At 43.6% G+C, this 237,289-nt stretch overlaps 14 protein-coding genes and 1 non-coding gene across 31 annotated transcripts; 8 read left to right on the top strand and 7 right to left on the bottom strand.

The window, feature by feature from the left end:
- The first annotated feature begins 23,304 nt into the window (after positions 1–23,304).
- Positions 23,305–27,011, top strand: LOC118210662 (zinc finger protein 467-like). Of its 4 annotated transcripts, XM_035387018.1 has the most exons (3): positions 23,305–23,408; positions 23,654–23,745; positions 25,294–27,011. In XM_035387018.1, the coding sequence occupies exons 1-3, from the start codon at positions 23,383–23,385 to the stop codon at positions 25,920–25,922; spliced, it is 747 nt and encodes a 248-aa protein (XP_035242909.1). In that variant the 5' UTR covers positions 23,305–23,382; the 3' UTR covers positions 25,923–27,011. The 4 variants fall into 4 exon arrangements, with proteins under 4 accessions (XP_035242909.1, XP_035242913.1, XP_035242912.1 ...); XM_035387022.1 differs by lacking the exon at positions 23,305–23,408 and having other exon boundaries at positions 23,609–23,745; XM_035387021.1 differs by lacking the exon at positions 23,305–23,408 and having other exon boundaries at positions 23,609–23,750.
- Positions 27,012–28,293: 1,282 nt separating this feature from the next.
- On the top strand, positions 28,294–41,715 carry LOC118210576 (protein-serine O-palmitoleoyltransferase porcupine-like). Of its 4 annotated transcripts, XM_035386863.1 has the most exons (15): positions 28,294–28,459; positions 30,380–30,532; positions 30,999–31,191; positions 33,050–33,093; positions 33,405–33,586; positions 33,672–33,802; positions 34,232–34,252; positions 35,882–35,896; positions 36,629–36,754; positions 36,997–37,097; positions 38,092–38,168; positions 38,297–38,360; positions 38,871–38,956; positions 39,443–39,547; positions 39,968–41,715. In XM_035386863.1, exons 2-15 carry the CDS (start codon positions 30,397–30,399, stop codon positions 40,067–40,069), a joined length of 1,383 nt encoding a protein of 460 aa, XP_035242754.1. In that variant the 5' UTR covers positions 28,294–28,459; positions 30,380–30,396; the 3' UTR covers positions 40,070–41,715. The 4 variants fall into 4 exon arrangements, with proteins under 4 accessions (XP_035242754.1, XP_035242756.1, XP_035242755.1 ...); XM_035386865.1 differs by lacking the exon at positions 34,232–34,252; XM_035386864.1 differs by lacking the exon at positions 35,882–35,896.
- Positions 41,716–46,205: 4,490 nt separating this feature from the next.
- Positions 46,206–57,260, top strand: wdr13 (WD repeat domain 13). Of its 2 annotated transcripts, none has more exons than XM_035389225.1 (10): positions 46,206–46,352; positions 48,795–48,945; positions 49,401–49,632; positions 50,919–51,028; positions 52,351–52,481; positions 52,810–53,117; positions 53,660–53,840; positions 54,314–54,455; positions 54,982–55,100; positions 55,436–57,260. In XM_035389225.1, exons 2-10 carry the CDS (start codon positions 48,905–48,907, stop codon positions 55,618–55,620), a joined length of 1,449 nt encoding a protein of 482 aa, XP_035245116.1. In that variant the 5' UTR covers positions 46,206–46,352; positions 48,795–48,904; the 3' UTR covers positions 55,621–57,260. The 2 variants fall into 2 exon arrangements, with proteins under 2 accessions (XP_035245116.1, XP_035245115.1); XM_035389224.1 differs by having other exon boundaries at positions 46,332–46,435.
- A 7,144-nt stretch (positions 57,261–64,404) lies between these two features.
- LOC118210874 (probable G-protein coupled receptor 173) lies at positions 64,405–73,138 on the bottom strand. The gene is made up of 2 exons (XM_035387347.1): positions 72,050–73,138; positions 64,405–65,832 (listed from the first exon to the last, which is right to left on the bottom strand). The coding sequence occupies exon 2, from the start codon at positions 65,617–65,619 to the stop codon at positions 64,456–64,458; it is 1,164 nt and encodes a 387-aa protein (XP_035243238.1). The 5' UTR covers positions 65,620–65,832; positions 72,050–73,138; the 3' UTR covers positions 64,405–64,455.
- Positions 73,139–82,450: 9,312 nt separating this feature from the next.
- si:ch211-167b20.8 (protein phosphatase 1 regulatory subunit 3A) lies at positions 82,451–102,534 on the bottom strand. 2 transcript variants are annotated; one of them, XM_035389178.1, is made up of 5 exons: positions 101,373–102,534; positions 95,837–95,883; positions 95,407–95,495; positions 87,007–87,033; positions 84,683–84,761 (listed from the first exon to the last, which is right to left on the bottom strand). In XM_035389178.1, the coding sequence occupies exons 1-4, from the start codon at positions 102,194–102,196 to the stop codon at positions 87,007–87,009; spliced, it is 987 nt and encodes a 328-aa protein (XP_035245069.1). In that variant the 5' UTR covers positions 102,197–102,534; the 3' UTR covers positions 84,683–84,761. The 2 variants fall into 2 exon arrangements, with proteins under 2 accessions (XP_035245068.1, XP_035245069.1); XM_035389177.1 differs by lacking the exon at positions 87,007–87,033 and having other exon boundaries at positions 82,451–84,761; positions 101,373–102,530.
- Positions 102,535–104,471: 1,937 nt separating this feature from the next.
- Positions 104,472–109,088, top strand: ndnl2 (necdin-like 2). 2 transcript variants are annotated; one of them, XM_035387166.1, is made up of 10 exons: positions 104,472–104,668; positions 105,476–105,523; positions 105,901–105,964; positions 106,073–106,152; positions 106,405–106,499; positions 106,872–106,951; positions 107,204–107,246; positions 107,886–107,948; positions 108,500–108,614; positions 108,769–109,088. In XM_035387166.1, the coding sequence occupies exons 1-10, from the start codon at positions 104,612–104,614 to the stop codon at positions 108,853–108,855; spliced, it is 732 nt and encodes a 243-aa protein (XP_035243057.1). In that variant the 5' UTR covers positions 104,472–104,611; the 3' UTR covers positions 108,856–109,088. The 2 variants fall into 2 exon arrangements, with proteins under 2 accessions (XP_035243057.1, XP_035243056.1); XM_035387165.1 differs by having other exon boundaries at positions 105,413–105,523.
- LOC118212022 lies at positions 108,207–108,297 on the top strand. The gene has a single exon (XR_004762158.1). It is a non-coding gene; the product is annotated as a small nucleolar RNA SNORA11 (small nucleolar RNA).
- Positions 109,089–111,907: 2,819 nt separating the features above from the next.
- On the bottom strand, positions 111,908–125,087 carry LOC118210739 (6-phosphofructo-2-kinase/fructose-2,6-bisphosphatase-like). Its single transcript, XM_035387148.1, has 14 exons — positions 124,924–125,087; positions 123,322–123,447; positions 122,268–122,364; positions 121,689–121,755; positions 120,944–121,018; positions 120,127–120,183; positions 118,558–118,679; positions 118,221–118,428; positions 117,431–117,577; positions 116,931–117,035; positions 115,695–115,824; positions 115,067–115,129; positions 114,684–114,748; positions 111,908–113,386 (listed from the first exon to the last, which is right to left on the bottom strand). The coding sequence occupies exons 1-14, from the start codon at positions 124,973–124,975 to the stop codon at positions 113,327–113,329; spliced, it is 1,374 nt and encodes a 457-aa protein (XP_035243039.1). The 5' UTR covers positions 124,976–125,087; the 3' UTR covers positions 111,908–113,326.
- Positions 125,088–127,340: 2,253 nt separating this feature from the next.
- On the bottom strand, positions 127,341–148,456 carry LOC118211372. The gene is made up of 16 exons (XM_035388537.1): positions 145,686–148,456; positions 143,865–144,011; positions 142,442–142,580; positions 140,954–141,357; positions 139,708–139,790; positions 139,503–139,546; positions 138,657–138,800; positions 137,711–137,758; positions 137,363–137,407; positions 136,753–136,845; positions 136,200–136,364; positions 133,034–133,258; positions 132,669–132,752; positions 131,459–131,882; positions 128,025–128,179; positions 127,341–127,487 (listed from the first exon to the last, which is right to left on the bottom strand). Exons 1-16 carry the CDS (start codon positions 146,429–146,431, stop codon positions 127,341–127,343), a joined length of 3,093 nt encoding a protein of 1,030 aa, XP_035244428.1. The 5' UTR covers positions 146,432–148,456.
- A 966-nt stretch (positions 148,457–149,422) lies between these two features.
- On the bottom strand, positions 149,423–160,563 carry atp6ap1a (ATPase H+ transporting accessory protein 1a). 2 transcript variants are annotated; one of them, XM_035388199.1, is made up of 11 exons: positions 160,270–160,563; positions 158,051–158,177; positions 157,455–157,529; positions 156,598–156,797; positions 156,459–156,499; positions 155,814–155,899; positions 155,115–155,335; positions 155,011–155,049; positions 153,597–153,647; positions 152,416–152,653; positions 149,423–151,560 (listed from the first exon to the last, which is right to left on the bottom strand). In XM_035388199.1, the coding sequence occupies exons 1-11, from the start codon at positions 160,389–160,391 to the stop codon at positions 151,351–151,353; spliced, it is 1,410 nt and encodes a 469-aa protein (XP_035244090.1). In that variant the 5' UTR covers positions 160,392–160,563; the 3' UTR covers positions 149,423–151,350. The 2 variants fall into 2 exon arrangements, with proteins under 2 accessions (XP_035244090.1, XP_035244089.1); XM_035388198.1 differs by lacking the exon at positions 155,011–155,049 and having other exon boundaries at positions 155,076–155,335; positions 160,270–160,559.
- A 701-nt stretch (positions 160,564–161,264) lies between these two features.
- Positions 161,265–169,403, bottom strand: taz (tafazzin). 3 transcript variants are annotated; one of them, XM_035388202.1, is made up of 11 exons: positions 169,321–169,403; positions 168,025–168,161; positions 167,544–167,672; positions 167,084–167,129; positions 166,409–166,494; positions 166,066–166,146; positions 165,795–165,836; positions 165,141–165,203; positions 164,586–164,638; positions 164,410–164,487; positions 161,265–164,115 (listed from the first exon to the last, which is right to left on the bottom strand). In XM_035388202.1, exons 2-11 carry the CDS (start codon positions 168,131–168,133, stop codon positions 164,068–164,070), a joined length of 735 nt encoding a protein of 244 aa, XP_035244093.1. In that variant the 5' UTR covers positions 168,134–168,161; positions 169,321–169,403; the 3' UTR covers positions 161,265–164,067. The 3 variants fall into 3 exon arrangements, with proteins under 3 accessions (XP_035244093.1, XP_035244091.1, XP_035244092.1); XM_035388200.1 differs by having other exon boundaries at positions 161,265–164,077; XM_035388201.1 differs by having other exon boundaries at positions 161,265–164,077; positions 168,025–168,163; positions 169,324–169,403.
- Positions 169,404–174,381: 4,978 nt separating this feature from the next.
- si:dkey-150i13.2 (mitochondrial carnitine/acylcarnitine carrier protein) lies at positions 174,382–180,875 on the top strand. Its single transcript, XM_035387278.1, has 9 exons — positions 174,382–174,536; positions 176,924–177,019; positions 177,430–177,557; positions 177,813–177,903; positions 178,209–178,326; positions 179,116–179,188; positions 179,285–179,394; positions 179,983–180,104; positions 180,591–180,875. Exons 1-9 carry the CDS (start codon positions 174,426–174,428, stop codon positions 180,651–180,653), a joined length of 912 nt encoding a protein of 303 aa, XP_035243169.1. The 5' UTR covers positions 174,382–174,425; the 3' UTR covers positions 180,654–180,875.
- Positions 180,876–183,562: 2,687 nt separating this feature from the next.
- Positions 183,563–192,390, bottom strand: LOC118211748 (deoxyribonuclease gamma-like). Of its 5 annotated transcripts, none has more exons than XM_035389167.1 (9): positions 192,291–192,390; positions 188,754–188,928; positions 188,239–188,327; positions 186,456–186,545; positions 185,949–186,061; positions 185,497–185,609; positions 185,192–185,349; positions 184,963–185,059; positions 183,563–184,444 (listed from the first exon to the last, which is right to left on the bottom strand). In XM_035389167.1, exons 2-9 carry the CDS (start codon positions 188,919–188,921, stop codon positions 184,319–184,321), a joined length of 954 nt encoding a protein of 317 aa, XP_035245058.1. In that variant the 5' UTR covers positions 188,922–188,928; positions 192,291–192,390; the 3' UTR covers positions 183,563–184,318. The 5 variants fall into 5 exon arrangements, with proteins under 5 accessions (XP_035245058.1, XP_035245061.1, XP_035245060.1 ...); XM_035389170.1 differs by having other exon boundaries at positions 188,754–188,854; positions 192,291–192,350; XM_035389169.1 differs by lacking the exon at positions 192,291–192,390 and adding an exon at positions 190,832–191,152 and having other exon boundaries at positions 188,754–188,854.
- A 5,955-nt stretch (positions 192,391–198,345) lies between these two features.
- Positions 198,346–215,581, top strand: LOC118211504 (protein-glutamine gamma-glutamyltransferase 2-like). The gene is made up of 14 exons (XM_035388755.1): positions 198,346–198,831; positions 200,661–200,831; positions 201,824–202,066; positions 202,732–202,850; positions 203,139–203,267; positions 204,536–204,713; positions 207,231–207,366; positions 209,283–209,392; positions 209,650–209,892; positions 211,341–211,625; positions 211,965–212,128; positions 212,666–212,799; positions 214,135–214,270; positions 215,502–215,581. The coding sequence occupies exons 1-14, from the start codon at positions 198,822–198,824 to the stop codon at positions 215,517–215,519; spliced, it is 2,076 nt and encodes a 691-aa protein (XP_035244646.1). The 5' UTR covers positions 198,346–198,821; the 3' UTR covers positions 215,520–215,581.
- Positions 215,582–218,946: 3,365 nt separating this feature from the next.
- On the top strand, positions 218,947–232,463 carry LOC118211505 (protein-glutamine gamma-glutamyltransferase 2-like). Its single transcript, XM_035388756.1, has 13 exons — positions 218,947–219,027; positions 220,816–220,986; positions 221,449–221,691; positions 222,127–222,245; positions 223,033–223,161; positions 224,156–224,333; positions 224,636–224,771; positions 225,947–226,056; positions 226,567–226,809; positions 228,734–229,018; positions 229,402–229,565; positions 230,469–230,602; positions 231,389–232,463. Exons 1-13 carry the CDS (start codon positions 219,018–219,020, stop codon positions 231,546–231,548), a joined length of 2,082 nt encoding a protein of 693 aa, XP_035244647.1. The 5' UTR covers positions 218,947–219,017; the 3' UTR covers positions 231,549–232,463.
- The last annotated feature ends 4,826 nt before the right edge of the window (positions 232,464–237,289 follow it).

Genomic DNA, 237,289 nt, shown 5'->3' with positions numbered 1-237,289 from the left:
CAGCTTGAAGAAAGGTTGGGACATGAGTTTTATTGATTTTGAATTAAGCAAAAAAAATGTCTAGTAGCATGTATACCCATGACCATACAAAATGTCTAATACATGCATGTTTTTCTTAGGGAGAACATTTTTCTTTTTTAAATGACCTCATACATATGATTTTGCATTTAAATTATAGTATTCATGATATTTACCTTGTTTTCCATCCATTTTAAATGGGTTTTCAGGTGTTTTCAATGGTACCAATGGCTTCAAATTAGAGTTTAGGGCTCAAATTAGGGTTCAGCTAGGGTTAGGGATAGGAAAACGGTAATTCTGCTGGTTGAGGCAAGTTTACGGTTGTGTTCAGCAGCTTGAAGAAAGGTTGGGACATGAGTTTTATTGATTTTGAATTAAGCAAAAAAAATGTCTAGTAGCATGTATACCCATGACCATACAAAATGTCTAATACATGCATGTTTTTCTTAGGGAGAACATTTTTCTTTTTTAAATGACCTCATACATATTATTTTGCATTTAATTCGTATTTGCCCCTTCTTAAATTCCTCTATGAAAGCATATTTTCACACTGAATGGTTTCAAATCTTTAGAAAAATGTATTGTTAGTCAAATGGAATCTGAGCAAGCACAAAAAAATATTATTTCATTTATTTATGAAATAAGTTATAAAACACCCATACCACCCATGCAAAAAAATTAATTTTTTCCTTAGACTTAATAACTGATTGCACCACCATTAGCTGCAATAACTGCAACACAACTCTGCCTATAATTTGATATCAGTCTTACATCACTGTGGAGGAATTTTAACCCTCTCTTCTTTGCAGACCTCCTTTAATTCAGACAAACAGATTGGTTGTCAAGCATGAACTACTGCCACAGCATGTCAATACTATACTGGGTTCAAGTCAGAACATTGACCAAGCCACTCCAAAACTTTAATTTTGTTTCTTTTCAGCCATTCAGATGTTCAGAGACTGAATATTCTCCTTAAGAATTTTATGGTACAGGGCAGAATTCATGAGTCCTTCAATAATGGCAAGTCATCCAGGTCCAGAGGCAGCAAAGAATTTCCACACCATTACGCTACCATTGCCAGGTTTGACTGTTGGTGTGATGTTCTTCCTATGAAATGCTGCATTTGCCAGACATAATGGGACCTATGTCATCCAAAAAAGTTCCACTATTGACTCATCTGTCCATAGAACATTATCCCAAAAGGCTTTTGGATCATCCAACTGTTTTTTCTTTTTTTTTTTTGCAGATGTGGGCATTGATGTTTCTCTTAGTGCCTTCTGTCCTTCCTCTCTCCCATGAATCCCATTTTTTCCCCGTCTCTATGGTTATTGTGCAGTCATGAACACTGAGGCTAGAGAGGCCTGCAGTTTTTTGAATGTTCTTCAGGGATCTTTGTGACATCCTGGATGAGTTGTCCCTGCACCCCTGGAGAAATTCTGGCAGAACGGCCACTCCTGGGAAGATTCACCACGCTTCCAAGTGTTCTCCATTTGGAGATAATGGCTGTTACAATGTTTTAGCGGAGACCCAGGGCCTCAGAAATGACTTTGTAACCCTTTTCAAACTGATATATTTCAAGAGCTGGAATTTGCTTTGATTGTGGCATAGTGTGTTTGTTAAAATTTTGTGGTGACTACTTCACTCTGATGGTAAGGCTCTATATTTATGAGTTTTACCTTCAACAAGGCTGGCTGCAATTAAACCTGTCTGTGTTCAATCAGCTGAATCTAATTATCAATTACATGTGGTTAATTGGTTGATTAAGAAACTACGGGGCAATTACTTTTTCACGTGGGTGATTCCCTTTTTCTGATATTACATTCTTTCTAAATATCAGGAAATCAGTGAGACAAATATGCAATAATACAGGAAATCAGGAAAGGGGCAAATACTTTTCATGGCACTATGGCAACATCATGACACAATTTTGACAATGTATTAGTTCTATTGTGATGCTTTTTGGATGCTTTTTAAAGATAGGTTTATGGTAAACTTATGGTACCATATACCACGGGGTTATGGTACGAAATAATCCACATATTCCGCCTGGGCATTAGGATGCAGCAGCCTACTTTTTACAGAGTGCTTCTCACAGACCCTCGGATTCATTCAGGGAGGCAGCAGTAAAGTGCCACAGAATTACTGCTTGAGTGCATCTCCACGAGAACGCGTCAGTTTGAAACGAGGCTGCATCTGATCAGCACAGGGGACACACACGCTGCGCTCAATGCAGGGGGGTGAGCTACCTTATAGCATCCATCAGTTAAAGTGAGCAGAACCTCAAGGTTTACCATTTGCACGCTAGCTCACAACATCCGTCCGTTAAACTGAGTAGAACCTCAGCGTCTTCCAGTAGCATGCTAGCTTACAACATCCATCTGTTGAACTAAGCAGAACCTCAGAATTCTCCGGTAGCACGCTAGCTAACAACATCCACAATAAAGCAATGAACCACAGGGAAAATTAATTATAGCCTACATGTTTTTGTTCTATGAAATCCAGAGCAGTAGATGCCCTTCCTGTCTTATGAACCTTTTATGACTTGTACTTTTTATAGCGATCCTTCAAAAATGTAAAACTGAATCTACGAGGTAGCAACACTGTTATTGCCATGCTCTACAAGGCTCATCGAAATCATTGCTGGGAATGGTGGTGGAATGGAGGGGAGAGAGAGAGAGAGAGAGAGAGAGAGAGAGAGAGAGAGAGATTGGATTGTTAGTGCGTGTCAGGGGCTGTTGTTTAGGTTATGCGAGGGGCTGGCAGCCCTTAATTGCCTGTCATGCCTATAAAAGCCTGTGAATTAGAAAGAGAGAGGGGAAAACACCAATTCCCATTTCAGCCTCAATCCTGTTTCACAGCAGCCCCCCATCGGGGGCGGCGGGAACAGGGCAGGGAGAAGGACAAATGGAGGGATGGAGGTCGGACATGGGGGGGGGGGAGGTTTAGGAGAATTCTGACTGAAGAGTGAACTCGCCATCCAGCCCGCAGAGCGCAGGAAACATGTCCGCATGGTGTGCGTCTCTCTGGCTTTTGCGCAATAGCAGAGCAGGGATTGGGCCCCGCCAGTAGAGCCCCCCCTCCCCCCCCCCCCCGCTCGAGCCGCGCAAAACCAGACCGGCCGGTGTTCCGCCACGCCGCGCCGCTCCGATGCCGACATTCCTGTTCCAGGTTTGCGAAGCCCGCGGATGGAAGTCTCACCAAATACCGCCGTGCTGGCAGAGCTTGGGGAGCTTGTTGCGCGACGAGCGTTGGCGGACGCAGCTCCCGTTAATCAAAGAGCGTGGCGAAGCCTCGTTGAAATGATTTGCTTGCGCGAGAGGAGCGAAATCAGCATACATTAAATTGGCGGTAAGGACGGAACAAACTGAAAAATGGCTCAGCAGACACAGTGCGGCCAAAATGATAAATAACCAATGTGTTGTTCAGAGAATCGACATATTGCAACCCAAACACACTCCAGAAGACACTGAATAACTTATTTTCCGCTGCACAAGTTCCTTGAGGCTGTTAGGTTTTCGACCCCAAGCAAACTTGCAGACTTAACAAAACTCCCCCCTGACTTGATTCCAGGATTTAATGAGAACTGTTCTTCCAAACCCGTCAATTACAAATTATGTGCTCAAGAAAACAGCACTGCAATGACACTGGGGGAATTCTGGGAGGGGTGAGAATGGTTTTCTTTTTTTACTGCATAGAGAGCAAAATAATACCTGTTTGTTCCAGTCAACTCCATCAGTGCAGAAACATGTGTCCCTTCAATAATTATTTTTTTCAGATTCAACACAAAAACACAGAAACAGCTTGATTCCATAATCCTTCTAATATAGGAATTTATAATAATAAAATAACTGCAATTGGTTATTTTAATAAGACAAAAATGCCCAGTCGTGATTATTTTATCTTGCTTCTTTGTTATTGTTTTAGGTCATGAAACGGTTTTGTTTTGGCTCGTAAATACACGTTGGACTCAATCAATATCCACAGTAATAGCATCGCTGCCATCATCTTATTTGACCTCCTAAACAAATTACGGACAAAGCACCCGGAGAGAATCTCATTTGCTTTTTTTTTCACCAAGGTTCTTCTCTCCTTCTCAACGGCTCCCTAATTTGATCACGGACGTCTCCAGCGTAAATCAATGGATGGCGGTCACATGATCTGAGATCTCGTCTCAGGCAAGGCGAGCGAGCCGTGGGCCCCATCCGCAGTCTCAGAGCAGGACTGCTGATCTAGGATCAGTTTGGGCTTTCTTTTTTGGCTGGACCGCAACAGCGGGGCCAGCCCTACAAACGCGAATGTCTGTGACTGACTGAGTGAGCGACTGAGTGAGTGATGAAGTTACACCATTGGTCGGCCGGATCACGTGTGTCAGGTCCGGCCATATACTAGGTTTTAACCTGGTCTCGTTTTTGCACATGCTGGTTCAGGTTAGGGCATAGAAGAGGGGAATCACACACTGTGGTCATAGATCAGTATTCCCATTCTGAGATGTTATGAATATGGACTCTGATAAATATGCAGAAATATGGAATTATAATAATTTTGTTTGACATGTTAATGAATATAATAATTGTGACTCATTCCTTCTAAAAGTGTAGATCGACATGGAAGAATGTGGAATTATAATCATTTAGTTTGACTTGTCAATAAATATAATAATTGTGACCCACTCCTTTTAAAAGTGTAGACTGACCTGCAGAAATACAGAATTATAATAATTTTGTTTGACGTGTCAAGAGCAAGAACAGGAACAGTGATACAGTGCCTTTAAAAAGTACAGTGTTAGTCTGACTGCTGTGAACGCCAGTGGAAGGTGTGTTACAGTAAATGAATCCCTCCAACAACCCACAGTTCTGGAACCACTGATTCAGCTTAAGCTCAAGGATAGTAATGCGATCATAAAGTGTGCTGCTGTTGGACTGTGGCTTATTGATGCGATCGTTTTTATTGTACCTGTTAGTATCCAACCCAGATGAACAGAACACTCATATTTTACATGATAATCCCTTATGTCAACTGGCAAAGTTATCATCTCCAGGGACTTCTGGAGAGGATGATCCTTTTTGAAGGATATGCTCGAGCTTCTTCTCTGCTCTGATTTAAAAGGGACTTGTTTGGTTTGAGTGGACTCCATTTTGATTTTGCTTTGATTTTAAGGGTATAGTTACATTATATTACATTACATTTATTTGGCAGATGCATTTATCGTACAATAATGTACAATATGTGCTTACTAAAGGTCATTGTAACACCATCAGAACACAGGTCCAAAAAGATACAGTTCTCATTAAAGTATCAGTTATCCATAGCCTTGAACATCAGGTCTAGTTCGCACAGTAAGCATAAGCTTAGTCAGTAAAGTTACGCCAAGTCAAACTAGCAGTGAGGTATGATTACAAGAGATACGATAAAGAGTTACAACATTAAGGTGATAACACAAGTGCAACACAAAAGTGCTAGATGAAGATACATGTGTAAAATGAAAGAGCTAGAAGATCAAGATAGAGTGATATAAGAGAGTGATCCGGAATTGAGCGTACCCCCATGGAGGTGTAGTGTTGAGAGTTAGAATCCATTATTCGTTGATTTTAAGGGACTCGGGTTTGAATCCTCGTTGGAGCAGCAGTGGTTGCTGCTTGCAGCCTCCCTTAACGATTGCTTTTCGTGTTTGTAGTATTTAAAAAAAATTAGCATCAGCCGTTCAGCTCCCAGAATAGCTGTTTGTGCATATGGAATTTTTACAAAGTCAGCTCAACTATGAAGGCTTGCCTCCAGAAGGTTAATTGTGCCCAAGAGGGGAAAAAAACATTTTCGCTAAAAAGGAGGTTACATTTAAAGGCCTAGTTAAGTCCTTTTCAATAACCTCACTGTGGAGATGGTGTTTACGTTGAATTAGCCTCTTTTTTTCACTCGATTAGCTCTGAGGTGATTGGGCCTGACAGAACGTTCTGGGCGGCAGCGGTCCAGCAGCAAGCGGGCTGGCGTTGCCCATTTGTGCAGACACCCCGGTCCCCTCAGGCACCAACAGCACTCACCACAGCTGGTCCTCACAGTTACACTGCGCAGTCACCGCATACGGTGAGCATACTGTGAGTTTATGAGCCTGAAAAGTATAGCTGTCCATGATATGTGTCCTGTGAAAATCCAATATAGCTGTCTTTCCCCTTTTTAGTTTGTAGGCTCTTTAAACAGGCTGGTTTGACAGTCGTGCGGAGATATTGTCTTAATTAGGGTGACTTGTAAATATGTTTGCAGTTTGCAAATATGCTGTTGTTTCCTTGTCCCTGCATCATGGAAAAACCAACGTTGTTGTTCATTATGAAAATAGTAACATGTTTTCACTGTTCCTTTGTGTTGCCTAAGATGATAATAATGTCTTATTTAAGCTCAGCACATATTGTACCATCTCCTGCCTGTCTACAGGCAGAGTGCAGATTCAGTAATCGTTACATTAGCCCGTTGGCCTGGGAGCATACCCTGGTCGTTCACTTAAGAGATCAGTGAGTTTGTGTTGATGTCCTGGAAAAAGCAGATAATCTCAGTGGAGCATGAATCAATCTGTCAAGTCTGTCAATCCATGTGCATTATTGAGCTCTTGCTTTGCAAAGACCGGGAAGCATTGCTGTGAGTGGTTCTCCCTTTTGGTTGTCAAAGAAAATTTGTACACATTCAAAATAATTTTCGCTCCTATTTTTTTGCCATTTTGTAAAGATTACCTCCTTATTTTGGCAAATTCATTTTTCCAGTGTGTTCCAATTATATTAATGTCATTTGAATATCTTTTTATATTATGCTGCAATTTTCTAGTGGGGTATTTGTTAATAAAAACACCATGCACAGATATGTTATGTGCGGTCTATATACAGTGTAGTCCATAAGTATTTGGACAGTGGCACCGTTTTTGTTGTTTTGGATCTGTCCCCCAGCACATTGGGTTTGAGATGAAACTACATGGGGTTAAAAAACAGAATTTAAGTTTTAATTTCAGGGAATTTACATCCATTATGGATCTTCTGTGTAGCTACTACAGCCCTTTTTATACAGTCCCCCCCCCCCCCCCATTTTAGGGAAGAAAAATAATTGGACGGTTGCCTACTCAGCTGTTTTGTGGCCAGCTGTGTGTTCCTCACGCACAGCAAATCTAACAAAGGTCTGGAGTTGATTCTGTGTGGCATTTGCGTTTGTTGCTGTTGTCTCTCAACACAAGGACCAAAGAAGTGTCAATTCTAGCTGTGAGTTCTAGAGCAAAGTCTTATGGACAGATGAGACATGTATTAACTGTACCACAGTGATGGAAAGCGGAAAGTATTAAGAAAGAAAGGAACTGCTCTGATCCAAAGTGTACAGCCTCATCCCCAATGGTGAAGATATTGTTATGACTTTGGCAAGTCATAACTTGTCTTTATTGACGATGTGACTGCAGACGGCAGTAGCAGGCTGAATTCTGAAGTGTACAGAAGCATCTTCTCTGCTCAGATCCAGCCCAATGCCTCATAACTCATCGGAAGGCACTTCACCTTGCAGCAGGATAATGATCCCAAACACACTGCTAATGCAACCAGGGAGTTTTTTCAGGGCCAAGAAGTGGAATGTTCTTAGCTGGCCAAGTCAATCGCCCGATCTGAATCCAATTGAACACGTGTTTTCACTTGCTGAAGACAAGACAGGAACTGAAGATGGCTGCAGTACAGGCCTGGCAGAGCATCACCAGGTAAGATACCCTGGCTATGGTGATGTCTGTGGGCCACAGGTGTTCATCGCATGCAAAGGATTTGCAAGGACTAAATATGAGGACTTTGTTTAAGATCATGTTCATTTGTCAATTTGCTAAAATGGGGCAGATATGTATAAAAAAATGGCTGTACTTCCTATATGATGTAAATGGCCGGTCCCCACTGCCCCCTAGTGGTATGGAGGCTGGCGTCTACAGAATGGGGATGAAAGGAAGATCCACAATTTATTAAAAAATGGGCGACATATTCTGTGAGCCGTGCTCCTTTACCCTATATAAAGTCTCATCAGGGGACTGGTTGCACATCCAAAAAGCTTTTTTTGCTTGGGGCGAAGGAATCTTTGCCCCATTATGATCATCTCTGTCCCGGGCCATCGGACTGGCTCAGCTGAAAGGCCTTATCTCCGGTGTGTGTCACGGACGGTGGAAGTCTCTGGCTGTAATCATGTTAAAAGCATGTTATAGCATGCTAAATGTCCCTGGGGTGGTCTGGGTTTTGTATGAGGGGCCTTGTGTTTTGGTGGGGTTCTATTGATTTGTTCTGACTGCCTGGCCATTTGGGGGAAACGGGGTGTTGGGTGCTTGCGCTTTTGCGTCTGATACCCGCTGCCCGTCTGGCTGGCTATGGGCACCCCCTCCACCCGTTCAGCAGCACACAGACCGGCCTCCTGGAACATCGTTAAGGACAGAAGGACCGTAGCGCAACTGAACGGGGTCCAGCCTTTTTAATGCAAGGCCCACATATGTTACAAAATATTGCCTAAAATTTCCATATCGGTGTTCCAATGAAAGGGTTCCACCCAGAAGCCAAACAAAGCTGCAGCTCTCATTTTATCACTCGGCGAGAAAGGAGCAGTCAGACGACTGGGGCAGAGCGCGGTTCGATTCCTACCGGCTTCGGTGTGGAATTTGAGAGTTTTATTTCTTTAGAAGTATTGTTCTGGCTGAGTTATCTGTTTGCTAGCAGCTGTGTTCTGGTGTCTGACTCTGGCTCTCTCTCTCTCTCTAAGTCCCGCCATCGGGTTTGACTCCAGCTTTGCAGAGCCAATATTATCCTCGCCCAGCCCTACTGCGCAGACCTTGGGCTGACAAGCGTTAAGAGAAAAATACCTGCCTAATTATTTTCTCATTTAAGCCTGTTGTTTGGGGCCTGAGGGTGTTGTAATTTGGAGAGAGACAGTGTGGGATTATTGGAGGTGTTATTGCATGATACAAAAAAAATCAGCTGTAGTATACTCATGAATCCCAACACTGTTTCATAAAATGACACACACTGCATAGACTCTAGTGCTAACAAGTACGCACACAGACACACACACACACGCTCGCATACACACACACACACTTGCACACACACACACTCACTCGCACACAGACACACACAGACACACACACACACACACACACACACGCACATAGACGCACACACACACTCATATACAAACACACACGCACTCGCACAGACACACACATACACACTTGCACAGACGCACACACTCGTATACAAACACACACACACTCGCACACAGACACACACACATACGCACTTGCACACACACACTCACACAGACACACACACACACGCACTCGCACACAGACACACACACACGCACTCGCACACAGACACACGCACAGCAGGGGGTGTGAGGTGTCTGTAGTTAGGAGTGGCAGTGCAGCCTCGGGCCATATCAGATCAATATATCATTACCCCCTCTCTCTGCTTCTCTCCCTCTCTGACTGTCTGCCCCTCTCTCCTCCCCTCCCTCTCCTGCCTCTCTCTCTTCCTCGCTCCCTCCCTCTCTCTCTCTCTCTCTCCATCACTTTCATGCACTACCTGTCTGGATCTGCAGAATTAACACATTTCTCTCCTTCTCTCTCCCCTCCCCCTCTCTCTCTCACTCTCTCTACGTCTCTCTCTTTCACGCTCTCTTCATCACTTGTATTAGAGGCATCGCCAGAGAAACACACTGAACCCATCCTCAATCCCCTCTTCCATTCCCCTCTTCCCTCTCTGTCTTAGTCCTTTTTTCCTTTCATTCATCCCTCTATCCGCTCTCATCCGCTCCTGCCTTCCGTCCAGCTTATGTACCTTTGCCATTCTGTCAAGCACTTGAGCCTTCAGGGGGAGAGGGAGAGGGGGGAGAGGGGGAGGGATCTAGAGCTGGTTCCTGAGGTGGAGGGGGGCAGGAGCGAGATGGAGAGAGCGAGTCGGGTGACGCAGAGAAAGAGGGAGAGGGGCGAGGCGGGGGGATGGGAGGAGGAGGTGAAATGAATGTGTAATTGTGGTGGAGCAGCTCCCAGCTCTCTGGTCCTGTCCCACACTACAGTACGCCCAGGACTCTATTATCACATACACATGCACACACATACACATACACTCTCACACTCACACACACACACTACAGTACTCCCAGGACCCGATTATCACCCTGCACATCAACACTGTAAACACATACACACACACACACACACTACAGTACTCCCAGGACCCGATTATCACATACATGCACACGCGCACACTCTCTCACATACGCAGACACACGCTACAGTACACCCAGGACCCGATTATCACCCTGTACATCAACACTGTAAACACACACACACACACATGCACTCTCTTACACACACACACTCTCTCACACACACATACACACTACATCCAGGACCCTATTATCACCCTGCACATCAACACTGTAAACACATACACACACTCACACACACTCACGCATGCACACATGCACACACAAACACTCACACATACACTCACTCACACACATGCACACACATACACACGCATACACACACTCGCACACACACACGTACGCTCACACACTTACCCACACACACATATGCACACACACAGACGCTTGCACACTCACACGTACAGGAGCACACACAAAAGTGTGCGCAAACACACAGTTATTCATGGTAGGAAGCATAGTGTTTAGCCGCACAGTATAAAATGTTTTTTTCACTCATTGCGTAATTCACAAAGTATGTGTCAGACTGAACGCTGATATATGGTTACTTGTGTCTTAATGAACACTGTGTAAAGGTACTGTCACCTATTTTTCCCAAAAGCTATAATTCATTTTAATTTACAGTCACGAGTATGCGATAATAAGCAGACATGATAAATCGCAGAGCCTGCGTCTGGGTGCAGCAAGTTAGAAGCATGACACCGCACATGCATTTTATACAGCACTGCACAAAGGAAGGCATGAGTCGTCTCATCTCCCTGCCTCTCTCCATCCTTCTCTTCCCTCTCCCCCTCTCCCCCTCTCTTCCACTCTCTCATCTCCTTGGAGATTGGGGGGGAGGGTGAGGACTTGGGTAATTAAAAGAGAGATGGAGAAATGGTGAGAAATGGTGAGAGCTGAAGAAGGGAAGGGAACAGACGGAAGAATTCTTCATTCTTTTGTGCGAAGGCAAGAAAAAGACTTTTTAAAGGGAGAAATCATGAAATCAGATTTCAATTTAAGTTTAAATAAAAATGTAAACCATTGATTCTAAGCAAGGAAGGTGCAAGAGAACATCAGATACCAGGCAAATTGAATTTACCTGCTTGGTTTAAATAATAATAATAATAATAATAATAATAATAATAATAATAACAATCCGTCCATCCATCCATTTTCTATACCCGCTTATCCTGGGCAGGGTCGCAGGGGGGCTGGAGCCTATCCCAGCATGCAGTGGGCGAGAGGCAGGAATACACCCTGAACAGGCCGCCAATCTATCGAAGGGCAATAATAACAATAATAATTATAATGAAATGCTAAATTTAGCTAATTTATACTGTTTCCGTTTGAACCCAAATATGACCACAGGTCACATTGATAAAGAACCTTTTAAACAGTCATTGTGAAGAAGAAGAGGAGCCTTGGGAGGAAAAGGAGTGTGAGGAGGAAGAGGGTTGTGGGGAGGAAGAAGAGTGTGGGGAGGAAGAGGAGCATCATGAGGGGTGAGATGACGTGCTCTGTGCTCGCGGAAGAAATCTCTGGATTTTTTTAAAGAAAGAAGGGAATCGTTCATCTTCAACTGTGACAAATGGAGAGATAGGGGAAAAGGGAGATGGAGGAGAAGAGGGAAACAGATGGAAATGTGTCACCTTGACAACAGAACCAGGAGGGTTGGGTTAATACAGCGCCAACTGTTTCTTTGAAAAACTTGACTTTCAGCCATTGCCAGTATTCAACCTTGAATAGGTCTTGATTAGGATGATTTTCACTATTCATAATCAGATTTGCCAGAGAATCAACCAATTCATTGGCATTTTTTTGAAAATGCATTCCCACAAAAAAGCTAAAAAGCTACTATAATTTAATATGGACATTTTCAGAAAACGGACTTGTCAGAAACTTGTGGTTTTGACACTTTCAGTACAATGAAGGCTGACTAAATAAAGCTTTTTTTATGACAGGAAAAACAGGCCTTCATCATAAACCTCTGTGCTTGTTGCTCTTTGTTATTTATTTGCTTTTATTCCTTTTTAGCATGGAACGTTACTTTAACTTTGCATTAATGTTGCCTGAATGTAACTGCTTTTTGTGCTTTCTCAAGTTTTCTGTCGGTCTCATCTCTATAAAACGTTACACTTTAACATAATTTTTCTGATAATTGAAAGTATTTCTGATATTTATACCTGTAAGTCCTCATCAATGTTAAGCCATTGGATTGCCAGCCTGCAGGTATTTCATGGATGAAAAATTGAAAATTGGGATTGATAAAGCATTTGTGGTGTCTGTATTGGGGGGTCTGGGTGTAGGCAGCTCTTATTTTGGAAATATTATGCCAAAAATAAAAAGATAAAACTGCCAACTGGCTTCTTACAGCCAAGTAGCCCATTTAAAAGAATGCTTTGCTTTTGAGCTAAACAAATTAGTGCAGTTAAAGGGGCAGGTGGAAACACAAACACTCTCTCTCCCTCTCTCTCTCTCACACACACACACACACACACACACACACACAGTCTCTCTCACACACACACACACACACACAGTCTTTCTCTCACAAACACACACACACACACACGCTGTCCCTCTCTCTTTCTTTTGCACACACAGGAGGAAACAGTCAGCTCTAAATCTGAAAATTCAGCCAATTTGGCTTGGAGATGGGGACGTGGCAGCCCGATGCAGACAGACTGGTGGACAGGGCCATTTGCACAGAGCCTTGGGACATGGCAAATGAGCCACGATTGTGTGCTGCAGTTGCACTGCAATCGACACGGCACTCCACCATACTCATGTACTGCACAGCATTTGGCCTGATGAAGGTCTGTACAGGAGAAAAATATCCAATACAGCACACACACACATACACACGCGCGCGTACACACACACACACACACACTCACTCACATACACACACATACACGCACACACACACGCCTGCATGCACACACCAACACGCGCGCACAAACACACACACACAAACGCACACACGCATGCACACACACACACACAAACGCACACACCCACACACACAAGTGCACAAACACACACACTCATACACACGCACACACACACCCACCCACACATACCCCCCCCCCCCCCCACACACACACACACACACTGCTAGCTCGCTGATCCCTGCAACTTCAGCCGTATTCCTCAGAGCGTTTCTTACAGCAGAAAACAGAAAGTAATCCCCTTCTCTGGACACAAAGTCTCTTTTATGGGAATTACATCACAATTAAAATTCCCTGCTGGGCGCTGTGTTGTGTGGGGATTTAGCCTGTGAACAATGTAGAATTAGGCCGTGTTTGTGCTCACAATGCGCCGAAACAATGCTGCATGCGGCACGCGCCATGCGGGACTGCGCCGCTGCACCCGCGCAGTATCGGATTATGCGACATGTAGGTGGCAAATGAGAACGCTGTGATGTGTCAGTCCTAAATCTGCTGTGGTTTTTGTTTAGGGTGGTGATGTAAGCAAGTTCCATTTCAATAGTCCTCTTTAGCACCAAGGCTTGGATTCTTCTTTTTTAAGGGTTGCAATACATTTTTTTTTTCTCCACAAACACATTTTGGCATGTATAGTACATTTTGCAATATCTGATCCTTCCAAACTTGTGTTTGAAAAAGAAACTAGTGCATTTATTTATTTATTTATTTATTTATTTATTTATTTATTTATTGTTAAAGGGCTGGATACGGTCAGCATTGTTCTTAACTTTGAGTAGCTCAGATGCTGGATTTGTGTAAATGTGCTCAGATGCTGGATTTGTGTAAATGTGCTCAGATGCTGGATTTGTGTAAATGTGCTCAGATCCTGGATGTGTAGTGTAAATGTGCTCAGATCCTGGATGTGTAGTGTAAATGTGCTCAGATCCTGGATGTGTAGTGTAAATGTGCTCAGATGCTGGATTTGTGTAAATGTGCTCAGATGCTGGATTTGTGTAAATGTGCTCAGATCCTGGATGTGTAGTGTAAATGTGCTCAGATCCTGGATGTGTAGTGTAAATGTGCTCAGATCCTGGATGTGTAGTGTAAATGTGCTCAGATCCTGGATGTGTAGTGTAAATGTGCTCAGATCCTGTGTGTATGGTACAGTTGCAAACGGTGGTCTCGTCAGTTGTGGTACTGTACGATTTCGGACCCCTCCCTCCAAAGGACCTCCCGGCTTGCAGTGGCCCAAATTGTCGGTCAGAGTTTCTGTTCCTGGGTCAAAGACGTGGGCAGAATTCCAGTATAGTGGAACTCCTTGGACACGCCCTTGTCTGGGTCACTGTGTGTGAGTGGCCAGGTTACGGTCACTATTTTAAAGCTTAAGGTTAAGCGTGTGGTCATAAATGCCTCCATCACGGTCCTCTTGTATTCAGCACCGGTCTGTTCTGGTGTAAACCACACCAAGTAAAACATCATTCCACCGCCATGGTCATTGTGAACCTTGCGTGAGTTTAAAACAAGGGCACACACTCGACAGCGTGTGCCGGCGGCAGCCAGGTGGAGAGTGGGGATAAGTGACAAAAACAGACAGATTTAAAGTCCCTCTAAATCATGCAGATTTCACTTGGCAGCCGCCCAACGGGTAAACTTTCTCAAGTGTCTGAGTGGCACTTGCATCATCATTCATGCGTTACTTTCATACTCCTGACATTAATTGGACTCAAAATCTTTGCTCATTAGCACCCTTTAAAATGATCTCAGCCTAGGCAATGTAGCGGAATATTAATATTTAAAATTTGACACAAATACAAACTGAGAGTTTCACCAGTGGTGATTCTGAGGAAAACAGACAAGGGAATGGCTTTACATAAGCTAAGACAATGTTTGAAAAATAGGTGTTTTAAATATTGAAATGCAAAAATAATTATGTAGATACATATTGGCCTGGTTGTGTGGGCCATTCTTCATGAGTGGTAGTGTAAAATACGCAGGGAAGGAATTAATTTCAAGTGAGGAACTGTGACGTGTGTCCTCCTGAGCACTAGGGCTCAACACGGTGTGAACACTTCAGTCACCCAGAGTCAGGAAATAATTTTTTCCAGTTAGAATTCCAGTCAGTGTGCCCCCTCACAGTAGCCAGCATGCGTGGGGTGGAGGGGGTGGAGTGTACCCTCACAGTAGCCAGCATGCGTGGGGTGGAGGGGGTGGAGTGTACCCTCACAGTAGCCAGCATGCGTGGGGTGGAGGGGGTGGAGTGTACCCTCACAGTAGCCAGCATGCGTGGGGTGGAGGGGGTGGAGTGTACCCTCACAGTAGCCAGCATGCGTGGGGTGGAGGGGGTGGAGTGTACCCTCACAGTAGACAGCATGCGCGGGGTGAAGTGCACCCGCTGTGTGCGGAGACTGCAGGGCTCTGTCACTGAGCTGCCTGAATGCACACATTAAAATAATACTGCAGTTTTCCTCACCGCGGGGTGTTGTAAACAGAACCGGCTCCACATGTTTACCGTCCCAGGGACACCACTGTGACAGGGCAGAAAACGCTGCACACTCGACACCTGTAATCTCTTTTTCAGGGGCGAGAAAAAGCAAGCTCATACGTGCATGTGCCATTTCTTTTCCCCACAGTAGTAACCCTGTGTGTGGCTGAAGGTTTGTCTTCAGGGTTCTGTACCTAACCTGGTGTTTCTGTTACTAGCCTGAGGTTGCTGCACCTAACCTGAGGTTTCTGTTACTAGCCTGAGGTTGCTGTTCCTAACCTGAGGTTTCTGTGTCTAACCTGAAGTTGTTGTATCCAACCTGAGGTTTCCGTTACTAGCCTGAGGTTGCTATATCTAGTCTGGGGTTTCTGTTACTAGTCTGAGGTTTGCTGTATATAACCTGCAGTTGCTATTACTAGCCTGAGGTTGCTATATCTAGTCTGGGGTTTCTGTTACTAGTCTGATGTTTGCTGTATATAACCTGCAGTTGCTATTACTAGCCTGAGGTTGCTATATCTAGTCTGGGGTTTCTGTTACTAGTCTGATGTTTGCTGTATATAACCTGCAGTTGCTATTACTAGCCTGAGGTTGCTATATCTAGTCTGGGGTTTCTGTTACTAGTCTGAGGTTTGCTGTATATAACCTGCAGTTGCTATTACTAGCCTGGGGTTTTTGTATCTAACCTGAGGTTTCTGTTACTAGCCTGGGTTTGCTGTATAAAACTTGCAGTTGCTATTACTAGCCTGAGGTTGCTATACCTGTCCTGAGGTTTGTGTTACTAGCCTGAGGTTTTTGTATCTAACCTGAGGTTTCTGTTACTAGCCTGGGTTTGCTGTATAAAACTTGCAGTTGCTATTACTAGCCTGAGGTTGCCATATCAAGGCTGAGGTGCGGCAGGTGCAATTTCACCTGTACAGTGTGTAAATAAAGAGGTGTGTAGCGGGTACGGTTTGACCTACACAGTATAAATAAACAGGTGTAATTTCCCCTGTGCTGTAATAAACAGGTGTGTGAGGCGGGTGCACACTGACAGCATCATAAAGAAGTGAACGGATCCAGTTTGTCACACAGAACTCCGCTGAAGGGCAAAGCAGACAGGCCTGACAGATGGATGCATAAAGCTTTTACCCTGCTGTAAATAATGGTTCTCGTGCCGCACTGAGCCAATGGCTTATTGGCTTCCCAGCGTCGGGGAACATTTGCATATGTTTATTTGACAGGTACAATTCATTTTTTTTTTTTAAATTCCCCCCTGCCCCCTTTTCCCCCAGTTATATTCATCAAAACTCGTTGCTGAAACCGGAGCTGTTGATTCAGGAAAGCACCCACAAGCATGTGTTCTCCCCTGAAGTACGTGCCAGTCACCACTTCCTAACACTGCAGACTCCAGGCTGGACTTGCATGAATGAATTGAGTGCTGAAGCCATTTATGACAATGGCACATAATAAACAATATTAATTGAGATTTGTTTATGCTATTTGTTATTTGCAGAAATACAAATGACAAACAAAAGCTTTGGAATTTTTAACTGTGAAGTGTGCATTACCTGTGTGTGGTACCAATGTGCATTAATAGATACCAGGCTGTGGGTCCCAGCCACAAATTGGAACAGTGCTTTAACTGATACCAGACCATGGGGCCCATCCACAAACTGGAACAGTGCCTTAACAGATATGTGCCAGACCTTGGGCTCCATCCACAAACAGGAACATTGCCTTAACAGATACCAGACCATGTGGGGCACATCCACACACTGGAACAGTGCCTGGACAGAAACCAGACTGTGGGGCCCATCCATACACTGGAACAGTGCCATAACAGATGCTGGACTGTAGGACCCATCCACACTCTGGAATAGTGCTGTAACATAAACCAGACTATGGGACCCAATAGTTAGCTAATGCTAGAGATTTCTGGTGACAAATGATGATGAAGACAGAGTATCAGCAATGGCCTGAAAAAGTTTAATTTTGTCTATTTGTGTGTTGTTTATAAGCCTGGTATTTCAATAACACACATGTCACATGTAGAGGTGGACAACTCATAAATCAATGTGATATTCCTCTGGACTGTGCGTTGTATTAAAAAGAATTGTACAGCCATTTGTAATTTTCTAAGATCGGAAATTAGTTAATCATTGTCAAGAAAGGATCATAATAATCTTAGGTCCTATTTTCTGCTTCACAAACCTACTCTTTAATTGTCTGAACGCTGTGTTATCAACAATAAGTCATTTTAATTAACTTTCTTGGAGACACGCTAAAATACTTCACAAGAAAATTACTTATCAAGGCTTAATTAACGAAATCAGAGAACCCCAAAGCTTTTGCACAGTAGAAGCTTTGCTTGAGTATTACAGGAAAAAGGATGAGAATATAATGTGAAGAGAATATATATAATTTTTGTGAAGCATCATTTCTGCTTAGTACAGCATCTGCTTAACTTGACTTCGTGTACAATAATGAAAAGCTAGAATCCCCGTATTTTGAATAATATTAAAGAACTGCAGTGCACGAAGAGCAAACCGGGTTTCTGGATGCTAGATGAGGGTATTTGTAAAGCGCAAGTAGTCTGTAGACTGTGCTGTGCCTCATTTCTTTGGGGTTTGACTTTGGGTAGGAATTTGTTCCCCTCTGTTACACCCCATCGAAAAATAGTCGCCACAATGGGCACTGAACTAATCAAAGGTGACCCGCTAAATCTCAGAGAAGAATGCTTTCACCAAGCAATGAGGATTATACAAATTTTAATGGATGCCACTTAATCTTTGTAACACCCCTGTGACTTTCAAAAAATTTGCCACACACTGGTAGATCAAGTGTATAATTTGTCATTTTATTCAGACAATGGATGCCTATAGCATTTGTAAGTTACTCTAGACACTGTTAGTGACTGGTGTATTCCAATAATCCAATCACAGTGCAACTCTGGAAGCTGATTGGTGTATTCTGATCAGTGACTTATAATGAAAACATTAATATGCTTAAAATGCTTCTACAAAAACTCACCAGTTTGAAATGTAGTATGCTGCATCAGTGGACCTTCCTCTGTACAGATATTACTTTTCTTGTGGTTAGTCAAAGGATGGCCAAATGACAAACCAATTACCTCGCATGTGGGAGTAGCTTATCAGAAAAATGTTTGTAAATCCCCAGTGGTTTGACCAAAAGAGATGATATTTGGTCGATGTATTGAAACTCTCAATAAACCTCCATGGTACTGACCCAATCAAAACACATGGTGGCACTATAGAACTTTTTGGCTGGACTGCAACAGCGGAGCCAGCCCTACAAACGTGAATGTCTGACAGAGTGACTGAGTGATGAAGTTACACCATTGGTCGGCCGAGTTATGAAGTTACACCATTGGTCGACCGGCCCAGCCATATACTAGGTTTTGACCTGGTCTTGTTTCATTTAAAAAGATATGTTTGCTGTTTAAATATAACAGCTGTTAGGTCCCTGAATTGGCTTGTTGTTTTTCTACAAATGTGTTCAATTTTTTGTATTTAATTAATTTAACTGCTAGGTAACCCTGTCCCCAGGAGTCTATGCCAGGCTCATCTCCTGCTCATAACTGAAAATTAGAAAAAGAATTGGACACCGTTGGTGAATAAGGCTCTTCTTTGGGTCTATTTTAATTAGGGAATTGGCATGGGCAATATATATATGATCTCTATCACTAATGATTTTAATAAGTCTGGAATCAACATTCCTGCCAAAATTATGTTGTTGTCTTATCAGCTGAAAATAATTTGAAAACTGCAGTTCTTTGTGTTGTGCTTGCTCTAATCCACACAGTGCTTACACGTCCACCTGTGCAGCTGCAGAAACGATTTCGGGCAGCACTGACACAACAAACGTATCGATTCACCTCTCCAGTTGAGTATGAAAAATAATCAATGGATACATCCTATTGCGGGCTGATTGTGAATCAGGCTGGGGAGATCTTCCTGCGACTGGAAACATAAACGGAGTCTCACCAGAGCTTTCCACTTCTGGCCCTCTCGTGTCCATTATTCCAATTATGGCGGTGGAGAGATAACCGCCTACAGCTGTTACCCCAGCGTTCACCCTATTAAATATCACTGCAACCTGCTCTAGTAGAATATCTACAACCATGTCACACAGACTCACGCACACACATGCATACATGAGTATGCGTTCATATAGTCCATGTGTTTGCGTGCTTGGAACACGTCCTTTTCTAGGGCAACAGGGGAACAGAGAATACAATCCTGGAGTAAAATTCCATAGAATCCTGATAGGGAATGGCAAACAACACATTTGCATTTATTGCACAAGCACACACATTCCCTCACACATGCACAATGCACATCTGTGATGATACACACAATGTGTGGAAATTTAACACATTATTCCAACTGCAATCACTGAAATATTGAAAGAAACAGTGAAGTACTGGAATAAAAAAGAATAATGCCTTTCTCAAGACAGATTCTGACGTGTGTGAACACATTACTGTAGTCTGCTATAACAGAGCTACCATGGTAACACAAATGCTCTGCATTGGATTATGGGATATATTTGTATAGGAACCAGTGGGTTATGTACATGTATATCTGATTATAGTTATCTGTCAGTTCTACCTGTTGGTCTAGTGTTTGTTTAATGTGTTTGGCAGAAGGGAGAGAGATGAAGAAAGCAGATTGACACTGTTTTCTAAATGTTCTCTCATCTTTCCTCTCCATTATATCTACAATTACTGCTTCTTTCCCCTTGGTACATTTCCATTATCGTCCATTATCGCGTCCTCACTTTCAGCTTCCTCTGTCCGTGTTAATGGTATTCCCTTATCACTCCATCTTTCAGTCCCTCTTTCCTTTTGTCTCCATTTATTTCTCTTTTCTCCGTCCCTTCTTCATCCATCTCAATACTCTGAACAATCAACAATAGAAAAGAAAACGCAGGGGAAAAGATAATGAAATGACAAACACGCACACACGCACACATGCACACACACAAACACACACACACACATCCTTTATCACACACTTTAAAAATGCGTGTTCATGGCCAGGGACTTGTGATGAATGATCAGAGTGGTACAAAAGCAGTGACATATTTAGGAGCCCAATATGTTTTTGGATACTCAATGCTCATTCATAACAAACTGTAACAGATGCAAGGGGAAATGCACAAGTGTTTCAGTTCATCAACTTCAGCAGTGGGTAAAAACTGATTAACCTAAAGGCATGCATTTCAACAGGTAATTAGGAACTGTTCCCTTTTTTTCAAGACCTGTGATCAGAAGTCAGTTTGCGAAATGGTGAATGATACAGAAGCAATTGTGTATTTACAAACATTTTCAAATCAATATTTTTATGCCAAAAAGTGCATACACATTCTGTAAGACGTGCATCAGATGGCAATGTGAGAATCGTATCTCTTATCACATGTCTAGAAAGTCCACATTTTCCAGTAAGCTGTGATAATCATTGCTGACCAATATATTTCTCTGCATGCTTCATAATAATGACAGAGATCAAATGAAAGCATATGGATGGAAGTTCAGCAATGGTTCTGAGCTTGTCTGATTGTTTGTTTCCAGCCAGACAAGGACATATGTGAGCTATGAGCTCTTACACACCATCAGCATTCAACCGGCAGTCTGTTTGTGCTCCGAATGCTAACACAGGCCTGAATGAGATCCGTACAATGAATCAGAAGCATCAAAATGCTGGAGATGACCAAGATGGATTTCCAAATAAAATATGCAGCAAACTAATTCAGAGCAGAAAACAGAGTACGGTCACCGGAAAATGAAAAAGTTGCCAATTACCTTAAGCTTTTCTATTACACTATGGATTGTTTTAAACTGTCGTGTGATTTTAAAACGTGATAGATATTTGTAAATGTGCATTTATTGTTCTGAACCCAAAACATATTTGTGTGCTTGTTGTGGAGGATTATAACCTGATCTAATAGCATCTCACTGGCCCACCTATTGGAAAAACATGCATTTTCAATCACAGGGATAAAAACTTGTGTTTCAGTTGTCATTCCTAAAGGCACTCAAACAGCACATGACTAATATTATACCATTGCGTTGTGACATTGATAAAATACAATTTATTGTCATAACACATGGCAAGTGAATGAAGGAATGAAGGTGAATATGGATGAAGCACGCATGCACGCACACACACACACGCACACACACCCACACACACACACACACACACACACACACACACACACACACACACACACACTAGTTCCCACCCCTGTTGCCTGAAGAGGTGGGCGGGAGGGGGTGTGTGCAGTGGTGCGCTAGAGAATTCTCCAGTGCAAATGCCCAGGTGAGAGAACTTACCATGGTCTTCAGCAAAGAATACAGACAACGATTCCCATTTTTCCCACCAGAAAAGAACAACAGGGACACCTAGTGGATATTCCAAGCACTACATCATCCCTGGAAAGAAGGGTACTGGAGTGGGATAGCAAGAAACAGTTTACAGAAAATGGCTGAAATCCCATTTTTGTCTGTTTTTTTCTTTAGTCTTGGTATACAGTAGATGTACTTTTATTAGAGTGGCCTCAATAATATATACCACCATACCATTTCTGCTCCTGCTGATTGGCTGAAGCTAAGCAAGTGTGAGCTTGGTTAGTACTTGGAGACCACCAGGGAATACAGAGTTGCTGCTGGAAGTGGTGTTGATGGGCCAGCAGGGGGCAATCTTCCCTCTGGTCAAATAAACCCCAATGCCCCAGTGTAGGGACAGGGATACTGTGCTGTAGGAAATGCTGTCGAATGAGAGGTTAAACCTAGGTCCTGAGTCACTGTGGTCATTAAAGATCCCATGACACTTATCGCAAAGAGTAGGGGGTTCCCCTGTGTCCTGGTTAAAATCCCAGATCTGGCCCTCACATAAACTTGCCACCTAATCATTCCGATTTAAATGGCTAAAAAATGTTCTCTCCCTCCAGTGGAGCTGCGCAGTGGCCAACAATAGAGGATTGTGGTTGTACTGGGCAGCTCCCAGGTGTGAATGTGTATGAGTGTGAAGCAGGGCGTTGCTGTAAAAGAGCATCCGTGTTCAGCGAACCTACCCTGGGTAAATAAAGGTTAAATAAATTAAAAATAAAAATAAAAATGGGACAAAGACATATTTTATTCTTGATTTGGCTCTGTACTACACAATTATAGATGTGTGCTCAAACAATTGACATATGTTTAAGTGCATATTCTCAGCTTTTATTGAAGGGTATTTTTAAACATGTTGGTTTCATCACATAGAAATTACAGCACTTTTCATATCTCTTGTAAACATCACTGTCAATCATGGCCTGTACTTAATAGCAATTTATCAACTCAGATCATTGAGGTGGTGCAAATGAGATGATTGTGTGAGAAGGGGCTTAACAGAGAGGTTATAGTGACCTCTAGCTGGCGGAGGACTGAAGGACCATGCGAGAAAACAAGGGGAGTCAAACTGGTGGCCCTTATCATAGCATAAACTGCACATCATTAAGTTACATGGATTTCCTGTGTGGATGAATACACCTGTTCTTTATGTAATATATTGTTGAAATAATTGTATCTATATATTTACATATCAAAATAGGTCAACATATTTTCAGCTCCAGAATGGCATGCATTGATATTCAAAGACAACTTTTTGCTCCCCTGGTTAGAAACTGGTGCCCATAGAACTAAAGAACACCTAGTACGGTAATAAATAAAACGCAAGGAATCATACACCATTACGAAGAGACTACGTTACGCATGAGTTCATGTCAGATTATGGAGCCCCTCAAAAGTTGGTGAAATTTCAATTATTTATTTTGTGTTGTTTACGATTCCCTCGACAACCTAAATTACTATCCGTAAAGGGCACTATTAGCTACTGGCCCAAACAAACTGCCTGGACACAATTATTTATTTATTTATTTATTTTGGAAACAAAATATTTTTAAGTAGCTATAGAACAGGCATAAATAATGTGCTCGGTTCATTAAACGCAGTCGGTGTGAGTTGCTCTTTCCTTTGTTGTGTTTGCGGTAGGAACCAAAGTCCCTCTAGAAGTAGCGTGTGGTTTGCACTGAACGGGGCCGTGGGGTGCACTCGCCCAACGAGGAAAAGCACACTTCTTGTGAGTAAGGTTTGTTTTATTATTACTTTTATTCATCTTCTCGCCATCTTCACAATTTTCGTTAAGATCTCCTTATAATTTAAAACGACACATACACTGGTTATTTTTACCATTTCGAATGTAGCCATCTGTGTTTCTTGGAGCAAGTTGCAGAACCGTAAACTAACTTGGCTAAGTCGGCTAGTAGTTTGCAGCAAGCGAGCCGCTGAAACATCATACCAGTGCTTGCTATTCGTTTTATTTACACCTTCTATTTTCATCAAAGAGATTTCAATACGTCTTCATAAATTATTGTTTCTCTGGAATCCTGAACGTTGTATTTTCTTACTTTATTATTTTTTATTTATTTCTATAAAATGCTGTATCTTAGGACCCGGACAGCTATCATTAGCTAGCTCAGCGCTAGTTTTATAAACCTGTTTGATCACACGCCTTCAGTTACTAAATCCTTCACCAGCTGTTCCCCGTCAGAGTTTGCTTGTTTGTATGTATAAAAAATAGGTTATTTTCGTGTATGTCGTGTTTGTAACTAGCCTGTTGCATTTTTCACTAGCCTGTGCTAGTGAGCAGGTTAAGTTCGCTAGCGTAGCTGGCTGGCTGGCTGGCTGGCTGGCTACCTCCATAGACTGTAGACACGTGTCCGAATGTTATTATTTTGGTAGTGCATGTATGACGAATCAAGGCATGTAGTAGTCTGCGTAATATAATTAGTGATACGATTTAGCATAATTAGTGGCTATTCACTGATTTCATGTCATTGTGACACAAAAACAACATGTCGCTGTTGTACTTGTTATTTCAAAGGCAACGCTGAGACCATTTCAGGGGATTTACACACACACCTTCTCAATCACCCGAGATGCACAAAACTCGTCATTCACATGAGCAATTAACATTTTATCATGCTCTGTGGCATGTGTAAAAATGCTGAGCAGGCTCAGTTGACCTCGATTTTGGATCTAGATGGCAAGAGGAAACAAAGTGACTTTGAAAGAGGGTTCATTATTGGGGCACAGATGGCAGGTTCTTAAGTCACAAAGAAAAAACAGACAAGCAACTCTTCCTCAGGTGACCGAGAATACCAATCCAGGATGTGATTGTGCTATGTCAGCAACAGTCTGTTGACAACTATTGTATTCTTTATATTATATTTATATTTTGGCGGTCCCCGTTAACTGTCGCTCTGCTTGCCTGTTCCCTGGACACATTGCAGGCACAAAAGGCCGTGGTCCTTCATGTCCATAATTAATAGTTTACTCAGCCTCTTCAGTCACTGCATTACATTACATTACAGGCATGTAGCAGACACTCTTATACTGAGCGACTTTCAACTTTTTTTTTTCATTTACATTGCGTTGCTGGATATATACTGAAGCAAGTGTAGAGAGACAGGAAGAGCAGGGAAGAGAGAGGGAGAGACGTGCAACAAAGGTCGCGCGGTCGGGAGGCTGGGCTTTAGTCAGACACTGTCTGTGGAGATGGTTGCAGTACGGGTGGGTGCGTGCGTGTTGTGAGGAGGCACAGTCTGGTTTAACACAAGGCCTTCTGTCAGCTTCAGGAACACAGCGGGCACCGATGGCTGAGGTGGGCGAGAAAGCGGACGCGAAGAGAGCCGCCGCCGCCGCGGCGACGACCAAAGTGCGCGAGGCCGCGCTGGCCCTGACCGCGTCGGAGCCGGAGAAGGCCTTCCTGAAGGAGAGGCCCTTCCCCTGCACCCTGTGCGACAAGAGGTTCCTGAGCAAGAGCCACTTCAGGGAGCACCAGCGCGTCCACACCGGGGAGCGGCCCTTCCCTTGCGGGCAGTGCGACCGCTCCTTCACCACCCAGCACAACCTGAAGCGCCACCTGACCATCCACGAGAAGGAGGAGAGCTACCGCTGCCGCCGCTGCGGCGTGCTCTTCTGCCACGTGCACAAGAACGCCTCCAGGGCCCCGCCCAAACCCAAGCACCGCCGGCACCCCAAAGCCGCGGGGCCTCCCCCCGGCCCGCTGTCCTCCTCGAAGGCCGCCTTCGCGGCGACCCACCCCGCCTCCAAGAAGAAGGCCGGTCAGGGCCCCTCGCCCTCGGATCGGGCGGCGCGCGTGCAACGCAAGGGGGTGGAGCCTGGGGTGGTGACCTTGCGCAGGAATGCGGGGGGGCTGCAGAATAAAATTGCCTATGACATAGAAGTGGTGCTTTAATTCTGTGAGGGAAAAACCGGGGGTGGGGGGTGTCCCTTCTGACCTAGAAAAACGTACGGTATTTATGAACGTAAATACCGTAATAAATATCATAGAACCTGGGTGTGGAGAAACAGCACAGATTCTATAGACCCAAGAGGCTCTTTATTCTTTACGCAGAAAGTTCCGGCTCCCTACCGGTGAAGCCGAACAGTTCCAGCCCAGTGCACCCCACAAAGCTAAATAAAGTGGGTGTGAGTACATGTGGCACTCTGGCAATGGATGTTCTTGGCTATACTCAGGAATACAGGAGCTGAGCATCTGGTTAGTCTATAGAATCTGTGATGGCAGTAAAATCAATCTGAAGTGATCATTTTGAATGGTAAGGGACTTTTTTTTTTTTGGGGGGGGGGGGGGTGCTTGTAGTCCCGAAGCATGGTATAGTCTAAAACTGGAGAATCTGATTATGTCTGGGATTAGATATTCATTTTATCCTCTCATACTTAAAGCTTTATATTCCAGCTCAAGTGCTTACACCTGTTTTTGTTAATTTTTTTAATTTAGATTTCTTTTTTATAGCCGTGGATAATTGAAGCATTGTGTAAAACAGTCTATGTATGGCTCTAGTTCTGTGGGCATCCTACAATCATGTTTACTGGGCCAGTAATACTCTACCTCATATTTACACTGTTACGAATGTCTGATAAGCCTTTGTTGTAGGTTTGAATATTAAATGTATCTTTAGTGTGCCTTTCCAGAGTCTGTCCTTGTATGAGTACTCTCTTCAGTTAGTTCTCTTCACCATTTTCAGGAAAACTATACTGAAATCACTGAAATGAATGTATTCATTACCCAATTATGTTGTAGCTTTTTACCATGTTTCTCCCCTTCAGTCATTGATATAACCAGTCCTTTTTTTTAAGTTGTGCTTTTTGTACACTGTAATCTTTAGATTAGTTGCATGAATACACGCATTGAGGGTTTACATAGCCATGGACTGTACTTTGTATTATTTTATGTCTTTACTTTGTAAATTAGATGGGGCACTATTATGAGCTGTTTGGTCATTTCTTGCGGGTGCAATAAATCCTACTGGAAATGACTCATAAATTTGTGTGATGGCCTTAATTACCAAAGCAGGTCGAATAAGGGTTGCAGCGGGATATGCATGTATGCTTCCTGAATGGAAGTCCAGCATGCAAACACACATTTCCCCCTGCTAACAGAACACCCACGAAAACATGCATGTTCCCACACCCTGATTACTTGCTCTTAACTTTGAGTTTTAATTTGATTTTTAAAATTATTTTTTATGTTCACCAGGTCAGTCACCTAGGAACTCTGCCATTCTGCGGTAAATCTAAGCACACTACATAGTGTGTAGGCCCAAACTCTTCCCATATTGCACCTCTAATCTAACCATTTGAAGGTGTGACAGTATGCTGATGTTAAGTGGTAAGTGACTTAGGTCATAATTGATTTTTTAAATTACATTTTCAATTACTTTTTATTTTGGAATAATGAGATGAATAAAATTCAGCCGAGATCCAAGAAAAAAGTAGCATCAATGTAGCAGCTACTTTGGCCATGTAGCTTGTTTATACAGTTTAGATCTAGTTGAGCAGTTTGTAGAGGAACTGTTTTACTTGGTTTGCTACATTTTCCAAGTAGCTTGCCCAACACTGGCGATTTACCGACTGCATGCGGCCTGATATGCGGCCTATTAAAAATGAGATATACTAGTAAACAGGATGCTATTTAAAAATGTACAAATCAAAACGTCAACTTATTTGGCACCCACGTTCTCCACTCTTCAGAGCTTCGGTCCCTTGCCAAATCTGGAAATTAAATTTTTTTTAAAGTAAAAACAACAAACTGATAAATAAAAACAAATCCAAAAACGATGAATACTGAGGTCATATCTAAATGCAACATGTCCTTGTTCACTTTGAAAGCAGACCACGGTGATTGCAAGTTGTTGCAATGTAACTGTATTAGTTTTCCCCCAAAAGTAAACAAACCCGAAAGATCACATTTTAAAGACCCTTGAACAAAGTCAGAAAGCGCCCTGCAAAGAAACTGGTGAAACCACAGTTCTGTGACTGAAACGCGTTTACAGCCCTACTGCAGATGTTAGTCTAGTTACGTCTCTGAATGTTGGCATGAGAGAAAATGACCCCCCGAGGACACATTTGCGCCTCAGATCAAATTGCGGTCAATATTTCACCCCACTGACACGGGTTTGTTCTATGGTTTGTTCTTTACTGGGCTTGTTTTAGTTGATTGGATAACCGCTGCAGTATCCCGTGCGTCGATTGGGTAGTTCCTAACAAATGGAGTCACAGGATTGGCTGCAGCGTTTCAAGACTTGTAGATTATTGGACGGTATGCTTCCCATTCATCTGTGTTGTGTAGGAATGGCAGAAGCGGCTGTGATGTGGTTGGTAACAATGGGAATCAGAAATTAGCAACATCTGGGCAGTTTGTGCACATTAAACCCGAGTGTGCGGAACGGAGCCGAAGCCGCTTCAGCGCAGCCGACTGAAGAACTGACCCAGGTAAGGGACTAAATTACACATGCAGACAGACTCAATGTGTTTGGTCTACACAAACCCTGCTACTGAATCATGGCTCGCATGTTAGCTAATGTTTACTAGCGGGCTACATGTCTCTGGTGAGCAGCAGTTGGAATTGTCAATATGATTTCTACCATTGCATTCCACCGCTGAGCTGTGTGCCCAACACAACCCGTAGGTGTGCAGCGAGCGAACCTAAACTTACTGCACTGCGCCCAGCACCGGCTAGCAAGCTCTGTGTTGTCTTTAGCCTGAGTTTACTGTGCCCGTAGTTTTTTTATGATTTTCTCGGTGGCTCATAAGCACATGTGAATTAAAGTAAGTTCAGCGTAATGAGTAGAGCATTATCGAGGGTAAATGCATCCCATTTGATAGATCGGCTAACATGCTTTCTCGCTAACTAGTTAAGGGGAAATGGTAACATGATGTAGCTTCGTGGTCGTTAGTGCTAGTTTGTTCTTTGACAGCGTCATCCAATTTGGTATCTAATAAGAGGGTTACAATTATTATGTACATATAGACATATTTCAAACCATAGCTGTTTTCCCATTCCATGCCTTCGGGCTAAATGCTATGAATTCAATCCTGGAGTGTTTTTAAATAATTATCGTATTTTGCCATTTCAGCTATACTAGTATGAATGCCAAACAAGATGATTAGTCTGCCCACATAACTAAGCAACGGGTAATGCTGTGTGCAAAAAAAATCATTTCTGCTGAAATTTAGCCTCTGCAGTAGAGGCTATACAGATGTTCACAGGCTCACAGCAGCTTTAGCAGCAGTGCATGCTGGGATTTGTAGTTTGTTTGTGGAGGGGGACAGAGAAAATATTCCACACTTTTTGCGGATGGATCATTACAGGTTATATGCCAGTGACAGTTCCGTGAAAAAGCATTTGCCCCCTTCCTGATTACTTCTATTATTACATATTTGTCACTCTGAATGGTTTCAGATCTTCAGGCAAAATGCAATATGTGACAAAGGGAAACTGAATAAACAAAAAACACAATTTTAAAAATAATTTTTTAATTTAATGAAAAAAGTTATCAATAACCCATATCACCCATGTGAAAAAGTAATTTCCCCCTTAGTTACTCAATCAACCAATTAACCAGTTGGTAGTTCAGTGGGTAGCACTGTCACCTCACAGCAAGATGGTCCTGGGCTTTTCTGTGTGGTGTTTGTGTGTTCTCCTCGTGTACGTGTGGGTTTCCTCCGGGTACTCGGGTTTCTCCCTACAGTCCAAAAGACATGTAGGTTAGGTTAATTGGAGACTGTAAATTGCCCAGTAGGTATGAGTGTGTGAGTGAATGGTGTGTCTGCCCTGCGCTAGATTGGCGGCCTGTCCAAGGTGTATAGTATTCCCGCCTCTCACCCAATGCACGCTGGGATAGGCAACAGCCCACCCAACCCCCACCATCCTCCCGGATAAGGGGGTATAGATGATGGATGGATGGATGATTGAACACAGCCATCCATCATCTATCCATCCGGCTTGATTGCAGCCAGCCCTGTTAAATCTAAACCTCACTCATTGAACCATACCATCAGAGTGAAGTTCTGCAAAGTTCCTACAATCACACTATGCCACACTATGATTAAAGGAAAATCCAGAAGAGACAAGAAATATATCAGTCTGGAAAGGTTTACAAAGCCATTTCTAAGTCACTTCAATGTGCCAAATATGCAATAAGAGAGGAAATCAGGAAAGGAGAAATACTTTTCTTTTTTTTAGATTCAGAATAAGAATCTAATGTATTTTTAGCAGTGGTCTTTTTGTTTATTTGTTATGCTTGTCTACACGAGCGGCATTGCTGTAGAAGAGCATGTGTGCTCAGTCAACCTTCCCTGTATAAATAAAGGTTAATAAAAGTAAGCTCTGCCTCTGCTGTCTGTCTGTAGGACCCAGGGGCGACGCTATGGGCTCGCTGAGCAGACAGGAGTTCTTCCAGGAGCTGGCCGAGGGCTGCCTGCTCCCCACCGCGCAGCAGGGCGTGGAGCAGGTGTGGCAGCTGCTGGTGATCTGCCTGGCCTGTCGGCTGCTCTGGAGACTCGGTGAGCTGGGGCGGGGCGGGGCTAATGGAATCATGGAAATGCAGCTGACTTTCCCATCAAATTACTTAATATGGAGGTCAGCCGCTGCCTGATTACATTATATTTCTCCAGTAAAAGCATTGGCAAATCTTAATAAACATAATCAAAGCAATTTGTGATTAAACGTAATTGAGTGACTGCACCTTGGTGGGCTGGTCCCTGTTTCTTCAGTATCATTTCCAAATGTCTTTTTTTTTGTTTGTTTTTTTTTTTAATAAATCACATTTGCAGTTTATACATTCTAATAACATATGTATAACAAGCCCGGGTGCCAGCTGTTAGCTGTTGTGTATCAGTTAATTGCAGAAATGAACTGATACACATCCAGTGTCAATGTGTACAGGGAAGTCGCAGGACTGTGTTACGAATTGACCTGCCTGGTTAATTTAAGCTCAATGTTCTCCGACCCCCCCCCCCCCCTTCCCAGGTCTCCCGTCCTACGTGAAGCACCTGAGCACGGTGTGTGGAGGCTTCTACTCGCTCTACCTGTTCTTCGAGCTGCACATGGTGTGGGTCGTGCTGCTCAGTCTCCTCTGTTACCTCATCCTGTTCCTGTGCCGACACTCCCAGAACCGCGGGACCTTCCTGTCAGTGACCATCCTCATCTACCTGCTGATGGGGTAGGCCCTGGGGAAGCAGTCAGGGGCGGGGCCCTGGGGAAAGAGCAGGGGGTGGGGCTCTGGGGAAAGAGTCGGGGCGGGGCTCTGGGGAAAGAGTCGGGGGCGGGGCTCTGGGGAAAGAGTCGGGGGCGGGGCTCTGGGGAAAGAGGAGGGGGTGGGGCTCTGGGGAAAGAGGAGGGGGCGGGGCTCTGGGGAAAGAGTCGGGGGCGGGGCTCTGGGGAAAGAGTCGGGGGCGGGGCTCTGGGGAAAGAGTCAGGGGCGGGGCTCTGAGGAAAGAGTTGGGGGCGGGGCTCTGGGGAAAGAGTCAGGGGCGGGGCTCTGAGGAAAGAGGTGGGGCGGGGCTCTGGGGAAAGAGTCAGGGGCGGGGCTCTGGGGAAAGAGTCGGGGGCGGGGCTCTGGGGAAAGAGTCAGGGGCGGGGCTCTGAGGAAAGAGTTGGGGGCGGGGCTCTGGGGAAAGAGTCAGGGGCGGGGCTCTGAGGAAAGAGGTGGGGCGGGGCTCTGGGGAAAGAGTCAGGGGCGGGGCTCTGGGGAAAGAGTCGAGGGCGGGGCTCTGGGGAAAGAGTCGGGGGCGGGGCTCTGGGGAAAGAGTCAGGGGCGGGGCTCTGGGGAAAGAGTCAGGGGCGGGGCTCTGAGGAAAGAGTTGGGGGCGGGGCTCTGGGGAAAGAGGAGGGGGCGGGGCTCTGGGGAAAGAGTTGGGGGCGGGGCTCTGGGGAAAGAGTTGGGGCGGGGCTCTGAGGAAAGAGTTGGGGCGGGGCTCTGAGGAAAGAGGAGGGGGTGGGGCTCTGGGGAAAGAGGAGGGGGTGGGGCTCTGGGGAAAGAGTCGGGGGCGGGGCTCTGGGGAAAGAGTTGGGGGCGGGGCTCTGGGGAAAGAGTTGGGGCGGGGCTCTGAGGAAAGAGTTGGGGCGGGGCTCTGAGGAAAGAGGTGGGGCGGGGCTCTGGGGAAAGAGTCAGGTTCGGGGCTCTGGGGAAAGAGCAGGGGGTGGGGCTCTGGGGAAAGGGGCGGGGCTCTGGGGAAAGAGCAGGGGGTGGGGCTCTGGGGAAAGAGCAGGGGGTGGGGCTCTGGGGAAAGAGTCGAGGGCGGGGCTCTGGGGAAAGAGTCGGGGGCGGGGCTCTGGGGAAAGAGTCAGGGGCGGGGCTCTGGGGAAAGAGTCAGGGGCGGGGCTCTGAAGAAAGAGTTGGGGGCGGGACTCTGGGGAAAGAGTCAGGGGCGGGGCTCTGAGGAAAGAGTTGGGGGTGGGTTTCTAGGTTAGGAGTTGGGCTATGGGCGGGGCTGTGGGACTGGAGGGAGGGACGTTCTGTTTTCAGGAAGTGAAACTTTTAAATTTGGCCTTACATCATAATTGTGCAGTTGTGTTCTTTTACAACTAATCTAATATTTTATTCTTTTTCTGTGTCTCAGTGTTTATGTTCTTTTCACTTTTCTCTGTAGTTTCAGTTTTGCTTATTGGCATTTGGTGAAGGATTTAAAATAATAATCAATGTCCTCTGACTCACATAGAGCTTTAAGCACTGTCCTCTGAGTCAGATGTAGAGCTTCAAGCGCTGTCCTTTAACTTACATATAGAGCTTTAAGCACTGACCTCTGAGTCACATACAGAGCTGGAGGGCCTTTCACACTTCAGTGCGTTCACTCATTATTCATTCAAGCTGGTTCATTTACTTGTTTCTTGCTCCATGTTTGAAGTTTAATTGGTTTTCCAATGTTATATTTATGAGGATGGTGGTTTCGTTTGACGTGTGTGTCTGTGCTGGCTGTAAATTCAGTTACCATGGTTATTAGTCTGCAGTAGTGCTGTCGTAGTTAAATGTGTTTGTGCCTGGGGGGTCTCTTATTATTTTTCTCTGCTTTTAATTTCAGAGAGCTGCATATGATGGACACGGCGACGTGGCATAAAATGAGAGGTGAGACGATTTGGCCCTTTCCTCAGTCTGTCTGTGGGGTCTGCAGCCATATGGGTCAACAGCCCGGTCATGTGACATGTGGCCCAGTCGTGTGACCTGCGGCCTGTTTATGTGACATGCAGCCTGGTCCGGTCATGTGACATGTGGCCCAGTTGTGTGGTCCGGTCGTGTGACCTGTGGTCCGGTCGTGTGACATGCGGCCCGGTCATGTGACATGCGGCCCGGTCATGTGACATTCGGCCCGGTCGTGTGAAATGCGGCCTGGTCATGTGACCTGTGGCCCCCCGTGCCGTCTCTCTCTCCGGCTGCAGGCTCGCAGATGGTGGTGGCCATGAAGGCCATATCCCTGGCCTTCGACCTGGACAGGGGCGTGGTCCCGGCCGTGCCGTCCCCCGTGGAGTTCATGGGCTACATCTACTTTGTGGGCACGGTCATCTTCGGCCCCTGGATCAGCTTCACCAGCTACAGAGAGGCCATCGAGAGCCGCAAGCTGGTGAGCCTCAGGTCCCCAAGCTCGTGTGTGGTTTGGCTGTGGGCTCCAGCCCTAGCAGTAAGGGCTCTTGCTGTTTCCTGCGCAGAGTTTCTCCTGGTTCCTGAAGGTGGGCCTGAGCTGGGTGAAGTGCCAGGTGTGCCTGCTCATCTCCAACTGCATCGCTCCTTACCTCTTCCCCTACATCATCCCCATTTACGGGGACCGGCTGCTACGCAAGTGAGTCTTTCAGATGCCCGACGCCCTCTGCTCACGACACGCCCTGTCCACGACACGCTTTGTACACGACAAGCTCTGCGCGCAACATGCTTATTACACGTTTCCCACGATAAATCATCACCCTACCAGTCACTGCTGTGTTCTGTTTGTACCCATAAGGAGCACATTTGCTTTGATTGACAGGTGTGTACAACAGTAAAACATTCCGTGGTTTGGAAGCTAGAGAGTAATTTATCATTTTATCATCAGTTTACAGTCCCAGTTCCTGACTGAAATGAGTTTTAATGCAAGTTTTTAATTTAAGCCTATGGAAGTAGGTGGCTTTGCTGGATGGACTTGCATGGAAATGGCGCTGTTATTCTTTTTACTCCTCTGACTCTGTCTGTCTGTTTCTTTTCTGCTTTTCTTTGCCTGGCTGTTTTTGTCCAGCAAAAAGAAACGAAAAAACAGGTAACGTCGTGGCGGTCTAACCTCCGTCTGTGCTTGTTCTCCCCGCTCATTCCACAGATCGCCATGGCGACCGTAACAATCCCTGAGTCAGCTAGAGTAAACGCAGAGTCTAACCCTGTACCTCCCCTCAGCCAAGGGCAGCAGTTTCTCACATTTTCTTCATGTTTCCCATCTCATGTTCCTGAATATTTTACTGTTTATTGATTTAAAAATTATATTTTGTACTCTGCTGAATGCTGAGGACTGCGCAACCCAGAGAAGGAGAAAAAAGATTTTGAAAAACTACATTATCACTCCATTGTGAAGAATGTAGTTTGCTACCTACTTACTGGTCTTGCTGGGTGTGTATGGTGAGTTCGGCTAGCTTCTCTTAATCACTTTGAGCTGTAGCATGGGTTTGGCTAAAAGCTTTATTGAAGAGTTATTTTCAGAAGGTTAAATTCACAGAGAAACTGGGTTTGTTTACTCTGCCAAACCTCAAGTATTGGTGGCATTTCATCACCCACATTATCATCATCTGTGCAGCTGTCTTTGCCCCTGTCTCTACTCCTATGTACTGCTGTCTGTACTGTGGTCTGTGCCCCTGTCTGTGCTGCGGTCTGTTCCCCTGCCTGTGCTGCATTCTGTGCCCCTGTCTGTGCCCTGTCTGTGCTGTAGTCTGGTCCCTGTCTGTGTTGCGGTCTGTGCCCTGTCTGTGCCCTATCTGTGCTCCTGTCGGTGCTGTGGTCTGTGGTCTTGTCTGAGGTGCTGTCTGTGCTGCTGCCTATTACCTCAGGACGCCTAGCACCTCCCCCTCTTCGCACCTGCACTTCCAGAACACGTCTCCTGTCTGTTCTGGCCTCACGATGGTGGAATGACCTCCCTGTGGAGGTCAGAACAGCTGAGACACTGACCCATTTCAAACGACGACTGAAGACTCACCTCTTCAGGCTGCACCTCTCCCCATCCCTCCCTACCCCCCTGTAAATGACTGTAAGCTTAGGGTTGTAACTAGGCAGCTGTTTCGTAGGTGACTTAGGTGCATTAACTATCTTAACTACTGCTTGTATTTTTTCCATAGACTGCGTTGTTGCTGTTCTCGTTGTTAGTGTTAATCAGTTTAACCTTCAGGGTCCAAGTTGAACTTAGCGGCACTTGGACTGGTACTTCTCTCTAAGGGTTTCGTCATACTTGTTCCTGGTTATGGTTATACACTTTGTTGTACGTCGCTCTGGATAAGAGCGTCTGCCAAATGCCTGTAATGTAATGCTGCGGTCCAAAATTGTATTGTATATAATATATATAATTAATTATATTTATTATAAAGAACTTTTTGACATTTCTACACAGATTTATTTGATAATGCTCTGATCTTTTTCGGGAGCTCTTGAGTAAACCAGGGTTGAAAAATGTGTGCAGTGTTGGACATGTACAGCCCAACACTGAGTGCCAGCGTATTTTAAATAAATAAATAAAAGTGATTGCCTAAATCAGAAAGGGCCGCTGGCCTCCTCTGCTGGATTTAATCGCTTAAGGATGACGTAGCAGACAGGAGCCGAAGTTCAGTGCAAACTGGACAGGCGGGCAGTCGTTCGGCGGGCTTGGCGGGTTCTGACCTCTGTGATCTCTCTCCCCTTTACTGCTGCGCAGAGGCGCTGTGGCCAGGTACGTCCTCCATTTCCCTCCACTCCCCAGGGGGGTTACGCCCGTCTCAGTGGGGTCTGCTGCTCCCTCCGTCCTTTCAGCCAGCGGCCCTCTTGTCCGTTTGTGCATCAGTTTTGATAAAGTTCGATATTTATTTCTCCCTGAGGGTCTGAAAGGAAAACAACAGCATTTGCTGCAGTGAGCTCATATGTTGAACTGGCTTGCCGTTGGCTGAGGCTTGTGTCCCAGGATACCTGATTTAAATCCGCAGGCCATTAAGATTACAGACAGACAATCCGACTGAGCATTAGCTCTGTTCTCAGTTTGGGAGAGTGCACACAAACGCCTGTGATGTCAGCCGCCGCTTCTTAACGCACGGAGGTACGCGAGTCGAGCTCGCACAGACGCGAGATGGAGGAAGACCCTTTACTCTCAGAACAACTGCTGAACTTGCGTGCGCCCGATGAACCAGCAGGGGTCACCGCTGCTCAATGAGACCAGCTGACTGGAACCCTCCCATTTCCTGAGCAATGCTAACCATGCATCACCCTGTAGGGCTGCCAGCTACAGTGCGTTCCAGAGTATATACCAGCCTGTGGAACCTGTCTATGCACAGAACAGCGAATGAGTCCCACAGCACCCCCCCCCCCCCCCCCCCCAGCATATCGCACTTTGACTGGAACCTGCCGGAACCTCGTTAATGTCTCATAAGGGGAAATTCTTAACGGGCTTCATTCTTCTCTTTATGTGCAGGTGGCTCTATGCCTATGAAAACGCCCTGTCCTTCCACTTCAGTAACTACTTCGTTAGCTACCTGAGCGAAACCACCACCACGCTGGCCGGAGCAGGCTTCACCGACGAGAAGGACAACGTCAAGTGGTCAGTGCAAACAAACTCCTGTTGCCTCGGCAACACACGTCAGTTCAAACGACACATTCTTAGTCTCGTTCCCAAACACTGTTCAGAGTCCACCGTGGCTCAATGAGGGTCGACGTGGTTGGTTATCTACGGTGTGATAGCGTCCACTGCTTCCGTCTACTGTACCCTTCTCTCCTGTCTCTTTGTGCAACGGCGGCCATTTTGTGTGTGGGTGAGCAGCGGAAGTATCTCTCTGTCTCCAGGGACATGACTGTCGCCCGGCCGCTCAGCGTGGAGCTTCCCAGGTCCATGGTGGAGGTCGTGACCTCTTGGAACCTGCCCATGTCCCGCTGGCTCAACACCTGTGAGTACCAGCTGACCTCGGCCTCACCTGAGCCACGCCCTGAGCCTGTTGGCAGTGTAGCGCCATAAACCAGGTTTATGGAAAGACACATGGATAGATGAATGATAGATAGATAGATAGATAGATGGATGAATGATAGATAGATGGATGGATACAGTGCTCCCAGTTATTGCTGCTAAAGGTGGTGCAACCAATTATTTTAAGGGTTAATTACTTTTTCATGAGGGTGATGTGGGTGCTTGGTAACTTTTGAAATAATTTTTTAAATGTGTTTTGTGTTTACTCTGTTTCCCTTTTGTCTATTATTACATTAAGGAAAAACTACGATATATACAGAATAAAAAAGCTATCCTTCTTCCAGAATGACATTCATTGCCAGGCAACGCTGCTTACCTCTGCAGACTTTACTGTCACTAATTCAGTGTTTGATTTAGTTTAGTTCAATATGGGACAGATTCATTTTTATGCTCATTCAGTTTTTAATTTTGGAAGAAACATGTTAGATTTGAAGAACTGTGTCAGGATCTATTTTAGCTCTACCCTATATACCGTCGAGTGTAGACTATGCTTGAGGATCAAGCTGTGAGGTTTTTTGCGGCTTTGAAAGGAGCCTCCTTTTGCCAGACCATGGTTATTATGGACAGAACAGAGATGAAAACAAAAGGAGGAGGATATGGAACAAATGGAACCCAGAGGATTAGGGAGCTAGGTGACTGATGATGAAGATAAGGATGATGATGATGGGCTAATTTACATTGTGTCTCTCTCTATCGCAAGCACTGGGCAGTGAAGGGGGGCCACTTTACCATCACCAGTGGGTCCCCCCCCCCATGGGGGAGAATTAGTGGGTTGAGACTGAGTAACCTGGGTGAGAATTAGTGGGTTGATGGAGTCTGACTAGTCAGATGGGGATGGGGATATGCCTGCATGTCATTGCGAACAGGCCTACTTGCACACCCCAAAGTGAATGAAGCCCTACTTTTGTGTCGCGCAGATGTTTTTAAAAGTGCGCTCAAACTCGGCACCTTTCCCGCTATCCTGGTGACGTACACGGCCAGTGCCCTGCTGCACGTGAGTATGCCCTTTCTGCCGGGTTTCCATACCAACCGGGGTTCTGATTGTGGGGGTTGTGATGTCATAATGACATTGCAGTTGACAGGCTCTGATTGGCTGAGCTCACGGTCTTCTCCCTCCTGCAGGGTCTCAGTTTCCACCTGGGAGCTGTGCTTCTGTCCCTCGGCTTCATCACGTACGTGGAGCACGGTACGAGCCCCCACCTCCACAACTCCACACCGCCAAACCACCACAACTCCACACCTGCACACCTTCAGACCTCCACAACTCCACACCTGCACACCTTCAGACCTCCACAACTCCACACCTGCACACCTTCAGACCTCCACAACTCCACACCTGCTCACCTTCAGACCTCCACAACTCCACAACTCCAAATCTCCAGACCTCCACAACTCCACACCTCCACTGCTCCAAATCTCCACACCTCCATAACTCCACACCTGCACAACTCCTCAACACCACAACTCAAACACAGGGTCCTGTCTGCAAACCCTACAGTATTCACATATCAGACTATTAAACACAGGGTCCTGGTCTGGAGACCCTATAATATGTATTGACATATCGGGCTTTTAGATCTTTACATGTTTTTTAAGTGTTTGCATGTGTTTAATCGGTTCTATAGTTTAAAAGTTGAGATGTGATGGCAGTTTTTAGAACACTAAAGCGTAAATAGTTTGAAATCTTTTACTTTAGTTCTCAGGAAGCGGCTATCTGCGATCTTCAGTGCCTGTATCCTGTCCAAGCGGTGTCCAGCTGACTGCAATCACCAGAACAAGAAGGTGCCGGAACATTCTCTGAGCCGTTTGCCTGCTTTGGTCCTCTCTGGAATCTGACAGCATTTCTGCGTTCTACTTCATTATTTATATCTGTTAACAGAACAGACATCTTTGCTGCAATATGAGCCAGGCATCTGAGCCGCAATATAAGCAATGTAAACATCGACTGACTGACCATGTTGGTCACCAATCTACACCCTGAGCGGTCCAGAGGAGGATGGGTTTCCCCCTTGAGCCTGGTTCTTTCCGAGGTTTCCTCCCATCTGCCACTTTTGCTTTAAGTTTTGCTGCTGTGGGGGTCTAGGCCAGGGTTGTCTGTGAAGCATATTGTGACAATTGCTGTGAAATACGCTATATAAATAAAATTTGATTGATTGATTGATTGATTCATTCATTCATTAATTGATCTTTCTTGTGGACTGGTTGCCCGTTCCACAAGCAGAACGTTTATTCGGAAAAGTGAATCCCCTGCCTGTGTCTCTCTTTAAGACGCTTTGGGTGTACGGGATCAACCTGCTCTTCGGCAGCCTGGCGATCTTCCACCTGGCCTACCTGGGCTCTCTGTTCGACAATGACTCCATGGAGGCGGACGAGGTGAGTGACGCTCGCTGGCTTCCTCTGAAGCTCAGCCTGTGGCCCAACGCTCTTTACATTGCATTGCATTTATTTGGCTTATGCTTTTATCCAAAGTGACATACAATACGTGATTAAAGATGAACTGTCTTAAGTCTTAAAGATTAGCTGATTTGTGTAGTGCAGTGGGAAAGAGTGGGCAGTTCAGTGCAGGGTAAAGGGTAAAGGAGAGTGCAGTGGGTTTCAAGCTAGGAGGTTGTGGTTTCACATCCCCAGTGGAAGCTAAATGAATGTTGTTATAAATATATTCACAGAATAGGAGTGCTTTAAGAAAGATTTTAACATTTTTTAAAAGAAAACATTGGTGTGTCTTAAGCACCACATTACAGCACATTCAGTCGTTTGGCCAGCAGCCATAATTAAGGCACCTGTGCGTTTCAGGGCTACGTGGCAAACCACACCATTCAGAAGTGGACCGAGCTGAGCTGGGCCAGCCACTGGGTCACCTTCGGCTGCTGGGTGTTCTACCGCCTCATTCGCTGAGCCCAAAGGGATACAGGGAGAGCTACGCAATCGGATTGGTTTGACAAAGAGCTTGCAGGCGGGGCCATTTTTGGGACAAGACTCCTCCACTCCTGCCTCCAAGACTTTCCCGAACGCAGTGGACTGAAGTGCATTACCTGCCATCACAGTTTTACGCTTTCTTTTCTTCCAGTACTCAGGACAGCCCCAGCGTCTGGGTATACAATATCCTCCCACCAACATTTCATAGATTCAGTGGCCATCTTAGTTTCCTAAATTTGCTTTACTTATAGCGGGTCATTGTCTTTGAGTTCACTCATTCACTCCCACTCACCCATTCATCCCCCACTCACTCATTCACTCACTCACCCCCCCCTTGCTTTAGGACCTCTCGGTTAGAACCGTTTTTGGGGTACGATGCAGTATGAGAACCATAGGAGGACTTCTGAGGACCCTGACCGACTGCCCCTCTCCAACATGGACGTTCTGTCTAACAGACACGCAAGCCTCTGCCAAGCACATGTTGTGTTCACTTGGCCAGAACAAACGAGGAGTGGACTTTACCAGAAGGGCATCTTTAATGGGACATACTGACACCAAAGGAAACAAATGTAAAATATGCCCCATCACACTTATTTTGTTCTGTGTTTGATGATGTAGATACTCACATTGGCCCCAGGTGGCGGTACCCTTATTTTTTAGAACATAGCACTCATTAACCCTTTAAGGTGTACGATCACAAATATGTTATTAGAATGTTCTTATCTGAACATTATAACGCTGATGTAACAATCACTGGTATTTGAAAGGAATGGAGTTCTGGAACGCTGACTTAAAATTTTGAAAAAAACATTTCAAAAAAACCTACTTTTCAAAGGGTTAAACCTGTAATGCACATGAGCTCTACAACTAGGCTACATGTCAATCAGGTATTAAAATCATGGTTTTCAAATGCTGGCTATTTATTCCTGGGCCATGTAATCACGAAACAGTATTTAATATAGAGTGGTAAGGGCATTATGGATTCCAACTGTCCTAAATTTAAATCTGAAGTTAAACACCTGAACAGATTCATAGATTTGCAACATTCTTGTGCCATTAAAAAGCTTTGAATTGATCAGTAGAGAGCACAGCATTTATTGGACATGCTGTTGTTCATGTACGACTCCAGCTTATACTGTAGGTCAGGTGTTCTAACGTGTATTTTTAGGTACTGTTTATACATGACTTTTCAGTGCTCAGAGAAATAAGGACCAAGTTCAGTTCTGCATCTCTGAGCGGTGAGGATATTTGGTACCCTTCTGTATGTGTTTATAAAGTCCAGTGAACACGTGGTTGAGGAACACTGACTGCTGATAACCGGGATGGTCAGTCAGTCAGTGCTGGGCTACATTTCATACCGTCCTGAACGCTCTCTTTGGAAGCTGCAGCGGAACTTCCAGTGGTCAGAGTGCTCATGCCTAGATGACCATAGTGGTGATTATAACCTCCCTCCATTGCTGTGAAACTTTGCTTATGTGTTTAAATCACCCTCTCCCCCCCCCCCCCCCCCCCCACCTGAAAAACCCAAACCACTCCCTACCTGACCATGATTAAGCCTGTCAATGGACCTGGGCTGTTTTTATTAAAATTTTATATGAAACGTTAATCCTTTTTTGAGATTTTTTGAAAATAAAATCCTTTATTCTTGTTATGTGACAGTAAAAATGGCAGCTGTGTGAGTGCATTTCTCTGAGTCTGCGTATTGCTCTGGCTAAACTGGCCTGTCTGGTTATGAGTCCACAGAACACAGCTTTTGGGAGGCGCAAAATCAGAAATGGACCCCATGACTGGCTCAGCAGATATTTTTTTGTAATAAATCTCAATTTACAACATAGCTTCACCTATACATTCAGATTTAGAATGAAATCCTCAGAGCATCTTTATGTACTATAACTGCTGTAGCAGCATTTAATAGACTGCATTATATGTTAAATATTCCCCCCTCGTATGATTTTTATGTGGCACCGCCCCCCCCCCCCCCAGTCCCTCTCACAGCCTAGCAGTGGGGCAGGCCCCTGAGTCTGGGGGCCTCTTGGCTAAAGCATGGCATTATGGGTCTGGAAGTGATCAGGGTTGTGTGCGGATCACCAGGCCAAAGCAACAACCAAGGACTGCCGTAGGAAAGAGATTTATTTACAGTAGTGGTTGGGACCATCATATAGTCAATCAAAAAGGGGCGGAGTCAAATATCAGGTGATAAGGTGGACGGGGGGTGGGGTGGGGTGGGGATCAGTGGCTCAGAGCATTGGCATGGCTTTAACAGCTAGTGTCCATTAACCAGCTGGGTGGAGACCTTAGGCAGACAGCGAGTGGAGGGGGGTCTGGAGCAGGAAAGGCGGACATGTCGCCGACTCATGGAGGAGCTGGTTCACTGTCTGCTGTCAGGTGACTTCAGTTGGGCGAAACCCAATGCGACCTGGGTGCTGCTGGGAGTTGAAGTCTGGAAGCTGCATTCTTCAACATGAATATGAACTTCATTTCCCAAGAACACCCAGGAAAAGTGTTACTTCGCAGACTTGTCTGCTGAACTCACCCCAGATGAGTTGTGTTGGGGATGAGTTTTTGGGGGGAGTGGGTAGGGAGACAGGGTGCAGGCTGGGGTTGTCTTCATCCCTGCCTGCCTGGAGGACCCCCGTGTTTGCAGCGATGGGACCCCAGGAGGGTCTCCAGGGCCGTTCTCACAAACGCCCGACAGTTACTGCTTCTCTCCCTTCGGCTGTCCTACGAGAGAAAGACAAACGGACAGATAAGACGGACAGATAACCAGGTAGGACTGGGCTCTCCAGAAATTTTACAATGCAAAATATGTTAACACATTGTTTTGTTTGTTAAAAAAGCACATCTGCACATTCACAAATGTAAACTAACAACCACAGCTGAGAAAAAAAAGTCTGCACTACAAATGTTTTTATTTTTTGCAAATTGTGGTAAACGTTAGTGTTATAAAAAACTTATATATAAATGGGGGGGAAATTCACACATTTAAAAAAAATAATAACTACCTGATTTGCTGTTGGGAATAGCCAATGTGGTTGATTAATCTAAATGCATGAGGTTTCTGGAGCTGGGCTTGCAAGTGTAAGACTTAAGATTTATACACTGCTGATGCCACGGTCTGACGTGTGTGTCAGGGTGTGTGGAACAGAGGGTAGTACAACAAGAGGTCATTTATGGTCCTGGAACTGTTTGAGAAGAAAACTTTTTCAATGTAGTATATTGGCCAAATATTTAACCGACCATGAATATTTAAGTTAATTTGGAAGCCATTCAAGCCAATGAAAAATAATCTTAATAATCTATGAAAAAATCTTATAGGCTGTATACTGACAATAGGCCTTTTACTCATTGAATAACTGCCAGATCTTGTCATTTTGATTTTAACAGTATTTCACAAGTGTTGAATGTATGCAAAGATTGTAGATTGTTAAAAGATTGTTAAGGCTAAGTCTCAGCTCGGATACTGATGCCTTCAGAGCCTTTGTTTGAAGTGTTGTACTTTAAAACAGCTGAGTGTTATGAGGAAAATTGTGAGCACTGTTACATCCACTCAAAATAATGCAGAACCAAGCGATACTATGCTTCATTAGCTGGTAGTTGATTCCAAATAATGAAGCATGCTGTGGAGTAAAGGGGTTTTGTTTGTACACGACAGTGCAGCTTAGTAAATCACATTAATTTTGGTGGTGGTTGTTGGCACACCTTGTGCTCACAAGTGCCTATTCAAAACCAGCCCCCGCCAAAAAATACATTATAACTTTACAGGTAGCCATGTCCATAAAGAAGCAGCTGGCAGCCTTTCAGTATTATACAGAGACTCCATTTTGAAAGCCTGTCCTCTCTGGCCTGGATGGCTAACCTGGCAGCTCTTTGACTTACCCGCTTGCTTTTGAGCCTCGTCTCCTTTTTGATCAGTTTTCTTGGGCTGGTCCTTCGGGCTCTGAGGCTGCTGTACAGATGAACATAAGTTTGGAAATGTGTTTATTCTGAATGCTGCTGTGGTTGCTCTTATCCACAGACTGCTATGGATGTTATTTACATTGATTATTACATGTTCAATATTGCATATGACAGTGAACACTTCAAACACTGAAGCGTACTTCAATTTCATTTTTAATGAATGGAATATGGTTTACAGTTTTTTGGTTGTTCATCACCATACATAAGTTGGATGCTAAAAAAAACTTACCTTAGTGGCGGACTTCTTGTCCGATTTATTACCTAATCAAAAAAGAAGAAAAAAGGGTGTGAGCTTTGTCATCTCAAAATGTGCACACAGCCTATTTTCAATGAAAGAATTGGTTTTTTTTTCTGCAAATCTTGTTGTGGGGTTTAGAGAAGTGTACACGTGGTGGGACGGGTACCTAGACATACATGGTCACATGAGTATACTGAAGTATACTGAAGTGCAAACTGGGGGTGGACTTGCAGACTTTCCTTCTTTACAATATTAAGGCAGTTAAGTACAGACATTGAGGACAAGTTCAAGGAATTCTTATCTTTTAACATTTGACTTTTACAATTTGCAAACTGAAAATAACCAAGATTTTGATTGTTCTTAAATTGTGATTTATTTCAACATTTAATATAGCCTTTTTATTACTTGGCATGGGGATCAATCAGTGAACAAAATCTATGACATTGAAATTCTGATTTTTTCAAATGCTCTCATCAAAAAATATTATCCAACTAATATTAATAGAATATTAATAGAAGTTTAAGTTTACTATCTTTTAACATGTAGTCTGCCATGGACATAGGCCTAGCATGCTGTGTTTGAATTAAGGATTTAACTCTCCTAGGCCAGCTTGCACAATGAGCCAAAGATTAAGTTAAGAAATTAGACCTAGAAATGTAATAAAGCATGGATTCAGGGTGCTGAAAACGCCTGATGTCTCGCAGTCCTCTTTAATGCACAGTACCTTTAGCTCCTGGCATTTTGGCTGTGCTCTGAAGTCCTTGGGTCTTTTGTGGAAGTGCGGTGTAAAATCCCCTCAGCGATCCGCATTTATGGCCCCGGGGCGATGAATCTGCCCGTCATCGGGGCCCCTTTGGGAAGGGGCGAGGGGAACAACCAAAGCGCCCCGTCAGCTGGGTGAGGGCGCGGCGTCCCATCAGGCACTGCTGAGCTCAGGCGAAACGGGCAGGCTCGGGCGTAGGGTGATTAAATCCCTCCATTGTCCTCCGCTCTCAGCCTGACCCCTGCATTGTCCCTAATAATAAGAGAGCATACAGTGCTGTATTTCACCTGCGTCCACTGCTATAAGTACTGTATTTTTAATGACTAAAAATATGGCCTAAAATGTAAGAGCCTTGTGTAACCTTGTGTATATGTGAGCGTGTAGGCTAGGTCCCACCATAAAAACCAGTAATTGACTGTACAGTAAATGACTGGCCAGATGTGGAGGCTACTGTACTAGGCTTCACTGTATAAAATTAAGATATGGCACTATTCATATTTTACTTTAAAATAAGTTGCAGAATACTGTCCCTGTCCCTAAAGCTGTATTTTATGAATCAAACTTTGTCTTTTTGTAAGGAAAGTTGACTGCCATTGAAAAAAGTGACTGAATGGATAAGACAACACGATTATTTCTTGTGACAGAAATTAAACAAAACTTAATTTAAATTAAATTAAATTAATTTAAATTAAGCGAGGTGAAGCCTGCTCTTCACGGCCCCCAAGTGGCTGGGTAAGGAAGGTCACTCTTGGGCAGTGTGGACCGAAGCCGTTCAAGACTAAAAAACAAACCGTAGCAGGATTACTGAGTTAGCTGGATAACTGCTGGAGTCAAACCTGAAACGGCTCTTTTTACTTCTGTCCAATTCCAGATTATGGAGGATTCTGGGTTTACTCAGTGCAGTTATCCAGCTAAATCTGTAATCCAGAGTGCATGGGTGGAGCGGTTGGGTGGAACAAAAAATAGATGTGAGTAAAGATAATAAATGAGCTGTCCACCTTGGGAGAACTGTGAGATGTGGTAATGAAGTCGAGGAGCCAGTGTCTCTGCCAACAGGGGAAGATCAAACTGAAGAGAGGTCAATGTGCAGTCAATGTGCTCATTACTGTATGTTAGCCAATCCATGTGCATGACACATCAGTACTTGTGGGCGGCATGTAAGATGCGGCTGTATGCAGCAGCACCAAAAACCGCAGCAAGACTCCCAGCCGCGCTGTCAAGGCGCAGCGGCGCTGTCACATGACCTATCGGCTGACGGAAGGCGGCGGCTTGTGGTGGTACTGGTTTGGGAGAGGTTGCGGAAGGTAAGAAGGTTGAACCCCGTCATTTAACATGCACGTGATGGCGAATGTTCAGTGCAGAGCAAAGGAGAGTAAACAAGAAGATGGTAAGGGAAGGGCGCTGTGGAGAGACAATCTTGCGCTTTCTGAATTTAAGAGTCTTTCATTTCCTTTGCTGCTGGTGAATGCGCTAGCCGGCTAGCGTTAACGTATCTAGGTAACGCTAGCTGTATGCAGTGTAGGGGTCTTGAAGGGTAACATTAGCATAGCCAGTCTATTGACAGCTTTGCCACTGACGCATCTCTTTAGCTAAAAATTGTGTTTGTTCAATGGTGCTGAAGTTATACACTCGCAGTTAACATCTTAACTATCGTGGTGAACAAATGCAGTCGGTTCCGGTTATTGTGGTCGGCTAAACTAACGTTAGCCGTTTAGCTACATCGTTTGTTTGGTCGGCGACGTTAGTTAGAAAATTGAGTGAAAATTCTGGCGAATGATTCTTGTACACATTAGCCTGAAATTCGTGTTGACACCCGTCCAGATAGGCGCTGTCGGATAAATAACATCGCAAGGGTTGTGCCTGATGCATAGTAGGCTACTTATTAAAACGCCTCATCTGCGCTGCAGTACTGTTTGTGGTTTGTGTTTCTCTGACGAAAAAAAACATCTTCCCGACTGCATACAGTCGACTTTTCATTGCAGTGCAGACGATATGACAGTCTAACGAGCGTTCATAATTCATCAAGACGCTGTGAGCATAGCTATGGTTTAGCGAGCTGTGCTGCTGTTCAACAGGAAGCGACGCAACAGTGACCACAAAGCAAAATTTGTAGGTCAGTTAGAAAATCAATGGACTTTTCTAACAGATCTTTTGAAAAGTTGTACAATATTTGGCATAATGTGAGTAACATTACGTGCAGTCAGAATTACATAAACCCTGTTTTGGCTACTTTATTGTATAGGCCTCAGGGTAGTTGGTTGCCTAAGTGGCAGTGCAAAGGACAATATTGCTATTGTACAACTTTATGAATGATGATTGTGCATTCCATTTTGGGGGAAAATAAATAGTGAGTAAAAACTTATAAATGTTTTTTTAATGAAATGGACAGAAATTAATATTTGTTCCTCAGTGATTGATTAACCATGCTCTTACCCCACATTCACACAGCGAGCGATTCAGTTTATGGGTTGCTCAGGTGTGCCAGGCTGAGGCAGAGGGAAGAGCTTCCCGTTGTGTCCTGTCACCCCCATTTCACACAGCGAGCAAATTGGTTAACCAGTTGCCAGAAGTTAATTCATTCTCTATGAAGCTGAGTGACGGCAAGGAACCAAACAACCAACCAAGCAACAAAAGTTACCCAAAAAAAACGTCCACGGTTTATCTTTTCATGGGCATCATCCGTCAACAGCGAATAAGAGTATCAGGCTTACTATTTCTCCAACCTTTATGATACCATTTTGTGAATAAGCATTGCAAAGGAGAAGCAGCTATAAACTTAAAAGGATAGGCAACAGATTGTAAAGCAAATATGTGACTTGTTCTACCAAAATCAGGCGCATTCACACCAAGTGTGAATGGGACTGAGTGTTGTTTGCACTGCCTGGAGAACAAATTAGCCTCAGTAAGCCATAATGTCCGCCATATTGTATTCCTGCAATTTTGCATTATTTCAAAAACTTTTAATATGCTTCTTATCCTGCAGACATTGACTCATTTTCAGGAAACGTGGTGTATAGCCTCTGTAGACCAAGCTCCATGAAAATTCTATACAGAATTTTAATATATTAAAATATGGATGAATAAGGAGCCTATAAATATCAATATGGGTGTGGCTTATTGCCAAAATGCTGTTAACTCTCAAACGATTCAACAGAAATTGATGAACTTTGGTGGCTATGTTGGCATTCACATCGAGGCAACAACTCTAAACTATTGGCCCAATTGGATCACATGGTGGTGCTATAGAGCACAATAGTTTTTTTAAAAATCATAAATTTATAAGTCACGGTTGGCTTTCAGAGATGTAAAACTGGCTGTAGTGATTCATTTCCTCATCCGGAACATCTGTACCTTTTTTTGTTGCTGACCTCTTTGATTTGCAGGCATTTACAAAATGTTAAATTTCCATTTTCCATTGTCCCCGGTTTTGGCCTAACTGTGTTGGTGACACCTGTGAAACTTGCCAGCGGTACCTCCCTAAGCCCACTGAGTTATTTCTGCACTGATATGCCATGTGGCGTAATATTACACAAGTGGCGTAGTATTGGCTGTGTGTGCTTGAGCCCCATATATTGTTGTTTGGAGCTACATTTCATTTATTTATTGTAATTTATAAAACTATAACTGTAAAAAAATATGATTTTTATTGCACAAGGTCTTAAAGCTTGAGCTCCTGAATATTTAGGGTCTTAATGTTGGATGCTTAATTCGAGCTCTGCCTGACAGACTTGTTACCTCTCCTGCAGTCATCAGGCATCGGCCCCGCCCTCTCCTGCTGTCATCTGACATTGGCTCTACCCTCTCCTCCAGTCACCCGACAGTAGTCCCGCCCTCCTCCCCCCTCAGTGTGTGGGGAATGGCTGCAGTGTGGCAGCAGGTATTGGCAGTGGACGCAAGGTAAGCCCCATAGTCTCTTAACGGGCTCCCCCATCTGCATCGGCTAAATCAAGCATCGGAAAGGGGGTGGGGGGGTGGGATATGGCCCATAGAGTAGCCAACCGTAAAACCCATGTGCCAGCATGTGGCCAAGGGTTCAGTCCCCCACCATATTGCTCTTTGTGTTGTGATTCCGTCTCTACCTCTAACCCTCTCAGCTTTCCCCCTGAAGAAATAGAAATGTACCTAAGCAGGGGAGAAGGTCTGCTCTCCTTTAAAAAAGAGGGCAAGATAACCGGCTTTACAATTTCACAGATGTATAATATACATTTAACCCCCTTATTCTTCTTGCTGTTAATTCTGATTTGAGCAGCTCAGTTTCTTTTGTGCTGTCTGGTTGCCGTAGAGATTGCAGTGCTTTGGCAGAGCCCCAGACAGTGATGGGCGATCCGTGTTTCTGTGCTCCCTCCCCGCAGGTACAACGCTTACCGCACGCCCACCTTCCCCCAGTTCCGAACGCAGTACATCCGCCGACGCAGCCAGCTGCTCAGAGAGAATGCCAAGTGTGGCTTCGAGCCGGGTCTGCGCAGACAGTACCTGAGGCTGCGCAGCCAGCTGCTGGCCCTGCGCTACGGGCCGCTGTCGGAGCAGAGCAGCTTCCGGGCCAGCAGCGTGCGCAGCTCCCGCACCACGCTGGACCGCATGGAGGTCAGAGAGAGAGACGCCGAGAGCGCTCGCCCTCCTACCGCACGCCCACACACGCTCCGCCTTCCTACCGCACACCCACACACTCTCTGCTCTCCTACCGCCACACACGCTCCACCCACCTACCGCACACCCACACTCGCTCCGCCCTCCTACCGCACACCCACACTCGCTCCGCCCTCCTACCGCACACCCACACTCGCTCCGCCTTCCTACCGCACACCCACACACTCTCTGCTCTCCTACCGCCACACACGCTCCACCCTCCTACTACCACACACTCTCTGCTCTCCTACCGCCACACACGCTCCACCCTCCTACTACCACACACTCTCTGCTCTCCTACCGCCACACACGCTCCACCCTCCTACTACCACACACTCTCTGCTCTCCTACCGCCACACACGCTCCACCTTCCTACTACCACACACTCTCTGCTCTCCTACCGCCACACACGCTCCACCTTCCTACTACCACACACTCTCTGCTCTCCTACCGTCACACACGCTACACACGCTCTGTCCTCCTACCGCCACACTCTCTGCTCTCCTACCGCCACACGCTCTGTCCTCCTACCGCCACACACTCTGCCCTCCTACCACCACACACGCTCCGCCCTCCTACCTCCACACACTTCCCGCCAGTAGAGATCTCCATCTCCAGGGCTACGGACCTGTAATCTAATTGTAACAAAGCGAAGAGCTGCTGGACGGCTCATTCTATTAAGGCGCCATGCTGTGGTGCATGGATGAAATCACAGCCTCAGATTAAATCCGGACTCTGGCTAGCAGCTCCATGGGGCAATGTGCAATTGGTGATTGCGTCACTCAGGAATGGGAGGGATCAGTTGGTCAGGGGTTTTATCGCTTTCTCCAAACCTCCGCTGGTTGATCTGGTGCCCAAAAGCCGCATATGAAAGGTCTTCCTCTGACTCCACTCTGTGTGAGCTTGGCTGTAGTCTGCGGTGTGAAAAGAAGCGACATCACGTGTTTCAGGGGAGAATGGTGGTTGTCTATGTTCTCCCGAATCGGCAATGGGGTTCACACACAAATGTGGCTGCGGTTACCGATTGATCATTCCAGAGTAGGGTCGGATTTGGATATTTGCAGGCCCACGTTAGGCGCCAAATTAAAAAAATAAAAAAAATAATAAAAGTAAGAAATTTTAACTGAAAATAAACAAGAATAAGCTCTTAGCTGGAGCTCCTCTAAAACTAAGGGCATGGAGATGTGTGTCCATGCACTTAAGTGATGCGTTCTGGAATAGTGTGTTTGTCTTTCCCCTGGTAGGATTTCGAGGACGACCCCAGGGCTCAGGGTGCGAGAGGTCACCGCCGATCGGTCAGCCGGGGGTCCTACCAGCTGCAGGCCCAGATGAACAGGGCCGTTTATGACGAGAGGTACCCCCCACACCCCGCCTGGCTCAAATGCCCCTTCCCCACGCTCTAACTGAGAACCCTGGGAGTTCTCACTAAAGCTAAGCTAAGCTAACTAGCATGTACAGTGCAGTTTCACAGTGCTGCTAGTGTGCAGGGCCGTGACTCGTGGCATGAGATCCATCACTTTACTAATGTTCTTTGAAAACACAGAATTATGTTCCAGCAAAAATAATCAGTGCATTTTATTATGGAGTGGAAGCGCAATAAGACTACTGAGGCATCAAGGTCAGTTAAAGTCCTATGAAGAAACACTGGGCTGCCAGCTTGCTACCAATTTTAAACTCTGTTTTGCTTTTACAGTAATGCGCCCATACCCATATCCTGTCGATTATAATCTCTGTGCGTTGCCTTATTCACAAAAGTACAGGCAGGTAATACTGCCTTATGTAAATGCTGCAACTGACAATTGTGTAAAGATAACGGATATATATACAGTAGCCTTTTCTGTGCACTTCAGTGAACCTGGTTTTTCTGTTAGAGACTCTGTTTGTTCACCCCTGCAATTGCTTGAGTAAATATGATTCTGCTGAACCGACCTCTGACACAGCGCAGAGACTGAGCTGTCTTTCAAATATAGTGGCGGGGGATTGAGTATTTGAGTTTTTTGAGGGATTGAGCTGTGAGTATCTGCAAGGGGAGTAAATATCTGCACGGGGGTGAGTATCTGTAAGGGGGGTTGAGTATCTGTAAGGGGGTGTTTGTATCTGTAAGAGGGGTTGAGTATCTGTTAAGGGGCTGAGTATCTGTAAGGGGGTGTTTGTATCTGTAAGGGGGGTGAGTATCTGTATTGGGGGATGAGTATCTGTAAGGGGGGGTGAGTATCTGTATTGGGGGGGTGAGTATCTGTAAGAGGGGGTGAGTATCTGTATTGGGGGGTGAGTATCTGTAAGAGGGGGTGAGTATCTTTAAGGGGGAGTGAGTATCTGTAAGGGGGGTGAGTATCTGTAAGGGGGGTGAGTATCTGTAAGGGGGGGTGAGTATCTGTAAGGGGGGGTGAGTATCTGTATTGGGGGGGTGAGTATCTGTAAGGGGAGTGAGTATCTGTAAGGAGGAGTGAGTATCTGTATTGGGGGGGTGAGTATCTGTAAGGGGGGGTGAGTATCTGTAAGGGGGGGTGAGTATCTGTATTGGGGGGTGAGTATCTGTAAGGGGGGGTGAGTATCTGTAAGGGGGGGTGAGTATCTGTAAGGGGGGTTGAGTATCTGTAAGGGGGGGGTGAGTATCTGTAAGGGGGGGTGAGTATCTGTATTGGGGGGGTGAGTATCTGTATTTTCTGTGTGCAGGCCCCCCGGCGGTCTGGTGCCTACGTCCGTGGCCGAGGCCAGTCGGGCCATGGCGGGGGACACCACCCTGAGCGAGAACTACGCCTTCGCTGGCATGCACCACATCTTTGATCAGCACGTCGACTCGGCGGGTGAGGGGCGTCGCCACCTGCGCAGTCTGCCGTGCGTTCGCATATGTACAATAAAAAGGAAAACATTTTATGTGGCACAATATAGACAGAACATTAGAATGTGAGTGGGTGTAGTCAGTGTGTGAGTAGATGTGTTCAGTGTGGGAGAGGGCGTGTTCAGTATGGGAGAGGGCGTGTTCAGTGTGGGAGAGGGCGTGTTCCGTGTGGGAGTGGGCGTGTTCAGTGTGGGGGAGGGCGTGTTCAGTGTGAGAGTGGGCGTGTCCAGTTTGGGAGTGGGCGTGTGTTCAGTGGTTCTACACCTTTTTGATTTGCTGACTCTCCTTGCCAGTCCCGCGGCTGCAGTTCGCCAACGATGACAAGAACCTGCTGGCCTGCTGCTCCCTGGACGGCACCCTGTCCATCATGGCCCTGTCCCCGGCCCCGCCCTCCGTGAAGGTCACCCTGCGGGGCCACCTAGGGCCCGTCACCGACTTCGCTTGGTCGCTCAGCAACGACGTCATCGTCTCCACGTCGCTGGACGGCACGCTGCGCATCTGGAACACGGAGGACGGGCGCTGCATCCGGGCGGTGGGCGACCCGGACGCCAGCGAGCTGCTCTGCTGCACCTTCCAGCCCATGAACAACAACCTGACCGTGGTGAGCTGTGGGTCGAGGGGCCCTGGGGGGCCGCGCCGCCCCCAGACACTGTGTGCTTCCCACCTGGAATAATAGGGCTAATGGGAGATCATGGCTCCAAGCATAGAGCCGTGGGGGACACCACTTATAAGATTATATGAGCCAGTCCATTGTCCAGTGCACATGGACTGAGCCTTTAAATCAGAGGGAGGACTATTCCTGCCTCAATCCTGTACCTTTTTAAATGATAAAATTCTGAAAAGAATATGTAATGCAATTTAAAATGTTAAAAAATCTCCAAATAGATGTAGCTGTTTGTTATTGTGTTCTAGTGATCGCCATCGGGGAATGAGTGTTTTCATAATCACATAATGTAATAGTAAAATAAAATTAAAATATGAAAGTGACGAGATATTCATGATGCTGCTTGCAGATAGGTTATCAGTAATGCCACCCTCTACATGTTTTTACTGCCTGTAATCCTGAATATAGGAGAGATGAATATGCTTATTAATCTGACAGTGGAGCTCACAAACAGCCCTGTAACCTGTGTGTCTCCTCAGGTGGGGAGCAGTAAGCACCTCCTGCAGGTAGTGAACATCTCCACTGGGAAGAAGGTGAAGGGGGGGTGCAGCAAGCTGACGGGACGGGTGCTCTCCTTGTCCTTCGACGCGCCGGGCAAGATTCTGTGGGCCGGGGACGACCGCGGGAGCATCTTCTCCTTCCTGTTCGACATGGCCACGGGTAAGTACAGCCCAGCCTTGATTAGCTGTAATGATATTTCAGTCAACGATGATGTCACAATGTCGAAGTACAATTGCAGGAAAACTGCGTTGTGTTTTCCATGTTGCTTTTTTCTAGCCTATAGCTGCTACTAGCTGTGGCACAGAATGGGTTTGTGACAGTATAACTTGACTGAAAAATCCCACTATAACCATGGTTTCATTGTATCAATGCATAACATAAGTACGCTGTACATTAATAAAATTTAAAATTGGCAGCAGGTATATATGCTCACATTTCAAATCGTGCACCCCAGTTATGAACAGATGTGTGAATGTTATGTATTCAAGCTCACGACTTCTCAATACATGTAATGAAACTGCGAAAATGTCACATTTTTTTAAACTAGGGAAAACCTTTCTTTATTAATCTTTCTGATCGCTGTGCTTTATGATTTATGCGCTGTGACCGACGGCTGCCCCTTCCCCCTGCAGGGAAGCTGACCAAGGCCAAGCGGCTGATGGTGAGTGAAGGCAGCTCCGTCTCCGGCATCTCTGCCCGGTCCTGGATCAGCCGAGAGGCACGGGACCCGTCGCTGCTGGTCAACGCCTGCGTGAACAAGCTGCTGCTCTACAGGTCAGTCTCCCCCACAGGCCGGCTGAGGCTGCGTGAGCTTTAGCATGCTGGTGGCCGTGTGCGGTGGAGTGTGAGGGTCATATGCAATGGTGTGTGGGTCATATGTACTGGTGTGTGTGGGTCATATGCAGTGGTGTGTGAGGAGTGTGTGTGTCATATGCAATGGTGTGTGTGGGTCATATGCAGTGGTGTGTGAGGAGTGTGAGTGTCATATGCATTTGTGTGTGTGGGTCATATGCAGTGGTGCGTGAGGAGTGTGAGTGTCATATGTACTGGTGTGTGTGGGTCATATGCAGTGGCGTGTGAGGAGTGTAAGTGTCATATGCTGTGGTGTGTGTGAGTCATATGCAGTGGTGTGTGTCGGTCATATGCAGTGGCTTGCGGGTTATATGATGTGTGTGGGCCAAATGCAATGATGTGAGTGGGTAATGTGCAGTGGTGTGTGGGTCATTGGCACTGGTTTGTTGGTCATATGTAGGAGTGCGTGGGTCATATTCATATGCTTTTTGTGGTGTGCATTTGGCAGGGTGGTGGACAATGAGGGCACCCTGCAGCTGAAAAGGAGCTTCCCCATCCAGCACGGCTCCCAGCTCCTGCACAGCATCTTCTGCCCCCTCATGTCCTTCCGCCAGGGGGCCTGTGTGGGTAAGACTGCAGCCACGGCCAATCCACTGCTGTGCATTTACATGTTACCAACTGTTATCTGTTACACATACTGTGCTAATTAACTGAAGGCTATTTACTGAAACAGTTTTTGTTGAACACAAACTGTCATTTTCCCCAACGTGGAATCAAACCCGCAACCTCTGGTGAACTAGCAGGACATTTGCTGTTAGTGCAGTATTGTATTGTGTTCGGATCACTTATCACTGGTTCATTCTTGAACGTGCCACGCCTGCACCTACCCAGCTGAGACATGTCTGAGCGGGAAGTGAAGTGGGGAGGGGCTAACGGCAGGCTTGTCCCCGCCCCCTTTGCAGTGACGGGCAGCGAGGACGGCTGCGTGTACTTCTTCGACGTGGAGCGGAACACCAAGGCCATCGTCAACAAGCTGCAGGGCCACGGCGGCCCCGTGCTGGACGTCAGCTTCAACTGCGACGAGAGCCTGCTGGCCTCCTCCGACACCACGGGCATGGTGATCGTCTGGAGGCGGGAGCAGAAGTGACGCGCCCTGCCCCCCCCCCCCCCCACGCACACTAACGAGGCCCCCCCCGCACCCACACGAGGGCCCCCTGCTCTCCAGCTTAGCCACCTCTCACATGTTCCTGTAGTACAGCCGCCAACAGGACTGGGGAGGGGGTCTACCCAGAGTCCTTCAGTTCCGCAGACGCTCACAGTCCGGCATGCACACACCCCCCCCCCCCCTTTAAAAAAAAGCTCAAAAAAGAAAAGCCTGAGAACAGTTCCCCCCCCCCGCCCTCTGCTGGTCCTCCCTGGCGCATGCCGGCTGCTGTGTGGAGCACTCCAGTACTCCTCCACCCACCTCCACCCACTAGCCATCCCGCCGCAGCGCGGTGCGACCTCGTTTCCAGGGGACGGCCGCCCCCTTCCAGTTCCGTCCCACCATATTACTGTATGCGTATGATGCATATTCTGCATTCATGTGACTGCGTATTTATAATGCATTATTTGCATCTATGTATTACTGTTTCTCAACTCTTGTCCTGGAGACCCATAGCGTGTACTGGATTTTGTCAAAGCCAAACTCTTGATCAGTTAAGGTTGTTGAAAGAGTTCCACCATAATTGTGTGGGTAAACGTATTTTAACACAATGCAGGTTTGGCTTGTTGCCGCTTGCTGTCGGTAAAAGTTCACTTAGCGCAGATGATTACAGGTTTCAACACTCTCGGCAAATGGGACCCAACTGATATAATCCGTCAGTCTGTCGCTGAATCAATTAAAAGTGGAGACTCTTTCCATTGGAATTATTTGCCGTGTAGTACATACAGCGCAAATGACAGCGTAAGTTGGTCTGACGAACTGAAATTCCTGGGAAGTGAATGTAGGATGTAGAATGTATCTCTTAGGGCATGCATAGCTATTTCTTGCATAATGTGGCTTTAAGAGAGTGAGCTGTCTTTGATAGACGTAAAAAGTCTAATTAAGAACAGTTAGCAGCTCATTACAAGGCATAACTTGTTACTATGGTTGGAACAAACACCAGAATACACAGCGAGTCGCCAAGACCAGTGTTGAGAAACGCTGATACATTGCACACACACTCTGGGCAACACCTTGGATTGTGCTGCAGTTGCAAATGCTGTACGAATTACTGATAACTGCATTATGCAGATTTTAAAAACACATTCTTGGTGGTATGTAAATGTTAGCAAATGTGTTATTAAGTGAGAGTCCAGGGTGGCCAGATTTGACAAAACTCCCCAAAATGGTACAGTTTGAACACAGCTGAGAAGGGTGAGTGGTCTGCTGTATGTAATTTGACAGCAGTCCGCACTGCGACTTTGATGGAATTTTCCCAAATCTGGACACACGCGCCGCTTTCTCAAAATAATATTCACTAAAAATCATGTTGGATTAAACTCAGCATGGATTTTTTAAGGACATATAAAGCAGGCATTAATTCCTTTGTTAGGCTTCATAACTACATAACTTCTTGGGCCTTTCCTGAAGCTGCACTACCTGAATATGTTGCCATTCCATGGTGTTCTGTGTTTATGTCTGTGGTAGAGTTGAACTTATTTGAAAGATATAACTTATTTTTAAGCTGACCTGCCCTCTGTGAAAAGCAGTGGTCTAGCTTTGTTTACCATGAATAAAAAAACATGCACAGTACACACATACAAGTCTGTCTTCTGTCATTTCTGCCTTTCATACACAAGTGGAAGTGAACGAGTGTCTTTGAAAAAGATGGGCAGTTATGTTGTTGTCAAATGTTAGGATGTTTGTTGTCAGATAGAGTCTGATCTGGATATTAGATTTTTTTTCTTTTGGCAAAAGCTTTTTGAACAAGTTAATAGAATTGTCACGATACTAAAACAGGAAGGAAAAACACAGAATTGGTATAGATACGTTTAAAGCACCTGGATGTGCAGTTATTTGTAGTGCAGAATGAATAACTGGTGTTAGGGCATGGGGGAGATTTATAGGGGTTTAGCAGGGGGCGTGTCTAGTGGCCTCCCCATCTGATGTGCCGCCCCGTGATTGAAGGTCCGTGGCAAATCGACCTTTAAGGCAGCAAAATGATATGACTGCGTTGGCGGTTACCCCCCCCCCCCACCCCCTCTGGTTCACGATCACTCACTCAACACCCCCAACCCCCCCCCCCCCCCCCCCCCCCCCAACTGTGTCTGTGAGTTCCTGTATTTCATAAAATGTAAACGTACAAAAATATATTTTGTCCGGGTGCTTCTCTCCCACGCTGGTGCTGGGTGGGAGTGGGGGGGGGTGGGGGGTGTCGGTGTTGCCGTGGCGATACGTCGGCGCTGTTCCGTGACCCCAGGCCAGCGCGAGGAAAGCAGCCCTGACGCCGCCGTCACATCAGCAGACTGATGAGGCGGGAGCGTGACATTCGCTAGCTGGACCCGAGGCCCACTGAATGTCAGAGGGACTGACCCCGCCCCCCCCCCGCACCCCCCCCGGCTGTCGTTTGACTCCATGCGTTTATTCTGGGATGTCTCTGGGAGCGTGAGGGGGAATTCCCGAGCCCGTCACCCTGCTGCAGATGCAGTATGAGTGTAGGGCAATGCAATCCTTGTGTTATCTGACTTTCCAAGCCGTTTACCCGGCACCATGATTCCGTTAAGGGAACCACTCTGTTACCAATTCTGCACATCTGAAGGACAAACACTCTGGGCGCACACACACATGCGCACACACACACACACACACACATGCACACGTGTTTGGTATGGCAGTTGTTTCTGACATTGGCAGGAAGCTTATCAGATGAGGTTTCCTGAGCCATTTAAAAGACAAATATAGAGAGAAGCACAGCCCAGTTCTTTAATAAGGGCTTTCTCAGAAAATACATTGTGTTATTCTCATTGACGTGAACTTTCTCCTGTTTTACATACATGGCTTTAGTTATTCCAAGAAGGTCCTTGGTTCGAATCCTGGCCGGGGCCTCTCTGCGTGGGGTTTGCATGTTCTCCCCGTGTCCGTATGAGTTTTCTCCGGGTGCTCTGGTTCCCTCCCACGGTCCAAAGACATGCAGGTAAGCTAACTGGAGACTCTAAATCGCCCATAGGTGTGAGCGTGTGAGTGAATGGTGTGTGTGCCCTGCGATGGACTGGCGACCTGTCCAGGGTGTATTCCGGCCTCTTGCCCGGTGCATGCTGGGATAGGCTCCAGCACTCCCGCAACCCAGACCAGGATAAGCAGGATAAGTAATGGATGAATGGGTGGATGTTAACCGATGGAAATATTTCCATCACTTATTTTATTCCGTAATTAAGCTTTTAGTTCCATGCAAGTAGTGCTGCAGATACCTGCAAATTTAATTTTCTGGTTGCAGTCCAGCAGCCTGCAGTGTGCCTGCAGTGCTGGCCCAGGATTGCTTTTGAGTTCCACATCCTGGCTGTTCTCAACATAAGCGGGCAGATCCTATGGCTTATCTTCCACAAGATGGCGCTGTTTTCTTAATAATGGTTCAGTCTGTCATTTTCAGACTGTGCTTTAAAATCCACCACTTCCTTGCAACAGTGTCTACTGTTCTCAGTTCACATCTACTCATTTCCCCAGATTTGTGGTTGGATAAAAGTTGTTTAAGTTTCACTTCCTGTACTCACGTCACCTGACATCTCCGTGTATCTGAAAGATCTTCATCCTTCTGGAGGGGAAGAAGAAACATGTCCTTAAGAGTGAAGCCTTGAAGGCTTGACAGCACAGATACTGGATCTCCTCCTACATGCATCTCCTGATTCAGACATTTGCATGATTGTGAGACACGCGGGTTTCCATGGTGATGGGCGATGCTGTGTAATTACCTAAAGTGTGGGATGCCAATAGTGGTGTTAAAGTTTTTTTTTAAAACCGTGGGAAAGGGGAGCACGTCAACACTTCCTAAAAAAAAAAAAGCTGTTATTTAGTGTTCATTACAGTGGAGTCTGAAGAAAATAATGGAAACACTGCTCTGTCAGTAAGCCTGGACATGTTCATTGAAATATCATTCACTATATCATGCATGGCTTTACTTGGATTTAGGCAGTGCCTGCCTGTAGAGTTTTCTTGCCATATTGCATGTTCGAGTAGTCTTTTGTGTGTACTCAGACTTCTTTCCCCTCATACTTTAAAGTGAAAAAAACACAACAGTTAATATGCATTTTACATGTTCTGGTTGTGTCACCCCCACTAGCCTGTTATCCCTGTTTCAAAAGAGCCCCCCCCCACCCCCTTCCACCCCCCTTTTACCACAGAGGTGAAGTTCAAGACAATAAAACATTTTCTATTCAAACAAAAGTTCAAAGGAAAAAGTGTGCCCCCAGACATTGAATGCTTTAGTTTTTACAGATTCGTTTTTAGTTCATATTACTGAAATTTTGATAGACTGAAGTTACAGAGGAGATGTTCTTTAAAGAAAGCCTCCCTTTTAGCGTATGTCCTGTAGAAATACCTCAGCAGGCAGTTAAACAGTTAAAGCTGCAAACGTGTCACCTGTCACTCATTTGAACTGCTGGGCCCTCAACATGTACTTATGACATCATCAACCGTCCTGAGAAATTCCCTCTGACACACTCCTGTGGCCTTTGCCTTTAGTTCACTTTGGCGCAAATACAAATATAAACCCGACATCCACACAGTCAAGTGAATCAAAAGTAGACTTTTATTGTCAAGTGGGGGAAAAACCACTTCAAATATACAGTACAGAAAAAAGACCCCAATCTTTATTCAACCACCCCCACCCAAACCACATTCCAGGTTCCTCTTCTTTTTCAGATTAAACCACTCGACTCGTTCTTTTTTTAGAGCCACAAATTGGACACTATGAAACTCGTTATTCCATTTTTCAGCACAACCTTCAGTTGTCTGGTTGAATGAGCTGAAACAGACGTAGACACTTTAAGAACAAAACAGATGAGAAATTTGTTGCAAAGGAAACTGAATAAGCTCCAATTGCTAATGTATGAGATTTGTTTAAAAAAAAAGGATAGAATTCAAGAACTATAGAATGTAAATAGTTCTGATACTGTTGTGGTATCTGGTGAATGATTGGGTTTCTCTCTGAATGTCAGCTGATGTGATAGAACCCAAAGTGTAAATGCTGTCTGCCACCTGCAAAATGAACCTGCAGCTACATGCTGATAGTGTTCACTGTGTCAGATCAGCAAAGTCTGCCACTGAAACAGACTAAAACAGAAAATAAAATGAAAAATTGAGAAATGAGCGCTCAAAAGAGTGACAATTTTCCATCTCCCAAACTGCCACCCCGCCCCCCCCCCCCTTCTGTTTCATATTGTTTGTGGCTTGTGGTTTTGCATCGTATTTTCAAATGTCCTTTGGTTTATCCCAAACGTATTTCTCAAGCCAATCAATTGTCTAACACACAAGCCCACGCACACACACCCACACACGTACACACACATTCACATGCGTGGAAAAAAGTATTTATCAGAACCTTTTTTTTTTTCTTCTTTTCTTTTTTTTTTTTTACAGTTTTTGAAATGACTTCATAGTCTGTATAATACACATTAAATGGTATCAGAATCACAGTTAATTTACAAAAGATATTTTGCCTGATTACTTTTTTAAGTTTACAAAAATGTTCAACCAGGCATTTTTTTTTTTTGTATTAAAAGCACACCCATACCCCTCCTCACCTCCCCCATCCCACCCAATAACAACTCCCCTCCCCCTTTCCAACCTTTCACTTTGGCCCCCCTCCCCAATGGGAAAGAAAAAACCTAAAAATGTCAACAATTTTTAAAAATCCACCAGATTTTGGGAATTTCCCTCCATTAAATCCACACGGACCTCAGTTCTGTGTTCCTCCTAGTCTCTTCCTCTCCACAGACAGAGCTGCAAGCTCCTGTGTCAACACTTGGAAAATTAATTTTGTTGGTGGATACATTCAGACTTATGGTGGATTCTTCTTTTAACCAACAGCCCAAAACTCAAAAGATTAAAAAAAAAACATACACTTCTGAGTCATTCATATATTATCCATCCTGTTGAAATCATGTTGCAGGTAACACACAGACATAAGGTACAGCTGGAAAAATGTCAGGAGCTGCTGTGTGTAAATACCATCTCCCTTTCGGCAATATAAGGGCATAAGGCCACAGCACAGAACTCAACTGGTGTTTTTGTGTTTGTTATTGTTTGCTTTGTTTTTTTTTTACATAAATGAGCAGAAAAATTAGCAAAGGAGGGAAATCGGACTGTGGAGAATGCCAGACTTCTGCTCCGGAACATTCACCACTGAGCCTAACAATCTTCACGCCACGACTTGCAGGTGGGAACCTCTCAGATTGTTGTAACTAACCAGATTGACAGCTCCATTGGTCTGCACAAAGCTGTCTCGTTCAAAGTTCTGTCAGTTGTTGTTTGTGGTGGTAGTGTGGTGAAAATGCATTACTATTGCACCCTGGAGAAGGTACTTAGCCTGAATTGTTTCAGTGGATTGCATATGAAATAATATAAGCTGTGTAAGACAATTGGTAAGTAAAATTTTATTATTTTCTGGCTTGTTATTAATATTCATGAAGGAGTGTAGTTGAAGACAGAAAGTCTCAAAGCGTATTACAGGAGCTGACTATCTGGTTTGCATGTAGAATATCTGTGGTCACAGTTCATTAGTTGGAGTATAATCGAAATGTTACTGCAAAAAACAATTGGTCATCAATCATGTTGTGTGCAAAATACAATGAGGCAAAATCCTGGCTTTTGTCTCCTTTACTTACATTTTACTAATTGATCGTGCTTATTCCTTCCTGGGAATAATATTTTACTCTTTTTTCAACAGTGTTTTAGTGGACAGCTCACTAGACTGCGCTCAGATGGTTTTGAGTTAATATTCAAGTATCGAAATACCTCATTTTAAAATCTTACCTAAGGACACACAGAAACCCTTTACAGACATTATCTCTTCCTTACCTTCAAGAAAGCACCCCCCCACACCCCTTTGCTCAAATTTAGTCCTTTCTATAAAATAAAAAAACACTTTGCAATTTATTCCAGACTTACAAGTCCCTCTATAAACTGCATATTTTAGTAATCAGTGAGGAAGTATTTCTGCTTTAGATCCAGGGTTGTGTGACCTCCTCATGTTCCAATCCTTAAAGCTTTTGAGCTGCTCCTGTCTTTTGAAGGCATTTTATAAGATTGCAGCTCCACCATCTCTGACTCCTCTCCCCTTCATTCCGTCCCCAACATTGATTATAACGTCAGAAATATCTTTAGCTGGCAAAGGGGGTTTGAACTTTCTCACCTTTCGAGAAGGAATCAATGATGTGAGTCTTTCTCAGTTTTGAATTTTGAGCATGAGTAATATGTGTTAATGTGTTTAGGGGTACAGCTTCAGATCTGTATGTGTTTAGGGGTACAGCCTCAGATCTGTATGTGTTTAGGGGTACAGCCTCAGAGCTGTTTGTGTTTAGGGGTACAGCCTCAGATCTGTATGTGTTTAGGGGTACAGCCTCAGATCTGTTTGTGTTTAGGGGTACAGCCTCAGAGCTGTTTGTGTTTAGGGGTACAGCCTCAGATCTGTATGTGTTTAGGCATACAGCCTGAGATCTGTATGTGTTTAGGGGTACAGCCTCAGATCTGTTTGTGTTTAGGGGTACAGCCTCAGATCTGTTTGTGTTTAGGGGTACAGCCTCAGATCTGTATGTGTTTAGGGGTACAGCCTCAGAGCTATATGTGTTTAGGGGTACAGCCTCAGAGCTATATGTGTTTAGGGGTACAGCCTCAGATCTGTATGTGTTTAGGGGTACAGCCTCAGATCTGTTTGTGTTTAGGGGTACAGTCTCAGAGCTGTATGTGTTTAGGGGTACAGCCTCAGATCTGTATGTATTTAAGGGTACAGCCTCAGATCTGTTTGTGTTTAGGGGTACAGCCTCATAGCTGTATGTGTTTAGGGGTACAGCCTCAGATCTGTTTGTGTTTAGGGGTACAGCCTCAGAGTTGTATGTGTTTAGGGGTACAGTCTCAGAGCTGTATGTGTTTAGGGGTACAGCCTCAGAGCTGTATGTGTTTAGGGGTACAGTCTCAGAGCTGTACATGTTCAGGGGTACAGTGTCAGGTTGCATTGACTCTACTTTCCTGGCATTAATCAAACACGCTTATCCAGAGTGATTTAGAGTGCAAACACAAGTGCAAATTCAGCCACTTAAAGGTTTACTCTAAACCATTCTTTCCCTAAAACAGAAGGCCTTCTTATTATGATTTCATAAGGGCTTTGGTTTTATTCTGTTTGAGTAATTCAGCATTTTGTTTCGTATTTCCATTCTCTATTTTGGTCCCCGTTTGCTTTCCTTATGATAAATACTTCAAATTAATTCTTTGCCATATAAATATAGGTGAAACATCTGGTTCTCAGACAGAAAATCTTTTAAGGGATTTGGTATTATTTAAGTTGTACCGCCACCCTAGGCAGGTAATTCCGAAGCAGGTAGCAGTGGTGTGATAACAGCCTTGATGCAGCTGATCTTTTGGGCCTTGGCTGAAAGACAGATCCTCCACATGTGTTCTACTCAGCCAAACTGAACCTAATGAAAGTGAATAAGGGACATTAAATGCAGAGAACTGGCTTTTTCTTTCCTTTTACATAGTATGAGTAAGTCATCATAACAGCCAATACAGGCTGGCTTCTTTAATTCTGCCCTTCCCATAAACCCTTTCCACTTTGAATGGAATCAAATTCTATAATGCTTCCAACATGGCAATCCCTCAGCCCCTCAATACCCACAGGCCCACCCCCACCCACCTGTTTGCCCCCCCCCCCCAAAAAAAAAGAAAAAGAAAAATAAAAAAATGAAAAAATGTGAACCCACAGCCCTACCTACCTACCTACCTACCTACCTAAGCCCCTCCCCTCCCTGGTCACATGACACGGTAAGGCTCTCTGGGTAGCCGCGGTTTAGTCCTGCAGCGGGTGGGCAGGTGCGTCATCAGCCCCTTCTTCAGGTCCTTGTTGAGGACGAAGCAGATGATGGGGTTGACCCCGGCCTGGGCGAAGCTCATCCACACGGTGGTGGAGAGGTAGCGGTGCGGGATGGTGCAGGCCTTGACGAACACCCGCCAGTAGCAGCCCACGATGTAGGGTGACCAGAGCACCAGGAAGAAGAGCGTGATGACGTAGAACATCCGGCCCAGGCTCTTCTCCGCCCGGAACTCCTCCATCCCCAGCAGCCGCCGGTTCTGGTTGTGCAGGTTCTGCCGGATCCCCAGCAGGGTGGGGGGCATGGGCCCCCGACCGAAGCCCGCGATCCAGTTGGCCGCCGCCTGGCCCGTGGCGCCGGGCCCGTGGAAGGTCCAGTTCTGGCTGATGGCCGGGACCATCTGCACGGGCTTCATCTTGCGGTGCTTGTACTCGAAGAGCAGCAGCTTCATGTAGACCACGTGGGTGGCCAGGATGAGCACGGCCAGCATCAGCATGAAGCCCAGCGTGTCGTTGGCCTTGAAGTAGCGGTGCTCGAAGATGCACTGGTCCTCCTCCCGGATGAACTTGTAGGTGCCCACGTCGAAGACGGGCGGGAAGGCCATGGCGACGGACAGCGTCCACACCATGCAGACCACGGCCACGCAGGTCCAGAAGGTCATGCGCTTGGAGTAGAAGCGGTGGTGGGCGATGGCCATGTAGCGTGTGACGCTGATGCAGAAGAGCATGAAGGCGGCGTGGAAGCAGAAGAGCACGGCCATGAAGGCCACCACCTTGCAGCTGAGCACGCTGTAGGTCCAGGCCGAGCCGCTGCGGATGGACACCAGGACGAAGGGGAAGCAGACGGCCGAGCGGATGGTGTCGGCCAGGCACAGGTCCAGCAGGAAGTAGTACGGGGCCTTGTGCAGGGCGCGGTCCCGCAGCACCAGCAGGGAGACCAGCAGGTTCCCCGCCAGGCTCACGCAGATGATCAGGCCCAGCAGGACCAGCTTGGCGTAGGTGGGCGCGGCCGAGGACGCCGCCCCGCCCGCCGCCCCGCCCGAGGCCCCGCCCGCCAGCGGGCTGCCGAGGTCGTCGCCCGCGCCGCTCTCACTCCCGTTGGCCATCCCGCGGTCTCCGTAGCGCCGTCCTCCCGCCTCCGAGCCGCCTCTGCCACCTCCCCTTCGCCTCCTCCTCCTCCTCCTCCTCCTCCTCCTCCCGCTGCTCTCTCCTCCGTCCTCGTGGCTGCCTGTCCTCTTCCGCTCACAACGAAGGAGTGCAGGCCCTTCTGCATCGCCCCATGTTCCCCTGATCAACCCCCGCTTTCTCTGAGTCAGGGCCTGCAAACACAAACAGACTCAGGTTACAGGGGCAGACTCCAAATAACACAAGCAGGCCTGGCCCAAGGCTTTGCAAAACCAACCGATGGTACAGAATAATAATTAAACCACTCACATTACTTAGACATATTACCGATCAATTAAGATCCTCATAAAAACACAATTAAGCAGTGGAAAGATGAAATCTGATGGATGAATTTTTGAGTGCAAACAGTCCCCTTGAACAAGTTGACAAATCCTAAATTATGTGAATTTTTAATATGCATGTAATAAATGGCGGAGATGAGTAAAGACAGAGTTACATTTTGCACATTTTATTTGTTCTGTAACGAAACCAATTACATCCAATTAAAAACTTTCAATTGACGTAGATTACTGGGGAGGGACAATATAATTGGCTGAGAAGACTCTATCGACCTCTTACTGAATTTCAGGTGAGAAAACTGCCAATGGTAAGCTGGTGTTCCATACTAGCAATGTGTGTTATAATCCTGAGCAAGTATAAAGGATGGTTAACTGGTCAACTACAGCTTTAGTCTGGGGTTTCATCTGTGATGCAGGTGCTAGTATAACTGACAGAATTAGAAGACGCAATTATTATAAAATATCTTAAACCTCATTTAGAGAATAACAATCAGCTTTGTTCACCAAACAGTCAAGAGAGCAGCAGAGCTAGGTCTGACAGAGAAGGCTAAAGAAGATCACCACTTTCATGACTTTAGCCTCCACTGAAGAAGCCAGACAGGGTGGAAAGTTGTATTAAAACTTCTTGGATATGATTACAAGATTTATCACAGAAGCAATTTAATGCTACGGCTTGAGAACTGAACGTACTGTGAGTACATAGGTGAACAGGGAAAGAAATGGGAAAGATTCACCCTCTACAGTAGCTTGTTGCCCTGTATTAATAGATGCTGTTAGCAATTAGCATTTCCTACACTCTTATGACACTGCTGTAGTCTCATAGGTACACATGCAGACCATGCTTGTAAACCAGTTGTATAGGCTGTTCAGGTGCACTATTTTCTGAAAGAGGAGTCAGAATCTCAGAGTGCATGTGTGCTCTCTGGATAATAAATCTGTCATCTTGAATACTGAGGTATTATAGGCTCTAGTGAAGAAGATACAGCTCAATGCCAGGGAGCGTATGCTGTTAAAACGCTGTGCTTCAGCTCTGTGGTCTGACCCTGAGAGCACAGTGCACCGAGCTCACCTCATGTCCTGGTGCCACTGACTCCACAGGTGTCCTCATAATAGCTGAACCCCACCTAATTGCTCACAAGCCCAGAGAGTCACAGACCACAGGGTCTGCTGGCTTTTGCTGTGCTTTAGCACTTAATAGATTCACCAAGTCATTGATTTTCTAAAGAGCACATTTACTCAGTTAGATTTGTCCACCTGGTTTCTTAGGTCTCAACTGCTAGCTAAATTTAAGGTCGGAACAAAAACCAGCAGACCCTGCAGCTCTCCAGCACCAGGGCCGGGGACCCCAGCAGACCCTGTGGCTCTCCAGGACCGGAGCCGAGGACCCCAGCAGACCCTACGGCTCTCCAGAACCAGGGCCGGGGACCCCAGCAGACCCTGCGGCTCCCCAGGACCGGAGCCGAGGACCCCAGCAGACCCTACAGTTCTCCAGAACCAGGGCCAGGGACCCCAGCAGACCCTGTGGCTCTCCAGGACCGGGGCTGGGGACCCCAGCAGACCCTGCGGCTCTCCAGGACCAAGGTAGGGAACTCCCTAATATTTCCGGCTCATTCCACCTTCAGAAATGCTCACAACATCCAGAAATGCTCACAACATCACCTCCTCTGAAACAGTGAATGGGAGCGTGCCTCCTCCGAGCGTCGGGTGCTCCACGCTGAGGAGAACCTCCGCTTTTGCCTCCCTTCTCCCTGTAAAACCCATCAGCTGTTTCCTCCACACGCTGCAGAGCTGGATCATGCCAGCTCCCATCACACTAATTACTGTGCCTGTTGCTAAGCTACAACACCTTACAACCAGTCGGGAGTGGGTGCATGATAGCATTTAGTCCCCCCCCACTCCCCCAAGAAAAAGACATGAGTAGATTTTGTATTTTATGATATGCAATTATAGATTCTGGCAGGGATTCAACCCACATTTGTTATTGTTTTTAGTTTCTGACCTTCACCAAAACAATTTTGCTGTGTGTGCTAATTTTTTCCCAAATACACAATTTCAGGTGCTCAGTAACAATCTAATGAGGGCTTCTGAAGTCAATGCTGGCATTTACTTGTAAGCATGTACTTGTAAGCATGATTTTAAAAGTTCTTTGTAAGGAAAAGCGACATTAGTCCAGTATAAATTAATTTATCCTTTGCTTTAGCCAGTGATCCATTTTTGTTAAACAAAACTAATATTAATTTTTTTGTACTTTACAGTAATTAACAAATTCTAGAAAAGAAGTTCAGATAATCAGAAGGCAAATCACTGAACACAGTTAAACATTCAGTGATGTGTGCCAGTCTTTTAGTTCACCAGAGCAAAACTCCACTTGTGATGAGGTGCAGATGGGTCACTAAAGTTATCATCACACTTAAGCTACCAAAGACATTTACATCACAAGAATTCCTGATTAAAATGGCAGGAAAAGAGGGTCACTCATTTTGAATAAAACAGTGCTTAAGTTGCACATGCCAACATTCCCTTTTTCTAAAAGTGCGTTTGTCCAGTTGCTGCACACGTGCACAAAATTACTTGACACTGATGGCTGACACGTAAGCCCCATTTTCATGAATATAAATTTCTCATTCATTCATTCACTTTGCTGGGACGTTCACTACCAGTGGTTATAACTTGGTAGCATATTCCAGTTTCCTGGAGACTGCTCAGTGCTCCCATTAGGTGAACTGACACCATGTCCATAGAAGGAAATATGAAGATACAGAAACTTTATGGAGAATTACAGCATTTAAATATTACAAAAAAGCACTGGACCCCTGCAGGTGCAGGGGAGCAGCAATGGCTGGGGGCTGCCATGAGTAGCCCTCCCCTCTTTTTAGGTGAGCGCCCCCAGTGGACCAGCGCATGGGAGAATCATGTAGGAGCTTCCTGCATTTTCTGAAATGCGCCCCATCCAAACCAGACATGGGTCAAATACGTATTTGTTTTGGATTCAAATACTTTTCTGTGCTCTGTTGATCTTGCCTGGTGTAATTGAGCCTGTCAATATGACCAGAAGGCGGGGTTTGCACTTTTTGAGAGTATTTCATTGGTTCAAATACACCAGACAAGATCAGTAAAGCTTAGAAAACTATTTGAATCTAAAATCTCTCCCAGGTCTGACCAAAACATTTGATTGGGTGAACCACTCGAGTGAGCTTGCTACAGCACACTGTGCAGTTTGAAAGATGAATCTCACAGTAACCAACCAGGTTACAAAATACAATGAATTGCGGACGCAAACAACCACAGCCATACAACTTGGAAACAGCAAGGGACCGGGATAAGGCAAGGAGGGTTTACTTTCACACTCACAAAGTCGAGATAAAATGTACTGGACACTTCCTGTCTACACACAGTCAGCACAGGCTCTTACAAGCAGACTGAGATTTTCACTCACATTTTACTCCACTCACTGCTGCTACTGTGACACCAGCCTTTCAAATCATAACCACCCTTTAATCTGCTTCTACAAGTCTGCCAAATGCAGACTCGCAGTTATACATATAATATTGTAATATAAAATGAATAAAAGAGCGCTATGATAGTAGAATATCAAATTAATAAAAGTGCCATATAATAAATGAATGAACATGCTGTATAATATTAGAATATCAAAGGAATGACAGTGATATTATAATGTCAGAATATCAAATGAAGGAACGTGCACATGCCCCAGCTGTGACAGACAGCTCCACAGGTGACCACAGGTACACAGCATGATATTTGGTGGGTTTGTCCTCCGACCGGAGTGTGCTTGTCTGAGACACCCTGTGCGCCTGTCTGAGAGACAGTGTGGGCTTGTCCCACACTAAACCAAACAAATATTACACGATCCACACTGATCCAAACAAATATTACACTACCCAAACTGATCCAAAACCATATTACACTACCCACACTGATCCAAAACCATATTACACTACCCACATTGATCCAAACACATATTAAACAACCCATATGGATCCAAACACATATTATACTACCCACACTGATCCAAACACATATTACACTACCCACACTGACCCAAACACATATTACACTACCCACATTGATCCAACCACATATTACACTACCCACGCTGACCCAAACACATATTACACTCCCCACACTGATCCAGCCACATACTACACTTCCCACACTGATCCAAACACATATTACACTACCCACACTGATCCAAAACCATATTACACTATCCACACTGATCCAGCTGCATATTACACTATCCACAATGATCCAGCTACATATTACACTACCCAAACTGATCCAAAACCATATTACACTACCCACACTGATCCAAAACCATATTACACTACCCACACTGATCCAAACACATATTACACTACCCACACTGATCCAAACACATATTACACTATCCACGCTGATGCAAACACATATGACACTACCCACACTGACCCAAACACATATTACACTACCCACATTGAACCAAACACATATTAGACTACCCACACTGACCCAAACACATATTACACTACCCACACTGATGCTAACACATATTACACAACCCACATGGATCCAAACACATAACTCTGCCAACACTGATAAAAGCACATATTATACTGATCTCAGCACATATTACACTACCAACATGCATCCAAACACATTTTACATAAACCACACAGATCCAAACCCATAGTACACTATCCACAATGATACATCCACATATTACACTACCCACACTGTTCTAAACACATATTACACAATCCATATGGATCCAAACACATTTTACACTACCCACACTGATCCAAGTACATATTGCACTACCCACACTGATGCTAGCATAGGCCAGGTACTGTTTCAGTCATAAAGCCGTTGCTCGTCTTGGCTTCCATCTATTATCAACACAGGATTTTTTGAAGGAACTGTAGTTCCTTGATTTGGTTTTAAATGCGACGCAAACCCGGTGCTGGGAGCGCAGACCCGACAGTTTGATGATAACATGCTTAAAAAATGCTGTGAAAATGAGCATTCCACGCGGGGTGAACTCGGGGTCACCGTAGGGTATTTCAGGGATAAAATGTAAGCAGATTAAAAAGAACCCAGCCAAGATGGAGAGCTTTCGTCCTCACAAAAGAACTAGATTTTGGCAGACAATAATAAATTCAGGAATATAATAGGCTGCTGAGATTGTAATAGTCGTGCGAACGGACAAAAGCTTTGTGAAAGGGTACATTTGATTTGTATTGTTCGGTGTCCGCGTCCATAACAGGTGCAACCTGCAGGGTTGCCGGCACTGGCCTTCTCCGATAGGAAGCTGCGTTAGCGCCCGCAGGCCGGAACCGAACTTCCCGATGAGCTGCGGGTTCAGCGGGGGAGAGGGAGACAAGGCCTTTGTTCAAAAATGGGAAGGAAGAGCAATATTCTTGTCTCCATGGTGTTTGCGGGATGGGGCCAACGCGGAATCCGTTAAAAAAACTGTCTATATCATATGCATGCTTTTCACATTTCCAGAACAATTACGGCCGCGTAATTGCTAGAAAACAAACGCAACCGCGGCGCTTTCAGTGAGAATACTTTAATTTATTTCTTAGGAAAGAAATATGGTAGTTCAGTTACATCGTCACAAAAATGTAGTGCACATGTACAGATGGATACGCCATCTGTGCCTCTGCATTCGCCTACTGTATGAACACCTTCGCTTACACAGCAGTAAGGGGCAGATGCTCACGCTGATAACATGGTATGGCTGGGTCTCCAAGAGACTCATGTGTAACCCACCTCCCATCTGAGGATTATTGCGAGTAATGTTTATTAGCACAGTATAAAACATACCAGCAAATGGATATATTTTAAAATAAACTATATATCCCCCGCCATTTGAATACTTGACTTCAGAAATGGAGGTGTGTGTGTTTTTAAAACTAACATCTCACTCATAGCACGCTACACACAGATGCTTTGTCTTAATACATTTATCCTACGGTAACGCATTTGGCTGAAGGCCGGGGTTTGCGCTGAAATGATGCTCATAAAAACAGTGAGAGAATGTCATAGGAAATTTAACGCAATGCCTTACCTGGTTATCTTGTGCTCTGGTCGACACAAAAGGCTTCAAATTCAGATCCAGGCCTTTTTAGTGGTTAGTTGCAGTTAATGTAGGAGTAGAAAAGCCTTATTCTTGGCAACGGGAAGAGCCACAGAGAAGTATATGGTGATTTAAATATCTTAAACACGCCATATCGTCCTTTCTAAGGCAAACTCAAACACAAAAAACACATATGGGATAAACTGAATCAGCTACAATGAACAAGTCTCTAGTCTCATTCAAGCTGTTCAGAAAAATCCGTTAAAATGGACCAAACCCCGCGGGAAAGGTATTTTATTGCAATGACACTTATGTCCGTTGCGGGTATTTTCATTTAAGTGCCTCGAAATAAAATCGTTTTAATGAACAAAAAATTGCGTTTCCTCTTCTTTCGTGTGCATGTCATGTCTTCGGAATTCCCATAAATCTCAGCTTTCTATCCAACGGTGGAAACAACAGTAGCCAAAAATTAAACCAGTAAAGCATAATAGAAAATCACATATTTAAAAAAGGCTGATTATATGTGGATACATATCAGTGTTCTTCCTTTGGAGCGGGTGCCCACACCTGGGCCACATTTTTATAGAAGTAATCTATCCCAGAATAATAATCAAAAGAAAGGCGCAGCAACAAACGCAAGGATATAGCCTACGGTCCGTATCTGCCCCAAGCCTTTGTCGCATGCGTTCGTTTTTTATTACCATATTTAACACACAATACAACGTTAATCCACTCCATGTTCTTTCACGATCGGGAGAATCTTCGTGTTCCTGTCCATCTTCGAGCGCATCCAGTTGTGTTCGCAGGCGCATGTGAATATACGTGCACGCGGCGCCTGAGAAGGCACCCCATGTATTTACAAAGCCCACGCCTGTTTCTCCCTGGCTGCGCCGAAAGAGACACCGTTAACGAATCCTATCGTGGTCTTCTTTTTCCTGTCTGCCGCCACAATGTATTTATTAGGTATACATCGAAAAATGAAGAAAAGTGATCAAGATGTTTGTACTGCTGATTTTTGAAAGGGCGGCTCTTGAAATTCGGCTTTCCTCGGCTAACTTCGTGGGCAGATTCTGAGGGAGAATGTCTCATGCCCATTGGACACCCACGCTGCCCCAGCCACCCGGATACTCATTGCACCATTAGAAAATAATACAGCGGTGGTCATTCTGTGACTCCATTAAGAAATTCCCGATTGAGAACTCGCTGACGGATCGTGTAACTTTAAATTTCCGACCATGCAAAAATGCAAATGCTTTATAATCAGATACAAAAATTATATACTCTGTGTGTTTGTGGGTGAGTGTTGACACAGTGACCTGCAAATTTATCAAACATGTAATTTTGTCAGCACGACTTACAATTGCTTCCATGTTTTTTTGTAAGCAGTAATTGAGTACACCATAACGATATAATAAATAAATATACTGTAAAATAGCAAGAGATCCAGCTGAATATGAATGTAGTAATGAGCCAGAAATAGGGAGTGCTCCCTGGTGCAAATACTTTACAAACTGAACTGGAAATTATGGAGGCACTACAGTATATATAAACCAGACGTTAGAAATATAATAATAATAATAATAATAATACATATTTTCTGCTGCTTTTTTTGTTGAACTGCAAAGCTGATTAGGCTAGTCGTTGCTGGAGGTCTCCCATCCAGCTATTAAGACAGCCCACACCTGCTGAGCTTGAACCATTGAGCAGGAGCAGGGTGCATGGCGGTGTGGCTGCTGGCCCGGTATGCTGTAGAAGCTACTGTGTGCCATAGAAGCCTCCCCCTATACACTATATTAGCCTCTCCCTGTATGCTACAGTAGCCTCCCCCTGTACACTATAATAGCCTCTCCCAGTATGCTATAGTAGCCTCTCCCTTGATGCTATAGTTGCCTCCCATAAACCATAGCTCCTCATATGGAGGCATGTGGAGGTGGTTCAGCACCATGGACAGCATCATTACTTTGCCCTCTTTTTAGTACAAGGTGGCTGTTGAATTGAAAAATCTTTGTTGCAAAAATTACCTCAAGTTGATCTGTGAGTGTTTCTTTAGCACCACCTGGTGGTGAAGACAGTATTTGTATATTCTATATTCTCACATTCGTATCCACCTCCTTGTTTTCAAGGCACTCAGAAGTTAGTCACTGACCCTGCTTGTGTTGAATGTTCACTCCTGATGCTGTACTGCTTTGGAAAATGCTCTGAATATGAGCATCTGCCAAATCTAAAATTGTAAATTTATATAGCTCTGAGTAGGAGTGCTGATCTAGGATCAGTCTTGCCTTTCAGCTTGCAGTGAATACGATCAGGGTATGGAGAGGGGTCCACTGATCCTAGATCATCATTAGGTCAGTTGTGTGTGTGTGTGTGTGTGCATATGTGTATGAGTAGTAGTAATGATAATAATAATAATAATAATAATAATAATAATAATAATAATAATAATAATAATAATAATGCAGTTACAAGAGCATAATCAAGAGATTTATCAAGCAAGTTAGTAACCATCATTTGATAATTTAGCTGGGAAGGCTTTTAACACTAGAAGTACATTGATAAACTTGAACATGTGCAGTGGTGTGAAAATCCTTATTCCTCCTTCCCAAAAGTGGTGTGGCATGTGTAAATTCAAGTAGACTGAAGACCAAGTGGCAAGGTAGCTTCCATACCATGGATTATGCAGAATCCATAGTCCTGTACAATGGGATGTCACAAAAACAGTTTTTGGAATCATATCTTTTTTAAATGCTTTCCCCACTTTTTCTCCCAGATTCGGAATTTGGAATGCGCTCGCTAGCACAGCCTCTACTATCCAATCAGGAGAGTGCAGACAAGCATGTGTTCTCTTCTGATGCATGTGGTGTCAGCTGCCACTTCTTTTGAGGAAGACACTTCATGTGCAGCTCAGCAGGCCAACGTGCAGGTGTCTGATCCACCAGCAGGGGTCGCTGTTGCTCAGTGAGACACTGTCATCCCAGCCAACTGAACACCGCCCCACCCCCCGCCCCAATCCTTCAGTGACCCCAGAGCCAACTGTGGCTGTCATTGGGCACAGCCTGCACTCAGTACCAGACCAATGGGCCACAGCACACATTGTAACAGAGCCTTAACAGGTACCAGACCATGGGGCCCATCCTCACACTGGAACAGAGTCTTAACAGTTACCAGACCGTGGGGCCCATGCTCACACTGGAACAGAGCCTTAACAGAGGCCTGAGCCCTGACAGGATGAATCTCCCAGCAGCCACCTCTCTGATTTTTTTTAAAACATTGTGGAAGAATATATTTGGATATATTAGGAGGATAAAGCCACCTGAGATTTAACACCTTGTTTCCTAGAGGGTCCTGTGAAGGTCAGCTGAGCTGTAGACACAGGGCTACATATAAACTATGAAACTGTAGGATAATGAACGGCATAGAATTAGAAAGGCATATTGGGAACTTGAGGACATTATGGAGTCCCCTCACACATTGTAATAAGCACAGTTTGACATTAATCATACATTTAAAATAAATAAGTTGTCTTCATTACCAAGGCAAGTATTATGACCTCAGTGATAAATATTTACTCATTTCAGTCTTCGTCATCTCAGCAGAAAATACCAGATGGTTCCACCAGCTCAGGAATGCCAGGAGCATTCGGCTACCTGCGGCAGTAAATTGTAATCTACCTTCCAGGCACCAGGGGTGTTGCAGCATCCCATCCAAATTAGCGGTGAACCGTTTTGTTTTGGCCTGACACGGCATCGCTCTGATGTGCTTTCACGCCGAAGACAGCAGCTGTCTGAACCACTGGATTAACATGGGACACAGATGGCCTAACAGAAATGGGAATAAAATAAAACAGACTGTGTGATAGATAGAGGTGCTTTCCACAACTGTGGAAGTATAAAAGTTCTGAATGCACTTGACTGGGTTATAATAACACCCTTATTTAACACATGTTCATTTAACAAGGTGCACTGACTATTTTACTGCCAGTGTTAGGGAAAGATGGGGTTGCCTCCCTTAGGAACACTGCTGATTTACTGATGAATTAGAATGCATTTGCATATTTACCAAAGTATTTGGATTATAATTATATATTGTTCATGCTTAAGCCAACACACCTTTGGGAGAAATTAACTGTAACTGTGTGTCTATTAAGGGTGTGCATAGATGTCATTATCTGTATCTGTATCTGTATCTGTTTTTTTTCCTTCCAGTCCAGGTTTTTTATTCTTCCAGTCCAATTTGTTTTCTTCCAGTCCAGGTTTTTTTTCTTCCAGTCCTGTTTTTTTTTCTTCCAGTCCTGTTTTCTTTTCTTCCAGTTCAGTTTTTTTTCCTGTTCAGTTTTTTTTTCTTCCAGTGCAAGTTTTTTTTCTTCATCCAGTCCAGTTTTTTTTATTCCAGTCCAGGTTTTTTTTTTTTCTTCCACTCCAGTTTTTTTCTTTTACTCCAATTGTTTTTTTTATTCCAGTCCAGGCTTTTTTTGCAGTTCAGTTTTTTATTCCAGTCCAGGTTTTTTTTCAGTATAGTTTTTTTTTATTCCAGTCCAGGTTTTTTTTTCTTCCAGTCCAGTTTTTTTATTCCAGTCCAGGTTTTTTTTTTTTTTTGCATCTCAAAAAGACGCACATACTGGAATAGGCACATGGCAGTCCACCTAAAGCGGCAAAAGTGCCATATGTTAGCCAACTTCCAAAATGTCATGCCTTCTGCCCTTATGATGCATCGCGTGCAGCGCTCCACCTGCCACTAGTAAAGCCATATTCTCCATACAGAATAGCCGACAATATTTTCAGCCAATTTAGGTTTAAATGGGACTGCGCCTATTTGGTTCTAAACAAACAGCAATTTTATTTTTCTGACGACGAGACAATGACTTGCCATTTGTCTGGCAGCTGGCGGGTGGAACTGTGGGCTTCTGAACACTGATCTTGCTTGCTCCCTCTTCTGTAGCCCGACACCGTGACTTCGCCGCTATGCGCGACCTTTTCGGCGACGTTAGGAGCTCGGGTTATTAGAAGCTCCGGGATATTTTCATTCAAGACCTAAAGTGAAAGAAGTGCGTGGCTCGCCCTTGGATAAGTCTTGATAGAGACCGGTCAAAAACAGGCTCTCTAAATCGATAATTCGAGGCCCACGCGCAGAAAGGATTCTGTAGCCTGTTGTCACGTCCACATTCTAACCTCACGCGAGAGAAATTGTACAAACTGCCGGAGCAATGACAGAGTGCGTCAGGATTCTATACACAGACCTTGAAAATAAAGGCTTTCATTCAACAGTCTATTGTCCACGTTTCTTTTTATTATGTGCAATGGGCCACCTGGGCCTGCGTGGGCTTCTTCACATTGAACGGCCTCATTAAAAAACAAATAAATTAACAAAGACATTGGTGTATTTGTCTTTTTATTTTTTGTTTTTGTAGTACAGGTCGTTATTTTTTGTTTTTGTTTTTATGAGTGGTCAAGTTATGACCAATTTTACACTTTATGCTGTGTATTATCCAATATGGAAATGCATTTTTTTGACAGAGAATATTGAGTGGCTCAGACATTTGGTGGCCTGTTAAATGACTATGTGTCAATATGACAAGGATAAACATATTATGTATTTATACTGTATGTTGTTGGAAGTGTAGTGGTAGATATTAATTTGCATTACTCCGTCCATTTTTAGTTTCTGTTTACATCAGAAATTCAGGTGGTATTGACTATTGATATGAAAAAAGATTCCCTTTATGGCAGAAGTTACTTGATATTCTTGGGAATAATCTTTTTAATACAGTTTTGGCTTAGAAGGGTCATTCTGTGTTGTAGAAATGGGCAGTCCTCTGGTATAATCAGATGTCTTAAACAACCAGAGGCCTGCCCATTTCTACATTCTCACATTAGGAGAAAGAAAATTTATTTAAGGACATTTATCATGAACAATACCTATGCAACAAATATGTAACGATGTAAAAAAATGCCAACCAGTGAAAATACTAATATTTTAAATATCTCATTTTCCATTGAGATTGATTGAAATCATCTTTATTCATCAACCATGGTGAAATAATTTTAAAAATAATGTGAGGACATTTATTCTGAAAAATGTTTCAATGAAAAATCAAAAATACATAATACTATATTCTTATATCCAAAAAGTGACAAAAATGCCAAAACTTAAATTGTCAAGTTTTTCTTTGGATAAATGGGAAATTTTGTTAAGTTATACAACATGCTGTCCTAGCTACACCCTAGTGTCAGTTATCCCTAAAGTACAATTAGTTTCACATGGAATATAGTGAATTGCACACTGATTGTGTCTCATTTTGAATTAAACACAACTTTGTAACTTTGTTAATTTCATTTGAATGTAATGGAGACAAGACATGACATGATCTTGGGGTGATTTTCAAGCAATGCCAAATACATTTACTTTAAATCTTGTTTCCAAAAGTGGTTCCAAACCAAAGAAGATAAAATAATGTATTTCTGTGTGAATGTGTGCAGTTAGTTGGATACTTGATTTGTCAGAAAGCAACACACTCACGAACACCATGTTATTTACTCTGTAAAGCACCAGCACAGTTTCTTTGACCTTGACTACTATGGGCACGGACTTCTAGAAGGCACATCGTCATATGATCTTACACACACTCCTGAGCTCCTGAGCTCACTCACTGAAATACAGACTCGCAGAATGCGAGGCCTTGATCTCTGACATCTTATCTTACAAATGTTCATTTTCTTTTCTGTAGTTCCTGCATTTCTTTCATGTAGAGGCCCTTGGCACTCACTGTGGGGCCAAATCCCCCATTCACTGCCGAGAGTTGAATTCAGCGAAGTTTGAGTTGTACAGCGCCTTTTTTACAGAGATGCTGTTACAAAACACCTTACAGAAAAACAGGAAATAAACAGAAACTGTACATTTATGTTCTGCAGATTTCTGTCCTGCGGTTGCTGTTCTGATCCTTTACTGAAATGTACCTGGTGCTGTTTTTAGGGGGGTTTTCCCTGTGGTTTTATTGGCTTGACTTTGCTGGTGCTCATGTAATGGATACCCTTTCAAGGACAGTATCAGAGCATGAGCTCTTTTTATGGTAGCTGGAGTGACTCCCTGGCTCCTCCCACTTCCGCCTAAATGATCTAAAGGAGTTTCTCTACATTTCTCTTTAATAATAACAACAAAAATTCCCAATGGGTGTTTATTTTGCTGCCACCCACTAGGTTACATTATATTGTGTTTGTTCTGATTTCGCACATCTGCAAGATTGCATCCCAACACGCTGCGTGGTGCAGTGGTAGGATCATGAAGGCACGTGTATATCAGGTTTGTTTTTTTAGACCAATATTGCCAAAACTCTATATGAATTATCGTATGTCCAGGTCAGGGCTTTGTCGTGAGGCGTTCAGTGTTCTACTTAAAGGGGTTCACTTTGGTGTAGCACAAGTCATTTTTGTGGAGCTTGCCACATATTATGCATGTATTTGCATGGTGTGAATACTAGCAGCATCAGATGTCCCTGTTGACCGTTCGCGGCAGTTCACGACCGTACATCACCGTTCCTCCTGGTTTCCCAGTTCACTCCCATTCGTTTTGCAGGACCTCACCAAAATGAACCGTTTTAAAATGCAAACTAACTAGGGAGGATAATTGGTCGATAAAAGTGAGTACTAATGTCAAGCGATCGCAGGTTTTTTGGATATCTAATGTATTTTCGACATGAGAACATCTGGAAAAAGCGATATAATCCAGTTTGTGAGATCCAGAAGAATCCTGCCATTTCAGAGAACACCCGTTTGTGACAGAAACTACTCCTAATCTCAGAAAATTTGCTACGCATTTTACACATGGACCCTGACACATACAGTACAATGCCCATGTGACCCCTGAAGAGCTCTCCTGGGATTTGACATAAGATGTACAACAGAAGTAGGTGTTTGGGATCTCAGGGATAAATTAGTTACCTGCACAGTAATTATGCTGTAGGGCTTTCTCTATAAGTGGTGAATCCAAATTCCTTTGTTTTATTGAATCCAGGTTTTGGGTTATTTTCCTCAAAAATTAAGCAATTTATGAACGGAATAATTGGCTGCTAATTGCTAATCTTGTCTTGTGGCATACAATTTTTTTCCCCCTCAGTCAATCTTGACATCTTTATTCATTATTAAACAACAACAACAACAACATTAATAATAATAATAGTCTTAACGAATGCTTAAAGTAATAATGGAAGGATTATAACTTTGAGTGGTATACTCAAGGCAGAACTAGCTGCAGACACAACTCTGCCAAAATGGAGGGAAAGACATGGATGCACATAAGATTATTAGACACACAAAGCTGTCCTGGAACATATAGCACTGCCCACACAGAAAAAAAAAGTAATTCCATGGTGCAAAGGCTCATGGGAGAACAGAGTAATTCGGTAACAGTGTTTACTGCAGTGAAATTTCTAAAGCACTGAAGTCTGCATTTTCCCAAGGCACTATGGTGTAAATATTTACACTGCTTCACTGTGACAAAGTGCGGTAATACAAGGTGTCACGCAGAGCAATAAAAGTGCACTGTGCATGGAAACTCATTAATGGTTAATCAGAAGAATGATGAATGATTTGAAAACGAAAGTGTAAAATGAGAAACGCAAAGACAGGTTTAGGATTTGATGGGAGTTTATGTGCTCAAAAACATTTCTCTTTTGTCTCACACACGAACACTGCAAATGCACACAGACTTTCTCCCAAGCATTGTCATAAAACCCCTTTAGCACAGATGGAAATGTCATCATTTTCACAGTAGTCGTACAGTAAAAACATCCATGCATTCTCAGCATACAGGGCAAAATGTCTTCTCAGCACAGGATGAACCAAATATTTTGGATAATAAAACTTATAAAACATGCAGTTCTGCCTGGGCAGACCCAAACCCCTTCCTCCTTTTACACAACTGGGTTACAGAAGGACTGTATCTGAAACAGCCTCCTAACTACGGGTCCTCAAAATATGTACTGTCTACATATACTGCCTACTGTTTAGTGTGTATTGTTTAGTACACGATGGGCAGTATGCAAAAAATATCCTCCATACTGTTTTCCAATGGTACTGCGGAAGTTTCGTAAGACATCCTTGCAGTAAAAAGGCTACATTTAGAGAAAATTTCACTTACTTAACCTTCTCATCCAGTGTACTCAACATATATACTCAATAGCAGGAAAGTAAGCTCTTTCTGACATAGTCCAAGTCTAACAGAACTGAGGACATGCTTACCATTCCACCGCATCCAGAAGACTTCGCCAATGTTTAAGAGTGGAGACCGGATGTTATTTCAAAAAAAAAAAAAAGAAGGCATTTCCTGTCTCTAATACAGAGAACACTTGCCATGTCTTCATTCTCCTGAGTTCCAATAGTCCCACCGTCTCAGCCTTGACGTTCCAGTCCAACAACTTGCATTGACTCAGACTACTCCTTTACCCAGTTCCTGGCTCCATCATACTACACAGACCAGTAAAGCCAAGGAGGTTTATACAGGTGGAGAATATGCCATCTGGAGGATCTGGTGCCCGCCTCAACACTGATATTTGCATCATGATTCGACCAGAGCAGGAATGAACCTGCAACCTACCCCAAAGAGAGAATGACTGGAGAGCAGGGCAAGAGGGCAACAGTCCCAGTGAATCTTCACTGTAACAACGGGAGAACAATATGAAATTACTGGCCTATATTCAGGTAACATGTGTCTTTAACTTTTACCTGCAATTAAAAGAGAGTGTCAGAATCAAAATTAAGGGTGAATCGAGGACATACTATCGTGTCAAGGACAGGCCCCCAGAAAACAATGTCAGCAGCCTTCTATAGACCTCCTTAGCTTAGCTCCTTAGCTTGTCCTTCTCACTTACCCACAACTCAAGTCAAATGTTTGTGTTAAACGCACTCCGTTCACATACCACATATCCCAATCACATACATCAATATTCACAAGAGAAACTTCCCACTAAAGGCAAATTGTAGTGATTACCGTTATGAATGCTTTGCATGTCCAACCAAGCACTTTTCCTGGGTATAATTTAATTTCAGTTTCCACCGTTAGTTGAAAAAATACTATTGTGTAATTTTAAACACAGTGATGTAAGAACATAATTGGAAAACAATATTAGAAACAATATTTTCCCATGGGCTCAACTAAGAACATTTCCTTTCTGCACATCTGTCCATCAACTAATGTTTGTATACTCATATCAATTACTGGATTTACAACAGGATGCACTTTTGTGCCTTTTCTGTTATACCTTTGGATTTTCCAATACATTTAGAAGATACTTGCTAGCCATGGTGCATTTGCAGTTAGGTCATTGAAATGTGTATGACAGAATATATTGACAGTGCAACAAAGGTTCAGAAAACAATTTCAGGGGTAGCTAAGTACTTTCTGTATTCTATATATATCACTTGATGTGACAAGTTCCTTGGCCTCAGGAGGAAGAATTTTGAATCATTATGCTTATCATTAGCATTCCAAATGTGACCAGGACTTTATACTTCAGATGTACACAAGCCTGGATGCAATCAATATTTGTACTTAACTCACTATGACACAAAAATATATTTTAGGATTTAACTCCTATGCAAAGTGACAATGCAAAATAATATAAGTGCACAGAAATAGTGATATAAACAATTAAATACAAATGTTTATATTTCTTTTTCCAAAGTTTGGTGAGTTCAGAAATCAAGAAAATGAACTCACCGAACTCTGTCAATGGAGTTTGTTTAGTTCATTTCGTTGAGCTCACCGTGTGTGTAAGTTAGGGTTAAGGGCAACTGTTGATTGAATCCAGGCCAAAGTTGCATTAATGTGAAAAGAAATAAACTTATGAAAGTTAAAGCACACACGAGGAATGACATAGCCTCACACCCATTCATCTTTTGAAAATGTTATACAAAAATGTATAAAATCATGCCTGTAGTAAGAGATTTTGTAAACCAAACATCAAGTACATGTGTGAATACTTCTGCAGATGTGAAACCAAAAATGAGTTCTGGAGTTGCTCACGGCTCAGAAACGACGGATTCCGACTCTGGGGAAGACGTTTCAGAAACGACCATTTCCGACTCAAAGGAAAACTTTCCAGATGATGAAGCATCCTTCACCCTGTTTCACTAAAGCTGCTGTGTTTCCGAGCTTTGAATGCAACAGCTCTCCTTACTTTAGGTAAGGATCCTTCTTTACAGTCCTGGCTGTGAAGCACTTATTTATTCTCTTTTATCAGCGGGGGTGAAGGGCATCTGGCTTTATTTCAGCAAAATTCGCAGGCACTTTGGTGGAGGGGACTGAGGACGAGCAGTGGCAGGCTGACTGCCGGACATGCTCAGAGACAGATGAGATAAAGCAGCACCAAGGGTAAGATATGGGGGTGATGGTAGGCTAGCACCAGGCAAAAGGCGAAGGTCAGGAAGACTGAAGATGCAACGTAGGCTTGGCGTAGACGAGATGCAAGTTCTGCAGCCTGATGGTGAACCACCGCCTCCTGTTCGTCTTCTAAGCTCTGAGGGGCACTGTTGCTCGTGCCAACGTCGCTCTGTGGCACAGCCAGTTCTGCAGCTTCCTGGTGAACCACCTCCTCCTCTACAAGGCTTTCTAAGCCCTGAGAGGCACTGTCGCTTGGACCAACAGTACAGAAGGAATATTCTTCAGCAAATTCCTCCCAGACTCCTTGGTCTGGAACATGGGAGTATGTGTGGCTCACTGACGGCATAACGACATCAGGATCTGCAGTGTGCGGTGGTGTGGTGATTTCCCCCATGGTGTCTAGCACTGTGTGACTAATTTCCCCCACAGAAGCTACCGGAGACTCCAAGAGAGATTCCGTGGGATCAGTGTCATAACCTGAGGAAACTAATAACTCATCAAACTCGGTGGCTAGTTCATCTGGTAAGAAGTGGAGGGCCCGGGCAGGGTAAGGAACATTGACAGGTTCTTCTGGGCTTTCAGATGGTTGGTCCTTCTCAGATCGGACCAGTTTGGGATAGACAGGTGGAGAGCGGGTGCAAATGGAGTCAAAGCCTGCCGGTTCCTCTCCAGATAAGGTTACGGCTGGTCTTGGGACAGAAAGCTCTCCCTCAGGGTCTGTCTCACTCACCTCCTCAGGTGGACCTGTTTCCTGGCTTTCACTGACCAAGCCCTGAGAACTGCCGAAGGCCTCTGTGTATCTGAGATAACCCTCAACATCCTGTCTGATCTGGTCATTAGCCTCCATTTCAAGCTTATAGTCGGTGTCCGGGTCTTTATAGGGAATACGGATACTGAGGGGTGGCTCTTGGATTTTATAAGGAGGTTCTGAGTCGCTCTCTCCTTTCAGTGCATCCTGGTCTTTCTCATGACCGTTCTCGTCATGGGGAGGGAGGATTTGCTCAGAAGTGGTGGTTCGGCAAAAAATATGTGACTCTGAGGAGACTTTGACTGTAATCTTGGTCTTGGTGTCATAGCTGCAGATCCTCGTGTCCTCCTTATGCTCTTCGACGACCCAATCGCATTCTGTAAAATCAGCTTTCTGTGGGGATTCAGACTGAGGCTGAGTTGCTAGGGGCTGACTAGTTATCGGTTTGAAGACTGCTACCTGTTCCACAGCCGAGACGGACAGGGGTGTCTCACAGGGGGGTTCGGAAGCACAAAGCGGAACACTGTCTACTATTCGATGATCTGTGTCAGTCTTGGAGGGGGAGCTGGGTCTGGCATCTTTATTCTGTTCAAAAAACATGCCAAAAAAGGACAATAGTGATTATGGCACTGAGGACTAATGGCAAGACACAAGAGAAGAAGCCCAATAAAGCATGACTGTCTCTACTGACATTTCTATGTCAAGCTCTGAAGTGGTTAAACAAATTCATAAATTCATTCATAGCTGACAAATAGGTATTAAATGAGTCCAGGTGCCTCACATTTTGTCCTACAGTGTTCTACATCTTTGACAACATAATTCATACAGAAGCTCAATGAGGCAGGCTAATGCAGTACAGCAAAAGGAAATCTAAAGGAGGATCTTTCCCCAGTATTAAGCAATATTTTTTTTAAAGACATTTGCTTTTTTGCTACATTTGCATAATTTTAAAATGCCACGAATGCCATCAGTGCTGCCCAGAGTGTATATGTGTACAGGTAAAATATTTACAGAGACGCATGGGTGTTAACAGTGGTGAGTCAGTTTAGTGCTGGTACATTTATATGATAAACACGAGCAATGTTGCATTAAACTGGAACTTGTTCCCTCAGATCTCACGTTTAGGAAAACAAACCGCATAAAATTGAAAATCAATCCTCACCCTCGAAGCCAGCAGTGGGGTCTTCAGGAAACCCACAGGAATGGGACATGTGTGTGTGTGTGTGTGCGTGTGTGTGTGGGGGCGTGTGTGTGTGGGGGCGTGTGTTTACAATGAAGAGTCATGTTTATATCCCCACCACCCCTCCACCACCAACCCCCAACCCCCAGGGTGGCATTGCCCTAGTTCCCATGGGCACAATCCCAGGAGGGTAGACTGGCAGGACCCGCATATGCCCTATTCCTTTAAAGCCCTGGATCTCCACAAAAGAGCCCCAGTTCCTCCCGACCGGAACAGCTGGACTGGAAAACAGGTTGAGTCTCTACAACGCTGGGTTTCTCACAAAAGGGCTCTTGTCCGTATCTGACTGTTTATTCAGAGTACGGCATTTTCAGCTCTCACTAAAAGCAATGTGGCAAACTGTAAAGAAATAAAGTCAGAGGGCCGAATGTTCATTGACCAAAAACTTTGACTCCTGCAACTGAAATAATACGAAATCAACTAGAAAGTGGTTTAAAGGTTTTTAAAGGTAATAGTTAAATGGTAAATATTGAAACATTTTTTCAACTATTCTTATATTACCACACCAAAATGACAGTGTCACTCTGCTACTGTATGTTATAAATAGGTTACAAAAAAAAACACGTTTTCAAGACAACAAAATTACAAAAACATAATATTTCCATAACTTTTCACATTTTCATTCACCATAATCACATCGCTTAACGCGGCTCTAGGTGAGCATATCGACTTCACAAACTTAATAGCCAATTTCGTACTCTGAGAAAAAGTCAGAATCATACTGCAAATTTGTGATGAATAAGCCAATCATTATCAAATGTTTCTGGAATCGTTTGTGTAAGCCCATACACAAAAAAGTTCAGTAACATCATTTTAATCCTTAAAAGGATCTGTTGTGCTTGGTGGGTTTATGACTGCAGTTTTTAACCATGCATCATTCAAGCACAATTCTCTTCAGCAAAACAGCAGAATCAACCGGTCAAACAAAAACATCACAAACAGGAGCACAGTCAGGTCACACGGTACTCTTATAAATAATTGGCAGAAATGATGACTATACATTTAGTAAAAGGGTCAAGTTAGAAAATACTATATAATATAGGAATAACATAACAGGTCAAATGTATATAGAACCATGCTGTTTTAGTTTTCCCCTTCATTTTTACATTCAAGATACATCATGTGGTTGACACTGTGTTATTCAATTTTTTTGCATAACACGACCAGCAAGAACTAGGGGGGGTTAGCACCTGTGTATTGGCCAGTTTTTTTTTTTTTTTTTTAAAGCATGAAATATTTTAGGAATAAAAGAAGCAGGAATGGGAGCAGGAGAGGACAGTCATGGTTTTAACCCATTCCTGGCCTCTGTGTCTACAGGTAGTAGGATGCTTAAACACACTTATTAAACACTGAGAAAGGGTTAATATTACAGGGCTTTTCCTTCCCTTATCAGATGCCAAAACTCTTGCTTGAAATTTCTGTTAAAACAAAATTAATACACATCACAGTAAACCCCCCACCACCACCCCGGAGTGAAACACATAGGCAGAGAAGTTCTGGCAATCCAATCGAGCAGGGCGAGCTGGAATGGGACATCAGATTGGGGGTTAATGAAATGTGAAGGCGGGCAACAGGCAGAGGGCACATTACCTAAATTGCCGCTGATGCTTCAATGAGCTGTGATTGACAGGTTGGGACAGGAAAGCACAAGATTGTTCCAAATTACCAATTCACCTGCACAATGTAAAAGCTACACACCACACGTTCTCTCCTGTTATCCATTTCACATGTTCTTTTCAAGAAATATATTTAATTCACGCAACATCTGAAAAAATCCATCTACACTTCACCCCCCATATGTTTTATGGAAATTTCTTTCTTTACTTAAAGATTTAAGTCTAATTCTCATTTGAGACAGTTGTACAGGACAGGTTTAATAGACACAAATATCCACCTCTGCTCCAGGGACAAGCTTGTGAATTATTTCACAGTCAATATCACTGCTTTTGATCGTTCTTTTTTCAAGTGTTTGTGATGAATAAATGTCTGACCATACAATGAGGTTTTGAACTGTTCAATCCCAAATTTGCCTGCCTTTTTTGCATTTGCAAATTGTGCATATAAATAAAATTTCAGTTTCAGTGGACAGGAATGTTTCTGCCACAAAAATTTCCAATTTTGCTTTCTCTTTAAATTATGTCCAGAAAACTAGACTATAGGTGCATTTCAGAGGACTGGTGCATTGCTGTAATATCTAGCCTCCTGAATTAATAGTTTTTGGAAGAGAAATTTTTACAATCATGGGAAATAATTAGACTGGACACGTGCAAGTCCTTTCTGAATCAGAAGGGTTAACCAGATTGCAGAAGTCTTAGTGAATACACAAGAAGGCCAGTGCAGCTTACATTTATGGGGGGAAAGGAACCTTCTCATTAAGATCAGGACTGAACAAAAAATTCTATGTAACCTGATTATATGAGCTCATTTCACCCCTATTGCTTACCACCAAATTATTCTACAAGGCAGTTCATAAGTAAGATATGAAATGTATTTCACATTAAATATTTATGTGAACCCCAGTTATAATGAACACAGTAGATTATGTTACATGATTGGTTTACAGGGAGATGCAGTAACATAGAATTCTAGCAACAGGAGTAATAACCACAGAGATGGTAGCAGTGGTCATGTTTCAGTCCCTCTATAAAATAATCAAACCACTAAAAACAGTTTTAACTATACTTATATACTATACTATATGCAGTATAGTATATATACTATAGATAAATGAAATAGTATAACTATATTATACGCAGAGCGGAGGACGTCAATGATGCTGGTGGCAACATATGAACATTACGAATCCTTTAAATAACATTGGAGTGCAGTAAAATCATTTGAATCAGTTAAGAAATCAGGTAAGAAGGGCGATTAAGGACAGCCCATTACTTAAAGAACTATTAATTTGTAGAAAAAAAGCTAGTCAAAGAATTTCACTTAATTTATTAAAATCATTCTTTGCTGGCTTTCTTCGGTCATAAAAAATGGAAATGTAACCTAAAGGCTATTAAAGTTTGAGGCGTATACTAACAAAGGAAATTAACAAATAATGGGAAAGCAAAGGAAGAGACAGTTACCAGGACATGACAACAGCCACATGGTCAATTTTTATAGCACACACAGAGGCAATTTTTCAGGCTGCAGGCCTGGAAAAAGCTGCTCCACTGTTGCCTGGGCTCCCAGCTGCAATCTCTGGTTTTCAGGATGTAAAAGAAATTAGGGTGAACACACCCAGCGTGGACACGCACCCAGTTTCCTGTATGAGAATATTATAATAGCAGTTGCTTGAATGTTATCTCCAACCCACAGGGAACACTGCAGGAATGGCCTTCGGATGTTAATCAGGTTTCTTATTCGTTTTTAAAAGAATTTAAATTGTGGATGTTTATTTCTGTTCAGTTTTTTGTCTGTAATCTTGGCATTGTTTAACAAATCTACCATTTCAATACTGTCATTCTCAATATTCTTAAATTTGACATATATCATGATGTTTATCATGACTAAATGGGGCCATCGGAAGATGCCAGTCAGACTCTAAGGACACTCCTGGAACATTTTTCTGTTACTTCAACTTTTTCAGAAATGTTGTCACGGTAACATCATCTACAGCCAAATGGCTGTGAATCCTAAACATTTCATGTGAGCAGGGCTAAAAGTGTTTTTTCCCCCCAATACTGGGACTAAAACTGTATGTAAGTTAATGCACCTCTTATTCTGTTCTTTTCCGGACTGACTTCAGTTTTACGAGTATCCACTATTTCCTTGGTTTCCCAGGGGCTCTGGCAAACAGCCCGGGAAGTTGTTCCTGGAACGAAACCATGGTTCTTTATGGCCCAAGCTGATCCCCCCTAGTGACATGGGACAGCTGTGGGCTAATGCCTATTCTGGTACCCAGGGGAATTTCCCCCAAAATCTCCAAACCTTGGGAGAACAAAACATTTATTCTGTCGTCTTCAGGATGCGCTCAATGACAGGATGTGAGATTCCCTGGCCTGGAGTTCTCTGACCTCAAACATGAGTCAGAGCTCACAAAACTGGAAAAGCCAGTGGACAAGTTGAGCACATTGCTGAGGAAAACCAGGAAGAAAGGTACCAATAATCTCTTATGGCCTAGAACCTCGTCTGCTGCTCTGTAATCATTGATCTCTGGAAAAGCCAGATGGAGTTGCATGTTAAACATGCCTTGAAAGTGATAATTTTATTGTAATCCTGCCAAAAATGAAACAATTCTGAATCAGGCAGAGGATGACCTGCTGGAACCCAATCAGAGGGGTCTCAATGATGGTTATCTGGTCTTCTGAAAGACTGGTTTCTTGGAGGTCCACAGATATGCAGGGTATAAAAAGTCAGTTTTGCCAAGGATCTTATGGTATCAAGGCTTTAAAAACAAGCATGTCTCCTGGGTTCTGTCTATTACTACATGATAACAGCTGGGTATCAGATTGTTTGAGGGTTGCAGATGAAGCGGGGGACATCAGGGCAACTAACTGTTCGCGCGTGCTCAATACCAACCCAAAATAGAAAGCTGTTCTTTGTGGTTGCCGCTGCGGACATAACATATGTTAAAGATAAAGAGTTCAGCTGAAGCACTAATATGCATGTTGATTGAGCTGAAATCTCCTCATTCAGATTCCGAAGGTGGATTTGGTAGTGTGTGCATCCACAGACATGTCCAGAAATAGAACATCTACCGGGAGTTCTGTTGCTCCTTCTCTCTCTGAGAATGGGATCATGGGAAATCTGGCGCTGGCTAAGCTTTTCCACACCTCTTACGGAGCCCAGCCTCAGTCTTCCTCCTGATGTAGATATCTAGCATCATGACACTCATCCTTGGCTTCTTATTGGTTTGTTCCTTCATCAAAGTGATGTCAGCAGTGTCCTGTTAACATACTGCTTCACGCGGTAACAGATGAGGTAACTGATCCACGGTGACCTTCTCCATTACTGTACTCCCTACGGAGTTTGGCACAAGTTAGTTGAAGGCCAGCTAAAGGAGTTCTTTCACCTGAGTGCAAGAGGGCATCCTGGAGAGTTGGTTCAATGGATGAATGAGGGGAACTGAACTGACCTGCAACTGAACAAGGACACCCAGGCAAGTGGTGCTGAATGTGGTGTTTCCTCAACCACCGTGTGTCCAAAAGAAAAGAAATGTGCATAAATGTGTTTTCTGATCAGACCAGGTCTTGAGAATTTCTGTATGCTGTTCTCGATGGAGCTGCGAATGCACACAGTGCCCTGAAAAATGATTCACGTCCTTGATAAAGATGTACTGAGTTAGGGTGAGATTAGTAAACATCAAGGGGGGTCAACAGGAGCTGTAGTAGGCATGGTGTATTTTGTGTGTCTGACCACCCACTCATGGGTCCTGGCCCGGTTTGGGAGCCTGGTGATCTACAATGTCAGGGTAGGTACGCTCCTGCCATTTGCCCATGACTAAGGCACTGGACTCAGAACTGGAGTTGGTCCCCGGGCGCTGCACTGTGGCTGCCCACTGCTCCCATGTAGCTAGGGTGGGGATGGGTCAAATGCAGAGGACAGAGGGTTACCCCAGAGGGTTTAATAAAGTATATGTATCTTACAACAAAGAGTGGGTAACCCATCAAATGGGGTTCTGGACGAATGACAGAGGTCAAATGAAGTGCGCAGCTCTTGGGCACTGAAAGGCAATACTCTGCTTGGGGCTTGTAATACTATGTTGGGGGGCGGGGGGGGGGGGGGGGGTGGTTATGAGGGCATTTAAGAAGGCCCAGGACAGGAAATATTGAGGAGGTCATGGGTAAAGGAGGGCATCACTGACTCCAGTCTGCCCTGCACAGAGACGTGAGAGGAACTGGAGAAAAGGCTGATTGGTTCACGAAGGCTTTGCATTCTCACCCGGTACTCAGTAAACTTCAACCTGTCCAGCACAATTCAAACATGCCTCTGGAATTAGCCTGTTCGCAATTCAGTTCCAAGAGCTGAACTGGGCAAGGGTTCATTCCACTTCTTGTGGCCAAAACATCTTCTCCCAGAATAGAAGCATGTCACCATTGCAAAGGAGTTCTTGCTGATCAAGTTTTCTTGTGATGCTGCCACCTAATAAGTCATAATTGTATCCATAAAGTATCATGTGCTGATAGCACAGTATAGGAAACTTTATAATATCAAACTTACAAGGTCAACTTTTCAATTGTGCATTTCTTCTTTGTTCTTTATATGTATACTTCCAATCTATGAAGATAACCTTGAATCGACCCACAGAACCGCGTAGGTATATTTAACCTCCTCAAGATGGCCGCTAGGATGAAATGACATAAAAGATCCAAGATGGCTGCCTATTTTGATGGGTTGCACATTTTGATGATTGCTTTTGTGTAACAAGGATCCCCAGTCATGGCAGCGCATATATCCAGGTTGGGTGAGCCAGTCATTGCTGTCCTTCTGTCTTTATGCAATGTGCTGTGTGCTTTACACTTTTGGAGAATTGCTGTTTTTCAATGATGAATTTTTTATTACATTTTTTGAGAGTTTTAATTAGCCATGTGTCCACTATAGTATTTATTAGCCATGTGTCCACTATAGCACAATACGTACAATGTGCATGGAGAGTAATTTCAGTTTTATCGTTTAAAGAACTGGAACTATTAAAAGTTTAACCTCATGTTCTAGTATTAAGAGGCATTTCAATATATAACGACTTTTGAGTATTATTGTGGCATTAGGTCTAAGGGAGATTAAAATTTGTCTTGGCTACGCCTACCAATGGAGAGAGCACACGCACCTGGGTTGTGTTAAGTAATCAGCCCAGGTGCTTAAAGGTGTGTTCCTGTGTTTGTCTTTACGGTACAGGGCTGAGATTGGGAGCACACACTGAGAGGGCGAGTTTGTTTGTTTTGTTTGTCAGCGCACAAAAGACAAACATGAAAAAACCACAGCTGAAAATCGGAGGCACTGGCCAGCTGAAAAGCTGTCGCTCTGTTTTGCTTTCTTTCATCGTTGTTGTTTTAGTTTATTGCTTTTGCCTGGAACCCATGAGGGGGAAAGGGGAAGGTGTTTATTTGGTTTCATGTTGGTGTGAGTGCGCTTTCTCTCCTTCCATGTGGCAAACAGCAGTGCACACCCAGAACTGTCGCATCTCCCTCCCAAGTGTGTGTCACAACATGTGACAATTGTACTGTAGTATTGATTCAGTCAAGGTATTGATCAAGAATCAGGTTGAGTTTAGTTGTATTTTTTAGCACTGGACACTGCGTTTTAGCACTGGACATTCTCGAGTTGGGTCCTGGGGGACCTCTGTATATGCTTGTTCTCGTTACAGCCAAACTCTTAATTAAGGTTGTTGAACACGTTTTGTAGGTTCTTTCATAAATTTTTCCTTACTCTTGTTAACACAATGCAAGTTTGGCTCATTGTCTTTGAATTCTTTTGTATGAACCAAATGGTTTGTTTCAGCAGCCATGTGTGCACTGTAGCACAATACACACTATGTGAACATGGGACTTATTCTTCATTGGATGCATAGCTATTTCTAACATAATGTGGCGTAAGAGGGTAATCCAATCACAATTTTAATCCCAGAACGAAAACCAGCATACATGGGGGTCCCCCAGGATAAAATTCGAGAACTGCTGGGTTACAACACAGGTCCGCATCCACACCGGCCATTTTAGGACTATAGAACTAGACATCCTCTGTTCTCGAGGAACTCAAAGTAGAAGGAACCAATTTCTACATGGCCTGCAGCCTTTATTTACAATCCAACACTGTGTTTGGCCCAGCATTGTGACCCTGGCTTTTCTCTGGTCCACTCTAGGCCGATAATTTGATGTATTTGATGACACTTTCAAATGAAACATTTCAAGAATTCTGAATCGGCCCCATTCTTTGAAGTTCTTCCTGTTCTTAAACAGCCATGCAAGTACTTAAAGTTCTGGGTAAAATAAATTACCTCAGAGTGCTGCTCTGAAGACAAAAACACAATTGACTATATTTCAAGAAAATCCTGAGCACTTAACCTCACTCTGTTTCTAAAACAGCTTCCCTAACACTCAGGCAGCAGCAGCTTGGGGTATGAAACTATGACCAATGGAAGCTGGTGGACAAGCCTCGCGGCTTCTGGGTCCAGGGTTGTCATTGCCGATAATGCAGAGGACCCAGGCCACCTCTGCTTCAGAAATGTCCTCTCTGGTAGCTGCCATTGCCTGAGATGCAACGAAAGAATGTACTTTGCCAGGAGTTTTCCACACCTGTGACTATCCAACATCTCAGCAAAGCTGGCTAACTTCACCTTGACATTGAGCTGTTCGTCTGTAAATGCTCTGTATGTCTGTGCTATCGATGCTGAGCCGTACAGGCCTCTTTCCTTGTCGAAAAGACACATGAATAGGGCCAACAGTTGTTCACCATGTGACCAACAGGTCCACCATGTAACCTGCAGGGATTTAAACTTCAAATTCAAATCAGTGGTCTCAAACTCAGTGCCATGGAGGGCCATGTGTATGCTGGTTTTTATTCCAGCCTCAGATCTTGATTATATAATGAGTTCAATTATATGCTGAATTAGGGATGCAGGTTTGTATTGCACATAATGGTGACCCGACGTCTATGGTGACCCGCATTGTCTAAATAAAAATTTGATAATATTCTGTGCTTCAATGCAGTTAAATGCATATGGCTGAATGAGTAATTGGACTCAATTAAGGCAGCATTAACTGGTTGGAATGAAAGCCTGCATACACATGGCCCTCCATGGCAACAAGTTTGAGAGCACTGATTTAAATGGTTATCCTCCATGACTCCCCATAGGCACTTCAAATACATAGTTGAGTGACCAATCATGCAAATGAGTTTCTAATTTAGACATTTATAATAAAAAAAGATATTGAATATGGAGAGAGTCAGGAAGGAGAATGAGCATGGATGGAAGTTGAAATGTTGTGAAAAGCATGTCTTTCAGCCTGTGGTCCTCAGCCCTGGTCCTGGAGAGCTGCAGGGTCTGCTGGCTTCTGCTGTTACTCAGAACTTGAGCAGCACAGCAATTGATCAGTTAAAGCGGTTGATTACACAGTTAACTCAGGTCACCCGGTTTTCTGAGTCTGAATCGGTTGCTGACCAAAACCAGAATTTTATCAGAAAAGGGCAGGTGTGAGTTTTAGCCCAGCACTTGGACACCTGATTTTACACAAAGTCTTGAAGACCATGAACATTTAGTTGGATCATACATGTATTTTTTATGTTACTTTTTGTGCATAAAAGTTAAATCTTATATAACTGCTCTCATTTTTAATGTGGGCATTTCCCACTGCTTCTAACAAAGTTCATCATGTCCCTGTACAACATTTAAAAATACTGAAGCATGTTCACGGTAGTAAGTAAATGAACTGAATTTAACACGTGGGTATTGCTTGTAACATCACTGTCAGTCATTGTCTGTGCATAATTGGACGCAATTACTTTATCAACTTGGATTATTAAGGCGGTGCAAATGGGATAATTGTTCGAGAAGGTGCTCGACAGAGAGGCTATCGTGACCTCTAGCTGGTGGAGGACTGAAGTACCACGCGAGAAAGCAAGGGGAAACAAACTGGTGGCCGTACACATGAATCATGAAATCTAGCAGAGGGACCTAATCGCACCCTAAAAAGCTTGAGCCTCATGAACTAAATCAGGGGTCGCCGCCCCTGGTCCCGGAGACTGAAAGGGTCTGCAGGTTTGTGCTTCCATCTTAGAATCAGCAACCAATTTAGACTCACGAAACCAGGTGGCATGACAGAACAGACAGGTGAGACAGACTCGCCCAGGCAGGCTTGCCCAGGCTCTCCAGGCTCACGGCTGAGGACCCCTTGCACATTCAACACCGTGCTTCTCAAACAGGGAGAGAGAGAGAGAGAGACGGACGGAGTGAAGGACAGACGGAGCCGGTAAAGCAAGCTTCAGCTCGCACCACACTTTTTGAGCCTCTGCATGCGGCTCCTCCTGAAAACCGCGGGTTCCCGGGCTTGCCCCCCTCACCTCGATGTCAATCTTAGGCCGAGCGATTTGCGGTCGAGCGGGCGCGCGCTTCGGCGCGGCGGTCTCCGTCCCCGTGCCCCTCGCGTCCGCTGCAGAACGAGTCCGGCAGTGAGTCATGACAGTTTGAAGGACAGTGCTGCATTATGGAGTTGTGCCCCTTTATCACCAACGTGGCATGTGGCTTTGTCAAAGGTCCGGTGTGCCTCTTAAGTGTACCTTTACTTGCGTGCAAAGTTGATGTGTCAATTAAGAAAAACAGCTAACAAATCCTCTGCGCTAAAATTTACAACCACGCCAGCAAGGTGTGGCTGTCACCTTGAGGACTATCAGCGAGTACATTGAATGGTGTGATGTTTCCATTGTGAGGCTGGTATTTACACTGGAATAGCATGCAGTGCAAGCTTCTGTTCCTGATGAACTTCATACTTGCCTTCCACACTGTCTGCGGCCTGGATCTCCTCAAAGTCGTCCTCCGCTCTGGAACAGAGACAGGCACACTGCTTATTAACGTAACAGACAAACAAGCCTGTCCCATAATGCCACCTTCATCTCTCTGCTCAGACTCAGGCAGGCTCAACCGGCCGCCATCTTAAAAGGTGTCCCAATACCCTGGAAATGAGACGTAGGGCTTAGACCCCTTTGGGCTCAAGCACTCCTTCAGTCAAGTGTGGGGGAGCCATACAGCCCATCTCCCACAATTCTTTGCAGCGCCCCTCCCCAGAAAATGTAGCAACTGCAGTGTAGTTCTGGTAAAACACCTTGTTCACAGGTGCAACAGCAGTGCCCAAACACATTCAGTGCTGCAGCCTTCGGAATACTCTTGTCCTTCTCTCTAAGTTCTGTATGACAGCAGCACAGGGACCTGTGATTGATGAAGCCGTTTATATTAAAGTCAGACATGGCCTAAACCACAAATAACCTCTGTATCAACAGTTTTCTCCCTGAGAAATAGCATGTTGTTTATTCATTCTACTCCCAGTGGCTACCTCATCTTCTGATTGGCTGAGATGCCGAGCCAAATGAAGCCTGTCATTTGATTGGTTGAGAGTGTATTCTGGTCTTTTGCAGGACTGAGGAGTCGCAGACATAAATGCCTTCACTTTTGGCACTTTTACCTTTGTTAAATGACCCTTTCAGTAGCGATGGGAAAGGTTTTTTTTATAAAGGAATATCTCCCTTTATATTTTTTCTATATAGTATCTCCATTTTTGTGCATGTTTTTGATTGGCCAGTTGGTCAGTTTTTGTGTACAATGCAGGCTATTTTTGGATAGGAACCATTTTAGAAAGGATGTTTCCAGCTGCACACAATGGTTAGCACACAGGTTCTGGGTTTAAAACAAGAAAATGCACTACAATCAGCTTGTAAAGCGAAAGTTATGATATTAAGGCATTGAATTTCTAGTGTCCATTCAAAATAATAAACATGAAAATCCATTTTACGTTCTTCTTAATGTCTCGGTTCTGTACTCCCAAGTTCAAAGACCAGAGAAGTGAGGTTTAGATGCACACTGCTTGTTCATGCATGCCTAATGTTAGCCAAACTACAAATTGAAAATTAAGTGACAATTGTCATGAAATGGAATACTGAAATGGAAGAGTTCCAGCCTGAATTTACGGATGAGGAGTTGCAACGGACGCTGAAATGCTAAGAGGTTGACAGGGAAGGTAAACTGCTATGCAGACATCCCGTTTGAGGACAACTACTCACACTTTCAGTAGATCTGGGCTGTGTAAATGCAGCTGGTGAAAGTGACATGACATGTGAGATGTTTTTGTCTTTTTCCCCCCACAAGTCAGCAGCTCAGACAGAAATACTCAAATAGCCAGGCCGGTACAGAACTGGGAGGGCCAGAACTGAAGCACACGTCATGGAAGATCCAAAGGGGTGGGGCCAGGGTGCCATTTAGATCTGTCCATCCAGCCCACCCTTCCCACCCATCCCACCCCGCCCACCCATCCCTACGCAGTTGCCTCAGGATGGATGTTGTGCAAGCAGGAACCATTTTCGGTCCTGTAGATTTATTGCTTCTTTGAGGACCTGCTCCCAAATGTAGCTCTGGTGATACAGGAATCCATGCCAGTTCTTTCCTTGAGCGCAGTGATCTCAAGCTGCATGCGTCATAGGAAACAGTTCCAACCGATGGGGAGATTGAATGTCATTAAAAAAAAGGATAATAAACATGTGTGAAAACCTCTGCAAGCCGCTCTGGAGCTGCTGGAAGTGTATTGTCTTGTTTTAAACTGCAAACCCCAGAATTCTTTGTGGAGCCAACAGGAAATCAGAAACTTCTGTAAATATTTAAAATATCCCTCATTGCACACAAATAGCCTACTTTTTGAAAACATACGCCAAAAACTGAAATAATACCCAGAACCTCCAGAATTATCCCCCTTTAAGGAGTTTGATTGACAGGAGGACAAAGCTTGTATTTGGTGAACTTACTGTGTGGGGGTGGGGGTGGGGCCATGGTGGATAGGGTTCATGGGAGGCGGGGGGAGTCTGAAATTATTTTTCAGCCCGTTCCAGTGATTATCTGTTCATAGATAGAACATGACTCTAAAAAACTAGCTGTGGAGACAGAGGTGCTGCTAGACTCCAACAAAGGTTACTGTAAATGTGCACACCACCATACTCATAAGAAAGAACCTGTGCTATGTCTACAATGCCCTCAGGTAGGTTTTCTGTACATTTCAAATGACATGATGGTCATCACATCACGGCACGACACCACAATGTGGACCTGTAAACATACTCACCACTGCACAGACACACACACACACACATACAAAAACAGACAGAGCGCTGTACATACGCACCACTACACACACACACATAGCACTGCACATATTACTGCACACACACACAACACTGTACATACTCACCACTGCACAAATCTCTGTACCTCTGAATTACACAGTAATGTTAATGTCCTTACACATCAGAACCAACTAGGCACTATCATCAGAAAACAACATGACAACTGGAAGATGGCTGCTTGTAGATTTGCTAGATTGTGAATAAGATGGATGAACTCAAACAGCCTTGAGTATCTGTGCATATGCCCTTAAACTCAATACACCAGAACTTTAGCATTAGCACTGACCCCTACAGCCTGCTCCATAACAAGTGTGACACATCAATGAACCTCCACTTTAGCATTAGCACTGACCACTACAGTCTGCTCCATAACAAGTGTGACACATCAATGAACTTACACTTTAGTATTAGTGCTGACCCCTACAGTCTGCTCCATAACAAGTGTGACACATCACAGGGGTGAGAGCAGCAGCATAGTCAGGAAATTCCGTTTGTGGGGGAGGGGGGGTATGGGGGGGTCATTTTAAATGGGCTTTTCCAGTTTTTCTCCTTTAGCCTCCACATATATACCTGGCATTTGGAGAGAGAGTCTATCTGAAAATCCTGAAATCCTGCCTTCCTGCTACCTTGAACCCCCCCCGTCCCCCCACTTAATGTGAAGTGGCTTCAAAGCTGCACTTCTCGGGGGCGATTTAAGACTTTTTGTTTGCTTATAATCTTGACCTACTCTCTGGGATCCCAGCATATCTGCTGCTGTGGCCAAAACACAAACTGTGAGGTATACTGGCCGCGCTCCAAGGGACAGTGAACTATTGAATCACACACTAGACTACCGTACAGGAGGCATGGGGGGGGGGGGGGGGGGGGGGGCGGGTGGCAGGTGTCTTGTATTTCCAGCCTTGCCCCCCTGTCGAAAGGCCAGGGGTGAGCCGTCTAAAGGGCGGGGCTGAAAGTGAGACCCGCGCGCGGGCCTATTTTGATCGGGCGCGCACACCCGCAGATTGCTGGCATTCTCTGAGCTTCAGTCCGCAGCCCTCAGAGACGCTCTGCTCCCTTAGCCAGTCACTGGGGGAGTGTGGTGAGCGGGGCACCACAAAAAACACACTCATATTAATAATCATTTACATTATTAACCAGGAATGGACCACTGAGATCAGCATAATGCACAGGGGAGAGCGTGTGCCTGATCCTTTGCCTACATGTATGTAGCGGTACTGCCTACACATAGCCTAACACACGTGTTACTGCTGTCAATAAATACTTCATTACTTTATTTTCGCAGGTCTATTACACAGTGTTTTACATAAAGCAATGAAGTTAGCACAAAACAGTGGCCACACGCCAATAAAAGCAAATTAGGCAAACAAAAAAAGGTTACAAAGAAATAAAAATAGACTTCTGAAAAAGGGCTGAATCTATGACTACAGCCTGCAAATACATGGCACTGTTTCAAAAGCAGTCATTTATCGCTTTGTGAATGCTAAAGGTTCCCCCGTTTGTTTTGGTTTAGAGGACCAGCTGCATGGTGCTCTGGTTGATAATCCAACAGTTCTACGGTTCAAAGGGTGACAAACAACCCATTGAACCGTAGGTTTTTTTAAATGTTTTTTTTTATTTTTTTATTTTTATTCTATGGTCAGAGTTCTAGAACTCAATTGCTTTCAATTACTAGTCGTGATTGTTAAATCAGCATTAGAATGTTCAGTCAAGAACATTCTAATCACATATTTGTGATCTCACACCTTTAATGGTTAATTAATTTTAAAATATGCATTAATGGTCTATGAGCACATTTCAGTTAATGAAATGAATTTCATTACATTTCCTGAAAGGACCTTTGTTATGAAAGTGACAATATCTCTGTAGCCTGGTCTTCTTATATTGTTTATATACTGCTGACAGAATAAGCACCCATTACAGGACGGTAAAGCATGATCGGATTTGGCATCCAGATACTGGTAGAAATAACTTGTCATAAAAAACATTTATCTGTCATCGGTTGAACAGCCACAGGTAAAAATTGTAACTACATATGAAATGGCTACTGTGAACTTGTACTTGTACTGAATCCATACCAATAACGGGTCTTTTTGACAGTCGATGCTAACAGTTGGTCCTTCATGTTTGGTTTCTACACTGATATCTGCTTCTCTTAACGTCCTGTTATTTTCTGCACTCCGCAGAAACTGCATCCTCAGTGTAGGGTATGTATTTTTGTGGTTATGATGCATACTGTTAAGAGTAGTTCATCTTAAAACATCACACGGATTTTCTCTGCTTTGACGGCTTTATGAAACATAGGCCCATCATTTCGTCAGAATGAGTTTAAGGGAGAGCGGGGTAAAACCTAACGTGGGGTAAAATGTAACACGCACTTTTTAGGGAGATGTATCCAGCTTGAACGACCTATTTCTCATTGTCTCCAACGAAGAGTTCAATAAATATTTCGGGAGTTATTGCCCATTTGGCTACATGCAAGTGCACTTTTTTTACCGGAAGTGTTTTCAGCAAATGTATTATGTGTGTAGGCCAAGGAACCCAAATGCATGTAATTATAAACATTCTTTTAGGGATTAACATATCGCATAGTTTTGATAAAGCATGCAGGCTTGCTGGGATTGCTAGCCAGGCAAAAGTGTATACACCCCCGGAACCGGAGAATAATGTACAATGTTGTATAATGTGATAGATTTTCGTTGATATAGATAGGCCACGAAAAACATATAACAGTAAAAAAAATGAATTAAAAACTGTTTGTATCATACCACGTGGAATTGTATTGAATTGCCTTACTCTGTATTAACTTTTAAAGCTATTAAGACTGTTAGATACGTACCCCACGCCATGTTATTTTTTACCCCAACCTCGGGGTTAAATGTAACATTTAACTCTCTGTACTTTTGGTGAGATTGCTATTGAATGGTATGTCCCAGAAATGTCATTGTGGTGCGTAATCATAGCCAAGGGATGTATGATATTTGTTTTAAAAATGGTTCATCTATCTATAGTAATATTTTCAGAATTGAGCCAAATACGAAAACTGTTAGTTATTTCCCCGCTCTCCCCTACTATACGCCTAACAGGTGTCCAGTAGCCTAGACCCTGTGTAGAATGCCAGGCTGCATGGGGAGATGCAGGTCACTAACCTGGCTGCTTTCAGGATACTTTTGAGTTTTCGGTCATCCATCCCATTCCCTTGAACAGTATCATCCATGTAGGATACGTTCAGAACCACCGCGTAATTCTTCCCTTCGTTGTTCGCCCAGTAGTCTCCCTCGGGGGTTTCATAGCGCAAAACAAACTCAATTCTGCTGCCGTGCGTTATATAAGGTCCAGCAAACGACAGCTTGAAGGAATACTGGTCTGTCTCAACGTCGTTGGAGCCCTGCACGTAGTCTGCAGGATAATCGAAGAATGTGCCCCAGCCGTCCATGGTGAAGCGAACGTAGACCGACTTATTAAAGCAAATGTTAAGGACTCGAATCAATCCAGTGAATGAAAGCGGGTCGTGCTCTACGACGGACACGGACTCCATCTCTATTTTGTTCTTTTGCACCGCGAGCATTAAGGCTGTGTCGGTCGGAACCTCGAAGTCTGGGCACACCTGGTAAATTGGTTCGTGGGTCGCGGGGCGGTAGCGAGCGTCCTCTATTTCCCATCTCGGGTCTTCCTCTTCGTCCGAGTCAAAAGCGACGAACTCTTTGACTTCCACCAAATCCCCACCTAGGCTGTCAACGAAAGACACCCTTCTGCTTGGCAAAGTCAGACGAATCTTCATGTACTCCACGGTTTCGTCGAAGAGTGACAATCCGCGCTTTCTGGGCACGGGGGAGGACCTCGGCACGAGCGTGTAGCACTCCTCGTCGTCGTCCTCATCGTCTATCGCCGAGTTGTCCGTCTCTTCGGCAGATTTCGTGCTGAGAATAGTCTCCTTACTAGGGAGGTTTAAGTAATTATTCCCGTTCGACATCGTGTCTCTCCTGAGTAACAGCCAAACTGTCAAAAGTGCTACAATGTAGAATTCGGTGACTTAGCCTCCTGACTGATACAGGAAGGGAAGTATAACCTCACGCAGTGTTTGCTCTAATCACAGAGCAACGGGCATTGCAGGGGGTCAGGTTTTCTTGCCCAGCATAGCGCTGAGTTACAAGTGAGGAAGGGCTGCACCGAAGACGTAACCCCACAGGTCCGCTCGCGCCGCGGGTAGGCTAATGGAAAGAATGGCAGCCTCGGGGCACCGACCGAACAGAAACAACTATCTAATTTTAGAATCTGGGCTCGCCCTTCTTGATGTGTACCGATTAGTTGACGAAACTGGCAGTTTGTTGGCTAACTCTGGCCCCTCTTTCTTTTTTGGGGTTGTCAACTCTCTCTCTCTCTCTCTCTCTCTCTCTCGCATACAAACGCAGCAAAAGTAAAAAGGGAATTAATAACATAGCCTAATTTTCACAGTAAAATAAAGTATAAAATGTGGTCTGACAAAGGTTTATTTTCATTTTGATATGCGCAAAATTATAGTGATTCCCTATAGGGAGGAAATATTACTACCATCAAAAAAATACGCACATCCAGCTGAGGTGCTGAAAATTCGGGTCTATCATAAATGCAAGCAAAGCTCACAACACTTCCTCAGGTCCTGAGGGATCGAAACGTTTTCTGTTTTGCACAATAAAGGTGTGTGTCGAAGCTCACTAGCGTTGCCAGAAAAATATTAATAGTTCCAGTTTGTAGGGCTAATGGACTCGCTCGCAAGTTCTTCAACTCTAAATTAGTTATTGACTGCTGTCCTCTGCTGGCCCTCAGAAGAAACGCACGCGCCATTTCAATTATTTATTTATTTATTTATTTATTTGTTTGTTTGTTTATTTATTTAATATTTATTTTATATGATCAAGGGACAGTGTGCATGCGTATACAACGGAATATTAACAATGATAAGATGATATATGAAATTGATAGCATTGGAACTTTGATTGGAGGTATGTGTTTCAGTCAGAAGAGCTTTTTGGCCAGTGGCGAGCCAGTGGTGAGCTTGATGTCAGTACAATGATACTTGTGTTGGAAATAATGTTCTACTTTAGGATAACTATTTGATAGGAGATCTTTGAGGTTAGGGGGTTGTTTTGCACCTGTAAGTCATGGGGCTCTTGTTAAGGTCAATGGAATCCAGCAAGGAGCAAGACATTCAGACTAATATCACAATAAATATATGCATGTAAGTCATGCATTTGTATTCGCATCATTATGCACCGACTGCTAGCTGCTTGGGGTAATAGCTAACACATGCACTAGAGAACATAAGAAACATGCTACAGTTGATCACTGAGTAGAAAATGCAAGCTTCACAACTTGTTTTATAGTAATAGCATAGCTATAGTGCTGTGCCGTATATTTATAGTATAATGCTGTAAGTTTTTTTTTTTAAATTAAAAGCATTATCTTATTTCGTTAATATATAACACATGCAAAGAAAATTATATGCACGCGTATCGAGTGAGAAGCATTTGACAAATGAACACACTGAAGGAGTAGCACGGCCGGGTTCATTTTTTGCTGGGAAGGGGGTCGAACCTAAGAGTTTGGGACTGTTTCTTATGGGAAGTTGCAATCAAAGTAATATTATAAAATAATAACTAGAAAAGACGTAATAAAAATACATTTCTATCAGTTAATCCAGATAACTGGCAAGTAGGGTGACTACAAGACTTAATTTTAAGGTGGCATCTGCAACCCGGCTACGCGACTCGCTTGCATCATAGCTAAATCACTCTATATAAGAGCGTCTGTGAACTGAATGCACTTACTTTAACTCAGTTGGTCCGAAGTTAGCCACGGTGTAATACACTGGCATTTGACACTTATACCTTGCAGTATAATAACGTGAGCAATCAAAACAGACAGCACATTATCTTCATCGTCAATTCATAGCTTTTTAACTCAAGTACCAACATCAGACCCTAGACTAGTGGTGATGAATGGAATGATCAGCAGTTGTGCGCAATGACTAGAATGCACCACATGCTCTCACCTGCTGTTCTTCTGACCCCGAGGAAAACTATGAAAGCGCATAGGCACATATGTATAATTATATGTGATTAAACATTTTCTATTTAAACCAAAATATTATAATATGAATACAGTTCGAAATTTGGTTTTAAACAGTTTAAGTCCGCTGCTTTTATTTTGATAATAAATAGACGAAAACACACCGGTAGTTTCTACCGGAAGTGACTTAAATACCGGAAGTTTACCTTTTTCCAGTTAAACGCGGTATTATATGTAAAGCTGTCCATGTTGGTACGACAGAGCCGTGTAATAACTTTAGTCATTTTATTTGGTTCTATACCTAACCATCTTATCTCCAAAAAGCAAACCAAAATTCACCATGTCTCAGAAGAGGAAGGCGCCAGCCATCCCGAATTCCCAAACGAGATATTCCAGGGTAAGCATCCAAGCGCACTACCGTTCTTACTATTTATTTGGTTCCATGCGAAATATTACAATTGCTTTAGCATTTAAAAAGCTGTAGTCCTTTTCAATGAAATGCACATATGAATATATTAACAGAACACAACACCTTACCATCGGAGGCTCAGACTGCTGTGCTTACGAAGTTGTAATTTAGCTTTAACATAAGCAATTCAAGTTATTAAACATTGAAAATGGCTTAACAAGACATCAATCGACGGATGCATTAAACACTTTTCTTGACAATTCAGTTGATTCTAAGAGTCTCATTCGAATTAACCACATTTCACTGATGGCATGTTTTAATCATGCCAATCACAAATCGGTGAATTTCGTGGGACCGCGAAGCAACATTTTCTGTGGGGAAAAGTTAGATTTTTGGAGACTTCATTCGCGCATTTGTCAGACTTTTCAGAGGTAACACGAGCAAATTTCTGACCATGTAAACCAATCCTGCCCCATAAATGTATGCTGACCGCTACCAAGTTTCCACATTAATGGAAGAACTGTTTGCAGACATCAATTTATGAAGTACAATATAAGTATTTTTATTTTTATAACAAAATATTTTAACATTGTTAAGTAGTAGAGAGTTTAGAGTCTCTGTATAGCTTTACGTGTTTGGCTGGTAAAAATTAATAAATGAGTGATTCAAATTACTATGATTAGGCTACTTTCGACTGTGACATTTTTAGTTAACTAAATTCCTGACCCTTAGGCCTCCCAGGCGCTAGATGATTCGGGGGAGGACTACTCTTTCACTCAGCCCTCCTCATCACAGGTCCAGAGGGGCCTGGACCACCTAACTCCTGCACAGGTGGACCAAAAGGTACCCCCTCCTTCCTTTACAGCACTTTCAATTTTCTTCTTTGGTACATTTAAGGTCAGTTTGAAGGAGCCTTCTGCCACGTGCTGTGTATGAAACAGAAACAGTGTACCCGAATCGTTAAACCTGTATCACCTAAATAATTAATTAACAGAAGTGTTAATATCAGAATTGAGTGTCCTAACCTGTTATAATGTGCCCCACATGCACACACATTTGTCACCATTTCCCTTTAAATACAATCCCATTCGTTTTTTGTGGGCTGGTCTTCCTTAAATATAATCCCGGTCACTGTGTATCCCGGTCCTCCCTAAGTATAATCTCAGTCTTGTATTATGTGGCGATATTCCCATTGTATTGCGATTGCGCTTGCTTTTCAGATGGCAGAGGTGGTGCAGTTCATTCTTATCAAGGATCAGAAGAAAATTCCAATAAAGAGAGCAGGTCTGTACTTGATTTCAAAGCACTGCGATATCACTAGTAACTGTTTTTCCAATTGCCAATTCAAATTATGTTGCCAAATGACTTTCTATTTTGTCTCTCTCACTGAAGACATTGTGAAACACGTGATGAAGGAGTATAGGAACATCTACTCTGAGGTTATGAAGCGGGTCACCAAAACATTTGAACGGGTGCGTCTGTATTATAAAATGCTAGCATTTATTTGTCAGGTATTAAATGCTAACAGATGTTTGTGAGATATGAAATGGTAATATACATCAGATATAGAATTCTAACAGATATGTTAGTTATACAATGCTAACCTATATTTCTCAGATCTAAAATGCTAACAGATATTTGTATGATATAAAATGCTGACATGCTGGTCAGATATTAAATGCTGATACATACTTGTCAAATAATAAAAATTATTATTTGCCTAGGTGTTTGGACTAACGTTGCTGGAGATTGACACAAAGAATCACCTGTATATCCTCATAAACAAACTGGAGACTGTTCCGGCAGATGTATGCAGCACGTGAGTCTACTGAATTTATACAAATGGTACACACATCTAATTTAATTCAAATGCTGCAACCATACCTGATTTAATATAAATGCTGCACACACACCTTATTTAATACAAATTCTACACACCCACCTGATATAATACAAGCGCTACACACGCACTGGATTTAATTTGGCCATTTTACTGACAAATGCCACGTAGCTGGTTTAATCAGTTCGATCCACAGTAACCCGTTTCATCTTTCATCACCCGTTTCACCCCTACTTTCATCCACTTTATATGCTGAGAGTTGTGCTGTTGAACAGTCCTAATTATGTGTGTGTGTGTGTGTGTGTGTGTGTGTGTGTGTGTGTGTGTGCGCGCCCCCGCGTGCGTGTGTAGGAACCCAGGTAAACCCAGGACCGGCCTGCTCTTCGTCATTCTGAGCATCATCTTCATGAAGGGAGGAGTCGTCAAGGAGTGTGAGTGTTCTTCCCATCTACAGCTGGATATATATACTGAAGCAATTCTGGTTAAGTACCTTGCTCAAGGGTACAACGGCAGGGTCCTTACCCGGGAATCGAACCTATATGGCAAATATAAATATAAATATAACCTATTCTGGAGTGCAGTTATTGTTGATCGTGATGCGTATAGATGAGTATGCGATGTGTGTGTCTGTGTCTCTGTCTCTGTGAGGCCAGTGTGTTACTGTCCCATTTCTCTTTCTGTAGCTGTGGTATGGAACACACTGAAGAAGCTGAGGGTAGAGCCAGGGTAAGTGTGTAAGGAACTGCCTGGCATTAACCACTGCCTGTTAGACCAGCGCTAATGCTAGTGCAGTACTGCCTGTGTGAACAGCGCTAATGCTAGTGCAGTACTGCCTGTGTGAACAGCGCTAATGCTAATGCAGTACTGCCTGTGTGAACAGCGCTAATGCTAGTGCAGTACTGCCTGTGTGAACAGCGCTAATGCTAACGCAGTACTGCCTGTGTGAACAGCGCTAATGCTAACGCAGTACTGCCTGTGTGAACAGCGCTAATGCTAACGCAGTACTGCCTGTGTGAACAGCGCTAATGCTAACGCAGTACTGCCTGTGTGAACAGCGCTAATGCTAACGCAGTACTGCCTGTGTGAACAGCGCTAATGCTAAAGCAGTACTGCCTGTGTGAACAGCGCTAACACTAATGCAGTACTGCCTGTGTGAACAGCGCTAACACTAAAGCAGTACTGCCTGTGTGAACTGCACTAACACTAAAGCAGTACGATCTGTTTGAAACAGCGCTAACGCTAATGTACAACCGCCCAATGTTAATGCCAACCGCTCTAACCTACCATCGGGCCTACAAACTCATGGTGTGCTGTTTCAGTAAAATCTGTGTAAGTGACTGAGGTCCGTTACTGCATTTCTCACAGGGAGAGGCATGAAGACTTTGGAGATGTGAAGAAGCTGATCACAGAGGAGTTTGTCAGGCAGAAGTGAGTCTTCCAGCTTAAATGAAATCATCATTAGCAGCATTCCCCTAATGCCTGGTGAGGCATTGGGAAGTACTTACGCTGTTGTAATGCTAATGTATGATAGAGGCATTGGGTAGAATTAATCCTCTTATAGCGCTAATGTTTATATTCAGAGGTGTAAAGTGCGACCCCCCACACCCAGACTGCCTGGTGGCTCAGTGTGTTAACGCAGAGGGCTGGAGAGCAGAAGGTCACGGGTTCGAATCTCTGCCAGGGCTACTGGTGTGATCAGAGCAGGTTCCTCTCAGACTATAGGACAACCTGTTTATACCACACCACAGAGTAACATGGAGTCTGTCACTCAAAGTAACAGTCTGTCACTCAGAGTAACAGTCTCCAAACAGTCATCATTGAATTTTGCTGTAATTTTGACTTGTTGGGGCAAATTTTGTAGTAATGTTCTATGATGTCAAAACTCAAAAGAATTGTCTACGCTTCCTATAGTGCCACAGGAATATGAAGTTGTTCGTGTGTAGCAGGAACCTTAATGTGAGGGTATTTGTTTCTGGCAGGAACCTGGAGTATGTGCGCATCCCTCACACAGACCCTCCAGAGCACGAATTCCGCTGGGGACTGCGGGCAGAGAAGGAGGTGTCCAAGATAAAAATGCTGCAGTTTGTGAGCCAGGTGAGGAGGGTGTGTGTGTGTGTGTGAGAGAGAGAGAGAGAGAGAGAGAGAGAGAGTGAGAGGCTGTGAAATTGAGTGAGTGAAAGTGAGTCTGTGAAAGTTAAGTGAGAGTGAGTGAAAATGAGGGAGTCTGATCCCTTTTTTCTGCTTGCAGCTGCATGATCAGGATCCACAGAGCTGGTCTCAGCAGTACAGAGAGGCTACAGCAGACCCCAACAATCAGAGACCCCAAAATGTGTAGCACAGCGAAGCTATACTTTTTATAAACAATACTCACAACCCTCCTGTTTATGAACTGTTCACAGGCCTGTTGTTTATAAGCATGGTCATTTTCTGAAAAGGTTCATAATGTTGCAATGTCATGGGTTTGTCATGCTTTTACATTAGTAAAAGCTAGTAAAAGGCGATACTGCCCTGTATGTGTATGTAATTTAATTTTTTTACTTGCCTGAAATAAATGGTTCTTCCATGTTTCATGCCGTGTGAGTTTACATTGAAACCGATGTCATCCTCAGCTGTTTTCAGAGTTGGATGTCAATCCCAGCATACCCTTTGATTTTCTATTTTTGACTGTGTGTGTGTGTGTGTATCTCTGTCTATCTGTGTGTGTGTGTGTGTCTCCCCACTTACACTATTACACGTGATTGCATGTGTGCCTGTCTGCCCTGGTTCCAGCACACCCGTTCACTTCCCCTATATTGGAGGCGCTCTTCTGAGCCATTCCCGTCCAACCACACAAGGACAGGGACAGTTTTTATCCCAGAAGTCTTTTTAACATCCCAGGACACTCCCATATCACCACCCTCCCCCCCCCCCCCCCCCCGACCCTACTGGCTGCCCATAACCACACACTTGCCAAGCTACCATGGGAGCTGCCCCGTCGTGCATTAAAGAGATCATCAGACTGCACACACCATCCGGACCCTTCCATTCAGAAACCCTGGGAGCTCTGGCTCCTCCCTCTCTCTGAGCATCACTTCCTGGTCACGTCTGCAGTCTATTCTGACCCCTCAGTGGAGGAATGATTTTCCCGCTGCAGACAGAACAGCAGTCAGAATTTGCTCTCATTCCTATAATGTTGTTCAGAGCTGTTGTCAAGTTGCTACTAGGTCTGGTATCACTGTATGTCATTGAAATTAAGTGTTAACGGTAATATTTCACAAAATGTTTATCTTATATTGTAAAACCTTGTGTATAATACAGGATTTGTAGACTTTTATTTTCTTAAATGGAAGTGCATTTAATACACCAGTAGAAGTTATCATCAGAACTTTGTTGCACAATCAGAGTACACACAATGCTCAGAGTACAACAAGACCACACACACTATGTCTCTACACTAGGAGCACAGACCACACACACACACCATGTCTCTACACTATAAGCACAGACCACACACACACACACCATGTCTCTTCACTAGGAGCACAGACCACACACACACACCATGTCTCTACACTAGGAGCACAGACCACACACACACACACACGTCTCTACACTAGGAACACAGACCACACACACACACCATGTCTGTACACTAGGAGCACAGACCACACACACACCATGTCTCTACACTAGGAGCACAGACCACACACACACACACACCAGAATCTTGATCCCAGCACATTCCAGAATCTGCATACATTGTCGTACTTTGTTTCTCCCTGCATTTGGCAATAGGCTATTGATAAAATCCGTAGGCCTATACTAATAAAAACCATAGGCTACGCTAAGGTTGACTGTTGCCATCCAAAACTGCTGAAAAACACGGTTAGCACTAAAAACAAGAAAATGGAGGAAGTCACAGAATCCGTGGCACCTGCAACTTCCGTGACAAGCACCCAGTCTTATTGATTAGTACACCTATATCCCAATAAAATCATGAAAACCCCATGAAAATCTTTATGAAATTATTATTGTTATATATATTATATTATTTTTCTCATCATTAGGCTATATTATTGGGGGTGTTATTTGGCCTGTTTTGTAATATCCCTCCCGTAAATTACACCTTTAGACCACACACACACACACACACCACGTTTCTACACTAGGAGCACAGAACACACCTCAGAGATCTACATTAAATGCACTGGCCATACAGTCTGGTTCTCGTGTACAGTCATAAGAACAGGTTCTGCAATCAGGGCACAGTCAGAACGGGTTCTAGAGACTTTGGTACAGTTAGAATGGGTTCTGTGGTCACGGGTACAGTCATAACAGGTTCTGTGGTCATAGGTACAATCAGAACGGGTCCTGTGGTCTTGGGCACAGTCAGAACTGGTTCAACGGTAAGGAGTACAGTCAGAACAGGTTCTGTAGTCTCAGGTTCAGTCAGGAGGGGTCCTGTGGTCTTGGGCACAGTCAGAACAGGTTTTGTGGTCAGGGGCACACTTAGAACAGGTTCTGCAGTCTTTGGTACAGTCAGAATATGTTCTGTGGTCAGGAGTTCAGTCAGAACGGGTCTTGTCGTCTTAAGTACAGTCAGAATGGATTCTGTTGTCAGGGATACAGTCGGAATGGGTTCTGTGCTTAGGAGTGCAGTCAGAATGGGTGCTGTGGCAAGGGGTACAGTCAGAACAGGTTCAGTGATCAGGGGTACTTTCAGATTGAGTTTTGCAGTCTTTGATACAGTCAGAATGGCTTCTGTGGTCTTTAGTACAGTCGGAACGGATTCTCCAGACTTTGGTACAGTCGGAACCAGTTCTGCGATCTTGGGTACGGTCAAAATGGGTTCTGCGGTCAGGGGTAGTGTCAGAATTTGCTCTGCAGTCTCAGTTACAGATAGAATAGCTTCTGCAGTGTAGGGACAATGGAGCTACTTTCTATACTTTCCACAGGAAACACAAGTGACATCTACAACACCACCCTCAGTGAGACATCTAGTTATAGTGAGCCAATTCTCTCACCCTGGAAACACACAACAACTTATAAAACTGGGTACAACCCATTACCTTTTCTCTTGGCCTTTTGTCCTTTTGTCGTCCTCTCATTCCAGGTGCTTGGACATTGTCATTGGTCCTCCCACAACTCTGTGGAGCTTCCATAAGCAATCTCCAAAGCTCCCACAACTTGGTGGAGCTCTCCTAAATTCCAAGGTTTACAGAAAGCCCAGGATTGCTGTTATTACCCTGGAGACTTATCTGAACAAACATTAAAGTCACTGTCCACGGCAAATAGGTGCTGCTGACTTAGCTCGCCTTACACTGACTTAGTCTACTTCAACCCACGTGGAACCTAGCGTACTCCCAGTGCTGCGATTGCTCACCACAAGAAACTGAAGCAAAACCAACTTTTTCTAAGCAGCAAAACAAACTTTTTCCAAGCAGAAAAAGGACATCTTCAGACGACCGAACAAGACAAAACCTCCACCATTGGAAACCTCCACAGTTCCCAACTCCACAGTCGTGCTCTCCCAAAAGCCCACAGGGACCAGGTACAACACATGGAAGAATCGCCATAAGACTCACTAAACATCCCAGGCAGTAGCTGCAGTTTAGCTTAGTCTTAATTAAGATTAATGTGATTATTTTTGTTCCTATTTGTCTGATCAACTGACTGAGTTGTTAGCTGTGCAATTACTTGAATCGGCTCACTGTCTACTCATAGTGTAACCACACGTGGTCTGTCTTTCCTTCCAGCTAACTCTCCAACTCAAACTCTAACGATCTTACAATCTTAATACTACCAGTAGTCAGTGAATAACCAGCTATTAGTTATTGTTGCGCTTATAAGTTGAAGCTATGCTTCGCTCTCACTTGCAGCCAAATTAGGTTCTTCAGACATGGATACCACTACACAAACGCAAGCAACAAGCTAAATTTGTTTTCTCCTTTGTTAAAATAACACAAGTACACGCACATGCATTTACAGGCACACAAGTGTACACTAACACTCACACTCACACACTCATACAAACTCTCATACTTCCTGTAGCTTCCCCAGTTATATTAGCCTGTGTATGTTCTGTATTTTTGTACGTTCGTTTAATAAATGACTAAAACTGGTGTCAGAAGTACAGTCAGAATGTGTTCTGAAGCTTCGGGTAGAGCTAGAATGGGTTTTGGGCCAGAGGTACTGTCAGAATGTGTTCTGAGGTCTCGAGTAGAGTTCGAACAGGTTCCAGGCCGGAGGTACAGTCAGAATGTGTTCTGAGGCTTTGGGTAGAGCCAGAAGGGGTTCCAGGCCAGAGATACAGTCAGAATGTGTTCTGAGGCTTTCGGTAGAGCTAGAAGAGGTTCCAGGGCAGAGGGTGGGGAAGTGTCTGCTGGGATGAATCCTGGGAATTCTGTCTTCCACTTCACCGGACACAGAAAGCAGTGATTCCTTGAGCTGTCCTGTACAGTTCACAAGGCTTCATAAGGCTTCTTATTGTGCTTGCAGCTTCACTGACTGCCACGGCATCAGCCAGCATGCGGGAAGTTCCTTTCGGAGTCGATGTAACCAGCATGAACAGTACATTTCCTGGCTTTCCAAATATGAAAGAGTTCCCTGAAACACACCTCCAGCACCTTCTCCAGGCACACATGCGCACACACGCATACGCACACGCGCGCACACATACACGCTCGCGCAGCTACTTTAAGGTAAAACAACATACATTGCCGCAGTCATACATTTACAAAAGATGGCATAAAGCAACTTCAACATAAATCTGCAACCGCAGGGCACTGTGGACACTGCAGGTGCTGCATCTCTTCCGCCTGCTCCATTCAAAAGTGGTCTGGGACGGTCAGTAAGGCGTCTTCTGTGTCTCTGGTCACACACACATTCTGCAAGAAACAAACATTCCGGAATGATCCCTCACACCAGGGACAAGGGAGGAGAGCCACGTCCACTTACTGATTCATGATCTTACTTTCTTACTAATTTAAATTAGCCCCCCCACACCACATTATAGCTAAATCTACCGATAATCTCATAATTAACAGCTGATAACTAATCTACAATGGGCTAAACTACGAGAGACATTAGAAACTAATGTATAAAGACATTAGTTAATTTAGCCATGGTCACTTACTCAGCTGTGAGTGAACTGCTCCTGTTCATCTAAACTAAATGACATATCAGTTTTTATTACCCAGTGAAGTTTTTTAATTAGCCACAGCATTGTTAATCTACTGAACTATTCTTTGTGCTACCTTGTTAGTTCACTGTGCAGTTGTTTAATGGGTAGTTCTAGTCTTGTGCGTGTTTGATGTAATTAGTACTGTTTAGGTTTGTTACAGTTTGACTAATTAACTGGCCGTGTTTCCATATCAGTGAGGTTTCAGTTACCACAGAAGTGGAGTTTATTAAGCCAATTGTGCTGCTGAGCAAATGAGTGATGTCAGCTGCTTTATTCAGTTAGCTGTTAGTAGTGCTGTTTCAGTAATCTGTTAAAGAATTGCATACACACTAAGACAGGGGAGTATAGAGAGAGGACCAATGTAGCACCATGTAAATGCTGTATTTTATGCATTATTGTTATGATGTCTATTATTATGTGTTATGGTATTAAGGTGCATAATATTATGGTCGTATGTTGGTAAGTTGGAAAGTTAACTTGTGTTTAATATTGTATTGAACTTACGCACATAGTTATTAGCCAGGTCTGGCACTGTTGCTGTCATATCCCTGGTCAATACACATGTGGATAAGAATTACATTCTGGATAAGAGTGCCAGCAAAATTAATGTAGAAAAGGAGGGAAAAAATCCTCCATGAATGCATGAAGCTTGCTAATCATGCTCTACAGGATGAGTCACTGGAGTGCAGCCCTGAATCAGCCCAACTGACTGACTGACTGACTGACTAAGTGACTGACTGGCTGACTGACTGAGTGACTGTCTGACTGGCTTTTGTATTCTGCTCAAATCTCTGGTCTGTGTCTAAATAACACCAAGCTGTAAAAAAATAAACGTGTGTGTGTGTGTGAGAGAGAGAGAAAGTGTGTGTGTGTGGGTGTGAGAGAGAGAGAGAGAGAGACAGTGTGTGTGTGTGCATGCGTGCATACATGCATGCGTGAGTGTGTGCGTGAGTGTGTACATGAGTGTGTGTGTTTTTATGTGTGCGTGAATCTCTGCTTACCACAGGCTTCTCTCTGTGTGTGTTCACTGCTTCAACATTCAAGCAAAAGGATTCCACTTTGCAGCCTGTAACAGAAAGAGTGGGATGTGACAGGGCTGAGTGGCAGGGTCATGTGACAGAATTGCAATGCATGGTCATGTGACAGTGTCATGTGACAGGATTGCAATGCATGATCATGTGGCAGGGTCATGTGACAAGGTTGAGTGGCTGGGTCAAGTGGCAGGGCTGAGTGGCAGGGTCTTGTGACAAGGTCATGTGACATGGTTGAGTGGCAAGGTCATGGGCAGGGCTGAGTGGCAGGGTCATGTGACATGGTCATGAGGCAGGTTCATGTGACAAGGTAGATGTAGCACAGAGGAACGTTCTGGTACGATGATACTGACCATAGGCCACTGGTGTGAGTTTCAGAACTGTGTGGAGAGGGCACTTGAGGTAGGGCAGGTCCTCTGTGGGGTGAAAACAGACAATATGCTGAGTTCACCTCGGACACACTGCACACACTTTACACCTGCGACACACTGCACACATTTTACACCTGAGACACACTGCTCACGCTTTACACCTTAGACACACTGCACACATTTTATACCTGAGACACACTGCACACACTTTACACCTGAGACACGCTGCACACACTTTACACCTGAGACACGCTGCACGCACTCTACACCTGAGACACACTGAACACACTTTACACGTGAGACACACTGCTCACACTTTACACCTTAGACACACTGCACACACTTTACACCTGAGACACACTGCACACACTTTACACCTGACACACACTGCACACACTGCTATACACTGCTCACACTCTACACCTGAGACACACTGTTCACACTTCATAATCTCTCTCAGATTCTGATTGTGTGACTGTGGCCTGAAGGCATATATGGCCTCAATAGGAGCACGTGGGAGCCCATGATGTTTTCCCTGCAGTACATGTGTGAATGTGCCAGTGATTATATGTGCTAAAGCAAAGCAGGCCCCCTGCTGAAGGTTCCCTACCTGCGTTCTTATCCAGGAAGTAGGCCAGCAGGCAGCGCATGACGGCCTGGTGACAGACCACTAGCACGTTCTCCTGGCGCTCCAGCTCCATGATGACTGGCTCCAACCGCTGCACCAGGTCCTCATAAGACTGCAGAGAGTCACACACACTCAGAGACAGAGACTGGCATTATATGGCCACACGCACAAACGCCTTTAGAGATGGAATGTGTGTGTATGTATTGTAGGCACTGTGTACTATAGATGAAGTGCAATGTAGGCAGTGTGTAGTGTTTATTGTAGGTAGTGTATACTGCAGGTTGCCTGTATTACAGATAGAGTGTACTGTAGGTAGTGTGTATATAAATAGTGTGTACAGAAGGTAGTGCTCACTATAGTTGCAGTGTACTGGTGGTTTGTACTGGAGACCTGTAGACAGTATGTATGAAGGTAGTGTGTACTGTAGTTACAGTGTACTGTAGATGGCGTTTACTGTAAGTAGTGTGTACTGTAGAGTGTACTGTAGGCAGTGCATACTGTAGTTAGGGTGTACTGTAAGTAGTGTGGTAGTGAGTACTGCAGGTAGTGTGTACTGTAGTTAGGGTGTACTGTAAGTAGTGTGGTTGTGAGTACTGCAGGTAGTGAGTACTGTAGTTAGGGTGTACTGTAAGTAGTGTAGTAGTGAGTACTGTAGGTAGTGTGTACTGTAAGTAGTGTGGTAGTGAGTACTGTAGTTAGGGTGTACTGTAAGTAGTGTGGTAGTAGTGTGTACTGTAGTTAGGGTATACTATAAGTAGTGTGGTAGTGTGTACTGTAGTTAGGGTGTACCGTAAGTAGTGTGGTAGTGAGTACTGTAGGTAGTGTGCACTGTAAGTAGTGTAGCGGAGTGTAGCACAGTGGGTAAGGAACTGGGCTTGTAGCCGAAAGGTCGTACGTTCGATTCCCGGGTAGGACACTTCCGTTGTACCCTTGAGCAAGGTACTTAACCGAAATTGCTTCAGTATATATCCAGCTGTATAAATGGATACAATGTAAAAGTTGTGTAAGTCGCTCTGGATAAGAGCGTCTGCTAAATGCCTGTAATGTAATGTAATGTAATGTAGTGAGTACTGCAGGTAGTGTGTACTGTAAGTAGTGTGGTAGTGAGTACTGCAGGTAGTGTGTACTGTACGTAGTGTGGTAGTGTGTACTGTAGGTAGTGTGTACTGTAAGTAATGTGGTAGTGAATACTGTAGGTAGTGTGACAGATACAGTTACCTCTCCTTTGGGGTAGCGGTAGCGGTATTTGTCCTGGTCTCGCAGGGCAAATTCCTCTGGGTAGTTCTCCTGTATCTCCTCATACATCATTTCCTCACACACTCCCTACACACAGAGAAGAGAAATTGGCATCATGCAGTATGCATGTACACATCAACACACACGCACATGCTCGCACACACACAGCACATGTTCACGCGCACACACACACACAGTGTTTACATCAAACTATATACTCATCACATTTTGGATTGATTCAGTCACATACACATTTTTTCACTTACCGCTGACTCAGCTCCGAGAAAAGATCTTTAACTTATGGCTGGAAAAACAACTTTAACTAACTGCTGACGAACAAACACACATACACACATGATTACTTAAAAATGATCCCTTTAGCGTACTCTCTCTCTCTCTACATATACACACACACACACACACACAGATACAGCACATGCACACACGGCGCACACACACACAGCACATGCACTCTGACTCACTGCATCAATCTCATTGAGAGCCTTCCAGGGCTCGTAGGGTACACCCACAGGCTGAGCGGTCTGGATGGTGCGCTTCAGGTGGCTGGTCCAGATTTTCAGATCCTGAATGGCCTGGCTCTGGATGAAGTCTCTTAGTGCACTGGCAAACTGAATGAGAATAGGCATCTCACACAGGGCGGCAGAGCTGTGGACTACAACTCCCATCAGGCAAACATCTGTGATGCTATGCCTTCAGATCAGTGCAGAGCTCTGTGTGTTTCAGATGGAGTTTTATGTGCAGATATGGCACAAAAGCCAGCTATGAACATTCAGTCTGTGCTAACCACTCTCCTGGGGGTTCAGTCAGAGTCACTGCACTGGGGGTGGAGTCAGAATTACTGCATTGGGGGTGGAGTTAGAGTTACTACACGTGAGTGGAGCCAAAGTTACTGCACTGGGGGTGGAGTCAGAGTTACTGCACTGGGGGTGGCATCATAGTCACTGCACTGGGGGTGGAGTTAGAGCTACTGCACTGAGGGAGGAGTCAGAGTCACTACACTGGGGGTGGAGTCAGAGTGAATGTGCTGGAGCGGAGTCAGTCACTATGCTGCGGGAGGAGTCAATGACCACTTGTCACTGTGTGATAGGAGGAGCCAATCACTGTGCTGTGATAGAAGTTAGTCACTACGCTGTGGGATGAGTCAATGATTACCTGTCACAGTGTGATAGGAGGAGCCAATCACTGTGCAGTGAGAGGAGTCAGTCACTGTGTGTTAGAAGTCAGTCATTTTGGGAGGAGTCACTGTCCCACCTTCCTACCCCGCGGTGAAAGGTCAGAGTCTCCTCCGATTCGGCCTTGTAGGTTGAGCTCACTCTCTCCATGGCGACACAGGTAAATGGAGCGTGGCGTGACGTGGATGTTCATGAGGTAGTAGACGATGCGGCTTTGGATGTGGTCTAGGACCCTGTTCACCAGGTATCGCCGGCCCACGTTAAAGATCTTTATGAAGGACAAGTTCCTGTAGGAAGTCACAGGGGCAAGAAACACATTCAGGTTAGGTTCACCACCAGGATATAAACATCTTTATGATTCATGGATCATTACTGACAGGTGTACTGTAAACCTGCCCTGTCTTCAAGCTCGTCACCTGTCAAAATCCTCATCCAGGGACACATAGGCACGTTTGTAGCAATCGATCCTCTTCAGGAAGTCCTCCACTGTTTCTTTCATGTCACGGCCCTTGTAGTCTGGGCAGCTGAGCTTCACTTCCTACCGAAGCACAAGACAACTTCGCTTAAATACAGCAGAACGCAACACAACATCGCTTAAATACACCGGAGTGCAAGACAACACACTTACATACTCCACAACACAACACAACACACTTACATACTCCAACACTCAACACAACATCGTTTAAATACTCCAGAACACAAGACACCATCACTTAAATACACCAGAACACAAGACAACATTGCTAAAATACTCCACATCACAACACAATACACTTACATACTCCAATACTTAACACAACATCACTTAAATACTCCAGAACACAACACAACATCGCTTAAATACTCCAATACTCAACACGACATTTCTTAAATACTCCAGAACACAACACACTTACATATTTCACAACACAACACAACATCACTTGCATACTTCAAAACGCAACACAAGATCACATACATACTCCAATACACAGCACCACCTCACCTACAGATTACAATATACAACACAGCATCACTTAGAAATTCCAACACATAACTCATATAAAATATTGGAATCTAGTATTGGGAACAAGTTTGAATTAATTATTGAAAAACAGGATCTTAAAGCATAGCCAACATGTTTTTCGTGGAATGTCATGTTTCTTGTAAAGGATCAAAGGGATTGTGGTGGGGTGTGTGATTTTAAGAGATCAGCAGTATATTCCGGGAGACATACTAAAGACATACTATGCATGATTTTTAGCCTTGCAGTTACTGTGTTTACAGTCGAAGAAGTCTCTTCCTCTATCCTCAACCCCACCCACTCTCCTCCCTTTTGATATTTTACATTAAATTTTCTACCATTTTTATTTTTATATCTTCGTTTTTACTGTCATCATTGAGGAAAAGCAATTCCAAAGTTGACTCTGGTTTTTGAGCACGCCCTGTCGGCTTGTTGTTCCACTTAGCTACACTTGCCCTTCTTCACCACTGCCACTGCAGTAGCCAGCTAGCTGCAAACGCTCTGCTGAAACCTGATCCCACCCGACAGGCTCTGCAGTCACAGCCTCCCCTTTCCACGCAGAATAGACCATCATGCCGAGAAACGTCACAAACACATCTTAGAAGAAGAAATACAAACGGAGGAGCTATCCATTTACCTTCCTGATAGGGTAGAACGGCGTATGCACACACACACACAAACATGGGCACACACGTGTGTACACACACACGCACACAGTAAGAAACTGATCGGACACACACGTAGATGTCAGTGGAAAATGTTCTGTGGTTGACGTATTAAATGCTCATGACACTGTAGCTGGGAGGCTACATTCTGTCATGGCTCTATAATTTCACATGCATTAAATGTGTTCATTACACCACATGAAATTGAGAACCTCAAACAGCTATATTCCTCTGGTGGAGCCAAAATCACAGGTTGCCATATCCACTTCACACGTGGTTCAGTTTCCAGCTGGATCAGAAATAAAGTCCCTTACCTTGATGTTTTCTGCAATGATATCTGGATCATCACATAAGGACTCCACAAAGAAGATCTGCAATGCAGAACCCAAGGTGAAGTGAACGTCTAACTTTAACATATCTAACCCAGATATGTCCTCAATGTGATCTTTAACATACCTAACTCTGAGATAACCTCTCAGTTAGTTCCACGTTGGTAAAAAGTATCATCAAAACAAATCCTTATTAAGGATCTTTAGCAGAACACAATCACAGCTGCATGCAACTGACTCTAGCCAGAATGTGACACAATGATTAGATGTTTGAAAGAACACAATAATAAAAAATAGGGCTATATTTGGGAAAGTGTCTATCTTATCTATAGTGAATAAATATCCAAGAAGATCATTTCATAGCCTGTAAAAATTGAAAATGTTTATTAGTTCATAAATGCATCTCAAAAGCTCAGTGAGCGTGAGACCCTGTGTGTGATTGGTCAGAATTCACAGGCACATAACACAGCCAATAAGGTACAAGCAATGTGCTTCTCCATAAAATCAGAATGGGACAGATGGTTTTTAGAGGAAAATCAGTATAGGAATGATAGGTGTTCTCTGTAAAATCAGACTAGCAGTTTTTTTCTGTGAAGTCAGTGTTGAAGCAATCGTTTTGTTTTCCTTCTGTAAAATCAGTGTTGGAGAAATAGTTTTTGCCTGTAAAATTAGTGTTGGAGTAATAGTTTTTTCTGTAAAACCAGTGTTGGAGTTTTTCTCAGTAAAATCAGTATGAGAGTAAAATCAGTGTGGGAGTTTTCATCTGCATAGTTAAATGGGGTATCTTTCTCTGTAAACACACCTTGTAGCTGTGCTCCAAGGCAAACTGATGGATCATCTCCCTGCGCTCACGTGTGGTGTTGGTGGCATCAAACACCTGAAAAAGAGAAGACATCAGAAACCTGACCCAATCAGAATCAGCTCTGTCTCTCCTGACCCAATCAGAATCAGCTCTGTCTCTCCTGACCCAATCAGAATCAGCTCTGTATCTCCTGACCCAATCGGAATCAGTATAAATGTATAAAAAGTAGTCACTGAAAAGGCTGGGTTCAACTGACTCTGCAAACCCTTTGAGGCAGTTGTGCATGAAAGCGTTGCTGGATTGTAGCATCTCTCTGTCACTGCTTGCATACGTTTAATAAACTTTATCAATTCTTCATCAAGACTGGAACTGGCAGATTTTCTTACACAGCTAAGACAATAATGTGGCATGGGGTATATTAGACACAGTTAAGACAGTAATGTGGTATATTAGTCACAGTTAAGACTAATGTGGTATGGGGTACATTAGACACAGTTAAGACACTGATTTGGTATGGGGTATATTAGACACACTTAAGACTAATGTGGTATGGGGTATATTAGACACAGTTAAGACAGTATGTGGTATGGGGTATATTAGACACAGTTAAGACAGTATGTGGTATGGGGTATATTAGTCACAGTTAAGACTAATGTGGTATGGGGTACATTAGACACAGTTAAGATAGTAATGTGGTATGGGGTATATTAGACAGATGTGGTGTGCGATATGAGGAGAAACTCACTGCCACTTGTCCTTTCTCCTGACTGAAGAAAACAGGTATGTCTCTCAAGGCAGCAAGGGCACAGGCTCTGAACACACAGAGAAACTGCACTTTACTACTCAACACACAGGGAACACACTTTAGCACATTAGCACTAAACACATGTAGAAACTGCACTTCAGCTCTGAATGCATGTGGAGAAACTGCACTTCAGTGCTAAATTCACAGAGGAACTGCATTTTAGCACAAAACACACATGGAAAAACTTTTCACTGTCTTTCAGGGCAAGGCCAATGGAAAATAAGGTACGGAAATAAGGTATGAGATTTATACATGTAGAGGCTGAACACTAAGACACAACTGAAAAGGTGTTTTAAAACATTTTGTATAACACAACATAAATCTTTGAAACCTGTTCAAGTGGAAAGGGATAAGCCTTTTCAGTCAATAAAAAAACACAAATAACAGGAGGTGGTTTTGTCCAGATTTTTATGATATATATTTTGATGGTATAAATGATCATTTTGCAGCGAATGTCGGTCTGCAGGAGACCAAACTCTGGGACATTCTGCAGCTCCACAGATTCGCCGGTTTTCGTACTTGCGGATCTTCATGGCCTCCTCGTTGTCTGGCCGGAAAAACTCAAAGCTCTCGTAGGTGGGAACTGCCTTTCTGCGGTACTGCCCGACGTTGAACACTGAGAGAGGGGCAGAGACGTGGCGTTGCCAAGGGTACGCATGCCAATCATTTCATCTCATCACTGCTAATACTTTAGGTGCACTTGCTTATGAACACAGGAAACAAAGATCCATCAAGACCATGCATGTAGGAAGTGGGACTGTATTGACATCTCCCATGGGTCCCATTTTTTCCAGTATCTCAGTTTCTTAGGAGTCATGAACACTGATCTTAGCTGAGGCTAGAGAGGCCTGCAGTTTTTTACATGTTCTTCTGGGGTCCTTTGTGACTTCCTGAAAGAGTTGTCATTGCATCCTTGGAGAAATTTTGCAAGGCAGCCACTGCTGGAAAGATTTACCACTATTGTAAGTGTTCTCCATTTGGAGATAATGGCCCTCACTGTCATTCAGTGGTGTCCCAGAGCCTTCAAAATGGCTTTGTATCCTTTTTCAGACTAATGCATTTCATAAAAAAATTTTCCTCATCTCATCTGGAATTTCCTTTGATCGTGGCATAGTGTGCTTGCAGAAACTTTGTGGTGACTACTTCATTTTGATGGAAAGGTTCAATAAGAGTGAGGTTTAGATTCAACAGGGCTGGCTGCAGTTAAGCCTGGCTGTGTTCAATCAGCTCAAATTATCAATTAAATTTGGTTAATCGGTTGCAGGAGGCAATTACTTTTTCACACAGGTGATGTGGATTTTTTTTTTTCATTAAATAAATGAAATAATAATTTAAAAAATATGTTTTGTGTTTACTCAGCTTCCATTTTCTAGTATTACATTTTGTCTAAACATCTGAAACCACTTAGTGTGACAAATATGCAGTAATAGAGGAAATCAGGAAGGGGAAAATTATTTTTTCACGGCATTGTAAACACACTGTACAGCAGGGTTAGCCAATGAGTAAGAGTCAAGGGCAAGTATCAAGAGTAAATAAGCTAGAGTCAGACTGTTGGCTGGCAGTGAGGACTGACCTTTGGTGACCACACCGATCCAGTTGAGATAGCGAGTGAGCTTCTTAGAGATGTAGGTTTTCCCCCGGGCGGGCAAGCCAACCATCACGATCATGGTGGGGGAGTTGGTGAACTGCGGCACGCAGGCTAAAAACGCACAACACACCAGACATCTCCTCTTTTATCATAATGTATTACAGACGTACACCCACGCTACGAAAATGGACAGTTCATCCATTTTCTTTTGACTGCTATATTCCCTACAGTAATAAAAGTGAATGGAGCTCAGTGCTCAGCTCGGTATACAAATAGTCTCCTACTCACATACTCACGTGCAAACGCACATATACATATATGCATGCATGCACACAATGAGTGACTACTTTAGGCCCTGTCCATGCATTAGAAGCTGGGTCAATTGGTAGAGGCTGGGTCTACAGGTAAAGTCTGGGGGAGCAGGTGGAGATTGGGGGTACAGGTAGGCACTGGGATATCGTAGCATGTAACCCAGAGGTCACAGGTTAAATACGCATGTGTGGCCCTGTCATTGTAACCTTCAGGTGCTTAAACTGAACTGCTTCTGTAAACATCCAGCTGTATAAATGGCGACTATGCAAGCTGTGGAAGTCCCTCTGGATATGGTCTATCACAGTGGTCTCCAACCCTGGTCCTGGAGAGCTACAGGGTCTGCTGGTTTTTCTTTTCACCTTAAAATCAGCACCCAATTGAGACCCAAGACACCAGGTGAGTTGAGTTAACTGTGTAATCAACTGCTCTAATTGATTCATGAAGTGCAGAGTCACTATGAAAACCAGCGGACCCTGTAGCTCTCCAGGACCAGGGTTGGAGACCACTGGTCTATCACATGCCAAAACAAAGTAAAGTGCCGTAGTGTTGCTGAGACACACAGAAAGAAACTCAGTCGACATTTTTTTCTGAACATCAAGGTGTTCACATTTCCTTTTATGAAGTTACATTCAACATCCTCAACAATTCAGAGACATCTTGTGAAAGACACAAAATTACATTATTCATGGTATTATAAATAAAACTAATGAAATTAAATAAAATATCACATTATTGTGATATTCCTAATACAGTGTCATAGTATTAAGCACAGAGACAGGCTGTACTAGGGCATGAATGTATTACAGAATGCATACGGTGCACAAGCCACATTGATCATTTTTCCAATATACTGTCCCTGTGCATTTAAATCAGAATTCATGGCAATCGAATCTCAGCCCCTGTTAACATGATATGATATAATCATGATAACAGCAACAACATAATTTCAGCAGTGGAGAACCCCAAAATGTGACAACTCATTTGATAACAATCTGCATGTCGAAACAGCATGTACCAGCATGCACACAGACACAAACACTCACATACAATCAGAAGATCAACAGGTTGCAGCACTGGACTACAGCTTCCTCCAATAAAGCACCCTGTTTATCGTTATTAATGCCCAAAACCCCACAAGCTGGCCTGATTAGGTTAGAGATGAACTCTGCCCCTCACTCTGTTATGGTCATTAAAGTAAAGGAAAGTAAAGGAGAGAAGGAAAGGTGGAGGAAGGGCTTCCAGGAAAGGCAGAACAGACATCTTTCCCTCGCTCACCTGTGCTGCCACTTCGCACGCATTCCCTCGCTTCTGTCTTCTGTGCCTCCATTTTGAATGGTATTCCAGCAAACCTGGTGAAGGAAGAGGCCGTTTCACTCAGGCTAAGACACGCTACTCGTATGCCACAGATCTTACTATAAATGCACCCTGTACTGCTGCCTTAGGAATCCCCCCCCTCTCCAGGACACACGATACCTTCACAGACTGCCAGGGCCCCCCCCCTGACCCCATCACGCTGCGGCCACACGGGGGGAGTTGCCAGTGACAAGAGCAAAGGCCAAAGGTCATCTTAAAAGCAGACGCGGCTGCCTCTGCTCCGTTCTCGCCGCCCGCGACGTTTACGACTGCGTGGACTCTTACACATCACAGTCTTATCTCTGTATTAGTTTTACTAGGAGTGGTAATGAAGAGCCATTAACTTTCTGAATGGCCTTCAGTTTAAGTGCAAATGTGCAAAATGCATCATTATAGTGCCTGCTATTGGACAGGAAGGAGTATTACTGAACGTGTGTGGGATTGTTGATCAGCTTGTTAGACCCACACACACATATGCACAAAAACTACACTTTGTGGTATGTAAACTACACTTTGTGGTATGTAAACTTGAAAATTTGGCGTATAAAATGTGCATGCGGTCACATAGTCTGAACTCAGTCCACACGGCTGATCCTTGTTACCATCCCGAGGCATAGAAAGAAACAGGTTCTCAACTTCAATCACGTTCTCAGAAACATACCGGGTGTGTCACTAGGCTGTAAATGAAAATGACACGCTGGGCTGGGGGGGGCGTGGCCAGATCATGAGCGCTGAATGTGTTCAAAATCACACACTCACTCGGTAATGCTGCGAGCTGCACTGAGACCGCCTGCCCAAGCGGAGCTCCGCGCTGCAGCTAAAATCAGTCGGTATTCTCCTGCAGAGTATGGAGGATATTTTTAGTAAGGTGACAGAGCCCTGATACACAGCTTCCATCTGCAGCTCACAGACTGCGTGTCTGCCTAACTGTGCACACACAGTCTCTCTCCCTGTACTTAACTGTGCACACAGTCTCTCTCCCTGTACTTAACTGTGCACACACAGTCTCTCTCCCTGTACTTAACTGTGCACAGTCTCACCATGTACCTATCTGTGCACACACAGTCTCTCTCTGTACCTAACTGTGCACACACACAGTTTCACACCATCTCCCTGGGTAAACACATTAATGTTACTGTTCAGTGAAGTCTGGTTCAGGGTGTTCCACAGAGTCCTTCTCCTGCTCCAACAGTGCCCCACCTGAACTCGTACATTATAGTGCCTGCTATTGGACAGGAAGGAATATTACTGAACGTGTGTGGGATTGTTGATCAGCTTGTTAGACCCACACACACATATGCACAAAAACTACACTTTGTGGTATGTAAACTACACTTTGTGGCATGTAAACTTCACAGCACGGAACATCGTTTGAAAATTTGGCGTATAAAATGTGCATGCGGTCACATAGTCTGAACTCAGTCCACACGGCTGATCCTTGTTACCATCCCGAGGCATAGGAAGAAACAGGTTCTCAACTTCAATCACGTTCTCAGAAACATACCGGGTGTGTCACTAGGCTGTAAATGAAAATGACACGCTGGGCTGGGGGGGGCGTGGCCAGATCATGAGCGCTGAATGTGTTCAAAATCACACACTCATTCCCTCGGTAATGCTGCGAGCTGCACTGAGGCCGCCTGCCCAGGCGGAGCTCCGCGCTGCAGCTAAAATCAGTCGGTATTCTCCTGCAGAGTATGGAGGATATTTTTAGTAAGGTGACAGAGCCCTGATACACAGCTTCCATCTGCAGCTCACAGACTGCGAGTCTGCCTAACTGTGCACACACAGTCTCTCTTCCCTGTACTTAACTGTGTACACACAGTCTGTCTCCTTGTACCTAACTGCACACACAGTCTCTCTCCCTGTACTTAACTGTGCACACAGTCTCTCTCCCTGTACTTAACTGTGCACACACAGTCTCTCTCCCTGTACTTAACTGTGCACACACAGTCTCACCATGTACCTATCTGTGCACACACAGTCTCTCTCCATGTACCTAACTGTGCACACACACAGTCTCTCTCTGTACCTAACTGTGCACACACACAGTTTCACACCATCTCCCTGGGTAAACACATTATTGTTACTGTTCAGTGAAGTCTGGTTCAGGGTGTTCCACAGAGTCCTTCTCCTGCCCCAACAGTGCCCCACCTGAACTCGTACTCTGAGTTGCACGTCCAATTCCTTAGCCATTGTACTACACCGCAGCCCACAGCTGGTTTCTTTAATAGGAGGAGTAAAGTGTGGAACGTTCACAGTATTAATCCCAGATGAAATGCATAAACCGGCCCGCGTTCCCACCTGTTTCCTCCGGTGACCTGTAGCGATGCAGCGAGCCTTCATCGGAAGAACCGCGCTCCCTGGAACCAGTCAGTCCAGCTCTGCTTCTCCCTGCCGCGGCTGGTGTCGCGCTGTAGTTCCTGGAGAAATTTCCCTGGAGAGTATCCCCGCCAACCCGGGATTGGAGGTCTGTCCCCCAGCAATCTCTACAGGCCCAAGGCGTGAGCACATTTGCCCGGAACACAAAAGCGCGTATGAATCTGCAACTCTTCACCACTCAAAACAGAGAATTTCTGTGTTCCTCCTGTGAACACTTTGGAAGAATACTGTGTACAAGAAGAAAAACAGCTGACTCAACAAACATCACGGAAGTGGTCACATTCTTCCCCCATTCTCTCCACTTTTGTTCAAAGGGGCAAATTCATTTTTTGCTCACAAGCTGCGATGGTTTCGCAACCATTAGCTAAGACAGCTAATGTGCAGACACACTGTGTGCCAGTGTTGCTGTAATAATTTTGCAGTCTTTAAACTCTGGATGAGTGAGTCAGATAAAAAGTGTGTGTGTGTGTGTGTGTGTGTGCGCATGTGTGTGTGGTGGGGGTGGTTCCATATGCCAGGGAGAGAAAGAAAGCATGTGTGTGTTACATTAAAAGCATTCCCCCCTTCCTCTGTTCTCTTCATGTGTGGTGCTGCTCCAGGAAGTGTTCTTCCGCGTCATAACTACAGTTCCCCCGTGAGGATACATCTGGGATCAGCTTGGGGGAAGGCAGGAGAGTCCCTGAGGCGTCCGCCACGGGGTTTTTCAGTTCCTCTCGAGGTTCGATGCAAAACACCACCCCAAGCACCCTCCCCTCGCTTTGCACAGAAACCTCACAGCAGTGTTCAGGTGAAAGGCCTTCTAGGAAGCGCCCGACGCGGGGCGTCAACCCGCCAATTCGCCGGAGCTGCAGTCACATTCCGAGAATTATGAATTATTTGGCACTAAGGCTTTTTTTTTGTTTTTTTAGAACACCAGCGTTCCAATCAACATGCCTCTCTCAACAACCCGACTTCACCCTCCCACTGTGCGCTAAGGCCTCTCTAAATAACATGCCTGTTTCTTTAAATGAGCACTCCTCTGTAAGACAGGACTTCTCTGCCAGGCCCAGCAGTGTTGCCATGTTGGTAGGTAATGGCCAATGTTTGGGGGATTGTCAGGTTCCACAGATTTGTTATTGGCAGTGGGGGGGCGGGGGGGCATGGGGGGGGTGGGGGGTGGGTGGTATTTTTAGATTGGGGTATTCAACTATTTGTTGTATAAATATGCATTTTTAAAAGGAATAAATGCCTTATGAAGAAAGCCGAACGTTCCAACTTATTTTTCATTGCACTATTCTTTGAATCTCTCCCATCCCACCATTTTTTGAACTCACCAGCTGCCATTAATACATAAGATAATAAAAATAACTGTTGTTTTAGTAACCACCATTTACCCTCAGGGCAAGGTGAAGATGTATACACCAACACAGCATGTAGACGTACAGGTCTGACCAGTAAAAAGGCACATGAGCAGCTGCACGTCAGCCTTTTACTCTTTTAAGATACTTGTCAACTCTTATACATGAAAGAGAGGAACTTATATTCACTCACTAATGCATATTTTAAGGGTATATAACAATAAAAATATAACCAGAAATACAAAACTATATAAAATGTACAATTTATAAAAGACAGTCCTAAGAACCTCAATAAGATTTGTCACTACAGCCTGTTTGAACATCTTCTTACCAGATTAGAATATTTACATTAATCTGGAACATTCCTACAAGAGTTGAAATATTTAACAGCTATGCTTAAAAACTGAATCAACTCTCTGGTTGCACAGAGTAATTAACACACAAAGCTATATTACACATTTTTTTACAGAAAGGACATCAAGCTTCTCTGAATCAAGTGTGTTGGTCCAAAACCATTTTACACAATGGTTTTGGACCAACACACTTGATTCAGAGAAGCTTGATGTCCTTTCTGTAAAAAATTAGCATATCAACATATCTAGCAACTGGGTCCTGATTGATGCTGTGCTCAAAAGTCAAATGACAAGAGAGAGAAGTGAGGGACTAAATGAAAGAGAAAGAAGAAATTATTCTCTAAGATCCCCTGCTTAGCAAGCCTTGCTTCTGTTCATCAGCATGTAGATGGCACTTTTACATATTTACTAAATTGTCATTAAATGAGAATATTACACTAGAGCACTAGTATTGTTATATTGCAACTTTTCAACAGAGACGGATAAAGTATGATCTCTATCTGTAAGACCATGTCAATGACAAATGTTTGGACAAGCAAATTTTGTTTGGGACTCCAGTGTTACATCGATTCCAAGATTCTATTTTATTTTATTTTGTCGGACACTGGAGGACTAAATGGTCCCAATGTTTAACAAACTATGACCATAGGTATTTATTCTGCAATTGTGATATACTAAGTTTGGGGAAAGGTGGATTTGTATTCCATTTTGACCAGAGAAAGATGTTCCTCAGCAGAGACTGTGAGACGTGGATCTGAAGCCAGCTTTGGGTCACGTTCATGGTTATGCAAGCTAAGAAGACAACAAGCCAGAGAGAAGCCCTCCGTCCCTGGGTGGGCTCGAACCGCCAACCTTTCGGTTAACAGCCTTCTCGGTTAACGTGCCACCATCCTACGTAAGAACGTCAGGCACCAAGGCGGTGTCACTTCCAGTAAGTGGTGGCCCTCTGCTTTTACTTCACCTTAACTGTACACGTATAGCCATTTCACCACTCACGTTGTGCACCTATGTATACTGTCATTATTCTTAGACACACTGAACAATAAACTGCATTCATTTTAACCTGACGTTCCGCTTTGACTGTTGCCGCTGCACACCTAGCAGTTTTAAGGTCCTAACATACAGACCAGACAGAACTCAGGATATCTGTACCCCGAAGTCACTCACCTATACACTAGTGCCGTAGCAAGATGCACTACTGTATCTACGCAAGCTCACGAGCACACACTCACACACGCACACATTCATACATGCACACATTCACACACGCACGCACACATGCGCACGCACACACACACACACACACGTACCCACACACACCCCTCAAAAGAACGCCAGAACGCCTGTCACACAAGGAAGACAATTCCACACAGGCAAGAACCCCAATCGCACGGCGAATCGACAGATTCTTGGTCGAAACTCAAATGAAAAAAGAAATCTTCAGAACATGCATCCATCCTAGATTATTTATTTGGGGATCTGGTACAAAATTCGAAAATAGGAGAATAAACTAACAAAAAAAAACCAGTCATGAAACGTAAAGAGCCTCTCGCCAAAGGCTTTAAGGCTAATTGATATTGAAGTTCCCATTCAAAGGTACTCTTCTTCCCCCCCCCCCACCACAACAGTGATAAACTCCGTGGCTCAAAGCCCTTCCCGCTGATCTGCGTGACGCGGGTCAGCCAGAGGGACGCTGAGAGGCGACGGGTCGGGTTCCCACAGCCGCGCGTTCCAGCTGTGAGGCAGCGTCGCGTCCCGTCGGCCTCAGAGCGCACGCTAACAGAGCAGAGCCTGATGGGTCAAGGCCGGGTCCAATCCGCGTGAGGGAGGAGCGCCCCCCAGTGGTCTCCCCCGGCGCAGACCCGAGGGCAGGGAGAGCCGAAGCAGTCGGTTCAGCAGGGTTCCCTCAGGGTTCTCTCAGGGTTCCCTCAGGGTTCTCTCAGGGTTCTGAAAACGGCTCACTTCACTGGTCTTCAGACGGAACGCAGATCCATTTATGGTCTTCAGTGGAAACACATCAGTAATCATCAGCTGGAATGGAGCCGTGTAGAAAAGAACAGTCCGCAACTGTGTGTGTGCGCGCCGCACGTGTATGCGTGAGAGAGAGCGAGTTTCTGAGTGTGTATGGTGTGTGTGTGTGTGTGTGTGTGTGTGCGTATGTGTGTTTGTGTGTGAGTACGTGCGTGTGTATCTGTGGGTATTTCCAGAGTGTGTCTGTGTGTGTGTGTGTGTGTGTGTGGCGTGCGTCTCTCTCTCAGGGGCCCCGGGCCCCGTCCCTGCAGTGCTCGCAGCGCTCCTCGGTCTTCAGCACCAGGAAGGCGCAGACGGCGGCGCGCACGGGGACGAAGGGCTGCTGGGAAGGCGAGGGGGCGGGGGCGGGAGCGGGGCTGGGGGCGAGACCGGGGGAGGGGCCGGGGCCGGGGCCCGGGGCCGGGTAGCCCTGGCACACGGCGTAGCGCTCCAGGTCCAGCAGCAGCGCCACCACGTGGGCGACGGTGGGCAGGCGGCGGGGGTGCTCGCGGTACAGCGGGTGCGTGAGCAGCAGCGGCTGGCCCTGCACGCTGATCTGGTAGAAGAAGCCCGAGTCGATGAGCAGCGACGTGTCGGCCATGGTGGAGCGCCTGGAGCACTGCAGCACCTGCAGGCTCGGCCCCTCCCCCAGCAGCCCCACCCAGTGGGGCGGCAGCGCCATCTTGCGCAGGGCATCCAGGAGGCCCTGCAGCTCCGGCTCCCAGGGCACGCCCGCCCCCTCGTCTACCAGCGCCTCCCCGTCGGCCTCCGCCCCCTCCGCCAGGGTACAGACGCTGCTGGTCTAAAAGAAACAAATAAACACACATCCAGCGAGGTTAAAGATGCTGCTTATCTAAAAAAACAAACACACACCCAGCGAGGTTAAAGATGCTGCTTATCTAAAAAAACAAACACACACCCAGCGAGGTTAAAGATGCTGCTTATCTAAAAAAACAAACACACACCCAGCGAGGTTAAAGATGCTGTTCATCTAAAAAAAACAAACACACACTCAGCCAGGTTAAATATGCTGTTTATCTAAAAAAAACAAACACACACTCAGCCTGGCTAAAGATGTTGTTCATCAAAAAAAAAAAAAAAAAAACACACTCAGCCTGGCTAAAGATGCTACTGAGCTATAAAAACACACAAAAAAAACAGAGTGGTTGTGACACAGAAGGCAGCTCCCTCTGAAGGCAGTAGGCAGTAAAGGAACCTCAAAAGGAGTAAGTGAGTGGTTGAGCAGGTCAGTGAGTGAGTGAGTGTGCGGGTTTGGGGAAGGTCAGTGAGTGTGTGACCGGGTTTGGGGCAGGTCAGTGAGTGAGTGTGCGGGTTTGGGGCAGTCAGTGAGTGAGTGTGCGGGTTTGGGGCAGGTCAGTGAGTGAGTGTGCGGGTTTGGGGCAGTCAGTGAGTGAGTGTGCGGGTTTGGGGCAGGTCAGTGAGTGAGTGTGCGGGTTTGGGGCAGTCAGTGAGTGAGTGTGCGGGTTTGGGGCAAGTCAGTGAGTGAGTGAGCGGGTTTGGGGCAGTCAGTGAGTGTGTGTGCGGGTTTGGGGCAGTCAGTGAGTGTGTGGGGTTGCAGGCTGCTCACCGAGTGGCCGGTGTCAGGAACTCCTCCTGAGGATCTGTTTGCATTCTCAATGTCTACCCTTCGGCTGTCAGCCTTGAAACAGTTCTGGGAATGAAACGAAAGAAGACCACAGCAGTATTAATACAAATAATAATCATCAATTATAACAATAATAATAATTATGTATTTGTAGAATGATTCTTACCACCATTTCATTTCTGTACCCATAATGCACTGCTCCTTATCAACTGCTGCAGGCTGCTAACCTAGGAGCTCATAGTTATGAGACTGGGCCCTAAGCTCACTGAAAATGAAGACCCGCCTTCTGTTAAACGGGGTCCTGTCGATTGGCAGGGACACCGGCCATACACAGGGCTGTGGCTCACCTGGGACGTCCAAACACTGGCGTCTCTATCCACATCCTGCTGCAGCTTGTAGTCCCCTGGTCTTCCTGCACCGGCGAGGTCTTCGGCGTCATCCTCCTCTTCGCTGAACTCCAAGGCTTCCCAGAATGCTTTGCGTTTGTGCTGGTTCCCCCAGTGGCTGCTGGAGTAGTGGGGTCGCGGGCGGCCTAGACCCATCCAACCTTCGTGGGCTACGCGCTGGACCAACTGAAACACACACACACACACACACACACACATACATATATACATACTGTCATGGAAGTGAGGACAGCAGTTTGCAAGCTTATCCACTCAAGTCTCAAACCCTAGCACACAACCATGCCTACCACCCAGATAGTTTCGGTGAATTTATCATAGGGACAATGCGGGTTATAAGCATAAGGGGCAACTCTTCCCCACTGATCGGCACAGTACTCAATTACAGAATAGCATTCGGGGGGTGGGTGATCAACAGCTATTCCAAACAGGGAGACCTGATTAGCAATACAACAGACTTTCCTGGCTAGGGAGCAGGAACGTCAGGCCCCCTAGGGATGGGCAGACCGGTTGATTTAGGGAGGCCGGACAACTGGCTTCTTTAAATCAAATCACCTCAGAAAACAATGTATGAAAAAAAAGGTATTTTTGCCACGACAACGGGGTTCGGACCAACTCCGCTGAATCCAGAACATGTTTCCTGTATTTGACTAACTGCCTTTCCTGTACATAAACCTAATTTTCTAAAGATTCAACTGACCATCCTTCTTCTTCTTACAAAGTCCAACAGTAAATGCGCTTGTTAAAATGTTCAGCACCCTGAATACTGAACACAAATGGTATTGCGTGCTAACGTACATGAAATACATTTCATGTGATTTAATTGAATTATTATTGTTCAAAATGAAAATGACCAATTAAATCACCAAATTCATTGACAGGTCAGTCTACAGTAACTTGGTGGAATGAACCAACAAGTCAAAATAAATTCTATGTCACCTTTCAAGGTTAAAAAAATGTATTAAATAAGAAAATTTAAATTAAGAATCATACGTCTTACATTCATTGTAGAATGTGGGCTCACTATTTATAATTCACAAAACAGAAGACATTAAATGAGATGTTAATTTGAAATTACCAGAAAAGAGAGACCAATAATCCGGTGCAACAGGAACAAAAGGAAAGGAGCAAGAAAAACTCAGATGCAGTGAACACACAACTGAGGAACCACCACCAAAAAAAAAGAGGAAAATCCTTTTTCTCCAAGGCTCCAAAACCAACCGAAAACTTCTTTCCCGTGACCTTAAATACCTTACCCTGGACAACAGGGCTTGAGGATGTTTACTCTGATTGGGCGATGCAGAGTTCAGGTGTGGAATGGCGGGGGGAGGGGGCTCATTAATGACAAGGACCAGCCTGCCTAAATACGGACCATTCATTTATTGATTAAAGTGGCCTATTGTTGTTGAAAGCAGGGTCAAGCACCTCTCTTGGCTTTAGCCTCTTTCTAAAGAGACCAAACATGCATATGTTAAGAGAGAATGCAGTTCAGCTGATGAATATCCCCACAAGAGGGAAATTTACTTTTAAAATTTAAAGTTACTTTAACAACAGAGGTGATGGCGGTAAATTCCAACTGGCTGGCCTCAACAACCATTTCTACAGATATTTCAGCGGGTGATTTCAATGGAATGTCATGGATTGGCATTCATACTTAAAATGGGATGAAGGAAATCCTGACCCTTGTGGTATTGTGTGGTCACGCTGGGTCTTGACACCCCATAAATAGCTTTCTGTTCTGGTGCCTGGTTCAATTAACCCAGCGGGAGAAGAGACACCATAGAGTGTATGCACAGATTTAGGGCCTACGAGTGACTTTTTAAACTGCCCAAGGACATTTCCTTCAATGTTTGAGGAGGGAAGGGGGGCAGGGAGAGAGAGACAAAGCAGGTCAACTAAAGCAGGCCACTCGGTAATGTGTGGCCGAACATGGTAAAGGGGGGGGGAATCATTTAAGGTTTACAGTTTTTTTGTTTTTCATTTGCTGTGAAACTATGTGACTAGTGCTACAAAATGAGATGTCACTTGTTGGGACAGCCCAATCAATTTAGAAAATGTGGTTTGTTCAAGTACGCATGTCTGAGAAAGAAGTGGTTGTGAAAAATCAGCCTTGTTTTGTGAGGGACTGTATGAGTTTCTCACCCGGAGGACACTTAGGTGTGAAAACTGGCCCATCAACCACTGATGGGGGGGAGAGGGTAGAGTGATGGGGGCAGGGCAACAGGGCTGGGGGTGCCAGCTAGGTGCAAAATGCAGGTGAGAGCTTCAGGTGGGAGGCTGAATATAGTGTTCTACATGCAATATGATGCATGTAGAACACTATAACCCTGAATATGATGCATGTAGAACACTATAACCCTGAATATGATGCATGTAGAACACTATAACCCTGAATGTGATGCATGTAGAACACTATAACCCTGAATATGATGCAGGTAGAACACTATAACCCTGAATATGATGCAGGTAGAACACAATAACCCTGAATAGGATTCATGTAGAACACTATAACCCTGAATGTGATGCATGTAGAACACTATAACCCTGAATATGTTGCAGGTAGAACACTATAACCCTGAATATGATGCAGGTAGAACACAATAACCCTGAATATGATGCATGTAGAACACTATAACCCAGAATATGATGCAGGTAGAACACTATAACCCTGAATATGATGCATGTAGAACACTATAACCCTGAATGTGATGCATGTAGAACACTATAACCCTGAATATGATGTATGTAGAATGCTATAATCCTGAATTTGATGCAGATAGAACACTATACCCCTGAACATGATGCAGGTAGAACACTATAACTCTGAATGTGATGTGTTTCAGGTCTTCAGTCGGGTGCAGGTAGAACACTATAACCCTGAATGTGATGTGTTTCAGGTCTTCATTCGGGTGCAGTAGAACACTATAACCCTGAATGTGATGTGTTTCAGGTCTTCATTCGGGTGCAGGTAGAACACTATAACCCTGAATGTGATGTGTTTCAGGTCTTCAGTCGGGTGCAGTAGAACACTATAACCCTGAATGTGATGTGTTTCAGGTCTTCAGTCAGGTGCAGTAGAATGCAGCCGCGGGGTTTTCCCCTCACTCACCCTGGCGGGCCTCTGGCACCGGCGCAGCCGACACGGCGGCCTGGCTCTGCGGCGCGTGGTCGGGCCGGGCCGGTCGCCGCAGCGGTCGCAGTAGCCGCAGTCGGCGGAGCGCAGGCATCCGGCGCAGCCCCCGCACGCCCTGCCGAGGCGGCTCAGGAGCACAGGCTGAGCGACACGGAGCGCAGGGTCAGGGCACAGGGGGAGAACGCTTTCACAGACACTCACAAGTTCAAGCTCAAGTTCAACTAAGTTTAAGTTTAAGTTCAAGTTCAGTTAGACACAAGGAAATCCAATGCGCTGTATACAGCATTTCACGCTTGCGCATACACGCAGGGGTGTAGCACAAAATTCTGGGCTCTATACATAAGCAGTCTCTGTGGGCCACCTTCCTCTCTTGATCCATGTGTCTCACGCATCATTCCAGGCTTTTCCAGGGCCCTCCCCCCATTCGGGCCCTGGGTAGTCAGTCCCACTTTTCCCCCCGCTACGACACCCCTGCATACACGTATGTGAAATAAAGAAAAAAGAAAAGTGAAAAAAGATGCACTCTCACCTCATCTTCATCCTCTTCCTCATGCGCGTCCTCGTCCTCACCGTCAATACAGACGATGAATTCTGAATCGCTCTCCTTGTTCACGGAACAAGGCTGAAAACGGAAAGGAGGGGAAACAGTTAATATGTACATATAGCAGGGGTGCAACGCCATGTGGTGTCACCTGGAAGTTTTTAAAACATGTGAATGTAGGCTACCACATGTCGAACGTCACAGCAACCCAACTAAAATAAAGCAATGGGGCGTGAGAGGACGGGGCGTACCGCCAACATAGTCACGGCTAAACGGTGTTGCTAGGCACGAGGCGTGTGCGTGGGCGGGGTGTTGGCCTCGCGTAGATTTGCGAACGTTCATTTTGGAGTCGCAGTAGAAAATAAGTTTGGGAACCCCAGGCACAACAGTTATTCTCCAAAACATGAGTAAAGCAGCAGTGAATTGCCTATGACTGTAACAGTAAGCGCAGTCAGAATTAGTAAGTAAATATTACCAAGTATTCCTGCAATATGAACAGTGGGGCTGGGCTTTCTCCCCCTCAAAACACAGTTAATTTATATGAGAAATGTATCTTTTTCAATCACAGAACACAATGGAATATATGCACCGCACTCACCTTCACTTTGCTCACTTCTGGAGCTATGTACGGCTCTTCCAGTTTCTGCCACAAAAACAAAATGTCTGAAAATGCTTTGGTCACTCCTTCACAACATAATTCAACAATGCTGTTCTTGGCTAGAAATAGCTGTACAAAATAAGTATCGTATCTTATTGAACCTGTGTTTTGTAGTTGTCCATGAGCATGAAATGCACTTTTGTACGTCGCTTTGGATAAAAGCGTCTGCCAAATAAATGTAATGTAATGATCAAGGATGTACATATTTCAATACCACTACTGTCAAGATAAACACTTCATCCTTCAGCTCCAAACCTGCAAAATGGGAATAAGCACTTCAACACTCACCACAGGTTTCTCCCTCTCCTTCTCAGCTAATCTTTCCTTTGCAGTTTTCTGAAAAATAAAGAACTTCAATTGTTATTTTTTAATCTAACTTCAACAAATCAACAAATTATACAGTGAGTAACCTACGTTGCCTGTCAGTGCTGTCTGTGTGTGCTGCAGATGTGGATGGTGCTGCCTGTCTGTGCTGCTGATGTTGAGGGTACTGCCTGTCAGTGCTGCTGGTGTTGATGGTGCTGTCTGTCTGTGCTGCTGGTGTTGATGGTACTGTCTGTCTGTGTTGATGGTACTGCCTGTTGGTGCTGCTGGTGTTGATGGTACTGCCTGTCTTTGCTGCTGATGTTGAGGGTACTGCCTGTCTGTGCTGCTGGTGTTGATGGTACTGGCTGTCTGTGCTGCTGGTGTTGAAAGTTCTGCCTGTCTATGCTGCTGGTGTTGATGGTACTGTCTGTCTGTGCTGCTGGTGTTGATGGTACTGCCTGTCTGTGCTACTGGTGTTGATGGTACGGCCTGTCTGTGCTGCTGGTGTTGATGGTACTGCCTGTCTGTGCTGCTGGTGTTGAAAGTTCTGCCTGTCTGTGCTGCTGGTGTTGAAGGTTCTGCCTGTCTGTGCTGCAGATGTGGATGGTGCTGCCTATTTGTGCTGCTGATGTTAAAGGTACTGCCTGTCTGTGCTGTCTGTCTGTGCTCCTGGTGTTGAGGGCACTGCCTGTCTGTGCTGCTGGTGTTGAAGGTTCTGCCTGTCTGTGCTGCTGATGTTAAAGGTACTGCCTGTTTGTGCTGCTGATGTTAAAGGTACTGCCTATTTGTGCTCCGGGTGTTGGTAGTGCTGCCTGTCTGTGCTGCTGGTGTTGAAGGTGAAACCTATCTATGTTGCTGAAGTTGATGGTGCTGGCTGTCAGTGCTGCTGGTGTTGATGGCGCTGCCTGTGCTGGTGGGGAGTAGGTACCTTGCGGATGGGGCACAGACACTTGCGTTTCCGGCAGCGCACAGGTTTGTAGGAGTCACGTTTTAACTGTCCATTCCTGCAGCTAGCACACATCCCACAATCCTTTGTGACCAGGCAAGCCCGGCACTGCCCGCAGGGCAACCACTGCAAAGAGAAACACAATCAGCAGCTCCATTAGCGCATTAGCCTCCCCAGGACTAACTGTGGATCACTGCGTACACTAAAGGGATCATTCTTAAGAATGTGTCTGTGACTAAATCGGTCTAGAATGAGATAAGTAAACAGGATGATGAAAACACTCATGTGAACACAAGAGTATATAACCAGAAAGCTTGTTGCCTGTCTTCAGAGAAGCACTAAACTGATGCATTGTGAATTCTCTCCATGCTGCGTGTAATAAAAAGTACATCATCTCAGCAGTCCTTCTAAACTCAAGAGTGGATTTCCTTGACAGAACAAACTGCTCTAATAAGTGCTTTACTCTCCCCCTGCCTAAAAATCGGCTCTATTAGCAATATATCCCCCCCCCCCCCCCCCCCCCCCCCACGCCCAGACTAACGAACTGCTTCATTAGCTCTTTAGCCTCCCCCAGACCCAAACAGTTATTTGTTCCAATGTGTTCCAAGGGTTTCATATTTTGCCAGTAAAAAATGTTAATGGCAACTATCACATGGAAATACCTGGCGTATTAATCTGAAACAGGTGGATCTGGACTCAAGCATATGCACTGGCCCCCCAGCCCCAAAAATCAGTAATCAGCACGCCCGCAGTTAAGTCCCTAACGAAACCACAGGCGCATGAACGCCAGAAGACCAGAGAGGCGGACCCAGAGGAGAGTTCTCTCACCTTCCGGAACACAATGTTTGGAGAGTCATCTTTTCTCTTCTCTGCTGGAGGAGCAGAAAAACAGAGGATTAAAAGAGAGATGAGTCCAAACAGCCCCACCATGCCAACACATCTCCACCATGACACCATTTCTTCTCATTTCATTTCTCTGAAACACTGCATTTGTATTTGTGGCACTGTGAATGGCGCTTTTGTTTTGACGTACCCTTGCACTTCAGACACAAGGACGACGGGCGTTTTCTCCAAAGCTCCCTGCTTGCAACGGGGCCACCACAGCTCGAGCAGCCACTGGAAACACATCAAAACCACGCGTCAACAACACCAAAACCATGCATCACCAACACCAAACCATGCATCACCAACCCCAAAACCACGCATCACCAACCCCAAAACCACGCATCACCAACCCCCAAAACCACGCATCACCAACACCAAAACCATGCATCAACAACACCAAAAGCACACATCAACAACCCCAAAACCATGCATCACCAACCCCAAAACCACACATCACCACCCCCCAAACCATGCATCACCAACACCAAGCATCACCAACCCCCAAACCATGCATCACCAACACCAAAACCATGCATCACCAACCCCCAAACCATGCATCACCAACCACAAAACCATGTATCAGCAACCACAAAACCATGTATCAAGAACCCCAAAACCATGCATCAACAACCCCAAAACCATGCATCACCAACACCAAAACCATGCATCACCACCTCCCAAACCACGCATCACCAACCCCCAAAACCACACATCACCAACCCCCAAAACAGTCATTAACAACCCAAAAACCATGCATCACCAACCCCAAAACCATTCATCAACAACGCCAAAACCACGCATCAATAACCCAAAAACCACGCATCACCAACCCCCAAACCACGCATCACCATCATCAAAACCATGCATCAACAACACAAAAACCAATCATTAACAACACCAAAACAACACCCATATTCAGGCATGAGTGCTATTTGGGAATGATGTGGAAATATACTTAGGCATGGATGATATTTGGGAATAATGTGTAAACATATTTAGGTATGAGTGATATTTGGGAATAATGTGTAAACATATTTAGGTATGAGTGATATTTGGGAATGATGTGTAAACATATTTAGGTATGAGTGATATTTGGGAATGATGTGTAAACATATTTAGGAATGAGTGATATTTTCGGGAATGATGTGTAAACATATTTAGGCATGAGTGATATTTGGGAATGATGTGTAAATATATTTATGTATGAGTGATATTTGGGAATAATGCATAAACATATTTAGGCATGAGTGATATTTGGGAATGATGCGTAAATATATTTATGCATGAGTGATATTTGGGAAAAATGCGTAAACATATTTATGCATGAGTGATATTTGGGAATAATGTGTAAACATATTTAGGCATGAGTGATATTTGGGAATAGTTTTACTTACGGAGCAGGCAGCTCGGGCTGTGTGCAGTCGGGGGGTCCCGCCTCCTGTTTGAGTATTGGGCGGAGCCTCTGGGAATGGTGGAGGGGGGAGTGAGGGGTACTGCTGAGGCCGCTGGGGGCAAACGGAGGGGTGGGGCCTGGAAGCGTGCTGAGGTGGAGAGGGGCGGGGCGCGGGGGCGTGACGAGGTGGGGAGGGGCGGGGCGTGGGGGCGTGGTGACGGGACGCGGGGGTGTGGTGAGGTTGGGAGGGGCGGGCCGTGGGGGAGTGGTGATGCTGCCGGGCCGTCCCGTCAGGGGCTGGGGAGGCGGAGTTCTTCTGTGCTGTGCATTTTGTGGCCTGTAGGGGGTGCTGGTGAAATCGGGGGATGACGGCCCCTTCCGCGCAGAGCGGGACATCCTACGAAACTGCAGAAGACGTGAAACACAAACACCAGGGCAACCTGAGCACGCTGAATCACAAATGCTGAACGCCACTCCTGCGGCTTATCCCGCTATCCCAGCTTATCTGCAGTGTAAATCCACACAAAATAATCTGTTCAATCTGCCCATACAATGCGCAGAGTCTCCCAGGATACAGTATATCAGTGATCATCAAATCACAGTACAGTGAGCTGCAGTGTGTGAGCATGCTAATGAAGCGAGTGTGAGTGTGTGTGTGTGTGTGTGTGTGTGCATGTGAATCTGGTGTGAGTCTGTGGGCGTGTGTGTGCGTGCATTTGAATGTAGTGTGTGCGTGTGTGTGTGTGCATGTCAATGCAGTGCGTGTGTGTGTGTGTGCGTGCATGTGTGTGAATGTAGTATGTGTGTGTGTGTGTGTGTGTGTGTAAATGTAGTGTGTGCGTGTGTGTGTGTGCATGTCAATGCAGTGCGTGTGTGTGTGTGCGTGCATGTGTGTGAATGTACTGTGTGCGTGCATGTGTGTGTGTGTGAATGTAGTGTGTGTGTGTGCATGTGAATCTGGTGTGAGTCTGTGGGCGTGTGTGTGCGTGCATTTGAATGTAGTGTGTGCGTGTGTGTGTGTGCATGTCAATGCAGTGCGTGTGTGTGCGTGCATGTGTGTGAATGTAGTATGTGCGTGTGTGTGTGTGTAAATGTAGTGTGTGCGTGTGTGTGTGCATGTGTGTGAATGTAGTATGTGTGTGTGTGTGTGTGTGTGTGTAAATGTAGTGTGTGCATGTGTGTGTGTGCATGTGAATGCAGTGCGTGTGTGTCTGTGCGTGCATGTGTGTGAATGTAGTGTGTGCGTGCATGTGTGTGTGAATGTAGTGTGTGTGTGTGTGAATATAGTGTGTGCGTGTGTGTGTGTGTATGTGTGTGAATGTAGTGTGTGCGTGTGTGTGTGCATGTGAATGTAGTGTGTGTGTGTGTGTGTGTGTGTGTGCATGTGAATGCAGTGCGTGTGTGCGTGTGCATGTGTGTGAATGTAGTGTGTGTGTGTGTGTGTGTGCGTGTGTGTGTGTGTGTGAATGTAGTGCGCGTGCACACAAACCTTTTTCAGCTTCCTCATCTTCCTGAGGGTCCCCAGATCCAGGAACATCCCGGATTTGAAGTCGAAGGTAGAGATGTCGATGGTGCCTGCCAGGTGTTTGGCCAGCTCGATCTTACTCCTGAAGCGGTCTCCCAGCGGACTGCGAAACATCAAAACGCGTAATGAGAGCCTCTCCCACGCCCAGGACCTTGTGAGTGCGACCGCTTCCACGCACTCACAACTCCGTGTGAAGACACACTTCCTGATATCCGTATAAATCTAACACTTTCTACATTCTCACCCACGCCTCCTTATTCGAATGGAAAGAAACTTTCGTTTTGAAACCTCAACCAAGTCTATCCTTAATCTCTTTCGATAATACGTGAAGTAATTGGGAATCTTAAGTCTACCTTCTTAAATTTCATACCAGGAAAGGTTAACGTAGTTAACCTTTTTGCAAAAGGTCTGCTAACAGTCGTCTAGATTGGATACACAGGATTTCAGAACAAGGTGTCCTACCAAAATAGGCTTGCTGTGATAAAAGAATTAAATCCTTCTTCAAAATAAAGATAAATTGTTTGGACAGAAAGGCAGCCAAATAAAAGATGGTGAAATGTGTTACTTATCTTTTATTTGGCTACCGTTCTTTCCGGCTAATTTGCTAGCTATTTAATTCTTCTATCACGGCAAACCAATCAGATAGGACACCGCTTCCTGAAATCTCCTGTATCCCATCTAGACACGACTGTGGTAGCATCGTTGTGGCCGTAACTGGAATAACTTACTTTTGAGATGAATGCTTATGAACAAATAGCTGTTGAACTCGATTGCAAGGATACAATCGTCTTTAAGATCGATCACGCAAATGTGCTCAAATTCCTGCCGTGAAAGGAGTTGTGCAAAGCAACTCAGAAAGTCTGCGAAACAAGTTTTTGCGCCCCCAAGTGGTGTGGAGTGACATAAACCGAAGAACACGCAGTCCATTTTGAGTATACTGTCAACGTTGTTCGGTGACTTGTCAGCCAGTGGTTCGTTTGCGGAAAGTTCGCACATCGTTTGGAGTATACAGCCTACTTAATGCAGCAATTCGTAATGCTGTGGTTCGTATTGCAGGAGCACTGCAGCAATTCTTATTACAGCAGATAGTAATGGAGCAGTTTGCAACGCAGAAATTTGCAATGCAAAAATTTGTGATGTAGCAGTAAAGCAGCAGTTAACAATGCAAGAGTAGAGCAGTGATTTGTAATGCAGAGGTAATGCCGTGGTTTGTGATGCAGCACTTAGTAATGTAGTGGATTGGAATGCGGCAGTTTGCAATGCAAAAGTTTGTAATGTAACAGCAGAGCAGCGATTTGTAATGCAGTGGTAATGCAGTGGTTTGTGATGCAGCACTTGGTAATGTAGTGGATTGGAATTCAGCAGACTGTGATGCGGCTGTTTGTACCTCATGTAGTACGTATCCGTCTTGCCCACGGTGAAGCCAGAGCGACGGAAAACTTCTTTTCGTTTCCATCCCTCCCCCAGCACGGGCCAGTCCTCCCATTCCTCATCCACAATGGACTGCCGTCTCCGCCGGCGACGCCGGACAACCCTGCACCACAGAGACCAGAATATCACTTACACAGAATATCCCATACACACCGATAATGTACCCATTTACACATCCCATACACACTGATAATGTACCCATTTACACATCCCATACACACCAATAATGTACCCATTTACACATCCCATACACACCGATAATGTACCCATTTACACATCCCATCGATAATGTACCCATTTACACATCGATAATGTACCCATTTACACATCCCATACACACTGATAATGTACCCATTTACACATCCCATACACATCGATAATGTACCCATTTACACATTGATAATGTACCCATTTACACTGATAATGTACCCATTTACACATCCAATACACATCGATAATGTACCCATGTACACAAGCCATACACATCCATAATGTACCCATTTACACATCCCATACACACTGATAATGTACCCATTTACATATCCCATACACACCGATAATGTACCCATTTACACATCCCATACACATCGATAATGTATCCATTTACACATCCCATACACACTGATAATGTACTGACTGAAACATCCCATACACACTGATAATGTACCCATTTACACATCCCATACACACCGATAATGTACCCATGTACACATCCCATACACATCCATAATGTACCCATTTACACATCTCATACACACTGATAATGTACTCATTTACATATCCCATACACACCGATAATGTACCCATTTACACATCGATAATGTATCCATTTACACATCCCATACACACTGATAATGTACCCATTTACACATAGCATACACACTGATAATGTCCCATTTACACATCCCATACACACTGATAATGTACCCATTTACACATCCCATACACACCGATAATGTACCCATGTACACATCCCATACACATCCATAATGTACCCATTTACACATCTCATACACACTGATAATGTACTCATTTACATATCCCATACACACCGATAATGTACCCATTTACACATCGATAATGTATCCATTTACACATCCCATACACACTGATAATGTACCCATTTACACATAGCATACACACTGATAATGTCCCATTTACACATCCCATACACACTGATAATGTACCCATTTACACATCCCATACACACCGATAATGTACCCATTGACACATCCCATAGACATTGATAATGTACTCATTTACAAATCCCATACACACTGATAATGTACCCATTTACACATCCCATGCACACCGATATTGTACTCATTTACACATGCCATACACACTGATAATGCACCAATTTACACATCCCACACATGCTGATAATGTACTCATTTACACATCCCATAAACACTGATAATGTACCAATTTACACATACAATACACACTGATAATGTACCCATTTACACATCCCATACACACTGATAAGGTACCCATGTACACATCCCATACACACCGATAATGTACCCATTTACAGTACACATCCCACCGATAATGTACCCATTTACACATCCCATACACACTGCTAATGTACTCACACATCCCATACACACTGATAATGTAATCACTTACACATTCCATACACATTGATAATGTACTCACATCTCAAATACACTGATAATGTACTCACATTACATAATTAATTACATCACAAACAGAATGAAAAAAGTCTTGCAGTATGTTAAAATAAGTGAAAGCTGCCAGTAGAGGTACATACAGACCGCTCTTGCTGCCCTTGGTGGCGGAGTTTCTGTCGCTCCCCGCCACACTTCCGCTCATCTCGCTCTCTCCTGCCAGGCTCTCCTCCTCCGCCTCCCCTTTTCCGTTCACCCTCCTCTCCCCCGAGAGTAGATCCAGCTCCCAGCTATGCCTGTCGTCCTCTTCCTCGTCGTCATCATCATCTTCCTCCAGCGGCTCCAGCCAGTCCACCGGGGGCTCTTGGGCTCCATCCGCGTCTGCGCCCTTTGGAGGTTCCACCGTGCAGTTGGGTGCAGCAGGGTGGAGTTCCTCAGAGTCTGTGGTAATCGAGGGCGCCTTGCTCTCGAGCAGGACGGACCCTTCCGACGTCCCCTCCAAACCATTGTCCAAGCTATCGTTCGTGTCCTCGCTCCTTAGCGACTCTGTCCGTTTTTTTGTTAGCGCCTCAGTCCGTTCTCCCATTAGCTCCTCAGTCCGTTCTCCCATTAGCGCCTCAGTCCGTTCTCCCATTAGCTCCTCAGTCCGTTCTCCCATTAGCTCCTCAGTCCGTTCTTTCGTTAGGGACTCTGACGGTTCTCTCGATAGCGCCACTTTCGGTTCTCTCGTTAGCACCTCAGTCCGTTCTCCCATTGGCTCCTCAGTCGGTTCTCTCATTAGCGCCAGTCCCCTTGCCATTTGGTTTGGCTGTGCGGCGGTGTCCCCGGCCACGTCCTCCTGCCCTGCCCCCCTGTCCAGGACCACGTGATTCAGCAGCCCCTCCTTCATTCTGGAGATCTGTGGCCAGGGCAGCCTCAACCCTCGCAGATCTGCACACGATCATAAAGCGGCTGGGCTCTACGGCCCTTCCCACCACCTATGCTGCCTTGTGCCGAGGTGTTGCGCTGTAACCCTTCCCCCCACCTATGCTGCCTTGGGCCGGGGTGTCCTGCTCTAACACTTCCCCCCCTACACAGATACCCTATCCACAGTTCCAGATAGGATACGAGATGGTGCTATTTCAGCCAAAGGAATGCGCCTGAGCGTGTCGCTGGGAGTGGGGGCTCTACATCAAACTGTAATCCAGGTGCAATTCCAGTCGTTTCCGAAGACCGTTCAAAAGCTCGGGCAGAATTGCGGCCGTTCCTTGGATCTTCAAAGAATAAAAATGCAATGTCCAGCATGATGAGATAAAGTTAATCAATCAGTACCAATAAAATGTCGAAACAGTTCTCTACCATCAGTAATACTAACAGAAGCAGCATTGCTGCAAAATAGAAAGGATTTAACTGCAAATGGCGCAGTTTAATTCAAAACATTACATATATTAGCATCATATGCTGGGTAAGAAAAAGCTCTTTCCAGAAATCTTGAGTTTATATTGTATGTACTTCAGTTACCACTTGTTACTCAATACGAAATCGCACAGCCTCCAAGAGCGCGGGACTTCCGCAGCACAGCACACTTCCATTCAAAGTACACGCAAACACGCAAACTGACGCTCCGCCCTCGCGGACCACAACACGAGACGAGCAAGAGCCAGGTTTGCAGCTGTATTGGCAGCTGGGTCATGGACAGGCAGACCAGCTGACAAGTAGGCAATCTCAGAATACAAGCATCTTAAACAAAGTGTGGTCAGCTAATTAAAGGGAGCGCTGCTTTGCGCAAAATTGAGGTAGCACTGCAGTTACGTGCATGAATGGAGCAGCAGAAGTATAAATATCAGGGAACGTGGTGTAGCAAAGTGTTGAAAGTGGTCTCGACAGACTGCGCAAGAGTTAAAGTAAGCGTCTCGAATAATAATGGACCGAACATCCCTTTCCCGGGGCAAACGAGATCCAAATTACAAGTACATCTGACAGGTAATATAGCGAATAACTTTCTTTTATAATACTCCGCCGTGTTTCGTTGGAAATCCGTACTACATTTCTATCTACATTTTTCAGCTGAAATATAGATTAGTCTAAATGTTATCGACACAACATATTGCTTATGACACTGTATGCCCGCTGCTACTTACTACGGTTTTACAGTCAGCACACATTCACAAATCCAGACAATCACGTAGCCTATTGAACACCGGGGAACTCTTTAAATGGAAACTACTAAATGGATAGATAACTAGATAGCCAAATCAGTAAACAAACTCGCTGTGTCACGTGTATCCTCCAATTTTCAGGTAGTTAGCTAAACGATAAACTTGTGGTTAAGCAGTATTAGCTTGCTGACGCTATCTGGAACGTGCCATAGATTAAGTTCGCAAACTGACGTTACTGGCGACAGTTTATTTATTGTTCACATTTAAAAATTACCTATTAGTGGGCAACAGCAAGATCAGCTAAATAAGCCTGTTAAAAAGCGTTGCAGGCTTCTCATATACATTCGTCCAACATTCCCAAGCTAACGTTAGCGGCGCGTGTTGATGAAATTCACTATGTGAAAACTTGACACGAGCTAGCACATCAATCGCAAAACCAGCGCTGTAAACAACAGAAAACAATCTGGGGTATACGTATGAATAAAATTAAGATCCCTATGTGAAATGAAGTGTTTGTAGCCCGCGCAATCCAATATAATTGCAATCCTCTTGAAAACGACCGGGCATGTTTGTATCGCTAGCTGATTTGCCGCTTATGTGACTGGTTGGTTAGCAAACCAACTAGCTAATAAACCACGGCCAAACAGCACGCGCAAGATGTGGATTCCCGCGTACATTTAAAAAAGTCATCGTGACATAGATGAGTAACTAGACGCTACCAAGCGAACATACTTTATTTCAGCCAAAACTGAAATTTATCACTTTACGAACATGCACACAAGAAAATTCGTTACTCACATTACAGGAACCGGAAGCTTTTTGTATGAACTCGAACTTCGTGCCAGCCAAACAAAAGGGAGATGAAGCCATGGTCACCTGTCATGTGACTGGGGCTTGAGACGACGCCCCAGTCATGTGACGGGGGCTAGACCCATAAACGTGTACGCTCTGCTTCTATCCAGCAGGTACCGGTACGATCACTGAACCACGATGGATTCAACACGGATATCTCCAAAATGATCTCTACTGGCATCAAATCCCCACGGTACAAAAACGCGTGCGCCTGTTTAGTGTATTTAAATACGTCAATATGTCAAAATATGTTAAAACTCTTGGAAAAATATTTTTAGCTAAAAAAAACGTATACAACAAAACTATGTTTATGCGCAACTGCCTAAAAATGTATCTGCATTGCATTTTGAATGTTCCGTTTTTTGTGTTAGGCTATATATATTTTATATACGTATTTTTATAGTTCGATAGTTCAGAAACACTTTCTGAGATGTGATATGATGTGTAATATGTATGTATGACCTCTGGAAAACTTCTGGAAGAGTTTTGAGTCTCGGCATTTTTATTTTACAACCATTCAGGACGTCTTGCTTTCATTGAGTTAATAAAGTAATCTCATAATACGTTCCAGAGTAGTGCTTAAGCTACCAGCGATTTCTGCCGAATAAGTTTTTATGAAATTTTAAATTCCATTTGATGGGACAATTTGTAAACTTATAGGGATTGTTGTCTTTTTGAAGTTTTTTGTTGTTGCGGTAATTTCGATTTTTGGGGAACCCTTTCAATTGCCCAGTTATCACGTTGCCTAATCGTCACCACACATAACCAAAACCTGCTCCATATTTTCTTATCATAAAATTTTAATTTTGCTATGCGATTGTATGGAATGTCACCAAATATGCCATAGTGTTAATAGTTCAATTATAACGTATAAAAATCACACACAAAGGTTTATACTGAAACTTTATTTATTTGACAGTTCTCCCAAATATCTGAGTTCTGGAGATTTTGTGTGTTGAATTTTTCTGACAAATATTAATTCAGTTTTCAGACACTGAGTTGACAGAACCACTACAGATATACACATATAAATGGCAAGTCAGTCTATTCAGCAGATAGAACAGAAAGGGAAAAGAACAGTATATATTCATTGTATTTCACATCCCGTTTTCTGTGATGATTTTTCCCTCTAATTTAGCTGAAGGCTACGACTGTATGTCTCTATAACTGCTGTCATTGAACAGATAACAGAATTTTCCTGTAACTAGTAAATAAACAGAAAACCGTGACAAAGTAAAACACAATGAGACATATTTCCAATAATAGTGCGTGTTTTACAGATCCTGCATTTTCTTTTCTGCATCTGAATTTAAAAAGAGGTTGAGATCCCCTCAACAAGGGCCTGTTATAAGTATCCTGCAGTCTGAAATTTTCTAATAATGAACCATAAATAGTTGTTTGTGCTGAAGAATTCTAGTAAAGCAGTAAATAATTCAGATAGATTATCACTAAAGATCCACTTCAGCAACACTGTACTGGAATCTCATCTACACCACAGACAATAAAACAAAATCAAGAACTAGAAATGTACAAATAACATTTCACATGCAAACACAGCCCACACATTATATTAATCTCTTTATATTTACAAATATTCTCTAAGAACCCCAGAGCCACTGCGGTATTCATCAGATCTAGGTACCGTGCAAGATCTCACTTACAACAGCTATGAGGAAAACGTATTCCAGCCATTAAATATGAAAGATCTGCCCTCTCCAACAACACACCTGCAGTGGCTCCCGGAGATACAGAATTCCACAGGTAATACGTAATGTTCATCAAACACCCCAGAGTTTTAACAAAGCCTTTTTCAAAGAGTTCCACAAACAAACACCGCAAGGATTAGCCATAAATATTCTACACTTGCAATCTGGAGGTTTCAACTCAATGGTGATCGTCTCTTACCCACCTCTAAATGGGGAAGTCTGAAACCTGAGGGAAACAGATCATTTTGGAAAGCAGGAAGACAAACAGAAAGCAGGAATATTATACTGGGGAAGAGAGGAAAAAATAGAGCTGGACAGATCTGTGCATAAGGAGAGGAGGGCGTGATCTTGCCACTTGTTCTGGGGCATGAAGAGGGCAAGTCAGTTTTTCTGGGTGTCCATTGTTCTGGTGCAAGTCATTCGTTCAGGTTGTCAGTTCTTCTGGGGCAGGTCAATCATTTGGGTTGTCAGTTGGGTTGGTGCAGGTCACTCGCTTTGGATGTCAGTCTTCTGCAGCAGGTCACTCGTTCTGGGTGTCAGTCGTTCTGCTGCAGGTCAGTTTTTCTGAGTGTCAGTTGGCCTGTGGCAGGTCAGTTGTTCTGGATGTCAGTTGGTCTGGTGCAGGTTCCTCGTATTGGGTGTCAGTTCTGTGGCAGGTCAATCGTCCGGGGTGTCAGTTGGGCTGGTGCAGCTCACTCATTCTGGATGTCAGTTGTACTGCAGCAGGTCAGCTGTTTTGGGTGTCAGTCGGTCTGTGGTAGGTCAGTTGTTCTGGGTGTCAGTCGGTCTGTGACAGGACACTTGTTCTGGGTGTCAGTTGTTCTGTGGCAGGTCAGTTGTTTCTGGTGTCAGTCGCTCTGTGGCAGGTCAGTTGTTCAGGGTGTCAGTTGGGCTGGTGCAGGTCACTTGTTCTGGGTGTCAGTTGTTCTGCGGCAGGTCAGTTGTTCCGGGTGTCAGTCCGTCTGTGGCAGGTCAGTTGTTTTGGGTGTCAGTTGGTCTGGTGCAGTTCATTCGTTCTGGATGCGAGTTTGTCCGGTGCAGGTCAGTCGTCCTGGGTGTCAGTTGACCTGTGGCAGGTCAGTTGTTTTGGGAGTCAGTTATTCAGGGGAAGGTCACTCGTTCTGGGGTACAGAAATGGCGGGCCCTTTGGGGTCGTCGAAGCGGTCCATGGTTCGGAGCTGTGTGATCATGTGCAGGCCGTAGGTCAGGATGAGCACCATCAGCAGAGACGTCAGCAGGCCCATCCAGATGCCTGGCGTGAAGAACCCGGCACAGTCGCTGGCATAGGAGAAGTCCTGCCCCATCACCCCAAAGCCCTGGATCTGTCACACAGATTACACAGGTCTCAAGAAAAGGAACACAGTCATATAGCACAGGGACTTTAACGTGCACACAGTTTCTGACACAATGTGGAAAACATTGTCCTAAAGTTCTACAGCAATGGCAATGTTTTAGTACCTGCACTGCCTAAAGACCCTAGTTGAGGTAAAACTATTTTCGTGCTAAAAAGGATTTGGGCATTATTGGCATTTTATTCTTTAATGTCCTATATATTACAAAAAACATGATGATACATGTGGCAGTAGCGTCTATTGAGGTTTCATTTTCTCTATTTAGGCTGAGCTTCATCATGTCATTGATAAAAAGGTAAATTAAGGAAAAAATAATAAATGGGTAGCATTTTAGAATACAGTACACTTGATAATCCCCAAGTGAACTTTTCTGAAGATTGAGCAATGGGTCAATTTCATAACATAGACTGACTCTTGTTCTGACACTGGAAGAGTATCAGAAAAGAAAAAAGTACAGTTTGTAAAAGAGAAGGTGCTCGTACATCTGTATCTGGTTGCACAGAGCCACAACACTGCATCAGTATAAGTGGTGTAAACACAGCCTACAATGATGGGTGTTAGCATTGCATTAGGGGTTAGGAGTTAGGGGGTAGGGTTCAGGGGCTGGTTAGTGGACAGTCCAGTTGACACTTTTGCTGGGTTAGAGGTTAGAGGTTCGGGTTTAGGAGTTAGGGGTTAGAGGCTCAGGGTTAGAGGTTAGGGGTAAGGAGTTAGGGGTTAGGGGTCAGGGGCAGACCTGGAAGTGGTTAATGGAGAGCCTCCACTGGTGGACACTGTTGCTGGGTTAAGGGCTAGGGGTTAGAGGTTAGGGGTCAGGGACAGCACCTGGAAGTGGTTAAAGGAGAGCCTCCACTGGTTGGCATTGTCGCTGGCCGTGCGGGGCACCAGGAGTGCGTAGCGGAAGCTGGTGACCGATTCGCAGTGGTAGGAGAACTCCGCCGGGGCGTTGATGTTGCGGCTGCCGTTGAAGGTGGCCTTCTGCCCGTCGTACTCCAGCTCTACCTGGTCCAGAGCGAACCACTCCCGCGCCGAAACCCTGTAGAACCGCCGGCTCATGGCAAAGCTGCAGGCAACAGGCACACTGGAGAGTTAAGCTTTTAAAAGAGCAACTAAAACAGCCACTGATTTAAAACACCTTGGAAACACACCTGCATGCATGCACGCACACACAAATACAAACACACACACTGACACACAGATACAGACAGATACAGACACACACACACACACACACACACGTTTGGCATGTTCTATATGCAGTACTTATATACGTATGAAAGCATGACACATGCTAGTATATGAGACGCATTGGCAGGCTATATTCTTAAAACAGCAAATAAAACAGCCACTGAATTAAATAATTTCCGCAATGTGCTTGCAGTGGCAAATAGCAATGGTTATATCACATATGTATACTTTTGGGCCTGCCAGCCATCTGTATATGCTTTCCAGAACATGAAGGCCTCAGCACGGATGAATCACACCTGCATGACTACGTGGGAGTGTAGCTGGGAGCTTCTGGGGCCGCTGTAGTCTTAAGGCTCTCAGTCCAATATACTTTAAGCATGTGGATGTTTAAATTATATTTCATAAAGTATATTACAGTATCTTAGTTTTGTGTAGTTAACATTAGTGTAGTTTTTTTGTAGTGCAGTTTACATTAGTGTAGTGTAGTTTTGTGTAGTGTAGTTTACAGTAGTGTAGTGTAGTTTTGTGTAGTGTAGTTTACAGTAGTGTAGTGTAGTTTTATGTAGTGTAGTTTACAGTAGTGTAATGTAGTTTTGTGTAGTTTACATTAGTGTAGTGTAGTTTACATTAGTTTAGTGTGGTTTTGTGTAGTTTACAGTAGTGTAGTGTAGTTTTGTGTAGTTTACATTAGTGTAGTGTAGTTTACATTAGTTTAGTGTAGTTTTGTGTAGTTTACATTAGTGTAGTGTAGTTTTGTGTAGTTTACATTAGTGTAGTGTAGATTTGTGTAGTTTACATTAGTTTAGTTTTGTACTTACATCAAGCGGAAGGAGCCGAATCCCAGGACGTTCTCATAATTAAGGACGAGCCTGAAACACAGAGAATCACAGTTAAGGATGGGTCAGTGAACAGTGTTCCGTGAAGGGATCGGGTGGTTCTGTTTCTGGTGCGTGGATGAGTTTCCCTGGCATGGTTTGGGTGCACCCATTCCCTCAGAAGGCAAGGTCAGTGGCAATCACTACTTAATGGAGCAGAGTGATCACCTTTGGCTGATATTAAAGCATTTATTTCCTGGAGAGAGAAGTGTCTTTCAAAATTACAATGGCCCTGCCCACAGAGCACGTGTAGTTGTTCAGTGGCTTGAGATATTACACTGATGTTATCCATCCATACACTATGGCTTTCACACAGTCAGCAGATCACCCATCAACCATTTATGGGATGTTTGGATATTGAATATAGAGTTAAAATATGCTGTGGTACACAACTGCATTCTGCTGGCAAGTAATTCAAACTGCAAAAGTGAACTGGCAAGGAGAACCTGTTGTAAAGGGTACCTCCACTGGGAAAACATTTATTTATAGCCACCTCGTGCATAACAGTAAACAACAGGAAATATAATACCGACTATCGACTGGCCAATCAGAACATAGAACTGCCCTATTTTCATCAGGTTGCGACATCCCAGCCTGCAACTTTACTGTAGGCAACAAAAACAAAGTTTCTGTAAACAGACCGACAATTAACCCGACTCTAGTTGGCAGGAAACATTGCCAGTGTTTCACAAAATGTCAGAATTAAGACTCAATCTTAACTTGAAACTTTGGTTTTTCTGTCTTCATTGATTGTAGTTATACGGTTCAGACTAATGTATTTAGTGATCGGTATTCTACTGAAATGTTTTCTCAGAAAAAAAAGCAAACCTCCCTTCCGCGATTAATATTGTACTAATATTGCAGAGAAGAAAAGTCAGGGGTCAGAAAGTAAAAGTCCTGCCATGTGTTTCTTCCACTCATGAACTCAGCAAGCTGATTTCACTAATTAGTTTTACCTCCTGGCTAAAAAATTGTGCTAATTCGCAAATCCAGGTGATTGGAACAAAATACTGGGATGGACTTTTATTTTTTTTAACTTGGATTATCCACCTCTGTTTCAGTGAAGTTACACATACAGTACACCTGTTACTGAGGAACTGGAGTGGGTGTGGTTACAGAAGAAGCCCGTTAGCGAGAGGCTAATGGAATGGTTGAAGCTCACCTGGAGTAGGTGTAGTTACAGGGGGAGCCCGTTAGCGAGAGGCTAATGGAATGGTTGAAGCTCACCTGGAGTAGGTGTAGTTACAGGGGGAGCCCGTTAGCGAGAGGATAATGGAATGGTTGAAGCTCACCTGGAGTAGGTGTAGTTACAGGGGGAGCCCGTTAGCGAGAGGCTAATGGAATGGTTGAAGCTCACCTGGAGTAGGTGTGGTTACAGGGGGAGCCTGTTAGCGAGAGGCTAATGGAATGGTTGAAGCTCACCTGGAGAGGCTGCGGTTACAGGAGGAGCCCGTTAGCGAAGGGGTGACAGAGTGGCCGAAGGTTTGTGGGGTCAGGTCGTGTCTCTCCCAGGCACTTCTATCCTTGTTGTAGAAGCTGATGGTGAGGTTCTCTGCCCACAGCAAGATGCAGCTGGATCCCTCACTCTTAAACTCCACAGGGGGGTAGGGGGTGCTGGGGCTAACCTGCAGCAAGGAACGGCCTACAGACCGGAGCTCTGGAGATATCTCCTCCCCTATCACCTGGAAAACGTATACAAACACACGCCTGAGAACCACACACACACACACACACACACACACACACACACACCTCCCCTATCACCTGGAAAACACACACAAACAGAGGCCTGAGAAAAATACACACACACATCTCCCCTATCACCTGGAAAACACACAAACACAGGCCTGAGAAACACACACACACACACACACCTCCCCTATCACCTGGAAAACACACAAACACAGGCCTGAGGAAAGACACACACACACACACCTTCCCTATCACCTAGGAAACACACAAACACACATGCCTGAGAAACACACACTTCCTTGAACATGGCGAAAGATATTCCAAAGATATTCAGAAGATGAGATTGGAAAATGCTGGCATTAAACAGTGAAAGAAGGGTAATTTCTGCACACTATAAAGGCTGTTTTAATGCGTTTCTCGATACACTGACAGATGCATGACTGCAGGACGAACAGCACCCAGTTTTACCCGTGAAGGTTTGAGTGCAGTGTAGATGGCAGTGTATGGAACTCCCTGCTCCTTCACAATGTCCAGCACCTGCCCAATCACCTCATCTGGGAAAAATACACAAAACTTACACAGTGACACACAGCACTGCAGTTACTGCTCACACATTTACAGTGACACACAGCACTGCATTTACTGTTCACATATTTACAGTGACACACAGCACTGCATTCACTCTGTACACATTTACAGTGACACACAGCACTGCATTTACTCCCCACACATGAACAGTGACACACAGCACTGCATTTACTCTGTACACATTTACAGTGACACACAGCACTGCATTTACCCCTCACACATTTACAGTGACACATCACTGCATTTACCCCTCACACATTTACAGTGACACATCACTGCATTTACTCTGTACACATTTACAGTGACACACAGCACTGCATTTACTCTGTACACATTTACAGTGACACACAGCACTGCATTTACTCCCCATACATTTACAGTGACACAGCACTGCATTTACTCTGTACACATTTACAGTGACACACAGCACTGCATTTACTGTTCACATATTTACAATGCCACAGCACTGCATTTACCCCTCACACATTTACAGTGACACACAGCACCAGTAAGGTTTGTGCTCACCATTACCGCTGAGGACCTCCTTAGGGGACATCATGTCAGCCCTGAAACGAGCACAACCAACAGGGTTAGAGCCCGAGGAAAAGCAGCGGGCATGTGTGTGTGTGTGTAAAGGCATGCGCGTGTGTAAGGGTATGCGCACCCTGGGCTGTAGGGCAGGCGGATGATCAGCAGGGCAGGGGCGGAGGCGTTGAGGCGCAGTTGGGCGAGGGTGGCAGGCTCCAGGTACAGAGGGGAGGTGCCCAGCTGCTCCTGCAGGAGGCCAGGGACAGCGCTGACCCCCGGCCACGACACCATGGGCAAAACCAAGGAGGAAGGAGGCGGTGAAGACTGGAGGGCTGACTGGAGAGAGAACAACATGCAGTCTACACACTGGCATGGGAGCATTCATGCACTGCAATAGGAATGTATATACACCGCCACAGGAACATATACGCACTGCAATAGGGGCATATACGCACTGCTATAGGAACATATACACACTGCTATAGGAACGTATATGCACTGCTATAGGAATATACTGTATATACACTGCTTTAGGAGCATTTACGCACTGCAATAGGAACATATATACACTGCCACAGGAACATATACAGCCTGCTACAGGGGCATACACATTGCTATAGGAACATATACACACTGCTACACTGCTATAGGAGCATATACACACTGCTATTGGAACATATATGCACTACTATAGGGACATATACACACTGTATAGGAATATACACACATCACAAAAGCAGAATATATACATTGCTATAGGAACATACAGTTTATGAACTGCTACAGGAGCATATACAGAATGCACTGCTATAGAAATACATATACACTGCTATAGGAACACAAAGTATATGCAGTGTCATCAGTATAGACTTCAGTACAAATCACTTTCTCATGGACAGGGTACAATGGCTCTGAATATTATTAACAGGGAGTCTACTAGCTCATTAGCAATATCTAGCTTATTACCAGTATGTGTGTTAGCATTAAGCTTACCTCCAGGTTTTGGTAGGCACTGTCTTGTTTGTTCCCAAACACACCTCCATACATGGTAAAGTCATCCAAGCTCAGCTGTACAGATCAAGAGAACACATACAAACATAACCTCACAAGCCTTTTCTACAGTAACACTACAGTAACTGTCAGTCCCTTAAGCATGTTAACCTCCACAGTACAGAAATACAGTCTGCTCAAGTTTACCTCCATGTTCTTTTACCAAATTGTTGTTCTTCAGTACCTTCATGGATATCAGAAGCTGCTCATTAGCTTTACCCAATATATTAAAAAGGCATTGGCTATTCAGTAAATTGATATTAGGAGAATTTGTAGATGTCTGTAGAGTTTATAAATATATGCAGGTGTCTCTAGATGTCTGTGAGTGTATGAAGACATCTGCTGATGTCTGTAGATGTCCGTATGTACCTGCATGTGTCTGTGGGTGTTTTTAGATGACTGTGTCTGCAGAAGTGGCAAAAATGTGATCTGTTCGTCACAAGGGTCAGGAAATGAATTACAATGACTGCAGACCAGCCTACAGCCAGGTTTTAAAGTGAGTAGGTGTGCAAAGCCAAAGCTGGGAATTAAGCCCTTACCTTCTCCTGCAGGAAGAGCAGCACGTTGTGTGGAGCTCCACTGAGGGCATCGTTCAGGTAGGAGACCAGCTGGGAACTGGACACAACATGGCCCACTGCTGGAGGAGCCACAGAGCCCAGGGGAACACTGAAACCACATACCATATACCAGCTCAGAGGGACACTGAAACCACATACCATATACCAGCTCAGAGGAACACTGAAACCACATGCCATATACCAGCTCAGAGGAACACTGAAACCATATGACATATACCAGCTCAGAGGAACACTGATACCACATGCCATATACCAGCTCAGAGGAACACTGAAACCATATGACATATACCAGCTCAGAGGAACACTGATACCACATGCCATATACCAGCTCAGAGGAACACTGAAACCACAAGCCATATACCAGCTCAGAGGAACACTGAAACAACAAGCCATATATCAGCTCAGAGGAACACTGATACCACATGCCATATACCAGCTCAGAGGAACACTGAAACAACAAGCCATATATCAGCTCAGAGGAACACTGATACCACATGCCATATACCAGCTCAGAGGAACACTGAAACAACAAGCCATATATCAGCTCAGAGGAACACTGATACCACATGCCATATACCAGCTCATAGGAACACTGATACCACATGCCATATACCAGCTCAGAGGAACACTGAAACATTAGGGGTCCAAGTAGCAAAGCTGTCAAAACCCAATTATTTTAGCAAAGTTTCATAAAAAACAAAAACTGCTATAACATCAGTACAGTACAATGAAAATGTATGAAACTTTGTGGGCTATGAGTGATTGGTGGAAATTGCAAGGTAAGCGAATATGGCACAATTGAGACGCATGGCAATGTTATAACAATCAAAATAATATACACACTTTCAAAGGTAGTACGTAATAGTGTGGTAGGATTCTACTATTTGTAAAAACATTATTTTTGTTCCTGGGAAAGAAAGCAGATTTTAAACAGAATTCGGGCATAGAAAATCATAAATCCGCATGGTAGTCTTTTGAACACCAAGCTGCTATATCTGGGAGGCCACACGCGTGCATCTATCTGAACCATTATGGCAAAAAAAATTTGAACACAGTATTTAAAAAAGGATTCATCAGGCTTTCATTTCTAAAGTAACAAAAAGGTGATATAACATGGTTACACACAAATCCACTGTATATAAAACAAAGTAAATCATACAAAATAACTAATGCAGCCTACCATGGAATCAGCGTGGTATTGCTGCACCTTACTGTATCGACAGGAAAGTACGACAGCATATAAGCTTCAGTAGCATATACACTACAGCGGAAATAAGCTACAGCAGCAATAAACTATAAAAGCAATAAGATACAGAAGAATTAAGCTGCAGCAGAAATAAGCTGCAACAACAACAAAGTGCTGAACGGACAGCGCTCGGAAGCAGGCGCAGCCCTCTTACATCGGCCCCCGGGCTGGCGTCTTTCCTGACTAACAGCGCCTAGTAAAACGGAGGAGGGAGGAACAGAGCAACGGGAGGACATCGTCGTGCTTTTTCTACCACGGTCATATAAAAAAACTTACATTTCCTGAGCATTCATTACGCCTACTGATTCAAGTAATTTAGAATTAGTGGGAGCCAGTTTACCGATTACAAATAAAAGAGTTTAAAATTCAATGACGTCTCAAAAAGGAATAAGAACACGCAAAGTGACGTTAACATTACCTCTACTGCAGTGCACTAAAGAGCTTCGCCATTTGACGGAAAATGACTCGTTATGTTGCCGATCTACCTGAACATGTATTCCCTTAATTTGCCAAAAGCTGTTTTCGTTTTTGCGGTTTATTGTTTATTTTACTTTTATATCTGCGCTGATACAAAACGCTGTAGGCCTTGCTATGTTGGTTAGCGGTGGAGCTGCACAGCGACCTTCGGGGAAATAGCGCTAGCTGGCTAACTCATCCTGTTAATAGCCTATAGGCTATTCATTTCATTCATTTTCATGATTTATTCTGTCCTGATGTTCACACATAAACCAGGCAGAATATACGGTTATGTAGCAGGTTAAATAGGCTACTGACTAACCAACTAAAGAAACTAATATGTTTTTCACACTGTTCTGTTATGGTAACCAGACAGCGAGAAAGCTCATCGGATAAGCTAGCCATAGACGTCTGCAGAGTCGGCTAACGCCATTTAATTTTGATGCAAAACAAAATAGATACATAAACGCTCGCTTACCCTCCGCTGGACCACATTATCAACGGTACCTGGTCGCTGCAGCATCCTGTTAGAAATAAGCAACATAAAACTGCACAGGTGTATGCTGTGACTCTAACCCGGTTCATCTTCGCGTCGGCCATCTTCGCTTTCTGTCTTCGGGTATGACGCCAGTCTTGGACAACCCCAGAGTGTGTACGTATATTGGTTTCTGTTAGTCAGTCGTTTGATCAATGAAGGTTTTTAACACTCATGTTATGTTCGTGGATCACGTAGGCCTAAAACCATTATGTTACCGCGTTCATTTTGACCCGGCATTGTTTAACCACTCCTAGTTGTCATAAGGTATTTTACCCTCCAGTTTTATTTTACCGTACTCACCTAGTCAGCCAAACTGCAACCATGAGTTTGACAAAGTTTTTGTTTTTTTGTTTTTGTTACAGTCCATGCGGACAGTTTTCATAACAAAACGTATACATTTTGCAGTACCTAATTCATTATATTTGCCATGAAAGATGTAGGATGCATGTTGCGTATGACCCTTTTAGCACACACTTGCCATATATTTTATTTGTCTTGATTACTTGACATAATGAACATATTCAACTATTATGCTTTAGATCAAAATTGACCCGTGTATTGGAAATTTAAGCAAGAATAAATTGCAATTATTTTCTGAAAGAAAACTTTATTTTTAGCCAAAGGTAAAATATAAAAAATCCCACAAATACAATTGTATCCATGTGCAATAATTGGTTGGAGGGAATGATGGGTTTGCAGTAAGTGATCTATTCATACTGCACATGAATGACAGCACATGAGTCTGTGTGTGATTGCAGATGTACTTTTTGCATTAGTAGCAAGTTGTGCTGGTTTTGCAGTTTTTTTTTATGGAAGGACAGGTGTGACACCACTTCCTTCTGCTTGCTGGACAAGATTCCTCCAATTGAATGACCCTGATAAATAAGGAATGTGGAGGGTGGAGATCTGGGAAGATACTAACTTCTTTGTATTTACCTTGGGGGGGGGGGGGGGGGGCGGTCACAAGAGCTGCCCCCAACTTCTTAAAGAATATGCTCATCCTGTGAAGTTTCCCACTGTTCCATGCTGGGTCAATCTGAGTCCAGATCACAAATGCATTGTATGCAGACACATCAGTGATATTGTGAAGGATGACCAAAGGCCAGCAAACAGTCATCCTCTTATAACTGCATGTTCCTGTTAGGCTATTAAGACTGTCCAGTCCTCCTCTGTAGTTGTTGTAGTCTGGCATAACTGGATCTTGCATCACATGCCGCCCAAAAGTTGACACCACATTCCTGTCTTGGTGGGCATGTACTGATAAGACAAACGGCTTCTAAAAGGAACCAGTCATTCATCCAATCAGGTCCAGGACTGTACAGGCACAGCAAACGCTCCACCCACTTATCCCACACAACAGTTACTTTCTCTCACGTACAGAAGTTACAGTTCTCCCATGGACAGTGTGTGTGTACGTATGCATGCTAGACCTTACAGATCGCCAATAAACACAATCAGTACACTCTGCTGCACGCGCACATGCTCATGTACATGCTCTTGGGCACATGCACATGCTCTTGAGCACACGCATATGCTCATGCACATGCGTAAACTCATAAACATGCTCTTGGGCACGTGCACACGCTCAGGCACATGCTCCTGAGCAGATGCACACGCTCTTGAGCACATGCACACACTCGTGCACGTGTTCTTCTGCATACGCACATGCTCGTGCAAATGCTCAAACGCATGCTCTTGAGTTGGTTTACAGTACGTCTCTCTGAACATAATTCATTGTTACAGAACAGCATTTGCTCCATAATGAAAGCTGAAGAAACCGAAGAAAGTACTAGGCAGGAATGATTGTAATGGTTATGGTTTAGATGGTTTCTGCAGGCCTAGCACGTTAGCGACATCTGACTCTTGCAGCTATGACAGCTGCCATGAACACTGACAAGAATGAAGCACTGCATGGCTTTTAAATAGACTGAGCCACATTACTGCCAGGTTACAGGTTGTCTTCAAGATGCAGGCTTACTGCGAGCAGTTATCTTCATGAACCAGACATGCCCTGAGTTGAGCAGCATTTGCACAAAATGTTGTATTTTTTGGCACTGAAATGCATGTTGAAAACACAATTTAAATACGCATGACCAAGAGAGGGCAATGTGTCACCATTTCCCTGGCACATAGTATACCAGGGAAATGGTCTACTAGGTATTGTATACCATGTATAGTATACTCCCAGTATAGTGCTCCAAGTACTACACCACCAGTAAAGTTTTAGTACACTTTGCTTGTGTATTCATAGACTATTTTAGTGAAGTTCAAGCAGTTTAACTTCTGTAAATAACCTCAAATGGCACAAGATGAGAACTGAATAGTCTGTCTTCTGTGAATATGACTGCCGTGTGGAAAAAATGCCATTAATATGCTCAGCAGTTATAACTGCAAAAGGTGGCTATTTTGATGAATGTAAGATATTTTACTTAAATTCTTTTAAACAAAAGATGTTTATTTCTTTTATCTCTGATTATTTCAAAATTGTGGGTGTTCTAAAACTTCTGACTGGTAGTGTAAATTACTCCTAACACCAGGGTAGCACCCCGAGTACAAAAGCACTTCTCACACCAATATAGAACTCTAATGAATAGATCACTCTCCAGCCTTCAACTGAAGACAGTACTGCAGCCAAGCCATGCTACGCTCGCACTGACACGCTGCGCTCCCCGCTAGCTGGCGCGATCCCCTCGCTGACTCGTCCCCAGCGAACGGCAGCCCCTCCTCTCACAGCGGAACTGGCCTTCGAACAGAGAACAGCACCTCAGCTTAAACACTGCGCCGCACAGCTAGCCATTCTGTCCGTTGCTCGGATACCGGAACAAAAACTGTCTTTTCCAATTGCTATAATCCTAGAAAGGTCTCTGTGACTTGGCAAAAGGCAACACGCCATTCTTTTTTCTGCACCAATGAAAAGATCAGAAAAAATCCAATCAGCAGACAAGCAGCACCTACAGTTCCGCACAGTACATAGAGATCAGTGTGTCATCCATACGGTCCACTATCAATGAGGACACATCCGGAACCAATGAATACACTTACAGTGAAATGAAACTGACCAAACAGCTGTGAATTTAAAAAAGTGAACATTTTTCATGTTCAAAAAATTTAATTCAAAGATACCATGGTTTGATATTTCAAAGAATTATGGCAACAAAGATGAGCTTCTCTTGTGGGTTTGTAAAGGCGAAAGGTCAACCTGGAGGCTATTTCCTGTTCCTGGGGGGGTGTAAAAAAAAGGTCAGTCTGGAGGCTATTTCCTGTTCCTGTGGGCACGGAAAGGGGAAGGACAGCCTGAAGGCTATTTCCTGTTCCTGAGGGCCTGGAAAGGGGAAATGTCAGCCTGGAGGCTATTTCCTGTTCCTGTCTGCATGGAAAAGGGAAAGGTCAGCCTGAAGGCTATTTCCTGTTCCTGTGAAACCGCAGAGAGCAGGAAGTGGTCATCCTTGCCCTCTTGGCTCCGGCAGCTCCCGGAGGGCGGAGCCACGCTCATAGCGCCCCCCAGGGCCCGAGGAGCTCAGATTTCTGCAGCGTGGTCCCAGAGGCCATCAGCCTTTCCACAGAAGGTAGCGGTGAACAGTCGTCAGCCTGTGCTGTGTGTGAACTGTGAGCCGCGGGTACACAGGCCCGGCCTGGGGCCTGGCTATCGCCCGGCCTTCTGCATCCGCTGATGAAGGGCCTCCGCCTGGGACTTCAAGCTGCGGAACTCCCCCTGGATGAAGTCCGTCACAGCCTTCCTCACCTCCACCTGGACACAGGTACAGACAGGCGCGTCAACGAACACACCTGCTGGGCATACGTATATAAACACAGGTACCGACTGAACACATGTCAGTAACAGGAGAGTTTGTGTGAGCATGCACACGCGCGCGCACATACACTCACACGAACACACGCACGCACGTACACACGCACACACACACACACACACACACACACACGTGCATTCACACTCACACAAGCACACGCACGCACGTACACACGCACACACACATACACACACACACACACAAACACACGTGCATGCACACACACACAGGCACACGCACACGCACAGACACACTTCTGTGGAAATCTCACTTGGTTTTTGTTCTCAGACTTTAATGTTTCCAGCAGGTGTGTAACAGTAAAAGGCTTCCCCACCAAAACCGTTATTTTCTGAAAAGTGAAACAATTTCAACACATTAACAAAATCCATTTTTAAGGACTGCTTGATGAAAAGTCAACTAAAGTCAGAGATCAAATCAGAGACTCACCTGTCCAGCCCTTGGGATGTAAGGGGCTGTATTTGGAAGAACATCGTTCATCCCTGCAAGGGTAAAAACACAACAAAAACAACCGGTTAGCCTTCAACTGAGACGACCAATCAGACGGTTCACGCTCCCAACAGGCATCACACATAGTCACACCCCCTATATTCAGCAGGACCACATATATTTAGCTACTGTCCACTACACTCACCCATATTACATCGTACTTGCCCAGATCTCCTATACAGAGCTATACTCTGTTAAACTCCACAATACACCATTATACACAAGTAATACAGGTTATAAGTTACACAGCAAAATACTAACATGCATAGTCCCTGCTGATTTTATTTTTGGTAACAATAAAACATATCAGTCAAACATATCAGTGTAATGAATTGATAATAACGAATTAATGACATCAACACTCACACTCATTTTATACAATTGGCCCTTGTTCCGGCCAAATGTGCCTCCCTGTAGTGAGAAACATTACCATACCACTCTCGCAAAAGGTGTTCCGGTACTTCAGCGATATGAGGCCTTACCCAGCCGACTCACCTACGTGCCACAGAGGAAGGATTACAGGGCGAAGTGAACAGTCCGCTATCAGTCGCCCGACTCCTGCAATTAGAACACGGGTCACGAGGCGATAAAGCTCGGCAGGGAAATACCTGGTTGTCCAGGTGTCGAAATAAACAATGCTACATAGTACACAAACTAAATCCCAGATCTGGCCCTCGCAAACTTGCCACCAAAACCATCCCCAGATTTAATTGGCTAAATAAATGTTCTCTCCCTCTCCACCTTCGCTAATGTGTGGTGAGCGTTCTGGCGCAAAATGGCTGCCGTGCATCGCCCGGGTGGGTGCTACACATTGGTGGTGGATGAGGTGAGTTCCCCTTCACTGTAAAGCACTTTGAGCATTCGGAAAAGTGCCATATAAATGTAAGGATATTCTATTATACACAAGAAAAAACAGAACTTACTATCATGGCACAGAATTATGAGGACTAAATGGTTAAAAACCAGCGGAACTTCAGAGGAAGGACCTGTTATTCTGACGGCAAGCCAGACCGCCTGACGTACATTTTTATAGAACTGAGAACTTTATTTTTCTCACATTCCAAAGAAAATACTTCCAGTTCTATCGCTCCTCAATCGGTACCCAGTCAGTCAGTCTGTGCTGCAGGCTGATTTGAGAAAACCACTCACCCCATTTTAGCCTGATGAACTCTTGCGTCATATTTACCTTCCCTGCAGAGGAAACCATAAGCAAACTTATACATGATTCAAGAAATATCATTACATTTTTATTATTTTATCAATCCATCATTTTAATACTTACAGGATCAGTCTGGAAAAAAAACATTTATCCAATGGCCAAAAAATGCAATACCCAGTAAAGTCTATAGGGGGCACTGCCCTACCCCATGGGAATAAGAGTCACACAGCAGTATAGAGTCTATAGGGGGTACTGCCCTACCCTCTGGGAATATGTGAACCCAATCTCCTTTGTTTAACTTCTCCAGGATGAAATCCATGCCTTTCTGATACACACCGTCACCTATAAGACACATTGAGAGTTAAACACCAGACTGCACAAAGTCCCCATACAGAAACATTCATGCAAAATACCTCAAGAGTGGGGTAGAGGGGTGAGAGAGGGGTACAGGGGTGAGAGAGGGGTACAGGACTGAGAGTGGGGTACAGGGGTGAGAGAGGGGTACAGGTGGGGTACAGGAGTAAGTGTGGGGCACAGGGGTGAAAGTTGGGTACAGGGGTGAGAGAGGGGTACAGGGTGAGGCATGCATTTGAGAAACATGTACCTCGGCACACAGGCACACACTTCCCCCTGCTGAAGAACTGGGAGTAGACCTCACTGGTGAAGCAGATATCAGAGGCAGCAGGAGTCCTGCAGGAGAAACTACTGCAGTCAGGAGCTGGTCCTATGCTTCCACAGTACCACTATCCTGTGAACACCATATCTTACAATTCCCACAGCACTGGTACAGTAACACTATAATAAACAACATACGTGTGCACACCATGTCTTACAATGCCTACACCACTGATACAGTAACACTATCATAAATAACATACATGTGCACACCATGTCTTACAATGCCTACACCACTGATACAGCAACACTAACATAAATAACATACGTGTGCACACCATGTCTTACAATGCCTACACCACTGATACAGTAACACTAACATAAATAACATACATGTGCACACTACATCTTACAATACCCAATACTTCTTGTTCTCCTTTCTTCTCAAAATGTGTTGCCAGCACATGGACAGCAGTGCAGTTTGCCTTCTTAGCTCCATGGCTAGTTATTCACTTTGGGAGTTTTAAGCCCAATGAATGTACATTTTTCAGCACTTTAGTGTTTTCCCAGCTTTTATGTTGTTTGTGTTCACAGCTGAAAATGTGTATTTTTGTGTTGTTTACTCAATGTGTCCAGGCAACCCACACAGAAGCATCTCACTCACCATCTCATTTTCCTGAAGTTCCAGAGATGCCTCAATTTCAAAATTCCTAAAGAAAAGAGAAACACCACTAACACTGTCAGTACATGAGACACAGACCACACCACTGTTAGTACACGAGAGATAAGCCACAGCACTGTCAGTACATGAGAAATACACCACAACACTGTCAGTACGAGACCAAGACCTGAACACTGTCAGTACATGAAACATAGGTCACAACACTGCTAGTATAAACCAGTGAGATATAAACCACAGCACCCCACCACAATTCTGCTACTGTCCTGCAACAAGATCCTACAATCTTGCCGACTCAAACAGAACAAGGATGGAAACGTAACAGAAATGGCAGTGTGTGTGGCACAGATTTATCACATGCAAATTTTTCATATTATCATCATCATTATTACATGTAAAACAGGGTACAGCTATGCAAAAGGAGTGGTCTGGAGGAGAGCCGTACCCCAGATGTGTGGGTCATCCATGCAGGACTGGTGATTGGACAGGGTAATAAGGGGCGTGTCAGGAGGGCGCCGATCAATCAAGTCCAGCAACACTTCCTGGTTGTGCACTGTCATATAGTTTAAGTACTCTGCAGAGACAGAGGAAAAATTACAGTTTAAGTAGAGTTGTGAACAAACAACAGGTAACAAAAATTAAGAACAGCCAACACACCTTAGGCCAAATATCTGAAACACCAGTGTAAGCACACTGTTCAGAGTTTGTTTTGATTTTTTGAGCAATCTACAAGCAGCTGGAAAAAGCAATTAATGCTTGCTTGTTGCAATCCAAGGTTTACAGCTTTCATGGGGATCTTAAATGAAGTGGCCTTGTATGATGTTGTGTGAAGTGATGTTTAGCGGTGTTTCGTTATTTTACGTGGCGTTTAGTCACGTGGTGTTAAGTGATGAGGTGTTTAATCATGTGATGTGTGAGCTACTCACTGGTCCAGAAGAGGCTGTAGGATCCCACCATACCCATGATCAGAGAACCTGACAGCCTCCAGCCCAGGTGGGGGCGCTGTGGGAACGGCCATTTCACCTCCAAGGGCATTACTGTCACAATGTCCCACTCATGGAGCCTGAGATGAAAATAAACTACAAATTACAATGCAGGATAGTGAAAAGTACACTTCACTATACTTAACTATAGTTCTGCACGGTATTACTTAGATAAACGGAGTCTCGAGCACTGTGACGCGGATTTATTTTTAAAAATCCGACAATGGCTCGATCTTACACATTCATGAAAACAAACCATTTAATTAAATATAATTTTGCATTTACAAATTTTTTTGTAAAATTGTGGGATCAAATTAGGTTAGATGGTTGCTTGTTTCTCTAAAATGTATTCTGAACAGGTCTGACCCCTGCCTCCGGAACACTTGAAAGAGAAAGGAGCTTTCCTTCATTCATGAAGATTCTCGTTAAAAGTGGATTTCACAGCGAGTCAAGAATCTAATTCTAGTTTGTACCATAGTCTGAGTGTTATTAGTTTGTATAAAGTTATAGAACATGTAATTTCAATGTACAACACAACGACATACACATAAAACATTACACTCCATAAAGTTTTTGGGACTTCCATCTCAGCGTAGCTCTTAACTTTAGTTACTATTGTTGGTAATTAAAGTTAAACTAACAATATGCCACGCTATATCTAGCGAACGTTTTTAACGTTTGATCTGATTTACTAGCTGGTTATCTAACTTAGTTAAACCAGTAAAGTATAGGACAGTACAATACCTAGTTTCACAAACATATTTTATTACTAGTGAACGTGTTAAAATGAAATTCAAAAGAGTACACAGCTGATATCAAAATAATTTGGCAAATAATCTTAATAAGGTTTAAGGGTAAAACAATGGAAAGGTCGCTGTCATCAGGTCACTCGCGATATCGTTCCTGGACATTCGTGTTCATACCGGATGTTTAGTTAGTAAATTGCAGCTAGACTAACAAGCATGCTAACCGTTACTGTTGCACACAGTATAGTAATGTTAGTCTCAAAATCGTGGCCGTTTGGATAGCCGGCTAATCTAGTAAATCATATTAAACCAAACGAATAAACAAAACGTAGCTACTTGGCTACTCCGCTTGCATCTAGTTCGCTAGCTAATTTCCACACAGACTGCTGGCTAATTAACTATCGAATGCGCGGTTTAATATCAATCGCTTATACGCTGAAGTAATTCGCAGTTATTCGTCGAAAAATTTATTATGAATCACATTAAGAATCACCTTTTTTTCTAATAAAGCAGCAGCAGAAAAGGCTCACAAGAGTGAAGTCAAGGGTGAAGTTCACAGAACATATTCACTTCCGGTATCTACAAGGATGGGAAAATACAAAATAAAAGTGGAAATATTAATTGAATCAAAATTTACGGAGTTTCTAGCCTACATAATGCAATACAATCTCAAAAGAGGCAATGGAAACCTCATCGAAAAATGTTCTAAAAATTAATAATGTAAAAAAAAACTGTTGAATGGTTTCTTGTAACATAGTTAATATTATATATATTAGGGATGGACAAGAGTCCAGGGCTAATAGAGGATTCAAGTGCTTAAAAGATAAGGACAAGGGGTGGGGGGGGTGGGGGGGGGGATTAAGCTACTTGAAAATAAATTAGCTTGAATTAACGTTTTTAGTTTCATTCTTTTTTTTTTTTTACATGGCAGCTTTGGCAATTTGTTTTTTTTTTTTTTTTTTTAATCGGTAATGATGTTAGTTTCAGAAATCCTTCAACAGGCGTTGTGACTTTTAAGTGGAGTTTTACCTGACAAACTTACGTCCAAAATGAGAGTTTAAAGTCAAGTCAAAATTGTGTATCCCATTAAAACTCCACGTAAGAATGATTTAGTCACCAATACGTTTATTTAAAGTTTAATGAATATTTTTATTGACATGCGAAGATGTTCGGTTGCCCTGTCTATTGCTACGTTTTCCAGTTTTGTTGACTGTGTATCAAGGGCTGTGGCTGAATCTTGTATTTCCCAAGATCAATCAATCATGACACATATTACCGAAGGTAGGCCTACAGGAAGCTACATGGTGAATTGACAGGCTTTGATTTTTATCCCCTAAACTACTCTTCAGAAGCCCACATTTTCTCTTTACGACACCATTGAGCCTCATACACATTTGTACTGAAACAAATTCTCCTATATTTGAGGAATTATGAAAGCAATCGTCGTTTTCTGCAGTAAATTATATGCGGATAATCTGCATTAACGTTTTCAAATTTCAATTACATTTTGGCTGGATAGGAGCGGCACCCGCAAAGGAAATTAAATTACTAATCCAAAAAGTTTTTCGGTTTTCACTTTTGCCACCGTATGGAAGCTACTAAGAAGGTAAAGAAAACGCTTATTCAATGTGAATAAGCATTTAAATTTGAAAATGGCCAAACATTTGCTGTCTCAAAAAGAAACTGTAACTCATTTATCGAATTAACAGCCTCGTTTGCATCATGATAGCGTTGTACTAAGTTAATTATAAAAACAGAATAACGTTAAATTATTTTTTACGTTTAAATACGTTGTAGCATAGGTTACATGACGCATACACATACAATGAATTATTAATAATTACAGTCTGAAAGCAGGCTTTTTCGAATACATTTTTGCGCAGTATAGGCGCACACGATACGCAGGCAGAATGTAAGGGTGACCGGGGTTGGTTGGCACACTTTTCATTCTTTGCTGTAGTTCTCTGGCATAGTTTCTGTTGGAATATTCTAACCAGTAGCAAACAAAATGTTAAGGTCTTTCCAGCCATTAATATATTTTATGGTCCACAAATGTGGACATTAAAATATATGTATAAATTTAGACGACTACTTATTAAAGTCATGTTGTGCACTTGTGCCAACCAGCCCTAACATGGATAGGAATCATTTTCAACATTGAATTAAAATAAGAACCAGAAAACATGAATATTCAATCGAATTAATATAAATATAATACATATATCAAATATATAATAAATATAACATAGAGTAGAAACCAAACAACATTTTTAACCAGTTCATCATTTGAAATGCCACTGAAAGAAACCCCTCAGATACACCAAACGGTGTGTCGATGTCACCGACATCAAGAAACCAAAACTTAGCACGTCGGGGTCACCAACTGTAAGAAACCCCTCAGATACACCAACAGCGTAAGTAGCCTATCTGAGTGGCGAAGGATCGCGTGTAGTCTTACCCGGTGTTACTGGAAGGGGATTAATGTAACGTTGCCTGTTATTTGACTCAAAAAAATAATGTTTTAATCTTTCCTCTGTGCTAACAGTTATGCATAGGAGTAGACTGCTGTCCGCTAGTAGTGTGGCTTTATGCGAATCGTTATCTAACTTGGTAAATGCGGACATGTCTTTGGCTTGTGTAATCTGCATGAATACAACTGTGTATCCTGCTACTACACTGGTGTATAGGCGAGTACGGGGTGCAGATATCATAAATGTGTAGGCTAGGACCTCAAAACAGCGATGTGTTCAGTGGTAAGAGTGAAAGAGGAAGGCCAAGTTATAAAGCAGTTTATTGTTCATTGTCTCTAATGACAATATACAATGGTGCACAATGTGAGTGGTGATGGCTATACGCGTAAATGGCTTATACGCGCAGGAGACCGTGTTGACGACTCTCCCCGAACCGCTGCTTGTTTCCCCTTATATACAAAACGATCAAAGCAAAACACCAAGTCATCAAATTAAGACATAATTATGGCAAAACAGTATAGATCAATGATCCTGCTTGCACTACCTCTGTCGGCATATCACACAGAGTTAACCTTTGTATCTGGCTAGGTGCGGACCCATACGTCTCAAGATCTTTACGCCGGGCACCCACCGCACGCGTAGCGTAAGCGGCGCGTAAGCAGCACGGCGAAGCAGCACGGCGCGGCACGTCGTGTGTCTACACGGGTTCCGTTTGTGTCGCGCAAAGGTTTGCTTAAAGCTCTGTATTCCTAATAGCTCTCGCAGTCTGCAGTGGGATTACATCGTGTATTTCACGTTTGTTCACGAGTGTTGATTATGGGTTAAGTGAATACTTGGTGAGAGACCTTTTTCAGTTTGTTTATTTGGTAATATTTTGTTAACTCATGTAAATACGTGAGAAAGTAAACGCTTTAAAGAATTAACATAAGCTTAAATCGCAACGTAGCCTACATAATAATCAATCTCAAACTGTATTAATTTATTTGCTTGGTTAACAAGCGTGCCAATTTTATGAAGAATATGTAATTATCATAATATTAATAAATAATCCGTAATCAACCATTGGGAATTCCCGTGTCATCATTCACGTCAAAACATTTATAGGATCAGATTTAGTAAAATCAGCTAGGCTGATCAAAAAGATAGCGCAACAGTTTAAACTTGAAGGGATATGAACACCACAACGCCATGAACACCGGAAGCTTTGAAGTACAAGTGCAATAATGGCTTGCTTACAACTTTATAAAATAGGTGCATTTTCATCGGCAAGACCACTAAATCAGATTATTTAAAGCTCTGTGGATTATCTGATTTTTATTAACATGCCCTTTTTGAAAGCACAGCGAACGAAGACATCGGAGAAGTCAAATAGGCTGAGCAATGGTTGGTTAAAAACTACCTTCCAACACTCGAGCTAACAAACCGCTGCTCGGTGCATTCACTTCTACATCATTCAATAGGCTACGCCTTTCTGTGGTGTATTTTCAAATTTAACCCAACCCCTCTGCAAAATAAGATAGCGAAACTAAGTTTGCCTTTTCCCCAAGTTCCAGTTTTGTTTAGTTTTTTCTGCAAGGACAATACAAAAACGGAAAGGCTTGTATTTTTTAGCTGCTTATAAAATATCTGGGAGGGAACGAGGGACACACCTCCAGTAGCCTAATATAAGGATGAAATATAAATCAGAGCATGTATACCTAGTATTTCAGAGCATATTTATATGTATAAACAGGTCATCATGACGCCCGGCAAGCAAAAAAATAGAACTAAGCTCCAGTTCGCTTGTGTCGCACAAGTTTCGCAGCAGGTTCGCGCCGCGTTCGCAGCTGGTGTAGAGGACGTCGCCCGCTGCCGTTGTAATAACAGTACTTCAACTACGCTTCACTTACGCGCGTCGTGCGCTCGCGGCCGCTACGCGTGCGGTGGGTGTCCGGCTTTAGTCAGCACCACACCACCAAAGACACCAACCTGTTCCTCATTACACCAGTTTTCCAACAATGCAAAACATGACTACTTTGCATTAAGGAAAACCTAAAGCAGAACTTGTTTTTACTGTGTGCGTGTGCGCGCGCGCGTGCAAACCTGGTGCGTGTGGATCGGCCCTATGGAGTGTGTGTGTGTGTGTGTGTGCCTGTGCGCATGTGTGTTCTTGTGTGTGCAACTGTTGGGACAGTAACCACAATATTGTGCGCGAGTCCCCCTTAAACACAGGCACGTGGATTACAACACGCCTATACCGGGGGTGGTTGTCACAACACCAAAATAACTGCGCCAACCAACCCTGGTTTCAACTCTATTTGATATTATATTTATGATATATTTCATGTTTTATTTTGTATAGGCTATTCATATTTATTCAATGAATATTTATTCCATTGAATAGTCATGGTTTCTGGCTCTTAGTTGTTCTTATAATACGCTATTACCTAGCTAACATCACAGAATCATATATCAAAATTTAGCTGATTCCTATCTCTACTAACTGGAAGTAATACATTTTCAATATTTCTGTCTAACACAGTTTTATGATGCGTTTACTGTAAAGACCATTTTTTACTTTTGAAACGGCAAAACTGGAAGGTTGGTCGCACAAAAAAGTGTGCCATTTTTTTAGATGTTTTAATATGAAACATGACTTCAGTTCAAGGACAACAAACATTTTGATTTTACAGTTTTGTGTCTGTGACCCACAAAGGACCTGAAAATAGCTGTGTGCCAACCAACCCCAGTGCCTGCCAGCCAGCCCCGGTCTCTCCTACAATTTAAAGTACGTTAATCAATTAACATTTACATTTTGGCAGGTTTATGCCTCCATACGTATCGACAGGTTGATTTTGTGTAAAAGTAATTATCTTAACATTGTTAATGTTTTAAATCAAGGGTGGTGCAATTAAATTTGGGTCTCTTTGTGTTTCCTTTTATGTTCCCGTGCGCCACCAGTGAATGGCCATTGGATAAGCTATACTTCTTTACGAACGATCGACTCTGAACAGTAGGCAAAGTACAGTTTGTGTTCCGAAAGTGGCTTATCGGGGCGTGGTGTGTCGTTGGGCGTTTGGGGGAGGAGGGCTGACGCCGTTGTTCCGTTGGCTGTTCAGTTGACACCCTTCTCGAGCGAAAGAGAAGGATGAACGACCCTGGGCTTCAAAAAAGGATTTCCCCAACAAAAAACTTTGTTGCCGGGGGTGTAGGCGGAGCGTGTCTTTTACTCGCAGGGCATCCACTAGATACGATAAAGGTGATGCGTTAATCGTGTATAAAATAATAATTTGCTGCATGCATGTCTATAGCTTTAAGTTTAAATAACATACAGTAGCCCAAGCTATCCATAACAGGAATGAAAGTAGCATTTAAGATATACTGTAATTTAAGAATAACACGCCGTTTAACATTGATAGATAGGGTCTACTAGATAGCTAGCGATATTATTTATGTTAATTTCTAGTTTGTATATTTTGGAACTGTCCGCTTTGGCTCTGAACCTCTTTAGCTGCAAGACCCGCGCCTCTGAGTCTGATTCTCCAAGCTACTTCGTGAGGAGCGCGTATACGGAATGGCTATAGTACAAGAGTTGAATTCACCTTAATTTCTGTTTGAGTGAAGGGTGTTTAATAAGGTGAGCAGGTTATGGCTTGCGACATTGGTTTAATTGTTTAATTGGTTAAATAGACTGTTATAAATGCAACAGTTATTGTACATTCTCATTTTAATGTAGTTCCATCACATTGTCTCAGCTGTATGTTTATAATAACCGAAACATCGTAGGTCTACATGTTCGTCTGTTGAGGTATTCGGGCTATTCAACATGTTCTTGTAAATGAGTATGATATTCCAAGTGTAGAAAATAATTCATACCGGGGCTGAAGTCATTAGCGTTTTTCGTGCTTTTATGAAGTTGGTTTTTGTGATTATTCATTTTACCGCAGGTCCCAGTTTTATAGCTTATGAATAGGACAAATACAGGTCACTTAGCCACTGCACCCCATTCCCTTAAGTGGTCTCAGGGTAGCGTTATGTGGGGGAGTGTACAGTGCTCGCGGGCATATCTCAGTCACGCAAAGCAAACTAAACGTTTTAGTTTAGTAAAGCAACTGATTTGTAATTTCTCAGAAAGGCATCGACTGCTGTCAATGAATCGATTTCATTGACAATACGAACTATGAACTATAATGGGCAAAAGGAAATCTGTTTTGCTTGTCAGGTCATGACAGGTGCCAGGCAACAATGGCTCCAATGTGGAATTACGACCTGATTGTGGGTGGTAAACTTGTTTACAATCTTGGCGACTTTCCGGTGTGCGGTACAGCTTCAGTCACGTTGAAGCCAGGCAGTTTTTGTGACGTTTTACGCTGCCACGGATACATTTTTGATACACCACAATGCGTAAAAATAAAATAATTGGACAGCAGATCACCTCCTTAAAAATGAATGTCCACTGGCACATGTAAAACAGTCTGTGAATGTCACAAAATTTAGCCAAAATTTTTAACTGTATGGGTCTGCTACTATTCTCAACTAGAATGAATGTGATATAAAACACATTTTAAAAAATAATTGAAATAAATTGCTTAAAATTTGTAACCCAAAAAAGGTAATAAGGAACAATTCAGTTGGCTTCAGGGGTTCGTGATTAATATTTTCTACTGGTCTGACTCCTAGAGTATTTAAAAAGAAACACAATTTGCCACGTCTTGTAGGTGAAGGTTGGTTGAAGATCATCCAGGGTTCCTCAGGTTATGACTGCATTAATTCCTCTCAACAGCAGTCTGCAGGTTACCAGCTGTCACACATTTACTTTAGTGGCATCTACCCAAAGATTTACAACACTAACGTAAGTGCAAAGATCAGGAGCAGAAGGGCATTAATTGCTATCTTTTTTCTAAGATGCAAAACTTGAACCAGAGCCTATCATTAATCTGAAATATACTCTGTATACTCACACACATTTTTTGTGTACTGTGTGCACCAGTGTATACAGTGGAGCATTTTACTAAGAGCACCATTATGCATTACAGTGGTGCATTCTTCTAATATGTATTTTGTAACAGTCCAATTTACAAGGATGGTTCAAGACATTCTATTATTTTTCTGGTACACAAGAGGTTGTGTACCAGGTTGCATTCGCCATAGGAAATAGTTCCAACTGAAAATGAGATTGAACATGATTTCTTGATTAATAATCAGGTAACATACACACGTAGAACCCTGGGAGTCGTGATGTCACTGAAATAGCTGTTTTAGAGTTACCTGAAGTGCACTCTATTTCTTTAGATGACAAACGTCCTAATGCCCCTTTGCCAGGCAGTTTAACACTCGCAGGTCGTCATAAACTTTAAATTTACTTCAAATCTAATTTTAGATACCTGCCAATAGCATAAAAACATATCCTTAATTTCTGCAAAACAATCAAAAACATACACCAAAACTGATATAATATCAAAAACTCCCCAGAAAGTGGACTATTTATTTAACCGGTTGCTCAGTAGCCTTTTAGAGAGTTTTCAGACTGAAAATATCAGCATTATTGATTACCCTGAAACATAATGTACCACCAGATCCCAATCAGCACCAAACCTTTTTTTGGACTGGTGTTTGGTAACTGATTTTATCTTTGGTTTTCTGTAGGTTCGTCTCCAGACTCAACCCAGGGCCTCTCAAAGTCACGCAAGTGTCATCTATACTGGAACATATGACTGTTTACGAAAGACATTATCAAAAGAGGTGGGATAATGTACATTTTTTATTGGTACTTACTGCCAGTTCCTGCTTCTTAATTTTGTCTTTAGAGTAGTGCTCTCTCTGCCTGTAGAGGGTGCTGGGCCTGTACAGAGGGTAACGCAGTACTCTCTCTCTCTGCCTGTAGGGGGTAATGGGCCTGTACAGAGGGTAACGCAGTACTCTCTCTCTCTGCCTGTAGGGGGTGCTGGGCCTGTACAGAGGGTAACGCAGTACTCTCTCTCTCTGCCTGTAGGGGGTGCTGGGCCTGTACAGAGGGTAATGCAGTACTCTCTCTCTCTGCCTGTAGGGGGTGCTGGGCCTGTACAGAGGGTAACGCAGTACTCTCTCTCTGCCTGTAGGGGGTGCTGGGCCTGTACAGAGGGTAACGCAGTACTCTCTCTCTCTGCCTGTAGGGGGTGCTGGGCCTGTACAGAGGCATGGGGGCTCCACTGCTGGGTGTGGCCCCCATGATGGCGATAAGTTTCTTTGGCTTTGGTTTGGGGAAACAGCTCCTGCAGCCAGACCCCCGAGCTCCACTCACGTCAGTATGAAGGAATGCAAACTTATATTGTGTGCACGTGTGCATTTGCACCTGTTGTATGTTTGTATGCGAAGATATGTGAGTGGGTATGGGAGTGTGCGTGTATCTGTGTTTGTGTGTGAGATTGCGTGTGTGTGTTTGCGCTTGTGTCTGTGTATGAGGTCATGTGTTTGTGTGCAAACTCGTGTGTCTGTACACTGGTATGGCGGTATGGAGGAATGCAGAGAACTCTCTCACACACTTTCTTCCTCTCAGGTCCCAGCAGGTATACCTGTCTGGAATGCTGGCAGGGGTCTTTACTACAGTCATAGTGGCCCCTGGGGAGAGGATCAAGTGCTTACTTCAGGCAAGTAAGCAATACGTGTCTTTACTGTGTGTGTGTGTGTGTGTGTGTGTGTGTGTGTATGTGTGTGTCTATATGTGATTGCATGTGTGTGCGTTTGTGTTTGTATGCACATGCATGACGCGTGTGTGTGCGTGTTTGTGCGTCTGCGTGTGTGTTTGTATGCACATGCATGACGCGTGTGTGTGTGTTTGTGCATCTGCGTGTGTGTTTGTATGTTCATGCATGACACGTGCGTGTGCGTGTATGTTCACCTGCGTGTGTGTTTGTATGCACATGCATGACGTGTGTGTGTGTGTGTGTTTCAGGTGCAGTCTTTGTCAGGACGGCTGAAATATGCAGGACCGCTGGACTGTGCTGTGCAGCTATATAAGGAACAGGGGATCCGCAGCGTTTACAAGGGAACGGTCCTCACACTCATTAGAGGTACTGGCAGAGAAATTCTGTCACATGGCAAATATAATAATAATAATAATAATAGGAGCCAAGCACCTATTATTCTTTTTCCACTGTTGAATATGAATTGGACACTGAGCATGAACATAACCTTTGAATTTAATTTGCAGCTTGTATTCTGGAATTCAGAATTCGAAATTGTACTTTACTACTCAATTTAATATTTCACAACTTGCTATTGTGTTTTCCCAAGCCTGGTCCCCTGGAGGTCTTCAAAGGTCTTTTATTTTATTTTATACAATTTTATGTACATTTGATACAGTTTTCTATGATCTTTCTCCCTGTTCTTCTTTGCTGTTCTTCATTTCATCCATCACATTATTAACAAATGCAAACAACTATAGAACTAAATATTGTTCTTATTTATTTGCCATCACATATTTTGAAATAATATTTTCACAGTAGGAGTGTTTGTGAATGGATCCTTTCACAAATCATTCAGGAAACTGTTTTATTTTCTCATGAGCGCCCTCTATCCAGTGTTCTTGGCAGTGCTGACACACAGGATGTTTGTTTAAATAACTTCAATATGGTTGATTGTGAAAAATGTCTGCTGTGCCGCACATTAAAACGTCAGAAGTTAATAAAAGTTACATGACTAATGAACTTCTATCACTTTTGAAATCAAAAACAAGAACCTGTGTTATATAATGACTGTCCATATAAAGCCCAATAACCAGGTGTTCATATGAAGGAAAGGTGCAGTTTGAGGTGAAATATGTAATTGGAAAGGGATGTATGTTCTTATGACTCTTTCAGATGTGCCTTCTAGTGGTTTGTACTTCCTGACCTATGAATATGTGAAGAACGCTCTGACTCCTGAAGGACAAAGGTCAGGGTCCCTTTCTCTCTGGTTTGAAGTTTGGGGGAAAATTTAGAGCATTTGGGGGATGTCCCTCACCTCTGTTTCCCCTTTTCTTCTTTTCAGTGTCACCCAGCTTAGCACTCCCAGAATCCTCTTGGCCGGTGGTTTGGCAGGCATTCTGAACTGGGTGGTTGCGCTTCCCCCAGATGTTCTCAAATCAAACTTCCAGACAGGTACGGGGATTCGCCAGGACTTTTTAAATTCCCTTACTCATTCCCCTTTTCTCTCCAGTTCAGAATGTCCAGCTGTATCTATCAGTGCACATTATGGACCACAGCAGTCCGTTTGGTAGAGCTCAGACAAGCCTGAGCTCTCCTCTGAAGCACGTGATGTTGCCTCTGCTTCTTATAACACCGCAGTTCACTGGTTGGGCTCACACAGACACGAGTCTGAGGAAGACACTTCGGGCATGATTTACTAAGACCTTCAGCGCATGGAAAGCCTTTTAGCACACGCAAAGCCAGTAACATTTGCACATGCTAAAGGTCTTAGTAAATAAGGCTTTTAACATGCGGCTCAACTGAATGTATGTATATAGGCTTAAATATATGGCCATACGTGTACAGTGGGATGGCACATAAGTTTCAAACTCCAGTGGCGATAACATTTCATTAAAGAAGTTCAAATCGGCTGTGAATGAAAGAAAAATCTTTCCCTGATGTGCTTTTCCCCGTGTGCCACTTTCAGCTGCGGAAGGGCGCTACAGGGGGGTAAACCCTAACCCTAACCCTGATGTGCTTTTCCCCGTGTGCCACTTTCAGCTGCGGAAGGGCGCTACAGGGGTTTGCGGGATGTCCTTGCGAACCTGATCCGGGAGGAAGGGGCTTGTGCTCTCTACAAGGGCTTTACCGCCGTCATGCTCCGAGCATTCCCCGCCAATGCGGTAACATTACCCATAGCACTTAGCGCTACCCTTAGCATGCTGCATTACCCATAGTCCTTTACATACCCATAGCGTATTACATTGGCCTTAGCACTTACAGTATCAAATATGTATGGTTTCATAATTCCAGAACGCTGTAACCATTGTATATTTTGTACAAACTACAATCTGATCTTATTGTGAACTATAATAACACAAGCAATAGGTAATCAGTTACATTAAACACAGCCAACTCCTCACTATCTTATTATGCTCCTAGGATGGAAAAGCAGTTATAATTTGCAGAGTGACAGACTCAGAAAAAAAGACATTTTATGATCTAAAGAAAGTAATTTCAACCAGTTGCAGTGTAAAGGTAAACCAAGGCCTCACTGTAAAAATGATGCACTTCAATAAGCACAAGGAACAATACTAGACCAAACACAAGCCAGGAGAATGTAGGCAAATATGTGCAAGTCCGGTCACAGCTCTTAATGCTTCCCACAGGCCTGCTTCCTGGGATTTGAGTTAGCTCTGAAGACTCTCGACTGGTTGGCTCCCAACTGGTGACCCCTGGGATTGGTTGGCTCACTGATGACTTGAGCAAGACCAGGACTTCTGGTACCTGGTGTCACTATGACAACAGCTTTCTATAATTTATGATTTATTTAATTTTTTTGTGCTGCCAATAATGTTTACTGACCAGTTGAGTTATTGTAATATCTATTTTTCAGTAAAATTGATTGCTATGTTTGCTTTTGAAACAAAATAAATCTACATTTGTTCTGACAATTTCTGTCTAAATTTCATATTCCTTTTTAAGAAATTCAACATTCCATACGAGAACAATGATGATGCGATCATATAAATAGCAGAATAACATTAACACATTATTGAATATTCTTCCTCATGAGCTGAATCACAATTAGTGTAATGAGGTGTCTAATAAATTATAAATGTGCACTTAAACACAGTTCAATTCACAGTCAGACAGAAAAATTTAAGATAATTAATTCTGTGTAGGAATGCTTGTGGAGGGAGAGACAGGGGACAGAAGAATTAGATTAGCCAGAGAGCCTTAATACACCACCTTAACGATGCATCCATTCTACATATCTTTTAAAACAAATTTAAATATTAATGACATGTTTTGATTCAAAATAGTTTGCAAGACATACTCAGTGGCTGCATTGCCAAATATGCCAACAGGCTTTGACTAGCATATATAAGTACGCTTTTAAATGTACACTATATGACCAAAAGTATCTGGGGCTGTTTTGCATGGTTTGAGCTAAGCCCCTTAGTTCCAGTGAAGGCAAATCCTGATGTAGCAAGTCTGCATGTTTCAGCATGACAATGCCCCTAGTCACACGGCAAGGTCCATATAGAAATGGTTATGTTGAGACTGGTCTGGAAGATCTTGACTAGCCTGTGCAGAGCCCTGACCTCAACCCCATCCAACATTTTTGGGATGAATTGGAAAGCCAACTGCGAGCCAGGCCTAATCGGCCAATCAGTGCCTGACCACACTAATGCTCTTCGGGCTGAATGGAAGCAAATCCCTGCAGCAATACTCCAACATCTAGTATAAAGCTTTCCCAGAACAGTAGAGGTTGTTATAGCAGCAAAGGTTGGACCACTTCCATATTAATGCCCATAATTTTAGATGAGATGTTGGATGACAGATCTCCACATACCTTTAGCCATGTAGTGCATCAGCTAGCTATGTAAGCCCATTGACGCACCATTGATCCTTCACAAAGGTTAGATAGCTACAAATAAAGCTACCATCCCAATAGACATAAAGCGCCAAAGTAAGCCTCTCCATTATCAATTTTGCTAAACTGCCAGCGGTGGGTAGAGTCTGGGCTGAGGGGCGGGGCTCAAGGTGAGCAAGCCTATGTGGAGCCATAAAATAATATTGTCCAGTTTTCTGGCCACTGGGCCTCACCCTGGTTGTGAGTACAGCCTAACCCACATATGGTTAATTGATGAACGTAGTTTATTAAAAAGAGTAATGACAGACTGACATTTCAAATGTACCTTAAGCTTACAGTGCAACATGAATGAGTAAATGATTTACTCACTCACCCAAACGGAGCTGGCCCAGCATCTGCTATTCACCCTCCTGGCTTTTGGAGAAGTAAGCTCTTGTTGCTGGCATGTTATTTTTGGTGGACAGAACAGAAAGTTGACAGAACCTTTCCTGTGCCAGTACAGTCCGCAGTTTTATCTTGGAAAAACGGGTACTGAAACAAGTGTGGTCAGTAGAGTCCTCGGCATGACTTCTGTATTTGGAAAGGTTTCTACAACACTTGATCAGTTGGTATTGCAAATAGAGTCCCTTGAGGAATCATGTCGTGCACAAACCTTAATTCTGAAAGAGTTCTTTACATTATCTTAATTTTCCCCAGAGCTGAATACTCTTTAGGGACTCAACATTTTTTAGGCCAATGTCTTCCTGGGATAGATTACACACTGAATCCCTCCCTGGGATAGATTACACACTGAATCCCTCCCTGGGATAGACTGCACACTGCCTAGGATAGATTACACACTGAACCACTGCCTAGGATAGATTACACATTAACTCCTCCCTGGGATAGATTACACACTGAATCCCTCCCCAACAGATCCCTCAGCCACCGCTGAACAGATCAGCCACAGCTGAACAGATCACACACCCACCGCTGAACAGATCAGCCACCTCTGAACAGATCACTCAGCCACAGCTGAACAGATCCCACACCCACCGCTGAACAGATCACACCCACCGCCGAACAGATCCCATAGCCACCGCCAAACAGATCACTCAGCCACAGCTGAACAGATCACACCCACCGCTGAACAGATCAGCCACAGCTGAACAGATCACACACCCACCGCTGAACAGATCAGCCACCTCTGAACAGATCCCACACCCACCGCTGAACAGATCACACCCACCGCCGAACAGATCACAGCCACCGCCGAACAGATCCCACAGCCACCGCCGAACAGATCACTCAGCCACAGCTGAACAGATCACACCCACCTCTGAACAGATCACTCAGCCACCGCTGAACAGATCCCACACCCACCTCTGAACAGATCCCACACCCACCGCTGAACAGATCACACCCACCGCTGAACAGATCACACCCACCTCTGAACAGATCCCACACCCACCTCTGAACAGATCCCACACCCACCGCCGAACAGATCACTCAGCCACAGCTGAACAGATCACACCCACCTCTGAACAGATCACTCAGCCACCGCTGAACAGATCCCACACCCACCTCTGAACAGATCCCACACCCACCGCTGAACAGATCACACCCACCGCTGAACAGATCACACCCACCTCTGAACAGATCCCACACCCACCTCTGAACAGATCCCACACCCACCGCTGAACAGATCCCACACCCACCGCTGAACAGATCACTCACCCAACTGTTGAATGGAGAAATTTCTGCAATATATCACACAACCAAGATTTTTTGAATTTCTTTTATTTTTGTATTTTAAAATAAATCCCCATTGACAAGTTTTATTTAGCATTTCCCCTAACAGAATGTATTTTACAACAGGCTAAAAACAAACATGGACATAAATAAGTATATTGAGATAAGGCACCATCGGAAATTTTATTCCGTCATTAAAACACACAAACCCAAAGTAAAAAAAATAAAATAAAAAAAACTGTACACAAAATAATTTCATATAAAGGCCTAGAAGGCTTTTGGCATGAGCAAGGTCAAAGGTCACAAGTCCAGAAAGTCTGGGGTTTATTCCCTGTGCTAATTTGGACAGATTACTGCAGCACACACTATTTACTCAATGCCCTAAAGGGAAAGTCCAGTCAATGTCTCATAGTGATTTCATAGATTTGTCATGAATGACAGGAGGTCTCGGCCAATAGAAAGTCAGAAAGCTCAGTCTTATAAGTCAGCACTTAAAATTCATCAAAACTCCTAAGACAGTTTGCCATTGCTGGGCATGCAGTCAGAGCCAGGCGTCACTGTACATACACACACACTCGAATGCGCGCACGCAAGCACACACACGCACACGCACGCACACACACGGAAACACACACACGCAAGCACACACACGCACACACACGCACAGCAACGTGCTTTAACTCCAGGGAGATGAGGAGATGAAGAAGACAGGATGTATTTTGCACGTTCCCCGATGAACCCGCCTTTACCCCGATGCACAGCGTGTGTGTTCTGCACAGTGCATGTTCAGGCTAGGTTGAGGAAGAGGATGCAGGCAGTGATGAAGAGGAGGGAGAGCTGCGTTTCTGATCGCCGCTGTGCTGATGCCTTCAAATCCACCTCGATGGGATAGTGGTCACTCAAACTTAATGCCTGAAATACACACACACGCACGCACACACGCACACACGCACACACGCACACACGCACACACGCACACACGCACACACGCACACACAGAATTCCTTAAATACAGACACACAAGCACTTGACGCTTTGCACACACAATGTGAAGTTAACCAACATTACAAGGAGTGGGGTCATTCATGGTGAACAGTGCGCAAGAAGAGACCAACTTGTTTTGGAAGCTCACTTCCTGGCCTTGTTGAGAGACATTTCTCACTGGCGCCAGTGCGGTTGTCTCAAGTATAGGTCTTTCAGCTACCCGTTTCAACAAAAGGCAATGGCACCAAAACAGTTTTTTTCCACCAGAACATTGTAACAGTGGGTGTTTTGTGTTTGTCTAATGTCCCCCCATGTACCAATTTGTTTGACACAAAGTTATTGTGTCATTTGGACAATATCTTAACATTCTGTGGACGAATCGGGGGGGGGGGGGGGGGGAGTTTTTAAAGGACAGACAGAGGAGGAGAGGGTTGAAGAACACTGACCTCTTCCTCTTTGAGATGGAACTTCTTGTCAAATTTGTAGACACCAGCAGAAGAGGGCTCAACCCCTCTTAAGAAAGTTTCCCCGTGGACCACGAACCTGAGAAAAGGCAGGAGGTGGTGAGGAGAGTAGAAGGCAACCACTTGAACAAAACCACACCATTCACAGGCAAGAGCGCAACACACTCAAACACACCCGCTCCAGTGAGAGCGGAGGGCAGCGGTGGCTCACCGGTCATACGCGCAGCTGGTGCTCTCCCTCACTGTGGTGTCCACCTCGTCTCCAATCAGCCAGTAGAAGCGGTCCATCGTCATCAGCCGGATGTTCTTCCTGTTCTTCTTGGCCACGTAGCCACAGGCCGCGTTGAAGTCCCCCAGGAACATCACGTTCTAATGGGGGGGGGGGGGTCAGACCAACAGTATTGTTCTCTGCATCACACGCGCACACCATCACAACCGGTTTGTATTTTAAAGACAACGGTCACATTTTTACCATTTCCTCCACTTTCACCTCTCCCTCCTTCACCTGCCTCTTACCTCGATTTTCCACTTTTCTTGCACGTCAACAAAAACGTCGTACAGCTCATCGATCTCTTTGGTGGCATTGCTAGGGGAAGAGTGCAGCGGGATCAGGACGAATGTTCCAATCACTGCGCAGAGAGAGTGGTGTTACTCAAACTTTCACTGTGCAGAGAGAGCTGCGTTATTCACAAACTCTCACTGTGCAGAGAGCTGCGTTATTCAAACTCTCACTGTGCAGAGAACTGCGTTATTCACAAACTCTGACTGTGCAGAGAGAGCTGTATTATTCACAAACTGTCACTGTGCAGAGAGAGCTGCGTTATTCACAAACTCTCACTTTGCAGAGAGAGCTGTATTATTCACAAACTCTCACTGTGCAGACAGAACTGTGTTATTCACGAACTCTCATTGTGCAGAGAGAGGTGCGTGGGCCACTCACACCCTTTCTGGTGCCATTGGTCACAAACCTGTTTTGGGTGCTTTAAGCTTGACCACGAAGGGTGGTCTGGAGAAGGCCCCTTCATCTCCTTCCTGCTTGTCTGGATACTGGTACTCATCCAGCACCTTTACCGAGCCTGTCCTGCAGGGGGAGACAGACAGAGCATAACTACACAAGTCACCTCCCCCCAGAACACAGGGACCAGATCACAGGGATGCTATTGAACAATGGAGAGAGGAACCTTCTGACTGAATCCCTCCTCCTCTGGGGGGGGGGGGGGGGGGGGGGAGAGAGAGAGAGAGAGAGAGAGAGAGAGACAGAGATAGGGTGTGGGAAAAAGAGTGAGGTTGTGGGAGAGGGAGGGGGAGAGAGAGAAAAAGAGGAATAAGTACAAAGCATACATGAGATTGGAATGGCAGAAGTAGAGAGAGGGAATGGGAACAGAAGAGGAGGAGGGCAGAGAGAGGGATCGGGGAGGAGAGTTCTGAAAGCATGGGTGTATGCTGTCATATGTACTGATGAGGTCTGCTCTCACCTGTACACAAAGACATACTGCTCCTGGTAAGCAGATGATCTGCCCAAACGCTCACTGGCCACATAATCATAATGATACTTCTCATCATACCTACAAGGCAGGGAACAGATGAAGGACAAGGGGGGGGGGGGTACATGTCTTTTAAACATTTTTCTTAAACAATGCTATCCTTCTTAATTGTCCAAAGAGAGTAACAGTTTTCAAATATGGTATGCTTTATTCTCCCTTGATAAAGATGAGCAAAGCAGGCTTTATAAAATAAACGATACAAGCAATGAGTTATGTTATATGCTACAAAAATGGGAGAAATATTACTTAATCCTAAGACCCTCCTTTGATAAAGATGAGCAAAGAAGGCTGTATAAAATAAATAATATAAGTAATGAGTTCTGTTATATGCTACAACAATTGGGAAAATATTACTTAATTCAAAGACAATTTAGCAAATTCTTTTCCAAAAATATGGCAGTTATTCACACCCCCATTTTCAGTCATTTGTGCACCCTCCCTTCCCAAGGGAAACACTACTGCTTGGTCTTCTTTAGCATTTATCATGAAACTGATAAACATATTCTGCTGAAAGTCTAATGCACCACTCTGGTAGTGTAATGAACATCTATGTTCAAGATTTTTTAAAGGGAAGTTCACAGAAGTCGGCCTCTTATCGGGTCCTCAAAGTAAAACAGACTTTACTGTGCTGACAGGGAGTGAGATTAAGAGACAGAGCTCAGTTGCAGAACATCCGATTGGATCAGCATTATGTGAACTTCAGGTTCTCCATGATACAATCATGTTTTGTATTGTTGGAAAACTGATGTCATGGGGAACAAGTTTGTGTCTTTAGTGGTGGGGTGCTGACTAAAGATCTTGATAACTGTACCAATGGGTTTGCACCCAGCCAGATACAAAGGTTGACCCAGTGTGATATGCTTACAAGCAGGATCACTGATCTATACTGTTATGCCATGATTGTGTCTTTATTTGATGACTTGGTGTTTCGATTTGATCTATATTTGAGTATAAGGAGAGAAGTGCAGTGGTTCGGGGAGACTCATCGACACGGTCTCTTGTGCATATAAACCATTTACACGTATAGCCATTTCACCACTCACATTTTGCACCATTATATTGTCATTATTACTAGACACACTGAACAATAAACTGCATTCATTTTAACCTGGTATCCCTCTTTGACTCTTACTATTGCACACCTAGCAGTTTTGAGGTCCTAGCATACACACAGAACTTAGGATAGTCACTCGCCTACACACTAGTGTCGTAACAGGATACACAATTGCATTTCTGCAGGCTACACAAGCCAAAGACATTTCCGCATCTACCAAGTTAGATAACGATTCGTAGAAAGCCACACTACTGGCGGACAGCAGTCTGCTCCGTCTGTGCATAATTGTTAGCACAGAGGAAAGGTTAAAACATTATTCTTTGAGTCAAATAACTGAGACAACGTTACATTAATCCCGTTCCAATAACACTGGGTAAGACTAGACACGCTCCTTGGCCTCTCAGATACTTCCGCTACTTGGTGTATCTGAGCGGTTTCTTACAGTTGGTGACCTCAATGTGAAAAGCTCTGGTTTCTTGCAGTTGGTGACCTTGACGCACCGTTTGGTGTATCTGAGGGGTTTCTTACATCTCTGAAATTCAAGTGAACATCTCTGCTGTAGTGCTCCATACTAGGACAGAGATAGGACAGACAGAACACAACGTGTCGCATACCAGGACTGCATTTGGCGGACCCGCTCAGTGCTCGTCGTTGGCTTACCTGTTGAGCGAATCCAACAGCTTTCTAACGGCAGTGTGCTGCGCATCTCTCACCTCTTGAAGCAGGCACACATCACAGCGAGACACAATCTGACGGAAAAGCAAGCGTCTCACGCACATGCAGTAAAACTCCGAACAACTGCCGACAGAAGAGGACTACTACCGAAACTTAGTAGTTCCTGGATTTTCTCCATTTAGGAACTGTTTACTGAGCTGACTGAAAACAGGATCTGAAATTTCCATTTCCCAAACCAGCCCATCTTTGATAATCACTTAAGGTTGCATATACTTATAAGGCCAAGATAATAAACATGCTGTTTAATGGATGAAGGCAGTATGACAAACTGTCTGAATATTTTAGCGTCATAATACAGAATGTATATGCAGATCTTTGAATGTGTAGCAACCTGTTCAGTACTGACTCTGGAGAACTGAATTTAAAGTAGAGGTTGTTTTCCTGCAGTTCATCCCTCGGGGCGGGGGGGTGGGGGTGGAGTGCAAGGGGGCCATTCTCACCCGGACGAGGTTGTGCATAACCTTCGGTTTGGACGCCTTGGAGTCACTGAAGCTCTGGACGTTGAAGGCACAGATTTTTAAGCCAAGGCTCAGCTGGGGTCCTAGGGGGCAGAGGAAGAGGAGGAGATGGAAGGGGAGGAAGCACTGTAGAGGAAAGCCACACCTCATCCTTCAGCTGCAGTAAGGAGAGAGAAAGAGAGAAATGAACATACCTGGACTACTGTCTCCAATGGGGCAAATCCCTCTCGACTGTCTGGACTGTGTGTAGGACTGGACTGTGTGTAGGACTGCACTGGACTGCGTGTAGGACTGCGTGTAGGACTGCACTGGACTGCGTGTAGGACTGCACTGGACTGCGTGTAGGACTGCACTGGACTGCGTGTAGGACTGCACTGGACTGCGTGTAGGACTGCACTGGACTGCATGTAGGACTGCACTGGACTGTGTAGGACTGCAGTCGACTGTGTGTAGCACGCTAAGTTCCTCATACACGTACACACGCATGCACACACGCAAAGCACCTCATACACGCACGCAGAATACACCATACACGCAGAGTACCTCATGCAAGCAGACACACACAGGCTTGCCCCCATAAAGAAAAATTGTGCAAAACGCAACTTGGTATTACTGGAAATTCCACTAGTCTGAAAGACATGCAGTGACTTGAACAGTCAAATTCAGAACAAGCCAGTTTGAAATAAATAATTGTACTAAGAAAGAGGACAAAGCTTTTCCATTTGCATAAATCTACATAGCTTTGAACACAGTCAAGCTGAGATGTCACTAATGTTTAGCTAAGACTTAGCAACAAAAAAACATGGACTTTAGCGACAGATGCATGGTGTTAAATGCTTTATAGCTGTAAAGACATTCAACAGAAAGATGCAGCGTTGAAAACTTATGGGCCAAGACACTCAATATAAAAATTTCCATGTGCTGCCAGGAGAACAGGTTCCCTGTTTCAATTAGTCAGCGCTGTAAGAGCCACTCAGAGGCAGCCATCTTCATGCTTGAGTAACTGGTCATGCACAGATGAGTAGGGCCCACACCCACCCTTTACACTGACTTCAGCTCAATCCAGGAGCCGACAAAAGATACTCTAATTAACTCTGCCTGCCAGCCTAGCAGACCTAACACTGCACACGTCCCTCTTATACAGACCTAACACTGCACATGTACCTCTAAGCACCATCCCTGCAGTGAAGCACAGTGGAGGCAGCGTCATGCTATGGGGGCGATTCTCTTCAACAGGCACTAGGACACTGATCAGTGCAAATTATAGGCAAATACTGACAGAAAACTGGTCTCAGTCTGCTAAAGACCTGAAACGGGGAGAAAATCCACCTTTCAACAGGACCACCATCCAAAGCACAAGGCCAAACCACACTGGAGCAGATCAAAGATGAAAAGATAAATGTCCTTGAGTGTCCCAGTCAAAGTCCAGGCCTCAAATCCATCATCATTTTGTGGCACAACTTGAAAATGTGGTCCAAACAACCCGAGAGAGCTGGAACAGATCAGCTACGAAGAATAGGTGAAAATCACCCTAACTAGAGTACACAGTTGGTAGAATGTTCCCCAAAAATACTTAAAGCAGTTACAGTTGTGATTGTGAAAAGCAGTTCCACCAAATACTAATGTGAGTATACTTATGCAAGCAACATAATTCAATTTTGTCAATTCAATATTTTGCTGGCATAAATATACAGAATATACCAATCCATTTCAAATAAAAAAATGTTTGCCTTTGACCAATGTTTGACATTTAGCATGTGAATTTTGAATAAAAATATTAAATGAGTTATTAAACGAGGTCACCAAACCATAACACAAGCGCAACAGAACGACAGGATCCTCAGAAAAAAAAAAAAAAAAAAAAAAAAAAAAAAACACAATAGCTGACTAACTGTAGCTCACAGCTATCGGTTGGCAGCATGTTCGGAAACCAGCTCCGGTTGCACAATGACATTGTGTTCCAGACATGAAATTCACCAAACAACAAAGAGTGACGACATCGCTCTTGCACACAGTTCACATCTGCAACTGACAACATGAATCGCTGACACCGTGCTCACCTGATCGCTCGAAGCTGTTTATGTGGCACAGTATGTGCCTGTAACACATAAGCCTACCATTCAACGGCCGGTGACGGCGTTAGCATTTAGGTCAAGTCACGAGGACAGTCTATATTTATTTCATAGCAAAAATGGTTCTATTGAGCAATACAGGATTTCAACACAGAATTTCCGCATGTTCGTTTTTACACAGGAAGAGCCTTGCTTTCACCAATCACAGCTAGCTAGCTTTTGGACTTGGTTGGAAAACACTTTCATATGTTGGGCTGATTAATTGGAAAATGTAATCCAGTATCGATTACAAATTATATTATATTATAAGTCTAATTAGCAACTAAATATTTTGGATTACTGAAAAGGTGGAATCTAATCCGATTACTATTGGATTACTTCTAAATGAATAAGACAAATATACTTTAGATTGAATGTGTTAGCAAAAAACATAAATAAAATGCATTTCCAACAAGACTGGTTTCAGTACACACACTCCCTTCCTCCTCATCTTTCTAAGTAGGTGTCCACGCATGTGTGCGAGTTTGTTAATCAGAGTCCTTAAAAAAGGACAAAGGCCAAAAAGTTGATGCAGAAACAAACTGATAAGTAATAAATATTTTAAATTATTTTCCATCACTCCAATTCCATTTAATAGTAATTTGCTGGTTGCTCATTCATAAACAATGGTAAACATGAAGTTCAGTGAATAAACATTGGTAAACTGAGTTTAACTACACTGACTTATGACTACAACCCGGCAAGCACCGGTAAAGCTACAGAAGTGTTTGTAGGCTACTAAGCTGGCGTTGGGCCCAAAGGTTATTCCTATTTGTTTAGAATGCTCTCATTCGACTCCGGCGAATCGGTTAGCGTCCGCAGGGAAATAAAATGATAAATAAATGTCAGCCGCTTAATAAGCGGGCGGGCTTGCAAATGAGCAGTTCCGACGAGAAATGGCTCTTAATCTGTACCCTACGGAAGCGCAAAACTCCATAGACAGTGGTTGCCTTCAGAAAACAATGCCGATGTTTCAGGTACAGCGCGATCGCCGCCGATAAGCAAAGCATCTGGTTGATCCTATGCCTGCCAATTCACGCGCTATGCAGGTCGGCTGTCCTCAACTATCTCGTATTGACTGACAGGGAATGTAACGTTGCAAAACGCACTTGAGGACAGAATAATTGAAACTAAACGGCCCATTTAAGTGTCGTCCTTCACTACAAGACCTCCCACGAACTTTGTGGAAAACTAAGAAACAAGAGAATAGCATGCAATTATTGTACGTCGCTTTGTATAAAAGCGTCTGCCAAATAAATGTAATGTAGTGTAATGTAACAGAAATAGCCTAGTGGTGATAGTTTTTCCATCTTGACTTAGTGCGCACGCCAGCCAACAAGAAAGATTACCGTATGAAGAGGAAATAAATAGAAAACATGTAGACATTCAAGAAATGGCGTTAACCTACCTTATTTTTAGCCACAATCCAGCTGAAAGCCCAGAGTTCACAGTGTACTAGCGCTTTTTTTAACTTCTAGTTCCTGTCCCACCCTCTTTTTTTTGGGGGGGGGGGGGGGTTGCCTTTCGGCAGCCGTGTCAATAACGAATAACATAGGCTACGGAGCCGAGAGGAAGGAAGAAAGAAGGAAAAACGGATGGATATATGTGGAAAATAGAAATTCGAGACTACAATACGGTAGACAAAAGAACTCCGTCATTTTTTGTTTGGTCAAATGAAAAATGGTGAGATCGCATCAGACGTGTTCTGTTATTCATAGGCTATAACAATATAGGCAAGTACAATATGTATGTCCTATGATCAACAACGGATGCATTAAAATATGCATAAGAGGCCATTCGTCCAGTCACGTTTACCATAAAATGATCATTACCTGATCATTTTTATCGTGTGTGATTAATTATTTTATAACATCAAAGTAAATGAAAGAAAACTGAAAAACAAGACAGTGCAGAAAACTAACCAAATATTTGAAAAAGCACGGCACCGCTATGTTTCGCGTGATATGTTACTTGTCTTATTTCTGCCTCTGGCTGCTTTAACCTCTGTCTTGAAGCCTAATTTAGGATGGAAGAAGGGATTAAAAATAACACATACACAACTGGGGTCAGTCGGGGACGGAGTTACGAACAGTCCAGCTCAGACCTTTCATACAGCGCCGTCTGGAATTGTTGGCACCCTTGGTAGAAATGAGCAAAAACACTGATAAATTTCAATTATCAGCGAGATCTTGCACTCAAAATATGATAGAAATCTAGCATTTTATTGAGGTAAAATTCAGAAAAGAAAATGCATTTCTTCATCAACAAATAAATGGTATTCTGAAAAACATGCATGTCCCAATTATTGGGATCCTAAAACTTCTTATGAATGAAATGTAGTACTATATTAACAATTATATTTAACTTTTGTACACATTCATGCAAGTCTTTAGGAACTCAGTTAGTGGTCATCCATGACTTATTGTTTCACTGGGGTATACATATGAGGTGACACATGCAAAACTCCCTTAGTATCAACATGGGGAAGTACAGAGAACACACTAAAAGTTGTCTTAGACAGCAGCTACTGAAAAATAGCTAAATGCCTGAAAATACACATCTCCACTTGTTTAAGCAACCTGGGCTGTGATGAACATGCCCTTAAGAGAATTTTGTATTTTGGTTCCAGGCCATGCTTAGAACCAGGTTCCATGGTCAGATGAGACAAAAATAGAGCTTTTAGGCCACAAACAGCAGAGGTGTGTTTGGTGTAAAAAGAGGGATGGTCATGCAGAAAATAATCTATTCCCCACTCTGAAGTGTGGTGGTGATGGATCTGATGTTGTGGGGCTGTTTTGCTTCCAAAGGTTCAGATGCATGACCATCCTCCACTGGTCAGCCTGGCGATAAGCAGACAGCAAATGAATGGGTTGAACAGGTAACATCTGAGGTGAAAGCTAACAGGAATACCAGAAGACCTAATGGTATAGTTAGAATAGTGCAGTTTAGAGGAGCCGGATGATGGATCTGGAGCTCCAGGCTGCGTCAGGGCATGGGCAGGGGAGGAACACGGCTGAAACAGTCCATGACCATTAAGCAAAGCACAGGAACGATCCCATGGATACAGGCCGAGGAAACAGACTGGAGCGGTCTGTGGACTCAGGGCAAGGTAGGGGATGGGAGCCCCATGGAAAGAGAAACCGAAGACAGGGTTATGGTCAGCAAGACACTAGATGCTAAGCTACCTAGTGTGTCAACTCCATAGGGCCATCTTGACACTTGAAGCTAAGCTAACTAGCGTGTCCGCTCCGTTAATTCGAGCTCGACACTTAATGCTAAGCTACCTAGTGTGTCAACGCCATAGGGCCAGCTTGACACTTGAGGCTAAGCTAACTAGCGTGTCCGCTCCGTTGATTCGAGCTTCACATTTAATGCTAAGGTCCCTACCGAGCCCAGACATCAGTGTTTACTTTCATAGACTCCATGATTACACATGACCATTTGACAGGATTATATGACTATAGAAATGGCTAATTATGGGGCTGACTAAAGAGATAGTTTTAGGCCTACACTTAAAGGCAGAGAGTGTCTGAAGCCCGCATATACGTAAGGAGATTTTTTCCATAAAACAGGAGCTCTATGAGAGAAGGCTCTACCGCCCATTGTAATTTGAGATACACATGGAATTTTCACATAACCAGCATCTTGTGAACGAAGTAACCTTGGAGGAGAGTAAGGAATAAGTAACTCACTGAGATAAGCAGGGGCTAAACCGATCAGAGCTTTATTCGTTAACAGCAAGATCTAATTGATTCTAGATTTGACAGGCAGCTAGTGAAGAGATTTAAGCACTGGACTGATATGTTCCCATTTCTTAGTTCTAGTAAGGACCTTAGCAGCTGCATTCTGTACAAGTTGTACACGTTTCAAGGCCGAGTTGGTGCAAACTGACAGTACAATGTTACAGTTATCAAGCCGAGAGGATACAAATGCATGAACCATTTTTTTTCAGCATCCTGGGGGGACAACATCTTCCTTAATTTAGTTATGTTCTTCAGGTAGAAGTAGGCAACTTGTCTGATAGTATTAATGTGGGCCTGAAAGGATAGATCTGAATCAAACTGTAATGTTAAATATGTCAGGCAATAAAACGCTGATACAAAACTCGCCCTGATTTTTGAATGAGGGATACAACACAGAACATTGTAGACTGAGCTGTGGCACACCCTTCTGGCCACAAAAGGAAGAAGGTTACCAGCACTTGATCTCCCCATGAATCCCAATGGATCCCACTGAATTTAAAAAAAATTAAATTTAATTCAGCTTAACAGTTTCGGGATCACAAAACACATTTTATGTACATTATATTCACAGTTCACAATCGGGGTCTGATTCATTTGGAAGGGAGTTTAGCAATGGTCCCCAGACCTTAATAAACTTATCATTCTGTTTTAGGCTGGCAGTCAATCAGTCCATGGGCCTGAACTTTAAAAATATATACATCTATATCACTGTGTAACTGTATGGGGTTTGTCCTTAATCCAATTAAACAAGATAAAAACTTTTTTTAAACTAGTCTGAGTCCAGCGATATTTATTTACTTTATGTTAAAAGTTATCGGTATTCTGTGCAGGCTATCAGACAAAAGACAATGGCAATGAGATTTTCTTCTCCATGGAATTTACATGCATGTATGTTTTAGCATCTTACAGAAACAGTAGTTTTTGTGTTGAGTCCCCCTGGTGATGCCAAGCTATCAGGCGATGTGCAGCTATTATTATACTTAGAGGTATAGGGACCCGGTGAGAGCAATGTTTGCTGATTTCATGAGCCAATAAATGACAGGAGACATTTTTCTGGGCAGTCAACGAAACTGTCAAGCAATGCAATCAACACATCTACCCTGGATTGAAATTGATATTTACCACAGATATTTCAGAAAATAAAAATGGCTATCAGTTATTCAAGATGGTGTGCATGTGCAAGGTACCTCACGTTTTTAAGGAATGTGCTAAAGCACAACAGTGCAAAGAAAGAATTTACACACACATTCAACAATTTTCCAGGTAACACCACCTCATTGTTACCTTATCTCCCAAGGCAACCACCAGCTACTCACACACCCAGCTTCCAGAATATAGTCTAACTCAATTTCTTTAAAAAATTGAAACATTATGATTTTGTTAAATATATTTGATACAATAACCTCAAAAAGTGACATCTTAAATTTTTTTAAATTAAGTAATGACTTGACTTACCTTGGGAAGCTGCTGAATCCAACTTGAAGAAATATGAGCACACGCCACACGCTTATTTCTAGAACTTATGTGCAATAGAGAAGAGTCAATATTTACCACACACACAGATATGCATACTATGAGATGGTTAATGGAAGCACCTGCAGTTGATAATAGATATTAGAGAACACAATAATCAGTCAGAATGAGTATACAGGGGGAGATACGGGTTGCTATTTCAGTCACAGGGAAAAACACATCCCTGTCCTGTCCAGTGTTATGTCAAATCCAACAGCACTTATGAGTCGAATAGGGACCATATGTACTCTGTAAAAGTTGCTTTAACACCAAACATTTACAGTGTACACTAGCATGAGCAATGCTGTTGGTCCTGAAGAGAGAACAAGTGTTGGAGCATTATCACTTTTAGGTTTGTATAAAGACGGGTCCAATGCAAATGATTGTGTGTTGAACAAATGTGGGGATAACTCACATCCTGGTGTGAACTGCAGTATCCAAAGCAACTGTGCCTTAAACCGACCCTGTTTGACAACAGCAATGCCACTTAAAGTAAGTTATTTGATATCTGACATGGTACTGTCCAGGCATATCTGAGCAATGCCACTGAAAGTAAGGAATCAGATACTAGGTAACATCCTGTATGACTTGCTAGCTCAACAGTCCTTGAACATCTGGTGATGCCTAGCTGTCTGTCCAGCCTGGACTTGCATATGGCTTCTGGAATCATTCTGAATGCAAATATATTGCCAATGGGACTCAATATCGCTGCATGGGCCAGTGTCCTGATTTTGGATCCATTTTGAGGTACAGTATATAATACATCATTCAGACACTGTCCTCAGCTTTTCTTATATGAGGAATGTACACCAGCAGGGGCTCTCTTTGTCCAAAAATGCATTTTAATGTCCAGAAACAGTATATTGTGTCTAAATCCAATATATAGGCCATGGGACAGCCTGGTAAATGTCTAGAAGCAGTATACCCATTCCAAATCCAAGATGTGAATGTCCAAAACAGGATATTTTGTCTGGAAGTCATACTAGTCATGATAGTGTCTAACTTCAGGAACTTGTCCTATGTTTTATGAGGGTCTGGCTTATATTGCTTGTAGATCTAACAAACATTGAATGCTTTCTATACAACCAATATGCGTTTATTATGCATCTGCACTCCCAGAAAAAGGGTGCTTTGGCTAGTCTCTGCTGTTAAACCCTTTTTAGTTCTTTATAGAACTCTGGGTAGCTGTGAAATGAGTGAAAGCTCCCAGATTGAACCATTTTGCCCAACAAAGAACCCTTAAACTAGTTAGGGTTCCTCTATGAAGACACAGAGGATCCTTTAGGAACCCTTTTAAGAGTGTGGGGGTGCAGAATAGTCATGTTAAGCCTTTTTCTTTTCAGAAAATGGTCAGCTTTTAAACTGGTGACAAACAGGCCTGTTCTCAGAAAGGAATCTGAAAGAAATAATTTCTGCATGGGCCTAAGGAATGAGCCAGCATTTGGGATATGTTGTTTGAGGCACTCCCCTGCACTAGCAGGGAGTGAATTCTGGACACAACCTCCTAGCATCTTTCCAGGTTGTGTCCAGAATATAGAAAATATTTTTAAAGAAAATTATGGACATTTTGCAATTGGACAGGGCCTAATGTTATTTAAAACGCATTTGCATTGAAAAGTACAGGGTGTTATGGATGAAAACAGGCATCACACAGCATGGATTCATCAAGACAAGTGTAACTGTATCAAGCTTGAGTTGTTTGCTATGATAAAATTTTGCAAATTTTGATTTCCTGGCACCTTTCCAGTCTGTGCCCAAAAACAGTATATGAAAATGACTTGAATAAACTGCAGTTGGACAGTCCCTAATGTTTTTTTTTACTTCTGTGAGGAATTATAGGGTTAAACAGGAATACAACAATCTAACGGCATCTACTCATCAAGATGAGGCCTACTGTATCCAGCCTGAGTCATTTGCTATGCTAAAACATTGCAAATTTTGAGTTCATATCACCTTTCCAGCCTGTGCCAAAAACAGTATGAAAATGACTGGGATTAAGAAGACTAGGAATGAGTCAGAAGTCAGCATTTTGGATATCCTGTATCCTTTCAACAGCTTGGCGCAACTGAATTCACCAATCTCAGGATGCCAGCATCCTGACCACTAGGGGGCATGCACAAAGTGTTCATGAAAAACACACAAAAAAAAAAAAAAGTAAACAGTTACATTAGATTACATTACATTACAGGCATTTGGCAGATGCTCTTATCCAGAGCGACGTGCAGCAAAGCGTATGACCGTAGTTAGAGCTTAACTAACATGAACATTTAACTATGCATTTAAAGGGCAGTATGTTATAAGTTCTTAGGCTTCATCTGTGAGCGTAACACTGCTGCGTGAAATGCATATTGATTGACAGTTGCCCCAGGCTTCTTCTGTTAAATACTGCATCATTGCCGCACTGTCAGCTTAACAGTGCAGCAGCAGAATGAAAGATTTTAATTTAAGGAAATGTGCGTTTAATTTGTCAGGTAAGCCTAGAACAGGTATCCCTAAAACTACATACAGCCAGTCTAACTTTCAATTAGCATGCAGGGCTACAGCGACCATCCCTGAAAGGGGCAGGGTTACACACACACTATAAACATCCACCACGCACCACCCTTACCCAGTCCCTGAGACATCCCACAGAGAAGAGTGGCTTTAGAGAGAAGACACTGACTCTCCAGCACTGCTGCCCCAAGATGACCTCTGGTGAGTCAACTACAGCTGCATCCAGCTTCCAGACAAAGTTCTGTATGAAAGAACTGCGTTTAAAATTTTTTTTTTTTTAAAAACATTAAAAAAACCTTTCAAATTAACAAATGCATGATGATTACAGATTTCAACTAATGCTACTACTGATACAACAAATTGTTATTATTACTATTAGGGGTCCAAGCTGCATAGCTGCTGGAACCCTATCGTATTTCACAATATAGGGTGTAGGGGGTGTTTTCATTTACTGTTACAATTATTTCGCAAGTTTTGAATATAATTGAAACGACTAATGACTAGACTACTGACATGTCAAAGCTGTTTGAAGTAAAATTTCATAGTTCCAGGCTAAATATTTTGTGAACAAATAAGCTATGACTCTCCCCTACTCTAACACGCTGACAGTGGTGGTAAAAGTATTCAAATATCATACTTGAGTTGAAGTAAAGATACAATGATTAAATAATTACCCTAGTAGAAGTGCAAGTCACCTATTAAAAATAAATAAATACTTGAGTCAAAGTCTCCAAGTAGCTGGGTTTTAATATACTCAGGTTTTAAAAAGTACAATTTAAAAAAACATTTTGCAATAAAACAAAATCGACCATTTTATACACCACCTAACATCTCTGTATAGTGTAAAGACGTAAGGTGCCACATTGCCAGTTGAAAAAAGGGACAGGCATGTTTGAATTCTCTAGTGCCTTCTTTGTTTACCCAAGGATGGGAAATAAGTGCCTTCACTTACTGTAGTAGGTAATGCCCCAGGCTCTGCTCTCTACAGCTGCATGTGAGTAACAAATGCACCAATACATCTGTATTGGAAACATACAGTTGAGGCCAAAAGTTTACATACACCGAGGCTAGACATTCAAACTCAATTTTTTGCAACTCCACACATTTCTTTTTACCACACATATCCTATGTTAAGTCAATTAGGCTATCTACTTTATTTCCATAAGAGGTCATTTCAAAATAATAGAGACAGATTTATTTCAGCTTTTATATACTATGCCAGATTTTCTGTGAGTCAAAAGTTTACATACACTTTGTTAGTATTTGGTGGTATTGCCTTCTAATTGCTTAAGTTGAATCAAATGCTTGGGGTTGCCTTCCACAAGCTTCTCACAATACTTGCCGGAATATTTGTCCATTCCTCCAGACAGAACTGGTGTAACTCAGTCAGGTTTATGGGCCTCCTTACTCGAACACACTTTTTCATTTCAGTCCACAAATTTTCTATGGGATTCAGGTCAGGGCTTTGTGATGGCCACTCCAATACTTTTACTTTGTTGTCTTTAAGCCATTTTGTTCCAACTTTGGGGGTATGCTTAGGATCATTGTCTTGCTGGAAGACCCAGTTGTGACCAAGTTTTAACTTTTAATCTAGCTGATGTCTTGAGGTGTTGTTTCAGTATTTCTAGATAATCCTCATTTCTCATCTATTTTCTGAAGTGCACCAGTCCCTTTTTCTAGCAAAACACCCCCACAACATGATGCTGCCACCCACATGCTTCACAGTTGGGATGGTGTTCTTTGCATTAAAAGCCTCACCCTTTTCCCTCCATACATAGCGCTGATCATTATGGCCAAACAGTTCAATTTTTGGACTTGAGGCAAATCTGCCAAGAAGAAAGGGAAAAAAGAACTTCCGAACAGTGTGCAGAGCTGGTGGATATAGCTGTTACATTACCACAGCCTTTACTCACATTACTATAATAATTACATTTGTGTATTAGAGTGATCTGTAGCTCTGATGACAAGTTGGATTGTGGGTTTTTTGAGTGACCTGTGGATCTAATGACAAATTGTATTCTGTGTTTTAGATCTCTCCAAAGTGGATCTCCTCTGTCGGATGAACAATGAGGGCCACAGAACGAGTGAAATCTCTACAGAGCGGCTGATCGTCAGGCGAGGGCAGACCTTCCTGCTTACTCTCCACTCCAGCAGTGCCCGAAGCCTCAAGCCTGACTCCTTGGAACTCACCGTCCAAACAGGTGAGCGATCGCTCTCTGCTCTTTAGTGATGAGCTCACTAAAAGTATCTAAGGGCCTATCACACTCTGCTGTGTCCCATTAGCCGCTTCATAAGGGAACTGAAGATCACGACTTAACACAGGTCTCTTTTTAAATGTAACAGTATTTTGAGATGTTGATGGCAAAGTCAGAGATACTACACTGACTAGCTGTATAATTATCTGTGATATGGACAGTGGATGTAAAATATATTTGCACAGCGGACAGAGGATCATTAATGCTGAGATAACACAAGGGCGTCCAACTTAACAGATCACTGAAGATAACCAGCTGGACAGAGAGCACATGCGTAATTCTCTGGAGAATAGTTTAGTACACATAGTACACATAGTTTTATGAAATTTGAACAGAAAAGTTGAACAAATTGCTATTTCACCCAGCAAAGTGATCTCTGGATGTTAATTAATATTTTGGTTAACAACGGTCATTTCTATTTATTGCAAAAATTGCAATTTGCCGCTTCGCAACCCCGTCGGTTGGCGGTAGGAAGGAGGTCACCACGTCTCCTCGAGCCGTTGATCGTGATCCTGATAACCCACAAGGCCGATCTGCACGCAATCATTCTCCCTGCCGAGTTCCTCCCTCCCTCCCCGGAAGCGGTCGTCCATTCTTCCTCTTCCTCAACGCGGCGGCCATACTCGGATCAGGCAGGACCTGGGTTCGAGCGAGCAGGACCACGGTGTGCATTGACCACTGCACCACCGAAGCTGCAGTCCAAACACTCTTAAATGGCCATTGACAGAGATACCATCTGATGTTATTTCATGTGTAAATGATAACCCAAGAGATGTTGCTGTTAAGTGAACAGACGACATGTTGGTTTTTATGTTACTTGCTTGGAACACTAGAATCTAATTTTGGGAAATTCTCATAATCCCTTCTCACAACGGAATGAGATTCTAGCAAGAACAAAACCAAAAAAGCAAGTTAATATTGTGCTCTTTTTAATCCAGGACCCGAGCCCTCTGAAGATTTGGGGACCAAGTGTGTGTTTGGTGTCGCCGGCGAAAGCCTGGCGAAGAAATCCTGGGATGCTAAGGTCCAGGAGACTTCCGCCACATCAGTGACCCTGGCCATCACTAGCCCGGCGGATGCCAGCATTGGGGAGTACACCCTCTCTGTGAAGACGAACCCCGATATGACTGTGGGCCACAGCGCTGGGGCCTTTGTCCTCCTGTTTAACCCTTGGTGTGCAGGTGAGTGTGCTGTCTCTCTGTGGAAGGAACTTTCCAGAAACACATAAGTCAGGGATGTACAGCTCTACTTATTTTATAACCCACTACCTTGCTTTCATTTTATAAATGGCTATAAACACCAATGCTGTTTCACTCCTAAATCAGACTATAGAGAACCACTTTTCACCAAAGATACGTGTGCACTCTGCAGCTGTATGGGCTGATTAATTTACAACAAAAGTTGTCAAGAAATGCTGAAAGATTTCCTTTGCTCGTTAATGCTGCGCTGTGTGTATAAGCACTTCATGAACTGTGCTATATATATAAATGTGAATTAAATCTGCCCTGCTCATATAAGCACTCATTCAAGCTGTGCTGTATGTACAAGCACTTATTATTGATTCCCGGGTAAAGACACTGCCGTTGTACCCTTGAGCAAGGTACTTTACCTGCATTGCTTCAGTATATATCCAGCTGTATAAATGGATACAATGTAAAATGCTATGTAAAAAGTTGTGTAAGTTGCTCTGGATAAGAGCGTCTGCTAAATGCCTCTAATGTAATGTAATGTAATGTTATTAAAGCTGTGTTGTGGGTACAAGCTTTATTAAAGTGGCACTGTCTGCTCATTAAAGCTCTGCAGTGTGTGTAAGCGCGCATTAAATCCGTTGCGTATGCATTCTCAGAGGACTGGGTGCACCTGGCCGATGAAGAGGAGAGGCAGGAGTATGTGATGAGTGAACACGGCTTGATTTACAGAGGGACAAGTGACTACATTCATGAGTTGGCCTGGGATTTTGGACAGGTAATGGAGCCTGAATACATAAGACTTCCTGCACTGACATCAACTCACATGCGACCATGCCTGCTGACATATCAAAATAGTTACTGAATGGAAGATACTTTCACAAATCACTATGCTTGTGATGCAATTATAGTCTGGCCTGACAATTATATATAGTGCAGGGCAGACCAGATGCTGCTGCATATGTCACGTTATAGATTTATATAACAGCCTATAACATCTGTTTTAGAGGCCAGTAAATATGTGTCCACTGTACTCTGTGATAGGAGATCTTTCTGATGCTTTCAGTTTGAAAGTGACATCCTCGACATCTGCTTGAAAATGCTGGACCTCAACCCCAAATGTATAAAGGACGCAGCCGAGGATTTCTCCGCACGCTGCAACCCCATCTATGTCAGCAGAGTGGTCAGCGCTATGGTATATCCATCCCTACACCCCAACACACACCCCTCTACACCCTAACACACACCCTCTGCACCCTAACACACACCCCAATACAACCTATACACACACCCCTACACCCTAACACACACCCCAATACAACCTACACATACACTCCTACACCCTAACACACATTCCAATACAACCTACACACACACCCCTACACCGTAACACACACCCCAATACAACCTATACCCACACCCCAATGCAACCTACACACACCCCTCTACACCCTAACACACACCCCTCTGCACCCTAACACACACCCCAATACAACCTACACACAAACCCCTACACCCTAACAAACACCCCAATACAACCTACACACAAACCCCTACACCCTAACACACACCCCAATACAACCTATACACACACACCCCTACTCCCTAACACACACCCCAATACAACCTACACACACACCCGTACACCTGAACACACACCCCAATACAACCTACACACACACCTCTCTATACCCTAACACACACCCCAATACAACCTACACACACACCTCTCTATACCCTAACACACACCCCAATGCAACCTACACACACCCCTCTATACCCTAACACACACCCTTTTACAACCCACACACACACCCCTCTACAAACTAGCACACACCCCAATACAACCTATATGAGTGAACCAACTCCATGCAAGGACAACATTCCCAAAACCAATATGGAACCAACAGAACCACCAGAATCCCATGAAAACCAGAAAACCATGTTGTGCTTCCATTGATTTGTTTCCCATCTATAGTGAATGGAGACTTCCTCTATTGTAATTACTTAGACTATAAAATCCAATGTTGCATTTCCAGAATAAAAACACACGTCATTGGCAGATTCATATTCCTCTTCACTACAAGTCTGGTGAAATGGTGCTCTTCAGAGCCCTAAATTGTTCGACTGAATGTACTGAATATTTCCTAACTGATAACATCAGCGCAGTGAGGGTGGGTCTGATGTTATTCAAACTATGAGACACAGGGAAGTTGAAAATAGCAAGGATGTGGGTGTCAAATGTCACATTTCCATGTACCATCCCTCTGAGAATCTGACCAAGGTCTAAGCTGCACATCCCTGGTGTGGCCTATCGCTGCTACAGTAAGTGCTTTTCCCAGACGGCCAGGCCAGAGTCTCCAGAGATCTCTCCACGTCTGGGTTCAGAGACTCACAAAGACTTCCTGTATCTGTGAGTGTGAATATGAATGTGAAATAAAGCCGCTTGCTTCTCTCCGCCAGATCAACAGTAACGATGACAGAGGCGTGCTACAGGGCAACTGGAGCATTTTTTTTTGGGACGGAGTGTCTCCAATGCACTGGAACGGCAGCGTGGACATCTTGAGGAAGTGGAAGGAGTCTGACTACCACCCCGTCAAATATGGCCAGTGCTGGGTGTTCGGTGGGGTCATGTGCACAGGTGAGGGAAGCTGTCAACATGCTGTCAACATACTTTCAACATGCTCTTAACATACTCTCAACATGCTCTTAACAAACTCTCAACATGCTCTTAACATACTCTCAACATGCTCTTAACAAACTCTCAACATGCTTCTAACTTGCTCTCAAACTCAAGGACATGATGCTTCACTGGCCCAGTCACACTGCAGAAGTACACTGATAACCCTGCCATATAAAATACACTGTTAATGATGACCCTGTCATGTGTAGCAAATTGTTTTATTCAAAGCATATTTGTGATAGACTGGCAAAGATGTGTGCAGACAAGAGACACCCGCAGCAAGCAAGCGAGGAGAAACTTAAACCCGACATGACGGTAGTTTGAATAAAAAAGTCGTTGGATTTTGTATTCAACAGGTTTTACTGGTAGAGGTTAAAGAAAACATGTGTCTGAACATGTGCAATGATTTAAAAATGGTAATGAATCATTCATCGTGTCTTTTTGTTTAAGGTAAGGCACACAATTGACTTCACCTATGGGCACAACCAACCCTGAGGATGGGGTCACTTGTTCCTTATGAACTCAGTTTGTTTGAAGTCAAAATAGGCCTTTCATGTTAGCAATTTAATTAAATGAACATCACCAGAAGTTAATAGACAGTATCAAGTTATTAATTTGAAAATGTTGTTGTTGAGACAGTTGTCTCGAAGCAATTTAGTAAAAGACGAAATGGGGAACAACTGACCTCGGTCTCCCCTCTCCGAGGTTACTGGCTGATGTAGCTAAATGTCAAATGGGGAGCATTACTGATTGTGGTACTGGAGCATCTGCGATGATGTAATTGGCTGGAAAAGAAGAAGAAGAAGAAGCAGACGTGAAATCCCCTAAGTTTGGGGCTTTATTGTGGACATGTGAAGTTGTTTGTGAATTCTGTCTATTCGCATGAGGTCAGAAGGTACATAAGTTAAGGTTCTTATGGGCTGAGAGTCTGTAGTCATTGTGGTTATTTGTGTAGGAAAGCCTGAAAAGTGCCAAACTCTTGGTGCTGTGTAGGTATGGGGCTTGCTGGCGTAGGTATGGGTTGACATAGGGAAGAGCAGGGCCAAAGGTAACACTGACATTTTGGGTGGTTGCTTCGAGCTTGAATGGTGTATTTCAGGTTAAACACACAGAATTACCCCCTCTTTGTCTGCAATGAATGGCCTGAGATTTTGATAAATATTCCAGGAGATACTGCCAAAAGTCTGTTGGCTATATTATAAGTGTATTTTTGTGTGTGTGTGTATGTCAAGGAATCCAAATGAATGCAATCGTAAACAGTTATTTAGTGATTAACAGATCGCATAGTTTTGATATAGCATGGTTATTATTGCCTATCCAGGCAAAAGTGCATACACTTTTGACCCCCCCCCCACCCTCCCCCAGTGGGGTTAAACATAACGGGGTGTTTCATTTACGCCACAAATGACTGAAAGTACTAAAGCAGGGAGAAGTAGGGGAGACCGGGGTTGGTTGGCACACAAAAAATGTAACAGCAAAATATTTGTTTTCTTGAACTGCAGTCATGTATCATGTTAAAACATCTGAAAAATTACTCACTTTTTTGTGAGGCAAACATTTCAGTTTTGTAGTATCCAGTTTTGGAGATAGGAATCAGCTCCAATTTGTCGCCAGAGTTTAAAGTCTGTGATGAGTGATGTTAGCTGGGTAACATAATACTATCACAGAGGTGGGTCGCAATATGAGCGGGGTTGGTTTGCACATTTTGGGGGTTGTGCCAACCAACCCTGGCACAGGTATGTAGTTAATGTGAAAACATCGCTACCGGTAACATTCTCCCATCCTTTACAAGGACTGGTAATTAAATTGGACATTATGTACACAAACAAAAGACGTACGAATAATTTGAAAACCGGACATTCTGGTTGAAAACTGGCTGTCTGACAAGCGTAGTTGCTAACAATGTTAGTATGTGCACCAAGGAAACATTACTTCTCTACAAGCATTCAAAAGAAAAATGCTCACTTCAGGAGGTAAAATGGGGCAAACATTTATAATTTATGATAACGTTATCATTTTCTTTGTCATCACCAAACATGAAATTTACCCACTATTGTTGTAAGTTACGGTAGTTACCCAAACTCCAACTAGCAGTTATACACTCCAGTTCAACAAGGCTAATGGTACTTTATCAACCTTGCAAACACTACAATTAATGTTAGCTTGACCTATGGATCATCTACCGACATACAATTAGGTCCATCATGTATACAATAAAACCCATGAAGAAACACTTACTTTAATCCATTTAAAAATGTTCCACTTTCATTTATTTGCAATTCATGCTAAAGGAAAAATGACTTAATCTATGCATTAGATAGAAGTGTTTTCTTTGAAGTAGAATGTATATGGGTTTGTGCTTTTCAACACCTAAAACACTAGATGTATAGAATTGTTCAAAAATATAATGTGGTTATTTTATTTTATTTTTACGCAGCAAACAAGACTAATAACTGTAATCAATTTTCTTTAAAGTTTTGAGGTGCTTGGGAATCCCCTGTCGTGCGATCACAAATTTCATGTCTGCTCATGACACTCAAGGAAATCTATTAATCGATGAATACTACTCTGAGCATGGCATCGAACCCAAGGAGAGCGATGACAGTGTATGGTGAGTTTCAATATTTCCTGCCAGATTACTCAATCACTAATTCTTTTCCGGGGTTGCCAGATCCTGTCTCTATACAACAAAGATACTCACTTTAACCCGTTTAATTGCATTCATTCAATTTTTTATTGTGGAATCAGTCTGGCCGCACAATATACCATTTTAAAGTGTTCACAGTCACAGTTCTGTCTCTATAAACTATCTCCATAACCGATGTTAAAACACAGCAAGCGTATTGTATACATATGCATGGGGGAGGGGAGGGTGACAGGCAGGGGGAAAACAAGCTTATTTCATGTCTTATTTTATGTCTTCAACTAGCATGTAGTGTACGATATATAGTATTTTACACCTATAACACCCAAAATATCATTTGGTTACCAAGTGTCGTTCTGGAGTCACCAATAGCCTTTTTGGAAACCTGCCTAGGCATACCATAGCTCAGAAAAAACTGCAGCATGCTCACCTTTGGTGGCATTGTCATCAAATTTAAACCAGGATTTGTCCAGTGTTGTGTCCAATGGCTCCATCATGTTTCTAAATCCAGCAGCCACACCCACAAACATCTGCATCAATTTTTAAAAAAAATCATTTCATCCACTGTTTTTGAACTTCTGTTACTTTCAGAAACATTTAGAGTAATTCTGAATCTTGGAAAACAAGGGTTACCTTTCAGAAGAGACTAAGACTATGCCTGTCGTCAAAAGAGTTCAAGAATAGTACCCATTTTATTTTGGGTTCATTTTCAGGCTTGTGTTTAGAACAGGGTGGGTGATATAGCGGAGGGGTTAAACATTATTGTCCTTACTAAGGCAGTTTGTTTTGCAGCCTACAAAAAAAGTCAATACAACAGTCAGCATTCAACACATAACAAAAGGGGATGAGCAATATCTTATCTGCCAAGGTAGATCTTGCTGTTGCTCACCTATAAATTTACCACACATCGTGATTATCCTACCAAGCCTGTTTTTTCTGTGTAAATTTGGCATGGCCATACCTGCTGGTATGGCCATGCCAGAATTACACAGTGTACTGTACAGACAACAATACAGTACACTCAGTAAAAGTCCTATAAATAGAATCATAATGGTGTTTTCAACGAGTTCAATTTCCTCAGGCTTCAATAACCTCAGTACCAATCAGGACAGGAGGTTGAGGTGGTCTATTTTTTTTTTTTTTTTTTTTTTTTTAACAAAGCAATTTTACTACCAAATAGTCTCAAAAAGTGTAAACCCCACCATCTGGTCATATCGGCAGGCTCGGTTACACCAGGCAAGATGAGCAGAGCACAGATAAGTATTTGAATCCAAAACTAATACGTATTTGACACAGGTCTGGCTGTGAAGAACAACTCCTGTCAGCTCTGAGATTATGCACTTAACAGAGAACTAATACCTGTCTGACCGTAGGTCTAAGAAAAATAAAATGTTCCAACTAACTCATTTCACTGTCTGTTACACCCGATGGAGCAGGATGCAGAAACTGGTCTTTAAATCATTAGATCATGACTCAAATCATGACTTTTTAGCCTCTCGTTAAACAGTCCACCCCCATGCTTTCATTTTCTGAGCTGTGTGTACTATGGCAAATAATGCCAAATGAAAGAGGTTCAGTTTCTAATTGATACAATTGCAAAATGGCAGGTAAATCAGTTGGGTCCCATTTGCCAAGAGTGCTGAAACCTGGAATCATCTGTGCTACGTGAACTTCTACTGACAGAAAAAGCTAAACCTGCATTGTGTTAAAAATGAATTTAACTACGGAATTATGGTACAACACATTTTCAACAATCTTCATTGATCAAGTGATTGGCTTTGACAAAAACCAGCATACACAGTGGGTCCCGAGGACCAGGGTTGAGAAACACTGCTTTAGATAAATTAAGGATTGATTCTGATCTCTGTTCTGTATGCACACAGGAACTATCATGTGTGGGTAGAAAGTTGGATGAGGCGACCTGATCTCCCTAGAGAACCACTTTATGATGGCTGGCAGGTTCTGGACCCCACCCCTCAGGAGCTGAGTGATGGTACGGTCCAGTTCCCATCCTGCTCTGTCTGAGAATCAGTACATTCAGAACTTGGGCATTAAACATGCTGCAGATACAGAGTTATGTTAATGTATTACCAGACCCAGTGAGTCCTTAGCTATGCTAATGCATTACCAGATTCAGTAGGTATTTAGCTTACCAGACCCAATAGGTGCTTAGCAAGTACTGAGATTTTCAGTAGGTACTTTCCAGGGGTACACTGGCTCAGCCCCTCTCTCTCTCTATCTGTACCCCAGGGGTACACTGCTGTGGCCCAGCTGCAGTGAAGGCTGTACATGAGGGACACACAGAGCTGAAGTATGACCTGCCTTTCGTCTTCGCCGAGGTCAATGCGGACCGGGTCGATTGGAAAATCATGGCTGACGGGTCACAGAAGAGGATCATGTCGGACACAAAGTTGGTGGGTCAGAACATCAGCACTAAATCAGTGGGCAGTGACGAACGACTCGACATCACAGCAAACTACAAGTATCCGGAAGGTAAGCCAGAGGAAATGGGATTCCTCACTGCGAGTTTACTGCCATTCTGCTTGAAAAGGATCCTCCTGTCAATTATCAGTATTTCTCCTTAAGAAAAATTCACCTCTTATTTCTGTGTGGCATGTAATACAAAGTACAGTGCCCTCCAGGAAAGGCACCAGAATGCTCCAAATGAAATCAAACTTCTTGTTTTTAAACTGCCCCACCAAGAGATGAACTAAAAGAGGCAGCGTTTTCAGCGTGAATGTCACGGTGTGTGCATGGCCCCAACGAAAACATTTCACAAGCAGGTTGAAAGTTCATAGACATCCCCCTGTCTGAAATTAGTCCATCCAAATATCACATGGCTGGTTGGGGCAGAGTTAAAGTTTCTTTTCTGGTTTATTTCATTACTGTGTGTGTCCCATTACTTTTCACTCCTCACCTCCTTTCCTCCACTCCCCCACTACCACTCGCCTGGAAATATGTGGAGGAAAGGTGGGGAGGAGACGAGTTTGAAGTCACATTGCCAATACAGTTCTGTCCGCTTTGCTTGTCTTCTCCAATATTGTTAATAAATGATAATGGGTTGTGATTTGTTGTTTTATTCATGTTCTTCTTAAGTTAATGTAGTTTCATGTATTTGTTAGGTGTTCTTTTTTATATAACTGATAACATTACACTGTACTTTATGTACAATGTAATGTGTTTTGCAACGATTTGGCAACACATACTTAAGTATGTCATGCCAATAAAGCATCTTGAATTGAATTGAGTAATTTTAGAAAGAAAAAGGAGGGTAATTAAGTATTTGGTTTGATCAATTGAACCAACAGTACAAAAAGAAAGTGTATGGTATCATTTATTTGTGCATACGGTAACAATGAGGGGCTGCAACCATAGGTACAGTACCATTGTGGAGCTGTAGCCACAGATACAGTATGGAGGACAGAGGACGCGCATGGTTAGAGCTTGAGCGAAACTAAATGCTTACTTGCGATATGGACAGATACCTCCGTTCAAAACAAACTCAGATCTATTTTCGCTGCAGCAGCACCCAGATGAAGATGAGACAGCTTCTGTATTAAACAGCTGTCTCATCTTTTGTTATTGACCTGCCTAATATGGCATTAATTTTAAGATACTGAAAAATGCCATACAAACCTCCCATTCTGGAAGTGGCCACCATCTTTGTTCTTCAAGAGGCGGAACAAAACAGGAAGTGGGTTGTCGGGGTTCTGCATTTCTTTGTGTGCAATCAGCTTTAAATTCGGCTGACCGGAGACGCATCCTACTTACCAGGCGTAAATGTAGTGTGGTTGAATCTTATCCAGGTATAATCTAGATGAGTCGCAAGAAACGAACAGGTGTAAATTGGGCCATAGGTAGAGTACCATTACAAGGCTGTAGCTATATGGATATAATTATGTACATCAGCGCTAATGCATGTATGTCTATGGCACTCACAGGTACAGAGAAGGAAAGGGAGGCGTTCAATGAAGCGGTAAGGAGATCTGAAAAACTCCGCAAACCGGAGCCTGCCCCAGCGCCACCCCCTCCCAAAATCTCAGTCAAGATCGAAGAGCAGAGCAAGCTAATCAACGGCACGGACATCGACCTGGTGATCCGACTGCAGAGCCCCACGCCGCGTGATGTGGTGCTCCATGTCAACGCCCAGGTCATGCTGTATAACGGTGTACTTGAATCTGATGTCTGCAGTGAAGAACAGGAAGTACAGCTACTTACCAACGAAGGTGAAAGGTCACTCTCTTCTGCTGTACCGAACACAGTTCCCTTATGCACACACTCATGCTACTGCAGCATTTCTGTAACATTACGCACATGCATACACGCACACACACATGTCCATGTAACATTTCCGTAACCTTACACACATCATTCTGGCTTAGAATTTCAGAAGTCTTACGCAAACTCACACACTAGCGGAACATTTTGGTTATCTCATACACATCATCCTAGTGTAGCATTTCAGTGACATGTACACATGGGATTTCAGGCATGCTGTTTAGCAGTTTTATCACAAACATATGAAAACACGACTAAACAAAAAAGCGCTCTTTTGTGATTGGCAGAGCTGACGGTCCCTTTCCAGATTCCCTTCTCCAAATATGGGAGTCACATACAGGAAAACAAGAGCATCAAAGTGACAGCAGTAGCCAATGACAAGGAGCACACCGAGGAGGTGTACCTGGCAGAGAAGGACATTGTGCTTGAAAATCCCCCCTTCAGCATCACTGTGAGTCCTGCGCACTCTCCTACTGAAGATACATCCTGGACTATTAAAACACTGCGGGGATGACATCACTGTATCAGACCAACAGAGACCAGAATAATGATCTTTACAATACATGAACAGCATATATTTCTTAATAGATTATGTAAATGTTGCATATAATTTTTTGAAAATGTCCTGAAATCATTTATCTTATATATACTACTGCATTTAAATTTGAATAATTATAATAATTATTATTATGTATTTGTGGTGACACTGTCACCATAAAGACCCGCCATTTAAGAATAATAATTATCATGGGCTGGAGTGTGTGTGTAATAATAATAATAATAATAATAATAATAATAATAATAATAGTAATTATTATTATTATTTTTATTTCACACACACACTCCAGTGGCCTTTCTCAGCTGAATTCAAAGTAAAAGGCTTATATAACTGTATCCATGCTTGAAAGGGGGGTTCGTCTGTAAACCAGGAATTCTGTTCAGAATCCAGGGTGCCCAGACACTCAGCTTCTTGTGTGAACCTTTTCAGGTCATTGGAAATCCTGTGCAGCTAAAGAACTTGCAGGCGGAGATCAATTTTGATAACCCGTTACCCGAGGCTTTGACTAATTGCTCCATAAAAGTGTCTGGCAGTGGCTTATTGAGGGACCCTGTAGAAACCAGGTGAGTGTCCACCTGCATGGTTTCCAACACAGCAGGAGTGTTTCATTTGACTGATATGATTGTTGGAATGGACAAAAATTAGAAATGGAAAGCACCCTCAAAAAAAGACATTGATCATGATCATAGGGCCTAAGAGAACTTGGCTTAGCTTGAGATCATGCTGCACAAGCACCTTCCCACAAAACGGCAGAATTCCTGTATTCACTTTTACTGCAATACCTTATATTTGAACAATGATCCCATATAATACATATCTTGCATGAATACAAAATGTCATTTTGTTAATAAAAACTAAATTTAATTTAAAATATTCTAGCTTGTTAAGGACTATGAGCAAAACCGCCATTTGAAAAATTAGGTTGGAGACCATGAAGCGATATCAGGACAGAGCACTAGATAATCCAAGCATGTTGCATGTCTAAAAGTTATTGTCAATGAGGTCATATTAATATAAGAAAATGTATACGTATGAAGTTGAATTTTTTTCATTTAGACAGTTTATTATGTGTATTTTTACAGGACTTGTATTTTAATAGGTAATGACGTTCAGGCCTATCGAATTAATAAACAGATATTTTTTCATGAATAAATTTACTCAAATATATATCTAGCTAGCTGGCTAGCAATATGATTTGAAACCATAGCTAACATGTTTAGCGAGCATGCAAATACCACGCATTTAGCTAGCTAGAATGGTTCGGATAGATCCCTTGCTAACTATAATTTTAGCTAATGTTAGCTACTTACGGTAGCTACGCTCTTATTCATAAAATTAATGAAACAGTAGTAACACAAAACAAATCATGAAAGGGAATTTATTAGCTAGTTATAATGTTCATTCTTAGCACTAGCTGGCCATATAAAATTAGTTAGACAGTTAGTTAGCTAGCTAGACATGAAAGTTGCCAGAAAGATCCAACTAAATAGTAACATTAGTCACCACGGCTGTAATTATCTAGCTAACAAAGACAATACGGTACCTGAAGTTAATACAGTTGACTAGTTACATGGTTTTTCCACTTTAGTGGATGTGACATGTCTCATCAATTGACTGCTTGCCACTTTGGCAGTGTATGACTGACTGGCTGCTACTGTTGGTATGCCTATGTGCCTGTGCACTAGACACAATGGCTTCCATTCTTGTTCATTTAGAACTTCAGAACAATGGAATTATTTGGAGAACAGTCAACAACACAATAATGGCATAACATAGCTATACCAAAATCTATATTTGGCTAGCCCATGGTGATCGTGGACCACCTGTGAAATAGTTTTGAAAATGTAACTATCATAGTAAAATGTACTGTGTTGCTGTGTGTGTGCGTCTCTCTGCAGGTTTTTGTCTGTGGGCCCAGGGCAGCAGGCTCGAGTTATAGTGGCCTTCACACCCTACAGAATTGGACCCAAGAAGCTGATGGCTAACCTGAACTGTGACCAGTTCCGGGACATCCAAACAAGCTGCAAAATACATGTGAAATCCATGATAACTGGCTTATTTTAAATGTTAAACCACTTCACACTGTAAAAAAGTACAATGTAGGGATTACAATCTCTTGTGGTATCTATGGCATCTATCTAAGGTTCACAGAGATGGCAAAACAGGGATTCTGTCCATTTTCTGCAGCTATGCTGATGTCGTGCAGGCTATAAAGGATTATTTGAGTGGCTCTGAGCTGGAATAAAGACCCTTTACTCCATGCAAACCTTATTTTTCTTTCATTCTAACTGTTGGAATAACTGCACTGTCCTCACTAGTCATTTCCCTGACATTATACAAAATGGAACCGCACACAAAACATATTAGTGAAATTAACCAACACATACCCAATTTCATAATGAAAAATGAGTCTCCCAAACCTACACACAACCACACGTTCTTACACAAAATCACACAAATCTACACGCTCTTACACAAAATAATCTTAAAAAGCTTTTGCACTGTTCTTCAGCTAAGAGCTGGACCGTGTACAGAACTAAAGCAATAAAGCCAAATACTAGTGGCCATCAGAGATATTTAGGGTATGAAAATCTCAATTAATATTAATTAGAACAAAAAATAATGAGGAAAAATCAAGAAGTCCTATTTCTGCATGGTGTTTCTATTCATCACATAAAACAACATTTTAAGTTACATTTGCTGAAAGGCTCAAATGGCAAGGATGCTAACATCCCCAATGCTAACATCAACGTGTATCAGCGCAGATCTTTGACAACTGCTACAGCTCTGTATATGTCTACTGTACTTCAGAAAACATGCACTCACCACTGGGCAGATTGCATGAGATTCAAACCTTCTCTCAAAGAGCCTAATTCATACTCTTAGAGTAGGCTCACTGTACAGCATATTGGAAATTGTGAAGATTAAAACCAGAGTCAATAGACTTACAGATTTTGCACTTTTATAAAGCACGTTTCATTTCCAACATGTCCATGTTCCCTATTTGGGACTACGTATCTTGTATCACTCTTTCAGCAGAGTTTTTCCATAAACTGCGTAGGCACGTAGCGAACAATTTTGAAACTAGTGTGAAAATATGATGGATCCTGCATTAGAGCGTGTATTGTCATTTCATCATAATAGTTATCAGTTGGTAGAGCAATGCCCTAACAATGCAAAGGTTGTGGGTTTGATCCCAGAGGACTACAAATACTGAAATGTACTGTATGCATTCATACACGTTCATATGTCTTTCTTTGGACAGGTGTTCAGATTAAGGTGAAGACTGAAGGGGATTTTGACCTGCTAGGTGCGGATGTTCACTCCCAGACCCCTAGGGGGCGTGCGGCGTTACACGCGGCGGCATGACGGGGCCAGGCTGACTGCATGTGTGAGTTGCTGGCCAAGGGGGCGGAGCTGCACCTGCAGGACAGGGAGGGGCTGACGGCCGTAGGCGTGGCCAGGCGTCTGGGACAGACAATCAATGACTCATGGTGGCACGCATGTGTAAGGTGCCCCACTTTTTTTTAAAGGAACATGTTATAGCACACAGCGCAAAGAAAAAAAACTTACGCAACCTGTCTGTCAAATATTCCCCACGGGAGTACGTGCAGTCATCAGTTTTCCAGGCCACCTCACTTCATTCTTCTCATATCTCCCGAGGCAACTACTCACACACCCAAAACAAAAGAGTTTTGCTAAATTTACTTAACCCAACAATTTTAAAAAGCAACAATTTTGAATAAAAAAAATGTGACTTTTGTCATCTTTGAGGCAAATAGCATCCTCAACAGAAACTCTTGCCTTAAAATGGCCTTAACTGTACACCTGACTCCAGGAGCTGGCTCTCCCCTGGTTCCTCTCAGTGCTGCCCTTGGTGTAAGAGTGGGATTCACCATCTTCCCAAGTTGTTGCTTCATTCCTAAATTCTAAGTTGGCACTTTTTGAGATTTCGATTGCCAATATTGCAGAGGGGTAGAGCAAGAGGAGTGAGAGTAAGAGAGGAAGCAGAAGAGCCAGGTCAGGTCAGAGTTATTAACATCACTCATTAATAAAATGATCAAAGCCTGGACACATTTTCATTGGCAACTAATAAAAACAATAATTAACTAAAAATGGTCTAGAATTGCATGTAGGCTACTGTGTGCTATGGAATGTGTCCTTTTGCACGCAAGACTACGTGTACCTAAAATGTACGCAATGTACACACCCAGAAATACATTTTTTTATAAGACACAATGGTGTCTGGTACTATTTGCAGATGATTTGTGGTTTGAAAGTGTCATTTAAACATTCCAGCTCTGCACACTGCAAGTAAAGACATCTCCCTGGTCATTTGTGATGAATAATCTAACTGTTTGCTTAATCCTGATGAGTAATGCTAGCAACAGTTGTAATGGAATTAATTATTGAATTGTGTAATAGGGAAAGTGGAAAAAATACTACAGGTGCTAACCTGTCTGCAGGTGTTATGACAGGAAATAACAGCGTGTACTTGTCTGACTGGAGAAAAACAATGCATGAAAAAAAGCAATGAACCTTCAAAACATAATTATACGTGTGTGTGTGTAACGGACTAAACATTAACAGGAATTTAACAAACATCCTCTTTTTAAGACAAGCCCAAAAATAAAATGGTTATTGAACCCCTTTGACTACAGGCATAATCCCGGCATTGCAAGATAAATTGTAGTTGTAAAACAACCTTTTTAAGTATAAAGTCTCAAGAACTTCTTTTGCCTGTGCATAACATTCCCAGCATGCATACAGGAAACATTTATGGATTGTTTAATGCAGAAGAAACAATTTGTGTCCTTTTATGAAAGCCTAACAACCTGTACATCATTAGTATCATAATTTCATTGGTTTCCAAGAGCCTGAATTTTTGAGTGAGGTTTTCTCAAAAGAATTTGAATTATTTATGGTTTTTGCACACATTGAATGAAAACAAAATCCAATTGCTGATTTGCATTATAGTCTGAATTATGATGGGATTATGCTTTCAGAAATGGGATCCTCCAGAAATGGACATGTCATTTTCCAGAGAGCCGATTGGTCAGGAGGCAGTGTCTTTAAACACTAGGCCTGAACAATGCTCTGCAGCGTAAATCACCATGACAATTTAACCCAATCAAAAGAAAGCTTCTTTTGCGATACCAGAAACTCAGGATTAAGCCAGAAGTTAGGTGGCCTACCCATTTAGCCTGAATCGCGATACAAGCCCCTGGTGTTAGGTTTGTGTAGGGAACTGTTGTATTATTGGTGTTTGGTACGTGTAGTATACGGGTGTTTGTAATGGTGTTAGGTGTGGGTACCGGTGTTAGGTTGGTGTAGCATGTGTTGGTGTTACATGTGCAAAATGCTTTTTAAAAAAAAAATACGAGCATGAGCTTTTGCCCTGGCTTGCTTCCTGTGTTCCTGGCACAGCTGAATCTGTGGAGGATGGATGGATCACACTAGTGTTTCACAGACAGGACCATGAGGTGCAGTCTTTCATGACACTATGACTAACAGAAGCATACAGATGTCTGACTGATGAAGACATCAGGCAACTCCCTGCATTTTAGGGGAAAGGGCCTAGTATCTAACAAAAACTATACTTGGGGAAATCTAGTAATACCAGTTTTATAAACATTGCATTTGCCAATACTAGCAACAGTGTTCTGGCTCACCCTAACAAAGCACACCCCATTCAGCAGCTAGTGATCTCATCGAGCAGCTAATTAGTAAAATAAGGTGTGCCAAATGTTTGAAGAGAACACCAGGAGGACAGCACATCTCCAAAAACAGGGTTGGGCAACCCTGTTCTCCATACACAGAACAACTGGCCAACATCATATCACTCATATCAAAGGCAAGTTGCTTTAGTTGCATTCAGAAGCAAAAAAAGAATGGGTCACTGATGCAAAGTTCTAGCTTTTCCAGAGACATTTCATAAATACAGTATCACTGTTACTTGAATGCTTACAAACAAAATAAATTACAACCTGAACAACTTCAGTTTGTTTACTTAAGGGACACTTCTGCATAATTACAAAAGCAGAATGCAAGATATGACTGCACAGACAGATTAAAAAATATATTTTTTAAGACTTCATGAAAAACAAGCAAACTGCAAATTGGGAATGCAAGTCAATGTTCTCACAGAGACAAATAAACCTATGGAAATACTAAGAACTAGAGTTGCATTACATTACACCACATTTTACATTAAAGTACACAGAAAAAGGTTTACAAATAAATCAACTCTGATAAAAATACATTTTACTCCAAGTACAGTATATTTGATTAACTGCAGACACATGTACAGTAAACACGGTTAAAGCTTAACCAATGTGAACATATTACTGTGCATTTAGCAGTCATTACTCAGAATGAGTTCTCAGGCTTCATTTGTAGGCATTACACTACTGTGAAAAATGCATGTTGTCTGACAGTTGCCTCAGGCTTCCTGTAAAATACTGGATCAAAAGCAAACGTGATTGCCTCACTGAGACATAAAAAGTGCAGCGGCAGAATGTCAGATTTTCTTTTAAAGGAATGTGCATTCAATTCGTCAAGTAGGCTGATGATGAATACAGGCGTTCCTAAAATACCAAGAAGTCAGCGTAACTTTCAATGAGGCATGCGGGGCGATAGCGACCAACCCTAAAAGGGGCAGGGTTGCACACACATTAAAGACATCCACGATCAACCATCCTTACCCAGTCCCCGAGACATCCCACAGAGAAGAGTGGCTTTAGAGAGAAGACACTGACTCTCCAGCACTGCTGCCCCCAAGATGACCTCTGGTGAGTGAACTACAGCTACACCCAGCTTCCAGACAAAGTTCTGTATGAAAGAACTGCGTTTCAAAAAAGCTTTTTCAAAAACCTTCAGAATGAACAAATGCATTATTACCATTATGACAGATTTTAACTAATGCTACTATATATTAACCATGATCATAGATGTTATTAATAGCAGTATGGATTTTGTACTAGATGTGACTTCACTGCCTTCACTGTATAAACACTAATCTAAAAAGTCTTAAGACCACAAATTTGTCTCAGAAAAAGCGAAGATGTTTGTTGGTGCCAACTTTCGCACTCCGGGTGACACTACTGGGATGAACAGAATCGCTGGATGCAGGGAGTTCGGCGATTCGGTTTTCACCTGCGTTTCATTTGCCGAAAGAAAGAACGCAACTTATTTTCAAATCAACGAACAAACGTGCAAATCTTAACCGTTCACCCTGGCAGGTTGCTGGCAAAAATAACAAAGACAAAATAAACCAAACGCAGCGAAAGTTTTTAAACCTCTCTCTCTCTCTCCCTCCCTCCCTCACGTGCGTGTTCCAGGTCGCACACAGCTTCGCCACAGACAGGCAAGACGTCTGGGAAAACTGTATGCGACCTGTAACACGAACGCCGAGAGAGTAACTAGTAACCAAAAATGTTGCATAAAATACTCCGTACTGGTTATGGTTTATATTGCATATAAGTTACTACATTTTGAAAATTAATAGTAAAACAGCCGTATATGAATTTTCAACAAACAGCACACATCGTCAGACGTTTGATACTCACTCAGCGGAGTTTAACCTCTACTCTTTAACCGTTACTCTTCCCAAAATTTGCTTCGTTGAGGTTGCTGAATATTCAGTGGTGTTTCACAGCTTATATCTTTTCGTTATTACCTAAAATGTGAAGTTATAGCAAACATAAATTTCCGTGCAACCGAACATCAACGGAAAAGATACTCAAAGTACCAGTAACGTTAGGGATCGTGTCAAAAGTGCGAAATTTAAGCTCCTGGACTGATTTAGGTTGCCAAATAAGCTGACCTCTGTTCCCCTCATTGTCCATATTAGTCTGCATGCTACTGTGAGTAGTTCACCTCTCCCCTATGCTCCCCTAATGCTAAGTGAGACTCAGTTGGTAATGCAACTCGAAAGGAACAATTCCTTCAAAATATACTGGATGAGTCACAGACTTGAAAGGTCCATCCATTATCTACAGTATACCCGCTTATCCTGAGCAGGGTCGCGGGGGGTGTTGGAGCCTATCCCAGCTTGCATTGGGCAAGAGGCAGGAATACAGCCTGGACAGGCTGCCAATCTATCGCAGGGCACACACACCATTCACTCGCACACTCATACCTATGGGCAATTTAGAGTCTCCAATTGGCCTATCTGCATATCTTTGGACTGTGAGAGGAAACCGGAGTACCTGGAGGAAACCCACGTGGACATGGGGAGAACATGCAAACTCCACACAGAAAGGCCCCAGGCCGAGATTCAAATCCACAACCTTCTTGCTGTGAGGCGACAGTGCTACCCACTGCACCACCGTGCAGCCCTCACTTGTGCAAGATGTACTGAATTAATCAAAGACTCAATTGGTAATAATACTAAAAAGGTAGTTAAAGAACAGTGACTCACACATATACTGAGTGTACTAAGTACTGCCACAGCCATTATTGAAATTATCATAAACATGACTATAAGCATTACATTTGTGTTCTAGTGTGCTCTGTGGCTCTAATGACAGGTTGTACTGTGTTTTAGAGTGATCAATCAGCTGTATTATGTGTTTTAGATCTCTCCAAAGTGGATCTCCTATGTGAGAAGAACAATAAGGCCCACAAGACGAGCAAAATCTCTACAGAACGGCTGATCGTCAGGCGAGGGCAGACCTTCCTGCTTACTCTCCACTCCAGCAGTGCCCAAAGCCTCAAGCCGGAGTCCTTGGAACTCACCGTCCAAACAGGTGAGCAATCGCTCTCTGCTCTTTAGTGATGAGCTCGCTAAAAGTATATAATAAGGGGCTATCACACTCTGCTGTGTCCCATTAGCCTCTTCATAAGGAAACTGAGGATCACAGATTCAGTCCCTGGTGGTTTCTGGAAGTGTGGTTTGTTAGGGAGATGTAAGACTGCTGCTCATCCATGGAAGGAATAGTTACTGTTCTTGTGTCATGTACAGACTCACAGAAAATACACTCAGGTATAAATAATTAATGTGAACATAGGGAGCCCATGACAGATATAAAGACTTAGTTTATACATAATGTAATGTTTGTATTCTCAGGATGCTTGGCCGAAACATGTTGGAGTTTTTAATGTTCTTATATGAACTGGCCTTATATTAAAGCTTTTTAACTTTAGAAGAGTGCCTTAGTTCTACTCTTTATCCCTCGAAATCAAACTAATATTGTGCTTTTATGATCCAGGACCCAAGCCCTCTGAAGGTTTAGGGACCAAGTGTGTGTTTGGTGTCGCCTCTGAAAGTCTGGCAAAGAAATCCTGGGATGCTAAGGTCCAGGAGGCTTCCGCCACATCAGTCACCCTCGCCATCACTAGCCCGGCGGATGCCAGCATTGGGGAGTACACCCTCTCTGTGAAGACGAACCCCAATATGACCGTGGGCCACAGCGCTGGCGCCTTTGTCCTCCTGTTTAACCCTTGGTGTGCAGGTGAGTGAGCTGTCTCTCTGTGGAAGGAATTTTCCAGAAGCACATAATAAATCAGGGATGAACACGTCCGCTGGTTTTAATTCCAAACAGCTATCTTGCTTTAATTTTATAAAGTGCTTTAAATACCAGTGCTGGTTCACTCCTATATCAGGTCAAAGAAAACCAATTTTCACCAGATACATGTGCACTCTGCAGCTGTTACTTAATCAAAAACATCAGATCCCAAATTTAAATGGGCTAGGAGGAATGGGGAAGTAAGAGCAGAAGGTGTCTAGAAGTCCTACAACAGGCATTAACGATGTAATTCCGTGCTCATTAAAGCTGTTCTGTACGTATAAGTGATAATTAAATCTGTGCTGTGTGTATAAGCACTCATTAAATCTGTGCAGTGTGTATTATATAAGTGCTTAATAATGCCATTCTGTGTATTCTTAGAGGACTGGGTGTTCCTGGCCAATGAAGAGGAGAGGCAGGAGTATGTGATGAATGAACATGGCCTGATCTACAAAGGGACATGTGGCTATATTAGTGAAATGGCCTGGGATTTTGGACAGGTACATTGAGCCTGAATACATAAGACTTCCTCAAATTAAGACCACCTCATGTGCAACCATAGCCTAGGCTACTTAATGTTGTTAGCTAATTGTATGCCCAGAAGCTACATCCAGGAATACCACTGCTTCTGTTGCTACCGTATTGCTAGCTACCTTGAATTGTTCTTTACCAAGTTGGACGGATGACGTCTTCAACTATTGGTTTCTGGGAAGCATAGCTATACCTAACTGTTACAGTTTAAGTTACTGAGTTTTCCATTACGTTTTCTGTAAGATAGGAGCACGTCTTTGTGAAGAACCAACGTAACAAATGTGAATTCAGTTTTTCTTCAAACAACATGTACTCCCCACTGGGCAGATTGCTCACACACACATACACACACACGCACACACATACACTTTTCCTTTAAACTGTTTGCACTTATTTATACTTAATTCACAGTTGTATTTATGTTAATATATTTGGTCTTCTGGGCTAAACCTTAAAGTTAGTTCTGACTTCCAAATATTTTAAACTGCTGGCTTTTTGTATTAGCTGTCTCTTGAACAACAATTTGCACATTTTATTCTAAATGTGATGATGGGCTCCAAATGCATTTTTCTTCAGTCAGTTTCTGGTTTAGTGGATATATAGGCTATAGGTTTACCTTTTATATATTAGTATTTCCCAGTATGTTCAAACTGAGAGTTTTGAATTATTGGTAATTGAATTAAAAATGTCAAATATGTGTCTTGTAAATATGTGTCCACTGTACTCTGTGATAAGAGATCTTTCTGATGCTTTCAGTTTGAAAGTGACATCCTTGACATCTGCTTGAAAATCCTGGACCTCAACCCCAAATGTAAAAAGAACGCAGCCAAGGATTTCTCCGCACGCTGCAACCCCATCTATGTCAGTAGAGTGGTCAGCGCTATGGTATGTCCATACCTACACCCTAACACACACCCCAATACAACCTACACACACCCCTCTATCCCCTAGCACACACCCCAATACAACCTACACACACACCCGTCTACATTCTAACACACACCCCAATACAACTGACACACCTCCCTACACCTTAACACACCCTCTTACACAACCCTACACACACCCCATGGCACCCTTATACACACCTCCCTACTCATTAACCCCACCCCGTACATTGCTAAACATACCTCCTTACACAGAAACATACCCTCTACACTCTTACCACACTGCCGCCTACAACCTAACACACAGCTCCAAACACCAAGGCACACCACCATGCACCCAAGATACACTTCTGTCTGACATCTACATTTAATTTCTGGTCTTTTTGGAATATTTTGCTGTCTTTTGGTTTTTGAATTTCATACTTGACACATCCTTGGATTACTTTAGGACAAGCACACTGTGATTTGTACTTTAGGACAAACTTCCTCTGTAGTGAATAGAGACTTCCTCTCCTGTAATTACTTCAGACTATAAAATCCAAGGTTCTGAATCAAGAATAAGAACGCATACAATTCATTAGCAAATTCATATTCCTCTCCACTACAAGTCTGAGGAAAGCAGCACTCTTCAGAGTCATAAATCATTCAACAGAATGTACTGAATATTTCCTAACCGATCACATCAGCGCAGTGAAAGTGGGTCTAAGGTTATTCAAACATGAACTATGAGACACACAGAAGTTGTTGAAATAGCAGAGGACGTGTGTGCCAGGTGTGACACTTCCATGTACCACCCCTCTGAGAATCTGACCAAGGTCTTAGTTGCATATCCCTGGTGTGGCATATCGCTGGTGCAGTAAATGCTGTTCCCCGACGGTCTCCAGAGATCTCTCCAGATCTGACCGCTGGGTTCAGAGACTAGCAAAGACTTCCCTTCCTGCAAGTGGGGATACAAATGTGATAAAAACAAGTCTATGGCTTCTCTCCGTCAGATCAACAGTAACGATGACAAAGGCGTGCTACTGGGGAGGTGGGGCACAAACTACATTGGCGGAGTGTCTCCATCGCACTGGAACGGCAGCGTGGACATCCTGAGAAACTGGAAGAAGTATTACAACCACCCCGTCAAATATGGCCAGTGCTGGGTGTTCGGTGGGGTCATGTGCACAGGTAAGGGATGCTGTCAACGTACCCGCAACGTGCTGTCAACATACATGCTTTTAAACTGACTCCTAAACTCAGGAACATCATGCTGCACGGGCACATTACAGAAATAGATTCTTAATCCGTTCATTTTAAATACACAGAAAACCATGTCATTTTAATCAATAACTCTGATGTGTCCTGTACCTCTGAATCTTGTGGCTGTGGATGTGAGTGTAACAATTGGTGAGAGAATTCATAAGGTATAAAATCACAAAAAAAGAAGACTAATAACTATTATTTATTTTGTGTTCTTTTTATTTTTCAAGTCCTGAGGTGCTTGGGAATCCCCTGTCGAGTGGTCACAAATTACGAGTCTGCTCATGACACTCAAGGAAATCTATTAATCGATGAGTATTACGCTGACTATGGCGTCAGACCCAAGGACAACAATGACAGTGTCTGGTGAGTACCGCTGTTTTCTGCCAGATTACTCAATCAACTGTAGGGAATATACTAATTTCAAAATGGCGGGGATAGTTAAAACGTGTCCATTTTAATTGTTAAAACAATCATCCCACAGCACCAATTATTTCGTTTTTATTTTATTATTTAACCTTTATTTACCCAGGGTAGGTTCGCTGAGCACGGATGCTCTTTTGCAGGAACACCCTGCTTCACACTCATACACATTCACACCTGGGAGCTGCGCAGTACAACCACAATCCTCTATTGTTAGCCACTGAGCAGCTCCACTGGAGGGAGAGAACATTTTTTTTGCCAATTAAATCAGGAAATGATTAGGTGGCAAGTTTTTGTGAGAGCCAGATCTGGGATTTTAGCCAGGACGCTGGAGAACCCCCTACTCTTTGCGATAAGTGTCATGGGATCTTTAATGACCACAGTGAGTCAGGATCTTGGTTTAACGTCTCATCTGAAAGACGGCATCTCCTAGAGCAGTGTCCCCGTCACTGCACTGGGGCATTGGGGTTTATTTGACCAGAGGGAAGACTGCCCCTTGCTGGCCCACCAACACCACTTCCAGCAGCAACTCAGTATTCCCTGGTGGTCTCCCATCAAAGTACTAACCAAGCCCACACTTGCATGGTGGTATGGCTGCTGGCCAATTTAGTTGTAGTAATAATTTCAATAAGTAATCACTCTCATAAAATTACTATTATCTAAACATAAATTTTGGATTTCAATTCATTGTTAAAATGACAATATTAATAGTCAAATTAATCCTAACAAGGATGTAGTTGTTTTTTATACACAAGTTTAAATGAATTATTAGGCCCTGTTAAGAACTCCTTTTAGTTCTGAGCTTATGCACTTAAAAGAGAACTGTAATACCTGTCCGACTGTAGATCAAAGGAAAATTAAATGGTCCAACTAACTCATCCACTGTCTGTTACACCCCATATGGTATAGGATCCAGAAACTGCTTTGGTCCGCATGTCGAGACTCAATAATAACCTTTTAGTCTCTTGTTAAATAACTCGTCCCCTATATCCCAAATCTATTCCCTACTTAAGTTGGTTGGTATAAATGGTGCTTTAGATAAACAAGGATTGATAGATTCAATTAGTGATTGATGGATTAAACCCTCCTATTCTGATCTCTGTTCTGTATGCACACAGGAACTATCATGTGTGGGTAGAAGGTTGGATGAAACGTCCTGATCTCCCTGGAGAACCACTTTATGATGGCTGGCAGGTTCTGGACCCCACCCCTCAGGAGCTGAGTGATGGTACGGTCCCTTCCCCATGCTGCAGATACAGAGTTATGTATTACCTTGCCCAGTAGGTACTTAGCTATGCTAATCCACTGCCAGGCTCACTAGGGTCTTAGGTATGCTAATGTATTACCAGATCCAGGAGGCTCTTAGCTGTGCTAATGAATTACCAAACCCAGTAGGTAATTAGCTATGCTAATACATTACCAGACCCAGCAGGTACTAATCTGTGTTAATACATTACCTGACCCAGCAGGTACTAAGCTATGCTAATACATTATCTGACCCAGCAGGTACTAAGCTATGCTAATACATTACCAGATCCAGTGGGTACTTAGCTAGGCTAATGTATTACTAGACCCTGTAGGTACTTAGCTATTTTAATGCATTACCAGAGCACTAGTACTTACCAAGTACTGAGTACTGAAGCATGGCAACCTCTCTATACTTGAGCGGTACACTGGCTCATTCACTCTGTCTCTATAACCCAGGGATACACTGGTTCACTCTCTCTCTGCACCCCAGGGGTACACTGCTGTGGCCCAGCTCCAGTGAAGGCTGTACGTGAAGGACACACAGATCTGAAGTACGACCTGCCTTTCGTCTTCGCCGAGGTCAATGCGGACCGGGTCACTTGGCTAATCATGGCCGACGGGTCACAGAAGAGGATCCTATTAGACACAAAGTCTGTGGGTCAGAACATCAGCACTAAATCGGTGGGCAGTAACAAACGGCAAAACATCACAGAAAACTACAAGCATCCAGAAGGTAAGCGAGAGGAAATTGGATTTCTCACTGCGGATTTACTGTCATTCTGCATGAAAACAATCCTCTTGTCAAATATCAGTTACGAATGATTCACCTCTCATTTATGTGTCAGATATATACTTTAGTCCACAACAAAGAAATGTTGAAGACTCACTATGACCAGAACACAAATACCATTTTCTTGTCATTTCTGCAGTTTCCCCTCTTTTTAGTGCTTTCTGTAATTTTTCAGCAGTTTTGAATGATAACTGTCAAACTTGGTAACTGTCAATCAGTGGCACCCAGTTAAATATTGTTTTAATAACATTTCTCACATCCTTCATCGTCCTATAAATTAAACATTGTTCATTACAGTTTTGGTGAAGTCTTGCGTACAATGTCTCAAATTCAGTGAAATTACTATATATGACAAATCACAGTAAATAAAAAAAAACATATCTAAGGTTATAATTTCTAAGGTTAGTATTTCTGAAACGGAGGAGTTATACGTATACGTAGTTATACGTTTTTTTTTGCAGATAGATGAGATTTGGTGTTGACACATGAAATACAGATCAAACCAACTATACTGAGGGTGATACAGAACATACCAAATTTGGATGTTTTAGGAACATTACTCATTTCAATCAAAGACTACTTAAAACAGTAAATCCCCAATGCAAGTTTCATTTAGGCTATATTTACACCGCAGGTCTTCATGCCCAGTTCGGATTTTTTTGCTTTTATCCTATTTGACCACCTGTTTACGTCTACTTTTACGGTTTACAATTCAAGCAGCCTAAATGCGTACACGAAGGTTTGGTTACTGATACGATATAAAACAATAGCAAAATGAGAGAAATAATATTTAGAAGCATCTTAGGTCCGCAACTAACATCCCCTGTATTTTAGCTGATAACTACTCTTCTTCCCACAGGCTTTAAAGTCACTTAACCTCGGTATTCAACAGTGGCCTGACCCCTCGTCCCCCATTTAACTTCTTTTAACATTTAACAGTAGGCTACTTCCAGAGAATGTTTGCGCATGTAATTATGTTACATACAATGCATGTGCGAAAAACGTATGATAATATCGCGTTTTGAATGACTTGCAAATCGCAGTGACCGAGAAATTCCGATCTGTGCGTTTAGAGTCGCATTGGCCGATATTATAGTCCTATGAGATTTATTTCTGCATGAAAGTGGCCCAAAACAGATCTGAAAATATCCGCTTGCACGTGCTTGTTTTCCCGTTTACATGTTCATAATACATATCTGATCTGTACCACGTGAGCAAGAAATCTGCGTCACTTTTACCAGGTAGTGTAAATGTAGATAGATGTAGAACAAGTGTGGGTCTGACTGTAGCCATAAGTGGAGTTAACATCCAACCATAGTTGCGCATATTTTGAAACTGCGCACAAGTCAACCTGAGCGGACACCTTCAATTCGAAAAAACGACAAAATATCGCTAAAAAACTTTTAAACTTGGCCATGGTGGAAAAGTTGCCGTTAACAATGAAGGGTAATGGAAACATTTTGTTTTGTTGAAAAAATGATGACGTGACAGCGACCAAAGTCACAAGCTTCCACTCCAGAAAGCCGCAAAAATCTCTTGTATGACATGCTGGGCCGCAAGGGACACAGCAATGTGTTACTTAGAATGCTGATCGCATGTGTCTTGCAAACTCTGTTTAATTATGTTTGGCTGGCACTTTTATTTACGTAGGCCTACTGGCCTAATGTTTTTGCGGCCTCTTCAGAATATTCGCATAACACAGTGATTCGCATTTTCTTTTGCCGACATTTTCGGAAATTCACTTAACATTTGCAAAACATTTGGATGGAAGCTTAGTGATAGACACTACCATTGGGCGACGGGGCTGTAGCTACAGATATAATTATGTACACCAGCACTAATGCATGTGTGGCCATGGCTCCCACAGGTACAGAGAAGGAAAGGGAGGCGTTTAAAGAAGCGGTAAGGAGATCTGATAAACTCCGCGAACCGGAGCCTGCCCCAGCGGCACCCCCTCCCGAAATCTCAGTCAAGATCGAAGAGCAGAGTAAGCCAATCAACGGCAAGGACATCGACCTGGTGATCCGACTGCAGAGCCCCACGCCGCGTGATGTGGTGCTCCATGTCAACGCCCAGGTCATGCTGTACAACGGTGTACTTGAATCTGACATATGCAGTGAAGAAAAGGAAGTACAGGTCCTGCCAGACACAGGTAAAAATATTTTCTGCTGTACCGGACACAGTTGCCTTTTGCATACACACTCTAGCATTGCATTTCAGTTACCTTACGCACTCTCATGCTACAGTAGCATTTCAGTAACGTCACACACACACACACACACACACACACACACACACACTCATGCATATGCACAAACACACACGTTCATGTTAAATTTCAGTAACCTTACACACATCATGCTAGTGTATAATTTCAATAACTTTACAGACACATCATGCTTGTGTAGCATTTCAGTGACCTTATGTACACTCACATACTAACATGGGATTTTAGGTTTGCTGTTTAGGAACATTACATCGCAAACATATGAAAACATGATTAAAAGGTGAAAAGCTCTCGTTTGTGTTTGGTAGAGCTGACGGTCCCTTTCCAGATTCCCTTTTCCCAATACGGGAGTCACATACAGGGAAACAACAGCATCAAAGTGACAGCCGTAGCCAATGACAAGGAGAGCACTGAGGAGGTGTCCCTGGCAGAGAAGGACATTGTGCTTGAAAATCCCCCCTTCAGCATCACTGTGAGTCCTGCACACTCTCCTACTGAAGATACATCCTGGGTCATTCAGACACCAGGAAGATGACATCACTGATCTTTACAATACATGCACAGCATATATTTCTTAAACGAAAATGTAAGTTTTGAATTTAATTTTAGAAAATGCACTGAAATCACACATATTGTATATACTAATGCAAGTTTATTTGAAATAATAATAATAATAATATTTATTATTATTATTTGAAATAATAATATTTATTATTATTATTATTATTATTATTATTATTATTTCCCACACACTACAGTGGCATAAAATAAGCACTTTCCCAGCATTATTTAAACTAAAGGTTGTAAACTAGAGGTTGTATAAAGTAGAGGGTGTATAAAAGTCCATGATCAATATTTTGCTTAAACTGCTAGATAAAATAATTATAACTTTAATGACTGCATAAAACATGAATCATGTTTCTTGTGCACTATAGTGCAAATAAAAAACTGAGGTTCTATAACTGAATCAGTGCATTGCATAGAATCGTACACATTTCAGACCAGATACCGCAGACAGAGCATGTAGTGCAATACTGTTGAGAGGAGGTTTTAATGTCCCAAGGGCTCACCGTCTAAGGCTGAGGTCCAAATCAGAACACACTGACCTGGGTTATCTAGTTTGGAGAACGTCTGTGGCTCTGGAGTGCAGTTCCCTCAGCATATCACTCAGCAATCACCCTGGACTGCCGGGTCTCCGCGGCAACAGTGTCACCGCAAATGAAGTTCCTCAGTGTGCAGTCTTCCACATCCATTTTGTGGATTTTTGTAACTGTATCCATTTTGAAAATGGGTTCATCTGTAAACCAGGAATTCTGTTCAGAATCCAGGGTCTTGTCACTGACACTCAAAGCGCTGCTTGTGTGAATCTTTTCAGGTCATTGGAAATCCTGTGCAGTACAAAGACTTGCAGGCGGAGATCACTTTTCAAAACCCCTTATCTGTGGCTCTGACTGACTGCTCCATAACGGTCTCTGGCAGTGGCCTATTGAGCGAATCAGTAGTAGCCAGGTGAGTGGCAGCTGCACGGTTTCCAACACAGCAGGAGTGTTTCATCTGACTGATATGATTGCTGGAATGGACTAAAATTAATATGACCTTGGCAACAGGTATACTAGAAAAGAAAAAGAAAAGGAAAACCAAACAATTATGTTGCATTCTGTCAACAGTTTGTCGTGGAATTTAACTTGTTCAGCAGGGCTGGGGTCAATTTTGAATCGCATTGGAATTTTCAAATACAAAGTGCTTGATTTAATGGAATTATTTGAAAATACTTTCACAACATAAGGCCAGTGCAACATGTGCAATTGCACCAAGGTGTTGAAAGACTTGAAAAACACTGGATATGCAAGAACCATCTCCGAAAGCTGAGTATTTTTTATCTAATTAGAGGACAGTATTTTGATGAGAACGTGTCAGGTGACTGCTGACGGCCCCAGTCCAATTGTACCAATTACCATTGTTAATTGGTAGTGAATATGCACAGCTGAATTCTATTCTATTTTATATTTTGTCTAACTTTACAAAATGTAAAAGATGGAACTGTACATATTGCCTTCACTCACCCTAGCCGGCAGCAGGGCCCGTATATGGGCAAGCTTGTACACAGTTTGCATATTGGACAGTTGAAATTGGGTGTGATTGGAGATGCCAAATTTTTTTTTCTTTTAAAGGTACTCTATCAGAATAAAATGTTCTCCATGCACTCTGTAAGAGTAACATGTTTTCTATCAGTGTGAAATGTATGAAAACAGGGTTGATTGAGCGCTAAAGATTTTGTTGTGCGTTTCTCTGCAGGCTGGAGTCTCTGGGATCAGGGCTGCAGGTTCGATTCCTGGTTCCCTTTACGCCATACAAAGCTGGAACCAAGCAGCTGGTGGCTGATTTCGACTGTAAGCAGTTCCGGGACATCAAAACCAGCTGCAACGTAGATATTAAACATTATTCCAGGGCCTAAGGTAGAAGGAAGCTGTCAATTCTCTCTACTGTGACAATAACTCCCTTTGTACCTGGCATTGACATGCGTGTGGGTGATCGGACGGCTATCAGAACCATCAGAAGCAACGGCAGCCCCCTCCCTGGACTTCGCCTTTTTGGGAGCATGTCTCCTAAGCCTGCCACGGCCATGTTTACAAGCGGTACCAGCAGAGGGCAGCACACTGCAGACCTGCAGGGGTCTGAACATAGTTTTCTTCAGGGGCACCAGAGACGCTGATGAACCAGGGCGATCATCTTGACCATATGAAAATAAAGGTGTAAATGCACCCACGACACATTGAGGATGGAGTGTGATGCAGTCGCCCCAAACCACCTTCAGAGGTGGTCAGGGAAGCACTGTGACCACATTTAAACACGAGAGTTAAACTCATTTTCAGTCCACAAGCTGCATAATTGGAAATACGCATTCATGTACAGTAGCTTTACAGACAGCCACCAATATCATTCAAGGGTCCCTTTTTTATTGGAAAAATAACAGTAACATTAGCCTACTACAAGTCAGTTACAGTATTTTTCAAGGGACTTGCGCACTAGGGAGAGGGGGTTGTTGCGTGTGTAGTTGTTTGAGCTGTAAGTGAGATCGTCATCGAACCTCAGTGCGGACAGTGGAGGCGTATGTTAATGCCATGTGTAAATGTAATCCAGCTAAATCATGTCTAGATACAATCTGGATTCAAGATGAATGTTAATACCAGGCAGGTCAGTGCTACAATATGATGTAAAATCCCTTTACAGATTATATTGTGAAGGTTCAGGAAGATGGAAAAACAGACATTTTTGCTAATTTTCTGCAGCTATGCTGATGAATGTGCAGCCTATGAAGGATTGTATTTGCTGAGCTGGAATAAAGTTCTTCTACTCCATATAAAACTTATTTTTCTGTCATTGTAACTGTTGGTATAACACTGCGAAGTCATTTCCCTGACATGTGTATACAGAATTAAACAGCACACAAAACATACAAGTGAAAATAAATTAACCAACACATCAATTTTACAAAGGCAAAATGAATCGAGACCTTAGTGCACAAAGGTGACAGCACTGATACCCACATTAGTGGAGATATTTTTTTCCACACAGCTCTTAATGGTCTGGCCATAATCGTTTCACGCTATATATATATAAATACTTGCTTTTATTCAGTAATGAAAATAAAGGCACACAGTGTACCTCAGGAGCCTGCATTTTTACCAGAGAAGCTTTCTGCTTTCAGAAAGTCACAGGCGTGCATGGACCAAAGGAAAACAAGAACCAATTTTTTTATTTAAAATTTTTTTTTTTTTTTTAACGTATTACGTCCCAAAAGCCAACCAGAGTTCCAATTACCGGGGACAACAATGGCCAGTAACACAACAAACAGCACAAACTAAACGAGTCAAAATATACATACAATAACAAAAATATATGATTTATCACAAAACAATAAGACAAAAAACAGATCACATTACCATGTGTAGGTTAACAGGATGGATCAGGCAGAAAACAGACCAGAGCTAGGCAACTCTTCATCTAAAAGAAAGCAGTTGTAAACCTCACTACCGGGGCAAAGTGAAAGGAGTGAATTTCCCAGCAAACTTCTTCCTGCTCTGGCCTAGGTACCATCTAAAAATGTGTTAAAACAAAGAAACTGCCTGACCACTAGCAACCTACAACAGAAAAGGACCTAAACAAAACAAATAGAAAACAAAATGTGGTAGCTGCAAATTGTAACACACAAAAGCATATCAAAAAGGCATCTCTCTTCCCAAAGGAATCTCCAAAAAAAAAAAAAAAAAAAAAAAAAGAAAAAGCCCCAGCCCCCCCCCTTTGTCTGACGTGCCTTCAGGCTTTATCCAGTTGACTGTTAGGTGGACACAGGTGCGCATCGTCAGGCAATCAAGCCCTAATCAGCTCCACCTGCAGGATTGAGAGGTGCACGAGGCCTCCACAAAGCAAGGACTTATTATTGACTGCTGTTTGCAAGCCAAATTTCCCCTTGGGGACATTAAAGGTTTACTCTACTCTACTCTACATAGACAAAAACAGACACACATACTTGCTCTTACACAAAATCATACACACCCACATACTCTTACACAAAATCACACATGCCCACACACTGTTACACAAAAATACACACACCCTCATGCTCTTACACAAAATCACACACACCCATATATTCTTACACAAAATCACACACCCATATATTCTTACACAAAATCACACACCCATATATTCTTACACAAAATCACAAGCACACATGCTCCTTACAGTCACACACACCCACATACTCATACAGAAAATCATACACACTTGCACAAAATCACACACTCTTAAACAAAAAAACAAACACACCCACATGCTCTTGCAAACAATCACACACACCCACATACTGATACACAAAATCACACGCCCACTAACTCTTCCACAAAATCACACATGCCCAAATGTTCTAACACACAATCACATAAACCTACTCTTGCATAAAATCACACACACCCACACACTTACACAAAATCACACACACCTACATGGTTTTATTCATACAAACCTATACATTCTTACACAAAGCACACACACACACTCACATAAAATCACCACACCCACACACTTTTACACAAAACACACACACACACACAAGTATTTGCACAGCTAAGAGCAAGACAAAGTGTACAGTATAAAACAATAAATACCAAATGCTAGTGGTCCTCAGAAACATTAAGATAAATGTATTGTCCCAGAAGGTAAAATTGTCATTTGGCAAAATGTTTCACAAGTCTAAAAACAGCAGGGTACACAGAAAAATGCACAATCATACAAAAGAGAAAAGTTTACAACAGTGCAGCACAGAGCGATACACACCGCAATATCGGCAATCTAAAGTGCTTGTGTGTGCAATACGGGCGGGCTGTTGTTTGGAGTTCCGTGTGGTGTTTGGTTCCCCCTGGTGTCCAATGCTGTAACAGAGCTCGGGATAAATGATGATTTGTATCGATTCCGTCTGAGCTGTAGAACCCTCTTCATGTATGGGGGTATTATTGTCTCAAAAATAAATAATTATATGAAACAGATCCACAAATAAATGTAGCAGATCCAAAAATAAATGCAGCTGGTTCACATTTGTGCATTGTCTGTCGCTTACATTTACTTATGGATTTTTGGCACATTTTGGAAAAAATGCACAAATAGTCTAGTCCTGCCAATCAGATTTTAAGACATCCTTTTGCCGACGCCCTCTTTACTCCGACCTATCGCAGCACGCATACACTTCAGGATTCTGTTGCGTGGCACCGAGACAACCGAGCAGTTGGAGACGATTGCTGCATCTTTTTGATCAACGAAAGATCAAACCATATACTATACTGAAACCCCCACTACCACAAACTCCCATACTGAACTCCTGACTACTACACACTCCCATACTGAACCCCCACTACCACACACTCCCATACTGAACCCCCCCACTACCACACACTCCCATACTGAACTCCTGACTACCACACACTCCCAGAGTGAACCCCCCACTACCACACACACTCCCATACTGAAACCCCCACTACCACACACTCCCATACTGAACTCCTGACTACTACACACTCCCATACTGAACCCCCACTACCACACACTCCCATACTGAACCCCCCCACTACCACACACTCCCATACTGAACTCCTGACTACCACACACTCCCATACTGAACCCCCCACTACCACACACACTCCCATACTGAACCCCCCACTACCACACACACTCCCATACTGAATCTCCCACTACCACACACTCCCATACTGAACCCCCTACTACCGCACACACTCCCATACTGAATCTTCCACTACCACACACACTCCCATACTGAAAGCGCCATTACCACACACACTCCCATACTGAATCTCCCACTACCACACACTCCCATACTGAACCCCCACTACCACACACTCCCATAATGAACTGCTGACTACCACACACTCCCATAGTGAACCCATCACTACCACACACTCCCATACAAAATCCCTCACTACAACACACTACCATACTGAACTCCCCACTACCACACACTCCTATACTGAAACCCCCACTACCACACATTCCCATACTGAACTCCTGACTACCACACACTCCCATACTGAACCCCCACTACCACACACTCCCATACTGAACCCCCCACTACCACACACTCCCATACTGAACTCCCGACTACCACACACTCCCATAGTGAACCCCCACTACCACACACACTCCCATACTGAATCCCCCCACTACCACACTCCCATACTGAACCCCCCACTACCACACACACTCCCATACTGAATCTCCCACTACCACACACACTCCCATACTGAACCCCCCACTACTGCAAACACTCCCATACTGAATCTCCCACTACCACACACACTCCCATACTGAAAGCCCCATTACCACACACACTCCCATACTTAATCTCCCACTACCACACACACTCCTATTCCTGGCTGAAACCGTGTCCCATTCAAAATAATGGCGCACACGATATCCCTGTCACCAGAAGAAAGGAAACCTTGAACGACGCAGGTAACTTTCCCTCGCAAAAAATATACATTCTTCACTGTTGCAAAACTCACTATTTCTCAGCTTAACTGAAAAATATTGGGCGTACATTATTTAATGGTGAAACTTGCCGTTTCATATTTCAAATTTTCCGTTTCACAACACCATAACCCAACTATACAAACCCTGAAATGGAACATTATTGCAGAACATGTACAGGGAGTCAGCAGGGATGATAAAGAGACAGTGCTCAGTTGCAAAACATCCTACTGGATCAACATTATGTAAATAATTACACTGTATAGGTTCTCCATAATACAGTGTAATCATGTTTGGTATTGTTGGAAAGCCGATGTCATGGGGAACAAGGTTGTGTCTTTGGTGGTGGGGTGCTGACTAAAGATCTGGATACTTACTTTATGGTGCTGAGCCAGACACTGCTATGAACTGTTATGATGTGTCTTTATTTGATGACTTGGGCTTTTCCTTTGATCTTTGGGTATGTGAGGGTAAAAGTGGAATGGATTGAGAGACTCGTCAATATGACCTCCTGCATGCCATTTGTGTATGGCCATCTCACTACACACACAATTTTGCACAATTGTGTATTGGCACTATCGAACACGCTGTACAATAAACTGCATTCACTTTACCTGGCGTGCCTTTTTGACTGTTACCGCTGCACGCTTAGCAGTGTGAGGGCCATGTTCAGAGGGGCCCTGGATGAACATATAACTCAGGATATCTGCGCCCCGTAGACACTCACCTGCACACTAGTGCTGTAGCAGGATGCACATGCCGGCTGCACATGCCAGAGGGATGTCTGCGGCTACCAAGATAGTGATCCATGTAGAGCCACACTACTGGCGGATCATTTGCAGTCTCCTTCAATGTTAAGCTGTTAAGCACCAAAAGTTAAAACGTTATTTTGGAGTCAGATAACCGAGATATCATTAAATATTCCTTCGCCACTCAGTTACTTCCGCTATTTGGTGTCTCTGAGGGGTTTCTTACAATGGTGACTTCCAATTATTAAAGGAATCATGAATTCTGCCTGGTTATGTCTGTGAGCTGAAGCTGAAGCATAATTGGGTTATGCAGCAATGACAATGATCCAAAACCCAAAAGGAAGTCCACATCTGATGGATGTAAAGTTACTAAATTTAGGTTTTGGAGCGGTCTAGTCAAAGTCCTGAC

Source organism: Anguilla anguilla, chromosome 13 (genome assembly GCF_013347855.1).
Source record: "Anguilla anguilla isolate fAngAng1 chromosome 13, fAngAng1.pri, whole genome shotgun sequence".
In the NCBI taxonomy this organism is placed as follows: domain Eukaryota; kingdom Metazoa; phylum Chordata; class Actinopteri; order Anguilliformes; family Anguillidae; genus Anguilla; species Anguilla anguilla.
This window is presented reverse-complemented; position numbering and strand designations above follow the sequence as displayed.

Coding starts and splice junctions, on each gene's coding strand:
- LOC118210662 (XM_035387018.1), top strand. CDS start 23,383: ATGTCAGATTATGGAGCCCCTCAAAA. Junction 23,409..23,653: donor GATTATGGAGCCCCTCAAAA/GTTGGTGAAATT, acceptor TGTTTGCGGTAG/GAACCAAAGTCCCTCTAGAA. Junction 23,746..25,293: donor GAAAAGCACACTTCTTGTGA/GTAAGGTTTGTT, acceptor GCCTTCTGTCAG/CTTCAGGAACACAGCGGGCA.
- LOC118210576 (XM_035386863.1), top strand. CDS start 30,397: ATGGGCTCGCTGAGCAGACAGGAGTTCTTCCAGGAGCTGGCCGAGGGC. Junction 30,533..30,998: donor TCGGCTGCTCTGGAGACTCG/GTGAGCTGGGGC, acceptor CCCCCTTCCCAG/GTCTCCCGTCCTACGTGAAG. Junction 38,169..38,296: donor CGGCCAGTGCCCTGCTGCAC/GTGAGTATGCCC, acceptor TCCCTCCTGCAG/GGTCTCAGTTTCCACCTGGG.
- wdr13 (XM_035389224.1), top strand. CDS start 46,381: ATGCACGTGATGGCGAATGTTCAGTGCAGAGCAAAGGAGAGTAAACAA. Junction 46,436..48,794: donor GGAGAGTAAACAAGAAGATG/GTAAGGGAAGGG, acceptor CCTCTCCTGCAG/TCATCAGGCATCGGCCCCGC. Junction 52,482..52,809: donor TCAGCACGTCGACTCGGCGG/GTGAGGGGCGTC, acceptor TCTCCTTGCCAG/TCCCGCGGCTGCAGTTCGCC.
- LOC118210874 (XM_035387347.1), bottom strand. CDS start 65,619: ATGGCCAACGGGAGTGAGAGCGGCGCGGGCGACGACCTCGGCAGCCCG.
- si:ch211-167b20.8 (XM_035389177.1), bottom strand. CDS start 102,196: ATGTCGAACGGGAATAATTACTTAAACCTCCCTAGTAAGGAGACTATT. Junction 95,884..101,372: donor AGTATCCTGAAAGCAGCCAG/GTTAGTGACCTG, acceptor TCTCTGTTCCAG/AGCGGAGGACGACTTTGAGG. Junction 84,762..95,406: donor GGCCTAAGATTGACATCGAG/GTGAGGGGGGCA, acceptor TTTTTTGAACAG/AATAAAGATGCCAGACCCAG.
- ndnl2 (XM_035387165.1), top strand. CDS start 104,612: ATGTCTCAGAAGAGGAAGGCGCCAGCCATCCCGAATTCCCAAACGAGA. Junction 104,669..105,412: donor CCCAAACGAGATATTCCAGG/GTAAGCATCCAA, acceptor CCTGACCCTTAG/GCCTCCCAGGCGCTAGATGA. Junction 107,247..107,885: donor AAGCTGAGGGTAGAGCCAGG/GTAAGTGTGTAA, acceptor CATTTCTCACAG/GGAGAGGCATGAAGACTTTG.
- LOC118210739 (XM_035387148.1), bottom strand. CDS start 124,975: ATGGAGGCACAGAAGACAGAAGCGAGGGAATGCGTGCGAAGTGGCAGC. Junction 120,184..120,943: donor CCTTGGAGCACAGCTACAAG/GTGTGTTTACAG, acceptor TCTGCATTGCAG/ATCTTCTTTGTGGAGTCCTT. Junction 118,429..118,557: donor CTGGATGAGGATTTTGACAG/GTGACGAGCTTG, acceptor GACTTCCTACAG/GAACTTGTCCTTCATAAAGA.
- LOC118211372 (XM_035388537.1), bottom strand. CDS start 146,431: ATGAAGGAGGGGCTGCTGAATCACGTGGTCCTGGACAGGGGGGCAGGG. Junction 144,012..145,685: donor AAGGGCAGCAAGAGCGGTCT/GTATGTACCTCT, acceptor TCTGTGGTGCAG/GGTTGTCCGGCGTCGCCGGC. Junction 137,408..137,710: donor AGGAGAGGGAGAAACCTGTG/GTGAGTGTTGAA, acceptor TTTTTGTGGCAG/AAACTGGAAGAGCCGTACAT.
- atp6ap1a (XM_035388199.1), bottom strand. CDS start 160,391: ATGGCCGACGCGAAGATGAACCGGGTTAGAGTCACAGCATACACCTGT. Junction 157,530..158,050: donor TGCTCTTCCTGCAGGAGAAG/GTAAGGGCTTAA, acceptor TGATCTGTACAG/CTGAGCTTGGATGACTTTAC. Junction 155,050..155,114: donor TTCGGCCACTCTGTCACCCC/TTCGCTAACGGG, acceptor TTCCATTAGCCT/CTCGCTAACAGGCTCCCCCT.
- taz (XM_035388200.1), bottom strand. CDS start 168,133: ATGCCCTTGGAGGTGAAATGGCCGTTCCCACAGCGCCCCCACCTGGGC. Junction 165,837..166,065: donor GGTTCACATATTCCCAGAGG/GTAGGGCAGTAC, acceptor TTTCCTCTGCAG/GGAAGGTAAATATGACGCAA. Junction 164,639..165,140: donor CCTTCCTCTGTGGCACGTAG/GTGAGTCGGCTG, acceptor TTACCCTTGCAG/GGATGAACGATGTTCTTCCA.
- si:dkey-150i13.2 (XM_035387278.1), top strand. CDS start 174,426: ATGAACGACCCTGGGCTTCAAAAAAGGATTTCCCCAACAAAAAACTTT. Junction 174,537..176,923: donor ATCCACTAGATACGATAAAG/GTGATGCGTTAA, acceptor GGTTTTCTGTAG/GTTCGTCTCCAGACTCAACC. Junction 177,020..177,429: donor GAAAGACATTATCAAAAGAG/GTGGGATAATGT, acceptor CTCTGCCTGTAG/GGGGTGCTGGGCCTGTACAG.
- LOC118211748 (XM_035389166.1), bottom strand. CDS start 189,257: ATGCGTGTGTACGTGTATGAGGAACTTAGCGTGCTACACACAGTCGAC. Junction 186,546..188,238: donor CTGTTGGATTCGCTCAACAG/GTAAGCCAACGA, acceptor CCTGCCTTGTAG/GTATGATGAGAAGTATCATT. Junction 185,060..185,191: donor ACCAGCTGCGCGTATGACCG/GTGAGCCACCGC, acceptor GCCTTTTCTCAG/GTTCGTGGTCCACGGGGAAA.
- LOC118211504 (XM_035388755.1), top strand. Junction 202,067..202,731: donor GTTTAACCCTTGGTGTGCAG/GTGAGTGTGCTG, acceptor ATGCATTCTCAG/AGGACTGGGTGCACCTGGCC. Junction 202,851..203,138: donor TGGCCTGGGATTTTGGACAG/GTAATGGAGCCT, acceptor TGATGCTTTCAG/TTTGAAAGTGACATCCTCGA.
- LOC118211505 (XM_035388756.1), top strand. Junction 222,246..223,032: donor TGGCCTGGGATTTTGGACAG/GTACATTGAGCC, acceptor TGATGCTTTCAG/TTTGAAAGTGACATCCTTGA. Junction 229,019..229,401: donor ACAGGTCCTGCCAGACACAG/GTAAAAATATTT, acceptor TGTGTTTGGTAG/AGCTGACGGTCCCTTTCCAG.